At 36.5% G+C, this 288,358-nt stretch overlaps 3 long non-coding RNA genes and 1 pseudogene across 3 annotated transcripts; 2 read left to right on the top strand and 2 right to left on the bottom strand.

Moving 5' to 3' along the window:
* The first annotated feature begins 104,173 nt into the window (after positions 1–104,173).
* On the top strand, positions 104,174–106,986 carry LOC110741611 (annotated as a pseudogene).
* A 686-nt stretch (positions 106,987–107,672) lies between these two features.
* LOC116271053 lies at positions 107,673–144,162 on the top strand. Its single transcript, XR_004179429.1, has 3 exons — positions 107,673–107,741; positions 115,545–115,686; positions 143,894–144,162. It is a non-coding gene; the product is annotated as an uncharacterized LOC116271053 (long non-coding RNA).
* Positions 120,689–191,799, bottom strand: LOC110741612. Its single transcript, XR_002518093.2, has 3 exons — positions 187,818–191,799; positions 125,433–125,598; positions 120,689–122,513 (listed from the first exon to the last, which is right to left on the bottom strand). It is a non-coding gene; the product is annotated as an uncharacterized LOC110741612 (long non-coding RNA).
* A 109-nt stretch (positions 191,800–191,908) lies between these two features.
* On the bottom strand, positions 191,909–202,681 carry LOC103878769. The gene is made up of 3 exons (XR_001896357.3): positions 202,644–202,681; positions 194,499–194,730; positions 191,909–192,275 (listed from the first exon to the last, which is right to left on the bottom strand). It is a non-coding gene; the product is annotated as an uncharacterized LOC103878769 (long non-coding RNA).
* Positions 202,682–288,358: the final 85,677 nt, after the last annotated feature.

Below are 288,358 nucleotides of genomic sequence, written 5' to 3'. Positions count from 1 at the left end.
AGCTGAAATTTGATTTTAGAAAGTCTATCAAATATGTTAAAGGTTTAAAACCCTTGATATTGTGAAATGGAATTCCAGGTTACCATAATTCATCCATTTGGTCAAAAGAAGACTCAAAACATTTTTTACAAAGGGGAAGAACTTTTTACTCATTAAGAGGGAAGACATAGCTTTCCAAACAATCTGTCTCTTGTCTTTCCCTTCCTTTTTTGATAGTTTATTCTCAAGACAAACAAGAATCCTTCATTATCCTTTAATGTTATATGAAAATCTTGTTTGAGAGAAAAGAAAGCCAAATTCCACCCTTGCATTTGTCTGCTATTAATGTCAACATCAATTTTTTAAATGAACTTTAAAAAAAATTATTTTAAAATTTTAACAATTTTAAATATAATAAACTATAATATAATAATTTATTATATTGCGTTATATTATTATTATTGTATTATAATTCTATACAATCTTAGCTAGTTTGACAATGAGATGAGATTCTTATAAACCTTTTATAACCTCTTACCAATTTCTGTTAAAGAGCAGATAAGTGCCTTAAGAAAATCTTGTTGTGCTTTTATTTCAATGCTTAATTTATGGAAAAAAAATATACTTTTGAATTTAGTCAATATATTCACACACAGAATTTCTTTTACAAGGTTAATTTTTACAAACTTTCCACAACTTGTTTAAACCTTTAGCTTTATCTTATCTAATTTAAGACAATCATTTAACCCTCTCAACTAGGCAAAAATCTACATTCCCATGCCTTCTTATGATCATACCTTCTTACAATCTTTTACTAAAGACACATTTTATTTTCCTTACAAATCTTGCACGTAAATCTTTTTTCTGTAGTCTTAATTACGTGTTATAATGGTAACTCTTAGCAATTTTTAATTTTGGTGTAAAACCCAGTTATTTTAATTATGTACTAAGCACAGATAAGGTCTTTTTCCAGCATATTTAGGGGTGTGGTTAATTCCATATGTCCACAGACCTTACCAAACTGTAAAGCAGACAAGTTGAACAATTTTCAAAATCCAAAGAAGCAGTTTATGACCTTAAAGCATGTATCAAACCTAGTATCTGACCTGCATAATTTAGGCCCCATATTTACATTTTGAATATATTTGTATTTTACCAATAATCATTAAAACAATATTAAAGTTATATAAACTAAAAGGTATCAGAGCTTTTATTTTTCCTTTAAAAATATTTGATCTAAGCTCTTATTTTTTAAGCCAACTAATTAGAGCTCTTTTAATATAAACACCACACACATAACACATAGATACATACAGACAGATAGAAGAAGATCCACTGGTTGTACAAATATTCATTTGCCAGTCTCCTAATTGGATTATTCATCTCAGGCTGGAGCCCTTCAAGAAACAAGTCTAGGAAAGCATATGATTTAACAGAGCCTTAGTTTTTGAGAGGGATCCATCCACTTTTAATTCGTGGAGTTCCATGAGGAAAACAGACTTTTTTCCCAAAACGGGGTCTGTGACACCTTCTCTGTTTTTCCCAAACAGAACCAGGCTATTAGAAGTTATCTTAGGGCCTCTCATGTGTGCATTAAGAGTGGCAAGACAAAATGGAGACAAATAGTTTAGCCAACTGAGAAAACAAAACAAAACAAAACGATTTTTCCAGCAAAACAAGATCCAAGAAGAGAACAAACAAAACAAAAAGCCACAAAGGCCTTTTAAATATACCCGTAGCTTGGATAACCACTTTTAATTAAGCTGCATGTTAACCATAGACCTATTTACAAAAATTCTTTTAAATCCCTTATTGCTCTACTTTAGCCCCACCAAGCAACCAATATTTCTGGCTTTTAACTTTACCTCACAGGTGAAACCAATAGGCCTCGATTAAGGTTATGACTTAACCATGAGTGTACAAGGTACTTTCAAAGAAGTGGTAAAGCAGTTTTTACAAAACACCCCCAATATTGTATATAAAGAAGAGACAGGTGCCACAAAAAAAGAAGGAAAATGCCTTAGAAAAGACAGGATTGGAACAAAGCCGATATTCTCATCTCCAAGGGCAAAGGTGGTAGGTGACAGCCTCCTCTGCAGCCATGTCACTCGTTCTTAACTGGCTAACAGAGAATCGGTGCTCCATCTGTTTTCAGAAAACGTCTGAGGACCAGAAGGCGCAGAAATGAAAGTGAAAGAGGGTTTGGGTCCACATTTATTACAAGCCCCCAGAAAATGACGCAGGATTTTACTTGGTCTTTTTGCCAGCTGGGTACCTCTGGCTGGCAACGCTCCTGGGTCTCACTCAGACATGCTACCTGCTGCAGGAGGTGCCCCACCCACTTGGCCCACCCAGGCTGAGTCTGGCTTGCACACAGGTTCAGCCCGCCGCTGTGCTGGATGTGCCCTAGCTCACCTGTGCTACAGTTTCTACACACATCCAGTGGTTCCTGAGCTCTCGTCTGGCCTCTGAGAAGAATAAGGATACTCCGACAATTGAAGAGTGAGGAGGGCAGAGAATAATTTTATTGAGCAACAGAACAGCTCTCAACAGAGAGAGAAACTGGGCGTGGTTCCCCATCCCTGTAGTTAGGTGGTTTCTTTCTCAGTGTGGCTGAGTCTGGGGCTTTTATCCCTAATTTAGTCTTCATCTAAAGAGAGCCAGAATAGATCATTCAGGTGATTTGGGGGGAAGGACATTTAATTTTATGAGAAAACATGTTTGTTAGTATGATTTTTTTATTGAAATGATTAAACGGCCAATTCAATGAAAGCGATGGTACTTGTGATCATGTGTGAATACAACATTAATATTAAGCTCAGTTACCATCGACCAGCAACAAAAGAAATAAGAACCATATATAATGGCCCTTTAAAGAAATCTCAATGTGACATTATAAGCATTTTCTAGTATACGATATGGTAGATAATGGTTCTACTAGAAAACCAAATCCCTAATGTGACTTCAAAGAGCTTCTGCACAGTGGTTGAATCTAGATTGGAAGATGCTCTGTTCCCCAGAAGCTCTAGGGCCTGCTAATGGAGAAGAAAAAATTGGATGCTGCCAATTATTACCTAGAGTCTTGGGCCCTGAAAGCAGTATTTCCCTCTACTATAAATTGTTATACTTTTAAAAATGTTTCTAAAATTACAAAAATTATCAAACTGGTAGTATTTGGGGGAGGGGGGAATCAGCCCTTAAAAATGTAATGCTTAAAAAATGTAATTTTGGACAATAACAATAAAACAAGTTTTTGTTTAGCTTCATGGCTCCTTAAAGCTCTCTCGTTTAAATTAAAATATATGCAACCCATGCATTCATTTGACTAACAAATATATTTGAACTTCTATTGTATGACACCACTCAGCAGAGTATTCATTGGCTCTTCATAGCCTTCATAACATATCATAGATGTCTTTGAAGTTTATTTATGTGGGGAGAGTGGGAGATGTCAAGGGAAGACATGGAACCTAGGATACATTCCAATGGGATGGGCAAGAAGCAAAGACACAGCCCCAGAGTTTACTCCTAGTCTAACTTTCCTTCTCATTATATGGCTCTTCAATACCACTTTCCTCTCACCCACCCTTTACTCAAGTAGAAAGGCCAAGGCTTGCTTTCTACTCAAACGCTTATAGGAATGCACATGCCAAGGCTACAATTTCCTGGTGTGGGATAATATGAAAGAAACATCTAAAAATCTCGTAACATGTCTGCTGAGGTAGAAAGTTATAAAAACACCTGTGAAACAGAAGAGAGAGAAACTCAAAGGTCAAGTCCCCATGGATATGTTCACTCGAGGTCAGAAGTTATGGAGCACAAGTTTATGAGGAGTACAGAGTATATATAGTTTCTGGTCTCTTATTCAGCTGTCTCCAAATATCATCTTGTGTCCTATTTTCAAAATTTGCCATTCACTTTTGCTTATATAAAGTTTAATTATATTAATACAAATATGTAATATATAATCGTTCTATTGCTGATGCAACTAATTGCAACAATCTTAGTGGCTTTGAAAAAAAATCAATTTTATTGTTCAGCAGTTCTGTAGGTCAGAAGTCCACTCTTGCTGGGATAAAATCAAAGTGTTGGCAGGCAGGGCTGTGTTTCTTTTCGAAACCTCTAATGGAGAATTCATCCCACTGTCTTTTTCAGCTTCTGGGGGTCATCTGCATTCCTTGGCTCATGGCTGCCTTCCTCTTTCTTCAAAGCCAGCAAGTTTGCATTTCTCTGACCTTTGCTCTATCATCTATCTCTTGTTCGTTGACTACAACAGGGAAATGTTATCTGCTTTGAAGGATTTCTGGGATTACCTTAGACTCACCCAGATAATCCCAAAATAAACTTTCCATCCCAGCATCCTTAACCTTTTTTTTTTTTTTTTTTTTTTTGAGACGGAGTCTCGCTCTGTCGCCCAGGCTGGAGTGCAGTGGCCAGATCTCAGCTCACTGCAGCTCTGCCTCCCAGGTTTACGCTGCCTCCGGCCTCCCAAGTAGCTGGGACTACAGAGGCAGCCTGCCACCGCCCGGCTAGTTTTGTATTTTTAGTAGAGGCGGTTTCACCGTGTTAGCCAGGATGGTCTCGATCTCTCCTGACCTCGTGATCCATGCGTCTCGGCCTCTAAAAGTGCTGGGATTACAGGCTTGAGCCACCGCGCCCGGCCTCCTTAACCTTAATTACACCTGCAAAGTCCCTTTCACCATGTGAAGTAGCATATCCACAAAGTTTGAAGGATCAGCTTGTAGACATCTTTGGAAGTCACTATTCTAATATACATACATATCAGAATAATTTATATATGTATATTTGCATATATCTCATATTATATACACTTTGTATGTACTCATATATGTGTGTATATAATATATGTCTCACATTTATTTATATGTGTGTGTGCGCGTATATATATGATGATTTGAAATGGTAAGGACATCAACACAGAATGAGGACAAGGACTCAGTGGTAACCCTTCCTTGACTGGCCCTTTCTATACATAATCTTTTTGAATTTTCAAAACAACCCAGCAAGTTAGATGAAATTATCCAAAGTCAGCAGATAAGGAAACGCGTTTGCAGAGAAGTCTAGTAATTTACCGTAAGTCACATAATTTTTATGTGTCTCTCTCAAAATTTAAACACAACCTATATTCTACTACCGAGGCCAATTTAAAATGAAGAAGCATGATTTAGAGGGAGCCATATTACGAACATGTAAAATTTTAAAACAATAATTTTTAGATCAAATACTTTACTTAAAAGTCTGACTATTAAGATAAACCTGGCATATTCGTAACTCCTTCTAGAAACCTCTTCTCAGTAAAAGGCACCACGGCATGGTATTGGACAATCAGGAATCTCGTTGTCCTTTTGATGCCCCCTCCCCTTTTCCCTCACTACAATTTAAAGTCAAAACATCACCATGTTCTTCTTTCCCTTCCTTTTATCTATCTCTTAATCTCATCTATTAGCATTGCCACTCCTCTAGTGTACAGGAGATCATTTGGTGGTTGACTTTAAAAGCCTTCTAACTTCTAACTGGTTCTCTGCCTCCTGTCTTGCTCACCTCATCCCTACTATCCATTCTCCATTATTATAGAGTGAGCACTTTAAAATGTACATATTAACCTGAAGCTCTCTGACTTAAAGGCTTTGAAATCCTCTCCATTTCCCCCATTGCTCTTAAGACAAGAACAAACTTATTTTACAAGAACTGCCTAGTTGGCTTCTGCTTTCTGCATCAATGTATCTCCCATAACCATCCCGTACCTGCTTTCCTCCTTCACACAATTTTATCTTCTATTTAGTTTCTTTCCATTCCTCACACACACACACACACACACACACACACACACACAGGAACCCCTCTTATCTGGTCTTTTTCATAATCTGTCCCTCTGGAAAATTCTCATCTAAATTGTTCATTTGGGCCAGATGCAGTGGTTCATGCCTACTCAACTTAATCCCAACACTTTGGGAGGCCGAGGTGGGCAGATCACCTGAGGTCAGGAGTTCAAGACCAGCCTGGCCAACATGGTGAAACCCTGGCTCTACTAAAAATACAAAAATTAGTCGGCATGGTGGCAGGGACCTGTAATCCCAGCTATTCGGGAGGCTGAGGCAGGAGAACCGCTTGAACCTCACTCCAACCAGGCAGACAAGAGCAAAACTCTGTCTCAAAAAAAAAAAAAAAAAAAAAAAAAATTTCATTTGGATGAGTTTTGCATATCCTCTGAAAAGCCTTACCCAAATTTCCAAGTCTGAATTAGTTACTCTCATATATATCCTCACAGCATCATGTATATCAAAACATTTATTACCCTAAAATTTCCTCATCTGTTTATAGGTTGTATCTCACCCCACAATTAGACCCTACTTTAGAGGAAAGGAGTCATGTTCTTCAATATTTGCATTTTTTAAAATTACGTCTTTACCTTTTTCCAAGACCATAATTACCTACATATGCATCTTAGAATAATTTATACATGTAGTCTCCACTTTAAAGCTAGTAAAATACTAATATAATTTATAAATTTCCAAAGCTAAGACAAATAATATAAAAAAACAGAAGTTACTAATTTTTAGTATAGTTATATTATAATTTATGAAAATTTTAGATTAAAAGTCTAAATCTAGTTTCTGCCATAAATTTTCATCTTTTGATATATGGGTTGTCCATGAAGTCAAATAATGACTCCAAAATCATTTCATACATTATATTTCCCATAAATAATTGTGAAAATATTATTGTTTCCTCCAAAAAAATGAATAATTAGAAGTAGTTTTTATGTATATGCACACAAAAATTTGGAACTAAAATCTGGAACTAAAATCATTAAAAATAGGAATTTTGGTCTAATTCAATCACTTTCTGTAGGTAAATAAAAAAGATGTTAAGCTTAACCACCCTTTTTAAATTCTGTTCTATGTGGTATGTAAGAGAAGGGAAGCTGATAGAACCAATGTGTTTTATGCTGAAATTATGTTTCTAAAACAAGTAACTAATTTAAGGGATTTAAAAAAATAATTTTGTGTCAAAACAATTGGTTTTTCAACTGACTGCTTTATATTTTGTTTGTTTTTGAGTCATTAAGCACATGCTGATTGACCATGATAACAATCAAATTAACAAAACAGCTGCCAATATTAGTTTCAGGCTTAATGTGTCTCTTTTTAGCCCATTTAAATTCACCACACCTATTGAACTAAAAGTTTGGTTCTCAGATTTTGCCAATAAAAGTAGATTCTAACATTAAGGATGGTTGACTATTATAATGAAACTCCGTAATTGCCATAGGGAAATAGCAAGGTTACCATAAGAAGACAAAACTATGTATGTAGAATACATGACCAAAATTAGGGAATGCATTCATTTGGCAGACCTGATGCACTTACTGTTAGCTGCTAAACCCTTCACTTCAGATGCACTTTTGTCATACTTTTGTGTGTATGATTATGGCAGCCAACATTGAATGAAAAAATATAGGAGAAAAGCATGGTAATGTAGGGAAATACGGAGACAAGATTTTTGCAACTTAGAAATAATCTTGTAAACAAGTGGAGAGCCTGTTTTACTCAAAGAAAATCTGAGTGTTAAGTTGAAGAGAACCATAGTAAACAGAAAACCATAATGCAATGTCATTTCTCATCCTTGTTGTAGAGTCAACGTAGAGTTCTATATAGAACTGGTTACAGAGGGATGTTGCTGTAATCAAAACACAGCTTCCTGACTTCTAATGAGTTCTTGACTTTCTCATTATGTAAAAGATACAGAGAGATTGTTATCGTGATATTTTCTATGAAATTAATTCTTTCACTAGCTTTTTGGCATGGGAAAAGATTGTGATACTGCCTTGAAAATTTTACAAGATTTTTAAAGAAAGCATTTTATAATAATGTCTTATAATTTCATTTTCATACATTACAGTTCATCTAACAGTAATGAGGGTTGGTCAGTCAGTGGTTTAGTTAGGGTTCTCCAGAGTTAGATCCTGAGAAGAGAACCTGGGGTGCACATCAGGAAAAAAAAAAAAAAAGCCAAGCAACAGTACAATATCAGAAAAAGAAAAAAAAAGATAGAGGGTAACTTTAATCTCATCTGCAAGGAAATTTTAGAGTATAAGTTATGTTTCAGAATTCTGCTGACCTGAGATAAAGGATCGGAGATTTCAAATTTTTACTGCCTTCAGACATTGGCTAAGGGCTCCAAGAGGAATGTAATATTTCAGGGAACTCTGTCTCTTCCCATTTGCAGGCAAAATAGGTTTCATAGCCCAAGGACAGTCCTTTACTAGCTGTTGGAAGGAAAAGTACATAGAAACTGGGAAAGTTTGGAAGGCATTCATAAAAACAGCAGGAAAAAAAAGTGACCCAAAGGCACATGAGCAGAACACACTCACATTGTACACAACAGTCAGGTTTTACTATCTCATTTTCAAAGACAAGGAAACTGAAGTTAAGCAAGGAAATGTGATTTATATACAGTCACATACAGGTAAAGGGGCAAAATTGACATTACACATGACCTTAGTTACAGATCCTGTGTTGTTCTTGCTGTTGTTTCCACATTACATCATATTATGCGATAATGTTATTTATTTTCATAATTACCATATAACCTTAGAATAAAATATGACCTGATATTTTGTAGCACTCTACACATTTTTGATTACTTTGAATATTTTGTTTCTCTTTGTGTAGGTAGTTTTATAACCAATTAAGCCAGAGGTTTCAAATATAGGGCTCTGGCAGATAATGTAAACCAATTAATCAGGCCAACTGCGAGAGAAAATAAAGAAAGGTGAACCCCCTGGAGAGCTGCTGCCTGTCTAAAGGAGGCAGCCATCTCTCAGTCCCACATTATTGTTGCAGCAAGATAATGAAGATCTGGTGTGGTCAGACCATCTGTTTTCTGATTTTCCCAAGATCAGCAAAAAATCAGAATGTTTCATATATAGCCCCCTTATCTTTAAACATTGGCAACTGACCCATTGTTTTAACTGGAAGTCAATTTTGTACAAGTCACACACGCACATGTTTTCCCTCTCTGTCTTTCTTTCTCTCTCTCTGTTTCTCAGGAAACATTTCTATTGTGGGTGAGCTACTATTTTGTTCTTCAGGTATACACTAGCGTAGTTGGTGCAGTTGAACTTTAGATGTGCCTCCTCTGACATTATTTAAATTAAAACAATTTTAAAACCATGATGCTGGTCAAAAAACACGTAGTGAACAGGGTTTATCTTGTGGCCCCTGAACTAAGTTAATGCTTCCCTGCACTATAGATTTTATTCAATTCAATCACAATTGATAGTTTATTTTCAAAGCAAATGAGGCATTTTGTGTGTGTGTGTGTGTGTGGTTTTGACTCTTAGACTGAACTACAAATGAAAGCAAAGGGAGAATTCAAAATTCTTTAACATTGCTGTAAATTCTGTCAAAGTGAATCTTCTGTGTCTATAGCAGTGAATTAGAATCTCATGATACCCAGTGTCCTCTTTAGTAAAATTTTACATAGCACCACCATTGTAATTACGGAATGAAATTTGTAAAATACTATTGCATATCGACACACACTACTTCTAAGAAAATCAATATGAAGCTCAAACCATAACATTAAGAAGAAAGAACAGAAAACTAATTTATAACTGAATAATGTGCATATCTCAGTCTAAAGGCTTGGATATGACTATACTAGAATATTTAAGCAGTCATATTCTTGCCCCTATAAAATGACTACCTGTATACGTCAGCTACAAATGAAGAACAGTCTGGATTTTGGCATGGGTGATCTAAATTTAAAAATATATTGTTCTCAGTAAAATATTTTCCAAATTGAAAAGTAATTTTTGATGTAAACTTCAAAAAATAAAATAAAGCACACTATTCCTTTCATTTACACAAATGTCAGGTGTCCAGGAAATGCAACATACATAATAAATGGACACAAATTTCTGGGTTTGTGTGTAAAATGAGTTAGGTTCTGGGCTCAAATACTTATTGAAAGCTTTTAATCTACATGAAGGACCACTGGGAAATTTGGAAGTCATGTCGAGCAGCGGTCTCCAACCTTTTTTGGCACCAGGGACAGGTTTTGTGGAAGACAATTTTGCCATGACAGGGCCGGGGAGGGGGAAGATTGTTTAAGTGCATTACATATATCATCAAATTAATCATAAGAAGCGTACAACCTAAATCCCTCTCATGTACAATTCACAATAGGATTCACACTCCTATGAGAATCTGATGCTGCCTCTCATTTGACAGGAGGTGGAGCTCTGGTGTAGAGCCTGAGAAAAATTATTTACCATGCTGTCTCTTGCTTTGAAGGGGTTCTAGCATCCCTCATCCCTACCTACCTATTAAATACTGGAGCATCCCAATTATTGTGATAACTCAGAGAGTTTCACTAAGGGGCAGTACTTTCCTATTGAGAAGCAGTGTTCTAATGTCATCTGGAAGACAGAAGCCAAACAAGTAAAATAACACAGTTGAAGAAAATAGATTTCAAATCTTTCAAATGACAACTAACATGGTACCTGGGAGAAAGTACGGTTTGGAAATCAAGATCAGCTGGCACTGGCTTTTCTCCTGCTGGAGCCAAGGAGGCCAGACAGCTTGGTCCCAAGACTTGTCCCCACAGCCCAACACACCACCTGTGGTAGTCTGTGGCCAGAGTCCCTCTTCAGGTCTAACCCTAGCCTATCTTTCCTCAGTGGGTGGGACTTCCCTGCAGCAACTCCAGTAACTCCAGCCAGAGGGTCTGGGACAGAATTTGGCTCTCCCTAGGCTGAGCCCCTAGCAGGTGGGGTGGCCTCAGTCTCTGCGGACTAGCAGACTTAATGTCTCCTTATGGTAGTTCTGAGGAACTGGGCAGCCCAAACAAGTGGGTTTCCCCCCAGCAAACCATACCCTCTCCACCAAGAGACAAAGTGTCTCATTAAACAGGCCCTGTTCGCTGTGCCACCCAACTGGGTGAGATCCTCCAACAGGGGTTGTCAGACACCCTATACAGGAGCGATCTTACTGGCATTAGGTTAGTGCCCCTCAAGGTTGGAGGTTCCAGTAAAAGGAGGAGGCACCCATTTGGGCTGTCTCCAGCCTCCTTGAGTGACATCTCGAGGCATGGGAGCGAAGCAGGTGAATAGGGCCTGTAATGTGAACCCTCAGCAAACTGCAGCAGCCCTACAGAAGCGGGACCTGATTATTGAAAGAAAAACAAGCAGAAAGTGACAAGAACAGCATCAGCATCATCATCATCATCATCATCATCATCATCATCAACAACAACAAAAAGTCCCATACAAAAAGCCCATCCAAGGGTCAGCAGCCTCAAAGACCAAAACTGACAAACTCACAAAGATGAGAAAGAATTAACAGCAACAAAAAAATGCTGAAAACCCAAAAGGCCAGAGTGCCTCTTCTCCTCCAAATGATTGCAACATCTCTCCATCAAGGGCACAAAACTGGACAAAGGATCAGATGGACAAATTGACAGAAGTAGGCTTCAGAAGATGGGTAATAAAAATCTACAATAAGCTAAAGGAACATGTTCTAACCTAATGCAAGGAAGCTAAGGACTTTGATAAAAGGTTAGAGGAATTGCTAACTAGAATAACCAATTTAGAAAGGAACATAAATGACCTGTTGGAGCTGAAAAACACAGCATGAGAACTTCATGAAGCATACACAAGTATCAGCAGCCAAACTGACCAAGCAGAAGAAAGAATATCAGAGCTTGAAGACCACCTTACTGAAATAAGACATGCAGACAAGAATAGAGAAAAAGGAAGGAAAAGGAATGAACAAAGCCTCCAAGAAATATGGTACTTCATAAAAAGAACAAAACTATGGTCAATTGGAGTAACAGAAGGAGAAGGGGAGAATAGAAACAAGCTGGAAAACACACTTCAGGATATTATCCAGGAGAACTTCCCCAACCTAGAAGACAGGCAAATATACACATTCAGGAAATACAGAGAACATCATTAAGATATTCCATGAGAAGATCAACCCCAAGACATGATCATCAGATTCCCCAAAGTCGAAATGAAGGAAAAACTGTTAAAGGCAGCTGGAGAGAAAGACCAGGTTACTTAAAAAGGGAAGCCCATCAGACTAACAACAGACCTCTCAGCAGAAACTCTACAAGCCAGAAGAGATTGGGAGCCAATACTCAACATTCCTGAAGAAAAGAATTTTCAACCCAGAATTTCATATCCAGTCAAACTAAGCTTCATAAGCAAAGGAGAAATAAAATCCTTTACAAACAAGCAAATGCTGAAGGACTTTCATATCACCAGGCCTGCCCTGCAAGAGCTCCTGAAAGAAACACTAAATATGGAAAGGAAAAACCAGTACCATCCACTGCAAAAACACACCAAAATATATATACCAATGACACTATGAAGAAACGGCATCAACTAGTGTGCAAAATAACCAAATAGCATCATGATGGTAGGATCAAATTCACACATAAGAATACTAACCTTTAATGTAAATGGGCCAAATGCCCCAATTAAGAGACAGAGACTGGCAAATTGGACAATCAAGACCCATCAGTTTTCTGTATTCAGGAGACCCATTTTATGTGCCGACACACACAGGCTCAAAATAAAGGGATGGAGGAAAATTTATCAACCAAATGGAAAGCGAAAAAAAAAAAAAACAAACAAAAAAACAAAAAACAAAAAAAAAAACAAAACAAAATAACAGGGATTGTAATCTTAGTCTCTGATAAAAGAGGCTTTAAACCACAAAGGTTAAAAAAGATAAAGGCATTACATAATGGTAAAGGGAACAATTCACAAGAAGAACTAACTGTTCTGATTATATATACACCCAATACAGGAGTGCTGAGACGAGCTCGGTCAGGAAGACCCTAACCCAGTGGCACTAGAGGAATTAAAGACACACACACGGAAATACAGAGGTGTGAAGTGGGAAGTCAGGGGTCTCACAGCCTTCAGAACTGAGAGCCTCAAACAGAGATTTACCCACATATTTATTAACAGCAAGCCAGTCATTAGCGTTGTTTCTATAGATATTAAATTAACTAAAAGTATCCCTTATGGGAAACGAAGGGATGAGCCAAATGAAAGGAATAGGTCGGGCTAGTTAACTGCAGCAGGAGCATGTCCTTAAGGCACAGATCGCTCATGCTATTGTTTGTGGCTTAAGAATGCCTTAAAGCGGTTTTCTGCCCTGGGCAGGCCAGGTTTTCCTTGCCCTAATTCCAGTAAACCCGCAACCTTCCAGCATGGACGTTATGGCCATCATGAACATATCACAGTGCTGCAGAGATTTCATTTATGGCCAACTTTGGGGCCAGTTTATGGCCAGATTTTGGGGGCTTGTTCCCAACACAGGAGCACCCAGACTCATAAAACAAGTTCTTAGAGACCTACACAGAGACTTAGACTACCACACAATAGTATTGGGAGACTTGAACACCCCACTGTCAGTATTAGACATATCAACAAGACAAAAAATTAGTAAGGATATTCAGGATTTGAACTCAGCCCTGGATTAAGTGAACCTAGTAGATGTCTACAGAACTCTCTACCCCAAATCAACATAATATACACTCTTCTCAGTGCCACATGGCACTTATTCCAAAATCAACCACATAATAGTAAGTACAACACTTCTCAGCAAATGCAAAAAAAGAAAAAAAAAAAAAAGACTGAAATCGTAACAGTCTCTCAGACAACAGTGTAATCAAATTAGAACTCAGGATTAAGAAATTCACTTAAAACCATATGATTTCATGGAAATCAAACAACCTGCTCCCAAATGACTCCTGGGCAAATAAAGAAACTAAGGCAGAAATCAAGAAGTTCTTTGAAACCAATGAGAACAAAGTGACAATGTACCAGAATGTCTGGGACAGAGCTAAAGCAATATTAAGAGAGAAATTTACAGTAATAAATGGCCACATCAGAAAGCTAGAAAGATCTCAAATCAACACCTTAATATCACAATTCAATGAGCTAGAGAGGCAAGAGCAAACTAATCCAACAGCTAGTAGAAGACAAGAAATAACAAAGATCAGAGAAGAATTAAATGAGATAGAGACATGAAAAACCCTCCCTGCCAAAAACATCAATGAATCCAGGAGCTGTTTTTTGGAAAAAAAAAAAAAAATTGGTAGACCACTAGGTAGACTAATAAAGAAAAAGATAGAGAAGAATCAAATAGACACAATAAAAAATGATACAGTGGATATCACCACTGACCCACAGAAATACAAAAAACCATCAGAGAATATTATAAATGCCTCTATGCAAATAAATTAGAAAATCTAGAAGAAATGGATACATTCCTGGACACATACACCCTACCAAAACTAAATCAGGAAGAAGTCGAATCCCTGAATAGACTGATAACAAGTTCTGAAATTGAGGCAGTAATTAATAGCCTACTAACCAAAAACTGCCCGAACCAGACGGATTCACAGCTGAATTCTACCAGAAGTACAAAAAGGAGCTGGTACCATTTTACTATTCCAAACAAATGAAAAGGAGGGACTCCTCTCTAACTTATTTTATGAGACCAGCATTATCCTCATACCAAAACTGGGAAGAGACAAAATGAAAACAAACAGAAAACGTCAGACGAATATCCCTGATGAACATCAATGAACAAATCCTCAATAAAATACTGGTAAACCGGATCCAACAGCACATCAAAAAGCGTATCCACCACAATCAAGTCAGCTTCATCCCTGGGATGCAAGGGCATGTGCAACATATGCAAATCAATAAATGTAATCCATCACATAAACAGATCCAAAGACAAAAACCACGTCACTATCTCAATAGAGGCAGAAAATGCCTTTGATAAAATTCAACATCCCTTCATTTAAAAACTCTCAATAAACTAGGTATTGATGGAACATATCTCAAAATAATAAGAGCTGTTTATGACAAACCCATAGCCAATAACATATTCAATGGGCAAAAGTTGGAAGTCTTCTCTTTGAAAACCATTACAAGACAAGGATGCCCTCTCTCACCACTCCTATTCAACATAGTATTGGATGTTCTGGCCAGGGCAATCAGGCAAGACAAACAAATAAAGGGTATTCAAATAGGAAGAGAGGAAGTGAAATTGTCTCTGTTTGCAGACAACATGACTTTATATTTAGAAAACCCCATCATCTCAGCCCAAAAACTTCTTTAACTGATAAGCAACATCAGCAAAGTCTCAGGATACAAAATCAATGTGCAAAAATTACAGGTATTCCTTTACACCAACAACAGGTAAGGAGAGAGTCAAATCATGAATGAATTCCTATTCACAATTGCTACAAAGATAATATAATGCCTAGGAATACAGCTAACAAAGGATGTGAGGAACCTCTTCAAAAAGAACTACAAATCACTGCTCAAGGAAATAAGAGAGGACACAAACAAATGGGAAAAACATTCCATCCTTATAGCTAGGAAGAATCAACATTGTGAAAATGGCCAAACTACCCAAAGTAATTGATAGACTCAATGCTATTCCCATCAAACTACCATTGACATTCTTCACAGAATTAGAAAAAACTATTTTAAATTTTTTGTGGAATCAAAGACCCCATATAGCAAAGAAAATCTTAAGCAAAAAGAACAAAGCTGGAGGCATCATGCTGCCTGACTTCAAACTATACTACAAGACTACAGTAACCAAAATAACATGGTACTGGTACAAAAAAGACATATAGACCAATGGAGCAGAAGAGAGACCTCAGAAATAACATCACACATCTACAGCCATCAGATCTTCAACAAGGCTGACAAAAACAAGCAATGGGGAAAGGATCTCCTATTCAGTAAATAGTGCTGGGAAAATTGGCTAGCCATATGGAGAAAATTGAAACTGGACAGCTTCCTTACACCTTATACAAAAATTCACTCAAGATGGATTAAAGACTTAAAGGTAAATCCCAAAACCATAAAAAATCCTAGAAGGAAACCTAGGCTATGCTATTCAGGACATAGGCATAGGCAAAGACTTCATGAAAAAAAAAATGTCAAAAGCAATTGCAGCAAAAGCCAAAATTGGCAAATGGGATCTAATCAAACTAAAGAGCTTCTGTACAGCAAAAGAAACTGCCAGAGTAAACAGGAAACTTAGAGAATGGGAGAAAATGTTTGCAATCTACCCATCTGACAAAGGTCTAACATCCAGAATTTACAAGGAACTTAAACATATTTACAAGAAACAAACAAACAACCCCATTAAAAAGTGGGCAAAGGATATGAACAGACACTTCTCAAAAGAAGACATTTACAGAGTCAACAAACATAGAAAAAACGCTCAACATTGATCATCTCATGCCAGTCAGAATGGTGATTATTAAAAAGTCAGGAAACACAGATGTTGGCAAGGCTGTGGAGAAATAGGAAATCTTTTACACTGTTGGTGGGAATGTAAATTAGTTCAACCATTGTCAAAGACAATATGGTGATTCCTCACAGAGCCAGAAATACCATTTGACCCAGCAATCCCATTACTGGGTGTTGTGGGAAGTCAGGGACCCCAAACAGACAGATCAGCTGGAGCCAAGGTGGAAGAACATAAACTGTGAAGATTTCATGGACATTTATCAGTTCCCCAAATTAATACTTTTATAATTTCTTACGACTGTCTTTACTGCAATCTCGGAACATAAATTGTGAAGATTTCATGGACAATTATCATTTCCCCAATCAATACTCTTATAATTTCTTATGCCTGTCTTTACTTTAATCTCTTAATCCTATTATCTTCATAAACTGAGAATGTACATCATCTCAGGACCACTATTGTGCAAATGGATTGTAAAATACGTGTGTTTGAACAATATGAAATCAGTGCATCCTGAAAAAAAAATAGAATAACATCGATCTTCAGGGCAAAAGGGAAGATAACCATAAGGTCTGACTGCCTGCGGGGTCAGGCAGAATAGAGCCATATTTTCCTTCTTGCAGAGAGCCTACAGACAGATGTATGAGTAGGAGAAGTATCGCTGAATTCTTTTCCCAGCAAGGAGTAACCCTGGGGAAGGAATGCATTCCTGAGGGTAGATCTGTAGATGGCCCCTCTGGGAGTGTCTGTCTTATGAGGTTGAGACAAGGAATGAAATACACCCTGGTCTCCTGCAGTACCCTCAGGCTTATTAGGATTGGGAATTTCCAGCCTGGTAAATTCTAGTCAGACCAGTTGTCTACTCTTGAAGCCTGTTTCCTGTTAAGATGTTTATCAAGACAATGCATGCACAGTGGGACATAGACCCTCATCAGTAATTCTAATTTTGCCTTGCCTTGTGATCTTTATTGCCCTTTGAAGCATGTGATCCTTGTGACCTACTCCCTGTTTGTACAACCCCTCCCCTTTTAAAATTCCTAATAAAAACTTGCTGGTTTTGTGGCTCGGGGTCGCCATGATGGTCTTGCTAATATGTGATGACACCCCCGGAAGCCCAACTGTAAAATTTCTCTCTTTGTACTCTTTCTCTTTATTTCTCAGACTGGCCGGCACTTAGGGAAAATAAAAAGAATCTACATAGAAATATTGGGGGCTGGTTCCCCAATAACTGGGTATATACCCAAAGGAATATAAATTATTCTACTATAAAGACACATGCACATGTATGTTTATTGCAGCACTATTTACAATAGCAAAGACATGGAATCAACCCAAATGCCCATCAATGATAGACTGGATGAAGAAAATGTGGTACACATATACCATGGAATACTATGCAGCCATAAAAAGAAATGAGATCATGTCCTTTGCAGGAACATGGATGAAGCCAGAAGCCGTCATTTTCAGCAAGCTAATACAAGAACAGAAAACCAAACACTGCATGTTCTCACTCATAAATGGGAGTTGAACATTGAGAACACATAGACACAGAGAAGGGAACAATACAAAACATGGCTTGTTGTGGACTGGGGGATGAGGGGAGGGAACTTAGAGGACAGGTCAACAGGTGCAGCAAACCATCATGGCAAATGTATAACAATGTGACAAACATGCACGTTTTGTGCATGCATCCCATATTTTTTAGAATAAATAATAATTTAAAAAATACAGGCAGAGAAGAAAAAATTAAAATGAATTTTAAAAGTTTATGGGATTTATGAGACAGGATGTAAAGAGCAAATGTTACAATTATCAAATGTTTTATAAATAAAAGATTAAATGACAGTTCTTAACCTGTGTATAAAAAAAAAAAAGAAAAGAAAAGAAAAAGAAAGATCAGCCAAGGCTGACCAGCCCCAAGCAAAGGGCAAAACAATAATTTGTTATCCAGAAAGTGCTCTGTCAATCACCTTAGGCTGACAAGGCAGCAAACTAAAACAATCTTTATGACAGTGGCAATCATACATGTTGGTCATAATAAAAGGTCAGGATGAATTAAGTCAATGTCTTTCTCCTCTTCAAGCATTTTCATTTATAGCTCTGGCATGTGCCACTTTCTTTAATCTCAAGACTGCCAAATATACTCTTTAGCTGAGGCTGTGATAACTTAATGGTAGAGGTGGATTTTGGAGAAAAGAATCTTTGATTTTAAGGTTTTCGAAGAGATTAGTTGGTGATAATGAAACAGTCAATTTCATGTGAGCACACGACTAGAAATCAAATAAATCTCAGATTTTTTAAACAATTTTCAGATCACAGTCTCTCAAGCATTATATTTTAAGGTAAAAATTAAAATAAATATCTATTTTAAGTCATTTTTTATCAAATGATTTTAAGCAATCTTTCTAAAATATGACATCATAATAGAATATGACAAATTTGCAGAGGACTCAGGTTTTGAAATCTTAATAGAATTATTTCAATCACAAGTGATATAAGTACAAAAACATGAAAAAATGAAAAAAACTAACTTCTTAATTCTTACTAACTGCCATTTAAGAAAACACAGATATATTCTCAAATCATATTGTTAGGAAAAACAAACATTGTTGAACCAAACAAGATCACAAAAACATAGTAATAGCCAAGGAAGAAAAAAAGTAATCTAATTGTTGGACTAATCAAATACAATAGCCAGAAAACATGAAAGACATGAATTTGATTGATTAATTTTGTAACCATTTAAAATGATGCTGGAATCTTCAGGTTATGAATTTACAGAGGAAATAGAGTAAAGAGTTTGATGTCAGAGCATAAATTTTAGTACATGTGCAAACGTATTAGTTTTCCATATATATATCAAGTATTCCTCAGATTTAGCAGACAAATTATAAATATATTTTACAAGATGGTTGGCTAATGGTTCTTAGAAATCAGATGAGAAACTGAAAGGTTAGGATTTTAATGCTTACTCAACTCCTAAACACATGCAGTCTTGGGAAAGTCATTTAATAATTCTAGCTACCAAAATGGAGTTAATTATTTTTAACCATTTTTACTAATAATATGTAACGTTTTTACTAAAAATTAATAAGTGAACCCAACTATAACTCTATTTCTTCAATGCATCAAAAAGTAATAGTATTATTTAGAAGGATTTTCTTGAGTAAGATTTACATAAAATGTTAAGGAACTAACTTCTAAATCTATAAAATTCTTATTTCTTTCCTAGCAACCTTTTACCTAATATAGAGAATATAGGTAGAGATTTCTTTTGATAATTGTAGACTTTTACTAAACTCATGTAATGTGACAAGTAGTCTGCTCACTACTGGGGAAACATACTCAAGTCCTTGAAAGAGCTTTCAAGTTATAAGGTAAATGCTATATAGATTTTACAAGCTTCAAATTTTACAAAGAGAAGAGTATAACTTAAATATCAGAAGTATACTTAGACAGGTAGAAGAGAACACTTCTGACTAAAGGGATTATAGATGGATTTCTTAAAGACCTAGACCTTGAAGAATAGACAGTATTTCACTGGACAGAGGGATATCGGCAGAGGTAGCGGAATACAGGGAGGTTGTTACAAGGCACAAGATACCTCTGGCAGAGGTAATAGCCTTAGATAAGGTAACATTTGGCATCAATAGCAAGAATTAACATATTTACTCAAAGATAGAGTATGTGGAATGATATAATATGAGATAAGATTTAAAAAGTGAAACGTGATGAAATCACTCAGTGGCAATAGGAATCTCTGAATATATGAAAGCATGCGAGTGATATGAAGAGAGTTTTGCATTTTAAACATGACTCTAAAAAGTTGAATGGGATTGTTAAGGTACCATGTCATTGTACTGAGGAAGAAGATAAGCATTTCAGTAATACAGTAAAAAAATACAAAAGATCCATTGACATGTGCCTTTTATAATCCATTTATGGAGGACAACATCAGCAAAATATGAAAGAACACAAAGACATGATTTGAATTTCAAACACTGACAGTGAACTTTACAGTTTACAAATCCAAAAAGCTGGATGACCTCCTCAACATACAAAACAGGAAAACACCTCCCATTAGGCTGTCATTTTCCAAAATCTCTAGAAATCATCTTGGCCTCCTTCAGCATTGGAAAGCTTCCATCCATGTGCTTCATGCAGAAGATGTATGATTTTTGCATTTGTTTATCCAATTTTCCATGAGCTTAATCTGAATAGCTATCTAATTTATTCTCTGAGGATAGAGTAAAACAGCTTGTCTCTTTTCAGAAAATATGTGGACTGAATTATTTATTTCTAACTTCTTAAGAAGCTTATAAAATGCAGGATGAAAGGTCAGGATTAATTAAGGAAAATGGTGCGAATTTCAGCAGAAGAAATGTATGTTAATTGGCAGAAATCTGGTATAGCTATTACCTTATTGATATTCAGCAAAACTTGACTGGACTGAAAAGAAGAGCCTTATTTTTAACAAATTGTGTGTTGTGATAATGTCGATTTTAGTTCTGAGGTTCATACACTTTTTAGAAGAATATTTTTCCTCCAGAGTGGCTCTCACTGACAGCGGTGTTTCCCTTCATTATCAGAGGCAATGGAAAGCCACTGAAGACACTAGCAGAACCATTAAGGCAGATGGCCTGGGCTGTAAAGAGAAAAGCAGGATTCAGGAAGTTGTAGTCATACCTCATAACTCCCCATGTTCTCTAAATAATGCAACTTTAATGGTAATACCTTTTACGCTAATGAGAATTCAGCGTGGCTTCCCATCCATTTAGAAGTAAGCATCTGTGCTGACTGCTGTTCATTGGGTTAAGCAAGTGGTCAAGATTGAGTATGGATCTGAGAATCATCAAACACGAGCTCTGCTTCTTGATGAGAGTCTTTACTTTCTCTTCTCTATGTGCACTTGTCCAGAGGGCATTCAGACTTGAATGTACTACATTACTTCCTCAAACAACATATCTCAAATCAACCTCATAATCTTCCCTGCAAAGATGAATTTTCTTTCTAGTTTCCCAACCATTCATCTTATTTTAACAAACTATTTTGCCAGGTATTGTCCCAGAGTTGGAGGAATAAAGAAAAATATGCAAGTGAACTGTCCTCAGGGAGATGACTATCAAATACAGGGAGATAAACATGTAGATGAATGCAATTCAATACAGTTTAACATGTTATATGATATGGTTTCGCTGTGTCCCCACCCAAATCTCATCTTGAACTGTAACTCCCTTAATTCCCACGTGTTGTGGGAGGGACCCCATGGGAGATAATTGAATCATGGGGGGCAGTTTTACTGTTCTCCTGATAGTGAATAAGTCTCAGGAGAGCTGATGTTTTTGTAAGGGGAAAACCTTTTTGCTTAGCTCTCATTCTCTCTTGCCTGCTGCCATTTAAGATGCACCTTTCACCTTCCACCATGATTGTGAGGTCTCCCTAGCCATGTAGAACTGTGAGTCCATTAAACCTCTTTTTCTTTACAAATTATTCAGTCTTGGATATGTCTTTATCAGCAGTGTGAAAATGAACTAATACATTATATGATATGATAGAAATGTCTAAGAAAGGTTTAACTCTTCCAGTCCTTCAGCCTCTGTATCCAGTCTGTCACTTAATTTTGGTAATTCTTCCTTTAAGTGTCAGTTTCCTTTTACTAAAACAAATATAAGCTCTGTGAAAGCAGGAATGGTGCTTGAACACAATAGGCATTCTAAGTACTTATTGAATAAACTTATTGATGCCAAAATAGTGGTTAGAACACTATAGGTTCCAAGTAAATATTTGTTAAATGAATAAAAATGCACTCCTTCAATCAGAAATAAGAAGTAAGTTATCATTACCTATTGCTTAAATTATTGAAGAAACTGGGATCCTTAATCCCAGCTTTTCCCTTTGCCCATACCCAACAAGAAAATCACTAAGTGCATTGCCCCTAAGCAACCAGAATCTAATACAAGTATTGTCAAACTTTTTATGTAAAGACCCACATAGTAAATAATTTCAAAATAGTGACCCACATAATCTCTTTTGCTGCCAGTCAATTCAGTCTTATAATGTGAAAGTAGCTATAGCCAATATGTAAACAAATGAGTGAGCTAGATGTGTTCCAATAAAACTATTTACAAAATCAGACAGTGGGTCTGATTGGGCTGTAGTTTGTTGAACCCTGGTTTAAAAGCTATTCTGAGGTTCACAAGCCATTTCCATAAACTTTATTTTATTAGATGTGTATGGCAATACTATAATGGTTTTGTCTACTTGTTCAACAATCAGTAATTGATCTTATATGTGTAAAGGAATTGAATTACACACTAGGAATAGGAAAGGAATAAGGCAAAATTTCTGTCCTAGTAGAATTCATAATTGAACATAAAGAGACAAACCTTTAAACAGGTAATTACTACACAGTGAGGTAAATACTATATTAAGAGTACATATAGAGTAACTATCACCTAAATAATGTACATTGGACCCATTAAGTAATTTCTCATGTGTTACTCTCCGCCCCACTCTCTCACTTTTTCAAGTCTCCAGGGTCTATTATTCCACACTCTGTGTCCATGTGTGCACATTATTTATCTCCCACTTAAAAGTGAGAACACAGTATTTGATTTTCTGTTTCTAAGTTGTTTCACTTAAGATAATGGTCTCCAGTTCCACTCATGTTTCTACAAAAGACATGATTTTATTCTTTTTTGTGGCTGAAGAGTGTTCCAATAGTATTCAACTGTGCATATATATATATATACACACACACACACACACACATACACACATATATATCTATCTACATAGCTATATATTAATAGATATAGAATATATATATCTAGATAAATACACAATGAAATACTAGTCAGCCACAAAATGTAGCAATAGATAAATAATAAAATCTATAGATATATAGACACAGATATATGGATATTTGTATACCACGTTTTCTTTATCCAAACATCCATTGATGAACACTTAGGTTGATTCCATATCTTTGCCATTGTGACTAGTGCTGCTAGAAACATATGATTGCAGGTATCTTTTCCTTTGGGTAGATATCCAATAGTGGAATTGCTGGATGGAATGATAGTTCTATTTTTATTTGTTTGAAAAATCTCCATACTGTTTTTCATAGAGGCTGTATGAATTTGCCTTCCCACTAACAGTGTATAAGTGTTCTCTTTTCTCCATATCCTCATCCACATCTGTTATTTTTTGACTTTTTACTAATAGCCATTCTGGCTGGTGTAAGATGATCTCTCATTGTGGTTTTCATTTGCCTTTATCTGATGATCAGTGATGTTCAGAATGTTTTTGTATGCTTGTTGGCCATTTGTATGTCTTCTTTGGAAAAAAAAGTATGTTCATGTCCTCCACCAACTTTTTAATGGAATTATTTGTTTCTTTTTGTTGAGTTGTTTATTTGTAGATTTTGGATAGCAGTCCCTTGTTGAATGGGTAGTTTAAAAATACTTTCTCCCAGCCAGGCACAGTAGGTCATGCGTGTAATCCAAGCACTCTGGGAGGCTGAGGCGGGCTGAGGACAGGAGTTCCAGACCAGCCTGACCAACATGGTGAAACCCTGTCTCTATTAAAAATATAAAACTTAGCCAGGTGTGGTGGTGGGTGCTTGTAATCCCAGCTACTCTGGAGGCTGAGGCAGGAGTCTCAGAAAAAAAAAAAAAAAAGAAGAAGAAGAAGAGGAAGAGAACACCTTAGAGTGTTCTAAACAGAATATACCGTGGAAAATGTAAGATATATCAGATAGGACAATTTTACCAGGATTAGACTGTTGTTTATGAGAGTGGGTTAGAATGGGGGAGTTGATTTGTGTTGAGTGGTGATGATTTTGAATATCAATGATTAGTTCATTGAATGTGATACAATGAGAAAATGGCAGCCATTAAATTTTTGTTTTATATAAAAAGATATATTTTATAAATAACTATCTGAGCCAGTATATGAGACTGATAGAAAGATAAAGAAAATGGGAGTAGCTGCTCAATACTAAGGCGTGGAGTTGTCCAGGCCTGAATTTCTGCAGTTGGGCAGTGGATGTGAGAACACAAAAGAAGGAATAGGTTGTTAGCTTGTGTGAATGCATGCAGCTAGCTAGTCCTGAAGTTGCTAGTAACCACCAGCCACATCTGATCCTCAGATTGCTTTTGATGGACTGACAAACTGTCTTAAGCAATGATTTTTTAAAAAATCACTGCCAACAATAAATGTTGAGATAATTTACATTTTAATGAATCAAATTTTGACTTGAAGGGAAAGATTGGAGCACTTGGTCCTGTATGGAAACGACTAGCAGTAGTTGAATGCAAGTTTTCACTTTAGAGAATAAAACATCAGGTCTGAGTGTTTCTCCACCATCGATGAACATCAGAAACTTCTGGGGATAGTTTAAAGTATGAATCCTCACGTCAAGTCCCCAAGCAATTAAATCAAGATCTCTAAGGACAAGACTCAGGTGTGTAAGGCTGTTTGAGTCACTATAAAAAAGTATCTGAGGCTGGGTACTTTATAAAGAGTTCTAATTGGCTCATGATTGTTCAGACTATGCAAGAATTGTGATGTCAGCATCTGCTTCTGGTGAGGGCTTCAGGAAGCTTACGATAGTGGTAGAAGGTCAAAAGGGAGCAGGCACATCACACGGCAAGAATGGGAGCAAGAGAGAAGGTAGGGAGGTGCCATGATCTTTTAAGCAAGAAGAACTCACATGAACTCAGAGTAAGAACCCACTCATTATTATAGCAAAGCCATTCATGAGGGACCTGCCCCAGTGACCCAAACACCTCCCACTAGGCCTCATCTTCAACACTGGGGATTATATTTAAACATGAGATTTGGAGGAAACAAACAGCCAAACCATGTTATTCCACCCCCGGGATCCAAACCTCATGTCCTTCTCACATTGCCAAAGCACAATCCTCCAAAATCTTAACTGGTTCTAGCATTAGCTCAAAAGTACCAAGTACAAAATCCAAAGTCTCCTCCGAGACTCAAGTCAAATTCTTTCCATCTATTAGCCTGTAAAATCAAAAATAAGTTATTTACTTCTAAGCTAGAATTATGATACAAGCATTGGGTAGACATTCCCATTCCAAAAGGGAGAAATCAGCCAAAAGAAAGGGTCTACAGGTGCCATGCAAGTCCAAAACCCAGTAGGACACATATCAAACCTTAAAGTTCCAAAATGCCCTGGAATCCACAGCCCATATCCTGGGCACACTGGAGCAAGAAGTGGGCTCCTACAGCCTTGGGCAGCTCTGCCTCTATTTGCAATGTGCAACCCAGGTAGTGGCTCTCACAGATTGGAGTTGAGTTCCTGTGGCTTTTCCAGCCTCAGGAATCAAGCTGCTGGTGGCTCTACCCTTCTGAGGTCTGGAGGGTAATGGCTCCCTTCCCATAACTTCACTAAGAACTGTCCTGGTAAGAACTCTGTGTGGGTTAAAACTCCACATTTCCCCTCAGCATTGCCCTAGTAGAGTATCTCTGTGGGGGCTCTGCCCCTGCAGCAGACTTCTGCCTGGACACCAGGCTTTTCCATACATCCTCTGAAATCTAGGTGAAAGCTTCCAAGTCTCCTTCATTCTTGCATTCCGCACATCTTCAGGCTTAACACCATATGAAAGTCACCAAGGCTTATGGCTTGTGCCCTCCAAAGGTTTGGCCTGAGCTGCACCCTGAGCTCTTTTGAGTGGAGGTTGAAGCTGGAATAACCAGGATGTGGGGAGCAGTGTCTTGAGGATGAGCAGGGCAGTGGCTCCCTGGGCCTGGCCCCTGAAACCAACATGAGATTTGAAGAGGACAAACATCCAAACGGAATCATCAAGCATTCATAATGTTAAAGGTTCTGACAACTTCCTCTTCTAGGAAGATGGAGTAGACATGCTTTTGTTCTATTCCATCTGCTATGTACAACCAAACTCCTAGATTAATATGTAAAACAAAACATAAGAAGATTCTAAAAGGTGGAGAGAAGGAGGCAGCATGGCTAGGGACTTTGGGACCCAAGAAACAACAAAATGATGAGTACCCTGGGTGTTTATGTTGCTTCACATTATCCCAGATTTAGGGCTGAGAAAGGTGGCAACCTAGAAACACCCTATTAAAATTCTTCTATCTTGAGCCTAAGGACCAGGAAAAGGGTAACCCACCAAGACAGTAAACCTTAAGACAGAACTTCTCTACTCTGTCAACATGATCTGGTGTAGGTGTGGCACCACTTTCACCCATATTAGCAAAAGCCAAGTGGAACCTATACCTCCACCTTTGTGAGACTATAATGAGACGTCCCAGCACCACCACCCGGGGATTGTCAGAGAAAGCCAAGCAAAGGACTAAAACATTTGTACTATGAGGTGGTAACATGTCTGCACCTACTCACATAGTATCAGTGGAGAAGATGTGTGAGGGCCTGTACTCCTACCTAGCAGTAACAAGATACCCTCATCTTCTCCACTAGGGTGATGTCAAAGAAGACCTAGTGGAGGTGCAGGATTTTCACCACTTTCAAGTGGTAATAACGACATGCCATTCCCATTGTCCACAGACATTGCAAGCAGAGTTGGATCTTTCATCCCTGCCTAGTGGTAATGGTAATGAGAAGCTTGTATAAATGGATGGTGAGTGGTGAACCTGAACTTCTATCTCTACCTGCCAGTCACAAGGTGGTATTTCACAGTTTCCCTTCCTGGGTAGTATCACTAAGAGTCAGCTAAAATAGAAATTATAAATAAGATTTAGACTTTCCTAACATAATATAAAAATGTAAAGATTTCAACAAAGAATTATTTATATCAAAAATACAGAAAATCCCATTTCATTTTATTTTGTAATATTAGTAATTTGTGTCTTTTTCTCCCTGTGAGAGGTTTGCTAATTTATTTTCTTTTTTTTTTTGAGACGCAGTCTCGCTCTGTCGCCCAGGCTGGAGTGCAGTGGCCCGATCTCAGCTCACTGCAAGCTCCGCCTCCCGGGTTTACGCCATTCTCCTGCCTCAGCCTCCCGAGTAGCTGGGACTACAGGCGCCCGCCACCTCGCCTGGCTAGTTTTTTGTATATTTTTAGTAGAGACGGGGTTTCACCGTGTTAGCCAGGATGGTCTCGATCTCCTGACTTCGTGATCCGCCCGTCTCGGCCTCCCAAAGTGCTGGGATTACAGGCTTGAGCCACTGCGCCCGGCCTTGTTTTTTAAAAAAATCAAATTTTTGTATTGATTTTATGAATTAGGTTCTGTCAATTTATGTAATATATTCACTTGTCTTTAATATATTCTTTTTGTCTTGCATTTATTTTTCTCTTCTTTTTCTAGGTTCTCGAGGCAGGAGCATAGATTATTTGTTGGAGACTCTTCCTTTTTTCTAATATATACATTAATTGCTCTATATTTCCCTCTCAGTCCCTTAGCCATGTCCAACAAATTCTGTATTTTTGCTCTTCTTTGAAACTTCCTCCCTGACCCCTGGATTACTTAGAAGTGTGTTGTTTAGTTTCCACGTGTTTTGATATCTTCCTATCTTTCTGTTATTGATTTCCAGTTTGATTCCATTGTGACCAGAGAACACAGTCTGCATGATTTCAAATTTTTAAATGCATTAAAGCTTGTTTTATATCCCAGGGTATGTTCTATCTTGGTACGTTTTCTTATGATACCAGAAAATAATGTATATTCTGCTGCTGTGGGTGCAACTATGTTATTTGGTACATTCAAATTTAGGATTTCTATTTCATATAATGATAAATGGGTCAATCCACTTAGAAGAAATAGAAATCCTAAATTTAAATGTACCAAATAACGTAGTTGCAAATGTATGAAGCAAAACTGATAGAACTGAAAGAAGAACTAAAAAATCCAAAATTATACTTGGAGACTTCAACATCCCTCCCTTAACAGATGACAGAACAGGAAAAAAAATCAGCAAGAACATGGAACTCAATAACATCATAACCAACAGGATCTAATACACGTTTTTAGGACACTCACCCACAGCAGGCTCTCATTCTGTGACCCAGGTTGGAGTGCCATGGTGCTATGATAGCTCATTGGAGCCTTGAACTCCCAGGCTGGAGTGATCCTCTCACCTCAGCCTCCTGATACTGCCTGGGACTACAGGCTAATATCACCACACTGGGCTTATTTTTTAATTCCTTTTTTTTTTTTTTTTTTGTAGAGAAAGGGTCCTGGCTCACTAGTTGGCAACAGGGAGAAGCATGCAAGAACAGGGTTTGAAATGACATCAGAACCAAGGTATAGCTTGCTTGTGCAATAGCAAAGTGAGGGGAACTAGCAAGGTACTAAGCACCTACAAAATACCAGTCACTTGATAATTTTATTACACTTAATTTTCAAAAATTTCTCTATAATAAAAATTCTCATTCTTATTTTATAGGTGAAGAATCTGAGAATGAGAGATGTTTTCCCAGTGATAGAGTGGGATAGAGTGATAGGTGATGGAGGCTGAATTTGAATTTAGATTTTGCTGACTCCCAAGTATACATTGTGGATGCTACACTTGGATTCAGGAGCAAGGTATATGCTTCCTGCCACGGAATGAGTTCTGAATGTGCTTTATCCCATAGGTATGGCGGGATGCCCCCATCAGCTAGCAGTCTGAAAGAATGACACTAGTGCCAAAAATATAATTGAGACTATATTGACTTGGAGAAAAAGTAATTGCTGTCTTTGCCATTAAAAGTAATGGCAAAACCTTCAATTACTTTTGCACCAACAAAATAGGTCAGCACATTGGGAGAGTTTGATATATTTTTATGAAAAGTTTTAACAAGCTTTGTGATGTCTTTATTGAAGACATACGTACCACTGTAGTACAAAAAAAGGACAAAGTGATTGATTTATTCTCTATTTTCTATGTACCTTTTTTTCAGCAAATGGTGCTGAGGAAATTGGATTGAGATTTGCAGAAGAATGAAACTAGACCCCCTAACTCTCACTGTATGCAAAAGTTAACTCAAGATAAATGAAAGACTTAAATATAAGATGTGAAACTATAAAAACACTAGAAGAAAACCTTGGGAAAACTCTTCTGGACATTGGCCTAGGCAATGAAGTGGTGAGTAAGAGCTCAAAAGCACAAGGAACAAAAGCAAAAATAGGCAAATGAGATTTTAACAAAGAAGTTTCTGCAGAGCCAAAGAAATAGTCAACAGAATGAATGTACAACCTGCAGAATGGGAGAAAGAGCCCCACCCCTAGAGGGAGTCTTGCTCTATTGCCCAAACCGGAGTGCAGTGGTGCCGTCTCGGCTCACTGCAACCTCTGCCTCCTGGGTTAAAGCAAGCAATTCTCTTACCTCACCCTCCCGAGTAGCTGGGACTACAGTCGTGCGTCACCACGCTCAGCTAATTTTTGTATTTTTAGTAGAGACGGGGTTTCACCATGTTGGCCAGGATGGTCTCGATCTCCTGACCTCGTGATCCGCCCACCTCAGCCTCCCAAAGTGCTGGGTTTACAAGTGTGAGCCACCATGCCCGGCCATGTTCTCTTTTTTATTTTTTCAGTCATTCTACTTGAAAGCATAGACTAAATAACACCTTCTTATGGATGACTTCCTTGATGTCCCCAAAAAGAAGTGACATATTCCTGCCCTTGAACATAAAATATATTTTATAAAAATTACTTAATGGTAGTTCTTTTTGCTTTTCATTATGCCTTACATCTCTTGAAAGCACAGATTATGCTAGCAAAGCCAGAGAAATTTTAAACTCCTAGTAGATGTATTTCATATTAACACACAAATACACACATTTATATACAATAAGTACGTCCCTTAAGAGATTGCTGAGTTTTAGACTTAATCTTCAACTTATATACATGCACATATACAAACAAAAGTGTATATGTGAGTGTAAATATATATAATTATGTATGTTTATATATATTTTACACACACACACACACACATTCCATCCTGAGTGGAAAATCAAATCCATTTGACAAATGCAAATAATGTCTTCTTATTTAACTAATTTTTCAAGGTGTATCTTACTTTCTAAAGCCACATTATCTTGAACAAAAAGCTGTTTTTCTTCTTGAAGAGACAGATTTATAAGTTTATATTCTAGAAAATTTTTCTCTATTTGATTTATCTGGATGCAAACTAGTTTGCTCTGGGGTTTCAGAACATCAAAAATTTTATTTTCCTTATGGGCTAAAAGTTCATGGGGATGATAAGCATTCTATCTCTTTTATTGATTTTATGATAAGCAGTCCAATTTACTATACTTTCTCCAAATAGTAATGCTATCCCTTTAGGCATGGTGTCTTCTAATTGTTGAGAATACTGACCTTATTCAACATATTTTGGAGGACCATAAGAGGTTGTGAAACCATTTCATTATGAAAAATAGTTAAAATAACTTACCTATTTAGATTGAAGAATAGAAAACAAAAAAAATGCATTTATTCTGAATAAAATAATGGAGTATAAAGTAATAAAATCTGCATACAGTAGACTAGCCGAGTTCTACAGCCCAGTATCTTAATGTTCTAAACACATATAACTTTATTGCACTATTGTTAAATCACTGACTTTTAGAAATCATAAGCTAAATTAAACACAGTAACATTTTTAAATTGTTCACAATGAATTTCTCTTAAAAATCAATTTTGTGTTTTTTTCAGTATGAAGGGGACCCGATAATCTAGCCCTACATTGCCTAATGAATTTTATTTATGCTTCCATTCTTGAATAAAACTACTTCCCTGGACACATATTCAGGTGAATTGCCTCAACGTACCCTGAACTGATTAAGAAACTCATTGACATATTTGTTTAAAGATGATTTTTGCAAGGTACTGTGCTAGATAATGCAGATAATACAACAGAATAATACTGCAATACAAGGTCTTAGAGACTGCTATAACAGATAAATCAGTGTTTTGAGAGAGGCATAAAGAAAGTATTTGGACTTCTCTTGACAACTTAAACCTCACTTTTGCTCTCACACAGTAATTATATAATTACAGAAAATAAGCAAATAAATAAATATATAACCATATGTGAAAACAGAAAAGGTTAGAGATATATATGAAACATCCCAGGAAGATATTTAAAGAATTAGGAAACTGCAAATGAAAGGGGCAACTGTGGAGAGCATTGCCAGTAAGCAAGGTGGCTGGATACAATATCAATATATAAAATAGTTTTTCTAGATAGCAGCAATAATTAAATGTTTAAAAGGTAATAATATAATAATAAGTATTATATTTGCAAAAACATCAAGACATTTTAAAACAGTAAAATATCTAGGAAGAAACATAACAAAATGGACAAGAAATTTATGGAGAAACTATAAAACTCCACCGTTATTGTTATTATTATTATCATTATTATTATTATTGTTGGAGACAGGGTCTCACTCTGTTGTTCAGGCTGGAATGCAGTGGTGCGATCACATCTCACTGCAGCCTCGATTTTCTGAGCTTAAATAATCCTCTCACCACAGCCTCCTGAGTAGCTGGTACTACAGACATGTGGTACCATACCTGGCTAATTGTTTAACTTTTGTAGAGACAGGATCTCACTATGTTGCCCAGTCTCATCTCAAACTCTTGGCCTGAAGTAATGCCCCCACCTCAGCCTCCCAAAGTGCTGGGATTACAGGTGTGAGCCATGGCACTCCACCTATAAAACACTATTTAGGGGCACATAAGATGTGCCTAAATAGACAAGTTTATGTTTGTATATGAGAAAATGTACTATTATAAAAACATCTTTTCTACCAAATTAATCGGTAAATTAATTGCAATCTCCATTACATTTCCAGCAGAATTTCTTACAGAATTTGACAAGCTAGTTATAAATTTCATATTGAAGAACAAGTGTGCAAAAATAGCCAGAACAATTTTGTAATGGAAGAACAAAGAGGAGTAACTTCTTCCTTACCCCAGGTTTGATACATTTTTATGAGGCATAGTAATTTCAACAGTAATAATACGAATTCAGAAGTAGTCATACAGATCAGTGGTACAGAAGAACAGATCCAGAATCAGATCTGAGAATATATGGGAATTTAGCATTTGATAAGCGTAACATTTTCAATCGACAGGGAAAAGGCAAACATTTCAAAAGTATCGGGACAAATGACTAAACACACGTGCAAAAATTAAGTTAGATTCGCACCTAACACTTCTCATAAATGTAAATATAGAGCAAATTTAAAAATTAAAAAGAATATAAATTGTTAAAATTAATATTAAACATGATCTTTATAGTAGAATTCATGATCTTTATAGTAGAAAGGGATTTATTAAATAAACACTAAAACATGAACTATATCATTGATAAATTTATAACTATATAAAATTTTGAAATGTATAAACTCTACATAAAAATTTGATAAAAATATTTATAATATTTAAAGAATTAGTAACTAAAAGTATTTTTTTAAAAAAACAAAAACTAATTAGAAGACTCGATATAAACAGAAAATTCATTGGAGAGGTCAATTAACAAAAAAGATATGCAACCTCATTAGTCATCAAGGAAATACAAATTAATTACAAATTAATACAATATAATTTTGTTTTCTATTTATCACATGACTTATACATAGAAGCTTGCTAGCAGAAAGGGTTGGCAATGGCATGGATAGATAGATTTGCTGGTGGAAAGATGAATTCGTTCTGCTACTTTGGAAAGCAGTTTGGCAAATTCTATTACATTTCAATTGTGCTTGACCTCACTACACTAGAAAATCATCAGGCACATGTACAAAAGGATTGTACAAAAAGTATATTTTTATATTGCTTTTATTGTAAAAAATACAGTAGATGTGAATGTGTTAACTACATATTATTTAATATCAGATATAGATTATTAGATGTTTAAAATAATAGGTTTGGATAATACACTGTTACAGTCAAACTATGAAATGCTGTAGTTAAAAATAATAAAGTATTTCTACATGAACTAATGTTAGATGGATCTCCAGGAAAGAGGCAGAACAATGTCTATAGCTAGGTTCAATTATGTATAGCACACACACAAACATAAATATATGTACATAAATAATATAGGAAAGTTTTCTCATTTACACAGATATTGTGTGTTTATGTTTGTATGTAAATAAATAGAATAATTTCAAGAATAATGTACATAAAGTTGAGAAGGAGGGAACCAGTATTAGAAAAACCTGACATGGCACTCTTCTTGCTGTTCACAACACATAAAATAATAAAACAAAGATCTCTGCCCTCACAGAAGTTACATTCCATCAAGGTTGACAGATGACAAAACCTAACCATAATAAATAAAAAAGTTAAATGGTGCATTAGAAAGGAATAATTTCTGAAAAAAAAAGCAAAGTAGAACTACATACACAAGCATATCTGTGTCTGTGTAAGCAATGAAAATGTACTATATTATTTGTATGGATATGAGTGTGTGTGTGTGTGTGTGTGTTGTGCATACTGGCTCCAACTCTACAACTGCATATATTATTCTGCTTCTTTTAAAAATCCAAAATCCAAAAGGAGGCAGTAATACCAGTTAACTTTTAATGTACATATATATATTTAAAAATTACAAAGTCCAGTGGAAGTTGGAGCAGGAAAAAGTTTCATAGAAGAAGTAGTACTTAAAATGGGCTTCAAATAATGTTTTGATAGAGTGATACACATAAGAGTGATACACCTAAGGAGATGTGAGTGAAGTTGAGACAGAAGAAATTGTGTGAGCAAAGCATAAAGTCAGTCAACCTTTGCTTTAACTGTAATTCAATATAAATTGCTAACTTTCTTCATTTTAGTCTTTCTAACTAACTTTTTAAGCCCTTATACCAGTTATCTTCTCACAGCTTCAAGCTCACCCTTCTCAATTTGGGTATTTGATCCTGGAACTGGAACTCTGCAAACATATTTCTCCTTTACCTGCTGGTTCCATACTTGGCTCTGCCAAAAAAGAGGCACTAGAGGAAGGAAAAAAGGGGTCACGCCTTCCCCTGCTGCATCCCCTATAACTGGCAGTATCACTTCATTCTCTTCATTCTGGCATTAACAGTTACTTGCAAAAGCAACAGTTGAATTCAGATTAAAATTGTTCTAAATCTTGCAGAACCAGGTCTCATCATACCCCCTTCATGTGCACCAGCTCCGGTCATAACTCTCCTCCTCAAAAGTCTAGGTCCCAGTGCCATGATGCCCTCCTTCAGGTCAACAGCTCCTGCATGACCTCTGCAAAGCCTTCTTGTCAAAAGACTTGAGTTTCACTCCATGGAACATCTCCTCTTCCAACCTGTTACGTTTTAATGATTCCCAACCACTTCCTTTTGATTCTGAAGCCTTAGGAAAGTGTCTGCTTTCCAACAATGCTGCCAATGTGAAACCTTAGAGTTCATTTTATCTATCCCAATACCTAGTTAACAACTTTATATTGCGCAAATAATTGACAGGACTCTGATTACTTCAAAAATATTTGAGATCCAATTTTTTCTTTGGATTTTTCCCTAAAAAAAAATCTTTTTGAAATAAGGCCAAGAAAATATTTACATTATTCATTTTGACAATTCATTTATTCAACATCTGTTGAGTACCTGTAATGTGTCAGACTCTGTGTTAAATGCTAGACATACAAAGAAGAGTAAGACCCAGTTTCTCTCTCCAAAGAGCTCACAGTGCCGTGGGGAAATACAAAGGCAAACACACAATTGCAATTACAAGATTGCAAGTGTCACGATAAAAAATACAAAGATAACACACATTAGGGAATAACTATTTAAGGGGTTGAGGAAAAGTGGTTCCATCTGAGTACAAGGAATATGCAGACATTTAGCAGACAGCTGGAAGGAGTGGGGGTACTCAAGGAAACACAATTTTTTGCAACTATCTGGTATCAACAAATAGTACTGGTTAACTAAAAAATAAACTGCAAGGATGGTAGTGAAAAAGAAAATGTGAAGAGGTATACTAAATAACAGAAGTTTTTGCAAACATGTGAGAGACTTTTAACTTTATCCTTTAGGCCAGACATATTTAAAAAATAACACATTGCAATCATTTAAAAAATAAAACTTTACACAAATTTCCAACTTCTCTTGAAATATCAGACCATCTGGGTTCACTGGGCCTATATTCTATGCTTTGAGAAGTGGCTGGAGCTAAATAATTACTACCCTCTCTAGATGAAACCCATGCTTTTCAGGTGGTCAAAATGTGCTTGATGCTCTTTTTATTAAATTATTTACCTTGATGACCTCTGCATGCATTTTCTACCCTGCTTTATTTAAATGAGAAATATTAAAGCCTGAGAATTCCATGATTAAATGAATGGTTTGAAAAATTACTGGATATGATATAGGAGATAGCTCCTATATCATATTGGGAATAGATTAAAATTGGGAATAGATCAGAAGGCTGGATGGTGACACTGTCAATGCAATTATGCCTAAAGCCTTTAAAGAGGCAATAACAGTGAGGTGGAAATAAATGAACTACATTTGATAAATAAATAAAAAACTGAATTGATAACAATTGGAAAAAGGTCCATACATGAGGTTCAGGATGAGAGGATAAATGTATCTATTACTTCCAGAGTTTCTGGTGGTGTTGTTCAGTATTAGGAATAATGGAGGAAAGGGATGTTTGAACAAGTTTAGATTTTGGTACTTTGATTTGAAATGTCAATGGGATTTCAAGCCAGGCCCAGTGGCTCACACCTGTAATCCCAGCACTTTGGAAGGCCAAGGCGGGCAGATCACCTGAGGTCGGGAGTTTGAAACCAGCCTGACCAACACGGGGAAACCCTGTCTCCACCAAAAATACAAAAGTAGCCAGGCATGGTGGTGCATGCCTGTAATCCCAGCTACTCAGGAGACTGAGGCAAGAGAATCGCTTGAATCTGGGAGGTGGAGGTTGCGGTGAGCCGAGATTGCACCATTGCTCTCCAGCCTGGGCAAAAAGAGCAAAACATCAATCAATCAATCAATTAATAAGAAATGCCTACAGGATTTCTAGGTGGAATGTCTACCAGGCAGTTGGATATAAGCCTGCAAATCAATAAATGTGATTCACCACATAAACAGAACTAAAAATGAAAACCACATGATTATCTCAATAGATGCAGAAAGGGCTTTCAATAAAATTCCACATCTGTTCATGTTAAAAATTTTCAACAATAGGCATTGAAGGAAAATACTTCAAAATAATAAAAGTTGTCTATGACAAACTCACAGACAACATCATGCTGAATGGGTGAAAGCAGCAAGCCACATCCCTTAAAAACTGGAACAAGACAAGAATGCTCTCTCGCAGCATTCTTATTCAACATAGTATTGGAAGTCCTGGCCAGAGCAATCAGGCAAGGGAAAGAAGTAAAAAGCATCCAAACAGGAAGAGAGGAAGTCAAACTATACCTGTTTGTAGCCAATATGATTAAATACCTAGAACACCCCATAGTCTCTTCCCAAAAGCTCCTTGATCTGAAAAATAGATTTAGTGAAGTTTCAGGAAGTGAAATCAATGTACAAAAATCAATTGCTTCCTATACTCCAACAGTATCCAAGCTGAGATCCAAATCAAGAATGCAATCCCATTTACAATTGCCAAAATAAAATAAAATACCTAGGAATACAGCTAACCAAAGAGGTGAAAGATCTCTTAAATGAGAATTAAAAAAAAAAAGACATCAGAGATGACACAAACAAATGGTAAAGCATTTCATGCTCATGGATAGGAAGGATCAATATTCTCACAATGGCCATACTTCCCAAAGATATTAATGGATTCAATGCTTTTCCTATCAAACTACAAATAACATTCTTCACAGAATTAGAAAAAAATTATTTTAAAATTCATATGGAACAAAAAAAAAGAGCCAGTGTAGCTAAGATAATCCTAAACAAAAATAACAAAGCTGAAGGCATTACTGTTACCTGACATCAAACTATATGACAACGCTACAGTAACAAAAACAGTATGGTACTGATACAAAATCAGACACACAGGCCAATGGAACAGAATAGAGAGTCCAAAAACAATACCACACAGCTACAACCATCTGATCATTGCCAAAGTAGACAAAAATAAGCAATGGGGAAAGGATTCTCTAGTCAATAAATGGTTCTGGGATAACTGGCTAGCCATATGCAGAAGACTGACATGATCTCTTCCTTACACCATATGTAAAAATCAACTCAAGATAAATGAAATACTTAAATGTGAAACCTAAAACTGTAAAAACCCTGGAAGACAACCTAGGAAATACCATTCTGAACATTGAACCTGCCAAAGATTTCATGATGTAAACACCCAAATCAATTGCAAGAAAACCAAAAATTGACAAAAGGAACCTAATTAAACTAAAGAGCTTCTTTACAGCAAAAGAAACTATCAACAGAGTAAACAGACAACCTACACAATGGGAGAAACTATTTTCAACCTACACATCCAACAGTGGTTTAATATCCAACATCTGTAAAAAACTTAAATTTACAAGCAAAAAATAAACAATTCCATTAAAAAATGGGCAAAGAATATGAACAGACACTTTTCAAAAGAAGACATACCTGCGGCCAACAGAAATGATAGATGTTTGACATCATTCATCATCAGGGAAACACAAACCAAAACCATAAGATACCAACTCACATCATTCAGAATGGCTATTGTTAAAAATTAAAAAATAACTGTATTAGTCAGTGTTCCCTAATGGGACAGCACTAATAGAATATATATATATATATAAATCATACATAGAAGTTAAATATATAAATGATAAGTATATATCATATATGATAAATACATATCATATATTTACATATTTAAATAAAGGAGAGCTTATTAAGTATTAACTTACAGGATCACAAGATCTCACAACAGGTTGTCTGCAAGCTTGAGGGTCAAGGAGAGTCAGTCCAAGTCTCAACACTGAAGAACTTGGAGTCCAATGTTTGAGGGCAGGAAGCATCCAGCACCGGAGAAAGATGTAGCCTAGGAGGCTAGGCCAGTCTCGCCTTTTCACATTTTTCTGCCTGCTTTATATTCACAGGCAGCTGATTAGATTGTGCCCACCAGATTAAGGGTGGGTGGGCCTTCCCCAGCCCACTAACTCAAATATTAATCTCCTTCGGCAACAGCCTGACAGACACACTCAGAATCAATACGTATTTGCACCCTTCAATTCAATCAAGTTGACACTCAGAATTAACCATCACAATAAAAGATGCTGGCAAAGTTGTAGAGAAAAGGGAACACTTAAACATTGCTGGTGGAAATGTAAATTAGTTCAGTCAATTTGGAAAGCCGTGTGGTGATTCCTCAAAGAACTTAACACAGAACTACTGGCCAGGCATGGTGGCTTACACCGGTAATCCCAATACTTTGGGAGGCTGAGGCAGGTGGATCACCTGAGGTCAGGAGTTTGAGACCAGCCTGGCCAACATAGTGAAACCCTGTCTCTACTAAAAATACAAAAATTAACCAAGTGTGGTGGCGGGTGCCTGTGATCGCAGTCACTTGGGAGGCTGAGGTGGGAGAATCACTTGAACCCAGGAGGCAGAGGTTCCAATGAGCCAAGTATCACTGCACTCCAGCTTGGGCAACAGAGCAAAATTTCATCTCAAAACAAAACAACAACAACAACAACAACAACAACAACAAACAACAGGATTACCATTTGACCCAGTAATCCCATTATTGGGTGTATATCCAAGGAATATAAATCATTCTACCATAAAGACATATGAACACATATATTTATTGTAGTACTATTCACAATAGCAAAGGTATGGAATCAACCTAAATCAATGGTAGGCTGAATTAAGAAAATACGGTACATATATACCATGCAATACTATGCAGCCATAAAAATGAAAGAGATCATGTTCTTCGCAGCAACATGAATGGAGCTGGAGGTCATTATCCTAAGTAAACCAATGCAGGAACAAAAAACTGAATACCACATATTCTTACGTGTACTGGGAGGTAAACAATGGGAACACATGGACACAAAAAGAGAAACAACAGACACTGGAGCCTACTTTAGGCTGGAGGATGGCAGGAGAAAGGAGATTTTAAAAACTACCTATCAGGTGCTATGCTTATTACCTGGAGGATGAAATAATCTGTACATCAAACCCCTATGACATGCAGTTTACCTATATAACAAACATGCACATGCGTGCCTGAACCTAAAATAAAAGTTAAAATGTATACTGTTAGAGAAACTTGGCAAATATTGTTAGAAGAATTGAAAGTAAAAAATCTGAAGGTCAAAAGTGCACAGAAATGCCATAAAAGCAGTAATTCTAACATAAAGAGAGTTCTGATAATAACAGATTATATGACCATAGTTTACGTGTATTGATTTTTGGCTCATGGTTAAAGGTATAAGTTTCAGGCAAATAACTCATCAGAAAGTGTTTGATTGTTTCAAGATTTTCAGTAATTTTCCAGAGGTGGTGACTTTGATGCTCTTCCTTAGGCATATATGACAATGTCTGGAGACATTTTAGTTTGCCTCAGCTGGACAAGGCATGCTGTTGGAATCAAATACGTAGGAACTAGAGATTCTGCTAAACATCCTACAATACTCAGAACAACTCCCCGCTCCAAACAAAGAATTATCCAGCTCAAAATATTAGTAGGGTAAGGCCAAAAAAACCCTGTGCTGGACTCATCTGATCTTGTCATGGATGAATATTTTTATTACAAAGTGATGCATATTTTTTGTAATTTTAAAGGTGTAGATTAAATACTTATTCAAGGACCACAGACTCTGGCATCAGGTCAGCCTACCCCTGGGCCCAGGCACAAAACCCACATGCTAAAGGTCCCTACTAGCTAGTCCATCAAAAATATCTGGCCAGGATGACAGGTGAAGGGCTTTCCATGTCAAAGCCAGTCTGTAAAGACTAGAAGAGTTGAGTATTTCTACAAATGCAGAGACACGAATGCGAGTTTACAAGAATCATGAAGAACCAGGGAAACATGACACCAGCAAAGGAAAAAAACAAAGCTCCAGTAAACCATCCTAAAGAAATGGAGATGTAACCATTGCCCAGTATTGTACCTCAAGAAACAAGAAAAAAAGGACAGCCTTAATTTAGAGGATGGAAGGAAATAATAAATATTAGAGAAGGAATAAACAAAATAGAGATTTTATTAAATAATAAAAATATAAATTTTAGGGTTAGTTTTGTGAAAAGATATAAAATGTAAAAACTCTTACCTAGACTAATTTAAAAAAGAAGAGAGACGATTCAAATAAAATCAGAAATGGAGGAGGCAATGTTACAATCAATGCCACAATTTTTTTAAAGAAAGAGATTTTAAGAGACTATCATGAACAATCATACACCAACAGGACAACCTAGAAGAAATGAATACATTCTTAGAAACATACACTCGACTGAGTCAAGTAGAAATCAAAACGCCGAACATATTAATAACAAATTAGATTGACTCAGTAATTAAAAAAGAAAAGCACATGAATTAATGACTTCATAGATAAATTGTACCAAACATTTAAAAAGTATTACCAATCCTTCTTAAACTCTTCTGAAAAATAGAAGAGGGAACAGCTCCGAACTCTTTTTATAAGGCCAGCATCACCTTAATACTAACAGACAGAAACCACAAGAAAGAACAACTGAAGGTCAATATCCCTGGTGAATCTGATTGCAAAAATTTTCATCAAAATATTAGTAAACAAAGTTCAACAGCATACTAAGAGGATCATACACCATGACCAAGGGGATTTACCCCAGTGAGAAGGGATAGTTCAACACATACAAATCAAATGTTATCATACACTCCAGAAACAGAATGAAGAATAAAAAATCAAAAGGTCTTTTTTATAGATGATGAAAAGTCATTTGACAAACTTCAACACCCTTTCATGATAAAAACTCTTAGGTGTAGAAAGAACTTAGCACAATAAAAGCCAAACAGGCATACCTATAAGAAATTGCAGGTGCAGTTTCAGACCACTGCAATAAAGGAAATATCACAATATAATGAGTCACGCCGGTTTTTGTCTATTTTTCAGTTCACATAAAAGTTATGTTTACACAATATTATAGCCTATTACGTGTGCAATAGCATTATGTCTAAAAAAGTGCATTGCTTAATTAAAAAATACTTTCTTGCCAACAAATGCTAATGATCATCTGAACCTTCAGTGAGTTGTAATCTTTTTCCCGGTAGAGGATTTACCTTCTTGTTGATGGCTAATGACTGATCAGGGTTGTGATAGCTGAAGGTAGAGATGGATGCGGACATTTCTTAAAATGAGACAACAATAAAGTTTGCCACATAAATTTGCCCTTCCTTTCATTAAAGATTTCTCTGTGGCGTGCAATGTGTTTGAAAGCATTTTACCCAGAATAGAGCTTCTTTCAAAATTGAAGTCAATCCTCTCAAGCTTTGTCATTGCTTTATCAATTAAGCTTACATAATACTCTAAATGCTTTCTTGTCATTTCTGCATCGTTCACAATATCTTGACCAGGAGTATATTGCATCTCAAGAAACAGCTTTCTTTGCTTATTCATAAGAGGCAATTTCTCATCTGTTTAACTTTTATTGTAAGATTGTAACATTCATTCACATTTTCAGGCTCCACTTCTAATTCTTATTTCTCTTGCAATTTCTACCATATCTGCAGTTATTTCCTTTACTGAAGTCTTGAACCTATTAAAATTGTGTATGAAGATCAAAATTAACTTCTTCCAGAATCCCTCAGATATTGATATTTTGACTTACTTTCAAAAAGCATGAAGATTCTTAATGGTATCTAGAATGTAGAATCATTTCTAGAAGCTTCTCAATTTAGTTTGCTCAGATCCATCAAAAGTATCACTATAGCAGCTATAGACTTATAAAATGTACTTCTCAAGTAAAAAAACTTGAAAGTGAGAATTATTCCTTGACCTATGAACTGAAGAATGGATGTTGTGACAGCAGGCATAAAAAGAACATTAATCTCTTTGTACATATCTATCATAGCTGTTGGGTGACCAGTTGTATTGACAATGAGCAGTAATATTCTTTTGAAGTAAGATTCTTTTGAAAAGAATCTTTTTTCTCAGTTGTAGGTCTCAAGTGTAGGCTTAAAATATTCTGTAAACCATGCAGTAAACAGGCTTTGTTTTTCCATTTATAGAGCCCAGGCAGAGTAGATTCTTCACAATTCTTAAGGGCTCTAGGATTTTTAGAATGTTAAATGATCATTGGCTTCAAATTAAAGTCACCAGCTGTATTAGCCTTTAACAAAGTAGTCTTTGTTCTTTGAAGTTTTGAAATCAAGATATGACTTCTCTTTAGTTATGAAAATCCTAGATTGCATTTTATTCCAGTATGAGGCCGTTTCATCTACATTCAAAATATTTTGTTTGATATAGCCACCTTCATCAGTAATCTTGGCTAGATCTTCTGGATAACTTGTAGTTTCTCCATCAGCACTTACTGCTTTTCTTTGTACTTTCATATTATCCTGATGGCTTCTTTCCCTTAAACCCCGTGAACCAACCTCTGCTTTCTTCATTTTTTTTTTCCTTCAGATTCCTTACCTCTCTTCACCTTTATATAAGTGAAGAGAGTTAGAGCCTTACCCTTGAATTGTCTTTGGCTTAAAAGGAAGGTTGTGGCTGGTTTAGTCTTCTATCCTGACTACCCAAACTTTAGCCATATCAGCAATAGGTCTTATATTAGGCCATTCTTATGTTGGTATAAAAAAGATCTGAGACTGGGTAATTTATAAAGAAAAGATGTTTAATTTGCTCATGGTTCTTTTGGCTTTACAGGAAACAGGATGCTGGCATCTTCTTGGCTTCTGGGGAGACCTCAAGAAACTTACAATCATGACAGGAGTTGAAGTAGGAGCAGGCATGTCACATGACCAGAACTGGAGAAAAAGAGAGAGTCAGGAGAGGGGGGAGGTGCCAAACACTTTAAAATAACTCAAACTCGTAAGAATTCACTCACTCATCACCTAGGGGATGGCACCAAGCCACTCACAAGGAATACACCCCTCTGATCCAAATACCTCCCACCAGGTGCTAACCTACAACACTGGGAACCACACCTCAATATGAGATCTGGTGGAAACACAGATCCAAATCATATTAAGTCTATCTCACTTTCTTATCATTTGTGTGTTCACTGGAGTAGCACTTCTAATTTCCTTCAAGAACTTTTTCTTCATATTCACAAATTGGCTAATTATTTGGGGTAAGAGGCCTAGATTTCATCATATGTTGGCTTTTGATACACCTTTCTCACTATGCTTACTCATTTCTAGCTTTTGATTCAAAGTGAGGGACATGTGACTCTTCCTTTCACTTGAGCACTTAGAGGCCATTGTGGGATTATTTATTGACCTAATTTCAACATTGCTTTGTCTCAGGGAATAATAGTGAGACCCAAAGAGAGAAAGAGAGATGGGAATTGCTGGTCAGAGGAACAGTCATAACACTCATAACATTTATGGATTAAGTTCACTGTTTTATATGGGCCTGGTTCATGGCATCCCAAAGTAATTACAATAGTAGCATCAAGAATCATTAATCACAGACCTCCATAACAGATAAAATAATATTGGAAAAGTTGAAAATATTGTGATAATTATCAAAACATGACACAGAGACTCGAAGTGAGCACATCACACTAGAAAATGGTACTAATAATTTGCTCAATACAGCATTGCCACAAACGCTGTAAATTTATAAAATTTGTAAAAATAACACAATGTCTTTGAAGCACAATAAAATGAAGTGCCATAAAATGAAGTATTCTTGTACATAGAAAGCCCACAGCTAACATTACCTCAGTGGTGAAAAACTAAAGCTTTTCTTCTGAGACCTAGAATGAAGAAAGAATGTCCACTCTCACCATTTCTATTCAACCTAGTATTGGAAATCCCATACAGAGCAATTAGGCAAGAAAATTTTTAAAATGCAATCAAATCAGAAAAGAAAATATGAATTATCTTTCTTTGTAGATGATGTGATTTTTATGTAGAAAATCCTAAATACTGCGCGCGCGCGCACACACACACACACACATACACACAACCTCTTAGAATTAATAAATTCAGCAAAGTTGGAAAATAAAAATCAAATATAAAAATAAGTTACATCTCTATGTACTATGACTATCTGAAAAGGAAATTAAGAAAACTATCACATTTACAACTTAACCAAGGATGTGAGATTGGTGCACTAAAAGCTACAAACACTGATGGAACAAATTAAAGCAGACATAAATAAATGAAACAATAGCCCATGTTCATGGATTGGAAAAATTCATACTGTTGAAAGTTTATGCTATTCAAAATGATGTAAAGATTCAATGCAATCCCTATCAAAATCCAAAAGGCATTTTTTTACAGAAATAGAAAAACAATTTTAAAATGTATAGGGAACAATGAAAGATCCCAAGTAGCCAAAGCAATTTTGAGGAAGAAGAATAAACCTGGAGGCATCACACTTTTTGATTTCAAAATATATTACAAAACTATAGTGATCAAAACAGTATGGTGCTGATAAGAAAAAGCACATACATAGACCAATGGAACTGAACAGAGTTCCCAGAAATAAACTAACACATTCAGGTTGAGTATCCTTAACTGAAAAATCTGAAATCCAAAATGCTACCAGGTTTGAAATCTCTTGAAAGCTGACCTAATGCTCAAAGGAAATGTTAATTGGAGCATTTTGGATTTTGGATTTTGAGATTAGAAATGGTCAACTGGAAAGTAGAGTGTAAATATTCCAAAATTTTTAAAAGTCTGAAATTGGTCCCAAGCATTTTGAACAAAAAATACTCCACCTGTGTATAATAAACTGATCTTCAAAAAGGATGCCAAGAATATACAATGGGGAAAAGATAATCTTTTCAATAAATGATGTTGGGGAAACTGGATATCCACATAAAAAGGAAGGCGATTGGACCTAATGACAGACAGAAATATACTCAAAATAAATTTAAGAGTTACACCTAAGACCTGAAACCATAAAACTTCCTGAAGAGAAAACAGTGTAAAAACATCTTGATATTGGCCTTAGCAATGATTCCTTGGATATGATACCAACATACAGGCAATGAAAGCTAATATAGACAAGTGGGATTGCATCAAACTAAAAAGCTTCTGCATGGAGAAGGAAAAATATCAGCAAAATGAAAGGGCTACCTAAGTAATGGGAAAAAAATGTGTAAAACATGTATCTGCTAAAGGATTAATTTCCAGAATAAGTAACTCCTACAACTTAATAGCAAAAAAAAAAAAAAAAAAAAACACCAAAAAAACAAAAACAAAACAAAACAAAAAAAACCGTAATTTAATTAGAAAATGGGCAAAGGAATTGAATAGACATTTCTCCAAAAAATACATACCAATGGCCAACAGGCACATGAAAAGGTGCTTAACATCACTAATTATTGGAGAAATGATAATCATGATTACTTTGGGAGGCTGAGGCTGGCAGATCACGAGGTCTGGAGATCGAGGCCATCCTGGCTAACACAGTGAAATCCCGTCTCTACTGAAAATCCAAAAAAAAAAAAAAAAAAAAAAATTAGCCGGGCGAGGTGGTGGGCACCTGTAGTCCTAGCTACTTGGGAGGCTGAGGGAGCAGAATGGTGTGAACCTGGGACGCGGAGCTTGCAGTGAGCAGAGATCATGCCACTGCACTCCAGCCTGGGTGACAGAGCGAGACTCTGTCTCAAAAAAATAAAAAATAATAATAAAAATAAAAATAAATAACAAACGTTTGCAAGGATGTGGAAAAAAAGAAACCTATGTATACTTTTGATGAGAATGAAAATTGGTGCAGTGACTGAAAATTTATATGTGGTTCTTCAAAAAATTAAAAATAGAACTGCCATATGAACCAGCAACTTCTCTTCTGGGTATATGGTAGTGGCTTCCCTCCTGTTATTCATGGAGGATACTTTTCAAGACCTCCAGTGGATGCCTGAAAGCACTGATAGTACCAAATCCAATACTATATTTTTTTTCCTATACATACATGTCAATGATAAAGTTTAATTTATAAGTTAGGTACCATATGAGATTTAAAATAACAGAAAATAATAAAATAGAAAAGTTATAACAATGTGTCAGCATCACTACTCTTGCACTTTGGAGATATTATTTATTATTAGGTAAAATGAAGTCTACTTAAAAAAAATGATTGTGTACCACCACAGTGGATCTGATAGTTGCAATACCTATGAAGCGATTAAGGGGTTGGGGACATCTACAGTGTGGGTATGCTGGACAAAGGGGTGATGCATTCTTTGGGGGAATGAAGAGGGATAATGTGAGATTTAATCGCATTTCTCAAAATGTTGCACAATGTAAAACTTAGGAATTGTTTACTTCTAGAATTTTTCATTTAATACTTTTGGACCATGGTTTTTACAGGTATCTGAAAACGTGCAAAGCAAAACCATGAATAGGAGGGAACTACTGTACATCTGAAGAAATTGAAATCAGGATCTTGAAGAGATATCTGCACGTCCATGTTCATTGCTGCATTGTTTAAAATAGAGAAGGACACAAAAGCAGCAAAATGTCCATCAAAGGATGAACTGATATATAATCAATGCATACAATGGAATATTATTCAGCCTTATAAGAAAGGAAATCCTGCCAGTGGCAACAACATGGATGAACCTTGGGGACATTATGCTCAGTGAAATAAGCCAGATAAAGAAAACACTAGACGATGTCACACATATAAGAAACCCCAAGTAGTCAGCTCATAGAAACAGACAACAGAATGGTATTTGCTTGTGTCTTCGGGAGGAAAAGTGGGAAGGCATTAGTCAAAGGCACAAAGTTATGGTTTTACAAGATTAATAAGTTCTTCAGATCAACCATATTGTACAATGCCTGTCATTCCAATTATTGTATTATATCCTTTAAAATTTGCTAAAGTCCTGACATGGTAGCTCATCCCTATAATCCCAGCACTCAGGGAGGCCAAGGCAAGAGGAACACTTGAAGCCAGGAGTTTGAGAACAGCCTGTGCAATATAGTGAGACCCTGTCTCTACAAAAAATAAAAAAATAAAAAAATTAGCCAGTCAGTACATGCACCTGTTGCTCTAACTACTCAGACAGCTCAGGCTAGAGTCCAGGAGCTCAAGGTTGCGATGAGCTACCATGGGGCCACTGCACTCAAGTCTGAGAGACAGAGCAAGACCTTGTCACAAAAAAATGTGTGAAGAGGGTAGATCTTATGTTAAATGTTCTTATCCCAATAATAATATAATAATAAACAGGGTACAACGAAACTTTGGGAAGTGATGGATAAGTTTAGGGCATAGATTGTGTTGATTATTTTATGGGTGTGTACATATCTCCAAACTCATCAAGTTGCGTATGTTAAATATGTACAATGTTTATACATCAATCATACTTCAATAGAGAGGTTTAAAAGCACAATTTTATATTCATATTCATATTCATAATTCATCTGTAAGTATGTAATCAACCAAAACAAACATTTAATAGCATAGCTAAAAATCTGGAGGGAGGAAAACAGGAACAGTTTCTGGGAAGGAGCAAATTGCCATCAAACCCATGAACTTTGCTCTGCAGAGCTTCTATAGAAAAATACTCACATCCTCATTCAAGCAAATTAGAAAACTAGACAGTAGAAAGGATGTAGTAGGGTAAGCCAAGAGCCACAAAGGAATTGATGCTGAAGGAATATCATAAAGGCACAGTGCCTTAAAGTATTTCGGTATAAAGACAAAAATAAGAACCATTCGTTAGGCCCTGTAGATATTATTGTATCTTAATATAGTACAGCAGAAGTAATATTATGTAAACTACATGAGTTTTTCATATAGATGATTTATCTCCCTTTGGTTACCATTTCTAAATTTATCATTTAAAAATCTGAAATTTTGTTTCAAGTCATTTTCAAATGTTTAAATCTCTTCAATGTCTTCTTAAATAAAAGGTAGGGAATTTAATTAGCTTACTTCTCTCTATGTATACAAAGATTGTAATCTCTGAATAGCCTCACCCACATGTAATATATAGCACACACATATATAACAAGATTATTCCTTTATAATTATATTAACATGTAAGTACAGGCTGAAAGACTGGTTAAAATCTAATAAATCATAGACAAATTTTTAACAGTTAGAATCATTTATGAATTGACTCTGAATTTGCCAAGTATATAATTGTCAGTTATACTGCCTTCTGAAAACATAAAATAATGATGATAGAGACATATGAGGAGTTGTCCAAGTTTAAATTACTCAGCAATTGTTGATACCTCCCAGATGACACTGCCTAACTTCAATCATTAAATATTGACACTTGCTTTTCCTTGGCAACTTACAAGTATCATTTAAAAGAAAAGCATTAAACACGAGTCTACATATGACAATTAGCCTTTAGAGACAGTGAATAATACAGTTCAGTAATTTCTTTAACTAGTAATTTCTCAATGCCAATATTAGTTTTACTCAAGTTAAGGAAATTTATTCCTAGAATTTTGTTCCAATTGTCCTGAAGAGAACATTTTAAATGATAGTTGGGGCAGATTATCTCCCATTCTTATCCTATTCAGAAGAAGAGATTTAATAAAGAGTGAGAATCAGATTAGGTAAGTGTTCAGCAAACACAGATTAAACAGATTAAATATTTTTGAGTTGGGCAGTGATCCCTATACACTTGAGAACCTCACAAGGAAAGAAAATGTCACAGCTTCTTCTTGTTAAGTTATTTATAAAATATGCAAAAGCAGCAAAAAAAATAAAAATAAAAAGAATGAAAAAGAAAAAGAAACTCCAAAGCTCTCACAGGAGCCCTTCAACTCATAGACAGGTGCATAAACATACATGCATGTGCTTGCACACAAAGTTCCTCAGATCAGGACTTCTGGAGATGTCCTATTATCAGGAGACTCTCTGTGCTGTTGCCTGCCAAGAACTCTAGCACAGTGTATCAGGTTATAATGACAAAACTGTTCATTAGGCAGCGGGTGGCTAAGTTAATTGATTTGGGAGGCAGTGTGGTGTAGCCAGAGCAGAAGATCAACCTTTGGAGTCAGACATCTCTTTATCTGTAATCATCGTGATGGGACTGTCTGTAATTCCTTTTCCATTTTTGAACCTCAGTTTTGCCAACTCCAAACATCAGCTTGAACATCACTCCTTCTAAAGTTACAGATGGAAGTGTCCTCAGGAGTCATTTTCTATTTTTCTTTCCCCTACATGTTGGTATTGTTAAAAGGTTGACTCAAACACAGAAATGAACTATCTCTCCATAACTAAGTAGCAAAGTCACTAGTCAGGAAAGAAGCTAGTGGTTCATCATTAGTCTAAGCTATTCTAATCATAATAGTAATACAAGATTAACTGACTGTTGGCTTCAAACCCAGAAAGGACTGCAACTGAGTGTAGAACTCCTGTGGTCAACTGGTGGGCTGAATCTCCTGCCAGGGAGAAGTTTGTCTCAGGCTCCCATGACCTAACTGGAAAAGTCTTGCGTGATTACATTAGACATATTCAGGATTGGGTGTCATGATGGATTTAGTAGCTGCCATTCAGATCAATGTGGATTTTTCAAGAACCGTGCTCTGGAGATAGTAAAGCCCTGCCCTTAAAGCATGCACAGATTTATGGAGAGATAGCCATACACTGATAAATTCAATACAACACAGATTTCATTAGAATGCCAAGAAAGGCAAGACCCAGCATCTGGTACCAAGAAAAGCTTCCTATAGGACAAAATACTTGAAAAAAATACAGACACTAAATAGGGAAAACAGGAAAGGACTTCAACAAAGGATATAACAAGAGGAAAATTCTTTCCAATGTGTATATTCAGGTTGCCCTTTTTTTTTTTTTTTTTTTTCTTTTTTGAGACTGAGCCTTGCTCTGTTGCCCAGCCTGGAGTGCAACAGCAAGTACTAGGCTCATAGCAACCTCCACCTGCCAGGTTCAAGTGTTCTTGTGCCTCAGCCTCCCGAGTAGCTGGGATTACAGGTGCACACCACCATGCCCGGCTAATTTTTGTATTTTTACTTGAGACGGGGTTTCACCATGTTGGCCAAACTGGTCTCAAACTCCTTATCTCAGGTGATCCACCCACCTCGGCCTCCCAAAGTGCTGGGATTACAGGTGTGAGCCACCACTCCCAGCTGGTTCTATGGTTTTTTTTTTTTTTTTCAATTATATTAGGTTTTGGGGTACGTTTGAAGGTTTGTTACATAAGTAAACATGTTTCAATGGGGTTTGTTGTATATATTACTTAATTACCCATGTATTAAGCCCAGTACCCAATAGTTATCTTTTTCTGAAGAAAATCACATAGTAAATTTAAATTTATGACTGTTGACAGATTCCTTAATGCTGTCTAGGAGTTGCTTTGTAGTGTTCTCTCTCTTTCTCTCTCTTTCTCTCTCTCTCTCTCTCTCTCTCTCTCTCTCTCTCTCTCTATATATATATATATATATATATCTCTATCTCTATCTCTATCTCTGTCTCTGTCTCTCAATCTCACTCAACACTCCTCTCTTCACCTAAGTTACTTCCTACTCATCTTTAGGTCTCAGGTTAAATAGCCAAACAGTGAAGTGCCTTTCATTTGGGAAACATTTTCTGCCCACTCGGTCTAAAGTCTGAGTTATGTGTTTTTATAGCAACCTCTATTTTCCTCCATCAGCATTTGTTCCAGTATACAATAATTGCCTCTTTACTTTTCTTGCCATTCTCTAGTTCTTTGAGTTCCACAAGGACAGAACTTCTTCTCATCTTGTTTCTCCTTGTGTTTTTATTTTTATCATACATTGTATGCATCAATAAATATGCCAAATAAACTGATGAATAAATGCATAGATATAAAACTACATGAATATATGTGTATACTTATGTACTTACACACATCTACGGTGAAATTTTTATTTCTTTTATTTTTAGTATTTCCAGTTTTTCTAGCATGTACTTAATGCGCCAGGCAGGAAACGAAGGCAGGCACAAAGTGGCAGTTGTCAACCACAGGCAATTACTGGAAGTTTGTTCTAGGCAGGTTCTTGACTACAGGAAACAAGTTAAATGTCCTATGATTAAAGCTGTGTAATATATCTGCTTTACTATTGTAAATATCAAGCTAGCACAAAATTGGGGCTTTGTACATTTCTTATTGAGCTCAGTATTAGCCATGGGGGATTGAAATCATGGGGTGTAAAACACTATGATTGCATAAATTAGAATGATGGATTCAGTCATACAGACTTATACACGTAAAATGTTTTCTTTTCCTCTCTTCCAGTACCATAGCCTCAACCAACAGAAACTACAGTCACTAAAACATTAATTATATTCTTGTTTCCTATTTTCTATTTGATTGCTTTGGTTTTGTCAAAAGATATGGGTATAGTTCCAAGAAGCTCCACTACCTGAAACATCTGGAGAAAGAAGTAGCTACCTTGTTTATAATAGTGTACAAAAAGGTATCTTGCTTAATAAATTTCTCTTTCTCTGGAAGCTGACAGACACCTGGGTAACTAGGCAACCACCCGTTTCTCACAACCAACAAGTATCGTATCACACATCATAAACTGAAGAGGTATCAATATGCTGCTCTCCACAAGAATGAACAAAGATTTACAAGTGACAGTGATAGAAGCCTGGAATAAGAGGTAGGTGAGGGGAACCAGATGAGGAGTAATAAATAGACCATCCAGCAGATGAATGTATGAAATGGTTGGGAATCTTCCCTCACCCTAACTGAGGGGCTGCAAGCAGTATTTCGTCAACATACCCTAGGACTCAGTTCACTTGGTGAATGACTTGCTGGCAATGACTGCTGCCAGCTGATGAACAACACACCATCTGAACAGCTGAAAGGAATTTTCCTGTTAGCCTTGTATATGTAATTGGCATTGGACGCAGGATTGCTAAGTAGCAAGGCCTTCTATGCATCTCCCCAGGGTGTTATAGCCTGAGGATTAAGCGAAATGGTGTGCAGGTCTTGTAGTGTGGCCAATTTGTCTAGGTGCTATGCTCCGTGCACTTTATTAATTAAATAGTGGAGAGGCGAGATATTCCTTTCCTCTAATACTTGGAAAGCCCTTCAGCTCAGAGGTAATCTGTTTTCTCTGCCTAAAGCTCTAAAGAGGATGTGTGAGGCAGTGTTCTATTCAGTCTTGAAAGGGCAATCAAGGAATTGGTGAGCCCCAAGAAACAGGTCTCTGGAAATGATGGCGAGGTCTGAGCAGACATTGTGTAGTATTTTTATGTGGAGTAAGTGGTTTTCTCTGTTATATTAAAAAGGGCAAGAATTCACTATAACATGAGACTGTGGCCCTGGCAAAAGCCCTGAAAGTTAAACTCAGAGCAATTTCTTTGGGGTCTCATCCCACTACCTTCCAAGTACTGATTTGTAGCAACAAGTGTAAACTCTCTCTGTCCCACTCCCCCTGTTGTCAAGTTCCGATAATAATGCCAATTTCAGTAGTGCTTTTAGGCACACCAGGAGAGAGATAGTGGATTCTCAAATTAAGAGATAGGGATCTAGCAATAGACAATGCTTATTTAATTACAGTGAATAACAAAAATATAACTGTCGATAATAAAAACAGTCAATTTATTGAGCTCTTATTATTATCAGGCGCGATGGTGGGCTTTAAATACATAATTGTATTTAGCTTTCACAAGAGCCCTTAAATGATAAGTACTAGTATTATCCCATTTTGTATATGAGGAAACTGAGACATGGACTTTGGACCTTCCTAAGATCTACATGTCAGTGAATGGCAGGAATTTGAACCCAGACAATTTCGTTAGAGAATCTATGCATTGTGCTGCTTTCATTTGAGCACATATTTTCTGCTTTCAAAACCTTGCACAGCAGTCTGTCAAACCTCATTACTTTATAAATAGATAGGAGGATAAATTACGTTTTCTCAGAGAATGCTTCACTTTTATTTTTTCTTTGATTGACTTTTTTTTTTAATTTTTACTTTGAAAGAGTTTTAAATTTACAGAAGAATACAAAGATAGTTTTGAGTTTTTATATTGTCTTCAGCTCCCTTAATATTTACATTCCATGTAACCATGACCCATTGATGAAAACCAATAAATTAACATTGATATATACCAAGATGTTAACTATTCAACAGTCTTTTATATTCTTTGATCTATTGTTAGAGGAAAACACAACCAATTCCACTGGTGCCAAAAAATAAACTTAGGCCAAATCTATCCAGAAATTTCTCTCTGATTTGCAAATTGAGATCACGTTAGGAATTTGGATCTTCCCAACTCATCTGATGTAATCCCTGCTGATTATTATGAAATGTGGATTCTTAATGATGATGAGAGGAAGCTGGGTATGTTTTGTTGCTTTTGTAAGCTTTTTTCCTAGATGTGCTCCTTTGAGCCTTGCTCTCAAGAGATAGGAAACAGCTATTTCATCAAACAAGTCTCCTGAGAATCCAAACATGAGTAGATTGTATATTATCTGCCTTGTCTAATCTTTTTAAAGGAGGTGTATCCTTTCCCAGATTTTTCCTTCTGACCCGTGCTCAAGACATCTGAATTCTACAGATAGGATTCACTGGACTCCAGCCTCTTGTTGGATTCTGCCAATGGAAGAGGCAGGCAGGAGATGAGAGGATGAGAGAGAGAGAGATTGAAGTATGCTCCAATATGTTCTCCCAATCCAACTTTTTGAGCTGTACTTTTGGCAGTAGCTGCATCTTAGATTACAGGTTCTCTCTGGCAGCCATAGCTCTCAATTAGGCTGAGATAATATGGTTTTCTCTCTCTGAACCTGCATGTCCTGGCTTATAATGGGCCCCACTCTTTCTAGTGCCTTGGGTTCCCCCAGCTCTTGTTGGTTCCCCTTCCTCTGCCCAACCTCTCGAAATAGCCACTTCATTGAAATCCTTTTTGATAACCTTTCTGAGAGTGCCATCTGCATCCTGCTATGATCATGTTTATTATATATTTATAATAATAATTTGAACTCTTAAAAACTTTCCTGTGAAAAAAAATCATAAACATTTCTATTCATTTAGGTGAGCAAATTATAAACAAACATTTTCCATTGCCTAAAGTATCAATTAGAAATTTGTATATGAATCCTCTTTAAAAACCATACTTTAGGGATACTAGCATGTCCAAGATTCCAGTCACCTCAAATAGAAGGGAAGCATTTAAAAACCCTCTTTGTTTCTTCTTTGCCTGAGCAGAGATCCACCAAACTAGTAACGTCCTTCCTGCCTCATTTATCTGGTTAACTCTACTTGTCTTAATCAAGCTTAATTGTTTCCTATTTCACATGGATCCAATTGCTTTAAATACTTCACCTTTTTATTATGTAATAATTTTTATAGAAAGCACAAGGTTCTTGTATTAATAACTTTAAAAAGAATGTGTCACAATATATGTATTGCTAAGAATTTATCCTAAGGAAATAGAAATCTGAAACCACATTGAAAGTATTATTACTTTAAAAAATAAAAACTTAACCCTTCTGACTTACAGAAGAAAATGTGATGTACTTGAGTATGCAATGAAATATTAAGCAGCCATTAAAAGCCATCTTCACTTGGACTCGGGAAGGGGAACATCACACACCGGAGCCTATCATGGGGAGGGGGGAGGGGGGAGGGGGGAGGGATTGCATTGGGAGTTATACCTGATGTAAATGACGAGTTGATGGGTGCTGATGAGTTGATGGGTGCAGCACACCAACATGGCATATGTAACAAACATATGTAACAAACATACACATGTAACAAACCTGCACGTTATGCACATGTACCCTAGAACTTAAAGTATAATAATAATAATAAAAAAGCGCCATCTTTTCAAACCGTATTTATGATATAGATATAAAGTATCTTACACATACTGGGAGAAATAGAAAAACAGATACTGAAAGAAACACACACAAAAGTGTTGATGATGATAATCTATGTACACTTGGTAGTGGTCCCTGATTATATAACTTTATTTTTGATATTGAACATGCTTTACTTTTAAAATAACATAAAATCTAGAGTGCAATGCACTAAATAAAAATAGGAATTCCTCTTTTAAACACATAACTCAAACAGCCCACATGCTACCAGCACACATGCCGAGAACAAATTCTAAAAATCACTTCGTTGGGCAATGTAAAATTGGATTGTGAAAAATTTTGCATCGTAGAAATTGTATAAATCAAAAACTTGCAAGTGGGAACAATAGTCATTTGTTCTAAATTTACCTTTCTGTATTCCATGTGATGACTAGACCTTTTGTGAATCTTTATCTTGCTTTGTGATCCAGCTGTTTTGCCCAAGGTGGATGTAGCATTCAGGTCAGATATGCATCAAGCACTCTATTTTGTAGATTTCATGTTTTATTTATGGTTATTGTTTTAGATGCTATTTCTTCTGTCTTTCAGCTGAATCCCTGCCAGAGTCACTCTTTAAAAATCACAAAATAGTGTGAACAATAGCAATTGTAGTTAGAATATTTTTCTCTGTATAACAGACACAGTCGACAGGAAGTGAGAATTTTGGCTTGGCCTGAAGGCTCAATGTAAATAAAAATCTAAATAGCTCAGTTTTTTTTTTTTTTTTCTTATTACTAAGCTCTGCCTGTGATAAAATTCTTTGTCACTTCAGCCCTTACAGGAAGAAGCTGACATAGGTGCCAGCCTGTGCCAGAATATTCAGTTAACTATGCATCAAGGTGACCCATTCGTCCAGTGGGTGCCAAGGCTGAAACTTAAAAAAAAAATCCATTATTTTTCCAGGTGAATGTATTAGATAACCTTGCCTGCCAACAAGTCCTTTCTGATTTCCTAATTGTTGGTTTGTGATTTTTTTCAAGGCTCCATATGCTAATCTATAGATTACAGCTACAAAATATAATAATACTAATACTTACATGAGGCTTTAGAGTTCACAAAAGTCATTTTATATATCTCACATCTCATAAGAATTCACAGTACTTTAGGTAAATAATATTATTATCTCCATTTTACAGATAAGGAAATTGAAATTTAATTTGGTTGAAGGGCTTGTCCAAGGTTACTAGGTAATCGATGAAGCTGGTATTCACACTATAGGCTGTTAGTTCTTTAGGGTATGTATTTTTACTGTCTCATGTTGCTGTGTGATTGACTATTTATAAATGCCCATGGTTCACATCACTTTACAGTTACTAATTAATAAAAATCAGTAAATTACAATTTTCTCCAATAGTTGCAAATTGAAACCCTAACCCTTTTAATATTATTATTTCAGAACTGTTTTTGTAGCATTAAAGAATTCTGAGTTTCACATATTTTCAATGTCTATCACAAGAGTCTATCACATATTTCAGATCATCAATCACAGATGTATTAGTGGGAAAAGTCTCAAAGACACTCAATAGAATGCCATTCTGTTAGAAAAACTGACTTTGCTAAGAAAATACTGTGGTAACTATTTTGTTAATAGAGATATGAATAATAGTCCTCCAATTTGTATATTCTGTAAGTTTAAATGTTCTTACAACAATGGTTCATAAAATCTGGATGCTTACTTTTCCTAAAGCTAGGAAGAAACACTTTTGAATGTGAGTGGCTAAAAATCAAAAGGCATGTTTTGCTTACTGGCACCTTGTTCCATTTGAGCCATGCTGAAAGGTCACCAAAGAAAGAGACAGTGACTAGTTCATGTCAAAGCTGAGAGTTGTACTGGTTTAATATCAATTTGAAGAGGTACAACATTTTTTTTTTTTTTTTTTTTTTTTTTTTTTTTTTTTTTTTTTGAGACAGAGTCTCGCGCTGTCGCCCAGGCTGGAGTGCAGTGGCGCGATCTCGGCTCACTGCAAGCTCCGCCTCCCGGGTTCACGCCATTCTCCTGCCTCAGCCTCCTGAGTAGCTGGGACTACAGGCGCCCACCACCGCGCCCGGCTAATTTTTTGTATTTTTAGTAGAGACGGGGTTTCACTGTGGTCTCGATCTCCTGACCTTGTGATCCGCCCGCCTCGGCCTCCCAAAGTGCTGGGATTACAGGCGTGAGCCACCGCGCCCGGCCAACATTTTTAATAAGAGAAATAGTGACTTTCTTTTCTTTGTTTTTTTATTTTGATTCTCAGACCTAATACCAAATCCTACAGTTTTTAATACTCTCCCAATCCCATAATTCCTTCTTATCCAATCGAGATCACAGAACAAAAAACTTCAAACTTTTGCATCATCACAACTCTCTTCCAGTTGCTTTCCCTATCACCACCACCATCCCTATCATCACGTCATGCCCCATACCTTTCTCTTTACTTCCTGCGTATCACTAAGAAAATAGTGGATCTTTTTATTTATTTATTTATTTATTTATTTATTTATTTATTTATGAGATGGAGTCTCACTCTGTCACCCAGGCTGGAGTTCAGTGGTGCAATCTCGGTTCACTGAAACCTCCACCTCCCGAGTTCAAGCGAGTCTTCTACCTCAGCCTCTTGAGTAGCTGGGTGCTATGAACATGAGTCACTGCACCCAGCTAATTTTTGTATTTTTAGTAGAGACGGGGTTTCACCATATTGGCCAGGCTGGTCTCGAACTCTTGGCCTTGTGATCCGCCTGCCTCGGCCTCCCAAAGTGCTGGGACTACAGGCATAAACCACTGCACCTGGACTATTTTTAATCAAAACTCCGTTAACTTACTGCCCTTTATCTCCTCACCCCAAAACTCAATTGCATTTTGATCTCTTCTTCCTTCTTAGTTCCATGAAACTGTCAGCCATTTGCCAAAACTATTTTTTAGAAGTATTTTACTGGGTCCAGGCTCTTCAAAGAACTGTTGTATTAATTAGACCTTTCCCTTTACTTCAGCCATTACTCTCTATATATATACAGATACAGATATATATGGACATATCTATCTATCTATATAAAGATATGAAGTCTATGCTTTCATTGGTTAAAAGACATATCTTATATATATAAAGGCATATATATTCATATATACATATATATACATATATATTTTTTAACGAAAGAAAGCATAGACTGTTTCCATATTAAGTCGGTTTATCACCCTGTTAATCACATACAGGTCTCCTTTTAGTAATAGCACTAACTCTACCACCAAAGTATTGAGTCTTTATGTATTGTCTTCATTTTCTCATCACCTATTCATATTTCAACCCAGATATGGTGTTGAGCCTCCTAGCCCCTAATCATATTCTTATGAAAGTATTCCTTTTTGTGCCCTTGATGGATTTCATATTTCATAAAATTAAATTAATATATTTTCCTTTTGAAAAATAATACTCATTTCTGATGATGAAATCCAACAATATACTCTTATTGTAAAATATTTGACATATATTTGAAACACATATACTCTTTATCATTTTTAATGTTATAAAAATAGATTTTAAAATCTATTTCTATTTTTTAATCTCAGATTTTCCAAATCTAAGAGTTTTTTGGTAGAGTCTTCATGTTTTTCTAGGTATCAGATTATGTCTTCAGCAAAGAGGGGCAATTTGACTTCCTCTTTTCCAATTTACATGTCTTTTATTTTTTTTCTCTTGCCTGATTGCTCTAGTTAGGACTTCCAGTACTATGTTGAATAGGAGTAGTGAAAGTGTATATTCTTGTCTTGTTCTTACAGGAAAGGCTTTCAATTATTTCTTATTTGGGTATGATGTTAGCTTCGGTTGTTACATATGGCTGTTATTATGTTAAGGTATGCTCCTATGCCTCGTTTGTTGAGAGTTTTTATCATGAAAGGATGTTGAATTTTATTAAATGTTTTTACTGTGCCTAATGAAATGCTCAGATAGTTTTGTCCTTGATATAGCTTGGATTTGTGTCCTGGACCTAATCTCATATCAAATGGTAAGCCCCAGTGACGGCAGAGGGACCTGGTGGGAAGTAATTAGATCATGGAGGCAGATTTCCTCCCTGCTGTTCTCATGCTAGCAAGTGAGGTCTCACAAGATCTGGTTGTTTAAAAGTGTGTAGCACCTCGCACTTCACTCTCTTCTTCCTCCTGCCTGGCCATGTAAGACATGCCTGCTCCCCTGTACCTTCTGTCATGATTGTAAGTTTTCTGAGGTCTCGCCAGCCATATTTCCTGTACAGCCTGCAGAACCGTAAGCCAATGAAACACTATTCTTAATAAATTACCTCGTCTCAGACATTTATTCATAGCAGTATGAGAATGAACTAATGTAGAAAATTCATACCTAAGAGTCGGGTATTGCTATAAAGATAATTGAAAATATGGAAGCAGCTGTGGAATTCGTTAACACACCGAGGTTGGAACAGTTTGGAGGGATAAGAAGAAAACAGAAAGATGAGAGAATGTTTGGAACTTCTTGGAGACTTGTTGAATTGTCTTGACCAAAATGCTGATAGTAATATGAACAGAAATGGCCAGGCTGAAGAAGTCTCAGATGGACATGAGAAACTAAATTGGAAACTGGACCAAAGGTCACTTTGGTTATGCATTTGCAAAGAGGTTGGAGGCATTGTGCCCCTGCCCTAGGGATCTGTGAAACTTTGAACTTGAGAGAGATGATTTAGTGTGTCTGGCAGAAAAAAAATTCTAAACAGCAAAGCATTTGAGATACGGCCTGGCTGCTTCTAAGCACCTAAGCTCACATACATGAATAAAGAAATGACCTGAAACTGGAACATATATTTAAAAAGGGAGCAGAGCATAAAAGTTTGAAACATTTGCTCCCTGGCCATGTGGTAGAAAAGAAAAAAACTATTTTCAGGGGAGAAATTGAAGCAGGCTGCATAAATTTGCATAACTAAGAGAAAGGCAAGTACTAATAGCCAAGATGATGGGGAAAAGGTTCTGTTTCAGGTATTTCTTTATAGCAGTGGGATAATGGACTAATACAGCCCTTCATTCTGTTGATATGATGTATCATGTATATTGATTTGCATATGTATCCTTGCATCCCTGATGCAAATCCTATTTGATCATGGCGTATTATTTTTTTGATGTGCTGTTGAATGTTGTTTGTTAGTATTTTGTTGACAATTTTTGAATCTATGTTCATCAGGGATATTGGCATGTAGTTTTCTTTCGTTGTTGGGACTTTGGTTTTGATATCAAGGTGATGCAAGCCTCATAGAAAGAATTCAGAATTCCTTCCTATTTTATTATTTTGCAATAGTTTTAGGAGAATTGGTATTAGTTCTTTCTATAATATATTGGAAGAATTTGACTATGAATCCATCTAGCCCTAGGTTTTTCTTTATTGTAAGACGTTTTACTACTGATTCAATCTTATTGCTTGTTATTAGTCTGTCCTAATGGATACATCTTTGGCAGACTAATAAAGAAGAAAAGAGAGCAGAATAAAAAGGACACAATAAAAAAGGATAAAAGGGAGATCACCACTGATCCCATAGAAATACAAACTACCATCACAGAATACTATAAACACCGCTACGCAAACAAACTAGAAAATCTCAAAGAAATGGATAAATTCCTGGACACATACACCCTCCCAAGACTAAACCAGGAAGAAGTCAAATTCCTGAATAGATCAATAACAAGTTCTGAAATTGAGGCAGTAATTAATAGCCTACCAACCAGAAAAGCCCAGGACCAGACTGATTCACAGCCGAATTCCACCACAGGTACAAAGAGGAGCTGGTACCATTCCTTGTGAAAATATTCCAAACAATAGAAAGAGAGGGAATCTTCCCTAACTTATTTTATGAGACTAGCATCATTCTCATGCCAAAACCTGGCAGAGACACAACAAAAAAAGAAAATGTCAGGCCAATATCCCTGATGAACATCGATCAGAAAATCCTCAATAAAATACTGACAAACCTAATCCAGCAGCACATTAAAAAGCTTATCTACTATGATCAAGTCAGCTTCATCCCTGGAATGCAAGGCTGGTTCAACATATGCAAATAAATAAACATAATCCATCACATAAACAGAATCAATGACAAAAACCACATGATTATCTCAATAGATGTGAAAAAAATAAAGGCCTTCAGTAAAATTCAACACCACTTCATGCTAAAAACACTCAATAAACTAGGTATTGATGGAACATATCTCAAAATAATAAGAGCTATTTATGACAAACCCATAGCCAATATCATATTGAATGAGAAAAAGCTGGAAGCATTCCCTCTGAAAACTGACACAAGACAAGGATGCCCTCTCTCACCACTCCTATTCAACATAATATTGGAAGTTGTGGCCAGGGCAATCAGGTAACAGAAATAAATAAAGGGTATTAAAATAGGAAGAGAGGAAGTCAAATGATCTCTGTTTGCAGATGACATGATTGTATATTTAGAAAACCATATCTCAGCCCAAAAATCTCCTTAAGCTGATAAGCAACTTCAGCAAAGTCTCAGGATACAAAATTAATGTGTAAAAATCACAAGCATTCTATACACCAATAATAGACAAACAGAAAGTCAAATCGTTATCAAACTCTTATTCACAATTGCTACAAAGAGAATAAAATACCTAGGAATACAACTTACAAGGGAGGTGAAGGGCCTGTTCAAGGAGAACTACAAACCACTGCTCAATGAAATAATAGAGGACAGACACAAATGGAAAAACATTCCATGCTCATGGATAGGAAGAATCAATATCATGAAAATGACCATACTGCCCAAAGTAATTTCTGGATTCAATGCTGCTTCCATCAAGCTACCATTGACTTTCTTCACAGAATTAGAAAAAAACTACTTTAAATTTCATGTAGAACAAAAAAAGAGTCTGTATGACCAAGACAATCCTAAGCAAAAAGAACAAAGCTGGAGGCCTCAGGCTACCTAACTTCCAGCTATACTACAAGTCTACAGTAACCAAAACAACATGGTACTGGTACCGAAACAGATATATAGACCAACAGAACAGAACAGAGGCTTCAGAAATAACACCACATATCTACAACCATCTGATCTTTGACAAACCTGAAAAAAATCAAGCAATGGGGAAAGGATTCCCTATTTAATAAATGGTGTTGTGAAAACTGGCTATTTGTAGAAAACTGAAACTTTCTGAAGGACTCCTTCCTTACACCTTATACAAAAATTAACTCGACATGGATTAAAGATTTAAATGTAAATCTTTAATTTTACCAAAAACCACAAAAACCCTAGAATAAAACCTGCACAATAATACTCAGGACATAGGCATGGGCAAAGTCTTCATGACTAAAACACCAAAAGCAATGGCAACAAAAGCCAAAATAGACAAATGGGATCTAATTAAACTAAAGAGCTTCTGCACAGCAAAAGAAACTATCATCAGAGTGCACAGGCAACCTACAGAATGGGAGAAAATTTTTGCAATCTATCCATCTGACAAAGGGATGGGCTAAAATCCAGAATCTATAAGGAACTGAAACGAATTTACAAGAAAAAATTAAACAACCCCATCAAAAAGTGGGCAAAGGATATGAACAGACAGTTTTCAAAAGAAGACATTTATGTGGTGAATAAACATATGAGAAAAAGCTTATCATCACTGGTCATTAAGGAAATGCAAATCAAAACCACAAGGAGATATCATCTTACGCCAGTTAGAATGGCAATCATTACAAAGTCAGGAAACAATAGATGCTGGGGAGGATATGAGAAGTAGGAATGCTTTTACACTGTTGGTGGGATGGTAAATTAGTTCAGCCATTGTGGAAGACAGTGTGGTGATTCCTCAAGGATCTAGAACTAGAAATATCATTAGACCCAGCAATCCCATTACTGGGCATATATTTAAAGGATTATAAATCATCCTACTATGAAGACATATTCACATGTATGTTTATTGCAGCACTATTCACAATAGCAAAGACTTGGAACCAACCCAAATACCTATCAATGTCAGACTGGATAAAGAAAATGTGGCACATATACACCATGGAATACTATGTAGCCATAAAAAAGGATGCGTTCATGTCCTTTGCAGGGACATGGATAAAACTGGAAACCATAATTCTCAGCAAACTAACACATGAACAGAAAACCTAAAACCACATGTTCTCACACATAAGTGGGGGTTGAACAATTAGAACATATGGGCACAAGGAGAGGAAAATCACACACCAAGGCCTGTGGGGGGTGTGGGGCAAAGGGAAGATAGCATTAGGAGAAATACTTAATGTAGATGACAGGTTGATGCGTGCAGCAAACCACCATGGCACATGTATACCTATGTAACAAATCTGCACAAAACTTAAAGTATAATTATAAAAAAAAATAAATATTACTAAAATAAATAAATGAAACTACTGTTTAGAGTTTTCTGAAAAAAAGAGTGGTATGTTAAATACTCTTGTAACAATTGTGTTTCTGTCAAAATGTTGACAGGGTGTCAATGCATATGTTGATGCTATATCATTAAATGCCTAATTATACTGGTATGAAATTTATTTTATAACAGTATAAAATATTTTGAACTATAATTTACCTTATCTCGTGTCAATTTTACCAGCCTTTAGTTTCTTTTTAATCATTTTACGCATTTTGAGTTTCTCTGGACCATAATTTATTGACGTCAGTACCTCTCAGCCTTTGGTTGTAATGTTTTGGGATTTGGTAATTATGACAAAGTCCTGTGTTGATCAGAGTAACCACTGGACTTGTTACTGATTTTCTAGTGTTCATTTGGACTATAAATTATCTGGCACTATAGATACTGCCACCCTAGCCACAAGTGAGATTTAATGATACTAACCCAATATAAATATGAAAAAATTTATAATAAAAATACAGATTTTTGGCTTTTCTTGAAAAATCAGAAGGTTAAGAAATTGGACCCTGGACCTACCTTTCCTTTAGTGGTAATAATGAGCTGAAGCTGGTTTAGAGCTACCTCCTTTATATAGAACATGTACTCTCAAGCCTGTATCACGCATTTGTTACCTATCTGGTCTTACAGTCATTTTTTGTTTTCAATCATTGTTTATACACTTGTGGATACTGCTACTGCATAATCACCATCTTTTAGTACTGATTTGTCTTTCTTTCTGTCTTTATCTGTAACTATACATTTGTAATTCCCTTCTTGTCTTTGCACTTCAGAGAAGCATAGCAACCCAAGTAGAATAATCTTTGCCATTGGATCAGAAAACACAGCCCTATTTAATGACTCTTCTCCTGTTAGTCTGACAAATACCTGAATTATGTACTAGACCCTAACTTTCATGTCCTAACATTTGGATTTTCTGGTCTTTTTACTTTATTTGCCTACTTCAATTTGTTCTATTGCCTTTTTCAAATTCATTCTGGCAACCTGGGTTTGGTCTCTCTCCATTAGCATAGCTCTCCCTCACCTATTTACAAGAACTTTATACACTTTAATATTGAATTGAGACCAACTTGAATCCATTGCTTTCTGCAACAGTGGTATTTACACTAACTGTTTTTTAAAACTTGGATTTAAAGAAGAGTTTTCTATGTTGGCTTCTGCTTCTGAATTGGTGAGATGCTGGCTCAGAAAGAGGTGAATATCGACTCCATGCATGAAGAAGAAGTCATTACTATAGTTCTGTAAAGGTATTCTACTTCATATCGAAGTTCCCAAATAGGAATCAAACCACTCAAAATAAAAACTGTAACAATACAATTATCTGAAAAGTGAATATATTCTCTCTCCTGCATTTAGAGGGAGTTCTCAATAAATGATCGTTGCAAAAGCAAGATGCCTGAAATGTTTAGGCCCAGGGTGTCTAACGTTATAACGGGAAAATAAGCAGAGCTGCTAGATACAGTGCTATTCTCTACAACTCTATCATAGATGCTTATGTTTCTGTGGCGTATTTTATAAGGCTGTCATGTTCAAATTTATTCTACCAAGCAGTTATTTTCTCTTCCACTGAATTGTTCTATATATCTAACTACATATCCATATCTTCATCTCTTCTTTTTACCACTCATCCTTCAACCATTTATTTTTATTTCCACTATGACATATATGTTGACAGCTCCCTTTATATTTTCATTGTTTAGTTTGAGCTGGACTGCCACATTCTTTTTAAAGATGTAAGGTGCCATTAGAAATAGCACCAGTTGCATCTCTTGATCATCACCATCTTCTTACCCCAGCAATTTTCACTTTAACATGGCAAATTATACTGACGTACAGTGCACATTTCTCTCTAGTGATAGTAATTAAAATGGGTTTCTTGGGATTTTATAATCAGAAAGGATGACATGCTTGAAAATAAATGTGTTAGACAATTAACTAATAACTATTTATTTATATCCAAGACATGTTTAAATGTACATAGCACATGTGTTGTATATGTTAGTATCTTTGTATATGCCATTAATTAAACATTGTGGTATTTTGGTTTCAGATCTGCACTTTGCATTTTGAATGTGTTTCCCTTGATGCTTTTCTTTGTGCTGCTTCATCCTGTTCCTCTCTCTTACTGGCTGTTTCCACTGCTGCTGCCTGTGAACAACCTAGAGGCTGAATCTCTTTGTTAAAAGATCAGTAATTGCTAAACAGTGTTAACCAGAAGTGATAATGGCTTATTAACACCTAAGTGTTATTTCTCCTAGAAAAACTAAAAGATCACAGAAGAAGGCAGAATATTGTTGAGATATATGGGCAGCCTTTGAGAACAAATACCTGCTGATGGAGACTGTATTTGTGGATTTCCATAATTCTTTGCCTTTTAAACCAGCAACGGGTTTGTTACTATGTGAACTACATATGCTTAATCAGTGAGTGTTTCAAAGAGAAATTAGCTTTGATTTGAATTTAAGAGAGTGACCTATCTTGATAGCTGGGAATTTTTTATTTTAGACATTTTTGCAAGCTGATCACAGAGATGATACGCAGTGAATAGATGACCTTTGTAGAAAATATTTGCTGGTTTTTAACTTTCTAGCACCCATGTCCCCTTTCTAATGATACCCTGATTTCCTTTTGAAAATGGTCTTACCAAATATTTTTTATGGTTGTGGTAGGTGATAAGTTGAGATCCTTGACTCCTCAATGGAAGAGCCTTCTTCTCACTGACTGGCATGTACCAGGAACAGGCTTCTGATCTAAGATCGGCTGAGTGCTGCTCTCTGCTAGGATACTGAATCATGAGCAGATGTAGGAAAGAAAAAGGTGGATAGTGCTCAGTTATTCTAGTGGTAGTTTCCCCATCTGAGGATTCTTTTCAAAAATTATTGCTGATGTTTCTGCATTCTGGGCCTTTTAATTGAACTGCAAGTCTGCAATCTTTCCATGGTAAAATACAGCTTCTCAGGAAAAAAAAAGAAACACAAGATACAGCTTTATATGTTAACCTAGAACTTAAGAGCATCAGTATTAAAGTCAGCTTGCATTGATTTTGTGCTGACTTTCAATTAATTAGATGACGTTGGGCATGATGTTTAGTCTCCTCAGTTTTCCATTTCTCCTCTATGAAATAAGGATAAAAAAGCTGTTTATCCCACGCAGTTATATGTATATAAAGCACTTAGAATAGAGCCTGAGATAGTACGTGCTCCCAAGACTTAAGTATCGTCAAATTCAAATTTTAATTTCATTCTCTTGCTCTCTCTCTCTCTCATCCTTAAATACCCCCACCCAATTATCTCAACTAACCTTTTCACAAAGTCCTGTACCATCCTACTTATAACAAATGAAAAATATGCTTAAAATATCCAAATAAGTTCTCAATGAAACAAGTCAAAATTACCAAGTTCCTTACTCAGTGAACAAGTGAACATCACTATTTTCCAAAACATGTGCATTGAATATTATTTTGCCAAAAAATTGCACTGTGGTGAATTTGAATGCAATTTGTATTCATTTCAGCCAACGTCTCAAAGAAGTTACGGCTGTCATAATTGAGGGACCACCTTGTCAGAAATCTCATCTTCATAGCATCTTACAGAATTCACAACAAAAAAAACATCACAGAGAGTCCGTATTGTTGCGGTTTCATTCCAAGCTCACTGGCTATTGTGGACATATTGCTGTTATAAGGTGGTTGACTGACTTGGAAAACATCAGGCTAAGAATTAAACTGCAGCATGGAAAACAATTGAAACATTCTGAGGCTTTTTGACATATTGAGTGTCCCTCTATTCAAGGTTAACACTCACTGCTCAAGGGTAAAGGAAAAGAAGAAAAGCTGCAGTGATCTGGAAACCTATATCAACTCTTTAGGAGTCATAATACTTGAAAGGACTATTTGGCCATTCCAATTGTTTATATGTTTTTTATTACACTTTAGGTAAAAAAGCCATATATCCTAAAATGCTCTGAGTGAGCAAAGAGAAATGTCCTGGAATGATAACTAGCTGGAAGTGATTTAAGTAGCTGGCCAGTTCTGCTCTCTGTCAGCAAATAACGCTAATAGCATACTATTCACTCAGAGTCTATTTGTAAGATTAATGGTACTAGATAGGATATTTCATGTCTTTACTCCGTTTACCAGCAGGATATCAGTCAGAATTAAAATGGTTTTGAAAGTGTAGAAATTCCATTGTATATTTTACTGAGAATCTTTTTCAAGGTATTTCTATAATATCAGCATGCTTCAGACACATTTTACTGTTCTAAGAAGATTCAAACTACAAAATACATAAGCAGTCCCAAGGATAAAATGAAGAGATCAGAAAGGGAGGGGAGACAAAGCACTTTACTGTACACTCTTCTGATAAAGAGAGAAGTTGAAAAATGTTCCCTTATCTGTTTAAATTTAGGCTGCTAATTCCATAGTCATTTTGTTTTACATATATATATATATATACACACACACACACACATATATATATATGCCATAGAAAATTTAGAAAAATAAAATATTTAAAAATATTTGAAAAATATTCAAAAATAATAGCACATTTTCAATGACTAAAATCAACATAAAGCTGATTTCAAATGCTGTAATTCTCATGCTACTGATTTAAAAAATACAGTCAATTATCCTATTGTGATGCTACAAAGCATTAGGTGGATTTTTCTGACTCAGTATTTTTATTTCTTATTGCATAAAAAATAAGGAAGTAGAATTTCTCAATTATTGGGTAAGTTTAGAGTTGGTTCACTTTGGCATCAATATACCAGCAAAGACATTAAGTTTTCTACAATTTAATAGTTAACAGTTTCATTAATATGAATGGCATTTCCAGTAGGTCCTTTAATTACATTGTTTCAATAAAAAATAAATGAAGCAGTACTGAATTAATATTAAAATTTGATAAATACATTTTATGAGAAAGTTATTATAAGTACAAGATAAGAAAATACAGGATAAGGGACATGCTACTAAATGTCATTTTAACAAAGCTTCAATTACTTTCAGAGAGATACTGAACCAAAGTTGACATATTTGGAAGCAGTTCTGTAATATAGAGAAATATCTTAATGAAGACTTTGCAAGAATATAGAGATATTCTGTGTGAAGAGTTGAAATACGTGCATCTATTACAATACTTTTTGTTAGGCGGGTACATATATAACCTCAATGTACTTTGCATCTTCTTTCATGGACTTTGCTATATTTATTTTACTTTATAATCTATCTAAAACTCTATCACCAAAATCTTTTGAATTTCTCAAGTTTATTCCTCCCCATCCTCCCAACAAACTACATTAAATGGATCTTTACTCTATCACCACTACAGTCAGCAGGATGTGTGTAATAGGCATGGGTTAGAATCTATGAGAATACCCACCTACCTGGTTGATAGGTGGGTATTTCACTGAAAGTGTATGGTAAATTATGCCTCCATCAATAATTGACTGTGGAGGAACAAGAGTCAAGGAGGAGAAAAACATAGGCCAAGCCAATATTGACAATTCCAAGCTGTGCATCTGTGCATTATGTGTGTGTGTGTGTATGTGTGCGCATGTGTGTTGCAAAAAATGAAAGGTCAAATAGGTAAGTTGGCACTGAGGACATTTGAAAGTTTTGTTTTCCTGCTTTGTGTAGTGCATAGATATTTAATGGATCCCTGTAATGTACTAGGTTCCAAAGTATTGGGAATACAATGTGTACAGTGGAGTCCACAGGAGACAGTGGGAGGAGAAAACAAGCATACAGGCAATTAAATATTTTGCAAGTTCCTTAACTGAGAAAAGTACAAGGGACTAGAGGAACATGTTAGACGGACACCTCGAACAATCTCTGATGCAAAGAGTAAAGCCTTCCCGGAAGAGATGCCTAATCTGAGACCCAAAGGATAAGTGAAAAGTCAACCAGTGGATGAAGTGGGTGAGTAGGTTGTGCCACATCACAAGGACTTTCTAAAGAGAAGAAGCAAAATGTACCAAGGTTGTATAGCGTATTTAGAAAGTAACATGTAGCTCACTTGGGTGATAGAGGTTTGAAGACGTGAAACTTGTCTTGTCTCTATTGGGATTAGTTTTGGGATCTTGGCTAAGGTAGCAGTTGGAGATATTCTAGAAAAGAATTAAGGAAACACTTGAAAGCAGAGATGAAGAGGTCAAAGAAAATGCTGAGAAGCTGAAACAGCCCTTTATTGCCTTCACCCTGCTTCTAAAAATAAAATCTCTCAATTCCCTACGAGGAATTATAACGCTTAAGGTTGTGTCTGGTCATAAGCCAATTCTGGCTAACTTAACCAAAAGATAATTTATTCCAAGAATAATGGTGGCCTAAGAAGAAAAATAAAAATGACAGAAAATTAGCCTTGGAAGTAAGCAGGAAAGAAGTTCATTCTATATTCAACTGGGACTCAATTTCTATTTTAATTCAACAAAAACATTACCAAGCACCTGCTATGTGTCAGACAGCATACAAAAGTGGGAGATGAGGAAACATAATTGAATAAAACAGTTACATGCCTACTATTATTGACCTCAGAATCTAGTAAGGTTGGGGGTGGACGATGGGTACATGAAATATTCCTAGAAAATAATTATGTAACTATGAAACATGGTAAGTGCTATGAGTGAGAAACAACATAATTTTAAATTAGGGTGTCAAAAAAGACTTAGCTGAGGAGGCGATTTTTTAACTCAGATGTAAAGAATAAGTAGTTATCTAGGTGAGAAGCATGTGTGAATTGCTGACATGTGAACAAAGTCAGTGCACTGGAACATCCTAGAGAGACAAAGCAGAGTGAGCCAGTGGGTGGAGTGTGGAATAAACAAAAGCTTTAGAAGTAATACTGAAGCTAGGTCATGCAGGTTTAGGAGATCATGCAAAGGTTTGGTATCATATCCTAAGTGCAATGTGGGGGATTGCAATCTGAAATATAGAATCAGGTTTGCATTTTAAAGATTGATCTGGATATTACTTAAAGGATAGAGAGTAGGAGGCAAGAATGGAGATGAAAAGCGCAGAACAGTGATTCTCACAGTAATCTGGACACATCAAACTGTCACGTTAACCTTTTCTGTGCCCACTACATTTTTACATTCCTCTTCTTCTAGTTGCTTTGGGGAATCTCTCCCCCTACCACATGTCCTAGAGAGGTTATTAGTCTTGGAGCCCAAAGATGGTTGCTCAGAGTGCCCCCATCCCTCTAGTCAAAGTGCTTGTCACAAATGGACAATGACCCCATTGGAATAAATCAGTATATTCTGTGGGATTCATATACACATGACAGAAAAGAGAAATTCTTTTTCACTGCAGTGGCGAAGCTAGTGACAGGTGCTCACAGTGCTACTGGCAGCCACTTTTCAGAATACAGTGAACTCAGGGAAGTGCTATTCCCGTTCAAGGATGGGCAAGGCACTTAAGATAGGATCGGTATTGCTGACTTCCCATTTTGCCTCAGCCCAAATATGGTGCACATGGCACTGGTATTGATCCTTTATTTCAAATTTTGACTTTTTGTTTATTATGACTGTTTTTCATGCCTTTATTTTTTAATATGACATTAAAGCAATCTTTATATTGATTTTGTTTGGTGATTCCTTAAATCTTGCACACTGGATGAGGGCTCACTCCTCTCACCCTCGTGAACATTTATCATTTTGGATCTGTCTAGCATTTGAACCCTACTCTTGTGTTCAGGAAATACTTTGTACATCTTGATGGAAAGTAGTTTTCATTATTAATCTAAAAGTACTTATTACACTTATGATGGATACTGCAGGTTTATTTGCTTCACTTCCATTTTAGTGGGCTTACATATTGTCCTCCTCTATTTTAGAAGCTGGGAAACTAAAAAATATATTCCTCATACTTTCTTATAACTACTGGGCAGGTATATAACCGAGATTCTACAAGTCTTATAACTTCACATAAGTCTTGGTTGCAGATGAGGTAGAGGCTGGGTGTGCAGTGATCAGATATTTTTGTAAGCCGTATGGCAGAGGTAGACGTATGTAAACTTTTGTGAGGCAACTGAAATAGAGCATCTGGTTTCCAGTCCTGAGCCAGAGAAGTGCTAAGTAGCAATCTGTAACAGTATCTCACAATGCAAAAGTGCATTGATTTTATTGTATGGCTATATAGCATTCACAGTTGGTTGTTTTCACCGTCCCAAATATTCTGAGAGTTGGCTATTATTATTTTCCTTATTTCTTTCCCTCCCTTCCTTCCTCCCTTCCGTCCTTTCTTTTCTTTCTTTTCTTTTCCCTCTCTTTCTTTCTTTCTTTCTTTCTTTCTTTCTTTCTTTCTTTCTTTCTGCTTCTTTTCTGTCTTTCTTTTCTTTCTTCTTTCTTTTTCTTTCTTTTCTTTTCTCCTTCCTTCCTTCCTTCTTTTCTTTTTTCTTTTTCTTTTTTTTTTTTTTGCTTAAACAAGCTAAAAGGATTCTATGGTATGTCACAAAGAGTTCTGTCCCTATGATAGCTTTTCCAGCCTCCCTTGCAGCAAAAGCCCAGACACACAAATTACATTCAACAAGCAGCTGTGTCGGCTTTGGGTATTAAATCAGAAATTAATGACAAAATAACAAAAGAGGCCCTGAAATATCTTTGTTTTGATGGAAATGGCAGTAGAAACAATATCCAATTTGAAAGCAGCAGTGGCAAATACCAGAGGCAGCAACTAAATACCTTGATTTCAGACCATTGAGACATTGAACAGAGGGCTTAGCTAACCTGGATCTAGGCTCCTGTCCTAAATACACTGTGAGATAATCATTTTGTGCGTTTTAAGTCCCTAAATTTGTGATGTGTTACACAACAATAGAAAATTAAACAATGTATTGGTATTTACTTAGGCATATGTTTGTTTATTTCTTAACAGTACATAAACCAATGATATTTCTCAGAATTGATACTATCAAGCTTAAAAAACATATTGTTCATAGTGATTTAAATATTTCTTATTTTGTTCAGAAGTACAGCTTTCAACTGCATGATTAAACAAATCAAGTAAATTGGTTTATTCTGTTGGAGTGGGATGAAAGGAAGAATCAAAAGTGTTGAGCGTATTTGGAAGGTTTTATTTATGATAAGGGCCCACATTATATAAGCTAAAGATGAAAATAATGGGGAAAAATGGATAACAAGAAGTGGAACTGCCACTTCCTATCTATGAGACTTTAGATAACTTATTTATATTTTAAGTCTTTTCTCATGTGTAAAATGGAGCTAATTATACTACTTCACAGGGTTCCGGTGATAATGATAAAAATAACATATTTATACCATGTATTCCAATGTCCAGCATATGGTAACTGTATTCTGCCATCAAACCCTGTTTAAGAGAATCTCTAATTTCTTTCCTTAGAAGTGATTTCAGTGAAAATAAAGTTTCTTAAGTTGCCACTCCATTGATCACTCCATCGTGTCTTGAACCTTTCTAGGCTCATGGTTCAAAGTGAAAATAATTTCTTAGTTTTATAGGACAGAATAAAGTTTTAACTAAATCCATAAGATAATAAAAAATGTGACTATAGTTATTCATGTCCAAGAAAATATACCAGTCCTTCTCTCTCTCTCTCTCATGCACACCCCACCCACACACAATCACACACACACACACACAAAATCACACACACACACACACATACACACAACCTGGCTTATTCCAGCATGTGTGCAACCCTACATAGTTTTTAAATTCTATATTTTTAAAATAGATTTTAAAATGCTGAAATACAACACTTGGGCAATTGAACAAATCTTTGTGAAGTTAAGTTACATTCGCCACATGTTCAAGCTGTCTGTACCGGCATTTCAAAACTACAGGCTTGAAATCTTTCTTTCCTGAAGTCCTGGAGGTCCTTCTTCCTCGGTATGTTACTTATCTAGTATTTCAGTCTCATAACAAATAAGTATCGTAGGGAAACCTTAGTAAATCTTAGCTCATGGTATGTTTTGCATTGACAAGCTTAACTAACTGGAACAACTATTTAGTGATGCTTCTTTGAATATAACTGGCTGAAAACTCAAAGCCACTGCAAGTTAGAGATCCATCTAAAATAAATACATTATAGCTAATTTGTAAAATTTCCTGTAAACATTATTTTTCTACAGACATTCACATTCGATATACATATATGTACATATTTATACACATACACACATACTCAATTGTTTGTATAACTCTTTGCAGATTACAAGAGGCCCCACAAATATTATCTTATTTACTTCTATTGGTTTACTACAAAACCAGGGAAGTTCTGACTACCAGCAGCAATGTTATTTTTTTTAGAATCTCTGAATTCAGCTCATTTACTTTATAATAATCTAACTTGTAAGAACATCGAAATCTTCATATTAAAGGTGAGCAACATTCAACTACTTCTCATTGAACACTTGTAAAACAGGAAGCAAAAGCTTCTATAGGAAGATTGATATTAACAGTATTTAATAATCTCTATGGCCTGCATACTGAACTAGATAGAGTAGGCTCTATCAAACAATAATGTATGCTGCACATCGGCCCTGATCTATAATAGTTTCAGATTTTTAATTTTTTATGAATACTTTACTAATGATACAATTATAGTATACTTCTGTAAGACATCAGCTTTTTATAAGTTCTGTATGCACATTTAATCTTATACCAATTTTAATTTTGTCAATGATTTTACAGACATGAGAACTGAGAATCAGTAAACAATATATCCAGCATCATACATACAGTTGATAGAGGGGTATAGATTCAAACTTGAGACTCCTGGTTGTAAGTTTAGGCCTATATCACTTGTCATATATTTGTCATCTATGATTACAGCTATACATATATATATATTTTTTTTCAGTATTTTGGATGTCTTTATGAAAATATGTTACAATTTGACAGTTATACTTCTTAGCTTTTGAATAAACAAGACTTTTCATACGAGAGGCATGCACCAGAATAAATAAAAACAGAAACATGCATGCTGTTACCTGTTCCAACTCTGGTCCCAACACTGATTCTGATTCTAAGGAAATACATTACTCTACATATATAAGGCAAATGTCCTAATGAATCTACCTCCAACTCAATGAAAAGATACTGAATCCTCCCATGGGAAAACTAACATGCTTCAAGAATTCTGTGCTTCATTTGACTCTGTAGAAAAGGGTCCCAGAGTGAGAAGAAACCATTCTAAGCATCAAACATAGAGCCATGCTGGACCTGTACTTCCCTAAATTAAAAGACTGACATCTAAAGCATCTACGTTTTAGAAAATATGTCTTTTTTATATTCATTCATGGTACAGTCTATTTATCAGAACTTCCCTCCTCCTCTGGCAAACAAACAAAATGCCTCCATCTCAACAAAACATTTCTACATGCTGACTTTAGTCAAATTGCAAAATATAAGCCTTTTAAAATCTTTTAGCTTATCTAAATAAAAAGACCATTGACTGAGTTAATTATTTCTATATATTGTTTATTTTAAAACCCATTGGAAAATATCCTGTTCCTCAAAAGGTGATATCACTTACAGTCTTCTAATACTTTAATGCCCTGCCTGAACCTATCCCTCAAAACTGGATCATGCTCAGCCTAGACCTAAACACAGAATTCATTTTATTTTCAAGAGATATTTACTGAACACCATGTGTCAAATGTTGTGCTAGACACAGGGACACAATGTATATACATGGCTTCCATAACCCAGTGCTTTGGGATCTAATTATGAATGAAAACCAACACAAAAATGAATTACACTATGCCCTATGTTATGAGATACAATGTTGGCAAAAAGTAAATCATAATCAACACTGCTTGGGCATGTCTACAAACTGTCAGTCTGAAAAGATTTTGCAGAAAAGTAGCACAGTTGAGTTGAAGCCTTCAAGGAGAAACACACATCCATTATGAAACAAGAAAAAAATAGAATCCTAAGCTGAGGAAATTTTATGTGATGAGGTGTGAAAGGGGAAAAAGAAAATACTGAGGTGCTTTAAATGCTTGCATTTTCTCAGAATATCACATAGAGGGGAGAGAACAGTACAAGATAAAATTTGAAAGGTAAATAGGAGCCACATCCTGGAGGACCTAGATACCACAAAAAAAGGGGGTTTGGATCATTTCTCAAGTTCATTGAAGGGTTTTATTAAAAGGCTATGTAAGCCTGTAATCCTAACACTTAGGGAGGCTGAAGCAGGCTGATTGCTTGAGCTAAAGACTTGGAGACCAACCTGGGCAACATGGTGAAACCACGTCTCTATGAAAAATAAAAAATAAAAAATAAAAGCATTAGCAAAATTAGCCAGACGTGGTGGTGGGCACATGTGGTTTCAGTCGGAGTCTGAGGTGGGAGGCTCGCTTGAGCCCAGGGGACAGAGGTTGCAGTGAGCAGAGATTGTGCCACTGCACTCCAGCCTGGGTGACAGAGCAAGGCACTGTCAAAAATAAAAATGCTACATAAAATGAGGTCACCATTTCATAAATAACACTCAGAAAAAGCAATGAAAAGACAGAAGGGAAAACTAGAGACAAGAAATTGTGGTAGCCTGAGGATCCTGTTTCAAATATTTAGTTCACATGTATGGCACAGCTGTTCTCTTACATGTCCATGAAATCTTCGTTATTAAGCCAAACCAAGGATGGGGGTACTCTTCAAGAGCCTAAGTGTCTGCAGAGGTACATTTAATCTTACACCAATTTCATTTTTATCAATGATTTTACAGACACGAGAACTGAGAATCAGCAGACAGATGCTATACCCAGCATCATACATACAGTTGATAGAGAGGTATAGATTCAGACTTGAGACTTCTGATTGTTTTGGGCCTATTTCTCTTGTTGTATATTTGTCATGTATGACTAAAGCAACATATATAAATATATTTTCTTAATGTTTGACCCACATGCCAAAAAATGAAAACCTAATTTCCTTAACTAAAAATCTGTGATCCACTTCTATTTGACTGGAATTTACCTCTATTTGACCTGAATGACTTTCTATTTTTTTAGTGTTATTTAATTAAAAGTAATAAATCTCATGCTGAAGAACACCTCCATAAAGAGGGAAAAGTAACCTACATTACCTACAGAAAGGTTATATAATGAAGCATCTCAAGAATTTGGGAAGCCAGTTCATAGAGTGTTACAGTATTCTTGTAAGATAATCAGAATATGAACCAAAGGAGGGATATAGAGAAGAAAATGGCCTAAGAAATCTTTGAGAGAACTGGGTGATTGATCAGATAGGGAGGCAATAAAAAAGGAGACATCAGTGATGACTTGCGTACTTAGGTGATGGAGAATACAGTAGAGATTTTTTTTCTTTTGCAAAGGTTAAAAATACAGGTTATATTCCAGAAACCTTCAAGCTCGCATGATATTTTAAACCAAATCAACAAACATTTGATTTAATATTACAACTCTAAAACAGATAGTGTCAGAAAAATTAGTGTGTATTAGAAATTAGAAAGCTAGCAATTTCTAAAACACTTACAATTGAATTATATAATAAAATGACTATAAGTAACACTTGGTTTAGCTACATTACAGTCAGAGTAATGATTTCAGTCATTGACATTTTATAAAACAGAATATTATAAGAATAGTTATAATTAGGCAATTAGTTCTATCACTCACGGCATAGAGTTGGAAGCACAAAGTCTCAAAATGGGTAATCAATACTTCTATATGTAATTAATCAGTTGAATTTGGACTATAGGTAAACACAGGGCTAAAATAATTGAGGTCAACTGTAACTATCCCAATGTGATTAAACATCACTGTTGAGATGTATAAAAACATTGGCACAAACATATCCATTGCTTCCCGAATAAACTAATCTTACTTTTAAGACACTCATGTATTCATTCAATCTACAGTTACTGAGCACTGATTAAGAGCCAGACACTATGGTAGTGAGTGCTGGGGACACAATGATAAATACTATAAGCTGGAGACCTGGCCTCTATGGTTTAGAGTTTAGAGGAGAAGATAATTGTGCAATAACCACAAAATCCTATAGTCACAAACTGTGATAAAACTTATGAAAAAAGATGTTGTTGACAGAAAAATGTTTCTTCTTCCTGAAGACGCCTACATCCCAATCCCCAGAAACTACAAACATGTTGTTACCTTATATGGCAAAAGAGATTTTTCAGATGTATTAAGAATCTTGAAGTAGGATTATCCATATGGCTCCAAAATAATCACAAGTGTTCTAATAAGAGGCAGGTAAAGCGGTAAGACTCAGAGAGGGAGATGCGATGATGGAAGCAGATGGTAGGAATCAGAAAGAAATTCGAAGGTGTATGCTCCTGGCATTAAGGATGGAGGAAAGGCCCATGAGCTAAGAAATGCCAGCAATGTAAAAATCAAGAAAAGGCATGGAAACAGATCCTCACCAAGTGCCTTAATAAGGAGCACAGCCCTGCTAACACCTTAATTTCAGTCCAGTGAGGCCCTTTTTGAACTTCTGACCTCCAAAACAGTAAGGTCATAAATATGGGTTGCATTAAGCAATCAAATTTGTAGTAAAAGTTTGTGGTAGCATATAGGAAATTAGCACATAAGAGTTGAGAAACAATGTAGAGAATATGCAAAAAGAGTATCTCTTCCAGAATCCCTCATTTTAAACATGATTTGGAAATTCTAGTATAATTGTGCTAATCTCCTTTAAATGTCTTCATTCCACATTGAAAACATATTTCAAGATACCACAGTATACCCCATAAATATATACAATTTTTAGTTTTTAATTAAAAATAAAGTGTTAAAAATGTTTCAACCATTTTCTTTTGCCATTAGGAAGAAGAACAAAATCCATAACATGATGGGCAAGGCCCCAGTGACACATCAGGTGTCTATTTCTTCAGTCTCATAGAATGCAGCATTTCCCTTGGATCTCACTGATTCCAGCCTGCTGCTCTTCTTTCAGTGCTTTGAAATAAGTGAGATATTCACTCCTCTCACCACAAGACCTTTACACAAGAGGTTTGCATATTTCTCCTGCAACCTTTGCCCTTTGTCCAGTTTATTCAAACTTATCCTTTAGATCTGTGTTCAACTGTTACTTTCCCAGTTCCAGGAATGCTAAGTAACTAAATATTGGAGGAAATTTAAGCTTATTTTTGTATTGAGGGAGAACACCAATAATATAGAAAGAGGTAGCCAACACAAGAAAGGATAATCAATACTGTGAGTTTCCTGAAAAGATAGAAAGCCATGATATCCAGGGGGGAAAAAAAGAGAAAAAATAAGAAAGAAAGGATTAGTATTAGATTGAAGGAGATGATACTTCTTCATTTTTTCCTCTCTTGTTTGCTTTTCATTCCCATCTTCACCACCATCAATTTGAAATGTCTCAAGTCTTAGTTCTAGGACCTTTTTATATTGCAAGGTGCTTTGTTTTCTCTTTATTTTATTCTTGGTAGCCTGGTGTGAAAGTTACTATGAAGGGAACTGGGAAGAACTGGTTATCAAACTGCATGCTAAAGGCTTGGCTTTCAGTGACCACAGTGAAAAAAGTAAATGAAGTTTTGGGTTCCTGAGAGAAAGAGATGTTGAAATTTAAATAAATGCCTTAATTTAGCCTACACAAACATAAATCTGGCTAAGGCAACATGACAAAAATTTCCATGAGAAATAAATTGTATTTGTCATAAGAGAGAAAATCTGCAGGCATGAAACAAACAAAACAAAAATAAAAGGAAATTGAGACAGAACAAAGGATTAGAGTCCCAAGTGCACGAGGAATAGAATTCACAGAGAAATCATACTCCTGTGTGTATATATTGATTAAAGGATTAAGGAAAGGATAAGAGAACATAAATATAAATGGACTGAATTGAAGGACAGAACAAATACAAATTCTAGAAATTGTGTCTTCTTTATGAATTGACTTTTTCTCATTGTGAAATATTACTCTTTATCTCTGATAATATGCCTTGTCGTGAAGTCTACTTTGTATATAGCTTCCATATGCTTAGTATCTATATGAAATGTCTTTTCCCATCATTAACTTTCAAATTTCTGTCTCTATGTTTAAAATGTCTTTCTTCTATAAACATCATAACTGGGTCTTGCATTTTTGTCAAGACTGACAGTATCTGATTTTTAATTAGGGTGCTTAACCTGTTTACATTTACTGAAAATATTGATGTGCTTAAGCCTACTATCTTGCTATTTGTTTTCTATACATTCCATCAATTTTTAGTTACCATATTCCTCATTCTCTGCCTTCTATTAGGTAATCTGCATTTAAAAAATGCTTTAGGGATTAAGATAAATATTTTGAACTTATTCATTCATGACAGGGCTCCCTGAGCTAAATCAATTAGTTCATAATACAAATAATTCTGCATGCATAAATTGGGATGGAAAAGGCAGAGGTAGAAAAACACTGAGGGTCAGTGATGGCATCTCAAATGGTACAGAAAACCAGAAGGGTTTAGAAAAGCTTTAGATGTTAAACAAGGTTTTTTGATAAATATTTTCATAATCTTCCTAATGAAAATAGATTACATTAACTCTAATGATATGGTTTGGCTGTGTCCCCACCCAAACTTCATCTTGAATTGTAGCTCCCTTAAACCCCACATGTCATGGGAAGGACCAAGTGGGAAGTAATTGAATCGTGGGGGCAGATTTTTTCCCCGTGCTGTTCCTGTGATAGTGAATAAGTCTCATGAGATCTGATGGTTTTATAAAGGGCAGTTCCTCTGCACATGCTCTCTTTCCTGTTGCCATGTAAGACATGCCTTTGCTCCTCCTTCACTTCCCTCCATGATTGTAAGGCCTTGCCAGCCATGTGGAACTGTGAGTCTTTTAAACCTAATTTTCTTTATCAATTATCCATCTTGGGTATGTCTTTGTTAGCAGTGTGCGAACAGACTAATACATGTAATAAAATCCTGTAGGAAAGAAAATAATCTGTCCTTTGGAAACTTGAAGTATAGGCTCTTTAACAACTGGACATAACACTCAGGAGTAAATCCTGAAGCAAATGGGAACATGTTTACTTCTCACTTTTTCACTTTGTGTAAACAGCCTTAACCAGAAATAGGGGATTTAATAAGCAAGCAAAACTCAAATGAAAAATAGCCCCTTTGTTAGATATTCTTCTCAGTGAGTGAATATGCTGACAGAACCTTAGAACAAAAATACAATAGGATCTAGAATAAACTGAAGCCCTTACAACTAAAAACAACTGAATGCTTCCATCCCAGTCAAAATATCATAGGAGAGAGTTTCTCCTTAAAATGCCAATGCATAGCATAAGCAGAAAATATAATTGACCAATGATGTTAATGGGTGCAAAAAATAGTTAAAAGAATAAATAAGACCTACTATTTGATAGCACAACAGGGTGACTATAGTCAATAATAACTTAATTGTACATTTTATAATATTGAGTGTAATTGGATTATGTGTGTCTCAAAGGATAAATGCTTGAGGAGATGGATACCCCATTCTCCATGATGTGCTTATATTATATTGCATGCCTGTATCAAAACAGCTGATGGAATGCATCTACCGTGTACCCACACACACAAAAAAAGAATTTCTAAAAAAAATCTAGTAATCAATAAGGATGACCCAGGGGAAATTCAATACTCAATTTTCAATATTCTGTTTTATTTTTAAACTTGCAAGAAGACATTTATCTAAATAATAAAGGACAACTTGTATGCATATATATATCATATGTATATATATAATTTTATTCTTCACTTTTAATTTTTGTGAGTTCAGAGTAGGTGTATATTTATGGGGTACTTAAATAGGTACATGATGTATATAGGTATACAATGTATAACAATCACATCAGGGTAAATGGAATATCGATCACCTCAGGCATTTATCAGTTATGTTACAAACAATCCAGTTACATTTATTTATTTATTTATTTATTTATTTATTTATTTATTTATTTTGAGATGGAGTCTCACTCTGTCGCCCAGGCTGGAGGGCAATGGCATGATCTCAGCTCACTGCAACCTCTGCCCCCCAGGTTCCAGCAATTCTCCTGCCACAGCCTCCTGAGTAGCTGGGATTACAGGGGCATGCCACCACGCCTGGGTAATTTTTGTATTTTTAGTAGAGATGGAGTTTCATCATGTTGGCCAGGCTAGTCTCGAACTCCTGACCTCGTGATCTGCCCAGCTCAGCTTCCCAAAGTGCTGGCATTACAGGCATGAGCCATCGCACCTGGCCTTTTTAAGTTATTTTTAAATGTATAGTTAAATTACCATTCACTATAGTTACCCTGTTGTGCTGCCAAATACTAGTTCTTATTCATTCTAACAATTTTTTGAATGTATTAAGCATTCCCACTTCCCCCTCATCCCACTACTACCCTTGCCCCTGGTAACCATTCTTTTACTCTCCATCTCCATGTGTTCAAGTGTTTTAATTTTTAGATCTGACAAAGAAGTGAGAACATGCCATGTTTATCTTTCTCTGCCTGGTTTATTTCACTTAATGATCTCCAGTTCAATCTATGTTGCTGCAAATGACAGGATCACATTATTTTTTATGGCTGAATAGTATACCATTGAGTTTATGTACCATATTTTCTTTATTCATTCATGTGTTGATGGACACTTAAGTTACTTCCAAATCTTGGCTGTTGTGGAACAGTACTGCAACAAACATGAGAGTGGAGATATATCCTCAATATCCTGATTTCCTTTCTTTTTGATATGTACCTGGTAGTGGAATTGCTGGATCATACGGTAATGCTAATTTTAGTTTTTGGAGGAACCACCAAAGTGGTCTCCACAATGGTTGTACTAATTTACATTACCACCAAAAGTGTAGAAGCTTTCCCTTTTTCACACATTTTTGCCAGCATTTGTTATTGCCTGCCTTTTAGATAAACGCCACTTTAACTGGAGTGAGATGCCATCTCATTGTAGTTTTGATTGGCGTTTCTCTGATAGGTGATGTTGAGCACCTTTTCATATATCTATTTGCCATTTTTATTAATAGGTCTTCTTTTGAGAAATGTCTATTCTGATCTTTTGCACAATTTTAATTGGAGTATTAGATTTTTTTGTTTCACTACAGAATTGTTTGAGCCCCTTGTACATTCTGGTTATTAATTTCTTTTCAGATGGGTAGTTTGCAAATATGCTCTCCCATTCTTTGGGTTGTCTCTTCACCTTGTTGATTGTTTTCTTTGCTACGAAGAAGTTTTTAACTTGATGTGATACTGCTTGTCTATTTTTGCTTTGAGTATCTGTACTTGTGAAGTATTACTCAAGAATTATTTGCACACTGCAATGTCCTGAAGAGTTTCTCCAATTTTTTCTTTTAGTAGTTTAATAGTTTGAGGTTTTAGATTGCTTCTATACCCAGCTTTTTGGAAGTTTTTATTCATGAAGGGATGCTGAATTTTATTAAATGTTCTTTCAGCATAAATTAAAATGACCAGATGGTTTTCGCCCTCCATTCTGTTGATATAATGTACCGCATTGATTGATTTGCAAATGTTGAACCATCCTTACATCCTTTAAACAAATCCCACTTGGTCTTGATCTTTTCAATGTTTTTTAACGTGTTGTTGAATTCAGTTTGCTTGTCTTTCATTGAGGATTTGTGCATCAGTATTCATCAGGGATATCAACCTGAAGTTTTCTTTCATTTGGTGCGTCTTTGTCTGGTTTTGTTATCAGGGCAATACTGGCCTTGTAGAGTGAGTTTGGAAGTATCCTTCCTCCTCTATTTTTGAGGATAGTTTGAGGAGAATTGGTACTAGTTCTGCAAATGTTTGGTAGAATTTAGAAGGGAAGCCCTTGGATTCCAGACTTTCCTTTGCTGGGCAACTTTTTATTACAGCTTTGTCGTCACTACTTGTTATTGGTGTGTTCTGGTTTTGGATTTCTTCATGGTTCAATCTTGATAGATTGTATATTTCTTGGAATTTATCCATTTCTTCTAGATTTTCCAATTTATTGGCACATAGTTATTTATAGTAGCCAATAATGATCCTTTGTACTTCTGCAGTATCAGTAGTAATGCCTCCTTTTTCATTGCTGACTTTATTTATATGTGCCTTTTCTCTTTTTTTTCTTAATTAGTCTGGCTAATGGTTTGTCAATTTTGTTCATCTTTTTCCAAAAAATAGAACAACTTTTCCTGTTATTGATCTTTTGTATTGTTTATTTGTTTCAATTTCATTTATTTCTGCACTGATCTTTATTATTTCTTTTCTTCTACTCATTTTGGGTTTAATTTGTTCTTGCTTTTCTGGTTTTTTAAGACGCATCATCAGGTTATTTGTTTGAAGCTTTTTTGTTTGTTTGTTTGTTTTGTTTTTATGTGGGCACTTGTAGCTATAAACTTTCCTCTTTGTATCACCTTCACTGTATCCCATAGGTTTAGGTATATTGTGTTTCAGTTATCATTTGTTTCAAATAATTTAAAATTTTTCTTTTTGCCGGGCGCGGTGGCTGAAGCCTGTAATCCCAGCACTTTGGGAGGCCGAGACGGGCGGATCACGAGGTCAGGAGATCGAGACCATCCTGGCTAACACGGTGAAACCCCATCTCTACTAAAAAATACAAAAAACTAGCCGGGCGAAGTGGCGGGCGCCTGTGGTCCCAGCTACTCGGGAGGCTGAGGCAGGAGAATGGCGTAAACCCGGGAGGCAGAGCTTGCAGTGAGCTGAGATCCGGCCACTGCACTCCAGCCTGGGCGACAGAGCCAGACTCAGTCTCAAAAAAAAAAAAAAAAAAAAATTTCTTTTTATTTTCTTCATTAGCCACTGGTCATTCTGGAGCACATTGTTTAATTTTCATGTTTGTATAGTTTCCAAAATTCCTCTTGCTGTTGATTTCTAGTTTTATTCCATTGTGGTCAGAGAAGATGCTTGATATTATTTCATATTGTTTGAATGTTTTAAGATTTATTTTGTGACCTAAAATATGGTTTATCCTTGAGAATGATTCATGTGCTGAGGAGAAGAATGTGTATTCTGCAGCTGGCCGTTGGATGAAATGTTCTGTAAAGACTTGTTAGGTCTATTATATCAATAGTGCAGATTACATCCAATGTTTCTTTCTTGATTTTCAGTCTAGATGATATGTCTAATGCCAAGAGCGAGATATCGAAGTCTCCAGCTATTATTTTGTTGGAGTCTAACTTTTCTTTAGTTTTAATATTTGCTTTATATATCTGGTTGCTTCAGTTTGGGGTTCATACATATGTACAATTGTTATATTCTCCTGCTGAATTGACCCCTTTGTCATTATATAACAGCACTCTTTGTCCCCCTTTTTACAGTTTTGGTCTTGAAATCTGTTTTGTCTACTTCATCAATTCTGCTATTAAGACACAGGGAGGGGAACGCCACACACCAGGGCCTGTCAGGGGTGGGGTGCTGGGGGAGGGACAGCACTAGGAGAAATACCTAATGTAAATGATGATTTGATGGGTGCAGCAAACCAACATGGCACATGTACACCTATGTAACAAACCTGCACATTGTGTGCGTGTACCCCAGAATTTAAAGTATAATAAAAAAGAAACGTCTATGTATTCTTCAGTATGTCAATTGCATTTTTCAACTACAGAATTTCTGATTGATTCTTTTAAATTATTTTAATCTCCTTGTTGGATTTATCTGATATAATTCTGAATTGCTTCTCTGTGTTATCTTGAAATTTTTTGAGTTTCATCAAAACAACTATTTAAAAAAAGCAAGAAAAAAAGCATACTATCAAGAAATATAAAAAAATTAAATCCAGACCCATATATGACAGATGTGGAAATTTCTCATTTAAAATTATTATAATTAAAATGTTAAAGGTATAATAAAGAAGTAAGGAAACATACTAGATTAGATGAATGATTTCAGCAGAGAGATTAAAACTACTTTTAAAAAATCACATGTAAACACTAGAAATAAAAATTAAAAAAACAAACAACCCCTTCAAAAAGTGGGCAAAGGATATGAACAGACACTTCTCAAAAGAAGACATTCACACAGCCAACAGACACATGAAAAAAATGCTCATCATCACTGGCCGTCAGAGAAATGCAAATCAAAACCACAATGAGATACCATCTCACACCAATTAGAATGGCAATCATTAAAAAGTCAGGAAACAACAGGTGCTGGAGAGGATGTGGAGAAATAGGAACACTTCTACACTGTTGGTGGGATTGTAAACTAGTTCAACCATTATGGAAAACAGTATGGCAATTCCTCAAGGATCTAGAACTAGAAATACCGTATGACCCAGCCATCCCATTTTTGGGATATACCCAAAGGATTACAAGTCATGCTGCTATAAAGACACATGCACACGTATGTTTATTGCGGCACTATTCACAATAGCAAAGATTTGGAATCAACCCAAATGTCCATCAGTGACAGACTGGATTAAGAAAACGTGGCACATATACACCATGGAATACTATGCAGCCATAAAAAAGGATGAGTTTGTGTCCTTTGTAGGGACATGGACGCAGCTGGAAACCATCATTCTCAGCAAACTATCGCAAGAACAGAAAACCGAACACCGCATGTTCTCACTCATAGGTGGGAATTGAACTATGAGATCACCTGGACACGGGAAGGGGAACATCACACACCGGGGCCTGTGGTGGAGATAGGGGAGGGGAGAGGGATGGCATTGGGAGTTATACCTGATGTAAATGACGAGTTGATGGGTGCTGATGAGTAGATGGGTGCAGCACACCAACATGGCACATGTATATGTATGTAACAAACCTGCACGTTGTGCACATGTACCCTAGAACTTAAAGTATAATAAAAAAATTTTAAAAAAAAGAAACAGTACAGAATACTTCTGAGAGGTTCATCAGTAGTCTAAATAGAGCCAAGCAAAGATTTACGAGACCTGAAGATAGGTCAGTAGAAATTATCTAACTTAAACACAAAGGGTACAAAAGAGTGAGAAAGCAAAAAACACAAATAAACAACAACAAAAACAGCACAGAGCATCCAAGAGTGTGAACAGCATCCGACTCTTTACACATAATTGCAATATGTGAAGAATGGAATAGAATACATTTGAATAAATAAGCTTATTTTTTTTTTCAAACTTAATGACAGACATAAATCCAACAGGTTCAGAAAACACTAAGAGGGAAAATTACCACGCATAGATGCATCATATTCAAACTGCTTATATAAGGACAGAGACACTTTTGAAGGAAATCACATGAAAAAATACACATTACAGATGATCAGAGATAAAAATTACAATGGGCTTCTCAGAAACCATGCAAACTGGAAGACAAAGGAGTAGCATTTTAATGAACCAAAATAAAAATGTCAGCTTAAAATTCTATGTCTAGTGAAAATATTTTTCTTAATAAAAGAGAAATAAAGTATTTCTCAGATCAATGCTGAGGGATACCTACTCTCCAAGAAAAATTAAAGAAAGACCTTTCGGTAGAAGGAATATGATTTCAGACAGAAATTTGTATCTATATAAAGTCATGAAGAGCACTCAAAATGCATAGTATTGCCTTCAAAAACTTCCCCAGTATCAATCAATTCTATCCCTTGAAGAACTTGCTATAAATCACCTGGGCCCAGATCGCACATTTTCTGTACCATGTTTTTCATTTGCAGCATTTTCATTTGATTATTCTTTAGAGTTTACATTTCTCTTCTGAAAACATCCCCCCCAATGACCTCTTTCAGGGGCACGTTTGAGGCTCCACTGAAATGTCTTTGACTTGCAGAATAAATAAGTCTCCTTATTTTTGCAGGCTGCACACTATGAATATATTCCTAAGGAGAATGTATGTCAGTTCAAACATCAGCAAATAATTTGGCCATTCCCAGTGAAATGAAAGAAAGACATGCATACTGTTGAACCTGAGAATTCCACTTTTAGGTTTTACTTTATATGAATTAACTCATGCATAAGAAAGCACATGCAGGCCGGATGCGGCGGCTCACGCCTGTAATCCCAGCACTTTGGGAGGCCGAGGCAGTCGGATCACGAGGTCAGGAGATCGAGACCATCCTGGCTAACACGGTGAAACCCCGTCTCTATTAAAAATACAAAAAATTAGCCGGGCGTGGTGGCGGGCGCCTGTAGTCCCAGCTACTCGGGAGGCTGAGGCAGGAGAATGGCAGGATCCGGGAGGCGGAGCTTGCAGTGAGCCCAGATAGCGCCACTGCACTCCAGCCTGGGTGACAGAGCGAGACTCCGTCTCAAAAATAAATAAAATTAAATTAAAAAAATAAATAAATAAATAAAAAAGAAAGTACATGCAATGATGTCATAACTACACTGCATAATGGTGAAAATATGGAAGAAATGCAGTGGACACTCACGTTAAGAAAACCTACATAAATTTTGTTATGATGACAAAATGGAATTCTGTCAAGCAGTGAATATTAATAATGCAGATATGATATATGAATAATCATTATTTTGTATTTAAAAGTTATATGCAATGCAATATACATACACAAATGGAACCATTATATATATAATAAGTTGAATTACATAAAATTCCTTTTTTGTGTATAGATTAAACAAGGTCAAATATCATCAGTTTTACAGTAATCAACCTAATCAAATTTAAAATACATTCAAAGAGTAATATATAGTTTGTGAAGATGTAGCTAAATAACAACTTACTAGCTAACTAAATTTCTTGGCCATGTAATATATGTAAAACACTGTTATAAGCATTTCATATATATTAATTTATTTAACACCATCTACAGTCGTATCAGGGAGAAAATAATATTATTTGTCCTCGTTTCTATTGATGATGCCAATAAAGAAAGAAAAATGCATGCCTGGGAGAAAGAACATCAATCTTATGTTACAGGTTATCCCTGGGAAGAAGGAACATGGGGTCAGATGATGGGCGGGAGGAACTTACTCATGTATTATTACAAATAAACAAAGGGGAAAAAATCCAGAAGAGAATGGAAGACCTGAGGGTAATATGATAAAATGGCATAATCCATTTTATATCTCAGCAGTTTATATTTATATATTTTTGTATACTTTTCTGAATGTTTGAAATCACTCCTTTTTTTTTTTTAATTTCAAAGGGAATATGACCCAAACTCTTTGTGAGTCACTCCTCCATAATTTCCTATCCTTTTTCTCCTCCAGCAGATATCAGTCTTTAAGTGATCTTCAAAGCCCTTCATAATAGCCCTTGATAATAACACCTGACACTTATATGTCCAAAACGTATCTGTAAGAAGTACAAAGAAAAAGTACTTAAAAAAAAGAAAAAGACAACTCTCTCTCTCTCTCTTTATATATATATATTCCTACTCTGTGGGTACTTTGAGAGTGACTCAAGAAATATTTTAGAGTTCCCACAAATCATAGAATTATTTAGCTTCCCACCTATGAAAGATAAATTTTCTTTGCAATTATTCAGCCGTGAAGCAGTAGAAGGTAACAGAAAGCTCAGTGAAAGTCAACTAAATATAGGGAAGTAATCAATTCACTCAAATAATGAAACTATCATAGCACAGGGACACTTCCAAATTAAAAAAAAATCTTAGTAGGAACTCCTCCTAGTTAATTTTTCAAAGCATCAATCTGTTTAAGGGTTAAAGGACAAAAAATATATACGGTTGATCTTTCTCCCAGTAAATTTGTTTTTAAGTGTGAATCATCTGAAAGGCCATAGGACAAAGTATTTTATTAACCATTATTTTAATAATTGTGGTTGGAATTTGAAATGTATTGAGGACAAGAGTTAGAGACCTGGGTTTCTCTGGAAGTGCAACGCTCCTTAGGACCATTTTCCTTCAATGAGATTTTAAAACAGAAACCAGCTGAGGGGAGTGCTCTTTCCTGGGAGCAAACCCAGCTTCACCACACTCTATCCCTAAAGCAACTGAAAGTGTATGATGCCTTGAAACTGTTAGGTTTTATCCTAACTCCAGCCTTGGCCAGTTGCACATTCTCCCTTCTGACTCTTTTCCTGGGTAAGATAAATTAAGACCTATAACTGATTCTCTGATTTGGGAAGGTTTGGAAAAGATGGATCCAACTATTAGGAAAATGATGTTCGCTCTTGCTTGTCATTTTTATCTTTATATGACCTAGTTTTTAGGCTCCATCTGCTTGTCTCACTGGAGGCCTTTACCTTAGCATTAGAGATAGAAATAGTCTAGATTTTTAAGACCATCGCTGATTCTTTCTGGCGGAATTGGCTTAAAAGATGGGTGCCTAGGACAAAGGCTGATCTGTGTTTGAAGGTAAAGCCAAACAAACTCGTGCATGCTCAGTCAAAATGTGAATTTTCTGTAATTAACGTTATACTTTCACTACTGAAAAAAACCTTTAATTTCAAGTCCTGAACCCAGTCTTTAATACTTGTGATAACTTCATAAATATATACAATAGATTCTTCCCTCAATATCTCTGAGAAAAGAATCTATGTCTAAAAGGTTTTTAAACTTTAATCTGAGAGAAGGATTTAGTGCCAGTTATAGTCTCTTTCCTTTCTTATTTTATTAATAGTAGAACAGATATCTTGGGTCTTCGATCAGACTATGCATCTTTGTATTATATAGTCCAGTTTTTCCAAATTTATAAACTACTACCAACAGTAAGAAACATATTTTATATTATATTTACTTAAATATATCTGTGAACGCATATTTATGTATATATTACACATGCAGACATGTATCTATATGAAACAACATCTCCAAGAAGCAATACTTACCTTAGCACATCTAATGCACTCTAGTATTTCTAGTCTAATTCTTTCTTTTTCAAATTAAAAATCTACTGGGGCTCGGTACAGTGGCTCACACTTATGATCTCAACACTTTGGGAGGCCGAGGTGGAAGGATTACCTGAGGCTGGAAGTTTGAGACCAGCCTGGGCAGTATAGCCAGATCCCATCTCTACAACATTTTTAAAATTAGCTTGGCATGGTATTGCCCACCTGTAGTGCTAGCTACTCAAGAGGATGGCTTGACCCCAGAAGTTTGAGGCTGCAGTGAGGCCGTACTTCCTACTTCATTGCAGTTCAGCTTGGGCAACAAAGTGAAATCCTGTATCTAAAAATCAAAACAAAACAAAAACATGCTATTGCTGTTTTATTATTTTTGTGTCCTACTATCAGGTTATAGACTGTAGCTGGAAAAACATTGATTAGACAACATGGATATAAATGTATCTGGTTAAAGCAAATTATCTAGCTGTCTGTATGTATACATATACATAAAGTCAGATAAGCAATAGTACATACATAGTATTATATGTTGTATTGTGTTCTACGTATAATACCATATGCTTATCTGATTGCCCTTCTTTTGTCTAAAATTTTAACTAAAGTAGTGAAATAAGGTATATTCAGCTTCTTCGTTTTAAGTCAGAACTTTTTGCAAACAACTGAAGGATTAGATCAATGGCTGAGTTCACAGTTAAGATGAAAATAAGGTACAGGTCAGGCACAGTGGCTCATGCCTGTAATCCCAGCACTTTGGGAGGATGATGGGGGCAGATCACCTGAGGTCAGGAGTTCAAGATCAGCCTGGCCAACATGGTGAAACCCCATCTCTACCAAAAAATACAAAAATTCGCTGGGCATGGTGGTGCCTGTAGTCTCAGCTACTAGGGAGGCTGGGGCAAGAGAATTGTTCGAGCTTGAGAGGCGGAGGTTGCAGTGGGCCAAGATCGTGCCACTGCACTCCAGGCTGGGTAACAGAGTGAGATCCTGTCTCCAAAAAGAAAAAAGAAAAGAAAAGAAGGTACAATTTATTATAAAATTGGCATGCATATAAATACATACAACTACCTATATACAAAATACTTCTTACTTTTTTTTCAGTGATAAAAACTCTTAGTCAGGTGTGATTAAAAAATAGTATTTCCACACTGAATATTCTCAATCAATGATAGTTTCTATTTAATCTTCTCTCTGGGTTGATAATTTTGTGTCCCAGCTTTATGAATAACTGAACAAGATGCCACCAGCTGAAACGAGGCATTTAGAGTTTTTTTCATGGAATTACTCTGTTTATCCCTAAATAATAATGAAAATTTGTGTTAAATTCTTAAGTTAACTTGAGGTTTCAATGGTGCTTATGATAAATTTAGATAATAAACATACAATTGTCTTACTCTTGCCTGTTTTACGTATTTTTTTCCCCACTGTAATTTTGGCTAACGCAGAAGTAGAAGAATTTTGGCTTATGGTTTCACCTATTATCAGAAAATACTTGCTGTCATCAGTGATAAATACACAGGAAGATCTGAGGAGGGTTTCCCACTTGGAAAGAAGAATGCTGGAAACTCTACCTACCTGTAACTGCATCCACGGATCACATTCGTGCAAATATAACTTTTTATATAATGTGATAGATGCCTTTTTTAACATGATTTAATAATTATTACTTTTGTTTATGAAAAAAATCACAAAGAAGCAAATTAAACTTACATGGTTTGAAAGCACAGGTAGAATTCTAAGATCAAATTCTAAGACCAGAATCTAATTCTGTAGCAGCCTGTAGAAGTTCACAGAGGATACCTAAGCTTTTGAATGAGGGCCTCTTTTTGAGCCATTGGAGGAGTGCACCTTAGAAAGATTTCTCTGATTGCAGTTGTCATATACAAGGTCAAAAAACAAGAGGAGAAATAATCTTCCTCACTTTTTAGCTCCACACTCAATAACTTCTAAAGCAGCGTGAGTGTAGGATAATTGGGTACAACACAGGGCTCTGTAGCAACACAGAAAGAATTATCAAGTGTTTAGCTGTGAACAGAGCTGGTTAAGAAGCAGTTTTATTGCAAGCTGGCCACTTGGCACATGGCTGAGTTATGCAGAGTAAAAGGCTCTGGTTTGGAGATGTGGGTGCTAAATATTAGAAAATCACTCAGATTTGAGAATAAGCAAACTTCTTCACATTACTCTGCTTTTTCTAATTACTTTCTACGAAAATATGAATATTAAATATTATTCATATAAATATTTAAATGAAATAGAATCGCAGTGGAATAATTGAAAAAAATAATTGCAAGGTACAACTAGATTCGATGCTCTCACATTAAGATGGTAATAAATTACACATGCATTTGAATGTGGGGCTATTTGTTTAACATTTTAATCTCACTTTCTCTCTCTGATCCACTTAGAGATATTTTTTAACCCTGATTTTATTGAAATAGGCGGTGGGTGGGTTGTATATAAATTTCTCTGAAAATATCTAGGTGAATCAGCTGACTCAGAGTGTTTTTGATGAAGTGTTTTCAAAGTTGAAGGAAAATCTAATCCTACTACATTAATTGCCTAGGAATCAAGGGTTCAATGTATGACAGAATTCCTAGCACCTCTAAATGGCCTTTGCTTTACCTTTGTGCAGTGCCTTTTGCAGTACAATATCATAGCCACAGGACACTGTTGGAATGTCCTCCCAAAGTAAAGTGAAGATATTGGCAAGAAATTTACCAAACATGTCAGATGTCTCATCCCTACCAATATTTTCAGCAAACTCTTTCAACAGGTAAGTTTTTACACTTTCTGGCTAAATTAGCTGACACTGTCTTAGCATTTATCAGAGAAAAAGAAAACACACTTGGAAAACTTAGGCTTTCTTGTCTTCCTAAAGACATTTTCAATTTTTTTATCATTCAACATATGATATATTCATTATGCTCCTGGTACTAATTCAACATTCAACAAGCAAATTCTGTGCATTCTCCTCTGTCACTCCCTATGCTAGCTCCTGAGAACACAGGAAGGAAAAGCACAAGCCCACCTCTGGTTGCTCACCTTTAGGGAATAAGATAGAGTCGTAATCTCATAGAGTGCCATTACTTCTGTGATACTGGCATAGAGGGTGTGAGTAGAACCCAGAGAACTGGAGAGGCCTGATGACTGGTTATAATACACTCAAATGATATGGTCCATGGATAGATTCAACTGTGACATCAGATGATCTTCTTTGCAGTTCAGTCAAATAGAGTCTCTTGAAGCATAAGAGAACAGCAGGATCTGGCTAAGGAATTTTGTGTTGGATTTCAAAAGGGCTTAGTAGCGCTACACTGCTATGAATATATTTTCATTTAAAGGTTTAGACCATCTGTCCCCTTATTTCCCAATGAACAGCTCACTTCATGAAAACAATCTTTTTTTTATATTCTACCTATTAAATAACACATATATCAGAACACATACAGAAGAAACTTCAGAAATGTACAAAATATAACCTTGTGGTTTTTAATAATAGCACCATGGAAATATTTTAACAACTAGCTTAAATGTGATTTTTATAAGGATAATAAGAAAATTTATATTTAAAAAATAGGCAGTGTTAAACCCTCTTATAGATTGAAATAAAGGGGTAAGGTAGAGGTCAAATAATGCATTTGGGTAATAGACAGGTATGTTTGGAGTGGTAGCTATTGATGAGTGACTGACAAGCAGAGAGAGAGAGAGATAAATATGTATGTGAAGAGTTTCAATTATTCATGTTTCTTAGGAGGCAGCTCAGGTTTAACCTAATGGCATCTCATTTACTGTCTGTTACACTTGGAGGTGGTGTGGCAAGCCTAAAAAGAGAGTGACTTTTTCAAGAAAATCCCTTTGTGACACAGGGGCAATGGGAAATAACAGCTTCGCAACAGTTCCTAGGAGAGAAGGAAAGGCTGAAAAATCCATGTAGCTTTGAATAAAGAATATTCAAGTGCATTTAAATCACTTACCTAAATTTATTATGATAAAATCATGAATTATGTTCACTCCACATTTGCAATTAGATGGTACAACAGATGGTGAAGATTTACAGAAACATTAACATTCTGGATAAGACAAGTTTAATAAATTTGTCAATGGGAGTCTCTGGGGCTATAGGAAAGTGTTTATATGCCAAATAAAATAGGTAGTTAGGTGTGAGGGAAGGCACGGACAAGGAAAGGAGGGTTTTCACATTCCCACTATGGAATTCTGAATCAGTATTTGCAAAGGTTTTTATTATTATGAGGACTCAAGAAAACTTCAAAATTTGTTTCACAGAAGCCCACACATTATACTAAGTATAGGTCTGCCAGAAAAGATGCCTATGGAAAAACTGCAAAACATCTATCTTTGAACAGTCTCTAAACTCAGCAAGCATCGATTTATCTGGGACTTAACTTCCCTTTGCAATACAACTAATAGAAATGTCCTCAAAACACAATAATCTCCAGTCTTAGCTTTCACAGCTTTTTCATGCCACATAAACTGTACACCCTAGAAAGTCCTTTATTCATTTATTCAATCAATCAAACAAACAAAGAAAAATCATTTATTCAACATTTCCTATCCCAATAGCATAATAGCAAATATTATATTATTCATGCTGGGAAAAGGTCTATTCCCTAAGCATTGTATTAATATGGTAAGAATCCAGAATCTTATGTAGAATAGCTTTAGCTTCATCAGTAAAATTCTTTCTTAAAGTACCTTTGATTGGATTTTTCTCATTTGCAGTGAAAAATCACAGTCATCAGATCTTTATAAATTCATTTTTACTTAGTCACTCTTACTCCATCATCTCAAACAAATAAACAATAGTCTTTGCAACAAATTTTCTGAAACAACTGGGCATCTACATGCAAAAGAAGAAAAAAAGATTGCAGACAAACATTACTCTCCTCACAAAATAAAAAAATTCAAAATGGATCATAGACTGATATGTAAAACACAAAACTATAAAATTCCCAGAGGGTAACATAGGAGGAAATCTAGATGACCTTGGATTTGACAATGACTTTTTAGATGCAGTACCATAGGCATGACCTGTGAAATAAAGAATTGACAAGCCAGACTTTATTACAATTAAAATTTTCTGGTTTGTAAGAGATACTGTGAATAGAATGAAAAGACAAACCACAGCCTGAGAGAAAATATTTGAAGAAAAATATTTCTGATAAGAAACTGTTATTCAAAATATACAAAGAATTTTTAAATATACATAATAAAAATTGAACAACCTGATTAAGAAATGGGCAAGACCTGAGCAGACACCTCACAAAGACGATATACAGTTGGAAGAAAAACTATGAATATATGTTTAACATCATATCTCATTAGGGAATTATAAATTAAAACAATAATTAGCTATCACTATATACCTAACAGAATGACCAAAATCCAAAACATTAACAATATTAAATAATGGCGAGGATGTGGAGCAACAGGAACTCTCATTTATTATTACTAAGAATGAAAAAATGGTACAACTTCTTCTGAAGACAGTTTGGCAGTTTCTTACAAAACTAAACATACTCTCACTATATAATCCATGAATCATGTTCCTTGATATTCACCCAAATTAGCTGAAAACTTCTGTCCACACAAAAGCTTGCACAGGGATGTTTATAGCAGCTTTCCTCATAATTATCTAAACTTGAAAGCAACCACGATGTGGTTCAGTGAATGAATGGGAAAACAAACTATAATATATCCAGACAATGGAGTATTATTGAGTACTAAAAAGAAGTTAGCTGTCAGTTCATGAAAAGATATGGAGGAAACTTAAATGCATATCACTAAGTGAAAGAAACAAACTCAAAAAAGCTATCATTTGACATTTTGGGAAAGGCAAAACTATGACAACAGAAAAAAGGGATTCCAAGAGATAAGGAAAATATGGAATAATAGGCAAAAAAAGCATGGAAGGTTTTTAGAGCAGTGCAAATATTCTGTATGACACTAGAGTGGTGTATACATGTCATTATACATTTGTTAAAACTTACTGAATGTACCCACTAAGCGTGACCTCTAATGTAAACTCTGGACTTCGGGCAATAATAATATGTCAGTGTAGGTATATCAAGTTTAAGAAATGTACCACTATGGTGAGAGATTTTATGTGGGAGAGGCTATGCACATGTGTTGGAAGAGGGTGTCAAGGGGTATAAGGGAAATCTCTGCAGCTTCTTCTCAATTTTGCTGTGAACCTAAAACTGTTCTAAAAATGAAGCCTGTTAAAAAACGATTTTAAGATAAAATGTGCAATGAGTCTTACTCTTAAGACTAGTTTCAAAGGTGTACGTACATACATCAAATACTAAAAATTCTGTAAGAACCATTTTACGTTGGGTATGGTGGCTCACACCTGTAATCCCAGTGCTTTGGGAGTCAGGAGGATTGGCTGAAACTCGGAGTTTGAGACCAGCCTGGGCAACATAGCGAGACCCCTGTCTCTACAAAAAAGAAAAAATTTAAATAACTCAGCATGGTGAGGCATGTCTGTAGTCATAGCTACACGGGAAGCTGAGGCAGGAGGATCACTTGAGCCCAAGGGTTCAAAGCCATGATCATGCCACTGCCCTCCAGTCTGGATAATGAAGCAAGACCCTGCAACAAAAAAAAAAAAAAAAAAAAAAAGAACCATTTTATATAATTTCATACCAGACTACATAATATCTTTTAAAGGGAATTCAAGGATATGAGTCAGACTTCTAACTTCATAGCTTCATAGCGTTCTAGTTTAAACGTTTCTATTAGGATAATACAACTACCAGTGAGTTGACACTTACTAACCAACAACATTTTGTTAAATGTTTTACATCTATTATCTAGCTCCTCCCCATATCCCTACGAAGTAGATGTTAGTAAAATGTGCAAACTGAGATTAGGTAATGTCTAGAGTTACCCCGCTATCAACAGATGGGAATCAATCATCATCAGGCTCTCTGTTTGACTCCAAAGTCTCACTCTCAATATCTCTGCTAGCAATACTACCCATTCTACTTCATTTGTTCATGGGTGGGCAAGTACTTCATACTCAATTATTTTAATTTAATAATAACCTCTACAAATTTGTAGCTTCTGCTAAAATACTGGAATATGTTCTGACTTTTTCCCACTTTTGAATAATTGAGATTCTACTTGCTGAACTCCAGCATTTGAAGTTATATTTTCTCCAGCATTCTTCTGACTACAGGATTGGCACCACTGCACCACTGGCACTCCTCTTTTAGTCTCTGATGTTCCTGCTAATAGATTATCCATCTGTTATTCTGTCATTTTATTGCTATATAACTATATTACTTTATGTAGCAGTGGACCGAGTCAATGAATATGGGATCTCCAGCAACACGGTGACAGGGTAATTTAGTTAGAAATCTGCCAAATTCGATATCTGATATGCTGTGTGTTTACTTCAGCAATAAACCAAAAATAATAAGGTTCCTAGTAGTAAGACTGTATAAAGCACAAGTTTCAAACAACTGCATTTTTAAAAATATTGGGCATATTCCAAGAATTATACTATAATACTGTGATTTGAAATTTAAAGATTAGAGCATAGTAAGAAAAAGAAGTAAAAAAGTGAAATGGAAGATAATTTTGATAATAAAACAAAGATATATGGAAAGAGAGACAGATAGTGTGTATAGTAAAATTCTATTTAATCCAAACCTAGTAATATTTTCAGAAAAAGTTATTATAAGAAGTTAGATGAGATGCAGATCTTCCTTGAGAGTACATGATAAGAAAAAATAGGTATTTGTGTTAAAACATGATACCAGTAACAAGTTAAAACTTAATCCATGTTTGCTTTTTAAAAGACAAAAATAAATTGAGTTGTATATCCCACAGCTAAATATAAAACACAGTTGCAAGTAAGCAATATGTAGAAGAAGAAATACAGAATGTGACTACATAAAGATATGTATATATGTAGCAATAAACTAGAAAATGAAAAATAACTCATTATCATTAAAACAAATGAAAAAATATACCTTCAATAAAGACACTAGATGGAAGGTATCATATAAATATTTTCTTTCACATTTTTAAGGAACAGAAAAATTTCCTGCTACATAAACTATTTCAGAACATCTAAAAATTAAAATGTTTCTAATTCATTTTGCTGAAATCATATGGCCCTGAGGTTAAAAAAAAAAAAATTACAAAGGTAGTACAAAATAAATAAAATTATGAAACAATTTATTTTATAAATATAGATGAAAGTGTTTACACCCAAACTCACAAAATTAAACTCAGCAAAATAAACCAGAAATCAATTAAAATAATAAAACACCATGACCACATGAAGTTATTTCCAAAATATGATGTAATTTAATATTTGAAAATCATGCATTAGATCAATGGATTAATGGCAAAAATAATTATTTTGTAAAGGCTGAAAGGGTATCATGTAAAACTAGCGTAACTACTTTTGATAATTGCTAGATAACTACTAGAATGAGGAAAACAAAAATGTCTTCATGTCAGTCTTAAGATAATAGCCAAAGGTTAAATGTACAAAGGGGAAAATAACATCGCTCTTCTTGTTAACTCTTGTTAACTATTCTTTGGTTTGGAAAATATTGTTATTTTGTTCAATAAAAGCATTGTTTATATTGATGTACAATGGGTTTCTCATTATTTTAAAATTAACATTTTAAAAATCTCAGCTTTAATTTTTATTATGGTAAATATTGATGAATATAACCAATATGAAGAGAAAAGATCTTAGGTACCCTCAATAATTGTCAAGGATATAAAAATGTGGTCTTCTGGCTAAACAGTTTGAGAGTTGTTCAACTACAATCATGTAGTCACCTCCTAAATTATGAATTGAGTTTTCCCATCACTCCAGAACTTTTCCTTATGTTCCAGGACACCACCTATGAAACTACTATTCTGACTTCTATCACAATATATTATTTTTTTGTTTTTTTTTTTTTTTTTGAACTTCAGGTAAAATTACATACTTTTAAAAACCATTGATAATTGTTATCATTTATAAAATGTATTATTTTCATATATTACACTGTATGTACATTTTTAGAATTAACTTCACTTGATCATAGTGTTGTATTGTTTTAATTATTTTCTGTTTTTATGTTGCTGAACTTTGATTTCTTGAAATTTGAATGCAAATGTTTTACATCTGTATTTGTAAAATAAATGGTTTTAGAATTTTCTTTATTTTGTACTCTCTTTGTAATTTTTTAATATTAAGGCTATATGATCTCAGTAAAGTAAATATATTTCTTTTATGTTTATATTCATTCCTTAAACACAATAAAATTTACTCATTCTGTTGCATGTCATTAGTTCATTCTTTGTATTAGTTTATAACACTACTAGTAGTTCATACTACTACTACCAGGTGGTATTAATTGTGTGAATACATCATCATATGTTTACCAGTTCCCCTGTTAATTAACATCGCATCTTGGTTGTTTTCAGTTTTTTGCTAATATGAATACCACTGCGATGAACATTCTGTACAGTTATTTTTGTGGACATGTGCACTCATTTATCTTGGATGTATGCCTAGGAGTGTTATTGTCAGATTACAGAAGAGGCATCTACTTAACTTTGTAAGAAATGACTAAACACTTTTCCAAAGTGGTATACCATTTTACGATAGCAATACATGGAAGTTCCTTTTGCTTCACATTCTAGTTAATATTCTAGTGGCCTTATAATAATATCTTATTGCAGTTGTAATTCCCAAAGAAATAATGGTGCTGAAAACTTTTCCAAATACCTATTGGCCATTTGGATATCTTCGTTGGTGAAGTACTCATTTCAGTATTTTGACTTTTTAAATCATTTTAGAAAGGAGAGCATGCAGTGTGTCGTTTTCTTATAGATTTGCAACTGTTGCTTTACTCTGGATGCAAAAAACACAGAGAAATCCTTAAAATCTGAGTTTCCAGTGAGATGAGGAATACGTTGTTTCACTACATTAACTGTTTTACACACAAACAAAGTGCATATAACGTCATGGTGTGTGCCTTAAATATGTATAATAAAATATCTTTAAAAATAAATTTTTAAGAACAAGAAAATAATTTTTTTAAAAAATTGACACATCATTAGAAAAATGTTGTGGTATATGGGTTATAAAACAGCTACATTTTCCCCCTGTATTTGTATCCTATGTTATGTAGTTTTGCTATTCTCTCCCATATAGCATCTGCACTCACACTCCCTGACTTGTCCTTGTTCCTAGGATCAGCTACATAATTTGTTTTGGTTAACGGGAAAATAGAAAATATGATGTAACTAGAGGCTTAAAAAATTGCTTGCACGTTTCCCCTTTCTCTCTTTTCACTGATTCCTTCATAAAAACATGGCTGGGATTGCCTTCTGGAGGATGATATATGAGGTGCAGTGTAGTCACTACACTATGTCAGTGTAGTCATTACAGTCAATGATCTCTCTGAGCAGGTAACAGCCAACCAACCCTCAAACATGTGAGATAGCACAGGCAAAATTAACAAAGCCTCTTTACCAAACCGCAGCTGACTGCAAATGCATGAGTAAACCCAGACTAGATAATCACTCTGCCAATCCACTACTGCTAGGTAAATACATAATTATTTTATTAAGTCTCTGGGTTTTGTGGTGGTTTGTTATGCAACATGATTGTTGCCATAGATAACTGATTCGTGGGGGCAAATGATTGCATAAAAGGAATTTACACAAATAATGCAAAAAGTGTTTAAATGTATTAGTAACCGGGACAATTTAAACTCAATCAATAATGATACAGTTTTTCTCACCCATTATATTGGCAAATACTTTAAGTTTAAAAATATGCAACATAGCCCAGAGAAATGAATACAATAGTGGGACTATAGCTTGTGGTATCTTTTCTAGAAGGCAAATAGACAATATGTAAACATTTAAATTATGCATTCTGAGGCAGACTGCTCAGCCAAAATCAGGTGGGAGCCTGGAAAGGCTCCCAAATGAGGTTATAATGTAAGTGAGTGACCTCTAGTGGTACACATTCCTACCATGGACTGCTGCGATCTTAGCCACCAGAAATCCCCTTAACCTCTGCAAGCCCTAAGAAAAATGTAAGGAGCCTGGAGCTCACACACTCCCTGAGGCATAAGCATCTACAGCAACGCATCATTTTGAGAGTGTAGCCCATACCAGAGTACGTCCTGTCTTGTGTCCCAACAGTCTCTGCACTTCTGCATCCCTAGATCCCTGCATGCCAGTGATGGCTGTTGCTGCCAGGACTAAAGTGTAAGCCATTGGCAGCAAGCCCCACCACCCCTGGCAGCAGAGCCACCATGTGTTTACAAGTGCCCTGAGGAAAGGCTACCCCACTTGCAGTTGCCACGTAGGGCCAAAGCATGTACTCCTCAGCTGCTTGTTTCTGGCTACTGCTACTGAAAGCAACCTTATACTCGCCAGCAACAGGGACACACCAAAGCTGCTGCCACTCCCACCTAATATTTCACTGGGGGGTGTGGAGATCACCTTGTTCCTGCCTACCACGGCTAGCACCTATGGGTACCACTGGAAGGCCTAAGGATAGTTTCACCTGGTTTAGCTCGACTGCCCCTCCCCCACAAAAAAACTGCCCAGTTCTCTAGAACATTCCTGAAGCCTAGGTATCACCCTAACCTATAAACTGCTGTTGGGACCTGAACACTCTGACTGGGGCCTGAGGACAAGCTGACTCAACCTGCCATCCCACAACTTGCACCAACCTGCATGTATCACCTGCAGCCTGGGGATTGCCCCACCAACCCCACCAAATCCACTACAAACAAACAACAATGTGAAATGAATGGAAGACAGAGGATTGTCCCGTGACTGCTACTGCCACTGTCCATGCCAGTCCCACTTTCCAGGTCCCAAGAACACACCAACCAACTCGACCTATTGTTGCCACTGCTGGTACCAAGCAAACTGCCTGGAAACCTAAGAATTGGCACACCTGGACCCATTAACACCAGGGCCAGCAAACAGTGTCCTGAAGTCCAAGGACAGGCATGCTTGACCTGCCACTGCCACCACTGGGCCCCAAGGACTGGCCCAACTGATGCCCTATCCCAGCAGAACTTTATAACAGGCCCCAATAACAACTGTGCCCTAAGCCACAAAGGAAATCACAGACAACACTGACACTGTTCATAGCTCAATAAATCAACAGAGACTACACTACTGCACACATCCAGATGCAAAGCCAAAGTGCCCTATACAACCAACACCATGGATACATCTTCAGAAAAATGTCCTCCCCTGTAAAAACAAATTTTAAAAATTGGAAGAAGTGACAGCTATGCCAGATGTACAGATATCAATGCAAGGATACAGAAAGTATGAAAAAGCAAGGAAATAAGAAAAGTTCTCTGGCAATAAATTCCAAAGAAAAAGAAATTTACACATTTCTAGAAAATAATTTAAAAAATTATATTCAAGAAGCTCAGAGAGATAAAAGAGAACTCAGAAAAACAATAAAAAATCAGAAAAACGAATCAGGATATGAATAAGAAATTTGTCAAAGATATATATATCATTAAAAAGAACAAAAGAGAAACTCTGGAATTGAAAATTTTGTGTTGAAATACAAAGTACATATAAAAGCTTCAAGATTAGACTATGTTGGGAGAAGGTGAGCGTTGGGAGAAGCTCAGGCAGTGCTTGCATGTCTGACATAATGTAAAAGAGTCTTGGAACGTGTCTGGAGTCCAGGGTCTCAAACCCCCCATGGCCTTTGGAACACCAAGCTCTGTGCTAAAGGGTGGAAGGCAACCCTGACATACCATAATCTAAGCCCAGGGCCTAAAACCCCTCGAGGCTTCGATAGAATCCAGGGTTCAGGGCATAAAATCCCTCGTGGCCTCTGGAATGGGTCTAGACTTGCTGACTCCTTGCTTCTAGCCCTCTCATGCTCCTAGATCGATTGTGTTTTAGAATTGGCCATATAAATGCTAAACCATCACAGCTGTAAATCATGTGCTTAATGCAATGCTCCCTTTCAAGCCCACATTCTCACCACCTGTTTCTTTGCTTGATCACCAATAAATAGTCTGGGCCTCCAGAGCTCAGGGCCTTCTCAGCCTCCATACTTGTGTTGGCCCCCTGGACCCACTTTCTCTCTCAAACTGTCTTTTCTCATTCCTTTGACTCTGCCAGACTTCATCATCCTCACGACCTGATGTTGGGTCTGATCACCCCAACAGACTAGATCAAGCAGAAGAAAGAATTTTAGAACTTGAAGACTGGTCTTTTCAAATAAGTGAGTGAGACAAAAATAAAGAAAAATATATTTTTTAAAAATAAACAAGGCCTACATGACATACGGGACGCTACAAAGTGACCAAACATTTGAATTTTCAGTGCCCCAGAAGGCAGAGAGAAAATGAAAGGGATTGAAAATCTATTCTATAAAATAACAAGTGAAAACTTCCCAAGTCTAGCAAGATATTTACACATCCAGCTATACAAAACTCAGAGATCCCCAAGTCAGCACAATGCAAAAAAAATCTTCTCCATAGTACACTACAGTCAAAATGTCAAATGTCACAGTCAAAGAGATAATTCTAAAAACAGCAATAGAAAAGCATCTAGTCCCTCATTAAGGACCCCCATCAGAGTAACAGCAAATTTCTCAGCAGAAACCTTACTGACCAGGTGATGAAGGAATAATATATTCAAAGTGATGTTAAAAAAAAAAAAAGTTTAGCCAAGGATACTATACCCAGAAACATTATCCTTTATAAATGAAGGAGAAATAAAGTCTTTCCAAGATAAGCAAAAGCTGTGGGAATTAATCAGCACTATACCAGCCCCACAAGAAATACTGAAGGGAGTTCTACACTTGGAATAAAAAGAAAGAAGTTCTACACCTGGAAGCAAAAGGACAATAACTACCATCATAAAAATCCACAAAAACAGTGGACTGAAGTTTGCACCATGACTGTGAGTTTCCTAGTTCTCTGCTGCTGCTATACCAGTGACATGGGGTTCCCACAGACCTGGAAATTCCGACCCCTCTTTCTCAACCCAGAGCAAATCTAGACGTCCGGGTGAGAGTTCAGGTGATTTCCAAAGACTCATGTTATGTAAGGAAGCCACCAAGAAGAGCAAAGAGAAGGAGCCAGGGATGGCTCTTCCTCAGGGACACTTGACTTTCAGGGATGTGACTATAGAATTATCTGTGGAGGAGTGGAAATGCCTGAACCCTGAGCAGAGGGTTTTATACAGGAAGTGATGTTGGAGAACTACAGAAACCTGGAGTCTGTGGATAGCTCTTTAAAATCCATGATGGAGTTCTCATCAATAAGGCAAGGCAATACAAAAGGGTTCCACACGGGGACATTGGGAAGACATGAAAGTCATCACATTGAAGATTTTTGCATCCCAAAAATCAAGAAAGATACTCATGACTTTGAGTTTCAGTGGCAAGAAATCAAAAGAAATGACCATGAAGCACCCATGACAGAAACCAAAGAGTTAACTGGTAGTACAAACCAACATGATTAAAGGCACAGTGGAAACAAGCCTATTAAAGATCAACTTGGATTAAGCTTTCATTTACATCTGCCTGAACTTCACATATTTCAGACTGAAGGGAAAATTGGTAATCAAGTGAACCAGTCTATCAATGATGCTTCCTCAGCTTCAACATCCCAAATAATTTCTCGTAGTCTCAAAACCCATATTTCTAATAAGTAGGGGAAGAATTTCCTCCATTCTTCATTATTCACACAAATACAGGAAGCACACATGAAAGAAAGCCTTTCCAATGTAATGAGTATGGCAAAGCCTTTAATTATAGCTCACACTTAAGGACACATCACATAACCCATTCAGGAGAGAAACAATATAAATGTGATGGATATGACAAAGTCTTTCATCAGAAGAAATACCTTGCATGCCACCATCGACTTCATACTGGAGGGAAACCTTACAAGTGTAATGAGTGTGGCAAGACCTTCACTCAGAATCTTACCTTCAATGCTATAGACCTTATACTGGACAGAAACTTTACAAATGTGAAGAATGTGACAAAGTTTACAGTTGTAGATCACAACTTAAAACGCATAGGAGAATTCATACTGCAGGAAAAACCATACAAATGTAAGGCTTGTGACAAGGCTTTCTGGGATAATTCACGCCTTTCATGCCATAAGAGAGTTCATACTGGAGAGAAACCTTACACATGCAATGAATGTGGCAAGGCTTTTAGTAGAAAAGCACACCTTGCACTTCATCATAGACTTCATACTGGAGAGAAACCTTACAAATGTAAGGTTTGTGACAAGGTTTTCTAGCATGTTTCATGCCTTGCACAACATCAGAGAGTTCATGCTGGAGAGAAATCTTACAAGTGTAATGAGTGTGGCAAGACCTTTGCTCGAAATTCAGCCCTTGTAATGCATAAGGCAATTCACACTGGAGAGAAACCTTACACATGTAATGAATGTGGCAAGGCTTTTAGTAGGAGAGAAAACTTTGCACTTCATCATATACTTCATACTGGAGAGAAACCTTACAAATGTGAAGAATGTGACAAAGTTTACAGTTGCAGGTCACACCTTGAAAGACATAAAGAAATTCATAATAGAGAAAAACCATACAAATGTAAGGTTTGTGACAAGGCTTTCCGGAGGGGTTCATGCCTTGCACAACATCAGAGAGTTCATACTGGAAAGAAACCTTATACATATAATGAATGTGGCAAGGTTTTTAGTCAAAAAGCAACCCTTGCATGTCATCATAGACATCATATTGGAGAGAAACTTTACAGTCTAATGAGTGTGGCAAGACCTTCAGTCAGAAGTCATTTCTTACAGGCCTTCGTAGACTTCATACTAGAGAGAAACATTACAAGTGTAATGAGGGTGGCAAGACCTTCACTTGAAATTCAGCCCTTGTAATTCATAAGGCAATTCATACTGGAGACAAATCTTACAAGTATAATGAATGTAGGAAAATTTTTAATCAACAATCAAACCTTGCACAACATCAGAGAGTTCATACTGGAGAGAAACCTTACAAGCCTGTAATGAGTGTGGCAAGACCTTCAGTTGGATGTCAGCCGTTGTATGCCGTCGTAGACGTCACATTGGAGAGAAACCTTACAAGTGTAATAAGTGTGGCAAAGCCTTTAGTGGGCAGTCCACACTTATTCATCATCAAGCAATCCACAGCATAGGGAAGCTTTACAAATGTAATGATTCTCACAAAGTCTTCAGTAATGCTACAACCTTTGCAAATCATTCGAGAATCCATAATGAAGAGAGATCTTACAAGTGTAGTAAATGTGGCAAATTTTTCAGACATCGTTCATACCTTGCAGTTCATCGGCAAACTCATGCTGGGGAGAAATCCTACAAATGTCGTGATTGTGGCAAGGTCTTCGGGCAAGTTTCATATTATGCAAAACATAGGAGAATTCATACAGGAGAGAAACCTCAAGTGTGATGACTGTAGCAAAGTCTTGACTTCATGTTCACACCGCATTAGATGTCAGATAATCTATAATGGACAGAAATCTTACAAATGTCATACGTGTGGCAGTCTTCAGTCCGAGGTTAATCCTTGCAGAACATCAGAAAATTCATTTTTGAGAGAATTGTTCCAAATACAATGATTATAGAAAATCATAAAGCTTTAATTGATGTTAGAGCCTTCAGCATTGACTTGAGATTAAGTTGACTTAACATTGAGTTCAAACATTAATTGATATTAAAATGTTTATGTTAAGAAGACTGGGGGCCAGGCTCCGCGGCTCACGCCCGTAATCCCAACACTGTGGGAAGCCCAGGCGGGTGGGTCACGAGGTCAGGAGATGGAGACCATCTTGGCTAACATGGTGAAGGCCCCGTCTACCAAAAATACAAAAAATTAGCGAGGCAGTGGCTGAGGGCGCCTGTAGTCCCAGCTACTTGGGAGGCTGAGGCAGGAGAATGCCGTGAACCCGGGGAGGCAGAGTTTCACAGTGTGAGATCCGCCACTGCCTCAACCCTGGGTGATGGAACAGAGATCCATAAAAGAAAAAAGAAAAGAAAAGAAAAAAGAAAAAGGTCGTTTGAGATGGCGGGTGGCTCCGCCACAATCAACACTATTGAAGACCAAGACGAATTAAGATCACCACGCTCTGGCTGGGAGGTGGAATTTGTTGTGGGGCGGGGCCTGGTTAGAAGGGGCGGGGCCTTGAACAGGACTAGGGCTGGGCAAGAAGAAGGAGGCTGCCTGGGGTCCTGGCCAGACAGCGGGAAGGGGCGGGGCCAGAGCGTGATCGCCATCTTGGGGGCGAGGTCTGGAAGGGGTGTTGTTCTGAAGGGCAGGTCCTGGAGGGGGCGGGTCCTGGCTTTCTCAGCCTGGCCCGGGATGTCGCCTGCTGTCATCCTCTTGCCCTCCAGGACTGTATTCTCCGGGTTCTGATTGGCGGATTGTTTCTGATGTGCGGTGATATTACCCCTAATATCACAGGGATGCTTCCTGTACGTTTTAAGTTAATATTTCAAACAATCGAAGGTAAAACAACATATTGTAGTGGGCCACCTGTACTGGACGCTGAATCGTTTTTCCTCTTAAGTTGAAAATGGTGTTAATGCAAAGCGCCTTGTTTCAGCAGGCAGAGTCACGCATCCTGCAGGGCGAGCTCCCCTCTTTTGGGGCAGGGCGGGGGAGAGGGGCAGGGACCTTGGTAAAGGAGTGGAGTGGGGTGCTGGTTCCAACAGGGACTGACAATTAGAATGGCTTATTAAATTAGGCAAGGTCCTGGGTTGTTTGAGTGGTTAATGGAAACTGAAAGGTGACATGCAAAACTGCCAATTACACAAAGGAGGTGAAGGAATATTTCATTTTTCATGGAAATAAAGTCAGGCCGCAGAGGGGTGGCTCACACCTGTAATCCCAGCACTTTGAGAGGCCGAGGTGGGAGGATCACTTGAGCCTAGGAGTTAGAGATCAGCCTGGGCAACATAGTGAGACCTCGTCTCTACTAAAAAATCAGAAAAATCAGCCAGGTGTGGTGGTGCAAGCCTGTGGTCCCAGCTGCTGGGGGCGCTGAGGTCGGAGGATCGCTTGAGCTAGAAAGTTGGAGGCTGCAGTGAGCTCTGATCTTGCCACCACACTCCAGCCTGGACGACAAAGCTAGACCCCATCTCAAACAAACAACCAAATTAATGAGAGATATAATTCCTTTTTTAAAAATAAAAGAAGAGATTTTCTTTCCTTTTGTCTCTTTTCTTAGGACATTTATTTAGAAAATTTGTGAATGCATTTTCTCTGTCTTCTGAGTTGTTTTTTTTCTTTTTCTTTTTTTTTTCTTTCTTTACTTTCTTTTTTTTCTTTTTTTTTAACGGAGTTTTTCTCTTGTTACCCAGGCTGGAGTGCAAGGCGCCATCTCGCCTTGCTGCAACCTCTGTCTCCCTGGTTCAAGTGATTCTCCTGCCTCCGCCTCCCAAGTAACTGGGATTACAGGCATGAGCCACCATGACTGGCTAACTTTGTATTTTTTTTTAGAAACTAACTAAACCTTTTTTTCAGCTTAATGACCCAGGGATGTATTTCTGAAAAATTTGGGAGCTCTCTTTGAAAGACAAACAGCAAGGGAGAGAGTACCTTTATCTCAGTAGGAAATTAAATAATTCAAGCATCAAATAACTTCAAATTAAAGCTATGGACCTTTAGGTAGTTCTGAGCCTTGAGAGGAATGTGGCCATGTAACCTGATTCCAGTGGTATGCAGGCTCAACTTCTAAGAATTTTCCTGTAAATAACTAGGAAGACTAAGCAGCCCCAAAGATAAGACCACCTGGGATCATTGTTCCTTCTTATAGAGTGATAAAGTAACCTTCCTTGAAGTGTATTAATCTGTAACTAATCAAGTTGCTGCAACCTATGCACTACTCTTGAATGGAAAATGTCGTGATTCTACTAAGGTTTCTCTGTCTTTCCCTATGTGTGTGAAACCCTAATGTCTCTACTTTGGAACGCTGATCCCATTCATTTAGAGTTGATGTTTCCAGGTGGCTATTTCTAAGCTTTGTGTTCAAGAAATTCTATACATAATTGTAAAAAAAAGAAAAAAAGAAAATCCACAAAAGCATAAAACCCAGTGGTAGAGTAACAACACAAATAAGGAAGAGAAAAGACTCAAATGTTACCACTACAGAAACCCACCAAACCACAATAAAAAAATAAGAGAGAAATAAAGGAATAAAGGATATGCAAAACAACCAGAAATCAGTAAAATGGCAGGCACAAGTTCTCAAAGATCAATAATAATCCTGAAAACTCTGAGATCTGATTAATAAATTTGGTAAGGATGCAGTATGCAGAATCAACATACAAAAATCAGTAGCACGTCTACACACTAAGTAAACTAGCTGAAAAAGAAATTAGGAATGCAATTTCATTTTCAATAGCTCCAAAAATATATAAAGTACCTAGGAATAAATTTAACCTAAAAGGTAAAAGACTTCTACTACAAAAAAAAAAAACAAAAAACTACTAAACACCGTTGAAAAGTTTACAGATGATACAAGCAAATGGAAAGACATCCCATACTCATGGGTCAGAAGTAACATCATTGAAGTGACCATAGTACCCAAAGCAATCTAAAGATTTAATCAAAGCCTGTCAAAATACCAATGTCATTTTTCATAAAAATAGAATAAAGCAATTCTATAGTTTGTATGGAACCAAAAAAGAGCCCAAATAATCAAAGCAACACCAACCAAAAAGAGCATAGCTGGGCCGGGCGCGGTGGCTCACGCCTGTAATCCCAGCACTTTGGGAGGCCGAGGCGGGCGGATCACAAGGTCAGGAGATCGAGACCACGGTGAAACCCCGTCTCTACTAAAAATACAAAAAATTAGCCGGGCGCGGTTGTGGGCGCCTGTAGTCCCAGCTACTCGGGAGGCTGAGGCAGGAGAATGGCGTGAACCCGGGAGGCGGAGCTTGCAGTGAGCCGAGATCGCGCCACTGCACTCCAGCCTGGGCGACAGAGCAAGACTCCATCTCAAAAAAAAAAAAAAAAAAAAAAAAAGAGCATGGCTGAAGGTATTACACTGTCTGACTTCAAAATATGTTACAAGGCCTTAGTAAACAAAACAGCATGGTATTAGCATACAAACAGACACATAGACTAAAGGAACAGAATAGAGAAACCAGAAATGAGCCCACATTTTAGACCCAACTGATTTTTGACTAAGTACCAAGAGCATTCACTGGGATAAGGACAGTCTGTTCAAAAAATGGTGCTGGGAAAATTACATATCCATGTACAAAATAGAATTGAACCCCTATCTCTCGCTTTATATAGAAATGAATGTGACATGGATTAAAACATTAAACATATATAATAAACTGTAATACTACTAGAAGCAAACATAGAGGAAACACATTGAACCACGCAAAGATTTGGAAGTCACAGCTGAGAAGACCTCAAAAACACAGGAAACAACACCAAAAATAGACAAATGGGACCATATTAAACTAAAAAGCTTCTGCAGAGCAAAGGAAACAACAGAATGGAAAGGAAAATCTATTGAATGTAAGAAAATATCTGCAAATCACTCATCTGACAAGTTACTAATATCCAGAATATACAAGGAACTCAAACAACTCAATAGGAAAAAAGTAAATAATCTCATCTAAAAAATTGTCAAAGGATGTGAATAGATAGATATTTCTCAAAATAATACATACAAATGACCAATGAGTATATTAAAAAACACTCAGCATCCCCAATCATCAGGGAAATGCATGTGAAAACCACAATGAGATATCATATTACTCAAGTTGGAATGATTATCATAAAAAGACAAAAAAAAAAAAAAATGATGTATCCTGGCAAGAATGCAAAGAAAAAGGAACTATTATACCGTTGGTGGGAATATAAATTAGTACAGCCACCCTGGAAAACAGTATGGAGATTTCTTAAAAAGCTAAAAATAAAATTACCATTTTTTTAATGGGATTCAGCAATGGGGTTCAGCAGTGGGATTCAGCAATCCCACTACTGAGTATTTACTGAAAGAAAAAGAAATCAGTATATTAAAGGGATACATGCACCCCCATGATTACCACAGCACTACTCACCATAGCAAAGATACAGAATCAACCTGTGCTCATTAACAGATAAATGAATAAAAAAATGTGGCATATATACACAATGGAATACTATTTGACCATAAAAAGGAATGAAATCATTTTTTTTGTAGCAACATAGATGGAAGTGGAGGTGATTACATTAGGTGAAATCAGCCAGGCACAAAAAAATAAATGTCATATATTCTCATGTTCTCACTCATATGTGGAAATTTAAAAAGTTGATTTCATGGAGGTAGAGAGTAGAATTACACATACCAGAGGTTGAGAAGGATTGTGCATGATGATGGTAGATGAAGAGAGGTTTGTTAATAAGTATGAACATATAACTAAATAGTATGAATAAATTTCAGTGTTTGATAACAGAGTAAGGCATCTATAGTTAACAGCAATGTGTTGTATATTTCACAATAGTTAGAAGGAAGAACTTTAAATGTTTCCAATACAGAGAAATGATAAATATTTGAGATTATCAATACACCAAATACCCTCACTTGATTATTACACAATCTACTCATGTAATTAAATATCATATGTACCCCATAAATATGTATGAATATTATGTATTAAAAGTACTAAAACAACTACTAAAAATAAAATGCGTTTCATTTGGCATAGCAATTCCGATTCTAAGAACCTGAATGAAAGAGGCAAATAAAATAATGCTCATTATAAAAAAAAATTCTTAACAAAACCAAATGAAAACAGTATCATTACCCTTAAATGTAGGGTATGTATTTCATAATATGGATGTACTATAAATTATTTAAATAATTATTTAAGTGTGCAGTACATCCATATTATGGAATATTATGCAGCTGTTAAAAATAATAAAAATAACATATTCTGTGATATAGAAATATATCTAAGAATCTTGTTAAGTAAAAGAGCAAGGAAAGAAGGCATATAGTATAATATTATTTATGTAAATGTGTAGTTTTGTATATAAGTGTGGGCAAGCACATGTATAAATACAAAGAAAAATGAGTTATTGTATACATCAACATATTAGCTTTGTTTATTACTTTGGGATAGAAAAAGTGGTGGGGGGATGAAAGCAAGAGAAAAGTCATGTTTTCTCAAAAGAGATATTTCTTGATCTTCTTCAATAAAAGCATATTTATTTAATACTTCTGTGATAAATGCATTCACAAATAAAAAGAATTGTAATAAATGAAACTTCAAAAAGATCTAAAAGACTAATACATGAATATTTAGTATATTTTAGTCTATCTTCAGCTGTCCAAGGAGGGTTTAAAACAAGAAAAAATTCGTATAAGGAAAAGATGAATAAATCTGAATATGTAAAAATTTAACATATTTTAAATTCTCCATGTAATAAAACACTGAAAATGAATTGAGAGTCCATTGACATCTTTAAAAAGCATTGTCATAGTTATGGAATTAACATCTTTTATACTTAAACGTATCTTAGAAAACAGGAGAAAAGGCTTAGCAAATATTAAGGTAGAAGGCACAGGATATTTTCAAAGGAGAAAAGCAGTTAACAATCATCAAATAGACTTAAACTTGGATAACAATCAAGAAAATGTGCATTAAAAAATCAACAAGATGCCATTTTATGTATCAAATTGAGAAGGAATAAATAATGTTTAAAAATAATTCTCTTAATGGAACTATAGTGAAACAGACTCAGTTGTTGTTGGTGGGAATGTAAGGTGATGGACATTTCTGGAGAACAATTTAACAATGGTTTAGAGAAACAACAAAAGGAAATACGTAGGGAGGTTAACAGTGATTATCCCTGGATGTTGGGCTTAGGAATCATCTGTTTTTTGTTACTTCTACTTAAAAAATATTTTAAAATTATTAATACCCTGAGTGTCCACAATAAAGGTCCTTTTAAGCAAATGGCCCTGCGTCTACTACACAGACTACTGTGTAACTCTGGGGTCGACTTACCAGAAGTTTCTGATTACTGGGTGAGTGTTCATTTTTATAATGAGACTGCTGAACACTGAACGGAGGATGGAACACAATCCCAACCAAATAACTCAACACTATAAAGTGAACAGGAGGAGGAATACTAGACTGTCACTGGTTGCTGCCTTTGGATGGTAAAAATGCCCAAGCCAATTCTTTCTACCTTTTGAAAATTCCTAAGTTACCCAAATGAGTGTATACTACATTTAATTTGACCCAAAAAAGTGCGTATAACTGAGATTGGGTATTTTTTTTTGGTGGGGGGGAAGATTGATCTAGATTTACAGGATATCTTATGTCCTATGGTCATTTCAATCTATTTTCCATGTCTCAAAAATAGAACTTTCATTGTTTTATGTGCAAGAGTTTCCAGTGTTTTGTTTGTTTTTTTTTAAAGATCCTGATATCAAGAAAGCATTTCTATTCTTCATCCCACATATTTCTTTTATTAATGTCTTCCCATGGTCTTTGAAATGTAATTTCAAAAGCTCAAAGAAGTCAACCTTCCTCCATGCAATAAAAGTTTGTGGTTCTTAAATAACTTTAATCTTAATACTTTTTACTTTTCTTTAAGGTACTCCCTTTCATATTAGCTGATTTGCTCCTCTTTTTCCCGCATGCTGCCTACAGAAATCCTACTTTAATTATACCACTGTTGGAACTTCAAAAGAAAGCCTGAGCACAATGGATTTATTCTTTTTCAGTTTAATTTTACTCGTTAAAGAAGTTTTCTTTAGCTACCAGGTTAAAAAAAAGGTAGAGCTGAGTTTTATTAAACCTTGTTCTACAGCCAAGTTTCAGTTCAGGTTCTTTGAACCAGATCTGCTATGACAGAGGTCAGTCGCTACTTTTTTTTAAGGATAATAACACACACACGCATTCTCTCTGTTTTTATTCTTATTCTTCCATTGAAGTTATTTCTGTGAAAGGGGATATATTCCTTATTCTCCTATAATACAGAATATTGCTCTAAAGTCCCTTAAATTAAATAAGATAAAACAAATGTGATAGCTTAAATAAAACCCAGCATAATTATATTAATTATCCACATACAGTTAAAGTTCAGAAAATAGAAATAAATACACACAAACTTAGAAGACTTGGTTTTATTAAGGACAACGAATAATGGGCCCCTGACCACTGAATAGTTTTGGAAATTTTCTGCTTATACTTTTGGTTATTTAATCCACTAACCACCCACTCCTGGCCACATCCTATAAAGTCGAGATGTGGTTCATGCATTTTTTTTTTTTTTTTAAGTTCCAGGATACATGTGCAGAATGTGCAGGTTTGTTACATAGGTATACATGTGCCATGGTGGTTTGCTGCAACTGTCAACCCGTCATCTAGGTTTTAAGCCCCACAGGCATTACGAATTTGTCCTAATGCTCTCCCTCCCTTTACCCTCTATCCCCTAAAGAGGCCATGGTGTGTGATGTTCCCCTCCCTGCATTCATGTGTTCTCATTGTTCAACTCCCACTTATGAGTGAGGACATGCGGTGTTTGATTTTCTATTCCTGTGTTAGTTTGCTGAGAATGATGGCTTTCACCTTTACCCATGTTCCTCAGCCATGCATTTCTTTCTAGTTTCATCTGATGCCATGTTACAATACACCCTCACCATGCTGTATGGTTACTAGCTCCTAAAATACACAACTCCTTTCAAATTCAAGGTATTTGAATTTGCAGTTTCCTGTACTGGGAATGTTTTTGTTTCTACTTCACCTAGGTGATTCCTTCTCATCTTTTAAGGATGAGAATATTCCAATCCAATAAATTGTTTTTTCCATAGTTATTTTTTACACTCTACTTAGTGTGTTTCTTTCTAAGCACTAATTACAATTCGTATTACATGTTTATTTATTTGGCTTCTTAGTGCCTGTTTTCCTCTCTAAACACTAAGAAGCAGGAAGAGATGAACAGTGTTAATAGACCACTAAGCATCTAGCACAAACTTAGCATACAGCACGCCATCAATAAACATTAGGTAGGCGAATGATCAAATATAAATAAATAAAAACACGCAAACAACCCACACTAATGAGAGCACACCTCAAGGGCTCTTCTGTAATGAGCCATGATTTAAAGATTTTATAACAATTTTTTTATTTGTCTTTTTCCTGCGTGTGTATTCAAGCCTAAAGCAATATATAATAATTAAGGGAGGCAAAAAAAGGGCAGAGAGTCACAGAATATTAAGGTAGAAAGGGGTTTGAAATGTCTCAGTCTAACCTTTTACTCTTTACTAGAGCCTAACCTTTTACTCTTTACTAGAGCCTAGAAGAAGGTGGCTCCAGGCAACATTCTGTCTTAAATAAAACACAAGAATACGTGCCTCTACGCAGCAGTCCTAAAAAACAAATTCAGAAGAGAAGAACTAGGAGTTATCTCCCAGAAGGGCGTTCAAAGGCCAAAGGTGAGTTAAAAGTAACAGAGAATGAGCTGAAAAACAGTGAATTCTAAAATATTCTCTTTGTTCCAGCCCTGCCTGTTTCTCGACCCACAGCCTACTCTCTCCCCCTCACTCACTGAATTCCTCCTACAGTAGCATTTTCTCAGTCATTTCAGGGGGTCAGACTCTTTCTCGAATTTGTTTTTTGTTATTTTTGCTACCTGGAAGAATTTTCCTTTTATTTAACCAGGTGACTATCATACCATACAATCCTCACTTTAAAACATCACCTTTGGAAAAGTAAATCAGGTACCTTTGTTTTATTCTGCTGCGGCCCCCATAATTTTCTCAGACAGAATCTATGGTAATTGTTACTCATGTAGTGTTTTGTTTCTGACTCACTACTTGACTTTCATGCCAGTCGGGTACATATTTGCATCTATTTTCTCACAATTCTGGAGCTAGAGGTCCAAAATCAAGGTGTCAACAGGTGGGTTTCTTCTGAGGCCTCTCTCCTTGGCTTGCAGGCGGCCTTCTTCTCTTCAAGTGGGCACATGGTCCTCTCTCTGTGTGTGTCTGTATCCTAATCTACTTTCTTATGAGGACACCAATAATATTGGATTAGAGCCCATTCTATTGACCTTGGTTTAACTTAATTGCCCCTTTAAAGACCCTGTCTCTAAATATAATTGTATTATGTGGCACTAAGTGTTAGGATTTCAACAGATGAATTTATGAGAGGTAGAGAGGGAGACATAATTGAGCTCATAAAACCATTATATTCTCAATGCCTTCCTCAGAGCTTGGCACATAGTAGGTGCTTTTACATAAGATATATTTATAAAATAAATGACTAATTTAGTGCAGTGTTTCTTTGTTAAATTAGAAGACATGAGAAACAAACTACTTTAGATCATGTCTTTTATAATACCTTAAATATTAAACAATAATATTTTTCTGAAAGATTCAGGTAGGTTTCTGTTAAATAAACACCTCAATAAGGGATAATCCAACACAACTTTCAGCCAGAGGAACAAGAGATTGATCTTGAAGCTAAAATTTATGCATGATTTCAAAGAATCAGATGTTTTAAAGTACAATGTTTAGTCTTAGTTTCATCGGGCATGTGAAGAGTTTTTAAAATGCATCTTAGGCCAGGCATGGTGGCTCACACCTGTAATCCCAGCACTTTCAGAGGCCGAGAATTCAAGATCATCCTGGCTAACACAGTGAAACCCTGTCTTACTAAATATACAAAATTAGGTGGGCGTGGTGGAGTGTACCTTTAATTTCAGCTACTCGGGAGGCTGAGGCAGGAGAATCACTTGTACCCAGGAGGCAGAGGTTGCAGTGAGCCGAGATGGTGCCATTGCACTCCAGCCTGGGCAACAGAGTGAGACTCCATCCAAAAAAAAAAAGCATCTTCCTTATAAATTAAGTCATTCCGCTAAAAATCTATGAAGTAGATACATTTAGATTTGGCTTTTGTTAGTTCAATAATCAGATAATCTCGTTATGGTCATGGTTAAATATATCTATACATGTGTTAAAATTCATAGAACTGCACATCAGAAATGAGATTTCTTCATAGCTTTGTCCCTGTTTTAGAATAATTATGGGAACAACCATAAATATTAATTCCTATTTAATATGTATGTACTCTGGAATCCCGAGGTGTGAATAGCAATATCTTATTACACAAACTAGAGTATTCATTAAGTGCTTTTGGATAATCTTTAGAGAGTACATTAAAATTCAAATATTACTATGCATATGAGTAGTCTGCCGAACTTAAAGAAGTATTTCAGAAATAAGAAGTGAATACCTTCCTGGAGTAAAAACTTATTAATCAAAACATTCAAATGAATATCAGCATGAAAGAAAAGAAGGTCAAGTGATTACGTGGAGGTGAATTTCTTAACAATAAGCTCAAGAGAAAGATATTTTAATACAAGAGAGATATTGTGCTTCATAATTGCAGAATTCCACAGTACTTTAGTTGTGTCAATGCAGTTTACCTCTAAGTGCTTTGTTGCCGCTACTGTTCTTCTTTTCATTGTTATTTTGTTCTGTTTGATTTTGACTTGTTTTTATGCTAGCAAGGCATTTACATATTTTTGTGACACATAAGAAAAGAGACCTTTTGAAAAGTGTAACTACTATGAATTTTGATTATTTCAATGCTCTTTTTATTTTTAAACTATTATATAATACAATTCACTTTTTTCTTCTGATGCACAGTTCTATGAATTTTAACAAATGTATAGATACATTTAACCATGCCCATAATGAGATTAAAACCAGTTCCATCACCCTAACAAACCTCCCTTGTGTCATCCCTTTATATTTACACCCTTCCCTCCAACCCAACTCCTGGCACACAATGATCCTCCACTACAGTTTTGCCTTTTTGACAATGTAATGTAAATGTAAATGTATAATATTTAGCTTTTTGAGATTGGATCCTTTATTCAGTATACTGCCTGTGAGATCCATCCAAGTTGTTGCATGTATCCATAGTTCTTCCATTTTTATTGCTGCATAATATTCTATTTATTTACTTTATTTACTACAGTTTATTTATTCATTCTCCCATTGAAGGACATTTGCTTGTTTTCAGTTTTTGGCAATTATGAATAGACTTGCTATAAACATTCCTATACAGTTTTTTTGTGAAAACAAATGTTCCTTTATCTAAGATAAATGCCTAAGAATGAGACTTCTGGCTCATATGATAGATGTATATTTAAATTTATAAGAATCTATCAAATTATTTTTTAGAGTGACTATGTAATATTCCATTCTCATCAGCAATGCCTTAGAGTTCCAGTTGGTTTACATCCTCACTGGAACTTACTGTCATCATTTTTTTTACTTTAATCATTCTGATGGTAAGCACAATAGTTACTCATCCTAGTTTTTTTGTTTTTTTGTTTTTTTAAGACAGAATTTAGCTCTTGTTGCCCAGGCTGGAGTGCAATGGTGTGATCTCGGCTCACTGCCACCTCCGCCTCCCGGGTTCAAACAATTCTCCTGCCTCAGCCTCCCTGGTAGCTGGGATTACAGGGATGTACCACCAGGTCTAGCTAAATTTGTACTTTTAGTAGACAGGGTTTCTCTGTGTTGGTCAGGCTGGTCCCAAGCTCCCGACCTCAGGGGATCCGCCCACCTCAGCCTCCCAAAGTGCTGGGATTACAGGCGTGAGCCACCGTGCCAGGCTTCATCCTAGTTTTATGTAGTATTTTCCTAAAGGTGAATAATGTTGAAAGCCCTTTCCTTTACTTATTTACTATTCTTTTATTATTTGTGTTAAAATGTTTGCTCAAATCCTTTGCCTATTTTTCAATTTTGTTGTTTATTTTCTTACCTTTGAGTTTTACTATTTTTATATTGTTTGTACCAGTATTTTGGTAGTTATGTAATTTGCTAATATTTTCTTTCATCTCGTAGTGTGCCTTTCAATTCTTTTAAAATGTTTTCTGCAAAGTGAATTTCAGTGAGATTCAATTTATCATTTTTATGAACCATAATTTTGGTTATCTAATCATTTTTTGCCTAGCCTCATCCCACAAAGATTTGTTTCCTAAATTTTCTTCTAGAAGTTTTATAGTCTTAGGTTTTATATGTATAATCCATTTTATTTAATTTGTATATAGGTGTGAGGCTTAGCTTGAGATTTATTGTTTTGCAGATATAGGATCCATTCTTCCAACACTATTTGTTAAACTGTCTAGCTTTTCTTCACTGATTTCCTTTTGCACCTTTGCCAAAAATCAGTTATTCATAGTTGTGTGACTCTGTTTTTGAACTCTCCATTATGTTTCATTAGTCTTTGTTTCTATCTCTTTGCCGGTACCGCAATGTTTTAATTATTGTAGTTATTTATAAAAAGTCTTAAATCAGGCAGTGTGATTTCTCCCAGTTTATTGTTCTCTTACAAAATTATTATAGTTGTTACAGTTTCTTTACCCTGCTATACAAATTTTAGAATCCTCTTATGAATATATGCAGAAATACCTGATAGGATTTTGATTAGTATTTTGTTAAATGTATAAATCAATTTGAAGAGAATTAATATTTTGCTATATTGAATATACACATCCACTAACATAGTAGGTTGCCATTAGGTTTCCTTTTATTTCTTTCATCAGAATTTTGTAATTTTCAGCACACAGATTCTGTACATGTTGTGTTAGATATATACTTAAGGATTTCATCTTTTATTGTAATTGGTTTAGCATTTTCTTTTAAATTTTGGCTTCTAATTGTACATTACTAGTATGTAAACATACAATTGATTGTTGTGTGTTAATTTGACATTCTGTGACTTTGCTAAACACAATTATTAGTTGTAGGAGATTTTTTTTTCCTATAAATTCCTTGGGATTTTCTGTATATATATACACACACACACACATATGTATACACACACATATTTATATATACACACATATATATAGTCACATTGCAGAATAAACAGTTTTCTTTCTGCCTAATTTTTATGTTTATTTCTTATTTTCTTGCCTGATTGCACTAGCTAAGACCACTGGTACTGTGTTAAGAAGAGTGGTAAAAGTGAGTATTTTTGCCATCTCAACCTTAAAGGGAAAGCATTCAGATACTTTTTAATAAGCTAGCCACTTTTGGTGTACCAGCCTGTGTAAAAGAAACCAGTAAGTAGTTTTTTGTTTGTTTGCTTGTTTGTTTTTGAGACAGTCCCGCTCTGTTGTCAGGCTGGACTGCAGTGGCGTAATCTTGGCTCACTGCAACCTCCACCTCCCAGGTTCAAGCAATTCTCCCTGCCTCAACCTCCTGAGAAGCTGGGATTACAGGCGCCTGCCACCATACCCAGTTAATTTTTGTATTTTTAGTAGAGGTAGGGTTTCACCATGTAGGCCAGGCTGGTCTCGAACTCCTGACCCTCAGGTGATCCACCCGCCTTGGCATCCAAAATGTTGGGATCACAGGCATAAGCCACCATGCTATCTTTTTTTTTTTTTTTTTTAATTTTTATTTTTTCAGGTAAGACTCTGTCTACAAAGTAGGGCTGCTGTGGTTGACATCCTTTTCATCTCATTAAGATGACACCCTGAGTTCTAACCTTTTCCTCCAGCCCTCTCTGGGGAAGGAAAGAAGAAAATACAATCAAGTGACCAAAAGTCCAAAAGTGGTTATTGTCTGCCACAAAACACATCTCTTTTGAGAGCAACGACATTCACATTCAAAGAGCCTTCTATCTGGGATCAGCATTGTTTTAACCTGTAATTTGGATTCATATCCTTTCCTTTTAGTCTACAAACTACAATGAAAAGTTCCTTCTCTTTTAAATGTCTTGCATTAGAGGTTTCTTAATTCTTTTAAACTGTCCAGATCATCTAAACATAATTAATAAGCCACAGAAAATAATTCTGGAACAAATATCAACACACATGAACAGAATACATGAGATGCATGCTTATATATGTATGCTATGTTATACACTTGTATGCATATTAAATACATGATGTGCATTTATATATATATGGATACAATTGGATAAACTCCTTTTAAAACTGATAAGCAATTAATAATGCTTAATACTAATAGGTCTCTCAACTGGAACTCGAGAAAAATCAGGACCATTTTAATGAAAAGAGAAAGCACATACTGTAATAATGTTGACTTTCTATTCACATCCCAGAATTATGTTAAAGACTCAGAAGATAATAGGTGTAAAGACTCTTAAAATCCTTAGAGAAAGTTTTGTGTAAATATTTTTTTGTATTTGCATACCCATATGTATGCTAATAACAAGGTTTCTCTGGAGATGCTTTCCTGCCAGGGGCACTATATTTTAAAGATGATATCAAGCTACGTTTATCATGTGAGAAAAACAAGCAACTTTGGTGTAGCAAGAGGAATAATATACAAGCTCAAAAATAAAGTCATAGGAAAAATGATGCATGATCTCAATAACATTTTACATTCTTATTGCACATTTCATCTTAAAGACCAACAAAATGTTCCAACTAATCATAAATGCAGGAGTTATTCAACCTCCTGTCTTAAGAAATTGTCTCAGGGATAGAAGACAGTAACTATCTTTAAACCCACCCAGCCACCTAGTTCAATGACTTAGGATAGAAAGTCAAAATCTCAAGTAAGTTTATTGACTTTTCACGTATCATGTCAATCAGAGCTTGAGTCAAAGTGGGTAAACTGACCCAAGAAAGTAATCAAAATCTACACATTAAATTTGGACATCTGTATACATACATCTTGTTTTTAACAAACAAAAATGAAATTTACACAATTTAGTTGCTCATTGCTGTCTTTTTTAAATAGGCATTTTATCACAAATGTCTAATATTGTGAGCAAAAGAGTAAAAGAGAGATAATTGAGATCTCTTTCATAGTTAGCCTAACTTTTTTATGGGGGAAAGAGGTGATGATTTTTTCCATAAGATTTCCTAACCCATGGAGAATGTGAGTCTTCTGCAGTCTATCTATTGCAAAGCTTCCCATCTTAAGTGAAATAGCATCCTCCTTCAGGCATGTTGTTGCTAGGTTACTATTAAATAGAATTACTGTTGTGCAATATATTCATAAAGGAAGAGTCTGGAGATAAGTAAGAAAATAATTATAATAACTTTGTCATGTTTATGCAACTTGATGCATTAATATATATCCAAAGGCATTATTTAGGGAAGGGAAACAAGGTAGATTTATTTTCCATTTTGAATATTCTTAGTAATTCATTGAAAGTCTCTCATGTATCCCAAACACCTTGAAAGCATTTCAATTAAAGAGGATAATTAATCCACAGTTCCAGAATTTCTCATAATCAGTATTGCAGCTGATTGGCACAAATGCTGTCATTAAACAGAGGAAAGTTACAAATGTTAGATTTAGAGGGAATTTTGAGTTATATTTATTCTAGTCTATAGCTATTACAAAGAAATGCAAAATACCCCAGTTTAGGGATTTATTAATGAAGAGTTCCATCAAATATCGCATCTTCTACCAATGGTTTTGTGGGGCTGATACTTTTACTTACCCTTGTTATAAAAACCAACCATCGTTTGTGCATTAGAATCACTTGACAACTTTTTTAAACATGAGATGCCCAAGCCAAAAATGTGTAGATGGAGCCTGGCATCCATACATCCATATGTTTTAAAAGCTACATTGCTAAATTTGATAAGCAACCAGAGTAGAGACCTGCAGGTCTGTAGACTACTGAACAGCATGTTAATCCTCCAGAAGGTTTACAAATGAAAGGGTGGAGGCATATATAACTTTAAGATTATGCATCAGTTGTGTTAATAATACTAGAATATCAGGATCACGATGTATAATTTACACTCTAGAAGAACAATTTTAACTAAATTCATGTCTTATACCAGGCCTCTCAAATCTTTCTCATTTGCACTCCAGAAATTATACTGCTTTAGAAAAAAATAAAACGATACAGTGAGCAACTAACTCCATCTGCAAATTTTTAAAAATAAAATTAGAACCAAATTACACCTCTGAAGTGTAAGCGCTGGATTTGGACATTCTTGCCAGTGAAGGGTAAGATATAAGACCTGGCAGGAAATGGAAAATAGAATTTTTTTCCACTTTCCACTTTATAAAAGTGACTGTAAAATGCACAAAATCACCATTGACATTCAGGCAATTCCCGAAAAATAGGTTTGAGTAGGATTAAATATGAATTGAACTAGGTGAATTATGCGTGACCAAAAAAATAATGCAAAATGCTGTAGAGTACACTGATTATTTCTTTTCTGAAATCTATTTCTCTAGATTGATCGTTCAGTGAGTAAGAACAAATGTTTTTATTTTTTTCTCCATTTCACAAAAGAAGTTTTATTTCATGTCGCATCATAGACACCTAGGCTAACTAACATAGCTGCTGATATCCTTCGTTTTAAGAAAACTCAGAAAACTGGAGAGCTGGTAGGATTTTCAACAATCGAAAGAGAAATCATTTCAAATTTCTACTTTTGCTATTCTTCATACTTTTTACCTCCAAGCTGAAATGCAGCAAGCTAAAGACCAAGTTTTTACTCTAATTCTTCAATGGGAGCAATCAGCCTATTACTTAATTCTCCTTGCCTTTCCTCCCCATGTCAGCCTCAGGTAGACCAGCTCTCTGTCTCTGGAGAAGGGCAAAATCGACTTGGGGCCTCTCAGAGAAGCCTCTCATTCCTGCAATCCTCAGGTAAAGGCTTTATCGTCTACAGCTAAGCCCCAGCCTTGCTACCTTGTTCTTACCGTTTACAGGTGATTCCCAAAATCTGCGACAGAATTTTAGCATAAATCAATGAGTGAGGAACTTGTGAAAACTGAGTACCCATGATAGGTAATACTTTCTAACAGGGCGTTATCTATCTTTCAGAGTTTATTATCAGTATTAAATTTTCAGATGTATGTAAATGCATAGAAAAATATGAAAAGATAATCTACCTAACTGATAATAGTGATTATCTCTGGGAAAGTGAGATTAAGGTTGGAGATTAAAGCGATCTTTAGTTGTTCTATAGTATTTTAATTTTGTACAATTAATTTATAGTTTATGATATTTTAATTTTATTCAAAAAACTAATATGAATTTAATGCATGGTTAACACTTAAAACATTTCAAAAGCATTCTATAGAATATGTTATAAAATAGAGACTCCATTGTTGTAAACCTTGCCAATGCAAAGGTGATTCCCTCTCTCTCGAAATGGGAATGCTCCTATTATGATTGATTCTAGTCAGAAATATAATGTTCTGGGTCTACTAACCCAAAAGACTAAATACTGTATTATTGATTTTAAAACTCTGTTCATCAATGGAGGGAGTAAGAGGAGGGTAAAGAACTCTCCATTTCTACGCCCAAGATAGACATCTCTGAACTTGCACACACTTTCAAAACCCTTCTCGGGCCGGGCACGGTGGTTCATGCCTGTAACCCTAGCACTTTGGGAGGCCGAGGTGGGTGGATCACGAGGTCAGGAGACTGAGACCATCCTGGCTAACATGGTGAAAGCCCGTCTCTACTAAAAATACAAAAAAAATTAGCCGGGCTTGGTGGCGGGTGCTTGTAGTCCCAGCAACTCGGGAGGCTGAGGCAGGAGAATGGCGTGAACCCGGGAGGCGGAGCTTGCAGTGAGCCGAGATCCTGCCACTGCACTCCAGCCTGGGCGACAGAGCGAGACTCCGTCTCAAAAACAAACAAGCAAACAAACAAAACAACAACAACAACAATAAAAAAGAACAAAAACAAAACAAAATAAAACCCTTCTCAATACAGTGCTCCAGATGGCCACTATTAGTCTATATGTGTGGGTTCATACTACCTGATAAAGTTTTCTCTGGAAGCAATGGTGTCATAATATAATATACACTAAACTTCTGTACTGCATCTCCTTAACCGGGGGGATATGAGAATAGTTCAGTGAGCTTTCTAGTACACACATTCATAAGTTCCTATGCTAGAAAATTGATTTTGTAGAAATAAAATGGAATCTTAACATGCATGTGTTAAGTACAAAACTTCCAGCTTATTCTGATAGATTGGTTGTGAATTTCAGGGTAGTATAATTAACATTATACATTTATAAATATTGATGGCAGTGTAGGCCTATTACATGTAACTTCAGATGACCTGGGTTGGAGTTCTGATCCTAGAACTTATTAGTCAGAATTCTGACCTTGGGTCATCATAGAGTCACTCCAAGATTTAGTTTCTTCATTGACAAAATGGGATTACTTACGTTGCCTCTATTTCTCACACTTACCACAATGCAAAAGGATCCCTGGTTTGGCCATATCTGTTGGTGGGACTGTGGAAAAATCACTTCACCTCTGGGTCCTCAGTTTATTCATCTTTGAAAGTTGGATGGTTCAGCGAGATCCGTGATTCTCAATCTCTATTCTGAATCGAGCCCTCAGGGGTGAAGTAACCTGGGAAAATGGAACATAACATGTAACCAGGAATAAGATCTCACTCTTCCCCCACAGGAGCCACAGTGTAATATGCTTTCATACTGGATATTTATGTGAGGTTCTTTTTCAGCCAAATATATCTTAAAACACCAATCAAGATAATCTCTGAGGTCATATCAGCTCAAAATTCTTTGAATCTGATTCACAAGATTATTGAGTTCAAATTAGATAATGTTTGTTAGTTTGGCTTGTAAAATGAAAAGCTATCAAGCTGAGTGGCCTTGAAAGTTTTATATTATGAGCTAAAATTTCCTGAGCTTCCTAAGTGGACTAACCTCTGTACTTTTTTTTTTTATTGTCAGTATTAGCTTAATTCCTCTTGCCCTTGCACCCTTATGCTGCTCATAAATGGACCCACCCTTTCCTGATCACACCCTTTCACCAGTTTCCCTGCTTCCAACCAAATGCAGACATCAGCCCATTTCAGCAGAAGTAGAGCACATGTTTGTAGTCACCCCCTTCTCCTTTTCCATCTGGCAGTGCCTAGGAACAGCCACGTATCAACCTTAGAATATGGATGTTCAAGGAAGGTTTCTGAGTTTCCCTATCAACCGTCTTAACCTCTGCTCAAAATTGAATCTATGGCAGGCAGCACTTCCTTGAATAACATAGCTGAGCAAAAAGTTTTGTCTTGACAATCAGGTCTCTTCAGAGTCTAGCTCAACTTGCTCTTCTCACACCTTATTCATATACCCATAGATGTGTCACTCCTGAAGGTTCTCAACATGAAAATGCCGAAGTTTGAATCTAGCCATTTCACACTGATAGTCACACACATGAATTAGTAATTTCACACTGATAGTCACACACATGAAGTTCAACAAGAACTTAATTCATAATGTGCCTAGTTTCACTAGCATGGAAACTCATGAAGAAGTCAGCTATATAAAATTACTATAGATGCAATGCAGTCAATAGAAAGATAAAGGTCTGTGTGGTGTATTATGAAGTATGGGGCATCCTTATCTAATTCATATGCTCCAGGTAGGTATCATGGAAACATGTTTATTCATGAAAACTAAATAAGACTTAGCCAAATAAAGAGAATTTGGAAGGGTTTTCTCCACTGAGAAAATAGCATCAACTATAAAGCAGGCAAAACTGCAGTTTGTTATTACTAAAGCATAATATGTGAAGTCTGTACAGAATGACTGAAAACATAGTTGAAGAACACGAATGTGTCTTGGAAGGAGTTTGTGCTAACATTAAAGCTTTTGGACTTTATTCAGTAAGTTATAAGACAACCATTGATGCGTTTTAAGCAGAGACGTGATCTACTTCCACAAATTCTGCTTAGTTTTACGTATGTCTTGAAATGGTTTGTTTGGGTAAACCTCTGCTTCTAATTTGCTATTTACATTTGCACATCAAAAGAGTTTTTTATGGAAAAGTACATGTAAATTATATGAGACCAGTGTTGTAAATGTAACTACTCTGAAAACATTTTGCAATTACTACTGTGGAATATTTTAAAGCATATATGTTTACATTGAAATCCAGATTCCTAAATGTTAACCTCTCTCTGAATGTTTGCAATGATTCCGTCTTGGCAAACACATAGCTCATTTATCGAGGCTTACATTTTACTGACACTGGCTTAACAAGGCACTAGAGGCTTTAGTTTACATTTCTCCATAAAATGCTGTTACAATTATGCAGATCTGTTCCTGCGGCTGCCATTGCTCTACCTAATTATTTTTTCCGTACTCGTTTGAGTGTTTTGATTTTTTTTCCAACATATTATCGGCTTCGAAGTGTTCTGAGGTCCCCTTACACATTTGTGATATTTCTCTAAACTAGACTCTAAAATGTGACAGTTGGCTATCTTTTATGAGGCAGTTTGGAATTTTTGGATTCTCTGCACTTGGAGGTTGAATTGGTGGCATCTTCAGTATCCTCTTGGGTGTATTAGTAGGAAGGAGATGATAAAAGTCTAGCCTAGTTCTTCTTGTCCTTGTCCTTTTATGTTCTTTATTTCTCCGGGCCAGCCCCTTTTGCACGTACTTTTGAATAATGTAAAACAAGAGTGATCCAAATTATTTGCTCCATTTCATTTCTACATAATGAGTTCTGATATTTTTTTCCCATTTCCATTTAAGGCTATCTCAGCAGAGAAGGAATGTATTTCGGTTCTGATCTTTAACACTGAAAGACCGACAACACACAAACATCACACTCTTCTAGACAATGTACTTCATTTTTATTTTTATTTTTTTGAGATAGTCTTGCTCTGTCACCCAGGCTTGAGTGCAGTGGCACAACCTTAGCTCACTGCAACCTCCACCTCCCGGGTTCAAGTGATTCTCCTGCCTCAGCCTCCGGAGTAGCTGGGATTACAGGTGCATGCCATGACCCCTGGCTAATTTTTGTATTTTTAGGAGAGATGGGGTTTCACCATGTTGGTCAGGCTCGTCTCGAACTCCTGACCTCGTGATCCACCCGCCTTGGCCTTCCAAAGTGCTGGGATTACAGGTGTGAGCCACCGTGCCTGGCCTAGATCATATATTTAAAGCAGTATCTGAGTAGTAGGAGTAGTAATAATTACAACAACAATAATAATGGCTATCAGTGATTGAGAAGTGACTGTTATGACTTATATGTAACTTGCATAAACTATCACATTTAACTTTTAAAACAATCTTATTAGGCTGTTGTTAATGTTATCTCCAATTTGCAGTGGAGAGAACAGTATTTATTCAGATTGAATAAATTTTCCCAGGCAGCTAGTAACTACAAGAGATAGTGTTCATCCCCAGTCTCTCTGACTTTAAAACGTGTTGTGTCAGCCCCACCCAATGTCTGCTTTGCAATCCATACCTTCAGGGATTCATTGATTTCATTCAGCAAATGATAATGGATAGCTTATTCTTAATGTGACCATGTATTACAAACTGCAAGGATACAAACAGGAACTAAAACCTGGATTCTGCCCTCAGGAATCACACAGTACAGAATAAAAATAAGTATAATAGGACATAGAAAAAGAAAACACTGAAACAGCACAATGTACAGCATGCGTTATCTAAGTTCCAAGAAAGAGGACATTTCCCAGCTAGATGATGGAAGAGCTCTTAAAAGTATGGTCTGACTAATAATCCAGGAAATACATACTGAAACTATGATTAAAAATCCTGCCAGCCGTGGTGACTCTCCCTTGAAATCCCAGCACTTTGGGAGGCCAAGCTGGGTGGATCACTTGAGACCGGGAGATCAAGACCAGCCTGGTCAACATGGTGAAATTCTGTCTCTACTAAAAATACAGAAATTATTCAGGTGTGGTGGTGTATGCCTGGAGTCCCAGCTACTCGGAAGATTGAGGCACAAGAATCACTTGAACCTGGAGGTTGCAGTGAGTAGAGATCACGCCACTGTCCTCCAACCTGGACGACAGAGTGACAAAAAAAAAGAAAGGAAGAAAGGAAGAAAGGAAGGAAGGAAGGAGGGAAGGAAGGAAGGAAGGAAGAGAAAAGAAAAGAAAAGAAAAGAAAAAAGAAAAGAAAAGAAAAGAAAAGAGAAGAGAGAAAGGAAAACTCTTACATACTGACCAGATTGGCAAACATTTTAAAAACTACCAATACTAAGTGTTAAAGAGGATGAAGAGCAACATGAATTAATGTAGAATTGATTTTTCCTAATCTAGAATATCTGAAAGTGCACATATTCTAGGGTGCAGCAGTTCCTCTCCTAGGATATCCCTTACAGATACTCTTGTACAACTGTACCAGGAGAGATACACAGTATGTTTCACTGAAGCATTGTTTATAAAAAGCCAAAGTTGGACAACATAAATTTCCATCAATAATAGGTCTGAGTAAAAGAAAAATTGTGATGTATGTAATAGGATATTATATAGTAATTAAAATGAATAGACCATAACTAAATGCATTAACATCAGGGCATCTCACAAGCAATGTTAAATGAAAGCAGATAAAATCATATAAGTGGAATGATTCCTTCTACAGCAATTTTTAAAAGAGACAATGGTGAGCTGTTTCTTAAAGGATAAACATATAGGTGATAAAACTATAAATAAAAGCAGGAGAATGATTACCACAAAGGTCGGACTATTGATGGTCTCTATTGCAGAGGCAGTCCCTTGTGCGCATAGAGGACTTACATTGCTACTGGCAATAGTCTATCTCTTAAGATAGGTGGGAGTTACATGAGTGATTTTCAGTTAGTCTTTATACTTTACTATTACCTTTTTTGTTGCTTTTTAAATTTTCTATAGATACATAGCAGGTGTATATACTTATGGGGTACATGAGATATTTTGATACAGTCATGCAAAGTGTAATAATTACAACAAGGTAAATGGGGTGTGTATTAGTCCATTCTCACACTGCTATAAAGAACTACCTGTGACTGGGTAATTTATGAAGGGAAGAGGTTTAATTGACTCACAATTCTTCAGGCTTAACAGGAAGCATGACTGGGAGGCCTCAGGAAACTTACAATCATGGCAGAAGGTGAAGGGGAAGCAAGCGCCTTCTTTTCATGTTGACAGGAGAGAGATTGAGGGGAGAAGTGCAACACACTTTTAAAACACCAGATCTCATGAGAACTCTGTCACTCTTATGAGAACAGCATGGGAGAAATCCAATCCCATGATCCAGTCACCTCCCACCTGTTCCCTCCTCCAACACTGGGAATTACAATTCAACACGGGATCTTGGTGGAAACGCAGAGCCAAACCATATCACGGGATATCCATCACCTCAAGCACTTATCATTTCTTTGTATTATAAACATTCCAATTCTACTTTTTTAGTTATTGTAAGATGTCTAATAAATTATTGTTGACTATATTACCCTGTTGTGTTATTAAATACTAGATCTTATTCATTCTGTATAACTATGTTTTTGTACCAATTAACCATGCCCACTCCTCCTGCCCCACTGCCCTTCCCAGCCTCTGGTAACCATTGTTCAACTCTCCATGAGTTTCATTATTTTAATTTTTAGCCCCCATAAATGAGAACATGCAAAGATTGTCTTTCTGTGCCTTCTTATTTCGCTTAACATAATGACCTCCAGTTGCATCCATGTTGTTACAAATGATAGGATCTCACTCTTGTTATGGCAGAATGGTATTTCATGGTGTATATGTACCGCACTTTCTTTATCCATTCATCTGTTGATGGACATTTGAGTTGCTTCCTAATCTTGAGTATTGTGAATAGTGCTGCAGTAAACATGAGAATGCAAATATCTCCTCGATATAATGAGTTCCATTCTTCTGGGCATATACTTTGCAGTGGGATTGCTGATTCATACGGTAGTTCTATTTTTAGTTTTTTTGAGGAATCTCCATACTGTTCTTTCTAGTGGCTGTACTAATTTACATTTCTACCAACAGTGTATGAGGATTCCCTTTTCTCCATATCCTTGCCAGTTTTGTTATTGCCGGTCTTTTGGATATAAGCCATTTTAACTGGGGTGAGATGATATCTCATTGCAGTTGATTTGCATTTCTCTGATGATCAATGATGCTGGGCACTTTTTTTTATACTCAATTGCCATTAATAGGCTCTTCTTTTGAGAAATATCTATTCAGATCCTTTGCCCATTTTTAATTAGAGTGTTAGATGTTTTTCCTATTGAGTTATCTGAGCTCCTTATATATTCCAGTTATTAATCCAAAGGCCTGTGGCAACTATTGCCTGGCTACCACTAATATTTATTCAAGGCCCAAAGGATCTTTGGTTAGCAGTTGATGAATTCAGCCATGCTTCCCTTCAGTGCAATGAGTTTCCTTCTAGTTCAGGGTGGGTTTACAAACGCTATCTAGGAACTAGGGCCAGGAGTTGAAAACTTTAGGAATCTACTTGGTAGTTTAATTTACTGTGACTGAGCTGGTACCCAAGTTGCAAGACAAAGTCTTTTTTACTCTTCCTTCTCCTTTTCTGAAGCAGAGACGTCTCTTCCCATGGTCCCCGCTGTCCCAGTATGGTGGCAGGCAGGTACTGCCTGGTACCTCTGATGTTTATTCAAGGGTCAAGGGCTCTTTAGTCAGCTTACGGTGAATCCTGCTAGGCCTGAGTCTCTCCCTTTAAGGAAATGGGCTCTCTTCCGGCCCAGGGGAAGTCTAGAAATGCCATCCAAGAGCCAAGGCCTGGATTGAAGACTTTAGTATTCTGCTTGATGTTTTATTTTACTGTGGCTAAGGTGGTATACAAGCTGCAGAACAAAATCCTTTTTACTCTTCCCTCTCCTTTGGGCAAGTAGAAAGAGTCTCCCCCATGGCCACCATGGCTGGAAATATGTTGAGTCACACCTGAGGCCAGCACACTACAGGGTCTCACCCAAGGCCCATGGTGAATACTGCCTGGATATCACTGATGTTGATTCAAGGCCTTACAATTGTCTTTTAAAATGCTTACGTGTTACAAATATTCCTCTATATGTAAGAGATTGTTTTGTGAAAGGAAAATATCTTGGACCCCCAAAATCACTAAGCTGAAAGCTTCTTAGGGCAAACCTGCCTCCCATTCTACTCAAAGTTATCTCACTGCTCGCAGGACATAAATGCATATCTGATGCTTTCTTTGGAAAGGCTAATCAGAAACTCAAAAGAATGCAACCCTTTGTCTTTTTCTCTCACCAATCTGTGATCTGAAAGTCCTCTGCCCACTTCAAGTCTTCCTGCCTTTGCTTCAAGTTGTCCCACCTTTCCAGACTGAACCAATGTACTTCTTACATATATTGATTGATGCCCCACATCTCCCTAAAATGTATAAATCCAAGCTGTGCCCCGACCACCTTGGGCACATGTCGTCAAGACTTCCTGAGGCTGTGCCACAGGTGCAAGTCCTCAACCTTGGCAAAATACACTTTCTAAGTTAACTGAGACCTGTCTCAAATTTTGGGGTTTCACAGTTCAAGTACACACAATGTTTATTTTTGAAAGACTGAACTAAGAAAGACCTTGTAATGAAAATGTCATTTATGTAAAAATAAAAAACAGGGATTTGCAATTGTGGAGAAAGATAGGAAGCGTATCATAAGCAAAACTTTTGTACTTCCTAGTGATACTAATTTAGGCTGAGGTCATTATAAAACATTAAATGAATAATCAGAATCATTGTGAGAGTGAAAGACTCTAAGTAATTAATACGTGTATGTTTAGAGAACAATAGGGAGGTAACACATGCCTGAACATGGGCTTTTGTGAACAATAGTTTCTGGGGATGATTGTGTTTAAGCTGAAACAAGGACTAAAATCAACAAAATTAAATGTGACTGGGAAATTATTTGTCTGTCGTAGGAAGGTTTAAGAATGTGTCTGAGATGAAGCAACACTTATGTAACAGACAGCAGTGCAAGACGGCAAGATGTAGTGAACGGGTCCATTTGAAGATTATAAGCCCTAAAATGCATTTACAATCTAAAAGCATATGTTTACATCAATGCATGTTACATAAAAGCAGAGGTGGTTAGGTAGTGAGCATAAGAAAAAATAGGTAAATATTGTGATACAAAGAGTGCAATCTTTTATTGAGGAAAATTCCACCAAAAATCCAATAGAGGAAAGCAAAGAGTGTTCAAATCTTTGAAATTTAGATGTAGAAATGATGGAAAATGTAAGTTTTTCAAGCATGAACCAAAATTCTTATGTTTCTGTAGCTGTTGAAGATGCCCAACCAAAAGCAGCTCACACATCTTAAATGCATTCAAAGGTTAGAGGAAAACAAGTGGTGGGAAATGTGATAAAATGAAGAGAACCCACATTACATACATGTACTCAAAGTCAATTTTAGAAAATAAGTAATACAGGTATCCCTTCTCCTCAATTGAATTCTATCTTCAGGCCACTAGACTGTGATTTTTTTTTTTTTTTTTTTTTTTGAGATGGAGTCATGCTTTGTCACCCAGGCTGCAGTGCAGTGGCACAATCTTGGCAACCTCCACCTTCCAGGTTCAAGCAATTCTCCTGCCTCAGTCTCCTGAGTAGCTGGAACTACAGGCGTGCACCACCACGTCCAACTAATTTTTGTATTTTTAGTAGAGATGGGTTTTTGCCGTGTTGACCACGCTGGTCTCAAACTCCTAACCTCAGGTGATTCACCCAGGTTTGCCTGCCGAAGTGCTGGGATTATAGGCATGAGCCACCGTGCTGGGCTAGACTGTGACTCTTGATGACCTGTTGCTTTGGATAAAGCACAGAGAACTGTTTGTAGCCACACAATCAGGAAGTGGAATAGCACCATGTAAGTCTACTTGGTCTACTGCCTTATGGCTCATCACTTTTTCAATTAGCGCAGCATGTTTCCCCTTTCTCAGTATTACGTTGTCAACTGAGAGTGGTAGGAGGTTGGAGCAGATAAAGTGATTTCCATTGATTATCCTTACATGTGGTATAAGCTAGTTTTTCCATTTCAAAAGTACTATCATTTCGAAGGCACACAAACCTAAATTAACATACAGGTGTGGATTTTTAAATCTCATGAAATAAATGAGGTCATTGTCTTCAGCACATTCTTGACGTTTTAATGAAGCATATTAACAAAAATTATGTTCCAAAGTCATTACGCTGAGCTATTATTCTTTGTTATACTAGAACATCACTGGATCTGAAGGAAAAACTCCCACTAAAATTATGTTATGGCAATATTATCAATAATGACATAATTACCGTGATGTTAATAACAATACGAGGGACTTCATTCTAAAATATCACTTCATAGTCAAACAGGTTGAGTGTAAATAAGAAGCAATCATTTGTAGCTCATGGGCAATTCTCTGCTTAAATTTTCATAATGTAATTTGCAATAAAAAATGACAGTACTAAGAATCACACTTTACTTTTCAACAGGAAAGCATCACTTTCCCTATTATCCTTCAGTGAAACTATCCATTCCAGGTCATTCAAACTTTTCATTCTTCCAAGATTCTGATACTACAGTGAAAATATTAACGTACTCTAAACTTGGATCCATATAAATAATTTATAATGTCTTTTAACATTGCTGCCCTATCTATTCTACTAGTATCATTATTATTACATTGATCATATGAAATTGTAATTGGCAGATTTAGCGATTCTGAGATTGAAGTGAGTCTAAACTGTGAAGCACTTATTCTTTTACCATTATTGTTGATCCATCAGGTTAAACAACTTTTTACTAACTAAGGATATTCTCCACTAAAATATAAGATAGAAGAAGCATTTTTAGATTCCACACTTAACAGTTAAAGGACTTAAATGGTACTTAAATTTTCTGAGGGGTACTCGTATGTTCTATAAAATGGGAAGTTTCAAATGGAAGAATAGCCTAGCAGAAAAGCAAAGAGAATCACCTGGGGAAGACTGGCTGGCCACATGGACAAAATAATTCACCTTTTCCAAGATCATGCCTTCGGTTCATCAGACTTAGACCCAATCTTCCCAACGTTCTGGAGTTAATTAGAGGTGATAATTTACATTAGCAAAGCTTACAAGACTTAGAATACCAAAGATGGTTTATGCTAATGCTATATTATGAAGAAGAAACATTTATCTAAGTACAGCATAACCCACACAGAGTCCCCATCACCATCATGAACAGAACCATCCATGCTATTTAAATGGTGAGTTGCACCATATGTTGACCAAAACTTGCCATGGATTTATTCATCTTATTGCTGCCAAATATTAGCCAGACATCTACTATCCAGAAGAATGTTATGCTCTCTAACATGTATGTTCAAGCCATTTGTCCTTTGACAGCCATCTTCTAGCTATACAAAGACTGAACCAAAGCTTTGTAGTGACAACTTTTCTATACTTGGCCAATCTCAACTTTTAAAGTTCCCTCTGTAGTACTCTATAAAATAAGAATGTATTGCCTCTTTGTAAGTATATAAACAATTTCAGAAATACGCAAACATAAAAAGAATAGTAATAATAAGCCCTTATGCCCCTATCACCTAGCATAAACAATTATTAATAACCATGTATAGTTTATCTTGTTCATCTATACTCCCCTTCACCCTATTATTCTTTTTTAATATTCACAACAGCCCTGTGAAATAAGTCCGTCATCTCATTTTTACAAAGCAACTGATTATTTGGAAGACAATAATTTTGCAGAGGTAACATACAGTGAGTGCCAGATCCAAGCATTAAAGGTACTTCTGTCTATTCCAGAGTCCTTTCTTAGCCTGCTTGTGTATATTACATGAAAGTTAGCAGATTCTAGAGCCACATGAATTGCTGTATCAGTCAAAGCACTGCCACAAAATAGAAGGCACAGTTAAATTGGGTAGTTTGTGGAGAGGTTTATAAAGTGAGAATTTACAAAGGATTAATGAAGTTCCAAGAACTAGTAAAATCAGAAAAGAGTATAACCAATCCTAGTTCCAAATAGGGAAAGGAAATGAGTGGTTCCTAGAACCCAGATTCAGAAATGACCATATGGTCACATGATAGGAGCCATGATTTTCAATTCAGGAACAAAGCCAGCCTGGGTGAATCTGCAGAGATTGGCCATGGAATATCTCACGCTCTCTTTTCCCACTTCCCTGCTTCTTAATTGTTCAAATTGAATCAAATGCCAGAGGTCATGGTAGTCTACTGACATAGTCCACAGAGGGTCAGAGTCCTAGGACACAGAAGAGTAAAAATGACAGATCTAGAGGAGATAAAAGATGATATTCAGCACAATTGTCTACTAGGTAGAGAGAATACATTATGTGTTATCTTGAGATAATAACCTTATTTTCATCAGAAATTAGAAACTTTGATGGAAAATAAAAAATGATACTTATCTTTCAGTAGAAAAGCTGCATTACTTATTACATTGGTAAAGTAGATCGAATTTTCCAAGAATTTCTAATAATCATGAAGCTCAAATCTGAGTCAAATAGTCTAGAAATGGCTTGTGCATAATATTTAAAATAGTAGGTAACCTTCAGAGTATATGACACATTATATGTACTTAGTTAATGTTTGTTGAATACATGCTGGTATAGAGCAGCATACTTGGGTTTTAAAATCAATACCCAAAATATTAGGGAGGCATATGCTGAGACCAGCTCAGTTGTGGAGACCCTAACCCAGGGGCACTAGAGGAATTAAGACAAAGACACAGAAACAGAGTGCAAAGTGGGAATCAGGGGGCTGACGGCCTTCAGAGCTGAGAGCCACGAACAGAGTTTGACCCACATATTTATTGACAGCAAGCTACGGTGATAAGCATTATTTCTATAGATTATAGATTAGCTAAATGCATTCTTTATGGGAAACAAAGGGACAGGCTCTGACTTGTTATCTGCAGCAGGAACATGTCCTTAAGGAACAGATCACTCATGCTATTGTTTGTGGTTTAGGAATGCCTTGAGCAGTTTTCTGCCCTGGGTTGACCAGGGGTTTCTTGCCTTCATTCTGGTAAATCAGCAACCTCCAGCATGGGTCATAGCCATCATGAGCATGTCACAGTGCTGCAGAGATTTTGATTATGGACAGTTTCTCATGGCCTATTTATGGCCAGATTTGGGGGCCTGTTCTCAGCAGGCATAGAAGCAGAAGGTAACAGTTCCATTCTTTTTTTTATTTTCCCTTTTCATTTCGCCGGTGAGCCAATGGTAGATATTTACTGTAGAAATATCACCCCTGACTGAAATTCAGAATTGCTGGGGTTTGAAAAAATGCAGATGCTTAAATTCATTCCAGCATCACCTATTCAATCAACATCACCAAGCAAGGGCTTGGCATATGCACTTGTTAAAGCCTCAGAGATGATTATCATGCATCACCAGGGTAAAGACATCATCATTTGTCTTGAAGTTTTTGCTAACAAATACGTGATGTATCTAAAAGTTTTAATGTGGAATGAAGAAAGAGGAAATCCAAGAAAACTTTGCTAAAATATAATTTCCATTAAGGTAGAAATTTGCATCTCTTTTGCTCACTGATATATTCCAAGTGTACAGAACAGTACCACAGTACCTACCACAGAGTGGTAGGTAATCTATAGTAATTTGTTGATAAATTAATGACTTAACTCAAAAATGAGATAATGAACACAAAGAATTTAGCATGATGACCACCAAATTATGGCATAATAACAAATCTTTTAAATTCTTTTATTAATTGATTATTTATATCTATATATCTATATATATATCTATATATATATATCTTCTTATATTGGCAAATTGCCCAAATTCTCCCTGTTGTCACTTCTCAGTGTAGTGCTGCATCCAAACCCTAGGCAGGCAGAGAGAAATAAATAATTGTGTAAACTGCCATTGATTTTCACAGTTGTACCATCCTTTGGGAAGACAGTCCACAAAGCCAATAGAATTGAGGTTGTTCTGAATTGTCATTGCTGTGTATCACTTCTGTATACAGGCTGCTGTGTACAGGCTGTGTAACAAAAATACCATAAACTGGGTGGTGTATACACAGTTCTAGAGGCTTGGCAGTCCAAGATCAAGGCACCAGCAGATTTGGTGTCTGGTGAGGGCCTCCTCCTCATAGTGCATTCTCGCTGCATTTTCGTATGGTGAAAGGGCGAACGAGTTTCCTCAGACCTCTTTTTAATCTTGCCCATATGATCTAATCACCTTCCAAAGGCCCCACATTTTAAAATGATTGCATTGGGGATTAGGTTTCAACATACGAGTTTTAGGAGGACACAACATTCAAACCATAGCACTGAGTGAATACACTTTCTAGTACAAGGTTCTATCCACAAATGTTCCCCTTGCCCATTTTCCATATTGTATATTCTCATGCCTGTCAAAACAAAATATGCCAGGATGGCCATGTCATAAGGAATGTTCATGTTTCACTTCAAAGAGTTCTTCATAAAAATTGAGGGCGTTGTATAACTCCAAAGGCACCAGTTCAGATGCCCCTTTGTCAGTTCCTTGTCACTTGCCTAATAAATTCTTAAGGTTAGTTAACCATCCTTCCCTCCTCCCTCCTTTCCCTTTTACAAAGAGGCTTTTTCCCATATTTCAGAGACAAAAATAATTTGGAATCCTCAGTGTTGATCACTATCTAACCATTTGAGTTTTAATACATACTGGAAACGAATATTTATAGAATGCCACCTACATATCAGACATTGGGTATTCCAAGGTAATATTTAGTAAAGCATATTCTTCCTATCACTATTCTGATAGGCTTCAAAATGTGCTCAGTGATCAAAAGACTCCCTGACCCACATATTGTACAATTCTATTTATATGAGATGGCCAGAACAAATGAATTTGTAGAGACAGGAATTAGATGAGTGGTTTTTAGGGGTTGGGGAGAGATGGAGGCATGGTTGGTAGTGATGAATAAGAGATATAAGTTTCTTTTTAGGATATCGAAGGTATTCTAATTATTCTGGTGATAGTTACATATCTATAAATATTCTAAAAGCAGTTCATTTAAGTGGGTGAATTGTACAATGTGTGAGTTATATCTCAACAAAGCTATTTTTAAAAGAAAAAGAAAAAACTCCTTGAGAAGTAAATTTAGAAGAACTCATTACTAAAATACATTTGCATAATAAAAATTCTGAAAAATCCTACAGTGAATTATACACAGTTAAAGTCTAGTTAAACTTATTTGTACATGGATAGCCTTATTTGTTTGTTTTGCCTCAGTATATCCACTCAAATCCCTAACAGTTTTCCCCTAACATTTTTCTAAACAGAAGTTAGGGAAGTACAATTATTTGACAAGAACTCTTTTAATCTTCACAACAGTTCTTCATTAAAGTAGTTACTCCCATTTTAGCAGATGAAACACTGAACCTCAGAGATATTAACAAATTTGTCTAAGATATCACAGACAGTAAGGGATGAAGATAAGTTGTGAATCTCAGTTCCCACACACATCCATGTAATTGAATGCTAGGTAAACATTAACAAGACAATGCGATCTATATGTATTGATGTGTAGAGAGAGCTTCAATAAATCTAAAGAAAAAAGCAGGCAAACACATTGCTTATGCAGTTTAAATTTTGGACAAAAGTATTTATTTACATGTGAAAATGACTATATTGTGAGTGTGAACATGTGTGTAAGATATACACTAAAGAGATGTTAGGCATTACAGACTGACTAAAAATGGATTGTCAACTTATGACTATATTCTAATTTTTCAAAAAGATATGTGTATTAATTATAAACACAAAATCACGATAAATAATTCTTTCAAGTCCCACCCTTGTTTTTACTTTCCTGTAAGGACCAAAGGCATCTTGAAATCTGTTTAATATGATAGAGATGTAGTTAGGAATCCCAAATGTCCTTTTTCAGAAATATAGGAATTTAGAGTTTTAAACCAAATTTTTCAGATTAACCCTTATTTTCATATTTTTGTTAAAAGTTCTGCTTCTGCTTCCACAGAAATAATAAAATCTGGAATAATTACTTTCTTTTTATACTTGATAAGTTGTTGCAACATAAAAAGCACACACAAAAAATTAAAGTCAAAAGGGCCATGATAAATAAATGCGTTAATTCCCATTGTTGTAAAAATGAGGAAAACAAGTGCAGAGACGTTAAGCAATTTGTCCAAGCTCACACAGTTGGTTGGGAAGAGTGAAGGATAATCTTTACTTTTCTCAATTCCCACCCTAGCCCTCTTTCTGCTAAATGATATTATGTCTTCAAGATAACTTGGGTTGCTGCTAATGAAAAACATACAAATTTCCTCCTCACATGGACAAAACCTGTCAAATGGTACTCAGCCAGTATCTCAAGACCAAAGCGTTCAGAGCCACAAAAACAAATACTTTTGGTTGTCCTATCCCAACAAGCAACAGAACCAATGTTTTCAAACTGGCTCTGTGAAGAACATGCCATGCTAATATAGCGTCACATTGTTCCAGCCAAGGAGAGACTGCTAGGCTCCCCTTCCAATCCTGGTCACAGTTGATAAGCTTTGAGCTGGGTTGCATACATAAAACTCCCTGCTATAAGTTGTTACCTTCATGGAGTTTTCCTGCAGGTAGTTCTGTGATTGACTTTGTCCTTCATTAGGTGAACACAGGGCCTGAGGAATGCTAAAGAGGTATGATGTGTAGGAGTTCAGGGATTTTCCTTTTCACAATGTATTAGTCAGTGTTCCATTAAAAGAAATAGAATCACTGGAGTAGATAGTGAGGTAGTGTGAGAAGGAAAGAAAAAAAGTACAGTCAGTATACCAGCATCTAACCTTCTTGGGAAATATTGCATAGTCATACCAGCATCTTCCCCACTTCCTCTTCCCCAGATCCATCAGAAAAACAGAGAAATAGAATGTGGACACTCCTTTAGTACCACTCATGTTGAGTGTAAGCACAAACTCATTCAGGTGTTAAGCCAACCCTTCAGGCCTCTACCCACCCACCTCCACCCTCATTTTAGGCAACCAAAGTTTTAATAGCCTATTCCAATTCTCTATCAAGCTATTACTCTGAGGAGAGTATCTGCTCATTGTTGAACATTATAGGCTGTAAAGTGTTTTCTTTGATCTGAAGCAATGCTGGTTGGCCATCCAAAGGGATGAAATAGCTTCTGTCCAGTTCTTTAATGGTATTCTGAGCATTTGTACCTACCTGCAAGTAAGCAAACCTGGGTTCCGAGTCGGTGTCTATTCCTGTCATGACCCATGTACAGCCTCTGGGGCTATAGACATTAGTCTGTTTTGTCAGTTACATGTAAGGCCTTCTTCCTGGGGAATCTGTTACATAGCCATCTGTAGTCTCTCCTCTTTGGCTGACAAATAGAACAGTTCTTATTGGCATTTTGTGCCTCAAAGGGTGCAAAAGGACAGTGTCTACATTCAGCCTGTCCCTGCATTGATGCAGTCCTCCTATATCCATCATCTCATGGATGCAGGTGGCCCCTTTAAGGGAATACACCAAAGGTTCACCTGGTGTTTCCAATCACCTTCCAAATTTGAAAGAGAGTTCTTCTTACAGGCACTGACAAGTTCAACTTTAATGTGTCCTTCAAATTTCCATGGGGCTGTGCACACCATATCGACATCCCTTTGATAGGCCAGGTTTCCACTGCCCTCCTGCCTGATCATATGGCCAGGACATTGGTCATCACCCATGAGTTGTTATGAACATAAACACAGGAGCTTTTACCACTTCAAATCTTCCATTACTGCTAGGAAACCAGCAAGCAATTCACCCCACTGAGCTGTTTTGTTTCTACCTTCCTTGATCAATGTGGCGACCCTCCAAACAAGATGTTGTCTGTTCACCTTGGAACTACTGTCCACAAACCAAAAAGCTCTTTGTTGTTCAGTTGAGAGCTGTTTATAGGGCACTATCCAGGCAATGAAAAAATAATGCAATTCCTCACACAGTTCCAGAATCTGTCCTAGGGAAAATGAGGTGACTTGCACATGAGTATCCCTACCTTGTATTACCCAGGTAGAATCATCCCGCAAAACCATTTCCATTGTATTATGAGACTCTTCTGAGCACTGCCATTCCCATTAGAGTATTTCTATGATGTCTCTGAAGACATCATAGGTATTTCAGGTTTGAAGATAATTTTTATGTTCTTTAGTCATTGAGTCAGTTTCATTTAATGTCCAGTAGCGTGTTAGTCTCTCAAGCAGAAATTCTCTAGTTCAGAATCCCAGTAGTCATCACTGGCATCCACTCACAGGCTTTTGCCACAAGCCTCAGGCTACATTCCACATACAGCATCACACAGAGAGTTTGTTGCTATCAGCACTCCAGCTTGAATTCTGCACTTCATAGGCTTGGTCAATCTTACTGGGTTCCCATTTACCATGGCCAATTAATATTGCTTGAAGAGTAGATTTACATGCCTTCTGCTTTACAGTACTAGGCAGGAGAAACATTCTTTGGTGAGATGCAAAGTCCATCCCCATAATACAATCAGGTATAAGAGCTACAATCACTTCACATAAAGCCTGTTCAACCATACCAGTTCTCCTGCAAACTTTTACCTGAATTCCATCAACCCTTACTGTAGCTTCCATTAGGACTTTATTAGCAGGTTTCAATTTTACAATACTAGGTCAGGGAAGTGTTCCCCAGCCAGACATCATATCCATTCCCATGAAGCATTCAGAAAAAGGAGACACAACTTCTTTATATAAAGCCTGTTTAAGCCTTCCAATTTCCAGAATCCTCTCAACATATATCTGTATGTCCTTTCAATCTAATCATAGCCCACATCAGGGTTTCACCAATGAGTTCTGGCACCACACTGTCTATACTCCCATATCAAGGAGTCCCAGAGACTTATCTTCTAACCATTTCACCCAATGCAAAGTGTTTGGGTCTCTAATAAAGGGTTAAGCCAAGAGACTCTGGCTATTTTCTTAATTTTTATTTAGATAAATCTGCCTGACCATTAGCCAAAATGATTACAGGCCAGAGTTTTCATTGTAATATTTGTCTTTCAGCTTTCAAAATTTCTTCTAACATGGGTAAATAGGGTGAACTTACTTGCATCCCTTTAATGTTGGAGGAGAAGCTAGGGGTTCCTTTGGCTCATTCAACTTTCGGGAGTGTTCTATTTAAACTATAGTTTTAGCCTCATCAATGTCTGTTTCATTCATCCCGCTTCTTAACAACCATCTAAAGATTTTCTCACTGCTGGGATAAGTTTTTTTACTCCCCTATCTCCTCCCCGCCTCATTTTCCTCTTCTTCCTCTTTTTTTTTTCTTCTATCAATATTTGCGTTATTCACCTATTTTTTAGTAATCATTTAGACATCTCTACCCTACTAAGACCAGTCCCTTGACTCACCTTAGCTTTTCCCCATTCTCTTGTTAATTAATCTAATATTTTTATTAGCATCTGTAAGACCCATGACGGGAAGCTAAGACAGCAAATTCTACATTTCTCCTGAACTGTTGTTTGGTTTTGAAGTGATATGGTTCTATGGGATGCCCATGTAAACAGGGACCCTTTAACCACGGCACTCAACAGGACCTGGGTTATGGGCATAATCAGCAGGTGAATAGCCCAGCTATCATTAAGCCAGTCTCACATGGCTTGTACACAAAGCATATCCATTGCTTCATCTGGGGCTATTCCACTTGGCATTTATAGAGGAAGGTGAACAGTCCTTCTCAAGGTAAGGAGACTTTATCGTGGCCTTTATCCAGTCCACCAGGCTAGCTGTTCACTTGGAAATAATCTGCTCTGTGTCTGGATCATGTACAGCTATGTCTGATTTTCCCACAGTGAGCTGTGGATCCTGTATCAATCCAAACATGCTTTTTGATTTCGCAGCATTTGAAGCCAAAGATACTGCCCCCAAATTAATTACTCTCGCATCCATTTTAGGAAAGTTTCTTCAAGGAGCTGATGATACTGATGCAGAAAATGAAACAATTCCTTCAGATGACATTCCCTGGTTTCAGGAAATTCTTCGTTTTCCGCTTCTTCCACTTTGACTGTCTCCTTGGTGACCAGAGGTCGAAGAGGTACTTTCTGTTGTCCTTGAATAATTTTTCCCATAGGAGTCAGCTTTGAGGTTAGTGGCAGAATCTCAGACGGAATCTGAGCTTGGTCTAGCATCAAGGTCCTACCTAGCATTCTCTTCTAATTTCATTTTATTGTTACAAATAACAATAACTAAGGGACGGCATATTTTTCCTTTTTCATATTAATTTTCATTTTCCTTATTAGTTTGCATTTTCTTACACATTCAGGGAACCAGCTCTCTGGGGGTCATATCCATCTCTACATCCCATTGGTAACTTTTAGTAACTGAGCACAGCACAGCTGCTCTTCCATGGGTGACCACGTGACCACCTAGAAATCTAAAGTTCCTCATCCTCTGCCCTTTCATTCTTCCTCTTCTCAAACCACATGCTTCTGTGAGCTAGTGCTATTCTAGTAAATCACACTTATCTGACATCAAATGTGTAGCAAATACATAAACTGTTTTTTTCTTCTATACTTAGACCACTCTCAATACCTCACTTCGGACAGTTGAATGTTTGTCTTTTTCACACACCAAGCAGACACCAATTGATTGTGCCACCGTTTAACTTAATTCCAACACTATCTACCTGGAGATAGCATTAGACCCCACAAGCTGAGGGCTCAAATCCCACAAACCCACCCTTCCACTTTTTATTCTAATTTCAAGTCCAGTCTGTGACCAGTGCATCTGACAAAGTAGTTATAAATTAGAGGTTCTCATGACTCCCTCTTTTTTTTTTTTTTTTTGAGACGGAGTCTCGCTTTGTCGCCCAGGCTGGAGTGCAGTGGCCGGATCTCAGTTCACTGCAAGCTCCGCCTCCCAGGTTCATGCCATTCTCCTGCCTCAGCCTCCCGAGTAGCTGGGACTACAGGCGCCCGCCACCTTTCCCGGCTAGTTTTTTGTATTTTTTTAGTAGAGACAGGGTTTCACCGTGTTAGCCAGGATGGTCTCGATCTCCTGACCTCGTGATCTACCCGTCTCGGCCTCCCAAAGTGCTGGGATTACAGGCTTGAGCCATCGCGCCCGGCCCATTACTCCCTCTTGAGGCTGAATTATTTGCTAGAATGGCTCACAGACCTCAGGAAAACAATTTATTTGTAATAAAGTAAATTAAAATAATTATAAGTAGTGTCTTATAAAAGGATACAACCCAGGAACAGCCAGATGGAAGAGATCCATAGACAAGGTATACAAAAAGGGGCATGGAACATCTGTGCCCTCTGAGGAAGCTGCACTCTCAGTTCTCCAAGTGTTTAACAACCCGGAAGCTCGCTGAACTCTGTTGTTTTGGATTTTTATGGAGACTTTATTATGTAACCATTATTGATTAAACCATTATCATTGGTGATTGGATCAATCATCAGCCCCTCTCTCCTTGGAGGCCAGAAGTTGGGGCTGAGATTTCTAACCCTCTAATCATATGGGTGCTTTTCCTGGAAACCAGTCCCCATCTTGAGGCTAGCCGGGAGTCCACAGGCACCAGTCATCCTGTTAGCATCCAGAAAGACACTTATCACATCTGAGATCCCAAGGATTTTAGGAGTTATATGACAGGATACAGGGGCAAAGACTCAATATATGTTTCTTGTTTTTGTTATGCCACATGGGTGGATGGGTAAGTAGATAGATAGATAGATAGATAGATAGATAGATAGATAGATGGATAGATAGATAGATAGTAATAGATCAACCAATAGATATATCAATGTTCAAAAAAGATGCTGATTTCTGAAGACAGATCTGACATCCTTAGCTAAGCCTCAATGTTATTACAAACTGATTTGATGCTTACAACTATATGACTCAGTTCTCTCATTAGACAAAACCAATTTCACTAAACACATACCTCAGACAAGTCATTGTGCAACCCAAAATAGCAAACAGTCCTCTCTCTCTTTAAATGAGAGACTATGTTTTGCCATTTGTAGCTTTATTCCTACTTTCATTTGCCCTTCCTGTAGATAATATTTATTAAAATATTCAATCACAAAATTACCTCTACTTTCTCATAACACCCAATCTAGAGCAAACCTCCGTTTCCTTAGAACCTCCCCAAAGTTACTCAACCAAAGCTCAAATACTATAACAGACTTTTCTAATCCCCTCTTACTGAGATACCCAACATTTCCCCATGGTGTACGATTGGCTTTGCTGCACTAAAGATACCTGAAGTTGAATAAGTTGGGTTTACCATATATGTATACACATGTGTGTATATATGTGTATGTATATATAAATAAAATATGCATATATATGTACATCCACATACATGCATATATACATAGATTTATATAAATATATGTTCATATACATGTAAATATATATGCTTATATATAATATATACATATATACCTACACATGCACACACACACACATATATTGCCTTTATTTTTCTTACAGGGATTTAACGTTACACAAATTGTGAAAATTGCTTAAACAGTCTCTTGTCATGATGTTATCTGCTAATACAATGCTGGATCTTGAAGTGCACAGGGCAAGAAGTTGGAAAAGGAAAGATGAATGTAAACCGGGTAAAAGCAAGAACAAGCAGTATCCCTGGAGACAGCAATATGGACTCATGTTTAGCTAAACATAGATACAGATGGTTACATATAGAAATATTTATAGATATGTCTGTATACACTGGTTAGTATACACACAAATATCTTCTGGCCCAAACAGTTGAGAGGGCCTGTTGGCAAAGAAACTCCTGTAGCAATAAGCATACCTCGGTGTCCAGACTGATTTCTAATATCATTTTTTAACAAAAGGAAGCAAAACTACTGGGAAAGTGGCTGATTCTAGAAGTGAAATGAGAAATATATGAGATGAGCCTACATCATCTTGTAGTGCCGGAAAGTAAGAAAGTGCTCAAAAATAAACCAAACACTATGATAGGGATGTCAGAGAGATAGGAGCCAACCGAAAGGGCTCCTAGTGGCCAATATTAGAACAATTTAAGCAACAAAATGAAGTAGTATTGGATTATAACCCTAATAAGAACATAAATATTCATGAGTTTATATTGACACAAGTAAGTGATTGAACAAAAGAAGTAAGTCAATGGGGCAGAACAGACAAATCTCTCATGCAGAAGAATTCTGAATAATAGATATAGATATTCTGTCCTTAAGAAGGTAGAGCATAATTTCCCATTCATAAATGTGAGCTGACCATAACGGGCTTTCTTCCAAAGAGTGCAATATAGAAAGAGGAAGAAAAAAGGGTTGCTTGACAATGGGAAAACCTGACCAACACTACCTAAAACCAGGTGATCAAAGTTAGCATCAACAGTGATTAGTCATATTGATAGTATATACCCTTGATATGATGTGAAAATATGGCACTTTACTTCTGTGTTCTTCCTCCCAAAAACATATTATCGCAGTATAACTAGGAAAGAGAAAGATAATCAGACAAATCACAATAGAGGGACATTCTACAAGATACCTGACCAGTAATTTTCAAAGCTGTCAAAGTCATCAAAAACAATGGAAGTCTGTGAAACTGTGACAACCAAGAGGAGCCTAAGGAGGTGTGGCTATTAAGTGTAATTTGGTACTTCTAGATGAGACCCTAAAACAAAAAGAAAATACTGGAAAAAAATTAAAGTATGAACTTTACTTAATAATATAATGTATGAATATTTATTACTTAGAACCAATATACTATACTAATCTAAGATGTTAATAACAGGCATAAATAGGTATGGGACATGTGAAAACCCTATCTTCACAATAATGTTGTAAATCTAAAACGGTTCTGTAATAAAAGGCTTATTTAAAAAATAAATGACTAGTTGGAACTCACAAGTATTAACTAGGCTCAGAAAGATGGACTATAACTTGTGTCAGTTCTTATTTCCCTTGACCTTGATGGCATGAGTGTCCTGCAGAAGTTAGGTCCCTTCCCCATGGAGCTAAACACCCACACCTGGCACAAGAGTCAGAGAATCTGAAGGAGGACCCTGGGGAAGAAGGAGCTATTGCATGCCCTTTCTCGGCTCTGTGCCCATGAAGTGGGTCAGTAGGTAACTGGCATGTATGAGCTTCAACAGGGCTGCTGCTTCACCTCTACACTCCAAATCTCACACAAGAATCTGCAGTTTACCCACACAAAAGGAAAAGAGAAGTGAAATTGTGAAAAATGTGGTTCACCATAACCAAGCTGACACATAAAAAATCCACCACACAATTGTACATAGACATTCGAACCCTTGTTCAGTGGGGCAGCGATGTGACAACATAAACTAAACATAACCCCAAGAAGGGCAGAGCAGACTTAAATGCATATTAAAGTCTTTATTATAAATTTTCATTGTTTCTTTGGAATAGCTTTTGATAGAAAGAGAATAGCCAGAGACAATGTGAATTGAATACTGTCCCTGACAGAAAATAGAAAGAAAGCAGAGAAGAGAACTAATAGATGGGTATGAGAGAAAACAGACTTTAGCCCAATACCAAGACTCAGCATTAATCCAAAAGAATATTTTTCCTTCTCCTGTATAAAAATGCTTATTTTAACCTAATAAATATTGATATATTGATATTATTATTTGTTATAGATCTCAGTAAAGAATGGCTAGTATGCTAAATATTTCACATAAAATGTAATGGTCACCTGGCTAGTTTCCAAAAGCAATTCATAACCAGGAATGTATTAATATGATTCAATCAACACAATTGTTTTATTTTAATTTTACATCTTAACTCAAAAATTTAAAAGCTCTCCTAAAGTCATTTCCTGGCTACATTCTTTGTCATTGGGACCATAGGGGTTTATTGACTCTTTAAGCTATGATTTTCTCAGGACTGAGACAGTCTCTCAACTTGACTGCACAATTTTTGTAACAAGAAATCACACACAGTATGTCTTAATCCAATCCCTCTATCTCCAACAATCTGCAAAGTGTCCGGAACATAACAGGGTCAAATAAATATTTGTTAAATGAGTGATTTAATATTGCGGGTAAACTTTAATAAAAAATTAAGATTATAGTAGCAGTATGGTTTATTAATTGATTATGAGCTTTGGAGTCAGGCGACTCTGCCACTTGAGCCTTGGGCTGGTTATTTAACATCTAAAATAAAAATACATATAATCCATACACTGATGATTCACAGTTTTATGTTTTTAGTCCTGAACTACAGTTCTGTACATCCAGTTGTCTGCTTGACATTTTCATTTGGACATCTAGTAGACTTGGCAGACTCAACATATCCAAAAATGAGCTCCACATGAGTTCATTCCCTATAAATACAGGCTTTTACAGACAGTTCCACGTTTATTAAGTCTAACTCCATTCTTCTAGTTACTTATGCCTACCTAACATTTGATGTCATATCTAATCCCTCATTCACTATCAACTCTAGAACTAGTTCATCAGCAAATTTTGTCTTCTCTATTTTCAAAATGTTTACAATGTGACCACTTTCCACTGTCCCTACTGCTGTCACTCTGGTATCAGCCACTCTCTCGTCATGATTATGCCAATAGGGTCTCCCTACTCCTGTCATTGCTGTCTTGCAGTATGTCCTCAAAAGAGCAGTCAAAGTTATTTCCTTAAAAACATAAATTAAGTTTATGTTTCTACTGAGAGTCAAAGTCAAATTCTTCACTGAGCTACAACGCCCTGTAAAGTCTGTCCCCGCTACCCTTCAGTATCTTCTACAGGTTTGTCCCTCATACTCTCAGTCCAGATACACTGACCATCTTAGGATTCAGTTTTACTTGCAACAAACTAGGGATAATGATAATTACACCTAACTTAGACCTTACTCAATGTGTTAAATGAGAAAATATGTATACGAAGAGTTTAACACAGAGCCTGGCTTCTGGGAAGCATTAATATGGGTGAATAGTGGCTGTTATTATTTTTGAAGATATTATCATCATCACCACAATTATTATTTCCCAAGGAAACATCCTTTGAAGACAGTATATTTGCCTCGATCATTGACCTCTTCAACCATGTGACTCAAAATCACTTTTAACTGCTTCCCCCAAGTAAAATGTGTAGAAAAAATTGCTTCAGACCCTGGAGGGACTTCCAAAATGCAACTTCAAAATTATTCTGGGTTTCAGGAACAACACTTGCAAAACACTATTTGGTTGGGTAAACACTCAATTAATCATATAAGTTCTAGTAATTTTTTAATCAGCTGTATCACTGTAGTCATTCTTTATACAACAGAAAGTATAATGCATTTTAATTCAGATTTGATTAATATCCTGAACATCAGCAATAAATACAATTTAAATTTAGGTTATGCTTTTGTTTCCTTTCTGAGACATGACATTTTTCAAAGATGGGAGCAAGTGGAAGTTTTTATTACTATTGTCATTGTTGCTGTTTATTTGTTCACTTGTTTTTCAGTTTCTCTTTGTGTCCAGGTTTCAGAACTTAGAAAGAATTCTAACACCAGTTTATCCTGCTGCCTAATGGTAAACTTGGGAAAGCAGAGGGTTTTTTTGGTTTTTTTTTTTTTTTTTTTTTTTTTTTTTTTAAATATTTCTACCATTAATTTGCTTAAAATCAGGACACAAATCATGTCTCTGTGTCTTGTGGTACAATTCCAAACCTTGTGAGATGTTAGAAAATTTCAATTAATATGGTTTAAAGCTATAAAAATCTTTAGCAATTTGTGGCACTCTATTATAATTGACAGGTTACTTATCTCTTTTCCTTCTTATATTGTAGTTAATAGAAGCTTAATATATGTCTATTGAATGTTGACTGAATTGGATGAGGCTACATTAAACAAAATTCATAATACTTTACTCAGAAATCTATCACTATAAATAAGATTAGAAGGCAGAAAACTTTGGATCTCTTGTAATTCATAATCCAACTTTGAACTTCTAGACTTTGTTTATTTTACTAATAAGATGTAATGACTTCCCAGAGTAAAGCCTCCCTGTATACTGCCTCACTGATCCATTCTAGAGAGTGCAGGTCCTGTACAATTTAACTCTCAACTTGCCTACTCTTGTAGCATGCACATACACACTCTACCTCACAGACATGCAAACACTCACACAGCCATCTTCAAGACTATTATCAGCAAAAGAACTTCACCCTTTACAAAACACATTCAAGATCTGAGTTTTCACATGGAAGTGAAACGTGGATGTTTTAAAATTATAAAATGCATGTAGGCATCAGCCATGTTTACAAGTGTCAAAATTTTTTTTTTCCTTTTTTTTCTTTAAGATAGTCTCACTCTGTTGCCCAGGCTGGAGTGTAGTGGCATGATCATGGCTCACTGAAGCTTTGACCTCCCTGGGCTCAGGTGATCCTCCCACCTCAGACTCCTGAGTAGCTGTGACAAAGGAGGACAAAGGCAGGAATAAAGACAAAGACAAAAGAGTATATTTGGAATAAGGGGTCGGGGGCTCCTTGCTTCTAGTGAATGAGGGCACAAGCTTCTACAGCCCTTCGCATTTATTGAGTAAAGGAGATCAGGAGAAGGGGGCGTTGTGGTCAGCTAATTGACTTAGTGCAGGCCTGCATGACTGCGTTCTTTGAACAGCAGTCTCCAGATATTCCAGTAAATAACCTCTAGGAGCACAGTGCCAGAGAGTGACTGTCCCCAGCAAACCTTCTGGCGGCAGGCACAGAAGCGAGTTTGCTCACATTCTGCATTCATGATAAACAGTTTGCTGTTTGATCATATAGACTTCAGTGGAATGCCGTGCTAGTCACGACCCTCAGGCCTTCGGCTCCCTACAGCATGCCACCCAGCCTGGCTAATTTTTGTATTTTTATTAGAGATGGAGTTTCACCATGTTGCCCAAGCTGGACTTGAACTCCTGGGTTCAGGCAATCCACTTGCCTCAGCCTCCCAAAGCACTAGAATTACAGGAGTGAGCTACTGCACCAAGCCTCAAAAAATTTTTAAAGGTTTAATTTTCTCTAATTGCCTGTCAATATTCCATGTTGGATTTCCCTTCCGTTTTGTTTAAAAGCATATTGATATATTCTTCAATTTTCCAGTAATTTGGGGTATTAAATATTCAGTTTGGTTTGAAACTTCAATTGTAAAATCTATTTTATTCTTATATCAACTTCCACCCACCAGCTTCCAAACTGCACCTACGATGCTGGCTTCCTAGAGTGGGGTAATGTGATGGTCTGCTCTAAATATCAAACGTACTCATCATCCTTCTTCAGTAGGAAAGAGTGGTATTAGATGGACACAGGGTTCTTCTTATGAAACTGGTAGTATGTTCATGGCAAGGAGGGCCTTCTTGCTTTGTGGTTCTCATTCAGTAGGGTTTAGCATCACCCTTGCTCCCTCCACCACTGAGGGACCATCATGAGGGATGCTGTATCTCTCCCTCACTAATAATCCTTTGGGCCTGACATCCTCTTTCCTGCCTAATGATTCCCTGGACAGAGCAGTGCACCTATACATGGAGCCACACAAACGGATCAGGTTATTTTTCTTGGCCTACAACGACCAAGACCTTGAAAGAGAGTTTTGCTCATATATTATTCCCAGGCACAATTATTCATGAACTCTTTTCTCTGTGTTATTCATTAAGCTTCTCACCTTCAGAAACCCCAAGTCAGAAATAAACAATTAGGGAACGATTCTCACATGTCCCCTAACTACAGAGAGTCTTCATGCCCATTACTTTTTGTATTAATAGCTTATCTCTTTCAGTTGTGCTACTGAGGACCCCATTTTTGTGCTACCTGTCAGTTAGGGCTGACCCTTCCTCCTAGAGGCTGCCCACATTCCTCTTCACGCTTTCCATGTAGCCTTCCTCCAGCCACAGTGGGTCAGGTCCCTCCTAACCTTCATCAATAATCACTTTAGTTCTCTCTAACTTGCCCTTCTGCTTCTGTGACTCCACAGAGCTTTCTGCTTTTAAAGGCACATGTGATCAGATCGTGTTCACCTAAATACTCCAAATTAATCTACCTATTTTAACATCTACAACCGTAATTGCATCTGCAAAGCCTCTTTGCTCATGGAATGTAATATCTTCACAAATTTTAGGAATAAGAGTGTAAACATTGGGAAGAGGGCATTCTGCCTACCACGCCTCTTTCTAGTAGGATCTGCCAGATGCCCTGGTGATCTCTTGGATTTCCACGGATGGAGTTGTCCTGGGGTCCTGTAAATGGCTTTAGTGCATGAGGGTAGCGTAACAAGCAGATTGCTTCCACTGGGCAGCATGGCATTTCTTTTGTGTGATTGCATGAGATGGAACCATCAGAATGGTTGGTGAAATGCTGACTTTGAGTGACTTTCTGACACAAGATGAGGTCAGGGCTTTGGACTACTGATGGTCCACCATGAGGCATTGTTAGAAATAACAGCATTGCTACTTTCTTCTCATAATAGGAATAGAAAAGTGGCCAAAATGGGACATGTGATAAGAAAGAACTCAAAGATATAGCTTCTGGACCTGAAAAAGAAGAAATATGATGTCTGGATACTGTGAAGAATCTATACATGTACTAATTATACAATTACAAATACCTAACTTTTTCTCTACTCATTATTCTAAATCTTCACCACTTAATCACTGTGCATTACATGGACCAATTAATCTTGTAATATATTGCTAACTAATAAAATTATTTATATAGACAATAACCCACAGAAAATTGTTCAGTGTCTGAACATCCTGGGGTGTCCCTGCTTATATTAGTAATACATAATAAGCATGACATACAAGTAATTGTGTCTCCCACTATACCATAAATATTTGCTTTATAATGCAAAGTTTTCATAGCCCTTTTTATAAGCATTTCGTAACAGTACAAGAAGTGGATGTATCACAATGTATTTAGTAAATTTCCTAATAATTGGCATGTTAGTTATGAATTCATTTCAGTTTGACCTTTTAGTTTTCTCTTCATTATTTGGGTTTGTCTTTTAAGTTGGTGGGTTTTCTTTTTTAGTTTGTCTTTCAACTTTTCCTGTTCCTTTTCTTTGTCCATTAATGACCTTGTTATTTATAATTATTTTGTTTTAGCCTTTCTCTTCATTCTGTATGCTTAAGCTTATCTTCACAAGATACATTGACAGACTGATCCTTCTCGGGTATCCAGAAAGAAAGTAATACTTCTCTCCTATTAGACATCCATTTGCCTTTTATCCCCCTGCGTTTAGCACCAAATTGTACAGGTTTTACCTCTTTAAAGTTTTAAAACCTTTGATAAATTAATTTTGGTTATTACTATAGTTTAATCTGTATTTTATTTCGTTGATCATATTGTAATTTCTTGCCTTTAAACCACTGATGTCTAATAAAGCTTTTCTAACCCTTGATTATAGGAAATTCCCATTCATTTTTGAAACTGTTCAGATATGAGTTCTTCTAAGAGTCTTTCTCTGAGCTTTCTCTGAAACAGAATCATTTCCTTGATGGTCTGTGATGCCTCTGGTTGAAAAACATCTCTTGCATTTCTTTGTGTCAATCTCTAGATGGAGCTTCTAAGTGAAGGAGGCTGGTCTTGTGGGTTAGTCATATCTATAACACTTGGCACAACAAATAGTACTTTATAGATGGTCAACGAATGCCTTCCTCTGCAACTGTCCCTCAGAAGAAAAAAGAAATGTACATCTATATTCTATCTCAGATGATTTATTTTTCATTTTATTTAATATTTCCATTTTGATTATGAAATATTTTAATCACAAAAGTACAGAAAACAATGTTAAAATCAATAAAGTATCTACCTATGAGATTAGAGAGAGTTTGCCCTATTTGCTTTTCACATATTCATAAACACGAGTGAAGTTTCACTCTCTCAGTCCCCTCTCTTTCCTTTCTCTTTTTAAGGGGCTAATGTCCCAAGGTCAGAGTGTATCATTCTCATGCATGTTTTTGACATTTAAGGTATATGTCTGAATATCTGAACAATATATACCACTGCGTGTATTACAAATATCTCATACATTAAATAGGAAAAAAGTAGTAATTTTTTACCACTACCTTCCATTTATAAACCTATGTTTTAACATGTCTGAACAAAGGAAAAAAAAAATCCTTCACTCCTTTAATCTTAGTAGCTACATGTAAATTTCTGACATCATAAATACATTTTTGCTTATTTATTGTTTTAACCAAGGTTCTCCAGAGAAACAGGAAAAAATAGAATATTAATATTTATAGAAAGAGATTTATCATAGGAAATTGACTTACACACATTTTGGACTTTGGAAAGCCCAAAATCTGGAGGGTGGAGAGATAGGCTGAAGACACAGAAGAGTCAGTGTTCCAATTTGAGTCTAAAGGCCATCTGCTGTAGAACTGAGAAGAGCTTATGCTGTAGATGAAATGCAGAGGCAATCTGCTAGAGAAGTCTCTTCCTCAGGGAAGGGCATTCATTTTGTTCTTTTCAAGCCTTCAACTGATTGGATGAGGCCCACTCACATTATGGAGAACATATCCTTTACTTGAAGTCCACTAATTTAAATATTAATCTCATCTAAAAGCATCCTTGCAGAAACACAGAGAATAATGGTTGACCAATATCTAGGTTCCTGGTGACCCACGAAATTGACACATAAGATTACCATCACATTTCCCTAAATCTATTTTCTTGCTTTTAGGTAAAAGTCTTTCAACACTCTTCTTGTGTTCAGGAGACAAGTGTATGACTGAAACATACTTCACATAACATTTCTTTTGGAAGACAGTCACAGCCTCAGATGTAATAATTATTGTAACCTTAATTATATTCATGATACCATTCCCAATCTCGTATTTCTCCATGCACCTTATGTGCTTGTTATGCACCAATCCATCCCGACATGCCTTTCTTCATCTGACTAATATGAAGGACTGAAACTCAATCCTTTCACATGAAATAATTACTCCTCCTCAAATTGATCTTTGTTTCTTCTGTGAATGTTCCTCTTGGTTCTTTCCTTTCAATGCCCCCTTGGGCTAAAGCCCTGGCTCTCTACATCCTTGTAATCTATGCCATTCCTTCCTAATTGAAGTTATACTTAACCCAGTTTGTGATATTTTAATTAATCCTTCAAGCCTTCTTCAAGTAAACATCCTCACTTGAAGTTTTACTTCACTTATAAGAATTTAATTAGTCCTCCAAGGCTACTTCTTTTGAACTTCCTCTTTGACTCCACTACTTTGGCTGCCATTTTTCTTAGATTCAAAGATGCCCTCTATTGTAAGATGCATTGTTGATTAATAACAACTTTTCTTTTTCATGTGGAAGACTTGCCAGTTCTGAATCAAAAGTACCTATTGTCTTTCATAAAACATACTAACTGCCAGAGGATATATTTATTCATATAATTATATAGCACTTTCTTTTTCACTATCACAATCAAAATTTGAATTAAAGTCTTCTCAGCCAGAATCTAAAGAGAGTTCTTATTTTCTTAAAGCCCCTGGATTTTAGACATAGCATCATAGTAACAAGCTATTGTTCATAACCGGTGCTTATTGAATTTAGAAACTTCCTTCCCCTCGTCTTCTTTTGTATGTATTTAATCATGCCTGATTTTGTTGTGTTTGCAATATAACCTGCAGTAAATAATATGAGGAGCTTTACTTTTTTGCTATGCTCTAGAATTGTTTCATCATAAAAATCTATGGTTCCTTGTAAGCCTGATAGAAATGCACCTACGAAACTGTATGTAGAGTGATATTTAGAAATAGAAATTTCCAGGGGATTTTTTGGTTATTGATTTAATCAAATATTTTGAGTAATTTTGTTTAGTTATGGTTTCTTTATATTGACTATTTAATCTAGATATCTAAATTTGTTGGTGTAAAGTGACAAAAGCATCATTTTATAGCCTTATTGCCAGACAAGCACTTCATTTTATTTTCCACATTTATTTTTATTTTCTTGCCTACAGTATTAAAGGTTTCTTCCCCATTATAAATCCCTTCTTTCTTTTCTCTGTCATGTTCCCTCTTCACCTGTCTTACTGTATTGAATACTTAGTTTACTTATTTTATTTCTTTTTGTTTGCTAATATGGTAGAAAATGTTGGCAATATTTCACGCGCGCGCACACACACACACACACACCCCCCTAAATCATCCATCAGAATGGGACTGCTGAAGGGAAGATTATATTAAGACTGACACATATTCCTGGAAATAACAGGAACATATATTAGAAAGCTAATGAGATTTTTTATTATTCCAATTGGCTATAACTAGAAGAGATAAGAAACCAAGCATGATACAGAATAGTAGAGAACCTGCTGACTCCTAAAAACCTGAGTAGTTTTTGTCCAATAAACAAAACACTCTTTCCTCAGTATGGGTGTAAGATGTATGATGCCTAAAAAAATCTTGCACATTGATTAGCGAACATGTTAGTCTCTACACATCTCCAAAATGGGTGCAGGTGGGCATGACAAGCATCACTACTCACCCCACAAAGTCTAAAATGCTCTGCTAGACTGTAAGACTCCATTGCATGGAGGTAAGAAGAAGGGCATGAGAAATTTATCAACTTTGTCTTAAAGAAATGAAGTTATTCTGTAGGAAAGGCATGAAGTTCGGTCAAAAAAAGAAGTGAATAAGTGAATTATCTCCAGCTTCACCTTCAGACCTTGGGTTAGGAGTAGAGTTTACTGAAAGAATACCCACCTCCAGACTCTGTTTTCCTATTGAGGAAAATAACTCTAGTTATCTTTTCTTTCATACTTAGATAATATCTCCAGCAATTGATGTGTGTGTTAGTACTGGCTCATTAGAGCTAAGAGTTTCTTAAGGGCTATAATATTGAGGCTGAATCTTGAAAAACTAGCAAGATTTATCAATGTAAGTGAGAAAGAAAAAATATGAGAAGAGGAAAAGGTAAGAACAGAAATGTTCTCATCTGTAAGAACAAAAATGTTGTCACCTAATCTGAATTCAAATTCAACTGAGAGAAAGACTTAGAGAGAGGCAGATGAAGATAAAAATATCAGCTGTATTCCTGATGAAAATTATACTGGAATATGTGATATAAATGTATGGCCATGACTACTTTCTGATAATCTCCTGTAGTAGACAACTATTTTTTTTTTTTTTTTTAGACTGAGTCTTGCTCTGTTGCCCAAGCTGGAATACAGTGGTGTGATTTCGGCTCACAGAAATCTCCACCTCCCAGGTTCAAGGTATCCTCATGGCTAAGCCTCCTGAGTAGCTGGGATTACAGGCATCCACCACCACACCTGGCTAATTTTTGTATTTTTAGTAGAGACTGGGTTTCACCATGTTGGCCAGGTTGGTCTTGAACCCCAGACCTCACGTGATCCACCTGCCTTGGCCTCCTAAAGTGCTGGGATTACAGGCGTGAGCCACTGAACCCGGCAGGTAGACAACTTCTGATGTAGCCTCTGGTGATGCTTCATACTCCAGTATACTCCTAGTATTCACAACTTTATCAATTCCCTCTTCATGAGTACAGACAGAACTTAGTGACTCACCAACAACAAAAAGAATACAGAAAGAGGTACAGGATGTCACTTCCAAGATTGCATTATCAAGAAGCTTTGTCTTCCACTTTGCTTGCACTCTCTCTTTTTCTTTCTGGTTCTTCTCAGCTTGCTGGTTCTGATGAACAAGCTGCCCTGCTGAGTGCTGCCCTCTGGAGAGCCCCACATGGAAAGAATCTGTGGGTGGCCTCTGAAAAACAGCCACATGAGTGCGCTTGAGAGTCAAGCCTTGCTGAATCAAGCCTTGTGATCACTGTAGCTGTGGACAACATCTAGATTTCAGCCTTAAGAGACCATGAAGCACAGGATATGCCAGATAAATCAAATCAGGATTGCTGACCCACAAAGCTGTGAGCTAATAAATATTTTAAGTCAGTAACTTTTAGGGTAATTTGTTATGCAGCAATAGGTAACTAATAAACCCCTCCTAGAGAACGCACTCTCCTCCCCTAAAATAAGGTGCATGTATTGGAGAGAAAATCCCTATGTCCAAAAGGAGATCAGCTCTATAGGAGCATGAAAACCAGAAGATGCTAACCAACACATTCCTCCTTCAATTTCAAAAATTCACCAGTTAGAGAAATACTTCCTCTTCCCTTGGGAATGTTATTCAAAGAGCAAAATTATGCAAACATGACCCTGTGTTGCTTAGACAACAAACTAGGTTAAGGTCTGTGAGCTCACTTGTCTCCTAGCTGAAGGGGCAGCCTTCGAGTTTAAGTTTCCATGGGACTGGGACCATCTTTCTTGTGGTCAAGGAGACTGCATCATCCCAATTTCCAAGTACAAAGCTGTCTTGTCCAGGCAATATTGCAAATTGCAGGTACTGCAAATACAGACTGCTCAGTGGCAAGTATTCTGTTCGTTTCTCCACTGAAAAGGCCATTTTCTCTTGCTTATTCTATAAGAAGGAGCACCAATGGAGTGGGAAGACGAGTTCCCCCATCAGAGCAGGATCCATTCTTGGTTTAGTAGATGCCCACATCTAGATTTTCAGCTACAGTGATCACAAGGCTTGATTCAGAAAGGATTGAGTCTCAAGCCCACTCATGTGACTGTTATTCCTTGGAATAATGGAGAGCTTGAGAATTGCATATGGCGCTGTCTTTTTGTCTCTGGCTCGGGATTTCCTTTTTTCCAATATTGTTTGTTTTATAATCTATGCTTTATTAAGTTATGGACTCCATTCCTACCACTTGGATCTTCTTTCTCCCAGAAAAACACAGACAAATAAGTGAGATCCTAAAGATCCATCAGAGGTATTTATTCTGTATTTTTCCCTCCATCAAGAGTGGAAAGGTATGGAGAGAGAGTTAACTATTGCTCCTCACCCTTGCACACATGCATGTGTGCATGTACATGCATACACATGCACCAATGAAAGGTAGAGAAATACAAAAAGATAGGACAGATTTGCGATATACAAGTGGGTCTGTATGGCAAGACAAAAAGGTAAGTTCACAGTCACGGTGTATTGAAGTACCAAAATGCCACATCCATAGGGCCATCCTGTTGCACAATTTCATATTGCCCCACCCAGTAAGGAGTGGCTCCCCCTGTAGTCATGGAATGCAGTGGTCTTAGCAGAGCCCTTAGACTACCCCAGTCACTATATATCTTCTCTCCTTGACCTTTCTTATTTTAGAGATGACAGTTTTACAGGCACAAGCAAAAAAAAAAAAAAAAAAAAAAAAAAAAATCAGTCCAAAACCTGCCACCAAGGCACCGAATTGCCTCTTACCTTCCTTTTGTTTTTGTGGGCTGCTCAAAATAAGTAGCAAGATGATTCATCGTAGCCTCTGGAAGTGGTCTGACAGAACTCTATTCCAGCGTGTGTGACTGAAGCTACTTATAGCTTGTGTCATTTTCTGCAGTGACTCAGTTCCGAGCAAAGATTAATGCAGTTAGAGCATTTTGCAGAAATAGTAAATCACCCTTGCAACTGATTGCGACTCTAGAGCTTCCTCGCCTGTGAGTTATTCATGTAGCTCTCCAGCGTTGTTTTCATAAACAGATATTGTTTCATTGGTTGCTAATCATTTCTGCCAAAGTTAGAGTAGGCTCAAGGCCAGGGGAAATAGCGAGATTTTATTCAAAGAAGCAAAAAGTTTTCAAGGCATAAAAAATGGCAAACTACTCCCTGTTCCAGACTTTTCTTATACCAATGAACACTGAATGTAGGCTTACGAAAAATTTGTATTCAAAGTTTGTGTGTGAAATCTCATCTGATCGTGACTTTTTTGTAATCAACCCACTGAATGATTTAATTTTTCACAAGTTACTTTTTCACTCTATTCACTGGGTTGGTAATAATATTTTTCTGTGTCAAAATAAATGACAGTCATGAAAGTATATACCGTAAGAAGATTTACCAGAAAGAACAATCTATCATTGCTTCTTTTATTACCTATTCTCAGAAGATAACATTGCTAGAAAAAATAACTTTAACTGTACAACCTTATAACTAATGGTTTGCTGCTTGTTTGCTTGTTTGTTTTTCATCATGAAAAGTTTTTTAGGGTTGTGATGGTGCATCAGACCAGAAGCTACCAGAAGCACAGAGATCCTAGAAAAGTGTGTAGCATATGGTAGAGACTCCATAGGACTACTGAACAGTAGAATAACCGTCTAGCAGGACTACACGTCTTTCTTGGGCTTTTCAGTAAACCTTATTTATATGTGAGAAACATTACTTAATGGTAATATATAAAGAAGCCATCTTGGACTCGGGAAGGGGAACATCACACACCAGGGCCTATCATGGGGATGGGGGAGAGGGGAGGGATTGCATTGGGAGTTATACCTGATGTAAATGACGAGTTGATGGATGCTGATGAGTTGATGGGTGCAGCACACCAACATGGCACAAGTATACATATGTAACAAACCTGCAGGTTACGCACATGTACCCTAGAACTTAAAGTATAAAAAAAAAAAAAAAGAAGCCATTTCATTTGAGGCCCTCACGGCTCTCACTCTTGAACCAAAACTATTTTGAATTCCAGCTTATTTATTTGATTCAGTGCTCTCAAGAACATGTATGGTTTAAGTGCTCAACCAATCTCTGAAATAAAGTTGAGAGGAATCATCCTTGGAAATATCAACCTAAAAGTTAACTGTGCATCAGACACCCTTTCCTGCTGGGTTTTGCACAGTCAAGATACTCATGTGTCGTTCCAAGTCAGATGAAATGTCTTTAGCATCTCCTTCCTTCACTTAGGCATAAAGAGGCTTGGTGGTTCATTGTCTAATTTAGCAGATGCAAAAACTAGACAGGTGAAGGAAAAGGAGCTTCCACAGGTGAACTTCAGGCAAAAGACCCCAGAAAAAATATTTAGCTCCATGTTATAACTTTGCTCACATCATTTTCTTTCATTCAGAGTCACTGCAATTACACCCATCAACCATTATGGGTGAAATCAGCAATCTTTAAGTTTACTTCCATTGCTAACATTCAATTTTCTCTCCCAAAAGTTAGTTACTTTTCTCTTTTATTATTTTCCTCATCATTACAGAGACTAATATGTTTCATTCATATTTTGTGTCAAGCGGGGGCTAGAAGAGTGAACGAGGCTGAGACATCTCATAGTGAGTTCAGCAGGCTTAAGAAAGTAAAGTTCTTCCTTTTGGTTATGGATTCTCAGTTTAAGCCCAAGTAGCATTAAAATTGTCAAAATTTAACTGGTAAAACCCAAATTTTCTTGCCAATGCAAGCAATCAGTCTGAAAATTGTCGGAACCAATGTATAGGGTCCAGATATTAGAAAAGCTTACAGACAGGTGTGGTCAAGCATGCGTATGAAAAGTCACCTGGAATAATTCCAGAAGTAAGCCAGACATTTCCAAAGGGTTTCTGTGTGGTAATTTACTAGATTCCATTGGTTTGTTGGTCTCATTTAAAGGATATACTATGAAACAGATAAATCAGTTCATATTGTCATATCGTTTATAATCATTTTTATTTGATTTATCTAATAGAGGAAGAGTAATGCAGTCTTTAATATTATTTCAGTCCTTTTTTTCTTAACTTGGAACAGTAAGAATGGAAGAGAATCACCCCTGACAATTGCTAAAGCAGAATGACTTTTAAGGGGCTTCTCTACTCATAGCACTGAGAATAATCCACCGCTCCAATATTACCTCCACCCAACCATCATCAATAAGCTAATGTACTTATTGCATAAAGTCTAAACAACCTTAACAATTTCTAGTGGCAGTGACAGAAAGAACTTTCTGTAATGCCAAAAACATTCTCTCTCTCTCTTTCCGTATATATATATGTGTGTGTGTGTGTGTGTGTGTTTGTGTACTGTCCAATAAATGGCTATTAGGCACTTGAAATGTGGCTAGTACAGCTAAGGAAATCAGTTTTAAATGTTTATTTAATTTCAGTTAATTTAAATGTAAATAGCAATTTATGACTACTGGCTACCATATTGGACAGTGACAGTTTTATAGTTTCAGCAGCTTGGCTCTTACCTCTTTACAGAGACTTTTGAATTATTTGTGCCAAACAAGGTATGTTTCAGGCCACCTCATCATTATGCTGGCTTGTTTACTCAATTAGAATACTAGTCCATAATGACTTTATTTTACTTTTGATTCTCATTTGAAAAATATCTATGTTATACCCATAAACACACACACACATACATATACCTACACACACACACCTCCATCTTATTTCCTGAACTGTGCACATAAAAACACAGTCTTAGTGCTCCATGTAAAAAAAAAAAAAAAAGTATAAACTTCAAAGATGTCTCATGGTATCTAGGCAGCTAGGGCTTTTATTCCTGTTTCATTGTGACCAACATTATTACAGTCAGGAACAACTTTTATTCAGAAAACTTATCTTCTAAAATAGCTATAAATACTAGAAATGCATATGAGAAATTGAGCTTGTGAGGAAAGCTACAGAAGAACAAGTAAGAAAGGCTTTGGAAAAAATACGCATTATGGTTTCTTGTGCATGCGGCTATAGACAGACATCTCAGCTAAGGGAATTCGTATATTTGTAAGTCATAAATGCCTGGATTCCAATCCCAGTTCTACCACTTACTAGTGTAATGACACTGGCCATGCTAATGAACCTCTCTGAGTCTGAGATTCCTTATCCATCAAACAAGATAATTTCTGACACTTAAAATCATTGTGGAGATTAAACAAGACAGTATGTGCAAATACCTTAGCATGCGGTAGACTTTAAATATGTTAATTCCTTTTCTTTCTATTTTTAAGGCAAATGTTTTGAAACATATGAAAACTAATTGAAGCCATATACTCCAGAAATACGCAATCAATAAGACACTTCTGTGAAATGAGTTCACTGTGACTTTGTTAGTAGGTTCTATGAAACTAGGGTATCTCCAAACCCTAGGCAGATGGTCACATTTTGAGGGGGAAAAAAGCATCTTTATCAGAAAATTCTTTTTGGTTGGTTCCTTCATTATGACTCGGAAAAATGCCATTTAAACAGATGGATATGAATACAGGCAACCAGAGAGGCTGCGCTTGTACCCTTAGTCTTGGCATGTGGCACCAGATTCCCTTACCAGGCTGTCAAAACAGCTGCTGTGCACTTTCCCCCACCTGCAGTTACAAAGCTCTGCCAAGAGTATCCCAGCTTAGAGAAGAACCTGTATAGTTCATTCTCCTGGGTTGGAGGCCACACTTACTGCCTTTGGAGCACTAGGGGCACCTTTTCACATCTTTCTTTAAAATTCTGGGAATGAAAAAGATATTTAGCCATTCCAGTTCATCTAGCCTTTCATTAACACTGAAGTGACAGCAAGTCTTGGTAGAAAAAAATGGGATATATATTCAAAACTCCACTTGACTATTCACTCGCAGTTAAATAAAGTTACTTTAACAGCTTTGATCCTTAGTTATATCCTTTCCAAGTGGAAGTGGAAGTAAACAATATTTGATAAAATTGTAGTGGTAGTTAAGAATAACGATGAAAGAGAGTCTGGATAGTTGTAGCGGTCATGGTAATACCAGGAGTTGCAAGAGCAACATGTAACATTTGTTTCCTGTTTGTTATACATCAAGTATGGTTCTAAACGCTTTACAAGTATTAGGCATACAAGTATAAGGTCATATAATGACCCTTATAGTCATTGCACAAACATATGTATTTTATAAAATAGTTGAAGATAATGAGGCAGAATTAATTTAACCTGCTCAAGATTACAGAGCTAGAAAGGTATGAAGTGGTAAATAAAACTCAGGCAGTCTGACTCCAGAGCCTGCATACTTAAGAATTACTATAGGTGTTAAGGGAATGGTAACTATTTTTATGGGGAAAAGAAGATTCACAGGAAATTGAGTATGTTAATGAAATCTCCATTGATGAAAAGCAAATGACAGCTGTAGGGCCTGTGAATGATTTCTATCTGGTGCTTCTTGCTTAGGTAGGAAAAATTTGCTGAAGAAAGGATAATTCAAAGTCACTCCTTTTTATGGGAACACAGAAATAGTGTTACAGAAGTCACTTCATTACATGAGTATTATAAAGAAGCAGTATCATTTAAGTAATTAAGCAAATACTGAAAGAATTGTTTTTATATTTTAATTTCTGACAGAATAAATGTAGTTAATGGATTTTATATTCTTTAATTTACATTTGATATTAACTATAGTCTATATTGACATGTAGTTTTACATACTGCACATTAAACACGGCTTGATCTGATGAAATTGATTTTATTATATCTGACAAAAATTAACCATTTGTGGAAACCAGATTGGTCTCACTTGTATGTTTGAAACCTTTTGTACCAAATAGAATTCTGTTTTTGCTTCTAAGTATTGTAGACCTAAGGAAAAGAATATCAATTCAATGCTACAACAAAGTTAAAAAGTAGATTCATCTGGACTTAATTTAAGCTTATAGAAATAAAAAGCCTTCAGTGTGCTTACTTTGAACTGAATATTTAGAACATGAGATCGAATGCTCTTAACTATAAAGGCAACAAGTCCTCAAATATATGCTTTGGTTCATATAAAGTCTGTAATGAAAAGAGATGTCAGGGAAGTGGAGACAGGTTGAGATAGAAACACATACAATTAGGCAAAGAGATATTAAGAAATACAGAAAAGGGAACAGATAAAAGAAAGAAGATGTAAAAGAAACATAAGGGAGAGGGAGAGAGACCTCGGCCTTGCTAAATTCTGTTTCCAGTTTCTTCAGTTCATCTCTGCTTGGGTTCTCTCCTCCTGTGCCACAGCCCAGAAAGTGTATGCCACAGCCCAGAAAGTACACTGAGGCAGAAACCTGGGACAATAGTAGGGCCACTTAATATGATTTCCTTCTCTCAAAGATCTTAATCTAGTCACCTGATATGCAAATATAGTTGGATCATACCCTTTACAGAGTCTTAGAGTTATTCACTTTGAGGGGCATGGCAGGCTGAATAATAACTCTCTGAAGATAATGACATGTGAATAACCAGAACCCATAAATACATCACCTTATTCCAGAAAATAAATTGCACATATAAATAAATCAAGGGTCTTGATATGGGAGATTATCCTGGATTATCCGGTTGAGCCCAATATAATCACAGGGTCTTCATGAGACAGAAAGAAGGTCAGAGTCAGAGAGAGGAAGACGTGAAAACTTCTAAAAGAAAATTTAGGAAAATTATTTAGTGGCATTTGGTTAGATTTCTTAGCTGCAACACCAAAAGCACAATTCATAAGAGAAATACATCATAAATTGAACTTCTTCAAAATTAAAATTTTCGGGTCTTCAAAAGAGAGGAAGAGAATTAAAACACAAAACAGGGTAGGAGGAAATATTTGCAAATCACATATCTGATATGATTTGATATACATAATATTTTGGAAAAGACAGAACTGTAGGGACAGAAAAGAATTTAGTTGCTGCTAGATGCTTGAACTGGAGAGAGTTGACTACAACCTCTTTCCAAGGTTGACTGTGGCATTTGTTACACAACTGCATGCATTTACCAAAACTCACAGAACGTTACACCAAATGGGGTGAATTCTACTATAAATAAATTATAATCCAGTTGTATTTGTCAGGGTTCTCTAGAGGGACAGGACTAATAGGATACATGCATATATGAAAGGGAGTTTATTAAGGAGAATTGACTCACGGGATCGCAAGGTGAAGTCCCACAATAGGTCATCTGCAAGCTGAGGAGCAAGAGAGCCAGTCTGAGTCCCAAAACCTCAAAAATAGGGAAGCTGACAGTACAGCCTTCAGACTGTGGCCACAGGCCAGAGAGCACCTGGCAGACCACCGGTATAGGTCCAAGAGTCCAAAAGTTGAAGAGCTTAGAGTCTGGTATTTGAGGGCAGGAAGCAGCTAGCATAGGAGAAAGATGAAGGCCAGAAGACTCAGCAAGTCTAGTCCTTCCACGTTCCTCTGCCTGCTTTTATCCTAGCTGTGTTGGCAGCTGATTAGACGGTGCCTGCCCAAATTAAGGGTGGGTCTGCCTCTCCAATCCACTGACTCAAGTTTCAATCTCCTTTGGCAACACCCTTACAGACACACCCAGGAACAATACTTTGCACCCTTCAATCAATCATTATTAACTACCACGCCAATAAAACCCAGTTAAAAAGGAATTCTCAATTGAACTACGGGAGTATACGCAGGTATACAGGTATACACGGGATAGGAATTACAGGGGTATACACAGAATGAAATCCTGTCATTTGGTGTACAGATTCTACTAGGGAAGGCTGACAATAACAAGAAAATATATAAATATATAATGTAATTTCATTTGAGTAATTGATATAATGTTATTTGGTCAAGTCATTTATATTAATTAGTATAATAAGAAACAAACAGAGAAAGATAAAACAGTGTGCTTTCCAAACTTATTCATGTAATGACAAACAATAAAAAATACTTAACATTTGAAGAGCACATTGAGTTAAGCAGGCTAAGGCTGTTTGTGGTCAGAGAGAACTGGTGGTGAGTGAGGAATAAGAGGGTACAGTAGCCCCAGGCCTTGCCTGGCCATTCTAAGGAGCAGGGGATTGAGGCTTGGTAATTAATGGCTCATAGACTGGAACATTCTCGGGTAAGGGAATGGATTGGGGGATGACTTCTATTTTAGAAAGGAGAGTCAGGTGAAATGTCTGGAGACATAACATTGAATAGAGACCTAGATAAAGGGAGCCAGTCCTGGAAAAATCTGTGGGATGATTGATCCAGACAAAAGAAGAACAATCACAAGGAACTTGTTTCTCATAGAGGAATGAGTTTGGCAAGTTAGAGAAAAAGCAACAACTACATAGCAGAGAGTAATGGGAAGTACACTGGAAGTTAAGAGGTAAGGTCAGACAGGTGGTCACAGCTAAGTCATTCAGCCTTAGAGTGAGTGGGTAAGATACTTGGGACTGATTTATATGTAATATGAAGCCATTAGAGGGTTTTGAGCTGGAGAGTTATGTGATCTTATTTATAGTTTTACAAGATCAATATGACTTTTGGTTTAATACTGTTTTTAAGGGGTTAGTAAAACCAAAGAGATTAGTTAGGTGGCTGCTATGTTAGTCAGGATGAAAGACAAGAAAGGCTTAATTTAGTGTGTTACCTGAAAAATGGGTGAAAATCGTGATACAGGAGTTAAAAAGAAATTACTTAGGCAGATAGGGTACAGAAATGCTTTGTAAAGTTTTTCCTTTTAATGAAAAGCAGCCCCAAATCATTTTCCTTTCTAACAAAAAGCAGCCTGTAAAATCGAGCTGCAGACATAGTTGCCAGAAGAGGAATACTACATGTGACTAGGCATGTTCAAAATGGTGGTTCCATCTTCCCTTCTCTTTGCCAGCCATGTGTACAGTAAGGAGCAGACAAGATGGTGCTGGTCAACTGGAAAGGCTATTTGTGTAATAAGATTAGGGTGGGGTGGCCAGCCTTCCCCACACTGTGTCAACGTCACACCTGATTGAACCAATCTGTGTGCCCTACATAAATCAGACACCACCTCCTTAAGCCAGGCTTTTTGTCTGAGAAGCCCCTCTCTCTCACTAGAGAGAGCTGTTTTCCGTTCTCTTTCTTTTGCCTATTAAACCTCCGATCCTAAACTCCTTGTGTGTGTTTCTGTCCTAAATTTTTGTGGCACAAGACAATCAACCCTGGGTGTTTACCTCAGACAACACAGCCTCTTCAACTGGTCAGATTAGAAAAATAATCTAAAGGTAGAGTTTAAATCATAATGTGATTTATTTATGGATATGAAAGTGGAAATGGTATTAAATGTTTTCTAGATTATTGGTCTGAAAAACTAAATGCATGGCGATACTACTTAGTAAATGGAGAATATTGGGAGAAAACATCTTGGAAGATGTTTTCAAATATGTTAATTGGACACGCCTGCTAGAAACCCATGAGGTAGAATTACAGAGTGTGGCAATGCAAGGACAATTCAACATATGCAAATCAATAAAAGTGATAAATCACTTTACAGAAGAAAGGATAAAACCTGTATTATTTTTTCAATAGATGCAGAAAAATCATCTCAATGTTCCATCATGATTAAAAACTATCAACAAATCAGGTATAGAAGAAAGTAGATTAACACAATAAAGGTCATATATGACAAACCCACAGCTAATATCATACTGAATGGAGGAAACTTGAAAGCTTTTCCTTGAGATCTAAAAACAGACAGGGATTATCTCTTTCACTATTTCTATTCATCAAAGCACTGGAAGTCTTAGCCAGAGCAATTAAGTGAAATAAAGAAATAAAAGTCATCCAAATGTTAAAGGATGAAGTTAAAGTGTCCCTGTTTGATGATGATGTAACCATATATATATATATATATAAATAAAATATGTGTGTGTGTGTGTATATATATATAATGTGTGTGTGTGTGTGTGTGTGTGTGTGTATATATATATATATATATTTTTTTTTTTTGAGACAGAGTCTCGCTCTGTCGCCCAGGCTGGAGTGCAGTGGCGAGATCTCAGCTCACTGCAAGCTCTGCCTCCCGGGTTTACGCCATTCTCCTGCCTCAGCCTCCGGAGTAGCTGGGACTACAGGCACCTGCCACCTCGCCCAGCTAGTTTTTTTGTATTTTGTAGTAGAGACAGGGTTTCACCGTGTTAGCCAGGATGGTCTCGATCTCTTGACCTCGTGATCCACCCATCTCGACCTCCCAAAGTGCTGGGATTACAGGCTTGAGCCACCGCGCCCGGCCCCATATATATATATTTTTTAAATTACCAAAAAACTGTTAGAAATAGTAAACAGTACGGTTGCAGGATACAAAATCAGTGTATGCAAATCAGTAACATTTCTATACACTAATAGCAAACTATCTGAAAAAGAAATCAAGAAACAACTCTATTTACAAAGTTATTTAAAAAATAAAATAACAATAAATATAAACAAAAAGGTAAAAGACCTCTACACTGAAAGCTATAAAACATGGATGCAAGAAATCAAAAAAGACACAAATAAATAAAAAGATATCCCATACTGATGGATGGAAAGAATTAATATAATTAACATGTTCATGCTACCCAAAGTGATCTACAGATTCAATGCAATCTTCATCAAACTACCAATGACATTCTTCACAGCAATATAAAAAAGCAATTCTAAATTTTGTATCAAACCATAAAAGACCTCCAAAAGTAAAAGCAATCTTGAGCAAAAAGAACAAAGTTGGAGGAATTACCCCATCTAACTTCAAGACTTACTACAAAGCTATAGTAACCAAAATACATAGTACTAGCATAAAAACAGACTCTAGACCAATGGAAGAGAATAAAAAGCCCAGAAATAATCCCCGTTTATAGCCAATTTATTTCAACAGAGGCGCCAAGAACATACAGTGGAGAAAAGACAGTTTCTTCAATAAATGATATTGGAAGACTGGATATCCACATGCAGAAGAGTGACATTAGATCATTATATCTCACCACATACAAAACAAAAATCAATTACAACTGATTAAACTTAAATGTAAGATCTGAAAGTATAAAACACTAGAAGAAAACAGGAGAAAATCCTCTTGACATAGGTTTAGGCTAAAAATTTTGGATACGACCTCAAAAGCATAGGCAACAGAAGCAAAAATAGACAAATGAGATTACGTCAAACTAGAAAGCTTCTGCACAGCAAAAGAAACAATCAACAGAGTGAAGAACAACCTACAGAATGGGAGAAAACAACTGCACACCATACACTGAATAAGGAACTAACACAAAAAACATACCAGAAACTCAAACTGCTCAATAACAAGAAAACTAGTGTATTTAAAAATGGGCAAAAAACTTGAATAGACATTTCTCAAAAGAAGACATACAAGGACCAACAGATTATATATGTAATGTTCAACATCTCAAATCATCAGAGAAACATAAAGTAAGACCACAAAGATGAAAGACAAAAAGTGTTGGTGAGGATGTAGAGAAAAGGGGAACACTTACACACTGTTGGTGGGAATGTAAATTAGTAGACTAATTTGGAAAATCATGAAGATTGAATCAGAGAATAAAATCAGTTTCTGGTAATATTTATTTATAACAAAATACAGTTGATGATACAAAAGAGAGACTATTCACTAGTAAAACCTGTGTTACTAGCCTAGAAGACAAACTGGAAGAAATATCTCAAAGAATGAAGCATAAATGCAAGATAATGGAAATATTGAAAAAAGATATGATAATTGGGTGCATGTGAAGAAAATCTAATTGAAAAATAGTATTTCAGAAGATAAAAAAACTACATGAGCAAAATAATATTGTTAAACAAATATGAGAGAAAATTTCCTCCAGTTGAAGAATATATACATCTGCAAATTTAAAATACACACCAAATTCCAGGCAGAATTAATGAGAAAAAAAAAAAAAGAAACCCTAAACATATCTGGGTAAATTTCTTGAATTCGAAGGATAAAGAAAAATACTGATAGTATCCGAAAGAAAAGCCCGAGATATTTACAAATAAAACAAAGTCAGTTCTGGTATAAAACTTTCAGAAATTAATATATATATATGCCTTTCATTTTTTTCAATTAGTCTTTCAAAAATGGTCTATGAAGATTAACTTTCTTGGTGCTTTTTATGTCTAAGATTTTTTTTTTTTTTCTGTTCCACTTGATTTCTAGCTTGGGTACTTATTTAATTCTATATCCAAATTATTTTTCTCATAGCTTAAAAAAATTAAAATTTGTATCCTCATTATCATGTAATTTCCATTTTACTTAGAATGCAATTTAGAATATCCTTTTGAGGTTGCCTTATTTCCATGGAGTTCTAAATATTCCCTTTAAGGTATCTAGGTATAGATTTTTGCCATTAATTTTATCTAGCACTGACACTTTCAGCCTAGAAAGGTGTACCTTTATCATCTGCAGGAAATTATACTTTTACTTATTTCTTCCTGTCCATTCTCTTTGTTCACTTCTTCTGACGTTCATTTACATGGTTATTGGATCTTCATTTACCTCACTGTCTCTTCTTTAATCTTTTATAAGTGTTTTTGTTTTTATGTTATTTTGTCGAAATATCTTGGATTAATCTAACTCAATAATTCAGACTTCCTCTGAATTCAAAGCTTCGATCGAGCTTTTTACTTTCTTTGTAAATTTTATTTTTCCCAGATTTACTATAATTGACAAATAAAAATTTTATGTATTTACAGTGCACAATGTGATATTTCAATATTGTATACATTGTGAAATGATCAAATCAAGCTAATCAATATGTCCATTACTTCACTTATCATTTTTGTGATAACATTTAAGATATACTATCTTAGCAATTTTCAAATATGCAATACATTATTATTAACTACAGTCATGTACGATAGATGTACAGAACTTGTTTATCCTGTCTAATGGAAATTTGTACACTTTGATTAACATTTCCCCATCTTCATCCCATCAGCTCCTAGCAACCACCATTTATAAACCATCTGATAAGAGGTTAATATGCAAAATATATAAGGAACTCAACTCAATAGTGAGAAAACAAATAACAATTAAAAATGGTCAAAGAATCTGAATAGATATTTATTAAGAGAATAAATACAAAGGGCCAACAGGTATATGAATAAAAGCCTCAAGTCACTAATCATCAGGGAAATGCAAATTAAAACTATGATGAGATGTCATCTCACACCTATTAGAATGGCTATTATCAGAAAAACATATATATATATATATATCACACATACATACACACACACAGACGCACAATGGTTCATTGCATGAAATTTTATTCATCCTCAAATAATAAGGAGAGCCGATAATCTATGACAATATAGATGAACCTGAGAAACATTATACTAAGTGAAATAAGCCAGGCACAGAAAGACAAATATTGCACAATCTCATTTATATATAAAATCTAAAAAAGTTGAACTCGTGGAATCTGAGACCAGAAGATTGGTTAATTTTTTTTTCACGCTATCACATTTACATTTACACTGAAGAACACCAATTAACTTACTTTATAGTAGTCTATTTTGTTTTATGAATGTGATGATCTTCTAAATATATCTGAGAATGTAGTTAGATTTATTGTTTCAGTTACCTTTTGATTACATTCTTCATGGTTTTCTTAGTATTTATTGTTTTCTTTCTGCATTTAGTATTCTACTTTCATGTGTGTGTTTTCCTCAACTTTGGATTCTACTCATGTTTTAAAATAAGAAAACTCTCTATACCTGCACTGAGTGGCAGAAGGGACTGTGCATTGGGATGTGAGGAGGGTTTATCTTCACAATCTATGTGTTCTCTGTATTTTTATGTCTGGCAAGTGACCTGGAGCACTGCCTTGCTTCTCTAGCATGAACTGCAACATTAGGACTCTCCTCTTTCGCAGCTCACAGGTCAGAATTTAAGCTTTATTCTTGGGATAAAGCCTGAAGTCACCTTCTTTTTCTGTCTTCTTTCTTCATAGTGTTTTGTTGTTTTTTATGGTTCCCTTTGCCTTGTTTCCAGCCCCAAACTCATAGTAAGTGTAATCAGTGGGTTGAAAACGTACACCTCTTCACTGCGTAGTGGTGACTATGTCAGAGGGAGAGTAGCCCATATGACTCAGTTGCTCAGAATGATTTGCTTTAATCAGCTGCTTTGACAATTGTCCCAAAACCACATGCAGCTTTGAGTATTTTTTGACCCTTTGTATGGACTACCTCTTCTTTCCTGTTTGTGTTTAAGTTTTCTTTATCCTTATATATGCATCAAGTCATTCTGATTTGTTTTCTATCTTCCAGGAATTTTTCAAAATTTATGAACTGCTGATCATGTCCTTTTTAAAAAATTTTTTACAACTGATACTACTTGTACTGTCAAGTTTATTTTTTTCCTACATAATTTTGTGGGGGAAGGAAAATAGATGTAGATGTTGCATCTGAAATCTTTATTTAATCGGATGTATCACTTCTCACCTATCACACTGGTAAAACTTTCAAAAACATAAGACAGTAGCTCCTGTAGGTGACACTGTGGAGAAGCATGCACTTCATCTTTCCCCACATAAAGAATGCAAATTGTACAACCCTTTTGGTGGGAAACTTGGCAATACCTAATGAAACTACATATGCCCTAACATTTTGATTCAGCAATCTCACTTCTAAAAATCTATCCTGCGTATGTATTTTTATTCCTCCAACACTATAAAAATACATATGCACAAGGTTATTTATTGCAGTGTAGTTTATATATGCAAAATATTGGAAACAACCTAAATGCCTATATATATGGCAGAGTAGCTGAATAAACTATGATACATTCACATAATGAGAACTATGTAGCTATGAGAAAAATCTCCATGAACTGATATGGGATAATTTCATTTGACATACTGTTAAGTGAAAAAGCAAAGCAGAAAAAAAAAATATCTATAACATGCTGTTTTCATATAAGAAAGAAGGGGACATAAGAAGATACTGATGTAGCTGCTTATTTGTAAAAACACATTTTTGTTTCTGATTAATCAGAAACTAAAAACAAACAAAAAAATCTGTTTACCTATAGGAATAGGTAGGAAAGAAAGGGAGAAAGAAATGCAGAATAGTCTCAGGGTAGCAGAGATGAGGAGGGAATATATCTGACTCTTAGATGTATTTGTATGTATCTAACTCTTAGAACTACAGTAATGTTTCACAAACACTTCACATTTCTTAAAACATAAACAAATATGAACAACCAGGATGTACATGGTATAAATAGTCTCCCCATTAAAGAAAAATTAAGTCAGGCTAGGCTTCTTGTCAACAAAGGATAAAAAAAATTGTTAAGCAAATAATTGGTCCTACCAAAATATTCAGTAGCATTGTAGAAGAAAATAAGCACAAGAGTTTTATTACAAGTTTAAAAATGACCTGAGGAGATGTTGATCAAAGGATACAAAATTTCAGTTAGGAAAAACAAGTTCAAGAGATCTGTTATACAACATGGTAACTATAGTTAATAACAGTGTATTATGGATTCTTGAAAATTGCTGAGAGTAGACTTTAAGTGTTCTCACCACAAAAAAATATGCAAAGTAATGCATATATTAATTAGCTCAATTTAGCCATTCCACAATGTAAACATATTTTAAAACAAGTTGTACACAATTTTTATATGTCCAATAAATAAATGAAAAGATATTTAAAGGATATGTTTCTAAATACTGCACACCATAAGAAATGATAATAAAACTTAGTGTCTTTTCTTTTTCTCCCATGAAAAAGCATGCAGGAAAACAAATACAAAATAACATGGATTATCTAAAATAAGCAGGAAATATGGGATGGCCATTGATATGGTTTGGCTGTGTCCTCACCTAAATCTCATCTTGAATTGTAGCTCCCATAATTCCCACATGTTGTGGGAGGGACCCAGTGGGAGATAATTGAATCACGGGAATGGTTTCCCCGTTTCGCCTGTATTGTTCTAGTGGCAGTAAGTCTCAGGAGATCTGATGGCTTTATAAGGGGAAATCCCTTTCTCTTGATTCTCATTCTCTCTCTTGCCTGCTGCCATGTAAGACGTGACTTTTGCCCCCTGCCATGATTGTGAGGCCGCCCCAGCCATGTGGAACTGTAAGTCCATTAAACCTCTTTTCTTTATAAATTACCCAGTCTCAGGTATGTCTTTATCAGCAGCATGAAAACAAACTAATACAGCCGTGCAATCGAGACATAAGGTAGAAAGACAGAGTAAATGAAAAGAAGGGAGAAGAAAAAGTGCCATGTTAAAATTCAAAATGAGACTCTAAAGCATAAAGATTTGAGCTGACTCTAAAGAAAATCAAATAAGAGAAACGGATGAGAAACATTTTTAAAATGTGGAGAACAATAAGTGAAAAGATGTAGATCATAAAATAAACATGTAAAAGGAAAGCTAACACAGTGGAAACAAATGAATAATAATCAGTGTGCTTTATGAAGAAAACGATCCTATGGAACAAATCAATATTTAAAATATAACAAAAATTATGACTGATTACAGACTTCAGTCTACAGATTGAAAGACTCATGATATAAAAGTCAAAACTAACACATACCACCTGAACAGGACAAATTAAGTCACCTGGAGTGACATGGGATTAGAATCTTAAAAGAATTTTCACAAAGCTTCCTTTAATTCAACACTATTGCTGAATCACGGTCAGTTTCTCTTTCTGCAAGATACATCTTTTAACTGGGAAGAGTTTATGTTTTTCAACAATCACTGTGATATGACATGCTACTTCTTTAATTAGAGAGGTCTGTAGCAGAGACACTTCACACTCTCAGTCATTAGGCAAAAGTGATCATTTTTTCCTGAAAACATCTTATTTTCTGTTTCCATTTGAATTATTCCAGTTCTATATTAAAGCAATTTTCTTACCAAATTTTGAACTCATTAATTTGGCTGCTTTTAATTTAGACATAAACCAAAGGCAATATGTTTATATGGCTTTTCTGACACTTTTATTGCTCATCTTTAAAGAAAAAAAAAGCTCAGTGAGTTTTACGTTTCAAAAATATTTACCCTTTTATTCAAACTATTGCTTTTTAATTTTAAAGCAACAGCGCTAAGAAAAAAATGTAGAATAAGAAATGTTATGGTGTAGACATGGTAATTTATTGAATCTTTATTAAACAAAAATTGACTTAGGCCAGGATCATAGGTTTTAACAACTGTACAGTTAGAAACTGAATTAGGTCTTGCATATCATTCCAGTGAATTTTTAGGGAAAAGGTTTTATTTCTTCTCTTTAATCATGTATTTAATTTAGAAAAGCACTACACTCAGATTCAACGTGTAATCCTGTAAGACAAGCATGCCTCAGATATGTTACTAATATGAATCAATGAAAGAAAAGTAAGAATTAAAGATCTTAATCGATCACATCAAGGTCCAAGAGTCTTTGCTATAAAGTCAATTGACACTAAACCAAAAATCCAATATTAGATTTCACTTAAAATTTGACTGCCTTAAAATTATGATGAGCTTAACGAGTTACTAAGTGAAAATGTCAGCAAATCAGTTATGGTAAATTTAACTTTTGTAGAGCCTTACACGGAATAAAGTCAGTAATTCTGGACCAAGACGTGTTGCCTCAAAAGTGTGTGCTTTCACAGCAACGATCAGATCTTGTGCATTTGTTATTAGCACTTATAGAAATTTCCTTTCAATTGGTCTGCCTAACTCAAGCCTCGTTCCCCTTGTTTCCTATATTCTGAGACTAGCAGTGCTCAAGCAAGAAATATCTGGTAGGTAATGCTTGTTATTGTTGAATTTTTAAGAAATAATTGGCAAAAATAAAAAAAAAATTATATCAGAATAATACCCGCACTCACATGTTTATATGTGTCCATCAACAGTGGAATGGATAAAGAAAATGTAGCATATATACACCATGGAATATTAAGAAGCCATAAAGAAGGAATGAAATCATGTCCTTTGCAGCAACATGGATGCAGCTGGAGGTCATTATCCTAAGTGAATTAATCCAGAAACAATACCAAATACCTCATGTTCTCACTTATAAGAGAGTTAAACAGTAGATACACATGGACATAAAGATGGCAATGATAGACACTGGGGACTCCAAAAGAGGGGAGGTAGAGAAGGGAGGGGAACAAGGTTGAAAAACTACCTCTAGGTGTTACGTTCACTATATGGGTGATGGGTTCAATAGAAACTCAAACCTCAGCATTAGTGAATAAATCTGCACATATATTCCTTGAATCTAAAACAAAATAAAATTTAAAAAATTAAAATATTTGACAAATTCTAGTTATCCTTTAGGAGAAAGGTTGTCTTTCATAGCAAAAGGCCAAATGCAAAGTTGGAGATCAAGGACAGCATCTCAAGACTATGGGCATTTTTTTTTAAGAAGGAAATTTTAATAGCTTTATTATTCTATATATTCTTCTCAGATCAGTTTGATTTAGGCTAACAATGGTCACATCTCACCTGGCACAATGCTGGTAAACAATTCAGTCATAAATAGGAAAGAATGGATAATCTAAATATAGTTAAGCCATGCACGGTGGCTGATGCCTGTAACCCCAACACTTTGGGAGGCCAAAGTGGGCTTGCTTGGACCCAGGAGTTGCTTGAACCCAGGCCTAGACCAGCCTAGGCAACATGGTAAAACCTCATCTCTACCAAAAATACAAACATTAGCCTGGCATGATAACATGTGCCTGTGGTCCTAGCTACTCAGGAGGTTGAGGTGGGAGGATAGTTTGAGCCTTGGAGGTTGAGGCTACAGTGAGCCAAGATCATGCCACTGTACTCCAGACAGTGGAGTGACAGGTAACAGAGAGACCCTGTCTCTAAATAAATAAATAAATAAATAAATAAATAAATAAATAAATAAAGTTATGTTTATCTACAGAGAAAATTTTTTAGAAACAACAAAATGATATTCTTTATTTTTATTGATTCATAGCAAAACTAACTTGGAAATTTTAAAGTCACAAAAATGTTCTAGACAGCATGCACACACTCTAGAAAACAAAAATTTAATAAATTTGGGAGTGAGACAGCTACAAGTCATTCATAAATTGCAAATTCTTAATTTAGTATTATTTAAATGTTTTAATGAGATGCCAATATTAGAGATAGCTGTTTTAGAGCACTGTAAGATATGAAATTCTCTGCTTAGGACCTCAGGATCATTATGTTAGAAATGCAAGAGACATGGACCGTCATGCTCAACATTTCTCAAAGTTCATTCCATAGTTCTCGGGCATACTCTGAAAAAAAAATTCAGTGGCTAATGCATTTGTGAAACTCTGCATAATATACATCTCCTATAGAGATTTATACAATAGTCAACATATCAAAGGAACGAGAAAGCTTGTAGTATGAAAACTATTTAACTTTGAAAGAAAGTATAGCATGATAGTTCAAAAGATCATGGACACTAGAACTAAACTGGTTGGGCTTAAAGCCCACTTTTGCTTCTTAGTAGTTTCGTGAGCTTAAGTTAGTTATTTAACCTCTCTGTATCTGTTTGCTTAACTAAGACCAAAAAATGCCTATTTCAAACAATATTCTTGGAATACTTTAAACGAGTTAATATAGAGAAAAAAAATATGGTATCTGGCACATCGTAATAACCATTATATAACATTGTAGTTGGCATTTCTCAAATATAACTGACCATTTGTGTGTGTACACCTCTTAATAGCCCAAAGAACATGGCCTTGTCCAAGCTCATTTTTTTTTTTAGATGGAGTCTCACTATGTTGCCCAGGCTGGAGTGCAATGGTGGGATCTTGGCTCACTGTAACCTCCACCTCCCAGGTTCAAGTGATTCTCCTGCCTCAGTTTCCCGAGTAGCTGGTATAACAGACCTGCACCACCACACCTGGCTAATTTTTGTGTTTTTAGTAGAGACTGGGTTTCACCATGCTGGCCAGGCTGGTCTCGAACTCCCGAGCTCAGGCGATCTGCCCACCTCAACCTCTTAAAGTGCTGGGATTACAGGCATGAGCCATCGCGCCCAGTCAGCTCATTTTAAGAAAAGAAAAACAACCCTCACAAAGACTAAATTGCACTGGCAGGGGTTGACAGGGAGAAACTAACAGGTACAACTAGAACTTAGTTCTCCTTCATCCCTATGCAATCCTGGTCCAAAGTGGCATTCCATTTTTTTATTTTTTCATATTTATTTATTTATTTATTTAGAGACAGAGTCTTGCTCTGTCGTTCTGGAGTGCAGTGGTGCTATCTCGGCTCACTGCAAGCTCTGCCTCCCGGGTTCATGCCATTCTTCTGCCTCAACCTCCCACAGGCGCCCGCCACCATGCCCGGCTAATTTTGTGTATTTTTTAGTAGAGATGGGGTTTCACCCTGTTAGCCAGGATGGTCTACATCTCCTGACCTCGTGATCCGCCCGCCTTGGCCTCCCAAAGTGCTGGGATTACAGGCGTGAGCCACTGTGCCCGGCCTACTTTTTAACTAGGTGATGTCTAGACTAAAGAATATTTCTGCATATATATTTTTCTATATTTTATATGCAGTCAGCCATTATGGGTTTCATCTTCCCTTAAATCTTAAAACTCTGCATTTTTACCTGTGGGCAATACCTTAAAGTTTCAGAAAAGGCTCAAAATCTTCCCTGAAATTGTCATGATATATTGATAGGATTATTCAGTAATGGAAATAATAAAGATTTTTTTAGAAGTTTTCTGTAAAATATTTGCAAAAAATAATCTAGCTTTTTTATCATAAATATATTTGAAGGGAAAAGAAATCTAAAATTTCTTAGTGAAGACATCAAAAAAATTGAAAATGCCCTTTAAATCATAGTGGGTTTTTAAAAAAATATTTCCTAAAAGTCTTGCTGCTTTCATTCCTTTCTGATATTGTAACTGCTTCTAGTGTACCTGAGAACCTGGCTTCAAATAAAGCTGTAGCTTTTAAAGGAAACAAAAGAAGTTGTTGCCTTAGCAACGGGAACTACATAAAGTCCCACATAGCACTTCCATCTCTAGCAATTCCCTTCCAGTTCTGTATGTGTGCACCTAAATAACATGGAGAGTGGAGCTCTGCCCTTGGACTCTTTCAATGAGAGAATTCATTGAAATTTTCATTGGAATTAGGCAGTTTCATGTGGGAACTTCAGTGGCATGTCTTAGATGCCTATTGTGAATGGGAAAAAATGTAGATTTGTGTAAATGAATCACATTTGCCCATATGGTTAACTCTAGGTAAACATCTGTTCCTTACATTGTGTTAATAGAAACTGAGTTTGGGGAAGCCTCATACTTTAGGCTGTAAAAGAATGGAATCTGTGAAGCTGGAAAATCCACCATATGTCTTCTACTCCTAAGCATCCTCTTTTGCCTTCTGTTCTCAAACACGTTTACATGGGGCATGTGATAGCAAAATAAATAAATAAATAAATAAATAAGGTAAAAAATCATCTTTAGTAGAAGGAAAATGAAAGACTTCATTGCAATAAAAGGAAGTGGAGCAAGATGGCCTAATAGAAGCTTCCAGTAATTGCCCCTTCTACCGGAACAATGAAGTGAACAACTATCCATGTAAGACGTCACCTTCATAGGAACCAAAAATCAGCTGTGCCATCACAGTGCCTAGTTTTAACATAACAGCAAGGAAAGAGGCACTGAGGAGGGTAGAAAAGACAGTCTTGAATTGCTGATGCCACTCCTCCCGACTCCCTGGCAGTGGCCCTGTGGTGCAGAGAAAGTCTGTGTGCTCAGAGGAGAGAGAGCACAGTGATTGTGGGATTTTGCATTGCAGCTCATTACTGCCTGTCATAGCAGAAAGCAACATAAGGGAAAATTCAGCGACACTCAAGGAGGGAGCATTTAGACCAGCCCTAGCCACAGGGCAATCATCCATCCCAGTGGACAGACCTGAGTTCCAGCTAGCCCCACCTCCATAGGTTAAAGTACTCAGGCGGCCTAAAAAAAACTGGAAAGGCCATATAGGCTATGAGGACTGCAATTGCTGGCCAAGTCTTGTGCTGTGCTGGGCTCAGAGCCAGTGGACTTGGAGTGCATGCAATCTATTACATTAAGAGATCAGCCTGGGCAGCCAGGGGAATACTTGCATCACTGGTCCCCTAATCTTAGACAGCACAGCTCACAGTGCTAGGAGAGAGTCCTTCCTTCTGCTTGAGAAGAGGAGAGGGGAGAGGAAAGAAGACTTTGTCTTGCAACTTGGATATCAGCTCGGCCATAGTAGAATAGGGCACCAGGCACAGTCCTCAGGCCCCAGTTTCAGGCTTTAGCTCTCGGACAACATTTCTAGACACATACTGGACCAGAAGGTAACCTGCTGCCTTAAAGGTAAAGAAAGATCCTGCCTTGAAGGTCTTTCAGGATCCATCACCTGCAGACTCAAGAGCCTCTGAGCCTTGGGTAAACATCAACAGCAGCCAGACAGTACTCACTATAGGCCTTGGTGAGCCCCAGTGCAGTGCTGGCTACAAGTGTGACCCAGCACATTATCTGCTGTGGTGGCCATTGAGACACTTCTTGTGCTTAAGGAAAGAAGAGGGAAGTATAAAGAAGGCTGGGTCCAGTGGCTCACACCTGTAATCCCAGCACTTTGGGAGGCCAAGGAGGGTGGATCACCTGAGGTCAGGAGTTCAAGACCAGTCTGGGCAACATAACAAAACCTCTCGTCTCTTTTAAAAATACAAAAATTAGCGAGGTGTGGTGGCACACACCTGTGTGTGATCCTAGCTACTCAGGAGGCTGAGGCAAGAGAATTGTTTGAACCTGGGAGGTGAAGGTTGCAGTGAGCCAAGATCACACTATTGCACTCCAGCCTGAGTAACAAAGCCTGTCTCAAAAAAAAAAAAAAAAAAGTAAAGGAGACTTGTCTTGCAGCTTGAGTACCAGCTTGGCCATAGCAGGATAGAGCACCAAGCAGGCTTCTGAGATTCCCAGTTCCGGGCTTTGGCATTTGAACCACATTTCTGGACCCACCCTGGGCCAGAGGGATGCCCACTGCCCTTACGAGAAAGACCTAGGGCTAGCAACATTCACCATAAGCTGACTGAAGAGCCCTTGGACCTTGAGTGAGCATCGTGGTAGCCAGGCAGTATTTCTTGGGGCCAAGGGGTAGTAGTGGTCATGGGGGGAGATTCCTTCTGTTTGATGAAAGGAAAGGAAAGAATGGAAAGGAGAAAGGAGTTTGTCTTGTAGCTTGGATGCCAGCTCAACTGCAGTAGAATAGAGCACCTAGTAGATTCCTAAGTTTTCTGACTCCAGCCCCTAGCTCCCAGACATCTCAGGACCTTCCCTGGGCCATAGGGGAGCTCACCACTCTGAAGAAAAAAACGCAAGCCTGGCTAGATTCGCCACCAGCTAACTAAAGAGCACCTGGGCACTGAGTGAATATCAGCAATAGCTAGAAGGTAGTTGTCACGGGCCTTGGGCAAGACCCAGCACAGTCCCATTGGTGATGGTCAAAGAGTGGTTTACGTTACCCCTCCCCTAGCTCCAGGCTGCTCAATTGTTTAGGGGAAAGTAAGGGAAGAGAACAAGAGACTCCGCCTGGTAGTTCAGGGAATTCTTCTGGATCTTACCCAAGACCACTAAGGAGGTACCTCTATGAGTCTGCAAGAGTTACAGCATTACTAGGCTTGGGGGGACCCTCATGCAGATATGTCTTCAGTGAACAAAAACTTAGATCACAACATTCAATTCCCTGTGAACACTCGGAAAGCCTTCTCAACAAGGACAGGTACAAACAAGCCTAGACTGCGAAGACTGCAATAAATACCTACACTTCAATGCCCAGACATGGACAGACTTTCAGAAGGCATCAAGATCATTCAGGAAAAGCATGACTTCAGGAAATGAACTAAATAAGGCACTAGTGACCAATCCCAGAGTGATAGAGATATTCCACCTTTTAGACAGAGAATTCACAATAGCTGTTTTGAGGAAGCTCATGAAATTCAAGATAACACACAAAAAATTCAGAATCCTATCCGATAAAGTTAACAAAGAGATTGAAATATTTTTTAAATCAAGCAGAAATTGTGCAACAGAAAAATTCAATTGATGTATTGAAGAATGCATCTGAGTCAACAGCAGAATTGATGAGACAGAAGAAAGAATTTGTGAGCTTGAAGACAGGTTATTTGAAAACAAAAAGTCAGAGAAGACAATAGAAAAAAAAAATGAAACATGTTTACAAGATCTAGAAAATAGCCTCAAAAGGACAAATCTAAGAGTTATTGGTTTTAAAGAGAAGGTGGAGATAGGTGAGGTAGAAAGTTATTCAAAGGGATAATAACAAAATACTTCACTGGCCGGGCATGGTGGCTCACGCCTGTAATCCCAGCACTTTGGGAGACCGAGGCAGGTGGATCATGAGGTCAGCAGTTCAAGATCAGCCTGGCCAAGATGATGAAACCCCGTCTCTACTGAAAATACAAAATTTGGCCAGGTGTGGTGGCGGGCGTCTGTAATCCCAGCTACTCAGGAGGCTGAGGCAGGAAAATTGCTTGAACCCAGGTGGCGAAGGTTGCAGTGAGCCAAGATGGCACCACTGCACTCCAGCCTGGGTGACAGAGTGAGACTCCATCTCAAAAACAAACAAACAAAAAAATTCACAAACCTAGAAAAATATATAGATATTCAACTGCAAGAAAGGACAGTCTCTTCAATAAATGGTGCTGGAAATACCAAATACCCAAATGCGGAAGGAAAAACTAGAGCCCTCTCTCTCTCCATGTACAAAACCCAAATCAAAATGGATTAGAGATTTAAATGTAAGACTTCGAACTATGAAACTACTACAAGAAAACATTGTGAAAACTCTCCAGGACATTGGTCTGAGCAACAATTTCTCGAGTAATATCCCACTAGCACAGGCAACCAAAGGAAAAATGGACAAATGGGATCACGTCAAGTTTCAAAGCTTCTGAACAGCAAAGGAAAAATGCAACAATGTAGAGAGAATTCCCACAGAATGGCAGAAAAAATTTGCAATCTATTCATGTGACAAGGATCGAATAACCAGAATATGTAAAGGGCTCAAACACCTCAACAGGAAAAACTCTAATAATCTCATTTAAAAAATAGGCAAAAGATGTGAATAGACATTTCTCAAAAGAAGATATACAAGCGGCAAACAGGTATATGAAAAGGTGATCAACATCACTGATCAACAGAGAAATGCAAATCAGAACTGCAAGGAGATATCTCACCCCAGTTAAAATGCCTTTATCCGAAAGACAGGCAATCATAAATGCTGACAATGAAGAAAAGGGAACCCTCACAGACTATTGGTGAAAATGTAAATGAGTACAGCCACCATGAAGAACAACAGTACAGAGGCACCCTGAAAAACTAAAAATAGAACTCTAATATGATCCAGTAATCTCACTGCTAGGTATACACCCAAAAGAAAGGAACTCGGTATGTCAAAGAGATAGCTGCACTTCCATGTTTATTGCAACACTATTCACAATAGCCAGGATATGGAGGCAACCTAAGTGTTCATTGGCAAATAAATGGATAAAGAAAATATGGTACATATACACAATAGAGTACTATTCAGCCATAAAAAGAATAGGATCCTATAATTTGGAACAACATGAATAGAACTGGAGGACATTCTGTTAACTGAAATAAGCCAGGCACAAAAAGACAAAGTTGTTCTCATGTTCTCACTCATTTGTGGGAGCTAAAAATTAAAACAATTGAACTCTTGGAGATGGAGAGTAGAATGATGGTTATCAGAAGCTGAGAAAGGTCGTGGTGGAGAGGGGGGAATGGGAATGGTTAATAGGTATAAAAATATAGTTATGTAGAATGAATAAGATATAGTATTTGATAGCACAACTGGGTGATTGCAGTCAACAATAATTTACTGTACATTTAAAAATAGCTAAAAGACTTTGGTAAGCTGAGTCAGGTATATCACTTGAGGTCAGGAGTTCGAGACCAGCCTGGCCAAGGTAGTGAAACCCCGTTTCTACCAAAAATAAAAAAAATTAGCCAAGCATGATGGTGTGTACTTGTAGCGCCAGTTACTATGGAGGCTGAGGCATGAGAATCGTTTGATCCTGGGAGGCAGAGGTTGCAGTGAGTAGAGACTGCACTACTGTACTCCAGTCTGGGCAACAGAGCAAGACTCTGTCTCAAAAAAAAAAAAAAAAAGTTAAAAGAGTATAATTGGAATATTTGTAACACAAAGAAATTATAAATGCCTAAGGTGACAGATATTCATTTATCTTGATGGGATTATTACACATTGTATGGTTGTATCAAAATATCTCATGTGCCTCATAAATGTGTACACCTACTATGTACCCATATTAATCCTTTAAAAAGACAATGTAAATTACCATTCCTTTTATTATTCAAGATCTTGTGTTATCATTTAAATTTAGAGATGCTGAAATATTCAAATTCAGCCTAGGTGCCTGTCCCTCTATAGTCAATCGTATCTCTATGCCTAGAGTCAATTTATTCACTGACTCATTCATTTGTGAAAGTAAAATGGACTGTGTGTGTTTGTGTTGTGTTTGCTACATTAGAGCTTCAGAGTAATACAACACATGACCACTGCCTTTGAAGAGCTTACAATCTTGCCAGAAGATGAGATAAGCCATAAACATGAAGTACATTAAAAATTCAAGGGTAATATTACTCTTACAGTTAGTCATCTATGAATGCTTTTAGTTTTAAATGCCAACAATCTGGAGAATCACACTGTCTTTATTCTTCCACGTCAATGTCATCCTTTTCATTCATCCTCATAAACTACATTCTAATCAATTCCTTCTTTTGTCTTCTTTTTCTTACTACCTCCGGGCTCTTCCCCTTTATTTTTATTAAGTCAACAAATGCATGTTTCTCTGCCACATGCCAGACACTATACTAGATTCTAGGGATTAAAAAATTATATGATTACACTAATATTTATCAATACTTTAAAGAACAATCATTTAAAAATCAAATATGATCATAGAAACTCTTTGCCTGAAACTTCTTACTCAGTCAGCCTTTGCTTAGTATATTAGTTTCCTAAATTGTTGTAACAAATTACCACAATTTTCATTTTCTTCTGCCTCCTCCATTGCCTATAAGGTTAGATCACTTCCCATCACTGTGTCTCCTACGTTGTATTTTAGCCCTACTGGATTTCTGGCAAGTAAGTCATTTTTTCTTCTACGACTATGTTTTGGACATTCTATTCCTTCCACCTAAATTGGTCAATCTCACTTGTCAAACTATTAATCTCTTATTCTTCATTCATCTTCGTAACAAACTATAACCACCTCTTCTAGTCCCTAAAACATCTCCTTAATCAAACCGAGGAACTCCTTTTTTCATATATTCAGGTTTGCTGAGCGTGTTTCTACATTGTAGCCATTTTCATCAAGTATTGAAATCATTTACAACTTTATCTCACTTTAAAACTATGAGCTCTCTAAGCACCGTGAATACAATTTTAGTATTTAAGCAGATGCTTAATAAATATGGATGCCTGAATGAAAGGTTGAAAGAAAATTTGATCAGAATACAATATATGCATAGAACTCTGACCTCTAGAGAAGAAGGATACGATCTGTCACAAAGCCGTTAATGCATTTTGGTGGTTGTATCATAATATTCTTTTGAGAGTTTTAGTAAAAGCCCTTCTTATGTACAAATGAGTAATAAATAAAATCCCCTACCTGAGTATGATTGAAAATGAGATTCCATTGCTACAGATTAAACTTGGTTTATGAAGCATGGAGAAAAGATTTTTTTTACTCTTTTAATGGAATCAGGGAGTCTTTTTCTTAAATTGAAAGCTGTTTTATAAAATCATCTATTAGCATTAATTAAATTCAGAGATAATTAATATATGATATTCACATAGCACAGTTCATAGTAGAATTGATCTAGTTTTAATGGAAATTATAAAGTTTTGCTACACTGCAGTCTAAGACTTGATTTGAAAAGAAATACTATGTAATTTATAAGAATTCTAGTAAGAGAGAAAAAAATTCTCACTATGAATTATATTAGTCACTTTTATTTCAGAATGTGAGAGATGATGCTATGGCTGGAGAATACAGATAGAAACAGGCAGGAAATATGAGTTAGGGTAGAATTTGAATGTGTAAAACCAGCAGACTTTAAAATAGTGCTCAAACACTTTTAGCCTTTGCCATGGAATCACTGATGAAATCTAGACCCAAAGGTCGAAAAGTCCTCTATTCCTCCCTACCTGCCAAAACCTTTGTCATATGTCACAAAAAAAGAGAGTCCCACATTTCTTCTAAAATAAGGGAACAGATCTCACTCGACCAAGAGAAGGGTCTCACCTCTCCTTCCTCTCTGCTAACTTTCCCCTCTGGCAATGCTCAGTCAGGCCTTGTTTCGTGTATTAGTTTCCTAGAGTGCTGTAACAAATTACCATAAACTGGATGGACTAAGGCAACATCGATTTATTCTGTTTTTATTGTGGAAGCCAGAAGTCCAAAATTAAAGCAGGGCTGTGCTTCCTCCTAAGACTCTAGAGATGAATCTCTTCCTTTCCTCTTCCAGCTGCAGGTGGCACCAGGTGTTGCTTGGCTCTTGGCTGCACCACTCCCATCTCTGCCTGTCTTCATGTTACCTCCTCCTTTTCTCTCTCAAAATTCCATCTGCTTCTCTGTTTGAAGGATACATGTGGTTACATTTAGGGCTCACTCAGATAATTCAGGATAAATTCCAGAAGGAGCTCAAGATCCTTAACTTCATCTCATCTTTTGACATATAAGATAATTTTCACTATTTTGCCCCATAAGGTAATAGTTGCATATTCTGAGGATTAAGACTTAAATATATTTTTGTTGGGGGAGGGCACCGTTTGACCCACTACACTGGTATTGATTGCTAGAGTGAAAGAAGTTGTGTTGATGATGGTTGTTTCCTTTGGAGCACATTGCATGTTCGCTTTGGGGCATTGGCCTCTAACCCCATACAGTGATGAGAATTTCATGGCTTTTGGACCATGATGCTGGACAAAAGGCACAACAGCTTCCTTTGGCCACTGGCTTCTTGGAAGTCTGAATGGACCCTGAATACTGCAATAGGCAATATATTAATTAAAGCTGCCTAGAATAACCTTTCATGTTGGGTGCCCCTTCCTTGCTCCTATATCGCCGTGAAATCTGTGATGATCTCTGCATTTGATGGATATTAAGTATCTATGTTTCCATTGCAAACTTCTGTGGAGTAAAAATTATACCTTCTTTATATTTATTTAATTAGCATCTCACCTCTCACCTACTGCATTAATTGTTTTTTAGTATGTGTTGAACTAAGCCGAATTACATCTAAGTTAGGGTTAGTAAGGCATCTAGAGTCTTGAGAAAAGTATGGCCAGTGTGAGAATGGCATTAGACAATCTCTCACCCTTTTACTCCTCAAGATAAAAGTGTCTTTCTTCTAGGATGTACATGGCATTAGAGATGATCTTGTCTTTTTCTGTTGCTCTATTTATTGGTTTTTCTCCTTTCGGGCTGAGACTTATTGATTGCCAGCCATTCTCAAATCACACGTGATGTTGATTTCTCTTTCTTAGCAAACACACACTCATAGGAATTACTGAGGAATTTATTGATTTTGTGGTTGTAAATATCCTGGGCTGTTTTCCTTAAATTATATGGAAGAGTTTCCCTCTTGATGCTTGTATTGAGAAGTGATGTAAAGAGGAAACTAGAGCTATAGTCAGTGCTCCCACTCCATGCATTTCCATATATAATGGATAGCATTATTTCCATTGACATTTTCTGCCCCTTTAATTTTGCCTGTGAATTATCTCATTGTATTATTAGGCCCAATCATTTAATGTGATAGATTCAAAGAGAATAAAACAATTAAACAAAATAGCAGGAATTTGAAGTAATTATTGTTGAAAATCAGTATTTACAGACCCCAATACCTTGAAAACATATAATTATCATTCAGAATAATTTTACAGTGTACCTGATTTGTGTTTTAGAGAAGATAAAATGTTTCCTTTAGATATGGGTTCCAAAAAAAATCATATATATTTATTTCTAGTTCAGTACATTAGGAGAACTGTCTTGTCACAAGACTTGTCTTAGGAAGAGTGACCCTGTCCCCACCAGAAACACTGTCAATTCAGAGACTAATAGAACACTTAAAGCCATTTGTCTCCCCAACATCTCATTTTTATTTCTATACAAAGCTGCAGTCATGTTAACAAGTTGAGAAGAGAGGACTAGAACAATTCTATTAGGTAATGAGAGCCAGTTCCATAAAGCTTTTCTCATCAGTCAATCTCTTTAATTTAAGGTTGCATTGTATGGCATTAAAGGAACCTCCTTCATGCTTATCCTCACCTACCTAGTGAGAAAAGCCTTACATGGAAAAATAAGGATGGAAATGGGAAAAGGAAGACAAAGGTAAAAACTGGGTGGCTAAGGGTTAGGGTGCTAAGAGACTGCAGACGGGAATCCAAAACTTAATTCCTATGACAAAAGCAGAATTATGGATTTAGACAGGACAACAAAACAGGAAATGCCTGTTCCAAAAAGGACAAAAGTGGGATAAATGAAATATGCAGGCGGATTTGGGGGTTAAAGCCAACAGCAACTAACAAGGGACTAATATGGAAGCAAGACTGGAAAGCAATAATTGTGTCTAGTGAGCAGCCTTGGTTTCTCCTGATCAGAAGCCCGCGTGTATTTGGGAACATTTTCTGTACTCATGTGTATTGCTGCACATGACTCCAAATCCCAAGCCAGATTTTAGCAGTTCACAGAACTTTGTAACAAGTATGGTACCACTAATAAAGCAATGAGGCTTAAAGACCCCATGGCTATTTCTTTAACTTCTATCTCATTTGACACTTCTTCCATTCTCATACCAGAAATTTCACTGTTGCAAATCACTTGCTTCCAGACAAACACAAATTACTCTCTTAATCTTCCTGTGATAAGGGAGCTTGTCTAATTTAACCATTTCTTCTTTGAGCTTAACCTTTCACTGTCTTCAAGCAAACCAAAGGCTTTCCTGACTTTGCTCTTCAAATAAATCACTCTGAGAAGTTGACAAAGGAAAGTTATTTGGGCTTGTTGTTGGAAATGCTTTCATTCCTCTTATATGGTAATTTTCAACCATGCTTTTATTATGCTGACCTTTGCTAAAGAAATTGTCAGCAATTTAGCTAAATATTTTAACCGTGGTGAATCTAGAATAGACCGTTTCTTCTGAAGAGTTGCTGCTTTTGGAGGCCTGGGACTATTCCAGATACTTCTGATTATCCTAAAGGTGCATGGCCCAAGGAATCAGATTGAAATTATAATCAAGTCTTACATGGTACTCAGGGTTTTTTTAATCATTTAAAAACAGGACTTTAGCAAATACATAAATGGTTTTCTATGACACTAGAGTGAAATTTGCATATAATCAACCCAATAAATTCTTATACATTACGACTTTTTTACTAAGTATTTGACAGTTTGCCCACTAGTTAATAGTTGGACACTCTAGTTAATATTGTGAGAGCCAAGACAGTGACAGATCATGATACATTTTAAGGTGCTGAAGTAAGGAAGGAAAAAAAGTGTTTTGTCTCAAAAAAATTACTCTGAAGACAGATTAATTACGTAACAGGAAGTTGGAGTTGGCTCTAATTTCTACCCATGGTTTTTGAATCCGTTTTACAAAATTTTACATGTTCACGTTTTCTACCCTATAACTTTTTTATTCTATCTGATTTTGATGAGAATGGGAAGATGAAATGCTAAAATCTGAAAAGGAAATATATTACTTTTTCGTATTGTACCTGAATCCAAGAATCTGAAAACTCCTGGATACCCATGAAATACTTGCATTGACCTTGCAGTTAGACTAAAAAATATCTATCAGTGGGCAAATATGTTTCCATAATATCACCCATTTCAAAACCAAATTAAGAATGATACAGGTAATATTGCTAGCCAAGAAATATTGAAAGTCATTACTGAAGTTTGGATTCATCCTTCTTGATTCCTGCTATTTACCAAACATGAGTATTTTCTATATGCCTTTTCATCAACCGTTCTCATAATTCACTGGACTCACCTTGTTTCTTCCTTATCATTACCCCGGGGGAAAAAAAAAAAAGCAGCTTTATATTTTTGCATGAAGGCTAATATCCTTAAATGCTAATCAACAGAACTTGAGTTATTATAATATAAAGCACTACACCAATTGTATCTCAGTATATCAAACAGACTTATTTGCCTTGACACATTGTATTTTGCTAATGAAGAAGATGGTCAAATGCAGTTCTTCTTGGTCATAACATATTACTTATTCCATTGAATAATGTAATCAAATAGCTCCTTTTAATCTGAAAAATATTGTAAATGGTTCCATAGCAGACATTTTAACAATTTAGCTTTTACGTTTCATTAGCAGTTAAAATAAATGAAAGTAAAATATTTATTTACAAAAAACCAATCAACTTTAAGTCTAAAATATATTAGAATTAATGTGGGAAATATATTTACCTTTGTAAATTAAACTCTTTGCATTTTCAGTCATCTAACCTATTAACATAGCTCTCCTAGTCACACAGAGAACTCATAGCAGGACTCAGTCATGAGGAAATCTCAAAAACTTTGCAAATACATAAAATGTAATTTCTATATTAGCATAAACAGTCCATGTATACAGGGATATGGTTTGTGTTCAACTGTTATATTAGGCTGTACTTCCATTGCTATAAAGAAATACCCGAGACTGTCTAAGTTATAAAGAAAAGATATGTAATTGACTCACAGTTCTTCAGCCTTTACAGGAAGCATGGTGCTCGCATTAGCTGGGCTTCTAGGAGGCCTCAGGAAGCTTATAATCCTGATTGAAGTCAAAGGTGCTGCAGGTATGTTACATGACAAAAGCAAGCAAGAGAGAGGGAGGGAGGTGCCACACATTTTTAAACTACCAGATCTTGTATGAGCTCATAGAGAGAGCTCACTTATCACCAAGAGGATTCACTTATTACTAAGTCATTCGTGAAGAAACCACTCCCATGATTCAAACACCTCCCACCAGGCCCCACCTCCATCTGGCGGATTACATTTCAACCTGAATTTTCTGCAAGGACAAATACCAAAACTATATCAACTGTTGACAGTTTTATTTGCTCAGTAATGTCAAATGTCACTCCTAACTGAGCCTTCACAGTTATACATCCCTGTTTGCAATAGACTTACTCAGAAAATTTTGAAAATGAATCTTTACAATCTTCAAAAACACACAACCAACTTGGCAAAAAAAGATATTATAATAGGATATTAATTTATGAAATATCCTCTATTTTTTTTCTATTCGTTCTGAGTTTTGCCTTTGTTATTGGCAAGAAAGGCAGGTATTTAGATGGCAAAAATCCAAATCTGTTATTTTCATTAGATAGACATGTAGCAAAAGAAATGAGTCTGGCAGGATTCTTATTCCTTCTATATGCACTTTCCAAAAATATAGCAATCTACATGTAGCCCATAAGTAGATTTCTACACCATCTTTGTTGATTAAAGCATGTTACTAATGAGTTCATATTACTGACTGTGATGTGACAGTTTCCTTCACTTTACTTCATAATGTCAAATTGCACATCTAGCTTAACATTCACAGCTATTCATACCTGATAACTTTCAAAATGTTGGGTTCCTCAGTAAAAATGGATTAATTTGTGTTTGTAGGGCTAAAAAATGAAGAAAATAAAAGGAAAGCCCTCAAAAGACATCAATGTTTTTTTGTTTGTTTGTTTGTTTTTTGAGACAGAGTCTCGTTCTGTCACCCAGGATGGAGTGCAGCGGCGCCATCTCAGCTCACTGCAAGCTCTGCTTCCCAGGTTCATGCCATTCTCCTGCCTCAGCCTCCCAAGTAGCTGGAACTACAGGGGCCCGCCACCACACTCGGCTAATTCTTTTGTATTTATAGTAGAGACGGGGTTTCACCATGTTAGCCAGGATGGTCTCAATCTCCTGACCTTGTGATCTGCCCACCTCGGCCTCCCAAAGTGCTGGGATTACAGGTGTGAGCCACCATGCCTTGCTGACATCAATGGTATTTAATATTTATCTCAAATTACAAAAAATTGAAATAATTCAATAACTTAAAAATGATGATTTAATTATTACATTTGTAAGCAAAATATATGATGCTCATGTAAACAAAGTGAAGAATTGGGATAGATGGCCTGATAATGCAACAGAAACAGCAGACCTAAAATATGCACAAGTACTACTTACTTTGATCGATTTGCTAAGCTTTGCAGTTGAAAACAAAACTTTTACATACCCACATCCCTTACTGTCACCAGGTATATTCCAATATGTTCTCTCTCTCCCAAACTCAATACTGAGTTCCTTTTATCATTTATGGTGCACTAAGTGTCCAAACTCAGGTCTTCCCACCCAAAGAAAAGCACCCTATACCAGTGGCTGTCAAATTTCAGCTTACATCTGAATCACTTCGCTAAAACACAAATGTCTTCCATCACTTTAGAGTTTCCGGATCAATAATTTGCATTTTTAACATGTTTCCAGCAATACTGATGCTGCTGGTCTAAGGACCACACTTTGAGAACCACCGCCTTATACTTAACTATCCTGAGTTTAAGGAGGTAGGCCTTATCTCGAATATTCTCATCAAATTACCCTGTAAGATTGTTTCTTATTAGATGCTGAAGTGTGGGGATGGTGGAGGTTCATCAGATAAGGATAAGACATAAAAATGAACAAAGTTACTTTCTTCTTCCTTTCTCATTCTTTTCTTTGGGGGGGGTGTCCACCCTCCTCTCCACCTCCAAGACAGCTAATTCTAGCCTATTAAGGATTTGTAATCTAAAAGAAAATTCACACTACAATGTAAATGGCTGACTTGGAGCTGTATGAAGTGCAATAAGCACATTCACTTATTAAAGAGCAGCTTGTTAAATTAAATGGATTGATCCTTCAATCATAAGTTTCAGCCAGCTAGAGTATTAAGAGCAAGAAGTCTTTCTGAAATCCAACTGATCTCTTTATCCTGTCAATTTTGTGTGGAGAAGCTCTTTTTTGGGTGGGAGGGGAAAATACAAACACTTTCCACTTACTGTTGATACAGATAACCCAGTAAGAACCAATTTTCAGCAGTGCTTCTAAGTGACAATAGAAGGTAAAACATTAGGCCTCGCTTCTTAGCTCATCCGTTGGTATGAGGCTGAAGTGAAGGTGATCCCCACTTCCACATCCCTTTGGGCCTGTCTTCTCCCTCTAGAAATCTGAATTACTTTTTCTTCTCTAGTGAGTGAAGAGCTTCTCTGTGCCACAGAAGAGGAAAGTCAACTAAAGATTTAAAAGAATAAAAGAATGCATGTAAAAACTGTACTAAAGTAAATAAGAAAATAGATAAAAATAAATGACAGATAGATAGACAAGAAATATCTTTTTTGTTTTTGTCTTTATCTGGTTGGATAGTGTCAAGAATTAAAAGCAAAAGAGAAAGCATTGCCAAAATTTCCTGCTAAAAACTAAAAACAAAAAGTAACTTTGAATCTTCCAAAAATGTTTAAAGGACCAGAAAATAGTAAGATAAACTTTGTGAATTTTTCTAGAAACTAGCTGATATAAATATATTTGCCTCATTTTTTTAACATTAAATAAATTGTAAAATACAATTAAGTTGAATTCTTCTTTACTCTCTTTTCCAGTCCCTTCTCTTTCTCTAGATGTAATCACTATCATGAATTTACTATGTATCCTACTTATACTTTTACTCCATGTATATGCACCCATAGAAATATATAATATTCATTAGTTAATGCTTCATAGTTTTAAAAATATTATTATTCATTCTTTTTTAATATTTCTTTTCCTCACACACAAAATGAATTTCATATAAAATAAAAGAATACTATATCTTTCCCAACTTCCCCTTCTTTGACAATTTTCTAATTCAAGCCACCGTTACATATGCATTTGTCTGATAGTGAACTCTCTTTAAGCATCTCCAATTTTCGTAGATCATGTAGAACTTACATACAATTTAACATTCTTGCTCCTCATTTTTATTCATTATACTTTTCTATTAACAGGTTTATTTGGAAAAAAAAAAAAAAAAAGCTGAGATACATCAAGAGCAACCAGGCTATATTGAAGGGGCTTTCTCTTCTTTCTTTCTCGTTATTTAAGTAGTGTTAAATATATTAGCAAATGACATCCTATGGAAAATTTCTACCAGTTGACAAACAGAAAAGTCCCAGTCCCTCCCCACTTACATTCAAAACTGTTGACTGCACCCAAGATGCACCTAAGATGAAATAATGTCAGTTGTTTAAAGACATGATTATAAAAAAATGTGCACCTCAGTTATGTGTGCGATTTATTTTCATCTCCAAACAGTTATCCTTGACTTGTAATGCAGAATTAAGATCAGACTGAATTCAAATAAAAGATCATGCAAACAAGATGCTCAGTCTAATCATTTTCACTTTATATAGCAAAGTCTTGTTATGGACCCAAAAATATGAATTTGTGATTTCAAGCCTACCAAATAGATTTATAATGCAAGAAATGTATGTTATAAAACTTGCAGGCACATATTTTCTTCCCAAATTTGCTAAAATCATAGAGTTAACACTAGTTTTCCTTTTTCTGTAGAACACATTCCTAGGGAAAGATACACTCTTTAGGTAGATATGAAATTTAAGTAACTTGAGCCAAATTTACTTCCCATGTATTTAAGTTCACAAAAAGCTGTATGAAAAAGAGTAGGTGAATACTACCCCTGTCCATTTTGATTTGATTGATTTGATTTTGGAATGTTACATCATTATTCCCATTTAAAAAGTTTTGCTCATATGGAAAGAAATCTGAAATGGAAGATTTAAGGACTAATTTCCATTCCTAGATCTCCCACTGATGATCACTGTGATAATAAAAATATAACTATCACTTTAAAAATGTTAAATATTGTTAACATCATAATAATTATTTCATTTTATTTTACTTCAATGTATGTCTTGTGTGATATATCCTGTGTAAGTAATATTTTTCTACATGGTATCTAGGATAAGACACAATGAGCCTGAACTTCAGTATTTTTATCTGCCGAAAGATCTTAGACTTAATAGACCGGGTGCTTTCAGATCCCTTCTGGCACTACCAATCTTTGAATCTAATCCACAACTCCATCCGTCTCTGATATCCATTTGATGGAATAAAATTCAGTAATCTAAACTGAAATAATAGAAGACTGATGAATTTTGAATAATAATAGTCCCCATGGATTAAAAGCCCATTGTGCTCCTTGCAATATTTTATCTAATCCTAATGACAACTTTGCAAAGCAGTGGCGATTACATTTATTTTATCAATTTTTTTTAAAAGGAAGCTCAAGTTGTTTGCTAATTTCCCCATATCATTCAGGTAGTAAAGGGAATAATCAGTGTTGGTGTATTGCCACATCTTCCACCTCTCCCGCCCTTTTGTTCCAGTGTACAGTCAGCCCTTCATATCTGCAGATTCCACCAACCACAATGAAAATATTAAAAATTCAAATAATACACATTTTTAAATACAGTATAACAACTTTACATATCATTTACATTCTATTAAATATTATAAGTAATATAAAGATGATTTAAAGTATACAGGACGATGTACATAAGTTATATGTGAACACCACACAATTTTATAGGAGGATCTTGACCACTCTCAGATTTTGGTATCTGCAGGTTTCTGGAATCAATTCCCTGTTGATACAAGGAAGGACTGCATTGCTACCTTTCATACCCAGTCCCCATATTTATACAATATTCTTTCTTTGTTCGTAATCTTTTAATTCTCTTTTTCACAACATTTATCAAGTTCCCAACACTATTCCTTAGATGTGAAAAGTAGTTGTTTCTAAATTCTCATCAGGAATGTAGTTTGTATCTGGATCTAGTCGAGTTAACAGCACTAATCAGGAAAGTGAACATGGTTGGGTAATTTTCATTAGACCTCAGCTACTCTCCAGGTATACAGCAGATAGAAACTCTCAATAATAAAGGTTTACAAAAACTGAAGAGATAATATATTCCATAAGAAAAGGCTTAAATCTTATTGAGATGGATGAAAAAAAGACCTCATAATTTCATGCTACAAGAAGAGGAAGCTTTAAAAAGTGAGTGATTTTAATATATTTAATATGGTAATAACATACTTGTATAGTAATTTACAGCTCATAGAAAGATTGAAACTATAGATAACATTTTAATCTCTTAATGGTTGGAAAACAAAACCAGTGTTAATGGGAAATAATAACTGAAGTCACATTTAAACTATTACAGGAAGGTGTTTCTACCAGGTTTTTTTTAGCTTTCAGTACGTTTTACAGAGAAAATTATTAAGCTTATTTTTTTCAAATATCAACAAATTATGCTGTTTTCTTATTTGATTGTCTTACATTTTCTTTATCCCCAGTTTGATGTTACACATCAAAGAAAGATGATATGTAGGAAGAACCTAATTTATAGATCATTGCATTTGTACTCTTCTGGGCATTTTGACCACTGTAATTATTGTAACTAACAGAAATGCAATACATATGATCACTACTCCAATTTATTATTGAGAATGTGATGAGTCAGTAGTATTTCACTAGGCAGGATGTAACTGGTTAAGGGAAGACACAGCACACTGATCCTTCCATGTAAAGTGAGTTTGAGGCTACTCTTTATTGAAAATGTCATACATTAAAGAAAAGGCAAAGAGAGTCTAAGTGCACAAAGTAGGCACCCATTTAAGATGCCTTCCTTAAGATTATAATAATATGTTAGGATTGGTGGAAAAGTAATTGTGGTCTCACTATTACTTTTAGAGGCAGAAACCACAATTATTTTTGCACCAACCTAATACTAATTTATGTACTAAAAATGCACACAAATGTTTATAATATCTGGGAACCATTAACCACCCTGCTGAGAAACAACATGTATGAAGAAACTTCGCTTTTTATTGAAGGATTTTCTGCTTAGAACTATGATCATGAGCATGCCAGAGGACAAAAGCCAACTCTAAACACCGTAGAACAAAAAGAATTAAAAAAAAAAAACCAAACCAAAGAAATTATACATCTTCTGAATTTATCAACTCTGAAACCATCTACCTCTGTACTTCTTGATATGGTAGATAGTAAGCTAATCATCATTTCAGTCATTTTTAGTCAGTCTTTCTGAAGCAGAAGAAAAGTGTCCCTATCAATGCAGTATATCTCAGGAAAATAATCACAATTTATTTTACAGCCAACTTGAGTTTGTCTAAATTGAGCACTTTGCCTGCTATATTTACTTTGTTCTATCTATTTCAGATACGTGTATTGCTAGAAGCTATTATGTTTTACTTTCTTTAAAATTGTACAACACAAAATGCCTTGCTGTGATGACATCTAATGCTCAAGAATGACTTTTCTGTCTGTTCTTCTCTCACCCTTGCCTCCAATTCCTGCAATGACAGAAGCAGATGTGACTTTTAGGAGGAAGGGGACAAAGTTAGGCTGAGGACTGCCTCAAAATATTTTCCAAAAGTACCACCACTACTATATTATTATTATCATTATTATTAGAAGAAGGAGGAGAATAACAGAAAAGCAGGAGGAAAAGAAAGAGAAAAGGAGGAAAAGGAAGCAGATGCATTCTTTATTACCTAATGTTTATATTATGTGCCCATTATTAAATATTCTATCAGGACTGCATTGTCTGGAGTTTTCCATTCAAACGATTCCACTGTCCACGTTACTAAGCTGTATAAGAAGGAGGCAGAAGATTTGATCCCTGCATTCTGGAAACTTACAAACATTTCTCTTCAATATAGCAAATAATAGTTTCCTTCTAACAGCCCATACAATGTATATTTGTAAAGTAATTGGGCCATCCATCACCTGAACTAAGTGAAATTATACATTTTTAAAATCTTAGTTTACAGATACAGTCAGAATGCTAATTAAAGTTTCTTATTTATGGGAAAATATTTCAAAAGATCCAAACAGCAGCAAATCAGTTAAATTAATACTTTATATTTCTTCATTTAATATTTAGCACTGAAACTTCAATAAGCAAGATTAGTTTCATTATTATGTTTTCTGCTGTAGTGGACTAATTTACATGACCGTGACAAATATATATCTGAATATCATTTGTAAATCTCAGTTATTAATTATTCTTTGAAACAGTATAAATTCATCTGAATATGTAAGAAATAAAGTGGGAGAAATATGATTGTGATAAAATGTTCTCAACATGGGAAAATATGTTGCCTTTTTATAATAAACAGTACAATAATAAGAGTAAAATAAAAACTCATAAATTATTTTATCTGATTTAAACACTGATATGACTCTATTAGATTACATATGCTCCCCAACTTACGATGGGGTTACATCTCAATAAACTTTGTTAATCAAAAAGATCATAAGTCAAAAATGCATTTAATACACCTATCATTAGCCTGCCAAAGATTAAAATTCAGATTTTAAAATATGTTTTCTACCGAGTCCTTACCACTTTTGCTCCAAAGTAAAAAAATCATAAGCTGAACCACTGTAAAGTGTGGACTATCTGTATTTGGTTAGAAAACATTTGAAGCTCTTCAAAGTCAGGGAACATGGCATATTTAACTCTTAATCCCTCACCTTGCTTAACCCAGTGGCTTGCAATGTAAAGTAATATGTAAGTTATTATGAGTTTACTTGAATCTATAATTATTTATGAAATTACTTAGTCTGATAACAATTTAGATTACTAATTACTCCATAAGAATCTGAGGCAAGACTGTAGTAGCAAATGACATATCAATTAAATTGCAAGTGCAACTCAGACATATTTAAAATCAAATATATATAATTTATTACATTTTTCAAATCTCTGCTTTTTAAGAACACTTGCTTTGCTGAAAATATCTGGATCGTAAACAGTAGATTATGCTGTTTCCTTGGTCCAGAATCTTCTTTCAAACCTCTGGTTAAATGTCATTTCCTTAGGAAATCTTCTCTGATCTCTAACTAGATTAGATTAAATCTTATCAGTGTCATATACTTACTCTGAATAAACACAAATGTCCATTGTACTTGAGTCACTATTTATGTAATATGCTTTCTTCAGTAGAATGTAAGCATTCTGGAGCAAAGACCACATTTTTCTTGTTTATTGATCTATCCTCAGTGCTTGTATTAGTCTGTTCTCACACTGCTAATAAACACATACCCAAGACTGGGTCACTTATACAGGAAAGAGGTTTGATTGACTCACAGTCCCACATGGCTGGGGAGGCCTCACAATCATGGCCAAAGGCAAAGGAAAAGCAAAGTCACATGTTACGTGGCAGCAGGCAAGAGACAGCAGCATGTTCAGGGGAACTGTCCTTTATAAAACCATCAGCGTTCATGAGACTTAGTCACTATTATGAGAACAACATGGGAAAGACCTACCCTATGACTTAATTACCTCCTACCAGGTTCCTCCCATGACACATGGGAATTATGGGAGTTATAATTCAAAATGTGATTTGAGTGGGGACACAGTCAAACCATATCATTTCTCACCTGGTCCCTCCCAAATTTCATATTCTCATATTTTAGAACCAATTATACCTTCCCACCAGTCCCCCAAAGTCTTAACTCATTTCAGCATTAACTAAAAAGTCCACAGTCCAAAGTTTCATTTGAGACAAGGCGATTCCCTTCCATTTATGAGTCTGTAAAATAAAAACCAAGTGAGTTGCTTCCTAGATACAATGGGGTACAAGCATCAGGTAAATACACCCATTCCAAATGGGAGAAATTGGCCAAAAAGAAGTGGCTGCAGGCCCCATGCAAGTCCAAAATCCAGGAAGGCAGTCAAATCTTAAAGCTCCAACAAGACATCCTTTGACTCCATGTCTCACATCCAAGTCAAGCTGATGCAAGAGGTGGGTTCCCATGGTCTTGGGCAGCTCTGCCCCTGTGGCTTTGCAGAGTACAGCACCTCCTGGCTGCTTTCACAGGATGGTGTTGAGTGCTTGTGGCTTTTCTAGGTGCACAGTGCAAGCTCTCAGTGGATCTACTATTCTGAGGTCTGGAGGATGGTGGCCTTCATCTCAAAGCTCTACTAGGCAACACTCCATTTGGGACTCTATGTGGGAACTTCCACCCCAAAATTTTCTTCTGCACTGCCCTAGCAGAGGTTCTTCATGAGGGCTCCACCCCAAAGCACATTTCTGCCTGAACATCTAGACATTTCCATACATCCTCTGAAATCTAGATGGACGTTCACAAATCTCAATCTTTAACTTCTGTGTAGCTGCAAACCCAATACCACATGTAAACCTCCAAGGCTTGGGGCTTGTACCCTCTGAAACAATGACATGAGCTCTAAGTCGTCCCCTTTGAGCCACAGCTGGGAGGCAGGGCACCAAGTGCCAAGACTGCACAAAGCAGCAAGGTCCTGGGTCTGGCCCATGAAATCAATTTTTCCTCCTAGGCTTCTGGGACTATGATGGGAGGGGCTGCCGTGAAGACCTCCAATATGCCCTGAAGACATTTCTCTCATTGTCTTGGTGATTAACATTTGGCTCCTAATTACTTGTGCAAATTCCTACAGCAGGCTTGAATTTCTCCTCAGAAAATGGGTTTTTCTCTTCTATCGTATCATCAGGCTACAAATTTTCCAAACTTTAACCTCTGCTTCCCTTTTAAACATAAGTTTCAATTCCAAGCTATATCTTTGTAAATACATAAAACAATGCTTTTAACAGTACCCAAGTCACCTCTTGAATGCTTTGTTGCTTAGAAATTTTTTTGCCAAGTGCCTTATATCATCTCTCTCAAGTTTAAAGTTCCAGAGATCTCAAGGGCCAGGGCAAAATGCCACCAGTCTCTTTCCCAAAATATAGCAAGGGTCACCTGGGCTTCAGTTTCCAACAAGTTCCCCATCTCCATCTGAGACCACCTCAGCCTCGACTTTATTGTTTGTATTATTATCAGCATTTTGGTCAAAGCCATTCAACAAGTCTCTAGGAATTTCCAAACTTTCCGACATCTTTCGGTCTTCTTCTGACCCTCCAAACTGTTCCAACCTCTGCGTATTACCCAGTTCCAAAGTGGTTCCATATTTTTGGGTATCTTTACAGTAGCACTCCACTCTACTGGTAACAATTTACTGTATTAGTCTGTTCTCACACTGCTAATAAAGACACACCCAAGACAGGGTAATTTATAAAGGAATAAGGTTTAATTGACTCACAGTTCCACATGACTGGGGAGGCCTCACAACCATGGCAGAAGACAAAAGAGGAGCAAAAACCACATCTTACATGATGGCAGGCAAGAGAGAATGTGTGCAAGGAAACTCCCCTTTATGAAATCATAATATCTCATGAGACTTATTTGCTATCATGAGAATAGCATGAGGAAGTCCCGCCCCCTGATTCCATTACCTCCCACTGGGTTCCTCTCATGAAACATGAGAATTATGGGAGCTACAATTCAAGATGAGATTTGGGTGGGGAGACAGCCAAACCGTATCAGTGCTCAAAAAAATATTTGTTGATTGAATATATGGGAGAAGCAAGCTATGCTTTATAAGTTGCAAGGAGCTAATTTCTGTGCATTTTCACATGTTTTATCAATAATGTCAAGGAAAATATTCAAAATATAACAACCTAAACAATAAAATTAACTGTATTATGCTCTCATTTTTGTAAAAAATATATACAAATACAAAATGGTAAAATACTTAAAGATACTATCTCTGTATTCTAGGATTATATTATTTTATGTATGTATCTACCTGTGTATTTCCAAATAACATGCTAATACCTCACTTCATCATTTTTAATTTTAGACATTGTTATATAATGAATACTATGTATTGAACAATATATAAGACATTCTTACAAAAAGAAATGTACAAAATCAGAGATGTGATTTTTTTTAAAGCACATCAGCTTTAGTAGTAGACTATATATATTCTATTTAGCATTAATAGGAAAACTAAATTTATGGCCTGTGAGCTAAGAAAACACCCATTTAAAGTAATAGAAAAGGCATTAAACAAGTCATAATTATCAAATAAAGTTAAATTTGACTCTCTTTTCTCAGGAATAAGTGACACTTTTCTTCACTTTAGTTTTTTTATATATATATATATATACACACACACACATATAATTTTGAAAAAGGATTGTTGTCAAATTGTTTTACTTTACAACCTCTTATTCCCTTCCTGAAATGTAAACATCTAAGTTCATACAGAGGCCAAGTTACTAAAATATGCTTTAGAAAATTGAGGAGAGTCATAAAGTATAAGTAGAGTAGGAGAGATTGACAGCTAACTGCACTTACAGTTAATCAACTAAAGGTAAAATAAACCTAACATGAAATCATTGGGTTTTTTTCCTTTTATATTTAATTATTTCTTCCATGTTCCTTACAAAAGTATCATATGGATTTTTAAATACACTACCCTTTAAAAAAGATTTTTTTTTTTTTTACTTTACTTGGTACTTATCATTACTTCTTTCCCTAAGCTCTCTTTAAAATAACTTTAAATAACTTTAAAATAACTCTAAATATTAATTTAATCAAATGAATTGGGTGTCTTACAGAACTCATTTTTTTTTACATGAGATAACTCTATTGAATCTCTATATCTTACCATTTCAATCTGATCTGTTTTCTTTAGCCTAATACATGTCTGCAATTCTGGATATTAGTTCACAATCATTGTGGAATGAATTTTGGAACACTGTTCCAAATCTTACTTTTTGGAACCCCTGTTTTCTGGAGCCTGCCCCTTCTCTATTGATTTATTACCTCATTTTAATGAAGAAAATCCACCAAAAACTTCAGGTAAAGCATCTATTAGAGGTACCTTTATTTAAGTTAGCTATAGTTAAGCTGGCTATTTTATTATAGCTGGCTGAATCTTCATTTTATCTATCATAATTGGTGGATAATTTGCTTATAGAATGTATAGCTTAAATATTATTTTCCATTACATATATATATATTTCAAGATGGAGTCTCACTCTGTCATCCAGGCTGAAGTGCTGTGTCTCACTGTATCCTCCACCTCGTGGGTTCAAGTGATTTTTGTGCCTCAGACTCCAGAGTAGCAGGGACTACAGGCATACTTCACCACTCTCAACTAATTTTCCTATTTTTGGTCGAGACAGGGTTTCACCATGTTGGCCAGGCTGGTCTCAAACTCCTCACCTCAAGTGATCTGCCTGCTTCAGCAGCTCAAAGTGCTGGGATTACAGTCGTGAGTCGCCATGACTGGCCCCGTTAGATTTTTAAATGCAATGTTTCATTCTAACTTCCAATACTACGTAATTGAAAAAGCTGCTATTCATTTATCTTGAGATCCTTTACATGTTATTTGTTCTTATTGTGGTGGTAGTGATGGTGATGATCTTTTAGGACACTTTTAGGATATTCTCTTTATCCCTGATGTTTTGCATTTATTTTGATGTAAATTTGTGTGGACCACTTTGCACTCAATACGCTAGGTATTTGGTAGAAACGTTCAATCATACAATCTGGGAACTGTTGGTTTTCAGGCCAGTGAAATTTTCCTGTATTATATTTTGAACATTCTTCTCCTCTCATTCTTCAATTTTGGAGATTCTTTTATTTTGGGAAATTTTACTTATTTGGATATTGGACGTATTGGAGGAGGCTTTGTTTCCCCCCCGTTTCTTGTCCAGTTAGCATTTATTTTTTAACTTTCTGTTATATTTCTCTTTAATCTTTCCACTATTATATTTTTAGTTGAATTATTATATTACAATGACTCTGTTCCTTCTGAGTTCATTTTTTTCTGTTTGGTTGTGTGTTTGCTTTGATTTCTTTCATGTAAAAATCTATCTTTAAATGTGTGATGATCATTGGGTCTAGCTCGTAACTAAGAATGAACTTTTAGAGTAAGACACAGAAACGCTGCTTTGGAGTTTTGTATGTTTTGGAGTGAACTTGGTCAACAGGCCCACCGCACCAGAGTGGGCACTGAACTCATATTGTCAGCATCTCTGGTTGTTATCACTTACCCCGGCCTGTCTCCCCAAAGACCAATCTGCCATCTCCTGTCTGAGGTGAGGTGGTTGTGGAAGGAATTAACATGGAAAGTAACATTTTGGTGGCTGACAGGATAAGGAGAACTGTGGATATCATTGTTCATTATTTCGATTTTCAGTTGATTTGATGGTTTCCAGTAATATATTGTTTTATTTGTTAATCTTTGCTTAGCACTCCCAGAGCCTCTATGGTTAACCAGAGAATAATCATCCATTCTTTTATCAGGTTGAGGGGTGAGGATTTGTCTTCAGTGGGAAACGATTTAGGCACCTAATTATTTTTTACATTAACTTGCATCTAATTTCTCAGTTTTTGGACCCATTTCTCCCCACTTACTTCAGCACTACGTGGTATTTCTAATTCTTCAGACTTGTCATGCTCCTCTACTGTAAATCCACTTTTATCTTTGTGGTTTTACAAAGCTAACCAGTAGGCACTGTACTTTCAATGCTTCCTGCACTTTTTAAAAAATTCTGCTTTTTATTGTATCAAATGCTGTGGACATTACTAATCAGCTAAATGCTTCTCTTTTTTACTTGTCTGTTTATACATGTTTGTTTTCTTGGGAACTTTAGAAGGGAACAAAGAAAATATATAATTTAATCTACTGTATATTGCTGGAATCCATGCCCTCTCAATTCTCTCTTTCTTTTCCTTTCACTATTATCTGAATCAATGGTTTTCAACAAAAGATTCTTATTAAAAACACTTTTTTTCCTTTCACGTGAGATCAGGACACTTTAGTTCTATGTAACTTCGTTATTTGTATACACATTCCTAGTAAACACTGATTCCGACTGTTAGTTGGTTCAAGTACTGATAATATGACTATAAATTTGTAAGTGGATTTACATTTTAACATATATTTCCACATGTATCATTACACTTGATATTCCCAACACCTGTTTTGCTAGCCTAACAGTTTTTATACCTCATTCCTCTTTCTTTGTAATAAAATCTCAGTTTATTTCTATATGATTAAGGAACGTAGTCCTTCTACAGTCCCAACAGGTGAATGATGATGGCTAATCTCAGCCAATCATGGTCCTTCTCCTTCTCTATAGCAAATGTATTATCCGTGGGTTTGTACCACAAACCTGATAAATGAAAGGAGAGAAAATATCCTGGAGACTACTATAGAATAAGCATGCTGTTGTTCCTAGTAAATATAATCAGAAAATATGACAGAAATATTCTTGCCTTTGGCCCTTGCACAGAGCCAGTGATGGTGGATGCTGTAACCACTATCTTGAGATCATGGGCAGAAAACCAGTGAACTTAGAAGGAAGCTGACTAGTAGCCTCAACATTGACACTACTAAATCCATGAATCCTGGAAACATTTGCTACCAGACTGATTGTTATAGGAGATAATAAGTATCCATAGTCCTAATGCTAAAGTCAGTTGGGTATTTACTCCAAAATCTTCTACTGTATACTGAGAACCCTCATAATACTTAAGGAAATACAATATTAATTTAAGATATATTACTTTCAGTCGTCTCAATTTGAATCTAGGAGTATTCAACTTGATTTAAATATCCTGGATTGAAAATAAAGTACATAGGGGCCCCCCTTATGTTTCTTAGCTGTGGTTACTTCATAATTCTTGATAAAGAGCAATACTGGGTTAATTTAATGTTAAAATAAAGAGAAGAAGACATTAAGTGAATTTGTGAAAAATATTTTTTCAGAACTAATAAGAGATACCTTCACTTTAGTTATTTTTAAAACCGGAATACAAAACTCTTTTACCTTAGCTGAAACCTGACAACTATTAAAATGCTAGATGTCAGTTTCTGTGTGGTGGTTTTTGTCGTACTTTTTACTTAATTAGCAGTGTTTATTTTATTAAACTTTCTATTATGTCTACATCCTGAGAAAGTTCTGTGGTTATGAAGAGGTGTTGATATGTTCTGCTGACTCTATGAACTGTTGAGTGTTGTGGGTAGGGAACAGAAGGAGAACAAAAAAATTGAAGTACTCCCAGCTGTGAACTGCTTGAACCAAGGCAACACTCCAGTGCCAGGCTCACAGGAAAAATATCTGAAGAAGTTCTTAAATGCCCTACAGATTCAGTAGAACATTCTAAAAATCAGACTTTTAAATGAGACCCAATCTTATTACTCTATGCACCCTTTCAACAACAGTGAACCACTTTGAACATTCTGTAGGATAAATCAATATTTTTTGTTGTGGTTAAGAATCCTGAATTTTCATATGGCTTTGTCTATCACTGATAATCATGTTACTGCATTAACCTGTATCAAATAAGACACACAACAGAGATATCTTGATTTCTACTCTGTAAGATTTTGGCTCTTCAGTAGTGTTATGTATAGAATAATCTCAGCAGGGCGCGGTGGCTCTCACCTGTAATCCCAGCACTTCGGGAGGCCAACGTGGGTGGATCATGAGGTCAGGAGTTTGAGACCAGCCTGGCCAACATGGCGAAACTCTATCGCTACTAAAAATACAAAAATGAACCGGGCATGGTGGTGCATGCCTGTAATCTCCACTACTTGGGAGGCTGAGGCTGGGAGAGGCAGAGGTTGCAGTGAGCAGAGATTGTACAACTGCACCCCTAGTCTGGGTGACAGAGTGAGACTTCCTCTTAAATAAATAAATAAAATAGAATGATCTCAACCCAAACATCCTAATGTTTATTATCTTCTCACTGAAAACAATTTTCATAAAGAACTTTTCCAAAATGGGGGCATGGGCAATCTTATACATTATGCCAATAGATATATCATTCACTCATCATTCTTAAAAAAAATCCATTCAGGGGTATTAGTTAACAAGCCTTTTCCATGTTTATAGGCTACCTACCCAGAGTCTGATAAAGGGAGAAAAGGCCCCTTTCCCTCATAAACCTATAATCTAATAGAAAAGGTGTTGTTCCTACCTCTGTGGCACTCTCAATCAGCTAGTGACAATAGGGCACACACCAAGAGCACGGGTTTATGGAAAGAATTAAATTTGGGCTAAAAGAAATCCTTAATGGATTTAAAAGACAACTTGATCCTTAAGAATTTCCTCCCTGCTTCTTCTCATATTTATCCCTCTCTGACTGGATTGCTCCTCTGTTCACTTAAGCATTTATTGGCTCAGTTAACAGGTGCCAAGCATTGTTCTAAGTAATAAGGATACAGCAGTGTGCAAGATCTTCCCAGGTCCATACTTTGAGAGCTGGTAACCTAACAAGATGATAGTCATTAAACAACAAATTGCAAATGCGATAAGTGTTTTTGAAAGTAGTGAGCCTATTCCTAGAGGACTTTACAATGTGAAACTAGGAAGGCTGCCTGGAGGGAATGAATTAAGCAGGGCCTAGAAAGAAAAGGAAAAGACTCCAAGACCATTTATGTTTGTGATGTTTCATAACCTCCCTATTGTTATTTAACATCACTAAAAGTGAATATTCTTAAATAGTGCAGATCATAATGAGCAAGAGGTCCATGTTATTCCCTGACGGATTCACTAAACTAAACAGTTTCTTCCTGACCATAGGCTCCTGACTTCCTGTTTTTTTGTTTGTTTGTTTTTGGTTTTTGTTTTTTGAGCATTTCTGTCACTTTGAGATGTAGATATTTTCTCAGTCACTCGCTAGTTTTACAACCAAGGAATGGTCTTTCCTAAGGACCTGGAAGCCATCTCTTTGAAATGTAATCATCAAGAAAGCTAGTGCCCCTATCTCCCAGTATCTGTGGGAATGTAGAAGCTTAACTTCTATAAGGGCCAATTAACAAACCCAGGTGGCCCAATAACATTGACCAATCTCCCTCTAATATCCTCCATTACTCTTCCACTAAGTCATCCAAGCACTTAAAAACTCTCCTGCCTTTTGTCTCCTTGTAGGTGAGTTCAATCTCTCTCCCCTATTACAGTAGTGTTGACCTCTATAAGAATAGTCTTGAATAAAACCTTTCTTGCCTGTTTAACTCTATCTGGTGCAATTTTTCTCTGACGTTGGCAATCATAGTTTGCTAAGAGAGCCCTAAGCTTGACTGAAATCATAAGACCATTGTTCAAGTCATGTAAACTCCAGCAATATGACTAACCACTTCTAATGCTTCATTTGTTCCATTATAAAAAGAGTATTAAAGAATCATACCTTATTATGTCATCAGAAGCATTAAATGAGACCATGTTAAAGCATCAAACATTGTATGCTTTACACATGGATATTTTATCCTGCCCACAGCAATTAATAGAGTTGAAAGGCAGTTAGGCATAATGATTGAGTATGTGGGCGCTAGAATCAGGTGAACTTTAGTACGCTTCATAACTTCTCTTTATTATTTCTCAAACTATACAATGAGGATAACATAACTTCTTTGGGTTGTGGGTTATCAAATAAATTAGTTGAGTGCTTACAACTGTCTCTGACAGGTAATTAGCACGAGAGAAAAGATAACTATCATTATTATTATACATTTTATATGTTTGCAAATATAATTAGGTCTACCCTCTGCTTGAAGACCTCTGGTGGGTTTCCAGTATCCTCATTTCTAAACTCAAAGATTTAACATTACCTGAAAGAGTATTCAAAGACTCGATCTTCATCTTAAGCCATTCTTGTGATATTCTATGTTCCAATTTCAATGATAGTTTTTCTTACAGTTTCATTAGGGTATAATTGATATACAATAAACTACACATATTTAAGGTGTATAATTTGGTGATTCTGAAATATACATTCCCCAAACCACCGAATAACATTATTTTATATTTTATTCGTAGAAGAGTAGGACTCCTTAGCTCTCAATGCTGTTGCATCAAGCCAGATGTTCTTCCTTCATACTCTCCCTCACCCCACTTGAGAAATTTTCACCAAAGTCCTTCTGATCCATCTATTTATCTCCTCTTCAGGGAAAGTCTGCCTAATGCCCCAGACTTAACCACATAATCACAGAGTTCCCCAAATATTTCATTCATTCATCTGCCTGTCACGCCCTAGGACTCATATTTTCAATTCTTTGACTTTTTTTCAGGCCCAAACACTGTGCTCTGTACTCAAGTACACTTCAGTCCCCAGTTTATTCTGTATTCTGAAATTTTACTCTTCTTTCTCAACTACCCCAAAGACAGATTTAATATTTAGTTAGTAGATCTATATGGAATGTACCAGTTGCTAATAACTACCCTCTCTCTCTCTCTCTCGCTCTCTCTTTTCTTTTTTTCTTTTGAGAGGGAGTCTCGCTCTGTCACCCAGGCTGGAGTGCAGTGGCGCTATCTCCACTCACTGCAAGCTCCACCTCCTGAGTTCACACCATTCTCCTGCCTCCAGAGTAGCTGGGACTACAGGCATGCGCCACCGCACCCGGCTAATTTTTTGTGGTTTTAGTAGAGACGGGGTTTCACCGTGTTAACCAGGATGGTCTCAGTCTCCTGACTTCGTGATCCACCCACCTCGGCCTCCCAAAGTACTGGGATTACAGGCTTGAGCCACCGCGCCCGGCCTACCATCTCTTTTTATTGGTCCTCTGCTGTACTGGTTATCAAATACTTTCAATAACAACCGCAGACGTATAATGTAACAGTAGCTGAAATTTCACAATTTCTCTGCATCCTGTTTCTGCCATTATAGTACAGAATTCAGATGTAACTGGGATAGATAAATCACTAAAATTATGTTCACTGTGATATGAGCAATTCATCAAATCTTGTTTTCTTTTTGACGAGAAAGATATACCAACAATCAATTATTGGGATGGGAATAGACTGAAGGGAAAATAATTCCAGAGGAAAAAAGGTCAGAAAACCAATAATTATCTTTGTATTCCTCATGTCTTGTGATATGTCTGGCAAATCATAAGAACTCAAATATTCATATGAATATAAATGATTAAATGAACACATGTATAAATAATTTATACTTGCCCAAGATAACCTTTGTCTCATTCATACTTGTGTCTAGAAATCTCCTAGGAATAATATCTAATTGTTCTATTGCTCTAGAGAGTCCTTATTTATAGAATTCTTTTTAGTTCTAATTTTCATTTATACATTAACTGGGATTGCCTCTACTTTGATGGCTAAATACTATGCTTTTTATTTCCACCTACCTCATATCTTGAGAGGAATTTCCAAAAAGCTTCTGTTTAACTGATCTCCTCTCATGATGATTTACTATTCCAGTTAACTTTCCACCTCATTGTTTAAAATTTTTTCTCTCTTCCACTTTCTGTTCCTTCTCTTCCTTATCTCCTCCCCCTCTTTTTTTTTTTTTCCAATTAAGTCTTAAAGCTATTAGGTATGACCAACTACAGCAAAGGGGGAAGATGGAGTCACAGTAGCTTAGAATAAGGTATTAGAGCTAGAGGGGGTGAGAGGGGGTCCATACTGGGAGTGGTTACAGAGACATGGGATAGAAAGAATAAGAGATTGATTGTATTCAGGTAAATTGAACAAATAAGTAAATAAATTAGGGATAATGGGAGCTAACTGTCTCACTGTTAAAGGAAGTTGTGAACATCAAAAGATAAAAAACTAGAATACACCACTGGAAATGTGGAGTTTCGTTTAAATCAAAGATAAGAGTATGAATTCATGGTTTTCATAGATAGATAATGAATAAATAGATACATAGATGAAAGAAAAATTAAATAGATAGTAGATAGATAAGTAGATGAAAGAAGGTAGATAGATAGATGATAGATAAATGGATAAATATATGTATCTGTACACTGACAGGGCCTAGGTACAGTGATATCCCCGGGTAGATAAGCACATCCAGCACCAGATACTGTTTTCTAAATATCATTATCTACCTAAAGGAACCAGGGCTCCTTCTGGGTAATGGCTGATCTCAGGTCGGGGATAAAGACAATATTAAATGATCCTGAAACATCTTAGTTTGCCAAAACACGAAGTTCTCAAATATTGTTTTAGACATGTCCAAAGAACCAGGGACCAGAATGAAAATACTCCTATTAAGCAAATGAAGGCATCTTGACATCAAAATAAATAATTAGTATAATGGCTATGGTGTGATCAAAAATAAGATATAAATAAACAAATAACATAAATAATGATTGTAACCCATTGATTAAAATAGGAATCCCATGACTTCATGCTGATATAAATAAATATGTTAATTTATCACAATTTTGGTAAGAAACAACATGTTTATACATCCTCAAAGTACCTCCTGGAAAGTAATTAATTTTAAGGAAAAAATGAGCGTCTTTATATTATAAAAGCTTAGCAGACTCTAGAAAAGATTAGCCAAATAATCAAAGTTAATATCACCAGTAATTGAACAGGGACAAAATTAAATTGTGTAACACATGATAGAATCTAAAACAAAACAAAACAAATAAACAGCATCACTTCGGTGATATCTGCCATGGTAGAATATGAATATAACTATTTTTAAAAAGCAGACAGACAAACCAAAGTGAAGGACCATCTACAAAATAACAGCTCTACTCTTCAAAAATTTTAATGATATAAAGGCAAGGAAAGATTCAGGAACTGTTCCCATTGAAGTTGAAGAAGACTAAAGGGACCTGCCAACTAAGTACAAAATGTATTGCCAAAGCGGATCTTGTTTGCTATTAAGGGCTCTTATTAGGAAATCTGGCAAAACTTAGATGAGGTCTGAGAACTACATGGTGACAGTACATTGGAGTTAGTCTCTTTATTTTGATATTAAGACAAATGTGTATTAATTAAGAAATGTGAGAGAATTTGTGTTTATAGGAAATATGCACTAAATATTCCAGAGTGTTGAAAGAGCATGGTAACTTACCTTCAAATCTTTCCAAAAACTAAAGTTCCTGGTATTATATTTACATTTCTAAAAGTTTAGGATTTTTTTCTAACAATTTTTTAAAAGAATCACTTGTAGCTGGTCTTTCTTCCTGTCTCCCCTAAGATAACTAAACAGTGTGCCCTAGACTGTCTTCCTTTATTCCTTTCCCCCTGCTTTTAATGACATGTACAAGCCATTTAGGCGTATATAACTTTTAAATACAGCTTGAGGACAACAGCACTGGAGTAGAGAAGGGGAGAATTCATTGGAGCACAATACAAGAGATTCTTGTAAAAATCTCCCGAGTCAAACACCATTGGCAGATTTTCTTCTAAATTCTGCTGGCCTCCTACTGAAACCCTGACCCACCAGGTCCTCCTTACACCTTTTTCTCTGGCCATTCTCATTCTCCCAATGCAGGTATTTTTTATATAGATCACCATACGAGCACATCAAGTGCCAAGCTCATTATGGATACCCCAGGGTGCATACAACCAAACAACCATGCTAAGATGTGCTTCTAAAGAAGCCTATTCCATAAAAGAATTCTACAGTTTGCCCCCCAAATAACAACAGCTCACTCTTTAGTGTTCACTATAAAATACAGTACCATGCAATAACACAGTAAAAAATCAATAAATTATTGTCAAATTAAATTAATGAGATTTAGATGCTGAAGTTGGAATCTTTACCAGTGCAACTTTTAGAAACATTTTCACACAGACTTGCTGGAATGGATGCTCTTTTGTCTGAACACACAATGGAAGAATCAATAAATTTATTCAGTGGATTTGTGATTTTGTTTATAAATTGAGTAGGCAAGATGAGATAATTAAAAGTAGTCAATCGGATTTTTCTAAGCTTTACTCACAGATCATTTGGTATGTGAATTAATTCATCTCTGGGTATGCTAGCTGCTTAACTTTCACCCTTTTTGTTAATGAAATGCATGTCATATAATTAATAAAGCCATTTCTCTCCTGAATATTGATATATTTCTAAATCATGGAACAATTTTTTGTAGAAAACATTCAGAATATTTAAAGTTTTAGGCAGCACTTTTTATTCCTAGGGTTAGTACATGAAATATTGTAGACAATGAGGCCTTTGCATTCAATTCGGTAGAATAAAAGTTCTTTAACATTTGTTTAAATTAATTCATAAGAATGTTATCAGTGCAGTCTGAGTACCTCCGCAGCATTAAGACACAACATCTTCTATATCCAGTTTGGAATAATTGTGAACTAAAAATGTTAATACTGTTCTGATTTTGTCAGTGATATATTACTACAGTCCCTTAACAGTTGCAATCGCACTGAGCATTTGCAAAGCAAAACAATCTAAGTGCCTCAACTTACAACAATAATGAGAACAACAGTTTGTTGAAGTAACTGTAAATCAAATGTTCTGTAGCTATTTTTTCTTAAAAACAGCCCATAAGTTATTTGGATAGGATCCTTTACTGCTGCCACCTAACAGAAGCTCTGCATACAAATGAAAAGGAAGCATCCATGTTGTCTTCAGGTTAAGGTTTGCCCCTGAAAAGAAAGATGACGTAGAGTTTTTTCCGAAACATTGCTGAAGTTCAGCTTCATCTAGTAGAAGCCAAAGCAAGACAATTATATCGGGGATACAATCAAAATCAGTTAGTTGTTATGAGAAAGACATTACATGCCACAAAAATGAGAAAATGTATTTTCCACTTCCATGTTTCTTACCTTTGACTAGCTAAAGATTCTTCTTTCACAAACAAACAAACAAAACAGGTGTAACCTAGATTCCAGTCACATAATATGCAAGTCCTTCTTTAGAAATAGGTTGGGAAGTGGGGTGATGTGAGGTAAGGAAATGACTCCAACACCTTCAGGCCCTGGTCTATAGTTTTAACATACACTTTATGCATGTTCTTCAAGTAGAAATATGGCCGTAAGTTTAGTTACAGATATTTCCTTAGGGAGGATACATAATCGAGAGCCAGAAATTAATCTATCATTGAAAAAAGCAAAGTGGTAGAAATTAATTTTTGGTCAAATTAAATCTGATAGATTTATTTTTGGTATTATGTTATTATTGAGTGAAATGAGATACTTTCCAGTTTGTTTTGAGAAGATATTAATTATAATTGACAAGAAAATTAAGCCCAACATATTGTCATTCACATGATCTGTCAAAAATAATAGAAACTCTCCTCTTTGATAAAGCCATAAATTTAAGAAATAGTTAAATAAAAATACCGATATTCATTTTAATGTGATTAAATGGCATAAAAAGTAATATCCAGCTTTCATTTATGAGGTCATGGCACACTAGTAGTGCCATGGTGGGTTAAACCTGAAGCAAAGTTACCTGGGAACACCTGAGATAGCTTAACCAGGATGGAGCACTGGATTCATCTTGGTTGAGGAGTCAAGATTATATATAGTTTGAAGGACAATAACAAGCATCAAATAGATTATTATATGGCAGGATGCCTGTCCTACTTAATGGCCCTGGAAAAGTCTTCCATATAGAAAAGATTCTGGGCTAACTTTAAGGAATTCATGTATGTCTTGAAAAACATATATGTATGTTTTTTGCTATCATATATGGTGGCTTATCTTAATAGCCATTTTATCCAAAAAACATTTATTGAATTCATGCTGTATGCTAGGCACTACAAAAAATAATGGGGATACAATAGCAATCAAAGTATACATGATCTCTGACCCTCAGAGTTAATGACTAAGTGGGTGACATTATCCAAAGGAAATAGCATTATAGTATGATTTGTGCAATGAAAGCACAGAGCACTGAGACTTTATCTAGTCTTAGCAATGAAGAAGCTTTGGTTAATAATTCTGCTGATGCTTGTTTAAACTTGACTTTGCCAGAGTATATATGAAATTTTAATATTTTTGCCATTTCTATCATTTTTTTATGTCAGTTAACTTTTACCATGTAACTACACTTAGATACAGAGACTTAAAACAACTATTTATTTGCTCACAATTCTATGGGTCAATAGGTAGTTCTATTGGTCTTGAGCAACTTGGCTCATATCTACTGTCAACTGTCATTTTGTCTGGGGCTAAAAATTCTCAGATGGCCTTATTCACATGACTGGACAATCTGTTAGGGTTGTTGGAGTGTCCAGAATGACTAGTCTCTTTCTTCCAATAGGCAAGCTTGGGCTTGTTCTTATGTTGGCCTAAGGCTTTTCAACAGCAAGAGAGGGCAAGACCAAATTTGCAAGAACTATTTAAGCCTCTGCTCATATCACATTTTCCAATGCCCCGTTGGCCAAAGCAAGCAATATGGCCACGCCCAGATTCAAAGAGTAGAGAGATAGACTCCTTCTATTGATGGGTGGAGGTACAAAAATATTCACTACTGCATTTCATTGAAGAGGGTGTGGGAAACCTTGCTGTCACAGAGCTGCTTTCTTGATGAAAGTTTTCAACGTTTTACTGACTTACAACCAATTTTAAATTATTAATATTGACTATTAAAGTTCTTCCCCCGTTCTTTTCCAGTTTTACCTTGTTCTCCACCACTACCTACTATTAAAACTTCAGCCAGAAAGTTCTATAAATTGACCTTTAAATCCTCTTCTGCCAATGAGATTTGCTCATCCTTTAAGATTTAGCATAACTCTGTATTTATGTTCTGATTTTTCTCATTACTCTGAATAAGAATGACTTTGTGGCTCCAGACAAAACTGCTTATATTCAAATTGTCTTTAAGGGAGTTGCTTACTGTAGTTTCCTAAACTCAGAACAGTGCCTGTTCCCTGCAGCACATATTTTTGCTCTCACTGTTAAACTTATTTTGATTTTATAATCACTTCTTAAACATCTATTTTGTCTCCCTCACCAGAAAGCAAGCCTCTTGAGGACCAAAGCTATTTCTTTTATGTTTTACCCCTCAGTAGACTATCTTTAAGTCCTTAAATACATGTAAAATTAAGATATTATTTCATTTTTAAAACTATATGTTGCTTATGGTTTTAGTTATGAGAAATATGTAACATGAGATACATATTAACTTTTTATTTATCCCAAAATAATTGACCATTTTCCCTGTTTCAATTTTCAACTAAGGAGCCCAAGAAAATAAAGATAATAGATTAGGTAGCTTGAAAGAGTAGAGAATGAAAAATTTGCAAGTCGTGGAAGTTGGCCAGATGTTGACAGATTTGGAATTAGTAACAAAAATATACTTTCAATAAACCATTTGTAGCGGATGTGTCATTTTTTTTTCTTAGCAAAAATTTTTGCTTCACTCTCTTCTGACATCTACTGAGTATCTAGAACGGAGCAGCTTCTGTATCTCCACCAAAACAAATACAGAATGTCTGAAGCCAAACAAAAGGTCAAGCAGTAATCCTCTGCAAAGAAGTGTGAACTTTCTCTGTGTGGATATCAGTGTTTTCTAAAATTTTATTGCATCCTGGCATAAAGATCTTAAAAAATACCAGAAAGCCTGTTTGAAAAGGGAACATTAGCTAATTTTCTCCATACTTTACATATAAAATATCCATTGTATGGATGTTTAGAAACATGTGATGTCTTGGAAAATTGCTTTGTTTTACATCATGGTGTATTTAGTATTGAATAGTTATAGCTTTGATATATACTTTTTTTATTTTGATAAATATATCCTCTTTTTCTTCATTTGACTAAGAATCCTGAAATGGAAAGTGGGTGATATCCTTTTCTAATTCAGGGTTGTACACATAATTAGCTATGTGACTCATATAAGCTTTGTTGCCTAATCTATAAAATGGGGACATTAATGCTCACCCTTGCTACTTTATAGAGTAATGAAGACCAAATCAAATAATGTACATGAAAATGTTTTATAACTTGGAAAATGGAAGGGATGATTGCACTAGTGTATGATCATAGCATAATACCTAAGTATTTTTTTTTTCTCTCTCCACTCAAATTTCTCACTTATTATCTAGACCACTCAATATTCCTCTGAGTAGCTCTGAAATCTTTGTCAAGTCATTCACCTCTCTGGATCACATTTTTCTCATCATGAAAATGGTGGAGATTTACTAGATAATATTAAGGAGGGCTTTTCCATATTTTAAAATTCTAAGATCATCTATTTTATTTTATTTATTTATTTTTAATTTGTTGATATACGGTCTCACTCTGTCACCCAGGCTGGAGTGGAGTATCATAATCATAGCTCATTGCAGCCTTGATCCTGCAGGCTCTAGTGATCCTCTTGCTTCAGCCTCCCGAGTAGTTGAGACTACAAGCATGTGCCACCACATCTGGGTAATTTTTTTTTTTTCCGTTTTAAGTAAAGATGAGTTCTCACTATGTTGCCCAGGTGGTCTTGAACTCCCAAACTCAAAATATCCTCCCACCTTGGCTTCTCAAAGTGCTGGAATTACAGTCACGAGCTACCATGCCTGGCCTAACACAATATCTTTTTTTAAAAAATGTCCGTTATGGCATGTTGTTTGAAAAAAAAAGTAGAAAGTAACTTGAGCCTCCTCTCTTTAATTGATGGTCATTAGCAAGATTTTATGAAATTCCTTCTTGGTATTTTTTTTAAGTGTTTACTATGCAATGGAACAAGGTTAAAGTCCCTTACGTCAGTTGTTCGTACATCATAATGTCCTACTTGAAAGCTTGCAATGGCTTCTTATTGCAATTAGATTAAAATCAAGCTCTGTATGACGGATTAAAAGACCCTTTATTACTTTGCTTCTGTCAATGTGTAGGTTTTTAAAAAGTGATCCCAAATATCTAGATTTTTGTCCCACTGAGAGACAGCATTCTATATCTTTACCCTATGAATCTGAATGATTTCTTTAACCAATAAAATATGGGTGAAGTGATACTATGGGACCTCATAGGCTAGGTTATCAAAGATCATTTTGCTTATGTTTAGATCTTGTGAAATACTCACTTTGTGGATATTATTTTTGGGTCACTCCTCAGAAATCAGCCTCCAGGCTGTGGAAAGCCCAGGTCACATGAAGAGGTCACATGTTTGTGCTTCTGTCAACAGTCCCAGTGGGTTCCAAGTCTTCCCAGTCCAGGTGCCAGGCAAGAGAGTGAAGAAGACTCCAAATGGTTCCAAGAGGTCCCAGACATAGTGGAGGAGAGACAAGTCATCCTTGCTATCCTCTGGCCAAAACCTTGACCCAGTGACCTGTGAGCATAACAAAATACTTGTTGTTTTACACCAGTAACTTTTGGGGGGCTTCGTTACATACCTATAAGGTACCAGATCAACCCACCTCTCTCACCCTCTCCCTCGTTCATCTGTTCTAGATATGCTAGATTCTCTTAGTCTCTTGTCTATGAAAGGATTCTCCTATCTGGATACCTTGGTGCTTACTGTGCCCTTTACCCAGCACTTTTTCCTTCCATTAATGTGTGGTTGTTTACTTTCAATCTTTGATGGTTTAGCTAAATAGCTCCTTGTAAGAGAAATTCATTTTCTAACCACCCTGCCCAAAGTAGCCTCCCTACACACCATCACAAATGTTTTTAACAGTCTGAAATTATCTTTGGTATCTGTCTGTGTGTTTATTACATCTTGTGCCTATAGTATTGCCATGTGAGCAGGCAGTTTCTTCTATCTTATTCACAGACACATACACAGGACCTGAAATATGCTTTGAGAATAATAAAACATAATGAACATAAGCATATGTTTGATAGAGGCTTAAAACGTATGTTCTTAGGCCCAAAACTGAAATTCAATTTTAAAAGTCTTTAATGAGACCTGTACTTTGATTTTCTTTGTTGTTGTTGTTGTTGCAAAAAAGGCAAGCTTTTATTTTATTTTATTTTATTTTATTTTATTTTATTTTATTTTTATTATACTTTAAGTTCTAGGGTACATGTGCACAATGTGCAGGTTTGTTACATAGGTATAAATTTCCCATGTTGGTTTGCTGCACCCATCAACTCATCATATACATTAGGTATTTCTCCTAATGCTATCCCTCCCCTAGCCCTCCAGCTCTCAACAGGCTCCAGAGTGGGATGTTCCCCTCCCTGTGTCCATGTGTTGTCATTGTTCAACTCCCACTTATGAGTGAGAACATGTGGTGTTTGGTTTTCTGTCCTTGTGATATTTTGCTGAGAATGATGGTTTCCAATTTCATCCATGTCCCTGCAAAGAACATCAACCCATCCTTTTTTATGGTTGCATAGTATTCCATAATGTATATGTGCCATATTTTCTTTATCCAGTCTAGTATTGATAGACATTTGGGTTGGTTTCAAATCTTTGCTATTGTGAATAGTGCCACAATAAACATATGTGCAAGTGTCTTTATAGTAGCATGATTTTATAATCTGAGTATATTGGTAATGGGATTGCTAGGTCAAATGGTATTTCTAGTTGTAGATCCTTGAGGAATCACCACACTTTCTTCCATAATGGTTGACCTAATTTATACACCCACTAATAGTGTAAAAGCATTCTTATTTCTCCACATCCTCCCCAACATCTGTTGTTTCCTGACTTTTTAATCATTGCCATTCTAACTGGGAGATGGCATCTCATTTTAGTTTTGATTTGCATTTCCCTAATGAGCAGTGATGATGAGCATTTTTTCATATGTCTGCTGGCTGCATAAATGTCTTCTTTTGAAAAGGGTCTGTCCATATCCTTTGCCCACTTTTTGATGGGGTTGTTTTGTTTTTCCCTTGTAAATTTGTTTAAGTTCTTTGTAGATTCTGGATTTCAGCCCTTTGTCAGATGGATAGATTGCAAAAAGTTTCTCCCATTCTGTAGGTTGCCTGTTCACTCTGATGATAGTTTCTTTTGTGGTGCAGAAGCTCTTTAGTTTAATTAGATCCCATTTGCCTATTTTGGCTTTTGTTACCATTGCTTTTGGTGTTTTAGTCATGAAGTCTTTCCCATGCCTGTGTCCTGAATGGTATTGCCTAGGTTTTCTTCTAGGATTTTTATGGTGTTAGGGCTTACATTTAAGTCTTTAATCCATCTTGAGTTAACTTTTGTATAAGGTGTAAGGAAAGGATCTAGTTTCAGCTTTCTACATATGGCTAGCCAGTTTTCCCAAAACCATTTATTAAATAGGGAATCCTTTGCCATTTCTTGTTTTTGTCAGGTTTGTCAAAGATCATCTGGTTGTAGCTGTGTGGTGTTATTTCTGAGGCCTCTGTTCTATTCCACTGGTCTATATATCTGTTTTGGTACCAGTACCATGCTGTTTTGGTTACTGTAGCCTTGTAGTATAGCTTGAAGTCAGGTAGTGTGATGCCTCTAGCTTTGTTCTTTTACTTAGGATTGTCTTGGTTATGTGACCTCTTTTTCATTCCATATGAACTTTAAAGTAGTATTTTCCAATTCTGTGAAGAAAGTCAGCGGCAGTTTGATGGGAATAGCATTGATATAAATATAATCTATATATAAATATAATATTTTTACATATATATTTATATTTATATATACATAAATTACCTTGGGCAGGAAGGCCATTTTCAAGATATTGATTCTTCCTATCCATGAGCATAGAATGTTCTTTCATTTGTTTGTGTCCTCTTTTATTTTATTGAGCAGTGGTTTGTAGTTCTTCTTGAAGAAGTCCTTCACATCCCTTATAAGTTGAATTCCTAGGTGTTTTATTATCTTTGTAGCAATTGTGAATGGGAGTTCACTCATGATTTGGCTCTGTTTGTCTGTTCTTGGTGTATAGAATTGCTTGTGATTTTTGCACATTAATTTTGTATCCTGAGACTTTGCTGAAGTTGCTTTTCAGCCTAAGGAGATTTTGGGCTGAGACAATGGGGTTTTCCAAATATACAATCATGTCATCTGCAAACAAAGACAATTTGACTTCCTCTCTTCCTATTTGAATAACCTTTATTTCTTTCTCTTGTCTGGTTGCCCTGGCCAGATATCCAATACTATCCAATACTATGTTGAATAGGAGTGGTGAGAGAGGGCATCCTTGTCCTTTGTTGGTGTTCAAAGGGAATGCTTCCAGTTTCTGCCCATTCAGTATGATATTAGCAGTGGGTTTATCATAAATAGCTCTATTATGTTGAGATACATTCCATCAACACCTAGTTTATTGAGAGTTTTTAGCATGAAAGGCTTTTGAATTTTGTCTAAGGCCTGTTCTGCATCTATTGAGATAATCATGTGGTTTTTGTCATTGGTTCTGTTTATGTGATGGATTACGTTTATTGATTTGTGCATGTTGACCCAGCCTTGCATCCCAGGGATGAAGCCCACTTGATCATGGTGAATAAGTTTTTTGATGTGCTGCTGGATTTGGGTTGTCAGTATTTTATTGAGGATGTTCGCATCAATGTTCTTCAGGGATATTGGCCTAAAATTCTGGTGTTTTTGTTCTTGTTGTTGTTGTTGTTGTTGTTGTTGTATCTCTACTAGACTTTGGTATCAGGGTGATGCTGGCTTCATAAAATGAGTTAGGGAGGATTCCCTCTTTTTCTATTGACTGGAATAGTTTCAGAAGGAAAGGTACCAACTCCTCTTTGTACCTCTGGTAAAATTAGGCTGTGAATCCATCTGGTCCTGAAGCTTTTTTGGTTGGTAGGCTATTAAATATTGCTTCCATTTCAGAATCTATTATTGGTCTATTCAGAGATTCAACTTCTTCCTGGTTTAGTCTTGGGAGGGTGTATGTGCCATCAATTTATCCATTTCTTCTAGATTTTCTAGTTTATTTGCATAGAGATGCTTGTAGTATTCTCTGGTGGTAGTTTGTATATCTGTGGGATCAGTGATGATATGCCTTTTACCATTTTTTATTGCATCTATTTGATTCTTCCCTCTTTTCTTCTTTATTAGTCTTGCCAGCAATCTATTTTGTTGATCTTTTCATGAAACCAGCTCCTGGATTCATTGATTTTTTGAAGAGTTTTTTGTGTCTCTATCTCCTTCAGTTCTGCTCTGATCTTGGTTATTTTTGATCTTCTGCTAGCTTTTGAATTTGTTTGTTCTTGCTTCTCTAGTTCTTTTAATTGTGATGTTAGGGTGTCAATTTTAGATCTTTCCTGCTTTCTCTTGTTGGCATTTGGTGCTATAAATTTCCCTCTAGACACTGTTGTAAATGTATCCCAGAGATTCTGGTACATTGTGTCATTGTTCTCAGTGGTTTCAAAGAACATCTTTATTTCTGCCTTCATTTCGTTATTTACCCAATAGTCATTCAGGAGCAGGTTGTACAGTTTCCCGGTAGTTGTGTGGTTTTGAGTGAGTTTCTTGAGCCTGAGTTCTAATTTGATTGCACCGTGATCTGAGAGACAGTTTATTGTCATAGCTGTTCTTTTACTTTTGCTGAGGAGTGTTTTACTTCCAGTCGTGTGGTCAATTATAGAATAAGTGTGATGTGGTGCTGAGAAGAATGTACATTCTGTTGAGTTGGGGTGTAGAGTTCTGTAGATGTCTATTAGGTCTGTTTGGTACAGAGCTGAATTCAAGTCCTGGATATCCTTGTTAATTTTCTGTCTCATTAATCTGTCTAATATTGACAGTGGGGTGTTAAAGTCTCCCATTATTATTGTGTGGGAGTCTAAATCTCTTTGTAGGTCTCTAAGAGCTTGCTTTATGAATCTGGGTGCTCTTGTTTTGGGTGCATATATATTTAGGATAGTTAGCTCTTTTGTTGAATTTATCCCTTTATCGTTATGTAATGGCCTTCTTTGTCTCTTTTGATCTTTCATGGTTTAAAATAGGACCAGGATTGCAATCCCTGCTTTTTTTTTAGCTTTCCATTTGCTTGGTAGATATTCCTCCATCCCTTTATTTTGAGCCTATTTGTGCCTTTGTACATGAGATGGGTCTCCTAAATACAGCACACTGATGGGTCTTAACTCGTTATCTAATTTGCCAGTCTGTGTCTTTTAGCCCATTTACATTTAAGGTTAGTATTGTTATGTGTGAATTTAAACCTGTCATTATGGTGCTAGCTGGTTATTTCGCTCGTTAATTGATTCAGTTTCTTCATAGCATTGATGCTTTTTACCATTTGGCATGTTTTTCAGGAGCTGGTACCGGTTGTTCCTTCCCATGTTTAGTGCTTCCTTCAAGAGCTCTTGTAAGGCAGGCCTTACAAAATCTCTCAGCATTTGCTGAGACAGAAATCTCTCAGCATTTGCTTGTCTGTAAAGGATATTATTTCTCCTTCACTTATGAAGCTTAGTTTGGCTGGATATGAGATTTGGGGTTGAAAATTCTTTTAAGAATGTTGATTATTGCCCCCCCACTCTCTTCTGACTTGTAGGGTTCCTGCCGAGAGATCTGCTTTTAGTCTCATGGGCTTCCCTCTGTGGGTAACCTGACTTTTCTCTCTGGCTGCCCTTAACACTTTTTCCTTCATTTCAACCTTGGTGTATCTGACAGTTATGTGTCTTGGGGTTGCTCTTTTCAAGGAGTATCTTTCTGGTGTTCTCTGTATTTCCTGAATTTGAATGTTGGCCTGCATTGCTAGGTTGGAAAAGTTCTGCTGGATAATATCCTGAAGAGTGTTTTCTAACTTGGTTCCATTCTCCCCATCACTTTCAGGTACACCAATCAAATGTAGATTTGGTCTTTTCACATAGTTCCATATTTCTTGGAGGCTTTGTTCATTTCTTTTCACTCTTTTATCTCTAATCTTGACTTTTCACTTTATTTCATTAATTTGATCTTCAATCACTGACATCCTTTCTTCCACTTGATCAAATCAGCCACTGAAGCTTGTGTATGCTTCCCAATGTTCTCATATTATGGTTTTCAGATCCATCAGGTCATTTAAGCTCTTTTCTACACTAATTATTCTAGTTAGTCACTTGTCTAACCTTTTTTCAAAGTTTTTAGCTTCCTTAAAATGGGTTAGAACATGCTCCTTTAGTTCGGAAAAGTTTGTTATTACTGACCTACTGAAGCCTACTTCTGTCAACTCGTCAAACTCATTCTCTGTCCAGTTTTATTCCCTTGCTGCAGAGGAGTTGTGTTCCTTTGGAGAAGAAAAGGCTGGCTCTCTGGTTTTTGAAATTTTCAGCCTTTCTGCTCTGGTTTCTCCCCATCTTTGTGGTTTTATCTACCTTTGGTCTTTGATGTTGGTGACCTATGGATGGACTTTTGGTGTGAATGTCCTTTTTGTTAATGCTGATGCTATTCCTTTCTGTTTGTTAATTTTCATTCTAACAGATAAGCCCCTCAACGGCAGGTCTGTTGGAGTTTGCTGGAGGTCCACTCAAGACCCTGTTTGCCTGGGTATCACCAGCAGAGCCTGTAGAACAGCAAATATTGTTGCCTGATCCTTCCTCTGGAAGCTTCATCCCATAGGGGCACCTGCCTGCATGATGTGTCTGTTGGCCCCTACTGGGAGGTGTCTCCCGGTCAGACTACATGGGGGTCAGGGACCCACTTGAGGAGGCAGTCTGTCCATTATTGGAGTTTGAATGCCATGCTGAGAGAACCACTGCTCTCTCCAGAACTGTCAGACAGGGACGTTTAAGTCTGCAGAAGCTATCTGCTGCCTTTTGTTCAGATATGCCCTGCCCTGACAGGTGGAATCTATAAAGGAAGTAGGCCTTGCTGAGCTGCGGTGGACTCACCCAGTTCAAGCTTTCCTGCTGCTTTGTTTACACTGTTAGCATAGAACCACCTACTCAAGCCTCAGCAATGGTGGACACACCTCCCCCACCAAGCTCCAACATTCCAGGTCGATCTCAGACTGCTGCGCTAGCAGTTAGCAAGGCTCCGTGGGCGTGGGACCTGCTAAGTCAGTCACAGGAGGGAATCTCCTGGTCTGCCAGTTATGAAGACCATGGGAAAAATGCAGTATTTGGGCAGAAGTGTACTGTTCCTTCAGGTACAGTCACTCATGGATTCCCTAGGCTAGGAAAGGGAAATCCCCCAACCCCTGTGCATCCTGCATGAGGCAATGCCCCGCCCTGCTTTGGCTCACCCTCTGTGGGCTGCACCCCCTGTCCAACCCATCCCAATGAGATGAACCAGGTGCGTGCCTCAGTTAGAAATGCAGAAATTGCCCATCTTCCTCATCTTGCTGGGAGTTGTAGACTGGAGCCATTCCTATTCAGCCATCTTGGAATTGAACTGTACTTTAAATTTCTAACATTTAACCAAGGTTATTCCAAAGCAAGTGTACTGTGGACATTGTGACAGTACTTTCTTTATACATATGACCATTTTCTTGTAAAACAATAGTATGGGACAATATATTGCAATCTATAAAATGCTATATAATGAATTCCTAATAGAATTAGTAATACCTATTTTTATTGAATTAGGATAAATTATCACAGAAAAATATAACTAATAAAGAAAATTTCCCTACGTCTCTTCTAGGGTCACTACTGATTCATCTATGGTTTTATATTAATTTTCCTGCACAGTTATAATTGATACTAGGAATTAAAAAATGATTCCTACCTTTATTTCAACAATTCTCTTTCTCTTTTTACTTAAATCTAGTTCATACTTATATATTCCTCTCAAATTGAGTATAATATTCTAAGTTTTATTGCTACTTCCCTGTATTTGGCACATATATTTGTGTGTATATTGTGTGTGTGTATGCATGTATATATAATTGATCAGACAGTACAGAGAATTTCTGCATAAATTTACCCCAAATATAATTTATCTTATTATTAATATTTTGTATTTGTGTGGTACCTTTGTTAAAATTAATGAACCAATATTGATCCATATTATTAACTAAAGTTCACAGTTTACATTAAGATTCATACTATGTGTGTTTTAAATTCTATGGATTTTTGACCAATACATAATGTCATGTACCCACCTTTACAGTGGCATACAGATTAGTTTCATAACCCTAAACTCCCTGTGCTTCACCTGTTCATTCCTCCCCGGATCCCTTCCAAGCACCTGGCAACCACCTATCTTTTTATTGTCTTGATAGTTATGCCTTTTTCATAATTTTATTTAGTTGGAATCATATAATATGTAGCCTTTTCAAACTAGTGTATTTCCTTTAGCAATCAAGTTTCCTCTATGTGTTTTGGTGGCTTGATAGCTCACTTCTTTTGCTTCTGAATAATGTTCCATTGCATGGATGTACCCTGAGTTTATGAATTCCTTCACCCCTTGAAGGACATCTTGTTTGTTTCCAGCTTTTGGAATTTATGAATAAAGCTCCTCTAAACATTTGTGTGCAGGTTTGTGTTTTGTATATGTTTATTATAAGTTATTAGTGTTCTCTAGTAAGTCTTCCAGTGTCCACTGTTTGAACAGTTACAATTATTCATTTGTTCCAATGTGATCTCTCAGAGATATAAACCTGTTGCTGTCACCACTCTGTTGAAAGCCTTAATGATGTACTCGGTTAAGTTCAAATATTAAGATGAAATACGGGAATTCCTCATTTTATTGTGGTTCACTCTATTGCTTATAAATTGAAGGTTTGTGGCCATCCTGTGTCCAGCAAGTTTGTGGTGTCATTTTTTATAAGAGCATGTGCTCACTTTGTTTCTGTGTCACATTTTGGTAATTGTCACAATATTTCAAACTTTTTCATTATTATTATATCTATTACAGTGATCTGTGATCAATGATCCTTGATGTTACTACTGTAATTGTTTTGGGGCACCATGACCCTTGCCCATGTAAGTAGCAAAATTAATCGATGCATTGTGTGTATCCTGACTGTTCCCCCAACAGGCTGTTCCCCATCTCTCTCCTTCTTGGGCTTCTCTATTCCTTGAGACACAATAATATTGAAATTATGCCAATTAATAACCCCACTATGGCTTCTAAGTGTGTTCCAGTGAATACACAAATGATAAAAAAGTAAAAACAACCTTATTGCTGAGAAAGTTTTAGTGGTCTGGATAAAAGAAAAAGCAGCCACACTTCCGTAAGAGAAAGTCTAATCCACAGCAAGACCCTAACTCTCTTTAATTCTATGAAGGCTGAAAGAGATGAGGAAGCTTCCAAAGAAAAGTTGGAAGCTAGCAGAAGTTGGTTCACGAGGTTTAAGGAAACAAGCAATCTCCGTAACATACAAGTGCAAGGTGAAGCAGCAAGTACTAATATAGAAGTTGTAGGAAGTTATACAGAAGATCTACTAAGATCTTTTGTAGGTGATGAAGGTGGCTACTCTAAATAACAGATTTTCAATGTAGACAAAACATCTCGGACTTTCATAGCTAGATAGAAGAAGTCAATGCCTGGCTTCCCCCAAAGGATAGGCTAACTTTCCTGTTAGGGCCTAATGCAGCTGGTGACTCTAAGTTGAAGCCCATGTTCACCTACTATTCTAAAAATCCTATGTCTTTAGGAATTAGGCAGAAGCCTACTCTTCTTGTGCTCTATAAATGCAACAACAAAGCCCAGATGATAGCACATATGTTTACAGCATGATTTACTGAACATTTTAAGCCCACTGGCTTAAAAGTAGTTATACCTACTATTAAGAAAAGAAGATTCCTTTCAAAATATTACAGCTCATTGTCAATACACCTAGTCACCCAGAGGCACTCTGATGAAGATGTACAAGGGGATTAATGTTGTTTTCATGCCTAGTCACACAGCATTCATTCTGAAGTCTATAAATCAAGCAGTAATTTAAACTTTCAAGTTTTTAAATTTAAGATACATATTTTGTAAGGCTATAGGTGTCATAGATAATGATTCCACAGATGGATCTGGGCAAAGTAAACTGAAAATCTTCTAGAAATGATTCATCCTTCTAAATGACATTAAGAACACTCATGATTCATGAGAGGAAGTCAAAATATCAACATTAACTAAAGTTTAGAAGTTGATTTCAACCGTTATGGTGAATGATTTTGTGAGGCGTTCAAGACTTTACTGGAGGAAGTAACTGCAGATACAGTAGAAATATTAAGATTACTAGAATAACAAATGGAGTCTGAAGATATGACAGAATCACTACAATCTTGTAATAAATCTTGAAAGGTTGAGAACTTACGTCTTATAAACGAGCAAAGAATGTGATTTCTTGAGATGAAATCTGCTGGTGAAGATGCTGTGAACATTGTTTAAATGACAACAGCAAAAATTGAAATATTATGTAATTTAATTGATGAAGCATCAGTAGGATTTGAGGAGATTGGCTCCAATTTTGAAAGAAGCTTTGCATACTACAAAGAAACTTTTAGTAAAAAGGAGAGTTGATATTGATGCAGCAAACATCATTGTTATCTTATTTTAAGAAATTGCCAGGCCGGACACGGTGGCTCACGCCTATAATGCCAGCACTTTGGGAGGCCGACGCGGGTGGATCACCTGAGGCCAGGAGTTTGAGACCAGTCTGGCCAACATGGTGAAACCCTGTCTTTACTAAAAATACAAAAATTAGCTGGGTGTGGTGGCGCACGCCTATAATCCCAGCTACTCAGGAAGCCGAGGCAGAAGAATTGCTTGAACCTGGGAGGACGAGACTGCAGTGAATCAAGATCGCACCACTGCACTCCAGCCTGGGGGACAAAGCAAGACTCCATCCAAAAAAACAAGAAAGAGAAAAGAAAGAAAGAAGGAAGGAAGGAAGGAAGGAAGGAAGGAAGGAAGGAAGGAAGGAAGGAAGGAATTGCTACACACAGTTGCCTCGACTTTCAGCAACCACCCCTCTGATCAATCAGCAACCATCAACCTTGAGACAAGACCTTTCACCAGCAAAAGGATTTCACCTCATTAAAGGCTCAGAGGATCATTAACTTTTTTTTAGCAACAAAGTATTTTTAACTAAACTAAGGTATGTACATTTTTTACATAATTCCATTACACATTTAGTAGACTGCAGTAAAGTTAAACATAACTTCTCTATGCACTGTGAAACAAAATATTACATGTAACTTGCTTTATTACAATATTTACTGTATTGCAGTGGCATGGAACTTAACTAACAATATCTCTTAGGTATGCCTGTGAACGGCTTTTTAATCATCACATTCCAGAGGATCTCTCTGAAGTTATACTATGCCATCATGCCGTCTGTATTCTCTGCCCTTCAGACTTAGTAAAACACCTAACTTCCCAGGTTATAGATCGTATGCTTATGGAATTTGCTGATCTCTGGGCCTAGAACGCCTTTCTTCATCTTGTCAGCCTCTTGAATTCCTATTCAAACACCCATCTCCCACTGATGTCTCGATCAACTCCCAAAATAACCTCTCTCCTCTACATCCTTAGAGTTCTAGGAGCATATGTCCATGATAGTATCTACCCCAGTACACTGTAGAAATTTCTTCTTTTGTCTCTGTCTCTCTCTAGGTTGTGGAGGTACATTGTATGTTCATGATAGTCTGCTTAGATTGGAAAGTAAATCGTGAGATTTTGTAAAGTATACTGGATGCATCAATAGACAAACCTTTGAGTTCCAGCTTTGCCCCTTACTAGCTTGTCCCATGAGCTCTTGCAAGTCATCCAATGCTTCAGAACTCTGTTTTTTATTTTAAAAATGTAAAGTATTCTCTGTTTCAGATAATTACTATAAATATTAGTGTCTGCAGATTTTTATTAACTGTAAAGTGCTGAACATACAAAATGTTTTCAGTAGATTTGCAAGTACAAAACCTTGAAGTTATCATTAACAGTGTAACTCCTTCAAAAATCACAAATCATTTATAGTCATGAAATGTAAATAGCTATAACCAATGTAAGAAGTAATTTCATGCAATCTTTAATTTTAAAAATGAGGAAATCTTTATCTTAATAGGATAAACTGGTTGCCTAAGATCACGTAACAATGACACAGTCGAATTGTAGTAGAATTTATCGTAGCCACAGAGTTATAGATGAGGAAGATTTGTTACACTGCAATGGGATAAATCTTGAAAATCATTGGAGCCGAAGAATATTTTTAAATTATCTAGCATATTTACAACTTTAGATGCAAAGTTACTCTTACAAGAAGATTTAATCCCAATAAGAAATTCAATTTTATATTTTTTTATTAATCTGACTGTAAAGAACACTTGATCTTCTATCACAGTCATTTCTGATAAAGCGGATAGATTACTAAGAATGGGAAGTTGTCATTTAGGAATAATATATTATAACAAATATACATATTACATACATATTACGAACTTTGAATCATAGACTATTCCATACCTTTAAACAGCCCTCCCACCACCCCCATCTATGTCCATCCATATGGTTTTATCCTTTTAAATTAGGACCCTGATTCGTATTGCAAATTAAATATTTCACGGGTGGTAAGTACTTTCAAAGTCAAAGGTATCAAAATGGAAAACTAGGGGCAAAAACAAAGGAAATAAAGTCTAAAAGAATTATTTTATTAATATAGGGTAAAACAAAAACAACTGCTATTTAAAACTGATGTCAGCCACTTCTGTCCATAAGAAAAATCATACGAATTTTCTTCTCAGTAGATAAAGGAATGTTCAAAGACATATATTGATGGTTTACGGTGGTTGAGCTTTCAGACATGATGTGAGAGGACTGAGGACAGCTGATAGGAAGAGGAAGAGAGGAGTGCACAGGGAGGGAGAAACTCAGAACCATGAGGGAGGGATGACATTTTATTTCTAGAGCAGGTTGGGGTGAGGTTAAAGCTGGGACAGAGAACAGAAGATCCATAAGAGGAGAGACTTGAGAGAGAGCAAAGAATTTAGCAGAACAAAAATAAATAACTCAATCAAAATCAGAATACGAGTTAGTGCAGTGACAAGTCCTCTATTTGTCCCTGGACTTATTTGGAGTGAGGCTTATGCTCTGCCATAGACGATATTCTGGTTCAAAATACTTCTGCTTACATCTTGAAAGACAAGGTGATGTAATACTTAAAAGTCATCGTTAGTTTTTCATGACAATATTTTTCTATATTTTTAAACTATCTGTAGTGTTATACATAATGATGATTTTTTGTAAAGAGTGTATAGTTGGGTCTTGCTTTGTTATACAGGCTGATAATCTCTTCCTTTTAATTAAAGTGTTTTATCTATTTATACTTGATATAAATAGTGTTCTGGTTGGATATAAGACTATCTTCTTGCTAATTATTTTCCATTTGAAACACCTATTCTTGGTTCAATTTTTCTTCCTTTCTTGCCATCTTCTGGATTAAATGTGTATTTGATTAGGATTCCATTTTAGGTCTCCAACTGACTTTTTTGTTAGTATTGGTCTGGATATGGCAAAATGTTTCTGTAACTTATCATCATATGCTATAAATTAGAAAGTTTTAGTGAGAGTGACAACTTTGTCACCTTAAGAAGGCAACGTGAATGAGCTAACATTCTGGAAATAGGTTATTTTAATTATGCTTTGCTTTCTGTAACATACAAATTCCAGATTTCACTGGATATATTAATCTGTAACATATTAATGTATGCTATAAATAATTTGTGAATATTACAATGGTATAATTTAATTAAATAATAATTCAATGACTTTTTTGCCATTTTGGAATACATTTACCTTGTACACGTGTTTTAAACCCAAAAGTGTATATTTTTTAGTTTAAATAATTATCTAAAATAAATGAAGAAGAGAGAAATATACATATTTTCTATTCAGCTACAAATTCTCCAGTTCTGGATCTCTTCATTCCTATGTGCAAAACATTTTTCTCAAAGATTTTCTTAAACATTCCGTATGGCACAGATATGTTGGTAATAAAGACTCACAGCTTTCACCTGCAAATGTCTTGATTTCACTTTTATTTTTGAAGCATATCAACAATGTATATAGAATTCTAGATTAAGAATTGTAACTTTTTTCTTTCAACGTATTAAAAATATTGATTTATTGAATAATAGCTTGCATTCTGATGAGAAACCATTGGACATTCCTATCACTTTCCCCAGAATATAATGTGAATGTTTATATTGATTATTATTCTGGTTTTGAGTTATAATTTATTAGTTTCATTTCTTAATCTTGTTGTTTAGGTATATTAGTTAGAACTCCAATGTCTTAGTTGGAATCTTAGTGTTCTTTATCCTCTGATGCCTTAAAATGTATTGCTTTATTGTTAGTTCCCAAAAAAAGAACTATGATGTATCTAGGTATTGTGCGTGTTTGCTTATTCTGTTTGACTTTGCTTGACTTCTTAGTTTCGTGAGCTAACACTTTTCATCACAATTTGAAAATTTGTTTTCAATTATTTTTTAAAATATTTTATGTCCCAATTTGTTTTACTTTTCTTCTAATTCCAATTATACATACAATATTTGTTATGTTCCTGAAGACTATTAAGGTTTTGTCCAGCCTTTTCTATTTCTAAAGCATTGGTTTGGATAGTCTGTATTACCTTATTTTCAAGTTCAAGTTGTTTAAGTTTAATAATCTTTTATTCTCTGGTCTCCTATCTATTGTTTTTTTTTTTTTTTTTTTTTTTTGAGACAGAGTCTCGCTTAGTCGCCCAGGCTGGAGTGCAGTGGCGCGATCTCGGCTCACTGCAAGCTCCGCCTCCCGGGTTCACGCCATTCTCCTGTCTCAGCCTCCCGAGTAGCTGGGACTACAGGCGCCCGCCGCCTCGCCCGGCTAATTTTTTGCATTTTTAGTAGAGACGGGGTTTCACCGTGTTAGCCAGGATGGTCTCGATCTCCTGACCTCGTGATCCGCCCGCCTCGGCCTCCCAAAGTGCTGGGATTACAGGCGTGAGCCACCGCGCCCGGCTCCTATCTATTGTTAAGGCCAGCTGGCAAACTGTTCATTTTAGATTTTATATTTTTCAGGTCTAGAGATTTTATTTCTCTGCTGATATTTCCTATCAAATTATTTATTATGTTCATGCTTTCTGTAAAATTTGTAAATGTATTTTTGATTTATTTTATTTTATTTCATTTTTAACTTTTGTCTTAAATTCAATGGGTACCTGTGCAGGTTTGTAACCTGGATAAATTGTGTCATGCTGAGGTTTGGAGTACAAATATACCATCCCCAGGTACTGACTGAGCATAGTACCCAATAGTTAGCTTTTTGACTCTTTTCCTTCTCTATCCCTCCCTTTTTAGTAGTCCCCAGTGTCTATTGTTGCCATCTTTATGTCCATGAATATTCAATATTTAGACCCTACTTACAAGTGAGAACATAAAGTATTTGATTTTCTGCTTCTGTATTAATTTGCTTAGGAAAATGGCCTCCAGTTTCATTCATGTGGCTGCAAAGAACATAACTTTATTCTTTTTAATGGCTGTGTAGTATTCCATTGTGCATATGTACCATATTTTCTTCATCCACTTCACCATCCATGGGCACTTAGGTTGACTGTATGTTTTTGCTACTGTGAATAGTGCTGTGATGACCATGAGAGCACATGTCTTTTTGGTAGAATAGTTTGTTTCCATTTGCATAATAAATTAGTCTGTTTGCACGTTGCTATAAAGAAATACCTAAGACTGGGTAATGTATAAGAAAGGAAGATTAATTGGCTCACAGTTCTGCAGGCTATATAGAAAGCATAGTTGTTTCTGCTTCTGGGAGGGCAGAGGAAACTTCCAATCATGGAGTAAGGTGAAGGGGGAGCAGATGTCTTACGTTGCAGGAGCAGAAGCAAGACAGAGAGAAGTGGGCGGGCGGGGGCGGGGGGAGTAATGTGCACTTTTATACAACTAGATCTCATTAGAAGTCACTTACTATCATGAGAACAGCACCAAGGGATTGGTGCAAAATCATTAATAAGAAATCCACCCTCATGAACCAATCACCTCCCACAAGGACCCACTTCCAATATTGGCGATTACAATTCAACATGAGATTTGGGCAGGGACACAGATCCAAACCATATCAGATATATACCTAGTAATGTTATATAATGCTGGAAAGAATGGTAGCTCTGTTTTAAGTTCTTTGAGAAATTTCCAATTTTATTTCCACTGTGGTTTGCCACTTAGAAATTTCTTCTGCTAGATACCCTAAATCATCTCTCTCAAATTCAAAGCTCCACCGATCTAGAGGAGAGGCAAAATGCTGCCAGTCTGTTTGCTAAAGCATAAGAAGAGTGACCTTTGCTCCAGTTCCCAACAAGTTCCTCATCTCCATCTGAGACCACTTCAGCTGGACTTCATTGTCCATATCACTATAAGTATTTTGGCCAAAACCATTCAACAAATCTCTAAGAAGTTGCAAACTTTCCCACATCTTCCTGTCTTCTTCTGAGCCCTCCAAACTGTTCCAACCTCTGCCTGTTACACAGTTCCAAAGTCACTTCCACATTTTCAGGTATCTTTATAGCAGCACCCCATGATCTGTGGTAGCAATTTACTGTATTAGTCTGTTCTCACACTGCTAACAATCACATACCCAAAACTGGGTAATTTTTGAAAGAAAGAGGTTTAATTGACTCACAGTTCAGCCTATCTGGGGAGGCCCCAGGAATTTACAATCATGGCAGAAGGGGAAGCAAACACATCCTTCTTCACATAGCAGCAGGAAGGAGAAGCACAAAGCAAAAGGAGGAAAATCCCCTTATAAAACCATCAGATCTCATGAGAACTCACTCACTATCACAAGAACAGCATGAGGGTAACCACCCCTATGGTTAAATTACCTCCCACCAGGTCCCTCCCATGACATATGAGGATTACGGGAATTACAGTTCAAGATGGGATTTGGGTGGGGACACAGCCAAACTATATCAATCTGAGCATTAAATGCTCAATATTTTACAGAAGCATCAAGATCATTCCAATGCAGACTTCTGAGGCCCCTTCTCTGTGTAGTTTATTTAATTATGGTAGCCTGGATATCGGTTTCTTCAGTAACTCCAAATTCTGATCTCTGTCTTCTTTCTTAGCCATATCCTCTCCTCAACATAGATTCTACTTCATTGAGTTCCAAGAGCCTCCAGGAGGAAAACTAGTGCAATTATAGAGCTCTCCTCATGTGTTTCCCTTGTCTCTGGAATCACATTCCTATGCTAACTGTCCAATGTCTGAAACTAGTGGCCTTTGTACATTTTGTCAGGATTTGGGGTTTATTGTGGGAGAATCGGTGTGGAGCCAGTAACTTCATCATGTCTGGAAAAGAACGTCCTAAAGCTGCTCTTTCTTATCACTGTATTTATCTCATGACCCTTGTAAAGTGTAAAACAACAACAACAACAACAACAACAACAACAAATACTTGTTTCCTTTATGTCAAAGCCATTTTGTTGATGTACATACAAATCTCTTCATTTACTGATCTTTCATTCTCATTTATTTTTTAAAAAATTAAAAGAAAAGCCCCTGGCTTGCAGGCTCTTCTTTGCCTTCTGTGTTATCAAAATCTTAAGAAACTTCAAGGTCCATATGGTGACATAGACAACATTCTGATCTTCAGTTCTCTGATTTGTTTTTCTACCGTTGCTTTCTATTTGTCTTCAGGTCTATGACTCACTTTTATAACTTCTCTCCATGTTTGCCATCACTTGAAATATATTCTCTCTCATGTCATAAATTCAGGCACCTACTACTTCAAATACAGCCTCCTGTTTATTTACTAACCTATCCCCTTGTCTTCAGTCATTTAACTTCCTTAGGACCTCCAGCACACACTTACGTATCCATGTCCTTTCTACCTTTTCCTTTTGACTAAATCTCTCATGCTGTGTATCCACTTCAATAATGTTCTTGCTAATATTCTCAGAAACCTCATTTACTTTACTTGTCATACTCTACCTTACCCTCCCCTCCCCTAACCCACCAAAACAAAACATGACACTCAGTTTTCATCTATTTGCCTTCTCTGCACCAAGAAGCTAAACATAGTACAGAAATAGCACCCTACTCGGATTGGTGCCACTAAAATTTGTGATTCTCAACATCCCATGAGACTTTAAACTTTCATAAAATGTCCGTGTTTCTTTAGCCATGTTTCTCTTTTGTTTGCCTCAGAAACTATTAGGTTGGTGCAAACACAATTGCGGTTTTTGCCATTAACTAGATCTCACGAGAAATCAAAAGTAATGGCAAAAACTGCAATTACGTTTGCACCAACCTAAATTTATCAAATACATCTACTTATTTCTAATGCCTGACACTTTCACTCACTGTCTAATACTCAGCCAATGTCCTTTCTTTTAATGGAAGTCATTACTTGAAAAATATTTCTATTTCATTGAATCAAACAGACCAACATCAATACCCATCTTATCCATCTCTTCTGCAACAATCGAATGGGTAATGTGTCCCTTCTCCTGCCAAAGTTTCATCACCCCACCCATGATCTGAACTCTGAACTCTTTTCTTTTTTCTTTGAGATGGAGCCTCACTTTGTCACCCAGGTTGGAGTGCAGTGGTGCGATCTCAGCTCACTGCAACCTCTGCCTCCCAAGTTTAAGCAATTCTCCTGCCTCAGCCTCCTGAGTAGCTGGAATTACAGGTGTGTGCCACCATGGCAGGCTCTTTTTTGTATTTTTAGTAAAGATGGAGTTTCACCATGTTGGTCAGGCTGGTCTCAAACTCCTGACCTTGTGATCTGCCCACCTCGGCCTCCCAAAGTGCTGGGATTACAGGTGTGAGCCACTGCATCCAGCCTGTAAACTGTTTTCTCGATCTCCCTGTCTCTTCAAAGCTTCCCTTTCTACTGGCTTCTTTCCATTAGCATGTATAACACACATATTCAAGTCTATTTTTCCATAAGGCTCTCTTGATGTCAGGTCCCCTCTAACTCTATTTCTCTTTTCTCTCTTATAGAGAAGCTCTACAGCCAGACTGTCCAGATTTGCCACTTACTAGCATAATATCCCAGATTTGCCACTTACTAGCAGATTACTATTAATGTAACGTTTAACAACTCATCTAGCCTAAATGTGATTTCTTCCTCTGTAATATTAACACCTATTTCATAGCTTAGACTAAATGGTAATATATGTGGAGCATTTGTAAATGCCTAGAAAATCAAACGCTAAATAAGTATTGGATACAGTGATACATATTATTATTGTTTAAGTGAAACTTTCTGGAACAAGTATTAATACAAGTTACATAGACTTTCTTATTTTCCTATTGCTACTCAGCACTCAGATATCTGGCAGCTGTGTCAAATATTCAGTGAAATGTTCTTGCCAAGACATTGCTAAATCCAGGAGATATTTCTCAGTTTTTCTTATCTGACTTTTGCCAGCATTTCACATTGCTGATCGTTTTCTAGTTCCTATAACATCCCATTCTCTTGATCTCTGTGGAATTATTCTCTCTGGGATTTCTCCTGTCCTTTGGGTGTTCCTTCTTACTATATTTTGCAATTTTTTTCCTTCTTTTTCTTTTTTTTGCTTTCATTTTAAGTGTTAACTGTCTCAAATGCCAGGATTTTCCAGAATTCTGTTTTAGATTCTCTTCTCACTCTACACATTGTTCCTGATCTCATTACACCCTGTGTTTTCAATATACTTGCTGATTTTTTTAAAATCTCTGTCTTCAGTTAAAACCTATCTCCTGAGCACCCAATCAATTTAGCTACTAAAGTCTCCATGGGGATCTTAGATTCAACACATATAAAATGTAACCTATGTCAGTTGCTTCCAAGATGGCCAACTAGGAAGAGCTCCGGTCTGCAGCTCCCAGCAAGATCAAGGCAGAACACAGGTAATTTCTGCATTTCCAACTGAGGTACCTGGTTCATCTCATTGAGACCAGTTGGACAGTGGGTGCAGCCCACGGAGGGCGAGCTGAAGCAGGGCAGGGCATCGCCTCACCCAGGAAGCACAAGGGATCAGGAGATTTCCCTTTCCTAGCCAAGGGAAGTTGTGACAGACTCTATCAGGAGAAATGGGACACTCCTGACCAAACACTGCACTATTCCCATGGTCTTAGCAACTGGAAGACCAGGAGATAGCTTCCCATGCCTGGCTTGGCAGGTCCCATGCCTGCAGAGCCTTGCTCACTGCTAGCACGGCAGTCTGAGATTGACCTGCAATGCTGCAGCTGGACGGGGGAGGGGTGTCCACCATTGCTGAGGCTTGAGTAGCTCACAGTGTAAACAAAGAGACCTGGAAGCGTGAACTGGGTAGAGCTCACTGCAGCTCAGCAAGGCCCAGTGCCTCTATAGATTCTACCTCTGGGGCAGGGCATACTAGAACCACAGGCAGCAGACACCTTCTGCAGACTTAAACATCCCTGTCTGACAGCTCTGAAGAGAGCAGTGGTTCTCTCAGTGTGGTGTTTGACCTCCAATAACGGACAGACTACCTCCTCAAGCAGGACCCTGATCCCCATGTAGCATGACTGGGAAACACCTCCCAGTAGGGGTCGACAGACACCTCAAACAGGTGGGTGCTCCTCTGGGACAAAGCTTCCAGAGGAAGGATCAGGCAGCAATATTTGCTATTCTACAGCCTCCGCTGTTGATAGCCAGCAAACAGGGTCTGGAGTGGAACTCTAGCAAACTCCAACAGACCTGCAGCTGAGGGGTCTGACTTTTAGAAGGAAAACTAACAAACAGAAAGGAATAGCATCAACATTAACAAAAAGGACATCCATACCAAAACCCCATCTGTAGGTCACCAACCTCAAAGACCAAAAGTAGATAAAACCACAAAGGTGGGGAGAAAACAGAGCAGAAAAGCTGAAAACTCCAAAAAACAGAGTGCTTCTTCTCCTCCAAAGGACTGCAGCTCCTTGCCAGCAAGGGAACAAAACTGGACAGAGAATGAGTTTGATGAGTTGACAGAAGTGGGCTTCAGAAGGTCGGTAAAAACAAACATCTCCGAGCTCTAACCCATAACAAGGAAGCTAAAAGCCTTGAACAAAGGTTAGACAAACGGCTAACTAGAATAAACAGTGTAGAGAAGTCCTTAAATGACCTTATGGAGCTGAAAACCATGGCACAAAAACTTCATGACACATGCACAAGCTTCAGTAGCCGATTCAATCAAGTGGAAAAAAGGATATCAATGATTGAAGATCAAATTAATGAAATAAAGTGAGAAGACAAGATTAGAAAAAAAAAGAGTGAAAAGAAACAAAACCTCCAAGAAATATGGGACTATGTGAAAAGACAAAATTTATGTTTGATTGGTGTACTGGAAAGTGATGGGGAGAATGGAACTAAGGTAGAAAAAAATCTTCAGGATATTATCCAGGAGAACTTCCCTAACCTAGCAAGGCTGGCCAACATTCGAATTCAGGAAATACACAGAGAACACCACAGAGATACTCCTCAAGAGGAGCAACCCCCAGACACAAATTGTCAGATTCACCAAGGTTGAAATGAAGGAAAAACTGTTAAGGGCAACCAGAGAGAAAGGTTGGGTTTCCCACAAAGGGAAGCCCATCAGACTAACAGTGGATCTCTTGGCAGGAACCCTACAAGCCAGAAGAGAGTGGGGGCCAATATTCAACATTCGTAAAGAAAAGAATTTTCAACCCAGAATCTCATATCCAGCTAAACTAAGCTTCATAAGTGAAGGAAAAATAAAATCCTTTACAGACAAGCAAATGTTGAGAGATTTTGTTACCACCAGGCCTGCCTTACAAGAGCTCCTGAAGGAAGCAGTAAACATGGAAAGGAACAAGTGGTACCAGCCACTGCAAAAATATGCCAAATGGTAAAGACCACAGATGCTCTGAAGAACCTGCATCAATTAATAGGCAAAATAACCAGCTAACATCATAATGACAGGATCAAATTCACATATAACAATATTAACCTTAAATGTAAATAGGCTAAATGCCCCAATTAAAAGACACAGACTGGCAAATTGGATAAAGAGTCAAGACTTATCGGTGTGCTGTATTCAGGAGACCCATCTCACATGCAGACATGCACATAGGCTCAAAATAAAGGGATGCAGGAAGATCGACCAAGCACATGGAAAGCAAAAAAAGCAGGGGTTCCAGTTTTAGTCTCTGATAAAACACACTTTAAACCAACAAAGATCAGAAGAGACAAAGAAGGCCACTAAAAAATGGTAAAGGGATCAATTCAACAAGAAGAGCTAACTATCCTAAATATATATGTACCCAATACAGGAGGACCCAGATTCATGAAGCAAGTCCTTAAAGACCTACAGAGAGACTTGGACTCCCATACAATAATAGTGGGAGACTTTAACACCCATCTGTCAATATTAGACAGATCAACAAGACGGGAGGTTAACAAGAATATCCAGGACTTGAACTCAGCTCTGGACCAAGCAGACCTAATAGACACCTACAGAACTCTACACCCCAAAGCAACAAAATATACATTCTTCTTGACACCACATTGAACTTATTCTAAAACTGACCACATAATCGGTAGTAAAATACTCCTGAGCAAATGTGAAAGAGTAGAAATCACAACAAACTGTCTCTCAGAGCACAGTGCAATCAAATTAGAACTCAGGATCAAGAAACTCACTCAAAACTGCCCAACTACATGGAAACATAACAACCTGCTCTGAATGACTGTTCAGTGAATAACAAAGTGAAGGCAGAAATAAAGATGTTCTTTGAAACTAATGAGAACAAAGACACAATATACCAGAATCTCTGGGACACTTTTACAGCAATGTGTAGAGGGAAATTTATAGCACTAAATGCCCACAAGAGAAAGCAGGAAAGATCTAAAATTGACACCCTAACATCACAATTAAAAGAATTAGAGAAGCAAGAGCAAACAAATTCAAAAGTTAGCGAAAGGCAAGAAATAACTAAGATCAGAGCAGAACTGAAGGAAATAGACGTACACACACACAAAAAAACCTTCAAAAAATCAATGAATCCAGGAATTGGTTTTTAGAAAAGATCAACAAAATAGATAGACTGCTGGTAAGATTAATAAAGAAGAAAAGAGAGAAGAATAAAATAGATACAACAAAAAATGATAAAGGGGACATCACCACTGATCCCACAGAAATACAAACTACCATCAGAGAATACTTTAAACACCTCTACACAAAAAAATAGAAAATCTAGAAGAAATAGATAAATTAATGGATACTTCCAAGACTAAACCAGGAAGAAGTTGAATCCCTGAATCGACCAATAACAGGTTCTGAAATTGAGGCAATAATTAATAGCCTACCAACCAAAAAAGTCCAGGACCAGACAGATTCACAGCTGAATTCTACCAGAGGAAAAATTAAAAGCTAGTACCATTCCTTCTGAAACTATTTCAATCCATAGAAAAAGAGAGAATTCTCTGTAACTCATTTCATGAGACTAGCATCATCCTGATACCAAAGCCTGGTAGTGACACAACAAAAAAAGATAATTTTAGGCCAATATCCCTGATGAGTATCGATGCAAAAATCTTCAAGAAAATACTGGCAAACCAAATTCAGCAGCATATCAAAAAACTTATCCACCACAATCAATTTGGCTTCATCCCTGGGATGCAGACTGGTTTAACATACACAAATCAATAAACGTAATCCATCACATAAACAGAACCAATGACAAAAACCACATGATTATCTCAGTAGATGCAGAAAAAGCCTTTGACAAAATTCAACGGCCTTTCATGCTGAAAACACTCTATAAACTAGGTATTGATGTATGTGTCTCAAAATAATAAGAGCTATTTATGATAAACCCATAGCCAATATCATACTGAATGGACAAAAATGGGAAGCATTCTCTTTGAAAACTAGCACAAGACAAGGATGCCCTCTCTCACCACTCCTGTTCAACATAGTATTGGAATTTCTGGCTAGGGCAATCAAGTAAGAGAAAGAAATAAAGTGTATTCAATTAGGAATAGAGGAAGTCAAATTTTCTCTGTTTGCAGATGTCATGATTGTATATTTAGAAAACCCCATCCTCTCAGCCCCAAATCTCCTTAAGCTAATAAGCAACTTCAGCAGAATCTCAGGATACAAAATCAATGTGCAAAACTCACGAGCATTCCTATACACCAATAATAGACAAACAGGGAGCCAAATCACGGGTGAACTCCCATTCACAATTGCTACAAAGAGAATAAAATACCTAGGAAGCCAACTTAAAGGGATGTGAAGGACCACTTCAAGGAGAACTACAAACCACTGCTCAACGAAATAAAAGAGGACAGAAACAAATGAAAGAACATTCCATGCTCATGGATAGGAAGAATCAATATTGTGAAAATGGCCATACTGCCCAAAGTAATGTATAGATTCAATGCTATCCCTGTCAAGCCACCATTGACTTTCTTCACAGAATTGGAAAAAACTAAAATTCATATGGAACCATAAAAGAGTGTGCATAGTCAAGAAAATTCTAAGCAAAAAGAAAAAGCTGGAGGCATCACACTACGTGACTTCAAACTGTACTACAAGGCTACAGCAACCAAAACAGCATGGTACTGTTAGCAAAACAGATATGTAGACCAATGGAACAGATTAGAGGCCTCAGAAATAATACCACACATCTACAACCATCTGATCTTTGACAAACCTGACAAAAGTAATGGGGAAAGGATTCCCTATTTAATTAATGGTGTTGGGAAAACTGGCTAGCCATATGTGGAAAGCTGAAACTGGATCCCTTCCTTACACCTTATACAAAAATTAACTCAAGATGGATTAAAGACTTAAATGTAAGCCCTAACACCATAAAAACCCTAGAAGAAAACCTAGGCAATGCCACTCACGACACAGGCATGAGCAAAGACTTCATAACTAAAACACCAAAAGCAATGGCAACAAAAGCCAAAATAGGCAAATGGGGTCTAATTAAACTAAAGAGCTTCTGCACCACAAAAGAAACTATCATCAGAGTGAACAGGCAACCTACAGAATGGGAGAAAATTTTTGCAATCTATCCATCTGACAAAGGGCTAATATCCAGAATCTACAAAGAACGTAAACAAATTTACAAGGGAAAAACAAACAACCCCATCAAAAAGTGGGCAAAGGATATGGACAGACCCTTTTCGAAAGAAGACATTTATGCAGCCAACAGACATATGAAAAAATGCTCATCATCACTGCTCATTAGGGAAATGCAAATCAAAACCACAATGAAATACCGTCTCACACCAGTTAGAATGGCATTAAAAAGCCAGGAAACAACAGATGCTGGAGAGGATGTGGAAAAATAGGAATGCTTTTACACTGTCGGTGGGAGTGTAAATTAGGTCAACCATTGTGGAAGACAGTGTGGTTAGAACTAGAAATACCATTTGACCCAGCAATCCCATTACTGGGTATATACCCAAAGGATTATAAATCACGCTACTATAAAGACACATGCACATGTATAGTTATTGTGGCACTATTCACAATAGCAAAGTCTTGGAACCAACCCAAATGTCCATCAATGATAGACTGGATTAAGAAAATGTGGCACATATACACCATGGAATACTATGCAGCCTTAAAAAAAGGGTGAGTTCACGTCCTTTGCAGGGATGTGGATGAAGCTGGAAACCATCATTCTAAGCAAACTATCACAAGGACAGAAAACCAAACACCGCATGTTCTCACTCATAGGTGGGAGTTGAACAATGAGAACACTTGGACACAGGGAGGGGAATATCACACACTGGGGCTGGTCAGGGGGTGGGGTCTGGGGGAGGGATAGCATTAGGAGAAATACCTAATGTAAATGACGAGTTGACGGGTGCAGCAAACCAACATGGCACATGTTTACCTATGTAACAAACCTGCACGTTGTGCACATGTACCCTAGAACTTAAAGTATAATTAAAAAAAAAAAAAAAAAAAAATCTCCTCTTGCATCCTAAAGTGCTCATCCTCCTATGTCCCTTATCTCAACATTAAATAGAACTGCCAATGGAGCCCTGCAGTGAGGAACTCCAGGGGCCACCATTAATCTTGCAATAGGCAAAGGAAGACAATTTACATAAAATACAATTTTCAAAGTGCGCCCCCTTGACTTAGACAACATGACCATCTACCTAGTTATCTGAGTCAAAACCCCATGTGTTATCCTTGACATCTTTCCTTCGTATCTAATTGCTGTCAACTCCAGTTCCCGAATCCCTCACAAATCCATTTTCCTCTCAATGTCTAATGCAACTCCCCTGTTTTAGACATCATCATCGTCCTGGTTCTTTTAACATAAAATCCAAACTTCTTCATACTATTTTCAGAATCTTCAGGTACTGTTCCCACTTGCCACTCTGGCTTTCACTCTAGCTACTTTCCTTAATCTTCTACAATCCAGTCATACTGAGAGTTTCTCAGTTGCTGTAAGTTTTCTCTTACCTTTGTGATTTTAGTCATGCTTTTTCCTCAACTCAAACATTTGTGTGTGTGTGTGTGTGTGTGTGTGTGTGTGTGTTTCTTCTCTTTACTGGGAAGGCTTAACTTGGGCATCCATAGTATCCTAGGCAACTATTTGAGTGTAACTGGTTTACTTAGGAGATGATCCCAGGAGAAATGTTAGGAAAGTGCGTGAGATAGAAGGAAAGCGAGACAATACAGAGTATATTAATGAGCATGTTACCACTATGGGCAATGGATACTCGATTCTACCAGGAATATTTGGGATATAATACAGAACCCACCTCAGAATAACTGCACACAAGAAGCAAGGAAGCTGGGCTACCCATCTTCTTTCCTCTGTTGTCCTTGATTGAGAACATTTCCTACAGAGTCAGTTATTCAACCTGATCGTTACACAGGTTTCACAGCCAGAGAAATCCCTCAGACAGAGTATGGCAGGGGCTGAAAATGGGCCATCAACATGTGCCGAGAACATACATGGCAAGCCAAACCTGATCGCTGATAACTCTTTTAATATTCCTCTTCTGGGACCCTTTTGAATTATTATGTCGTTTATCAAGTTTTAGTGGGAGAAATTACAATTAAACAACAAATTGCAATAAACCATATTTCCAGTTCAACATTGTTTCCCTAAAACTTGGCCCATAGTAGGTACTCCCTATACCTTCTGACTAAACTATTTTTTTGTTTTACAGTCTATTTTACATTTGGTAGCAATAATTACACCCCTTTCAAGGTTTTTCCAGGTGTTTCAGAGTTTTATTCACTGCTCTCTGCCTCGTTTAGGCAGAAAAATTGGTATTTGGAAAAGATTTTTAAGGAAAGTATAAGTCACTGCTTGAGATATCAAATAGTAATTGTTAAAACATGGTTTTCTTACATAAAGTACCCTGTGCTCTTAATCATTAACCCTCTCTCCTGAAATACTGTTTCAAATACTTTCTTTGAATGTTCACATTTGAGAAATGCCAAAAGACAAACATTTATTCTGTAAAAGAAATGAAAATGTCATTTATAATATGTTCCAAGTGCTTGGCACCTATGCTGATTGGATCTAATCATATTGTCTGATGAGATTTCCTCTCCAGAGAGAACTAATTGGAATGACATAGTGTAACAGTGAGCTCTGGGTGAAATAATCAGACATTTCAAGCTGAATGAATGGCTTTTGTGTCAGATGTTGCAGAGCTAAACCATTATGTGTTGCTTCCTGATTTATGAACACCAAAGTTGAGGTCTTGTCTTTTTCTGCACAGCTTCCATTTCTTGGCAAGAAAAGTCATCACCTATTTCTGCTGCCCCAAACGTTTCATTGCTCCTCATTGCCTCAAGGAAAAAGTCAACCATCTCTATCCTGAAGAGCATTGGTGCCCTAGTTTTTGTTGTTGCCATTTCTAATCTTCTATATTCTGCTGGTAATATGTAAATAGTATTTGTGAGGGTCCCGTTTACTTTTTAGTGTCAATCATTGTACTTGGTATTTTACACAAAATATTGTATTTAACCCTGAGGCAAAGGAGATAATTATTTACGTGACGACAGAGTTTGAATAAGGTATGGAAAGCCTGTAGAGATACAACTATGAAGTGATTCCGAGTTGAACTCAAAGCCAGATCCTTTACCTTTTACACCCTCCTACTCCTCCAAGATTCCTCTGAAGGATAACTTCATTTCAAGCATTAACAAAGAGCATCTCACTGTAATATTGCAGAGTCCCTACTATACCATTTTACAGATGAGAAAACTAAGGCACTACAACATTAAGAACTTTGCATAAAGTGACACAGACACTAAGTGGCGGAGTCCTGATTCAAACTATATATATCTGAATTCATGTTCCATCCTCTTTCCACTCTACTATACTATATAGCCTCTTTATGTGGAGTACTACCCCCTTCATTCTTCCCCAGTCAAAACTCTACCTATTCTCCAAGCTACAGCTCCAGTATAACGTCTCTGATCTTCCTCTGCACTTCAATAGAACTGACCACACTTGACTAATGAGTATTGCCTTGTACTGTGATGACATACAATAAAAATAAAAATGTGAAGCTGGGCTCAGTGGCTCACACCTGTAATCCTAGCACTTTGGGAGGCCAAGGCAGGCGGATCACTTAAACTCAGGAGTTTGAGAAGCCTGGGAAACATGGCAAAATTCCGTCTCTACTAAAAGTCCAAAAATGAGCTGGGTGCGGTGGTGCACACACATAATCACAGGTACTTGGGAGACTGAGTCACGAGAATTGCTTGAATGCAGGAGGCAGAGGTTACAGTGAGCCGAGATCGCACCACCACAGCACTTTAGCTTGGGCAACAGAGTGAGACTCTGTCTCAAAAAACAGGTAAACAAACAAACAAACAAAAGATATGAACAATAAACTATTAGAGAATATAGAATATTTGTACATATACTACCTCATTTGATCCTAAAATTTATCCTTATTATTCCAGTTTTACAGAAGGGATTGAAGTGACTTGCTCAGAAATTACTCATGCCGTCTGCTGTGTTGTCAAGTTTTGACTTGAACCTATCTAAAAACGTATATATTTTGCTTTGGCAAAAATCTATACTTAGATAATAATATACTAAGCCTAACTTGAAATCTTCCAATAGCAATCTTACATCAGGCCTTAACATACATTTTCTTGTTGAGTCCTTCATATAGTTGTAGGAAGTAGTTCATTTGCTTATAACCTCACAACTTTTTCTATACTGTTGTTGATTGCTTCAACAAAAATGTATTAAATACCTGTCGGATACTTAATATGGTACCTCGAAGGGTAAATCTGCTTTAGAATGTTTTAACAATTTCCCATTTTTCTTATGTTTAGAACCAAAATTTCTAACATGATGAGTTCCTTCCTACCTCTCCAGCCTAAACTTACGCAGCATTAAAAATGGTCCCAAGCATCCTAGCCACAATGACCTTCTCGCAATTCTCAGAATTATTAAATTCTATATTGCAGACGTAGGGGAAGAATAACTTTCCATCTACCCTCTGAGGGATGAATAATTAAGTCAATGAAATAAACTGACAATTGGCAGAGTAACATGAGAAAAGGTATACAAATTTATTATACACGAGGAAACATCATATGAAAGAAAAGTAAATACTAAAAAACCCAGTGAGATCTAGATGCTTAGGTACAAATCTTCCTAGGGGAGTGTGAAGGGGAGAAGTAGGCAACTTAGAAGAGAATAAATGACTTTGTCAAGATGAATAAGTCCTCAGAAAAATACGTGAAAGCCTGTGACAAAGTCTGCCTGGGCATAGTGTGGACCTCTAGCTTCCTCTCCTGTGATACAAGCCCATCTTCCCTGGTTGATGAGATTCCGGGAAGAGAATTTACATAGTTGAGTTCCTTTAGAAGGATCTATCTTTAGGCAGACAGAGGAAGTTCAGAGAAAGCCTCTTCCTGCATTTACCGTTCCCCAAGTATGCTTAGTTTGAAGTAATTTGCATACCAAAACAATATATCTTGGGTGGCATCCCTGAACTCTTTCATAGCACACACACTCCATAGTGCTTTTAAAGTGATGGGTGCTATTCATAATAGTTTACACATATTTACAATTTTAATTATAACAACCACCTTCAGGGTGGATACCATTAAAGCCAATTTATAGAGGAGGTAACTGGCACAGAAAATAAATAGCATGTATAACATCACACAGCTAGTAAATATGATTCATCAAGCTCTCTGGTCAAGCATGCCCTGCCCTCCTTTGCACTTGATGTTTTCCCTGCCAGTAACACACCTTTTTCTTCAAACTGCAGATGAAATTACTCTTTTCTGAAAAGGTTCTTCCCATTTCATTTTTTTTTTTTTTTTTGTACATACTCATAGAATTACATTTGGTTTTGCCTTTGCTCGGGAAATGTGCAATTGGTGGAGGGTACGTGTTCACCTCCATATCCCTAGCATGGTATTTGCCACATAGTAGGCACCAAACTATGTGCTGAATTAATAAATTTAGAATGATTAAATAAGTGTATCAGGCACCATGGTGCATACTATCAGGTATAATCCTTGTCCTCCAGGAGCTCTTAGCCTAATGTCAAATACAGACAAGTGAACACATGATTATAACCTGACATAATAGCTGTAATGATTAAACACAAGTGACTGCAGAGCACAGAGGAAAGCAATTCATTCTGTCTGATGATCTGAAAGGTTTTCCAGACTCTATGACATATAGGGAATGAGCAGAATTTCTAAGGGAGAAAAGAGTTGGATGGGGTGATTTGCTGGGTAGAAAGAACCCCTTGCAAGGTACAGACATAAAAGCAGAGGGTGAGATATGACATAGAGATAAATTGTTTGTGGGTGAATTGGAGATAGCATTGAGAGAAGTGGCGAAGAATGCAGCTTATTTCAAAGTTTGAGGTCAGTATTATGAAAGATGACATAGCCTGTGCTAAGAGTTAGAATGTGGTTGTATAGGGAGAAGGAAACTATAAGTAGTATAATAATTTAAAAAGTATTTTCAATGTGCTTTAGAAAGATCAATCAAACCACTAAATGGACAATTATTCCTCTATCTTTGAATTTAGTTTTTGTAGTATTAATGCAAATTTCAAAGGGTACTACAAATAGCCCAATTTAATATGAGTCTTAAGACATCAGGGCTAAAGAAGATTGAGAAATGATTCAAATGTTTCCTGATATCACAGTAATTTGCAACAAATCTCTATAATTTGCATTAGGATACACGCCAAGCTGCAGTATGAGACAGCCACAGGTCATCCCCAAGCCCTGATTATGCTGTATCTCTTGCATTTATATCTTCATTTCATAAAGTCTTTCAAATGATATACCTAAGACCAACTGAATTCGTAATCATAAGAGTTCCTATCTTTACGGAGTTGATCACATCAATATGTTTGTGAAGTCAACTTTTTTTTTGCTGTTTTCAATAAAACAAGATTAGGCACAAACCATTTTAAAAATAATAGAGTATGCAAACAGTTCATGGAGAATGTTAATCTTCATGAATAATAGAATATAAACCAAACTAAGTAGATGTTGTGCAACTGTCTCCAGCTTTGTCCTACTACTGGCCAAGACAGCTTTAACATTCCCCTCAGCTTGACTAAATTTAAGTAAGCTTCTTTCTGACTTCAGTCCCTGTCCTCTCTTTGCTTAAAACACTAACTTTAGAAAACTTGCGATTGTAAATTCCTCCTCTGCCCATTAGAGTTATAAATTTTCTACAATCTAGAAATGTCTTTCTCATCAAATCATCAGGAAAGAGTGGGCTCCTTTCTCCCAGTTTCTGAGGGAGCATAGAAGCCTAATTTAGATAAGTGACAATTGGCTAACACAAATAACCTAATCATTTTAACCAACCTCCCTCATCCCAATGTCCTCCTGTACTTTTCCATTAGCTCACGATGGCATTTAAATACCTTCAGCAGAGCTGAGTTCCATCCCTCTCTTCTATTGCAATGGCTATGACATCAATAAAATATCTTTAAAAGTAATATAACTTAGTATTTCCCTATAGTTAATTATCAAAAAAGTCACACATCAGAAAAAGTTTGCTTTAAAAACTTGCAGGTAGATGCAATGTTTCATACTAAATCACGAAAAAAGCAAGATTCTTAAAACTCTGCAACCTACCTGGGTCAATCAGTAGCAGCAGCCTTTATATTTATTCATTTTCAAACATTTGTTGAACCCCTTACTATGTGTTAGTATTGTTTTTAACATTTGGGATATATCAGTTAATTAAACAGATAAAGATCCTTGCCCTCAAGGATCTTACATTTTAGAAGAGAAAAACAGACAGAACACAAATGTGATATAAAAATAAATTACAGATTAGTGGAAAGTTCTATGAAAGAAAAAGGAAATTAAAGCCAGGTTAAAGGCCATTTTAATGACTTTTACTTGGAATAAAATAGGAAAGCTTTACAGGATTTTTAATATTGATGTGACATGATTTTACCCAAATTTTTAAATCAAATAGATAACTCTGGATGTTGGGTAGAAAATAAGCTGTAGGTGGAAAATGTTAAAACTAGCAGATCAGATGAAAGTTACTGCAGTTTATTCAGGAAAGAGTTTAGCACAAATGCTAATAACAGATCAGGTGGTATGTAGTAATATGTTCTGGATATATTAATAATCAAGACAACAAAATTTTCTAAAAGAGAGGATGTGAGCTGTGGGAGAAAGGCAGAAAGAATTAAAAGCTTTTTGGCTTGAAGCAAGTAATATGGAGTTGCTATCAATTGAGATGGAGAGGGTTATATTTGGAATAGCATTTGAGAAAAAGACTATGAGTTAAGTTTGGGACATGCAGATTTTTACAATTTGAATGTATTTCAAGCGTAGCCATTGATTTGGAAGTTGGATATATGAGCTTGGAGTTAGGAAGAACTGGGTAGGAGAGATAAATATGAGAGTCACTGGCATATAAATGCTATTTTAAAACCACAAGGTAACACCAAGGGAATGAGAGAAGAAAAGATGAAGAATGACTGAGGAATGGTCCTTGGTCATTCCAAGTTTCAGGAATGAGGAGGAAGAGGGGAGAGGAAAGAGGAAAGTTAGGAGAAACACTAGGGAAGTGTGATGAGCTGCAAATCAAATGAAGAAAATATATCAAAAAGGGTACAGTGAGCCTTTGGCTCAGATATTGCTGATAGGTGAGTAGAATGATAATTAATAATTGATCAATTGAATTTGGCCGTGCAAAGGTCTTTGATGACTGTTACCAGATTTGTCTTGGTGGAGTTGGATAAATACCTGATTGGAGTAGATTTAGGAGACAATCAGAAAAAAGTGTTTAAAGATAAGCAGTATTGCTAAAAGCTGTCAAAAGAAGCAAATAATTGGAATATGTGTGGCTGGCACTTGAGGCATCAAGTTAATTTTGTTTTGTTTTTATAATATGGTAGAAAAAATGATATGCTTGTATGTTTTGGGGAATGGTCCAGTAAAGAGGGAAAATTTGAGGAAATGAAAGAGAAGGGAACATTGTTACTGCAATGTCCTGGAGGATGCAAAAAGAAATAGCATCAAATATAAAAGGAGGGGGCGGTTAACTTTACATAGGAGCATGAATAGTTCATTTATGTTAACAGGCAGGATGACAGAGTAGGTGGAAACAGATGCTGCAAGGTGGGTAGACGTGCTGATGAGAGTCTAAAAAAGTTCTCTTCAGACAATTCTACATTTTAGTGAAGTAGGAAACAAGGTCTTCAGCTAAAAGTGAGGTAGAGGGTTTGTGGAAGTGTAAGGAGAGAGGAAGAGCTATGAATTACTGCCTAAGAGATGGGAAGGGGAAGAGATTATCACCTTCATGACTAACACTCAATAAAATTTTACTATACTAAGTGTCAAGCTGTCATACCTTGGTTAACCTCTATAGCAGTAGTGTGAGCTAATTACTATTATTATTCCCATTTCACAGATGAGAATACTGAGTCTCAGAGAAAATAAACAACTGTCCCAAGTCACATAGTTAAAACATGATGACATTAACACTCAATTTCACCCTATATGATTTCAAACATGATGCTTTTAATTACATTGCACTGCTTCTACATGTTCCTTTGGACATGCAAGGGTCTTAGAAGAATTTTTAAAAATACAAAAATTATCTCTCTTTCTTGTACATGATAGAATATACTCACATCACATTTGGTCGTTAAAGTCATTTAATGAACATTTCATTCTAAAAAAATATGCAAGAGAAAGAAATACTGTAAGTTCAAACAGAAGTAAGTGACTTCCTACCATTACCTCTCTTGATATGTAAACCTACATTCTAATTTTTTAACATTGCATCTGTTAAGAGGTGGAGAATATTATAGCATTAATTTCAAGGATCCATATATTATACTTCCAGCAATACAATCTAAGGTTATATTTGATTTATAGTGGCTGATTACTATCAGCTTTTCTTGAGTTTAATAGTTGTATTGATTATGGATATTTCCAGCAGCAAGTAACAGAAAAATTCAAATAAATGTGACAATAAAAAGAAATATTTCACCTCCTTATATATGGAGAAGGCTAGAAATAGATACTGCTAGCTTTGATTCAGCATCTCCAAAATATTAGCTCCATCTCTCTAATTATCTTAACTTCTTTTTCCTCATGCTCACAGGATTACTGCTGCAATTCCAGGCATTATAACCATTGAGACATAAACAAAAAGAAAGAGAGAAATGGTTGCCACCATCAATAGCTGTCTTATTAATAAAGAAAATAAAAGCTTTACCAAAAACCTCCTTCCTCATAAACATCTATTCACATTTCATGAACCAGAAATGTATTGTGTATCTACTCATAGTAGGGAGCGTAGCTGACAAAACATGGCCAAGGGAAAAGGATTGGGAATGAGTGTTGAGCTTATCAACCAGAGTACCTGCTTCAATAGTCAGTTTAATATTCTAGATATGATATTTTTGCATGAACTTCTGCTGAGCCAAGGCCTCCCATCTTCTCTCTATATAGCTTGATGATGAAATTTAAATTATAAGGCTTTGAATTCCTTCATTTAAAAAAAAGGTATTGGATTCTGGCCAGAATTCTCATTTAATGATAAGTTTGAGCCTTGATTGATTTTTCTCCCATAATGGGATCCTTTCTATCTTTCTGTTAATATCACATGCAAAAATAATAAGTGCTTTTGTATGTCTATCAACATCTTAAAACTCTGGTGGATCATAGTCATGTGCTAGTAAAAAGGAAACTGGAAGAGCAGACAAAGATTGAGTAGGGAATATTGGAGTATAATAGTAGCACAGTTGTAGAGAAATCAAAATAAAGAAAAGGATGTAATGTACACAATTTTATCTCCTTTATTATTACACGATTATCCTCTATCTACTTCAAATTAGACTGAAAAAAGTTTACAAAAAAACACATTCATACTTCATATGAAAGAACATAAACATGTGTTTTCACCTTTTGGTTGCTAAATAGATGTTCTATGTGTTAGAGAGGACTGTGGTGCAAAAACTAAGAAGGTAGTAATTGTAACTATAAGTTGAAACTTTTTTTTTTTTGAGATGAAGTCTTGCTCTTGTCACCCAGGCTGGAGTGCAGTGGCACGATGTCAGCTCACTGCAACCTCGGCCTCCAGGGTTCAAGCGATTCTCCTGCCTCAGCCTCCTGAATAGCTGGGATTACAGGCACCTAACACCATGCCCAGCTAATTTTTGTATTTTTAGTAGAGACGGGGTTTCACCATGTTGGCCAGGCTGGTCTCGAACTCTTGACCTCAGGTGATCCACCCACCTCGGCCTCCCAAAGTACTGAGATTACAGACATGAGCCACTGCACCCAGCCAAGCTGAAACTTATGAATGCTTATTTTCAACCAGGTTCATAGTTCCAAATGCTTTAAAAATACTGACCGAGTGCGATGGCTCACACCTGTAATCCCAGCACTTTCAGAGGTCGACAGGGATGGCTCACTTGAGGTCAGGTGGTTGAGACCAGCCTGGCCAACATGGTGAAACCCTGTCTCCACTAAAAATACAAAACTTAGCCAGGTGGCGTTGGGCAGGCCTGTAATCCCAGCTACTTGGGAGGCTGAGGCAGGAGAATCGCTTGAACTTGGCAGGTGGAGATTGAGTAAGCTGAGTTCGCACCACTGCACTCCAGCCTGGGCAACAGAGTGAGACTCTTTCTCAAATAAAAAAAAAAAAAAAAGAGAGAAAGAAAAAAGTATATAGTATTAACTAAGAGGTTTCAGACAAGTTGGCCAACTAGACACAACCAGGAAATGCCACTACCACCAAGAGAGACTACATTATCCAGTAAACCACCAGAACTCAGGCAGATCTTCAAGAGAAAATGCTGAGTGGATGGACAGACAATGCTGAACCTGAGGCAGAAGAGGGAGAATCTGGGGACCCTGTAAGCGGTACCTGAAATCCAGGTCTAGTTTCTGGCCCCCAGTGCCTCCTGGGTAAGGGTTGGGTAAGTGAACTGAGGGCCAGCTTACTCTCACCATGGACCTCTGGGATCCTAGCTATAGGGGACCATGCTCATGGACCTGTAAGCTGGCAGGGGGAATCTCTTCGGGGAGCAGGCAGAGACAGGCCTTCAGCCAGCAGAGAGCCCAGGAGATTTTGAGTCCTGTGCAGCTCCAGCAGAGAGTTGCCATCCACAAATGGCCCCTATGCCCTTCTGGGAGGCATAGGCCCCATCTGACTTAGAAGCCAGGAGAGAGGGGGGATAGCATCCCCACAACACTGGGGCATGTCTGCTCTGCAAGCCATCCTGCCGACTGGCCTCTCCTAGAGTCTATGCTTAGCGGTCTGCAGGAGCAGGTGCACAGTGCAGCCCCTGAGGTCCATCCTGAGGGCTGCATCTTACTCTGAGTACCTTATCAGTGACCCAGGAGCACTTTGTATTCTTCAGCATAACCAGAACTCTAGCAGGAGCCTCAGGATGTGTCTGTGCCCCAAGGCTACAGTGTGCAGCTCCGGAGTACTGAGATGTGATCCCTGGCTGGCACTCAAGCCAGGGAGGAGCCTCCACCTCCACAGTACTGAGAGAGGCAAGATGCATGGGCTACTGGGTTGGGATGGGAGCCAGGTGTGCCTCCCTCTGCAGGGCCAGTATAGAGTGTGGTATTCTTTCCAACCACAGCTTCTGCCCAAGGGAGCCCCATGGCCGGGAACAACTAACAAAAGAAACGCAGGTACAGAGCCAGCAATTGGAGGGGTTTACCCCAAGGCCCAGGAGTGAACCTGGTGAGAGGACCATCTCTCTGCTTCACCAACCACCAAGCATACCTGTGAACCCAAGTAAGTACAAAAGAGTAATTAATGGGTTGGGTATTAACCTAGCTACTGACCACTACTCTTATGTGCCATCTACTGGATCACAACCCTAACTACAACATCAAAAATTTGTCCTGCTAATGTATACATCCGTGAAATCAAGGGCACGATCTCACTGACACGTAAAGATCCTGTACAGAGCTCTGGTCCTCTGAAAGCAATCGGAAATGAAGCCAATGAACTATACTCAACTTAAACCACAGTTAAAGGAGCACCAACTGTCCCAGATGAGAAAGAATCAGTGTAAATATTCCGGCAATCCAAAAAGCCAGTTGTCCTCTTACCTCCAAATGAGTACATTAGCTCCCCAGCAATGGTTCTTAAACAGTTGGAAATAATTAAAATAATAGGCATAGAATTCAGAATCTGGGTGGCAAGGAAATTCATCAAGATTCAGGAGAAACTGAAACTCAATCCAAGAAATCCAGTAAAACAATTCAAGAGCTGAAAGGCAAAATAGCCATCCTAAGAAAGAATTAAACTGAACTTCTAGAGCTGAAAAACTCACTAAAAGAATTTTATATACAATGGGAAGTATTAAGAGCAGAATAGACCAAGCTAAGGAAAGAATTGCAGCACTCAAAGACTTGTTCTTTGAATCAACTCAGTCAGACAAAAATTAAAGGAAAAAAAAAAAAAGAATTTTAATAAATGAAAAAAATTCAAGAAATACAGGACTATAAAAAGAGAGGACATATACATATTTACTGGTATCCATGAAAGAGAAGGAGAGAGAATAAGCAACTTGAAAAGTGTTTTTGAGGATATAATTCATAAAACTTTCTCTAATCTCACTAAAGAGCTTGACATACAAATCCAAGAAGTAAAGAAAACCCTTACTTCATGCTGTACCAGATGACTCTCCCCAGGGCACATAGTCATCAGATTCTCCAAGGTCAGTACAATAGGAAAAATCTTAAAAGTTAGCTAGACAGAACGGTCACATGACACACAGAGGGACCCTCATCAGGCTAGCAACAGACCTCTCAGCAGAAACATTACAAGCCAGACAGGCTGGGTTTCTATTTCCAACATCCTCAAAGAAAAGAAATTCCAACCAAGAACTCACATTCCACCAAACTAAGCTTAATAAGTGAAGGATAAATGAGGTCTTTCTCAGACAAGCAAATGCTGAGGCAATACCTATCAATTAGACAAGCCTTATAAGAAGTCCTCGGGGAATGCTAAAGATTGGATCAAAAGAATGACATCTACTATCACAAAAACATCTACTATCACAAAAACAGTCCAGAGGCACTATAAAGCAACTACACGGTGGAGTCGACATAAAACCAGCTAACAACACAATGACAGGATTAAAATCACACATATCAATGCCAACATTGAATATAAATGGGCTAAATGCCCTCACTTAAAAGACAAAGAGTGGCAGTCTGGATAAAAAGACAAAATTCAACCATCTTTTGTCTTCAAGACACATCTCACATGTAATGACACTCACTGGCCCAAATTTAAAGGATGAAGAAAGATCTACTATACAAACAGAAAACAAAAAGAGCAGTAGCCATTATTCTTACATAAGATAAAATAGACTTTAAACCAATAAGAATTAAAGAGGACAATGAAAGACATTACTTTTGATAAGGGTACAATCTAACAAGAAGCCTTAACTATGCTAAATATATATGTATCCAACATAGGAGCACCCAGATTTACAAAACAAGTTCCTCTTGGCCCATGAAAAGATTTAGGCAACCACACAACTTGTCTAAATCCCATTGACAGGTTTAGACAAGTCATCAAGACAGAAAACTGACAAAGAAACTCTGGACTAGGTTCAACAATTGACAAACTGGACCTTATAGACATCTACAGAACACTCCATTCAACAACCATAGAATATACATTCTTCTAACCTGAACATGGAACATATTCTGAGATTGACTACATGTGCAGTTTTAAAGCAAGTCTCAATAAATTCAAAAAAATTGAAATCATACCAAGCACACTATCAGCCTACGGTTGAATAAAAATCTAAATCGATAGCAAAAATATCTCTCAACATTACACAAATACATGGAAATTAAATAACTTGCTACTGTATAACTCCCAGGTAAACATCAAAATTAAGGCAGAAAACAACAGTCTTTGAAACTAATGAAAATAGAGACACAACTTATCATAATCTCTGGGATGCAGCCAAAGCACTGTTAAGACAAAAGTTTATAGCCCTAAACACTTTCATCAAGAAGTTAGAAAGATCTCAGATTAACAGTCTAACTTTCCACTTAAAGGAAGTAGGGGGGAAAAAAAAAGAACAAACCAATCCCAAAGCTTTCAGAAGAAAAGAAATAACCAGAGTCGTAGCTGAACAGAATGAATAAAAGATGCAAAAATCCACAGAAAAGATTAATGAAACCCAGAGTTGTTTTTCTGAAAAAATAAACAAGATTTAGACCACTAGCCTGCTTAACAAAGAAAAAAAAAATCTAAATAAGTACAATCAGAAATGACAAACATGACATTACAATTGATCCCACAGAAATGCAAAAGATCTTCAGAGAATACTGTGAGCAACACTGTGCACACAAATTAGAAAATCTAGAAGAAATAAATTCCTGGAAGCACACAATCTCCCAAGATTGAATCAGAAAGAGATTAAAACCCTGAATAGACCAATGTCAGGCTCTGAAATTGAATAAGTAATAGAAAACATGCCAACCAGAAAAAGTCCTGGACCAAATGGATTAGTAGCCAAAATCTACCAGATGTACAAAGAACTGGTACCAATTCTACAGAAACTAGTTCAAAAAATCAAGGAGGAGGGACTTCTTCCTAAATCATTCCATGAATCCAGCATCAGCTAGTACCAAAACCTGGCAGAGACATGACAAAGAAAGAAAACTTCAGATCAATATCCCTAATGAACACAGACACAGAGTCCTCAACAAAATACTAGCAAACTGAATCTAGCAGCACATCAAAAAGTTAATTCACCATAATCACGTAAGCTTTATTCCTCGGATGCAATGTTGGTTCAACATATGCATATCAATAAGTGTGACTCACCACATAAACAGAATTAAAAGCAAAAACCATATGATCATCTCAATAGACACAGAAAAAGCTTTTGAAAAAATTCCACATCCCTTCATGATTAAAACCCTCAATAGACTAGCTGTCAAAAGAACATACCTCGATATAATAAAAGCCATCTATGACCAACCCACAGCAAACATCATATTGAACAGGCAAAAGCTGGAAGCATTCCCTTGGGGAACTAGAACAAGGCAAGGACACCCACTCTCACCACTCTTATTCAACATAGTACTGGTATTCCTAGCCAGAGCAATCAGGCAAGAGAAAGAAATAACAGGCATCTAAATGGGTAAGGAAGTCAAACTATCTCTTTACTGACTATATAATTTGATACTTAAAAACCTCTAAAGACTCCATTAAAAGCTACTAGAACAGATAAACAATTATAGCAAGGTTTTAGATTACACATCAATGTACAAAAATTAGTAGCATTTTTATACACAAATAACATCCAGTCTGAATGTCAAATAAAGAACGCAGTCTCATTTACAACAGCCATACATAAAATTAAATACCTAGGAATACAGCTGACCAAAGAGGTGAAAGATCTCTGCAAGGGGAACTACAAAACACTGCTCAAAGAAATCAGAGATGACACAAATAAATTTTTTTAAAAATCCCATGCTTATGGATTGGAAGACTACACATCATTAAAATGGTCATAATACCCAAAGCAATTTACATATTTATGTCATTTCTATCAAAATACCAATGTCATTCTTCACAGAATTAAAAAATCTATGCTAAAATGTATATTAAACCAAAAAAGAGCCCAAATAGCCAAAGCAATCCTTAAGCAAAAAGAACAAAGCCAGAGGCATCACATTATGCGACTTCAAACTATATTATATGGCTAAAGTAACCGAAACAGCATGGTACTGGTGCAAAAACAGACACATAGACCAATAAAATGCAGTAGAAAATTTAGAAATAAAGTCACACACCTACAAACATCAGGTCTTCAACAAAGCTGACAAAAATAAGCTATGGGGGAAGACCTCTCTATTTAATAAACGGTGCTGGGATACCTGGCCAGTCAAATGCAGAAATATGAAACTGGACCCTTTCTTTTTGTTATATAAAAAAATTAATTCAGGGTAGATTAAAGATTTAGATGCAAGGCCTCAAACTATAAAAATCCTAGAAGAAAATTTAGGAAATACACTTCTCAACATCAGACTTAGCAGCCAAATTTTGGCTAAGTCCCCAAAAAGCAATTTTAACAAAAACAAAAATTGACAACTATGACCTAATTAAACTAAAGAAAGTATCATACAAAAGAAACTATCAACAGAGTAAACAGACCTACAGAATGGGGGAAAATATTCACAAAATATGCATCTGACAAATGTCTAATATCCAGGATCCATAAGGAACTTAAAGAAAGAACAAATAACCCTATTAAAAAACAGGGAGAGGACATAAACAGACATTTCTCAAAAGAAGACATACAAGTAGCCAAACAAACATATTTAAAAATGCTTGTCATGACTAATCACCAAAGAAATGCAAGTCAAATCTACAGTGAGGTAGCATCTCATACCATTCAGAATGAGTATTAATAAAAAGTCAAAAAACAACAGATGCTGACAAGCTGAAGGGAAAAAGGAACACTCATATACTGTTGGTGGAAATGTAAATTAGTTCAGTCACCATAGAAAGTGGTTTAAAGATTTCTCAAGGAACTTAAAACAGAGCTACCATTTGACCTAGCTACCCCCTTGTTGGATATATACCCAAAGTAATATAGATCACTACACCAAAAAGACACACACACTTGTATGTTTATCACCATGCTCTTCACAATAGCAAAGACATGGAATTAATCTAGGTGCCTATCGGTAGAGGATTGGATAAAGAAAACATGGTATACATACACCATGGAATACTATGCAACCATAAAAAAGAATGAAATCATGTCATTTGCAGCAACATGGATGGAGTTGGAGGCCATAATCCTAACTGAATTAATGTAGAAACAGAAAAGCAAATATTGTGTGGGAGAGAAACATCGAGCACACATGGGCATAAACATGGAAACAAAAGATACTGTGGCCTACTGGAGGGGAGAGGGAGAAAGGGGGAAATGGGTTGAAATACTACCTATTGGATATTATGCTTACTACTTGGGTCCAACATACCCATGTAACAACCCTACACATGTACTCAGTATATCTAAAATAAAATCTAAAAATTTAAAAAGTATATTAACTAACTTGATCCTCACAGTAATCCACAGAATGGATGGGTGGCTATCGCTCACCCATCTCATTTCACAGATGGGGCACAGAAATACTGATTAATTTTCTGAAAGTCACACAACCCATAAGAGGCAAAATTAGAATTTAACCCCAGGAAGTCTAGCTTGAGTCCATGTGCTAACCTCTACACTAAATGCCAACAAGGAGGTGGTGGTTTTGCTATTCTGTTTTGTACTGCTGTAACAGAACACCACAAACTGGGTAATTTATTTTTTTTAAAGAAATTTATTTCTTACATTTCTGGATGCTGGAAAGTCTGTGATCAAGGAGCCCACACTGGACAAGGGTCTTCATGCTGCATCATTCCACGGCCAAATGTGTGAAGGAAAAAGAGCGTAAGAGAGAGTAGCGTAACTCACATTTATAAGAAGCCCACTCTTGCAATAACTAACATACTCCACCAATAATGACACCAATCTATTCATAACGGCAAACATGACCTAATCACTTCTTATTAGGCCCCACCTCCCAAAACACTGTTGCATTAGGGACTTCATTTCCAACCCATGAACTTTGGGGTACACATTAAAACCATAGCAGTGGTTTAAGCCAAGCACCAGACAACCTTCAAACAAGTCTCAATACGTTTTGACAAAATAATACAACAAGAGATATCAATGAAAATTTTAATTAAGGAGTGATAACAAAAGACTACATGGAGATTTCAATTTATGAAATGAGCCTTTAAGATGAATTTAATTTTACTAGGCAAGAATAGTTTAAAGATACAGGGATCTAGGAAGGATAAACATCATGATCAATGGCATAACATTGAGAACTTGGGGAATGTCCGGTAAAACTGAGGGTTCACCTTGTTCTGCATGTTAAGGGAATAGTAGGAGATAAAGCTATCCAGGCAGTCATGCACACAGCAATGACGTTGGGATCAAAAAATCCAAGTCTCGATTCGCACTAGATGCACTAGACCTTTGTCAAGGTCTTTAATCTCTCTGGGTCTCAAATGGGAATGAAAAGTCCACCTAATATTGTTACTTGGAAGATTAAGTGAGAGTGTAAGTGTTCAAATTACTATTAACTAAAGCTAGGCCTGAGTGAAAAATAGGCTATGATGTTGTTGTGGAGAGATGTGAATTTCAGGCTGAGGAGATGCCATTGAAGACCTCTGAGAAGGTAAATAAAAGAGTAGCATGGTCAGAATTGTCTGAAGTTCAATCCAGTGCTCGGTAGAGAAGCAGGTATAGGATATACTGGAGTGTGATAGGGCAGGGATCAAGAGAAGACTGGGAAATATTAAAATTGGTTGAAATATAGTGAAGACCCAAATTCTAGTTCTGGCATTTGGTCCTGAAATAAAGACAGACATTTCAGAAACACTACAGAAGCAGATAAAAATAATTTCACAATTATTTTGGATTTAAAATAGAGGGGGGAAGAAACCCTCAGTTATTTTGAGACCTCAAGCCTGAGTGACTTGGAGAATAATCATGCCACGATCAACAAAACAAAATTTTGAGGAAGAAAAGTCCTTTTTTGGGAAAGGATAAATTGTATCATGAGTCTGATTTGTATATATTGATTTTTAGGAATTGGTAAGACACCCTGGTTGAATTGACCTGCAACCAGTTAGTTATGTGCATCGGGAGCACAGGAAAGAGGAAGTGGCAAGAGAGAGGGTGTGGTAAAGAGAATAATGAACTATTAGTGAAATCACATCCTAATATCAGACCAACAAATAGATTACAGAGCAAAAGGGAATTAAAGATGGAGACATAAGTATGGTGAATAATCAGTTGACCTTAAAATAGGGATATTATCCTGGATAATCTAGCTGGGCTCAGTATCATCACAAAAATTCTTAATAGATAAGGAGAAGGATGAAGAGGAATTTGCAGTGATGTGATGTGATGTGAAAAGCCCTTTCAGGCTTTGAGGATGAGAAAAGGGGTCAAAAGACAAGGAATGTGGCTTTTCTAGAACCCAGAAATGGCAAGGAAAGAGATTATTTACTAGACCCTCTCAGAAGGAAATGCAAATGCCAACAGCTTGATTTTTAGCCCAGTGAGACTCAGGCAGACCTCTAAAATACAAAACTTTAAGATAATACATGTGTGTTGTTTAAGCCACTAAATCTGTGGTAATGTGTTACAGCAGCAAACGTGAACTAATATAGAGAGATTTTTGGAATATTCAGGATGAAGATAATAATCAGGAACATCGTGATTCCAAACACTTCCTGAAAGCGGCCTGTGAAACAAAACTGCAGCTTTTTGGGAAAGCAGGAGCAGTTGTAAATCCTTAGAATCAGTGTAGAGATATCTTGTTTCTGTACCAAGTTATTCAGAACCTTGAGAGTGTACCAATCAGTTCATTTGCTGTATAGAATCTTAATCTTGCAAAAAAGAAGTCAGCAAGAATTATCTGAATTTATTCCAGGGTTCATTTTTATCTCCACTATCATCATGCATGATTCATCTCAGTACTGTGAGAGAAAGAATTTCTGGTCAGGGATATTGGCTCATGCCTGTAATCCCAGCACTTTGGGAGTCCAAGGTGGGCAGATGGCTTGAGTCGAGGAATTTAACACCAGCCTGGGTAATATGGTGAAACTTTGTCTCTACAAAAAATATAAACAATTAGCCAGGTGTGGTGGTGTGCACCTGTAGTCCCAGCTACTCAGAAGGCTGAGGTGAGGGGAGACAGTAAGCAGAGATCCAGACTGGGTGACAGAGCAAAATCCTGTCTCAAAAAAAGAAGAAGGAGAAAGGGAAGGGGAAGAGGAAGGGGAAAGGGAAGGAGAAAAAGAGAGGGGGAAAGGGGGGGTGGGGAGGGGGATTGTTGTTAAAGTTTCTTGCCTTGAGGAGAGGAATAAATTGATCAAACTTAGACAACTTAAGCCACTACTGAAAGAATGGAAATAGAAAATTTAGAAAATTTCAAGCTTTTCCTTTCCAGAAACTTGCACTCTATTTTCTGGAAACATCCAGCTAATGTCTCACAGCATTCCAGATGGGCTGCATAACTTATTTTGTATCCTAGAGTGTCAGTCTTGGTTGCAGAGGAGATGTAGAATTGTTTGTGTTGATTTAAAAATAAAAACTATAGCCAGCTAGGTGTGGTGGCTGACGCCTGTAATCCCAGCACTTTACAAGGCCCAGGCGGGCGGATCACATCAGGAGATTGAGACCATCCTGGCCAACAAGGTGAAATCCTGTCTCTACTAAAAATACAAAAATTAGCTGGGTGTGGTGGTGCGCACCTGTAATCCCAGCTACTCAGGAGGTTGAGGCAGGAGAATCACTTGAACCAGGAAGTCAGAGGTTGTAGTGCGTTGAGATTGTGCCACTGCACTCCAGCCTGGCAACAAAGCAAGACTCCATCTCAAAACAAAACAAAACAAACAAACAAACAAACCACTAAAGTCAAATTAAATTTTAAATAGTTTAATTGAGCAAAGAACGATTGATGAATCAGGCAGTTTCCTGAGCCAGAGTAGGCTCAGAGACTCCAGTGAAGACCTGTGATGGAAGAAGATTCATGGACAGAAAAAGGAAAGTGACATACAGAAAATGGAAGTGAGATACAGAAGTAGCTGGATTGGTTATAGCTCTACCTTTGCCTTACTGGCACACAGTTTGAACAATTGGCTACAACTGATTGGCCAAAACTCAGTGAATGGCCCAAGGGTGGATTACAATCTGTTTAAAATTCCATTTAGGTTATATATAGTTCACAATGTACAGAGAAACCTTTAGGCTGAACTTAAACTATGTAAGGAGGCAGCTTTAGGCTAAACTTGACTTAACGGTGTTTTCATTAGATGCATGAAACATCTCAACAAATGGCACCTCCCTGTTGACCTAGCCCCATTAAGGGACACTTCTCACATTATTGTGGTCACTGCCTAGATCTCCTATAAAACTTTCCCCTCAGGAGAATACTGCTAACTAACTCCAGATGGGCATCAGTGGGAAAAGAGTATGATATGTGGAGCAGGCATTCCTCTTTTTTACAGCCCAGATATTTTATTTCCTACAGCACCACCACATAAAGCTGTGTCAGGATGTCAGATTTCTTTAACAGGTAGTAAGAAAAAATATATTTCAAAATAACTATACCCTTCCCAAGGTTATAAGAAAAAGCACAAGAACATTAACTATGAAATTCACTTTATTAGTAAATCCCAGCTTTTAGCCTTATTTTCCTTCATTCTAGAAAAACAGCACATTTTTCCTTTTCAAACCAACACAGAATAAATTTCTATCCCACTTTAGTTACTCTCCCACTCATGCCATCTCCAATCTCCAGCTCCACTCGAGAGCATGGGTGGAACCAAATTTAGCCAATACTTGTGCCAGGAAATGCAGTAAGAGAGGGAGGGAAATTCAAGGCTTCATCAGAATAGTCAAGGGTAGACTTTAGCAAACCAAGTTCTGCCACCTTTGAAGTGAAGAATGAGGATTCTTTTTGCTTTTGCAATGGGTAAATATTGAACTAAACATAAAACTAATAAAAATAGCTTGCACATGACAAGTATTAATTCTTGGTGACTATGCAACTAGTTCCAGAAAAAATAATATTTTGCATATATGCCATTGATATACTTATACTTTTCCACAATAGGAATGATAGTTTATTTATATTATGAGAGAGCTTCAAAAAGTTAATGGTAAATGTAATTACAAAAAAAACTATGCATCGATTTTAAGACTTTTGCACCAAAATAAACTCATATTAACTTATTGTGACATGTCTGAATGGGGTCTAATTTGAGGTACTAAAAAGGATAAGACATTAGTTTGAAAAGAGCCCTTATCAGATCGACATGAATTTTACTAAAATTGAAGCAAAAACAAACAACAAATTTACGGTGAAACTTGGGTGGAAGAATGATGAAGTCATTGATGTTTTACAAAAAGTTTATGGGGACATTGCCCAAAGAAATCAGCAATTTACAAATGGATAACTTGTTTTTTAAAGCAACAAGACAATGTTGAAAATAAAACGCTCAGTGGCACACCATCTATATCAATTTTCAAGGAAAAAGTTAATCTGATTCATATCCCAATTGAAAAGCACCAACAATTAACAGCAGAAACATTAGCCAACACCATAAACATCTCAATTGATTCAGCTTGCATCATTCTTACTGAAACATTTGAGCACACGTTCCACTCAATCGGTGCCAAAACCCTTGCACCCAGATCAGCTGTAGATAAAAACAGAGCTTTCAATGGAAATTTAAACAAGTGCGATCAAGATCCCAAAGCATTTCCTTGGAGTTGTAACAGCAAATGAAACATGGCTTTACTAGTATGATCCTGAAGATAAGTCACAATCAAAGCAATGGCTACCAAGAGGTGGAAGTGGTCAAGTCAAAGCAAAAGCAGACTCATCAAGTGCAAAGGTCATAGCACAGTTTTTTGGAATGCTCAAAGCATTTTCTAAATTGACATCCTGAAGAATAAAAGAATCACAATATCTGCTTATTATGAGAGTGTTTTGAGCCAAAACTTTAGCAGAAAAACACCTGGGAAAGCTTCATTAGAAAGTCCTTCTCCACCATGACAATGTTTCTGCTCATTCTGCCTATCAAACAAGGGCAATTTTGGATGGGATATTATTAGACATCCACTTACAGCCCTGATTTGGTTCTTTCTGACTTCTTTTTGTTTCCTAATCTCAAAAAAAATTTTAAAAGACACCCACTTTTCTTCAGTTAACAATGTAAAAAAGACTGTGTTGACATGGTTAAATTATGAGGACCCTTAGTTCTTTAGGGATGAACAAAAGGGCTGGCATTACCACTTTTTAAAGTGTCTCAAATTTGATGGAGCTTATGTTGAGAAATAAAAAAATAAAATTTATATTTATTATTTTTATTTTTTAATTCCATTTTCCATGAACTTTTCTTTTCTTTTTTCTTTTTCTTTTTCTTTTTCTTTTTCTTTTTTTCTGAGGCAGAATTTCACTCTATCACCCAGGCTGGAGTGCAGTGGCACTATCTCAGCTCACTGCAACCTCTGCCTCCTAGGTTCAAGCAATTCTCCTGCCTCAGCTTCCTGATTAGCTGGGATTACAGGTGCCTGCCACCATGCCTGGCTAATTTTTTGTATTTTTAGTAGAGACGAGGTTTCATCATGTTGGCCAGGTTGGTCTCAAACTCCTGACCTCAAATGATCCTCCTGCCTTGGCCTCCCAAAGGGCTAGGATTACAGGCGTAAGACACTGTGTCCAGCCTTCGTGAACTTTTTGAAGTTCCTTTGTAATACCCGAAAAACTCCCAGGGCCCTTCTAATGCCAAAAACACACACCTTTTTCCAGTGACCCTCTGTCAGTCTTCTGAATTCAAAGCTGGGCTCTGGGACTTACCAGCGTGAGAATGCATGTCCACTAATGCTTAGATAGATATTGGACAAAAAATTTCAAATTTACATTTTTCACTTCTTGGGCCATGTTAATTCATAGTCAACAACTGCATTCTCACCTGACTTTAGGGCAGGGTATATCTCTCAAACTCTGTGGGTGAAATATTCATTCAGATGGAAACAGTATGCTGACAAACTTCTCCTGTGAGTTGTTTGTTTATTTTCTGAAATCATGACATTTATCGGCTGAGAAGGAGGGTGCCGTGTGCAGGAAACACATCAAGGGAGTTGAGAGGCTGCTTCCAAACTACTCACTGTCCTTATTGAAAATCCTCAAAAGCCTCAATGAAGGGTAAATCTACTTCAGATTGCCCTTTTTTTCTCTTCTTTGGGTTATGTGATCTATGATTGCAATTAGCTTGGACATCAACATTGTAAATATGTGACAGCTAATGGTTGCCTGGTATAAACACCCATAAGATACCCTAAAACTGACAGCTTTAATGTAATCAACTCCATGCGCAACCACCTTGTAGGGCTGTAGTTTTGAGTATAGAACATCTGGAGTTACACTTTAATTGGTGGTTGTAATAATTGCACAGCTGTTTGTTACAGTTCTAGCTACGTTAATCACGGCTGCAATGATGCTTATCGGGAAGCAGCACTAGAGAGGCCAATTCATGAGTATCAACAGTTGTTGATTCAGAAAGTCACATTGTATATTTCCTTACTTAGCATCATATAAAAAGCACACAAAAAAGAATAAATGAAATAAAAAGTTCCAATTCATCCATCTGTAAGCATGTTTGATTTCAGAAACATTAACAGATTGTTTCCTGAAATGTACAACCAACCCACTCAAAATGAGGGCCTATCATTGTGTTGCCGGAGACTCTCTGTAGAAATATGGGATAAAGTGTTGTTAACCTTCTATAAAAAAATAGTGTCTACCAGAATATCCCTGAAGAACTGAATGTGATATATGACACAGAAAATAAGCCACAAGTTTCATGAAAAAGATGAGAATCTCCACGCTCTAAACTGGAAAGAGAGCATTTGTTTTTTTCTTCACTTGCCTAATGGATTATCAGTGTGATAAAAGTATTCAAAAAGTTCCACACCTAGCATCAAGTCAGAATTTCTACTCTGCTGCTACCAGTGTGTACATCTTGAGCAAGCCATTTTGTGTTCGTAAGTCTCAGTTTTCTCATCAGTAGAATGAAAGAATTGGATTCGATTGTTTCTGAAATCTCTTCCATCTCTCATATCTTTTGTACAAACTTGACTGTCAATTTTATTTTTACTTTTTTACCAGGTCACCCAAGAGCTCTGATCTGACTTTTTAAAAGGTATTTACTCTCCTGAAACTTCTAGTTACCAAATAGAAAGACACAATTCAGAAAGTTAGGGCTTAACAATAGGAAACCAATGAAGAGAATTTTCAGGATAATGGCTGTAAAATGGGGCCCAGAAAACACCTCGTTCAGGTGAGAGCCAGTAACAGTTCACTAAGAAGCAGTCTCCAGGCAAACTATCAACAAATGCTTTGAATAGAAGGAAATTATTGATAGTTACTGTATAAAGCCACTGAAACATCTGCATAGGAGAAATGGCAATTGATGCCCTCAAAGAAAGCAAATGGGGAAAAAAACAAGCATATGAAATTTTAAACAAGAAAGGAAATGGGTATGTGGCCTGTTTTTTGGATCAACAATGAAAGTCATAAGATGGCCATTGATTTTTGATGGAACAAAAAAGCTGAAAGGTAACTGTATTGAAAACACAGGAAAGAGAAATTTAGAGTGGAGGTAGGTAAAGGAGCTAAATGTTTATCCACAGTCTTACAACTAGACTTTAATTTCTGGACAATGTTGAAGTGATAATGTCTAAAATGGATAAATCAAGACATTAAAGAGCAAGAACATTATTTAGAAGATAATAGAGGAAAATACAAGAAGAAACAACAAAAGTAAACTAATGAAATAAAAATAAATTGGTTTAGGGGAGTGGGGTTGTGGGGTGGGGTAGATAAATTTTTATTATTGATTTGTCATAATTTTTTATCTGTTATAAGCCTTTTAAAATGATGTGTCTTTTTGACATATATATATATTATTGACATGCATATTTGACACATTTATATGGTTTACCCTGAAAAGCAATATTTAGTCTGAAAGTAAATAAAAACTTCACTCCTAGTTTTAGTGATAAATACAAGTCAGAGGCATTAAGAGACTGAGGATTAGTTAGGGAATTTCACGTTGCTGGCAACAAATATTTGGAAACCTCAGGGCCCTCAGGGTTCTCTTATTATACCTTCCTATGAACAAGTCACATTCCTCACCATGACTTTGTATCCCTTCTGTTCTCATTGTCAAAAAAAAATCTTTCTTCCTCTCCTTTTGTGCCTACTAAATTCTTTTTACATTTTAAAAAACATCATTTTGATAAAGCTTTTTGGATTTAACATTTCCTATTTAGCAGTTTTAATCATGTTGATGTGGCAATATGAAATTTGCACAACTCTTTTCACAGTATATTAATTCATTTATTCCTCATTTGGGCCATTTATTTGTTAGTGCAATACATTTATTGAGTTTCTACTCTGAGTCAATTACCTTGACAAGAACTGGTGTTAAAAGGCCAACGAAAGAGGTTTACTGGCCTCATAGCATTTCACATTTTCAGGAGGAGGCAATCAAACACAGAAGGTATGCAGATTAAGGATATTTGTGCTGTTTGTGGTCGTTTCTGTTTGATTATTTCAGTCTTACGATTGAAATAAAAAATGTGACGCATGGTTTCTGGCTTGTATATCGGAATCTCACTGTTTCTGTAATGAGTATGTTTCAGCTCAAAATATATAATGAGACAAAAATTCATCCATAACTTTATGATTGATTAATCTAATCTCCTTAAGAAAATGTAGCTGGATTTAGTCGTCTTCTTTTCTCTTCTCATCCTCCCTCCCACTCTCAAGCAACACATCAACCAACAGGCTGCCTTGCTGCCTCTGCTCTGACCTACAGAAATAGTCCGGGGTAAGTTCACTATAAATTTTCGTGGCTTGCTCAGAGACTGGGACTTCTGTGATAAATTTTTCTTCCATCCCTGAGGTGATGGTGCCCTGTTGGTGAGATGAACTCTAAGCCTATATTTTAGTTTTATTTTCCTGGAAAGGATGAGATCTTTACAACAATGCCGTGGTTCAGTGGGACATCTGAGTCTCACTTTCCCTATAATGCACTTCTACCCTAAAAGAAAATATGTCTGGATCCTTGAGTTGAGACTCAGACCCAGATCTTCTCATTCCAAAACGTGAGCTGGATGTGGTCTACCATGCATCTCATTTTGCCACTCACTCAACCCTTATGGATTGTCAATCTTTAAGGGCAGTAAAAATATCTCCATTTATCTTTGTATCTCGATGGCAAACAGCTCAGGGTCCTGTACATAGAGATGTTCAATGATTATTTTTAAAAATGAAATACTCGGCCGGGCGCGGTGGCTCAAGCCTGTAATCCCAGCACTTTGGGAGGCCGAGATGGGCGGATCACGAGGTCAGGAGATCGAGACCATGCTGGCTAACACGGTGAAACCCCGTCTCTACTAAAAAATACAAAAAATTAGCCGGGCGAGGTGGCGGGCGCCTGTGGTCCCAGCTACTCGGGAGGCTGAGGCGGGAGAATGGCGTGAACCCGGGAGGAGGAGCTTGCAGTGAGCTGAGATCCGGCCACTGCACTCCAGCCTGGGCGACAGAGCGAGACTCCGTCTCAAAAAAAAAAATAAAAATAAAAAATAAATGAAATACTCACTACAGCCTTTTAATGAGAGTACTATCTCTGCAATTGAAACGATTTCTTACTATTCCATTGCCACTTAAATATATTTCACATTTTTCTCAAAAACCACTTGTACCATTTCTAGGCAGACTGAAACTTCTAAAAGTCATCCTCCCTATACCAGAGCCACAAGGGAAATAAGTTGGAAAGCAAGGAAAATAATTTTTAAAATTTCTTTGGTTCTCCAGGGCTTGCATGAGGATGACACAAAATATTCAGGAGAAACCCAAGTGGATATTTGATTTTCTATAGCAGCTGAGACACAAACCTGTATCACTTATGCAAGATCACTCAGTAACCTGAAACCAGTGGCATAGAACTCTTTTCATGTTAAGCAAAAGCCATGGAGATGTGCCAGAGACTCAACAAGTAAGAAAATATGTTACAGAGTGAAAATCCCAAGTTCTGTTAAGTAAATACTGGGGGGAAAAAGGCAATTTTTATTCTAAGTATTTAACCAGTTGGGGAAAATAGAAGAGTCCCTTTAAAAAAGCCAGCATATATGTACCAGAAATAAAGATATATAATAAATAATTTTTTCCCCTAGTTAAATCATTATTCATTTTCATTAATTCATTCAACAAATATTTATCAAGTTCTACTACAGAAAATTTGGTAGGTAGTGAATATTTAAATACATTGCTAAATGTAAGAATATGAACTGGAGGAAAAGTTATATACAGAAACTCTGGAATGAAAGGGTACTCTAATAAGGACCTAAAGTAAAAATAATTGCCTGAAACTGAGTATAACCTTTAACATTGTTTTTAAATATGGTCTTTTTTTATAGGTTTATTAAATGAAATTATAATTGGCATGCAAAAACTGCACATATTTAAAAGGTATAATGTAAAAAATTTGACATATGCCTACTTCCCAAAACCAACACCACAATCAAGATAATGGACATAATCACTCCCCCAAAATTTCCTAGTGTCCTTTTATTAGGATGGTACAAAAGTAATTACAATATTTGCCATTGGAAGTAATGGCAAAAACCACAACAACTTTTGCACCAATCTAATACAATTTCTTCCCACTATGCCTCTCAGGCCTTCTCCTCAGGCAACTATTGATTTGTATTATATCACTCTAGATTAGTTTGCATTTTAAATAGTTGTATACAAATAGAAACAAAGTATATGCACTCTTTTTGTCTGCCATTTTTCACTCAGTATTGTTATAAGGTTGTTCCATATCCTTACATTTATCAATAACCACTCTATTTTATTGCTGAGTAGGACTTTATGGTATAGGTATATCACAATTCATGTATCCATTGATCTGTTGACATTCTGTTGTTGACATTGAATGTCAATGTTGACCCTGACATTCATGTTTTTCCAAGTTTGGGATATTAAAAATACAGATTCTACAACATTCATGTACAGCTTTTGGTGTGAACATGTGCTTTCATTTCTTTTAATAGTTATCTAGAGTAGAATGGCTGGATCTGGCGATCTGACAGTCTTACATGTTTAATTTTTAAAGAAAGTTCCAAAGTGATTCTGAGAGTGACTGTACCATTTTGCATCCCAACCATCAGTGTATGAGAGTTTCAGCTGCTCCATCCTGGCCAACCCTTAGTAGGGTCAGTCTTTATCATTTTAGCCATCCCAGTGGGTGTAGTAATATCTCACTGTGGCTTTAAATTACACTTTCCTAATGATTAATGATATTGATCATCTTTATTACTATTAATAATCTATATATGTAAATGCCAATGATGAGGTGTCTGTTCAAATATTTTGCACTTATATTGAGTTGTTAGTCTGCTTATTAAGTTCCAAGTGTTCTTTATATATTTAACAACATAAATTCTTTGTCAGATACATTTTACAAATATTTTAGTTTAGCCTGTGTGTTGCCTTTACATTTTCTTTTATTTTTCTTTTTTATGCTCTCACTTTAACTTGAGCCTTTACATTTTCTTGACAATGTATTTTTAAATTTTTTCTAAAGTCTAACTTAAGGTCTTTTCCTTTTAAGTCTAAACTTTAAGACATCTTTGACAAATCCAAGTTTTCTTCTATGTTTTCTACTGTAAGTTTAGCTCTTGTGTTTAGATGAATGATGTATTTTGCACTAATTACTGTATATGGTGGGAAGTATATGCCAAAGCTCACTTTTTTTTTACATATGGACATTCAGTGGTTTCAGGACTATTTGTTGAAACTATTATTTATTCTCAATGAATTGCCTTGCCATCTTTGTCAAAAATTAGTTTATTATATAAGTGTTTGTTTATTTCTGTAATCTCTATTCTATTCATCATTTTGTCTTTATTGGTTCCAGTACCAATAATACTATCTTGATTACTGCAGCTTTATAAAAAGTTTTTCAACATTGTTCTTTTAAGTTGATTAGCTGTGCTAGCTCCTTGGCATTTCCTTATAAATTTTGAAATCAGCTTATCAATTTCTTAAAAAAAAACCTGTTGCAATTTTGATTGGAATTGTGTTGAATATAGAGACCAATTTGAGAGAGAACAAAAACTTAAAATTATTAAGCTTTCTGATTCATGAAAATAAATTACTTTGTTCTATTGCCAAATATTAAACCAACCCTGCATTCCTGGAATAAACACCACTTGATCCTAAAATATTAGCCTATTAATATATTGTTGAATTTAGTGTTCTAAAACTGTATTTAAAATTTCTGGCTGGGGCAGTGACTCATATCTGTAATCCCAGCACTTTGGGAGGCCAAGGTGGGTGGATCACCTGAGGTCAGGAGTTCAAGACTAGCCAGGTCAATATGGTGAAACCCCATCTGTACTAAAAATACAAAAAATTATCCGGGGCATGGTGTTGGGTGCCTATAATCCCAGCTACTAAGGAGGCTGAGGGAGGAGAATCGCTTGAACCCAGGAGGCAGAGGTTGCAGTGAGCCAAGATCGTGGCATTGTACTCCAGCCTGGGCAACAAGAGCAAAACTCTGTCTCAAAAAAAAAAAAAAAAAAAGAAAAAGAAAGAAAGAAAGAAAATTCTGTATTAGTGTTCATTCTGTTTGTGTTTGTGTAGTGTTGGTTTCACTGTAAATCTTGTCTCATAAAATAAGCAAAAAATATTTACTTTTCTTCAATTATTTGGAAGATTTTTTATGGAATTGGTATTGTTTCTTAAATGTTTGGTAGAATTCTCCAATGATGCCTCTGGTTCTGAAATTTTCATGTTGTGAATGTTTTTAACTACAAACTTAATTTCAAATATATATATATATATATATATATATATATATTCAAGTTATCTGTGTATTTTCAATTGAGCTTTGAGAATTTACCTTTTTCAAGAAATTTTTTCATTTCGTTTAAGTTGTCAGACTTATTGACCTAAAATTGTAATATTTCCCTAGCAGTTTTCTAATATGTATAGAATCTGTAGTGATATCATTCCTCTTATTTTTCATATTTGGTAACTTGTGTTTATTTTTTTTCCCAGTCTATCTGATTAGAAGTTTATACATTTTTACTGGCCTTCTGAAAGACATCCTTTTTAAATTTCATTAATTTTTTTCTCTATTATTTCTATAGTATTAACTCCATTTATTTCTTCTTAAATTGTCTTTCTACTGCTTATTTTGAGTCTAATTTGCCCTACAGTTTCCGATTTCTTCAGATGGAAGCTCAGGTCATTTAAGAATTTCCTTTTTTGTTGTTGTTGTTGTTGTTTCTAATAGACATTTAGTTCTATATACTTTGCTCTAGATACTGTTTTATCTTCATCCTACAAATTTTTATATGCTTTGTTTTTATTTTTACTCACTTCAAGATACTCTAAATTCTCTTTGATTAAGAGAGAGGTCAATAGTACAACTCATTTGTTTCCCCTCTCTTTGAGTTCTTTTAATTTATGTGGTCAGAGACCATGCTTTGTCTAATTTAAATGGTCTTAAATTGATTGTGACTTATGGTCTGTTTAAAAATATTGCCTGTTTTCTGGCACAAGACAGGGATGCCCTCTCTCACCACTCCTATTCAACATAGTACAAAGTTCCACAGTAACTAGGCAAGAGAGAAAGAAATCAGGTATTCAAAGCTAGCCAGGGAAAAGCAGCGGGAAGTCACCCGTCCCTGCTTGCAGTAATGCATACACGGTATATTTAGAAACCCCATTGTCTCAGCCTGCAAAATCTCCTTAAGCTGATAAGCAAACTCTTCCAAAGCAAGTCTCAGGATACAAAACAATGTGCAAAAACCCACAATGAATGAACTGATGGACATGATGCCCATGGATAGGGAAGAATCAATATCGCGTGGAAATGGCCATACTGCCCAAGGTAATTTATAGGATTCAATGCCATCCCATCAAGTTAAGCTACCTTTCAATGAGTTTCTTCTACAGAATTGGAAAAACTGCTTTAAAGTTCATATGGTCCCAAAAGCATCTATCCCACAATCCTAAGTCAAAAGAACAAAGCTGGAGGCATCACGCCACCTGACTTCAAACTATACTACAAGGCTACAGTAACCAAAACAGCATGAAAATTCGGCACCAAACAGATAGATCAATGGAACAGAAACAGTCCTCGTGAAATAATACCGCCACATCGCAAGCCATCCGGATCTCGGATGTAAAAACCGGAGAGAAACAAGAAATGAGAAAGTGACCTTATTTAATAAATACTGCTAAAATCATTAGCCATAAGTGCAGAAAGCTGAAACCGGATCCCTCCCTACCCTATACCTAGTATTCAATTCAAGATGGATTGAGACTTAAATGTTAGACCTAATACCATAAAAATCCTAGGAGGAAAAACTCCAGGTAGTACCTTGGCCCTGTGACATAGGGTATGGGGCAAAGACTTCATGTCTAAAAACACTAAAAGCAATGGCGTTAAAAAGCTATAATTGACAAAATGGGATCTCATTAAACCCTAAAGAGCTTCTGCACAGCAAAAGAAACTACCATCAGAGGAACAGGCAACCCACAGAATGGGAGAAAATCTTTTGCAATCTAATGCATCTGACAAAGGGCTAATATCCAGAAAGAACCTACAAAAAGAACCTCGCCAAACAAATTTACAAGAAAAAACAAAACAACCCCATCAAAGGGCAAAGGATATGAACAGACATTTCCTCAAAAGAAGACATTCATACAGCCAACAGACACATGAAAATCGCTCATCATCACTGGCCATCAGAGAAAATGCAAATCAAAACCACAATGAGATACCATCTCACACCAGTTAGAATGGTGACCGCTTAAAAGTCAGGAAAACAACAGGTGCCGGAGAGAGGTGATGTGGAGAAATAGGAACGCTATAACACTGTTGAAAATGGATTTTGTAAACCAAGTTCAAACCATTATGGAAAACAGTATGGCGCATTCCTCAAGGATCTAGAACTAGATGTACCCATATGACCCAGCCATCCCATTACTGGGGATATACCCAAAGGAGGCTTGGAGGAATTATGCTGCTATAAAGACAATAATGCACACGATGCTTCATTGCAGCACTATTCACAATAGCAAAGTGACTTGGAATCAACCCAAATGTCCATCAACAGTGACACAGATTACTAAGAAAAATGTATACATATACACCATGGAATACTATGTTTCATAAAAGGATGAGTTTAAGGCCCTTTGTAGGACATGGGACAAATAAAACCATCATTCTAGCAAACTATCACAAGAACAGAAAACCAAACACCACATGTTCTCACTCATAGGTGGGAACTGAACAATGATCAATTTTGGACTCAGGCGCTAAAACGTCACAATAATACACATCATCACAACACCGGGCCTATCATGGGAGGGGGAGGGATTGCATTGGGAGTTATACCTGATGTAAAATGGACGCAGTTGATGGGTGCAGCAGACCAACATGGCGGCCAAGTATACATATATGTAACAAACCTGCACGCTATGCACATAAAAATTCTACAACTTAAAAGTATACAATAATAATAAATAAATTTTAAAAAAAGAAAAAAAAAAAAAAAATATTGCCTGTTTTGTAACTGTTCCATGTGCACTTGAAAATAATATGTGTTATTCTTTTTTGGGGTACAGTGCTCATATTGTGATCTCTTATTCTTTTTGTGTTTCATTTTGGATAATTTCTATTGATTTCTCAAGTTTGTTAATCTTTCATCTATAATATTTAATATATTATTAACCTCCAACATATTTTTTTCTCTTCGACCATTATAGTTTTCATTTTTAAAAGTTTGATTTAGGTCTTTTTATATCTTCCATGCCTCTATTTAATAAACTCAAATTTTTAACCTTTTTTAGTATATGAAGTAAAATAATAACAATTTTAATATCTATTGATTCCATCATTTTTCATTTTTGAATCTGTTTCTATTAATTGGATTTCCACCTCCTGTGTCATATTTTCTTGCTTTTTTGCATGCCTAGGCATACGTGACTAGATGAGAAACATCGTGATTTTTACCTTATCATGGTGAATATTTGTCCTGGCTCTTTTATATTTCTATAAATATTTTTAGTTTTGTTCTGGGATATCGTTAAGTTACAGGGAATCAATCTGATTATTTCAAGGCTGGCTTTTAAGCTTTCTTAGGTGACACTGGAGAAGAAAACATTAGGGCTAGTTTTGCTCCACAGCTGAGACAATGACCCTCAAAGTACTCTACCTAATGTTCCTGGATAAATAAGATTCTTCAGTCTGGCTGGTAGAAATACTGGTACTCTGTGAACTGAAAATGGGTTCCTTTTTTCTTATGTGGATGGTTATTTCCCTTGTCGTGGGTAGTTTCATCACACATAGCACAGAGCAACTCTAATGGGACATATTGTAGATTTCTGAAACTCCCTCTTCAATGCACTACTCTGGGACTTTGAGCTGCCTGGACTCTCTGTACTTGGTCCAAACCCTATCTCCTCATCTCAAGGAGACCCCACATGCTGCCTGTGCTGCTACTGGGGTAAATTATATGACTCATTTGTTTCCCCTTTGTCAGTATTACTGTCCTCTGGTGTCCAATATCTCATGTCAGACATCCATTGGTTAAAACATTTGTTCAATATTTTTATTATTTGAGGTGGGAAGAAAAAATGGATCTCCATTACTCCATCTTGTCCAGAAATAATAATGAAGACACTTGATTATTATTTGTTCAACAACTGGATTTTTTGGTCTAGTTTGTAATTTACTTTATCATTCTCTACCCCATATCTTCAAAATAAGTTTACTTTTCTTTTGCTTTTGAAAATGTTCTTTAGTTTTGTATCACAACTGCAAGCAAAAGTTCAGTCTTCAGGGAACAAAAAGGTCTGTGGTGTGTTATATGAAATGCCATGTCTTAATGAGGTTGTTACAATGCTTTCATTGATATTTTCAAACATTCTCCATGGGAGATCAGTTCAATGAATATCAAACTGTTCTTAATGATTAGAGTAGTAGGAAACAGTAAAACAGTATATGTAGAGAAAATCCACAGAGATATAAAAGCTGTTGTCTAATATTATGGTCACCCAAGTTGTTTCAGTTAGGTCTTTGTGATTAAAAAGAGAGTCTTCTGGCTGGGCATGGTGGCTCATACCTGTAATCCTGGCACTTTGGGAGACCGAGGCGGGTGGATCGCCTGAGGTCAAGAGTTCGAGGCCAGCCTGGCCAACATGGTGAAACCCCGTATCTACTAAAAATAAATAAATTAGCTGGAGCCTGGTGGTGGACCCTGTTATCCCACTTACTCAGGAGTCTGAGGCAGGTGAATCCCTTGAACCTGAAAGGCAGAGGTTGCAGTAAGCCGAGATCATGCCATTGCACTCCAGCCTGGGCAACAAGAGCAAAACTCTGTCTAAATACATACATACATACATACATACATACATACATACATACATACATACATACAAATAAAAAACAAAAACAAAGAAAGAGAGCTTTTCATAAGTAGATGAAAATAGGGATGGTGGTTGTTACAACAATCAGTATGGAATCACATGGAAATAATCTAAGAAAATATATTAATATACCATTGAGCATCATTGAAACGCAAACTAAATCCAGAAACTGAAACGTGATTTCATTGCGCTTCAATCTATGCTTTACCAGTGTTATGATCACTATTCCCTTGACTTTTTTGTTGTTGTTTCCTCTAGGTGTCTCTTTGCTTCCTCTTTCACTGTCTACCAGCTTTACTGACCTCTATTCTGTACGTGTGTTTCTCTAAATTCAAGTTTCTGACCACTCAGGCAGATCTGTTATGATATCCGAGCCAAGTTCCACCTTTGCTGTAGATACCTTCATGCTTATTCCTATTACCAACTATACTTCAGTTACTTTATAATTCACAATTCAAATATCCAAAAGTGGGAATTTCATCTACCCAACTCATCTTTTGGTACAAGACCACACCAAAGTTAACAGTTCAGCTTATGAACTGATTGCCTAGTGATGAAGTGTGCAAATATTTAAAGCTTCAGGATATGGTCATATATATAACCTTAGTAAATATATAGGTGAATGCAACTTTCTTTAAAAGATGCTGTAAACTGAGCAAACACTGACTTTCAAAAGTCTGATACTTATATAGATGAGAAATTAGAGACGAGAATCAGAAACAATGGACAGAATTTAAAAGGAGATAGATTTTGGAAAAAACATCCTGTTGAATATGTTTTTAAAATTCAAATGTGGTATAGGGTGAGATCTTTAGGTTTAATCTTGAAATTTTGATTTTTATGTATTTCCAATTACATTGGAATCATCCTAAATAGTTGCAGTATTATTCAACTTTTATACAATCATAAATGCTGGTATTTGTAGTATGAATTCTAAAAACAAAAATGAAAATAAAAAAAGGACATGAAATTCCAATAATATATCATTCCTTTTTATTTTATCAATGTTAATTATTCAGAATGACAAGAGAGCAGGATGAATTAATGCTTGATGTTTCGCAAAATGCAAAAAAATGTCTCAGGATTGTTCTGAAATTTAAATGTGAAGAAATAAATATGGTTTCCCCCTGACAGCTTTTCTTATAACTGGAAAAATTTCCAGAAATGCATCTGATAACAACTGTCTCCTAGATGTCTCTTATTCACTCTTGGTTCTTTAGAAGGAATCGTGCTTTCATCAATGACATTTTCTTTTCACAGTTTTAATTGTCAGTCAGTCAACGTCTACCTTTGCCAAATGTCTGAAATAGTAGATAAGGGAAAAAGGTCTCACAAAATAGGACGGTACCTTCCTAAATGTATAATATTATCTGTGAGATTAGTCATAAAATGAAATATTTAGACTCTGGTCTAAACTAGATAAACAGAAGAAAATTATTAGACATTTATATCAAAATGTCCTTGTTGATCATATCACATTTGGCTCTTTTAAAATGTAAAGCTGGTACTTCAAGAGTTGTGCAATAGGAAGAAGTGGCAAGATTGCCACACACACACACACACACACAAAGCCTTTGCAGAATAAGAATTTTAAAATAGTCTAATCAAGCACATCTTCAGGCAAATGTTTGCAAAATCTTTTTATAGAGAATGAACCATTAAAATAAAAAAAATGAGTCTATATAGATGTACCCTACTTCTAGAAGAAGAACAAATGTAATACCTAAGCATTGGCAGGTCATTAAATTAAAAGCAATTTTGATAGTTAACTATGCAGAAACAGAAATATAAATCTGAAACACAGCTGTAATCACTCTATGGAAAAATCTCTGCTATTAAACACTTGGCAAAGTGGACAGGCTAATGATGTAGCAAAATCTTTTGCATTAAATTCAGTCTGTTACCCCTGATGGAGATTAGGCATCATTCGATTTTGGTGCATATATCTGTTATCTTGCATTAAAGAGAGAGCTAGGAATTTATTTCACAGAATCAATTTCAATGGTTACAATATTAACTCCAGTTGTTGCTTAAAAAAAATACCTAGCAATTTAATAACTTTCCATTGAGCAAAGACTTTTGTTTTCATCATGAACTTGTTGACTTAAATACAGCATTATCTTTTTTTTTTTTTAACAGGATTTTCCTTTCTGTGGGTGGGAGGATCCTCTTCTATCAATGCATTAGTTTGCTCACCCATATGCAGATGTCATTATTCTTCCCACATTTATTAAAAGATTTTTGAGACAAGCTGCACCACAAAAATTTTAAAATTAAATGTAAAATAAGATTTGCAAAAGTTCAGTGATAGCTATGAAATGTTGCAACGATGTACACGATAAAAATGATCTTTTTTTTTTTTTTTTTTTGAGATGGAGTGTCATTCTTGTTGCCCTAGCTGGAGTACAATGGCAAGACCTCGGCTCACTGCAACCTCTGCCTCCTGGGTTCAAGCAATTCTCCTGCCTCAACCTCTGGAGCAGCTGGAATCACAGGTGCCTGCCACCATGCTCAGCCAATTTTCTGAATTTTTAGTAGAGATGGGGTTTCACCATGTTGGCCTGACTGGTCTCGAACTCCTGACCTCAGATGATCCACTCGCCTCTGCCTCCCAAAGTACTGGGATTACAGGCATGAGCCACTGTGCCCGGCCCCATTTAAATTTTTTAATGAGAGACATACATTACTTTTTTCCCCAACCTGGAACATATACTTTAAATCTATAACAATTACCATTTTAGTTTATCTCTTTCTCTCCATTAGGTGCAAACACTATCACCACTTCCATCATCATCTTAAGCATAATGATGGTTGTTCTTCATTTTCACTCACAGCCTCTAACTTGTTCTCATTTTAATGTGCGGCACCTAAGAGAGTGTTCCTAATATATACTTTTCTAAAACGTAATAACATACTTCTCATAAAAATATCAAAGGAACATATGTCAGTGATATTATTTAACTCGTTAATTAATGAAGCAATGTTAAAACTGGTTCACATGAGAATTTAAGGTGGTTAGCTATTTATAGACAATTTAATAAAGCAATGTTAGAATAAGATTTCTGAATGAGATACAACACTAGTTAACATCCAATAGGTTAATAAACCATAAACTTTGTGGTTATCTATTCTTCTGGAAAGAAATGGTTTGCATCTCTATCAGACATAAATCTACAAGTGAATTCCTGCCCCTTCCAAGCTGTTAAAGAACCCAGTCAATAAAAAGTCAATCAAAACGGCAAATCCAGCACTGCTTTGAGAGAACACCCAATAATCTCCTTTGTCATTTCCACGTTTTCATAATATTTTGACAGTGCCTTGAAAGTAACTGACGTTTATGAAATATATGTGAAATTGGGGACGTAGAGACCGAGTGAATCTGAAGTTCTTTATACCATGGTTTTGGGATATCACTAGTTAAAAACTTCTGCTGAAAGGCCATATGAAGCTGGGCGTGGTGGCACATACCTCAGGAAGCTGAGGTGGGAGAATCTCTTGAGCCCAGGAGAATGAGTCTGGAGTGAGCCATAATGGCGCCTCTGCACTCCAGCCTGTGCAAGAGTGAGACCCCATCTCTAAAAACATTTTTTAAAAAACTAAATAAATAAAGGCCATATGATTGTTGTCAAGCAGGCTCTACTAGACAAATAACAGGATCAAGAAGGTCGGGGATTCAGAAGAGAAGTGTAGCTGCTTTCTGAGCAAAGCTGGATAAACGGTCTTGGGAAAATATAAATATTATTGGTCCATGATATCTTAAAAGCTTGAAAGAGATAAAGGCATTTTGCACACTTCTGCAATTAGAATGTACTTTTTGCACATATCCTGATGAGTACACTGACTGCTACATATGAAGCCTCCTACAGATTGGGGCTTCCCTTTAAGTTGCATGTTGTGAGAGATAATTGATCAAAAGTTCAAATTTGAGCAAGGATGGCCTCAAAAATCGTGTTTCTATTTATTTATTTTTATTATTTATTTATTTTTGAGACAGACAGTCGCTCTGTCACCCAGGCTGGAGTGTAGTGGCATGATCTTGGCTCACTGAAACCTCCGCCTCCCAGGTTCAAGCGATTCTCCTGCCTCAGCCTCCCAAGTAGCTGGAACTACAGATATGCACCACCATGCCCGGCTAATTTTTGTATTTTTTTTATTTATTAATAGTAGAGATGGAGTTTCACCATTTTTCCCAGGCTGGTTTCAAACTCCTGAGCTCAAGTGATCCGCCTGCTTCAGCCTCCCAAAGTGCTGGGATTAAAGGTGTGAGCCATCATGCCCTGCCCTCTATTTATTTTATGTTGGTTTCATTTATCTTTTATTTTTCTAAAATCTGAATTTTGAAGTTTGTACTCTGAAACCCAATTTATCTTCCTCATTTGTAAAGGTAAGCTAAATAATAGCTTCTTAAGAAAATAATTGTTCAAAAACTAACAAAATTCTACAATTCCGTGAAGACTGTTTAAAACCTTCTTTGTTCCCTTAAACATACACTGTGAATTATTTTCCTGTTACAAATAATAATATGATAATCCCTCTTAGAGTTAAATCTTTGTCAATGTTTATGATATTTTTCTTAGGTTAAATTTCTACGAATATTTTTAAAATTCTGTAATATTTTCATAGGCTAAATTTCTGCTATAATTTCTGTGTTAATCTGTTTATGCAATTTTTAACCATTTGGAATGGATTGTCCTATTTTCTTCCAGAAAAAAAATTTTTTTTAATTTACTCTCCCAATAACAGTACATAAGACGGCTTAAATCTTGACACATTTTGCTAATATTGTTGGCAATTTAAAGGCGAAACGTGGTACTTAGATTTTAGAGGGCTTTTAAATGTATTTGATTACAAAGATAAAACATATATCCAAATGATTATTGGTTACAATGTTATTTTAGATAATAGATGTTTTTCATTTACCCATCTAGAATCGTTCTTCATAACCTCTACTTGTCTGCTGTGTGCCCTGGGATGCTGACGTCTATGGAATGCATCAATAGGATCCCTCTTCACCTGCGTGCAGCTTTGCAGCTGTAATTAGCCAAGGAGAGGCTCCAGTTGAAGATGGGATGGTGGGAGTACTATTAAGCCAATGTTTCCCCAATCCCCTTTCTCTTGCTTATCATGTGTTGGGTGTATTTATCTAAGTAGTCATGCTCATAGGTGTACCTCCTAGATCCTTTTAGTGAAATAGTGCATTCATCTCCCAGTTGCTTTAATTATTGGTTGCTAACAGTTACCCCTTATCTACAGAATTGTCCTCAGCCAAATGGGAGTTACCTTGCCAAGTAAGTTATGCCTATGTTCCCAGGGGTAAGACAATTACTGGCTAACATTGGGACACAAAACTCCCCCACCCTTCTTCCTCAAGGTGGAATCAACTCTGTGGGGCAATTAATACTGCAGAGCTCCCCAAGAGATCAGACTAAAGATTCTGTGCAGTTGGAGTCACAAAGTTGCTTGCCTTTCTCCTCCCTCATTCTATCCTGCTTTTCTCACTCACCTTCTCCTAAGAGCACTCTCTCAATAAATCAACTGCAAATAATTCCTAATTTACTATCTGGAGAGTGTCTCTTACCTTTAAGAGGAATAAAGAAAAGACTATAGAAACAATGGCACTGTGTCTATTACTAAGTACTATTGATTCATGTAAAGTGCAGATGTCAAGCTCAGGTTTAGTAATCATCCATGTAAAACAGGGTGAGGGGCAGAAGGCATGTGTGACTTCATTATACAGACACCTCATCTTCTGCAGTTGGAGGACAGACAGAACTGAAGACTGAAGGCACAGTGAAGGTACAAGAGATCATTTAAGAGTGGCAGAACCTTAGAGAAGGCTGACTTCTCAGCCTAGGTAAGTCTCCTATGCCAAAGTTAGGGCTATGATAAGAAAGGGCTTGGATGTTGATATTGGAATGGAGATATATGGGTAGACGCACTTCAACTTGAATCTGCTGATTACCCTAATATTTCTGGGTTTGCAGAAGTGGCCCACTCCCCTTGGAGTATAAAGCCTCATTCTTGCTAAGAGACTATGCAGAAGCCTCAAATGAGACAGGTGCCTTATACCATAATGCTTGCCCTCCTCAGGGTACCCTTAGCTCCCCTCCTGGCTACCACACTTATAACTAGGGTCAAATCTCAGCATTACTGTCATTTGCTAAGGAATAACGATGAATGTAACCATGCAAATTTCATGGCCTGGCTAATATATTGTGAGGAACTAAGAAATTATATTGAATAGTAGATACTGACAATGTTGGATCAAAGGAGTCAAAATATATATAAATATGTATTATTCAGTTATATATAAATATATAACTGAATAAAGAGTTTGTTAATATGGAAGCACTATTGTGATTCAGGGTTTAACACCCAGATGAAGATTCTCATATGCTTCCGGAATGGTTCTTGGGAGCCTGGAAAAAAATAGAAGCACAGGTGCCATAATTGCCATAGTAAATCATGAAGATAAAGATCAAAGGCCCAGAAAATGGACCTATTGAAATAAATCTACTTATATGGTAGACCAAAAATAATAAATAAATAAATAACCCAAAACAAAACCGCAAAACATCATCTAGTGATATTTCTTAAGAGGGTCTAGAGTACATTTTATTCTATTTACAAAAGTGATAAAGAATGTATCAAGGAAAAGGAAGCCAGCATTACAGTGTCATTAAGAGACCCAGAGAAGCTGTTCCTTGTGTGCAATGCTATCTGAAAGAGATGCTGTTGCAAACTGGACTCTCTAATAACAATGGGTATGACAGGAACTGAGAAACAAAGGCCAGGTGGCAGCACTTAACCAACAAAAGCAAGGTGGGCTATTTCAATGTGCAGGGGTAGGCACAACTGCAATTGGAAAGATCAGAATAGCCTCTGGAAGGCCCAACCCATAGCTATCTAGGGAGATGGTTAATAGAATATGTTATTTTAGGAGCAGGATAAATAAATAACTAAAAAGGACATTGTTTAATAGAATCAAAGGAAATCAAGAATAGTTGGGCAGAAAGTTGAGGTCAGCTGCCCACTACAAAGTCACAAGCCCCTCACATTTCCTAGATATGATTAGTCCTCATACCCAGACCCAAACAGCTAAGGAAGGGGTTGCATCTTAATGAAGAAAGACTCTACAAAACCAGGGCAAGAGTTTATAGGAATGATATATATATATATACACACACACACATATATATATACACACACACACATATATATGTGAAAAAATATACAACCTCTGCCTCCTGGGCTGGGATTATAGGCACCCACCACCATGCCAAGCTAATTTTTTTTTTTTTTTTTTTTGTATTTTTAGGAGAGATGCGGTTTCACTATGTTGACCAGGCTGGTCTTGAACTTCTGACCTCAGGTGATCCGTCCAGCTTGGACTCCTAAAGTGCTGGGATTACAGGCGTGAGCCACAGCACCCGGACTCTAATACATTATATGCTGCAAACAAGAGGAAGAATTGAGGAGGTACCCACAACAGAATACAAACAGAAACAAATGACCCTGTCTTTAAAAGAATAACTACATTGAAGAAAGCAAGATAGAGGACCAACCCCAGTCATGTTGCATTTTGTAATGGACAAGGGGGATACTTATCTCTCCTGATATGATGCAACAAGAAGGATACAACATTTCTTCTATGGTGTTCCTCTCAGAAAAATTATTACCTACATCTAATCATGAGGAAAAATTTGACAACCCAATTGAGGGACATTCTACCAAATAACTACTTTAGACTTTTAAAAATGTCAAGTTTATAAAAATGTTGAACTATTCTGTTAAAGGTGACTACAGATACATGACAACTAAATACTGAATGTGATCTGGATTTGATTCTGGGCCGGAAACAATAAAAGAAATTGTTATTTAGGACACTCATGGGACAATTGGTAAAACCTAAAGGAAATCTGTGATAATAGCATTCTGTCAGTGTTAATTTCTTGAATTTGATAATCATGCTGTATTTAGAATAAACATATTAGAGTACTTTGAAACGAAGGATAAAGAAATTACCATAAAATATTTGCATAATCTAGGTGAAGCATATATGGTAGTTATTTGTATCAATTTTGCAACTTTTCTATAAGCCTGAAATCATTTTATAACAAAAACTTTAAAAATATATGCAAAAGTCGTAATCCTTTAAAAGAGTATATTTTTAAATTCACAGCAGCACTTGTACTCCAATGAGGTGTTTTTTTTTTTTTTAACTTCTCAGTGATGAACTACTTAGAAGATGGATATATCTGGTAATGTCATAATTATATCACGTCTCTCAAAATCTCTTTCAAATGTGTATTTTCAAATTGCTCTGTATCAAAATGACAATACCCCAAAAGGATAGAAAAAGCAAAGTAAATAGGTAGCATAGTTTAATTACTTTTGCCTTCTGTCTTTAAGCATGTCTGACACAGTACATATAGGTCAATGAAATAAATCCTTGATATTTCCATGGTTTTCATAGTAGTCCGTAATATCCTTTCTGATTTGATTCTATGACTAGCTTACGACCTCAGCTTCCATTGTGGCTTCATTTACTATTCCTTGGATTCAATGTCATTGTATTTACTTATTAATTTACTTATTTACCTGCAAATGTTAACCACAAAGTAGGTGCCAAACACTGGAATATTGTTTTAATACTATGTATTTGACATTAATTTTCTTCTAAAAACATTGGCTTTGTAGTTCCCTCTCCTGACTTGTTGCAGTTTGAACTATCTTTAGAAGGATGCTCTTATCTTAATTAACTCTGCAGACCCCAACTCCATCCCATGTACCTACATCTAGTGGAATCAGTCCAGTAATCTGCAAAGAGTAGATTCAGATAAAATAAGATTAGATGCATTTTTTTAGTGAAATTTCCATCTTGCCACCAATGTGTTTGACATGCTATTCTAATAAGTTTGAATAATCAGAGAAAGCAT

Source organism: Papio anubis, chromosome 17, assembly GCF_008728515.1.
Source record: "Papio anubis isolate 15944 chromosome 17, Panubis1.0, whole genome shotgun sequence".
In the NCBI taxonomy this organism is placed as follows: Eukaryota; Metazoa; Chordata; class Mammalia; order Primates; family Cercopithecidae; genus Papio; species Papio anubis.
This window is presented reverse-complemented; position numbering and strand designations above follow the sequence as displayed.